The sequence below is a fragment of the Pseudophryne corroboree genome, chromosome 8, assembly GCF_028390025.1.
Source record: "Pseudophryne corroboree isolate aPseCor3 chromosome 8, aPseCor3.hap2, whole genome shotgun sequence".
Taxonomy (NCBI): domain Eukaryota; kingdom Metazoa; phylum Chordata; class Amphibia; order Anura; family Myobatrachidae; genus Pseudophryne; species Pseudophryne corroboree.
The window spans coordinates 91,754,746-92,043,103 of NC_086451.1; the positions used below are offsets into that span (position 1 = coordinate 91,754,746).

General features: G+C 47.0%; 1 protein-coding gene and 1 non-coding gene across 12 annotated transcripts; both read right to left on the reverse strand.

The window, feature by feature from the left end:
* Positions 1 to 5,937: 5,937 nt before the first annotated feature.
* On the reverse strand, positions 5,938 to 235,464 carry PRRC2B (proline rich coiled-coil 2B). 11 transcript variants are annotated; one of them, XM_063936788.1, is made up of 33 exons: positions 235,295 to 235,464; positions 173,132 to 173,301; positions 171,136 to 171,313; positions 145,486 to 145,588; positions 144,986 to 145,058; positions 143,134 to 143,277; positions 100,126 to 100,367; positions 97,960 to 98,090; positions 97,687 to 97,832; positions 91,146 to 91,233; positions 90,339 to 90,534; positions 89,736 to 90,063; positions 67,379 to 67,542; positions 65,647 to 65,854; positions 64,344 to 64,554; positions 62,204 to 64,153; positions 54,346 to 54,527; positions 54,157 to 54,266; positions 26,710 to 26,833; positions 21,685 to 21,761; positions 20,901 to 21,089; positions 20,362 to 20,556; positions 19,930 to 20,016; positions 19,510 to 19,614; positions 19,033 to 19,225; positions 17,828 to 17,931; positions 17,509 to 17,636; positions 16,850 to 17,090; positions 16,617 to 16,778; positions 15,616 to 15,663; positions 14,444 to 14,535; positions 11,534 to 11,609; positions 5,938 to 10,256 (listed from the first exon to the last, which is right to left on the reverse strand). In XM_063936788.1, exons 2-33 carry the CDS (start codon positions 173,244 to 173,246, stop codon positions 10,116 to 10,118), a joined length of 6,531 nt encoding a protein of 2,176 aa, XP_063792858.1. In that variant the 5' UTR covers positions 173,247 to 173,301; positions 235,295 to 235,464; the 3' UTR covers positions 5,938 to 10,115. The 11 variants fall into 11 exon arrangements, with proteins under 11 accessions (XP_063792858.1, XP_063792855.1, XP_063792857.1 ...); XM_063936785.1 differs by having other exon boundaries at positions 89,736 to 90,060; positions 143,110 to 143,277; XM_063936787.1 differs by having other exon boundaries at positions 20,374 to 20,556; positions 143,110 to 143,277.
* On the reverse strand, positions 31,840 to 31,955 carry LOC134953788 (U5 spliceosomal RNA). Its single transcript, XR_010185782.1, has one exon. It is a non-coding gene; the product is annotated as a U5 spliceosomal RNA (small nuclear RNA).
* Positions 235,465 to 288,358: the final 52,894 nt, after the last annotated feature.

Genomic DNA, 288,358 nt, shown 5'->3' on the forward strand with positions numbered 1-288,358 from the left:
CAGACCAGCTACAGCGAGATTCATTTCTACACGAGGACCTTCCTCGGTTGATTTTAACACCGTAGTTTTTGAGAAAGAGCGTTTGAAAGCTTATCTTTTTGCCAAAGAAGATGGCAAATATCTTACAGACATGTAGATGGGAATAAAGCATTAAAATAAGAATTTACTTACCGATAATTCTATTTCTCGGAGTCCGTAGTGGATGCTGGGGTTCCTGAAAGGACCATGGGGAATAGCGGCTCCGCAGGAGACAGGGCACAAAAAGTAAAGCTTTTCCAGATCAGGTGGTGTGCACTGGCTCCTCCCCCTATGACCCTCCTCCAGACTCCAGCTAGGTACTGTGCCCGGACGAGCGTACACAATAAGGGAGGATTTTGAATCCCGGGTAAGACTCATACCAGCCACACCAATCACACCGTACAACTTGTGATCTAAACCCAGTTAACAGTATGATAACAAAAGGAGCCTCTGAAAGACGGCTTCCTACAACAATAACCCGATTTTTGTAACAATAACTATGTACAAGTATTGCAGAATAATCCGCACTTGGGATGGGCGCCCAGCATCCACTACGGACTCCGAGAAATAGAATTATCGGTAAGTAAATTCTTATTTTCTCTATCGTCCTAGTGGATGCTGGGGTTCCTGAAAGGACCATGGGGATTATACCAAAGCTCCCAAACGGGCGGGAGAGTGCGGATGACTCTGCAGCACCGAATGAGAGAACTCCAGGTCCTCTTTTGCCAGGGTATCAAATTTGTAAATTTTTACAAACGTGTTCTCCCCCGACCACGTAGCTGCTCGGCAGAGTTGTAATGCCGAGACCCCTCGGGCAGCCGCCCAAGATGAGCCCACCTTCCTTGTGGAATGGGCATTTACATATTTTTTGCTGTGGCAAGCCTGCCACAGAATGTGCAAGCTGAATTGTACTACAAATCCAACGAGCAATAGTCTGCTTAGAAGCAGGAGCACCCAGCTTGTTGGGTGCATACAGGATAAACAGCAAGTCAGATTTCCTGACTCCAGCCGACCTGGAAACTATATTTTCAGGGCCCTGACAACATCCAGCAACTTGGAGTCCTCCAAGTCCCTAGTAGCCGCAGGCACCACAATAAGCTGGTTCAGGTGAAACGCTGACACCACCTTAGGGAGAAACTGGGGACGAGTCCACAGCTTTGCTCTGTCCGAATGGACAATCAGATATGGCTTTGTGAGATAAAGCCGCCAATTCTGACACTCGCCTGGCCGAGGCCAGGACCAACAGCATGGTCACTTTCCATGTGAGATATATCAAATCCACAGATTTGAGTTGTTTAAAACAATGTGATTTTAGGAATCCCAAACTACGTTGAGATCGCCCAGTGCCACTGGAGACATCAAAAAGGGGTTGTATATGCAGTACTCCCTTAACAACTTCTGGACTTCAGGAACTGAAGCCAATTTCTTTCTGGAAGAAAATCGACCGGTCGAAATTTGAACCTTAATGGACCCCAATTTGAGACCCATATACACTCCTGCTTGCAGGAAATGTAGGAATTAACCTAGTTGAAATTCTTCCGTGGAGCCTTCCTGGCCTCACACCATGGAACATATTTTCACCTAAGCGGTGATAATGTTGTGCGGTCACCTCCTTCCTGGCTCTGACCAGGGTAGGGATGACCTCTTCCGGAATGCCTTTTTCCCTTAGGATCCGGCGTTCACCCGCCCTGGCGTCAACGCAGCTGCGGTAAGTCATGGAACAGACATGATTCTTGCTGAATCAAGATCCTTTCTAGTATCTCTTGAAGTTCCGGGTACCACGTTCTTCTTGGCCCAAACCGGAACCACGAGTATAGTTCTTACTCCTCTCCTTCCTATCATTCTCCATACACTGGGTATGAAAGGCAGAGGAGGGAACACATACACCGACTGGTACACCCACGGTGTTACCAGAGCGTCCCAGCTATTGCCTGAGGGTCTCTAGACCTGGCGCTTCATGTGGGACGCCATCATAACCACCTTTGGTCTTTCCCAACGGTTTACAAACATGTGGAAACTTCCAGATGAAGTTCCCACTTTTCCGGGTGGAATTCATTTATGCTGAGGAAATCTTCCTAGTTGTCCACTCCCGGAATGAACACTGCTGACAGTGTTATCACATGATCTTTCGCCCAGCGAAGAATCCTTGCTGTCATTGCCCTCCTGCTTCTTGTGCCGCCCCGTCTGTTTACGTGGGCGACTGCCATGATGATGTCCTACTGGATCAGCACCGGTTGACTTTGAAGCAGAGGTCTTCCTAGGCTCAGAGCATCGTAAATTGCCCTTAGCTCCAGTATATTCATGTGGAGAGAAATCTCCAGACTTGACCACACTTCCTTGGAAATTTCTTCCTTGTGTGACTGTTCCCCAGCCTCTCAGGCTGGCATCCGTGGTCACCAGAACACAGTCCTGAATGCTGAATGTGCTGCCCTCTAGAAGATGAGCACTCTGCAGCCCCCACAGAAGAGACACCCTTGTCCTTGGAGACAGGGTTATCCGCTGATGCATCTGAAGATGCGATCCGGACCATTCGTCCAGCAAATCCCCCTGAAAAGTTTTTGCGTGAGATCTGCCGAATGGAATCGCTTCGTAAGAAGCCACCATTTTCCCCAGGACTCCTGTGCATTGATGCACTGATACTTGGCCTGGATTTAGGAGGTTTCTGACTAGGTCGGATAACTCCCTGGCTTTCCCCTCCAGGAGAAATACCTCTTTCTGGACTATGCCCAGAATCATTCCTAGGGACAGCAGACGTATCATCGGAAAACAGCTGCGATTTTTGGAATATTTAGAATCCACTCGTGCTGTCGTAGAACTACTTTAGATAGTTCTTTTCCGACCTCCAACTGTTCTCTGGAAACTTGTCCCTTTCAGGATATCGTCCAAGTAAGGGATAATTTAGATGCCTTTCTTCTTTTAAGAATCATCTTTTCGGCCATTACCTTGGTAAAGGCCCCGGGGTGCCGTGGATAATTCAACGGCAGCGTCTGAAACTGATATTGACAGTTCTGTATCACGAACCAGAGGTACCCTTGTTGAGAAGGGCAAATTTGGACATGGAGGTAATCCTTGATGTCCAGGGACACCATATAGTCCCCTTTTTTCCGGTTCTCTATCACTGCTCTGAGTGACTCCATCTTGATTTGAACCTTTTTATGTAAGTGTTCAAAGATTTCAGATTTAGACTATGTCTCACCAAGCCGTCTGGCTTCAGTACCACAATATAGTGTGGAGGACTAATACCCTTTTCCTTGTTGTAGGAGGGGTACTTTGATTATCACCTGCTGGAAATACAGCTTGTGAATTTTTTCCCAATACTGCCTCCTTGTCGGAGGGAGCCGTTGGTAAAGCAGGCTTCAGGAACCTGCGAGGAAAAAATGTCTCGACTCTCCAATCTGTACCCCTGGGATAATACTTGTATGATCTAGGGGTCAACTTGCGAGTGATCCCACTGCGCGCTGAGACTCTTGAGACTACCCCCCCACTGGTGGAGGGCTTCTTTTCCTGGGAAGGGGCTGCCTGCTGCAGTCTACTTCCCTTTCCTCTATGTCTGGGCAGATATGACTGGCTTTTTGCCCGCTTGCCCACATGGGAACGGAAGGATTGAGGCTGAAAAGACAGTGTCTTTTTCTGCTGAGATGTAACTTGGGGTAAAAAGGTTGGATTTCCCAGCTGTGGCCGTGGCCCCCAGGTCCGACGGACCGACCCCAAATAACTCCTTCCCTTTATACGGCAATACTTCCATGTGCCGTATGGGATCTGTATCACCTGACCACTGTCGTGTCCATGACATCTTCTGGGAGATATGGACAACGCACTTATCTTGATGCCAGAGTGCAAATATCCCTCTGTGCATCTCGCATACATATATATAGAATGCATCCTATTAAATGCTCTATATCAATAAAATATTTTTAGTCAGGGAATTCGACCAAGCCAACCCAGCACTGCATCTCCAGGCTGATGGCGATCGCTGGTCGCAGTATAACCACCGTCTGTGTGTATATACTTTTTAGGATATTTTTCCAGCTGCCTATCAGCTGGCTCCTTGAGGGCGGCCGTATTTGGAGACGGTAACGCCACTTGATAAGCGTGTGAGCGCCTTATCCACCCTAATGGGTGTTTCCCAACGCGCCCTAACTTCTGGCGGGAAAAGGTATAACGCCAATATTTGCTATCGGGGTAAACCCACGCATCATCACACACTTCATTTTATTTTATCTGATTCAGGAAAAACTACAGGTAGTTTTTTCACTTCCACATAATACCCTTTTTTGTGGTACTTGTAGTATCAGAAATATGTAACAGCTCCTTCATTGCCCTTAACGTGTGGCCCTAATGAGGAATACGTTTGTTTATTCACCGTCGACACTGGATTCAGTGTCCGTGTCTGTGTCTGTGTCGACCGACTGAGGTAAATGGGCGTTTTTTATAAAAAACCCCTGACGGTGTTTCTGAGACGCCTGGACCGTTACTAATTGTTTGTCGGCCGTCTCATGTCGTCAACCGACCTTGCAGCGTGTTGACATTCTCACGTAATTCCCTAAATAAGCCATCCATTCCGGTGTCGACTCCCTAGAGAGTGACATCACCATTACAGGCAATTTCTCCGCCTCCTCCAGCATCGTCCTCATACATGTCGACACACACGTACCGACACACAGCACACACACCTGGAATGCTCTGACAGAGGACAGGACCCCACTAGCCCTTTGGAGAGACAGAGGGAGAGTTTGCCAGCACACACCAAAAAACGCTATAATTACATAGGGACAACCTTATATAAGTGTTTCTCCCTAATAGCATCTTTATATATATATTTATATCGCCAATTTGTGCCCCCCCTCTCTGTTTAAACCCTTTTTCTGTAGTGCAGTGCAGGGGAGAGCCTGGGAGCCTTCTCTCCAGTCTTTCTGTGAGAGAAAAAATGGCGCTGTGTGCTGAGGAGATAGGCCCCGCCCCTTTTACGGCGGGCTCGTCTCCCGCTCTTTAGTGAAGTTTGGCAGGGGTTAAATATCTCCATATAGCCTCTGGGGGCTATATGTGAGGTATTTTTAGCCAGTATATAGGTTTACATTTGCCTCCCAGGGCGCCCCCCCCCAGCGCCCTGCACCCTCAGTGACAGCGTGTGAAGTGTGCTGAGAGGAAAATGGCGCACAGCTGCAGTGCTGTGCGCTACCTTTAGAAGACTGTCAGAGTCTTCAGCCGCCGATTCTGGACCTCTTCTAACTTCAGCATCTGCAAGGGGGCCGGCGGCGCGGCTCCGGTGACCATCCAGGCTGTACCTGTGATCGTCCCTCTGGAGCTAATGTCCAGTAGCCAAGAAGCCAATCCATCCTGCACGCAGGTGAGTTCACTTCTTCTCCCCTCAGTCCCTCGTTGCAGTGATCCTGTTGCCAGCAGGACTCACTGTAAAATAAAAAACCTAAGCTAAACTTTCTCTAAGCAGCTCTTTAGGAGAGCCACCTAGATTGCACCCTTCTCGGCCGGGCACAAAAATCTAACTGGAGTCTGGAAAAGGGTCATAGGGGGAGGAGCCAGTGCACACCACCTGATCTGGAAAAGCTTTACTTTTTGTGCCGTCTCCTGCGGAGCCGCTATTCCCCATGGTCCTTTCAGGAACCCCAGCATCCACTAGGACGATAGAGAAATATACATTTACCATGGTTTCTATTCCAATATTAAACTAATGAGCATTTATTTGTAGAAGACAGGTTCTCCTTAAAACAAAGGTCCAAGGGTCATGAGCGCCAAAACAGTTATATTTTGATGCCTTGAAACAGTCACAACAGTAGCACACCAGGGCCACTAAAAATTCCTCAAACTGAATGATATCAAGAGACACTGCTGGAAGCACAGAAGATAGAAAGGTTGATTCTGGGACATTTGTCCCGCTGTAAAAATCACACAAACCAAGTATTTGAGAAAAGCATATTTTGCTTTATTTTCTTTTATTTTTTTTAACATTTTTTTTATTATTTAAATGAGAATTCTTCCAGATAAGAGCTAGTACAATCACATAGTTTAAGGAGGGCAAAGAGGAGATAAAATTAAGTGGAACTGGAAAACATGTAGGGTGGTTGGGAAATGGGTGGTGTTAATCTTTGACACCAAGCTGGGTGAAAGCAGTGAGGTGTTTTTTTTTTTTCTTTTTGGGTCACTTAAAAAGATTTATCTTAATAGCTTTTTAAAAAAATATAAAACACTTGGTATCTATTACCTCACCATCTTAAGACTCTAAAGGATTATTCAGTCTGTTGATAGAGTAACTGTTATGCGTGCAGGTTGCAAGGCTGATCCCCACCCCCCTGGCATAGAAGAATCCATTCAATGTTTGCAGTTTTCTATAGAAGTACGATATGTGACTGCAGCACATCATTCATGATTGTAAACTGTACCCAGTCACCTACACAGCGAGCGAAGCCTAGATCCAGCCTATGAAATCACTCAGAACTAGTGACATCAGAGGCGTGTCATGTGCGTGCACAGGGATAAGCACTGGCTTCCTAGTGGAATCTATACCATATTTGTATCGCTGCCTGCACTTGTTGGGTGACATTTTACACGTCAGAAAGCGCTGCTCATATGTTCAGGAGACATTTGCCATTACCCAAGTACTCAAAGTCTAAGTAATTAATCTTGGTTCAGCAGCAAAAGTCCAGTGAGGAGGAGATATATACAAATACATAGCACAGAGTAACTTCAAGCGAGGTAAAGCTGGTTCAAATAGTAATCCGTTTGCTACTACTTTACACACTGTACACTGCATATATACACAACCAGACTAAGATCCCTATATAGCGCTATGGAGTTGGGCCAAGGGGAAATCGGGCAGGAAACTCTGAAATCCCTCTGCCGCACTGAGGAGACAGACGGGGCGCAAGCGGCTTTGGAAGTCAGATGGACGAAGTAAAAAAGCAGCAGCAGTTTACGGAATGGGAGCAGCCAAATATGTATGTTCCGGCATGTAGGGATTCTACATTGCAATAAAAATCTAGCCCACACACACCACTGGATTATAGACGAAGAGGTCTGCTAAGATGTCCAGACATATCTATAAAGGATTCAGAGGCAGGGATCCCTTACTAGCAGAGGGGCCACTGCTAGAATGCCTACATCCCTAGAATACAAACCAGATGATGAGAGGTGTTTTCCCCCCATATTTCACTTTGTAATAGACTTTAAATCTATTTAATAAAATGTGTATGAGATGCATATAGATGGACATTACAAAGCGCGTGAGAGGGTTATGTGCTTTTAACATGGCGGAATGCATACAGATGGGTTTTAAGGCATTTAAACACACATCGCCTTTGTCCACAGCATGGAGAATGTGGACAAATGAAAGTCACAATATATGTCCACCTTCACTTTACTTAAAACAGGTGACCCACATCTCTGCTCTGTTCCCAGTAAGTACCGTACATACACCACACACAGCCTTCTGCAACAGAGACACTGAGGCTAAGGCCAGCTGTACACAGACATCAATGTGATTACAAGGTAAAGAAGATGTAAACAAAATGATAAACATTAGATGGGGCTATAGTCTAACTAGAGCAGAGGGCTGGCCAACTTGTGGCTCTCCAGCTGTTGTGAAACTACAAGTCCCAGCATGCCCGGCCAGTTTTGCTATTAGCGGATGCTAAAACTGTGGCAGGGCAAGCTGGGATAGGAGGTTTCACAACATCTGGAGAGCCACAGGTTGGCTAGGCCTGAACGAGAGAAAGGTGGACATATCCTTTAATGTTTTGGATCTAGGGAGCAGAAGTATAAATAAGATGGTCAATGCTGTAAATGCATCAAGCGTTTTATGTAAGTGCTACATAGTAATAAAGCAATGCATTGAGCGGTATCCTATTAGCCGGCTAAAGGTCTCTCCAGGCCTATCCTATTAGCCCCGATAACCCGGCGCAAGACGCGCCCGATGTTTTACCACAGCTAATAGTATACCGCTTATTGTGTGATATCAGTCCTTAATATGTACAGGGTTTTCTTTTGTGAGGCAGATTTGAAAACGTGTGAGCAGATCAGTAGGGAGCTTACATCTACTTTTCTTTTACACCTAGACTTACTGTACATGATCAGATACATGTAAATACACCACAGCGTTTCAGTACAACAGCAATATGCAAACTACCAGAAACTCTGTGGCTGATGTCAGAGGTGCACAGCAGCCATCTTCAGTGGGTGGAGTAATGCTCAGCCATCATTATCTAGGAATTGGTAGAAATACAGCAGAACTGGCAGCTTTTAACAGGGCCCTGCTGGCAGGGCTTGCTTGGAATCATCTGTTCACTAAAGCTGGAGATACATGTACCCGATAGCTGCTTTTTTCTTTTCTTGGCGGGGGCTGGGGTGGTAAGCAGCCCTGAAGTCCGGAGATACCATAGGTGTGGCATATATAGTCGTACAGGGACCCTCAGGCATATGAAGCAATTGGCATCAAGGTTCCATCAGAACACAGTGTGCTAATATAACAGCGGTTATCCGGGAGGGAAGTCTTGCACATTATTGCTTCCACCACGCACAGGTGCAAGTAAAACTGAATGATGTTTTCCTCCCATGACTGTCAGAAATGTGCGCAGCGGAATCCCTGCACTTAACTGAACCTCCACCTTTACATGGAGGACAGAGACTTGTAGGAGTTTATGAACAGCAGCTACATCACATTATAATTAAAATAAAAACCCGTTCCAGCATACAGTATTACAAAAATAAGGGCTCTGACATACAATCATGCAGTTGGCAACTGGATTAACCAACAGGCCAACCTAGGCCTAGGGTGTGGAACTGCTAAGGGGCCAGGAAAGGAACTTTAAAACTAGACATTGTTTTGTGGCTGCTGCCAATGAATTATTGACTCTAAACCTCTGTTTATACCATGAAATAAAATCCTGATTTCTATTAAACTCTTGCTGAATGTCTCAGACAGCTAAAACTTGCAACAACCACTTAACAGGAGCTAGAGTTCACCTAAAATAACCAGAGCATATGAAGACTGAGTACATGGAGGGCAGAAAATTGCTGATGCACCAAGATGTGGTTTTAAGAATCTACCTGTTTGCTCAGCTGGCATATGATCTACATAACTGCAGACAAGCCAAACATCTCCAAGGACTGTCCTCGCCACGCTGATGCTTCTGACATGTAAAGAGGCTCGGAATTAAAAAAGTTTTTTTAAATCTAGGTAAAGTGATCCAAGCAGAAAAAAAACAATAACAAATAATATTTATAAATTAGTTCCCAACCTGACCCAAGCATGAGGCCACATTGGACAGAACTAGATATCCACAGCAGGAACGGAGGGTGAATATTCAATTGAGTTTGTATGATACATAGTCGATCTATAGCTTATTTTCTATGAAGATGTATTAGAACTAAAACATTTGATGGCAGAGAAAACCTCACTGAGCAGACCTTTGTTAAAGGTTTACAAAGTTCTATTCTAGCAAAAGCTGTCATTCATGCGCTGCAGCCTTCTATACCTACACAAAAGATCTTCCAAGAATCGGTTGGACAGACCTAAAAGTGAATACAAGAGGGTTAAAAAAGAAAGAAAGAAAAAAAAAAAAAAAAAAAAGAATAAAAAAAAAAAGGTATCACGCACAATGCGCTATAGGGCAATAAAATAATCTCTGCAGACTTGTAAACTACAATTGCATTAAATATATATATATATGAAAAATAAAATAAAAAAAAGAGATTAGGGAACAGAGTCATTTAAAACCTTATTTAAAGTAACAACTGATGCAAATCCGCTGCTCTGCGTCAGAGAATGGAAACGGGGACATAAGACAACAACAAATCACAGACTGTATGGCCGCATGATGAGGGATGGTGGGGAAGGGGGACTGGGACAGCAATGGTAAAGGCTCAAGATGCTCCTGTTTAAACAAAGGAGTCCATTCAGCAAGAAATCTAAGGAGGTGGATACAGGTAGTTTTTCAAACTGTTCAGAGGGTTTACTGTCCGCTTGTCCATGTGACTGGAGGTAACGTAGGAGGCTCTCAAATAAGGAAGAATCCAAAGGAGGAGGAAATGTAGGTGGTTGGTAGGCGTGAAGAACTAGTTGGTATTTACAGAGGGGACGCTTCTTAGGCTGCACTTTCCTCAATTTTCGCCGTTGAAGGCTTGATGGCTCCTGTCCGAACTGACTTCATCTGACTTACAGTGGGCTGCTCAGAAACTTGGGGGGATCCCAGGCTGCATTTGTTATCTTCAGTCCTTTGTTTTACCTATTTAAAACAAAAAAAGGGGACAGTATTAGGGGAACCTACAAAATCAATGAGACGTAATAGCATATGGCGACACAGATACAAGAGCTGCAGCAGATATGCTATAACACAAGTAATAACAGCATGGTTGTACCTTTAAAAATACCTTATGAATGACATTGGAACAGGCCCATCAATTATTCATCGAAAGCTAAATAGGATGTGCAGATTTTTTATGAAAACCCCAAACCTTGCTAAAACTGTGGCAGGGCATGCTGAGAGGTGTAGTTTCACATGTTGCCTAGCCCTGATCTATAAGCAGAGTGAAGACTGTGTACACCACTCCTACACAAACAAGACTGAAAATGCTACGTTTTGCAGGCATGTCCTAGAAGTCCTTGTAGTGCCATGGTGGAGGATCCGGGGGGGCTTCCAGGCGAGTTAGCTCATCATTTATAAATGTATAACCAAAAAGTAGGCACTATTATAATGTAGCTTAGGACCACCAGAGCACAGAGGCCTTGGCACGGCTGGTGGCTTACCAAATGTTAGCAAATGTATATAACAGATCTCTCCATTACTATTATCATGTAGATTGAAAATCTCATTTGCTAGTCATTCACAGTGTGCTGGGGGAATGTGTTATTTCTTGTCTAGATTTGCCCCTCCCTTCCATGCAGCTGTGATGGACTGAAAAAATTGAGCAACTGCCATTCTGTGTATCAATGCCCTAGAAATGTAAAGGGCTTGATTGTGCAGCGGCTGTATAAACACTTGAAAAAAAACGCTTAATTGGACAATGACCGCAATTTTTTGGGGCTCATTCACAATACTTCTGGATAATTATGTCAAAAGCTCTAACTGGCTGGCAAAATTGTATAGGCAACATATAACCACAGAGGAGCAATGTTCTGCATACATAAGACCTGTAGCAATGTATTTCATAAGACACTAATATATGCACACACAAAAAAAAAAAAAAAAAAAAACACCACACAAATACAAAAACACACTAATTTTGTGAACAAGGTTCTAAAGATCCTATTAAAATTGTATGCAGGAAATTCATTAAAGAAATGACTCCAGATCATTGCATGCAAAGTAACTAAACTAAGCAGGCAGGATATACGACCACTAGGCCTTGCCTATAAGGCTTTGCTCAGCACCACGCCCAATGTCCACAGCAATAGAGTGTTATATACCTGATGTCTGTCAGGTCTCCTCAGCTGTTGGTCTAGTGATGGACAAAGTCTATATACAGATTACAGAGCAAGGGCCACTAGATCACAGGACTTTACCTGCTGAGGATAGTGTCCCAAGTTGGCAGATGGCCCCGGTCCTGGTGACTTTCCACTGGGACTAGCTGAACCTGGCCTTAAAATGAAAGGCAACGGTTTCAGAACAGATAAAGCACAAAACCACAACTACTGGTGCTTGGATATGGACTATGGGAATAGAGACAGATGAGGGGAGTACTCATGGAGATGGGTGAATTAAAAGGACAAAGTGGAGGCATATCCTGCCTCTATCCACCTGGCTAGACTGCTGGAAGTGTTACAAGATGACCAGCCATAGCATTATCTACAGTGAGGCCATGCCAGTTACCATGTAAAAGGAACATTAGAAACACACACACTCAAGTCTGTAAAGGGAGTCTTGTCTCATACACGTCTATTACGCAGTTTTATAGTAGGGTGTGTGCACCCAAACAAAACTCAAATGGAGTTTGACACCTTACACCTGTGAAGGAATGGTAATTGTTATACACAAGCACTATATATATATATATATATATATATATATATATATATATATATATATATATGCAGATAGCAGAATGTAGACCCTAATATAAAGCCGCTGAATTTATGCCAACGGTAAGCACCATGGCATGTAGTCTGCTAATGCCTGGAACTGTGCAGGAGGGAGGCGGCACCATTCTTCCACATGGAACGTCACTCAACTGATGCTTGGTTGATGGTGGTGGAAAAGGTCTTCTTATGCGCGATACAATATCCCATAAATACTGGATTATGCTCAGATCTGGTGACTGTGAAGCCATGGCATAAGGAGGACATTAATGTCACTATTCACCAAACCATTGGGAGGCCCCACACTGTACAGGAGTATGGTCATCCTGGAAGACACTCCTTTTATGGGCTGACATGATCCCTCATTTCATTAAGCATTGATCAGCACTGACCTTCTGAGAATGATGCCCAATCTGTGTCAGGAAAGGGCCTCATAACATTACGTATCCACCAGAACCTCACACCATCGGAGGCAACAACTGAGAGCAGTAAAGACCTTTAGGTGGCTGCCAAATGTTCCCTCATGTGATTGTGAAGAACACTGTAAAGGATGATTCATGTGGTCGGGTCACTCTCCTCCGCTGCTTAGGAGTCCTACCCATGTGCTCTTTGCACTACTGAACTTGCAACCGTGTCTTAACAGAAGTGGTGAGTGGTTTGTGCAATGCAACCATCCAGATATATTTTGCTTTGTGTAGTCTTAGGACCTTTCTGAGGACAGCTTTGTGATATTCATGCTGGAAACTTCAGGGTGGAATTTGCAGTGAAACTGATCTCCAGATGCTCAGGTCTATTTTGCAGACCACCTCAAATTCGTGCATGGGCTTCACTAACCTGGTCTATAGAGTGTCCTTTTCTTAGGATGTTCCAGCCCTGGCTCATGACTCACTGGCAACCTGAGCGGCCTAAGTCACTGAAGCTCCTGCCATACACACCACAACAATTACTCCCCTTTTCATAGTTATCGCAGCCATGGTAGCTGTAATTATCGCCAACCAGGACAGTCTTCTGCAAGACACGTAACATGCGGAGAGGTTCCTTGTTTGATCTACCAGCATCTGTGTGAAAGCCCTTACTTTCAATATACTTTGTGCCTCTGATTTACCCAGGTGCTTCCATTTTATTTGCCTACTACCTGAAAAAGTGCAAACATTGTGAAGAACTTGAGATGTTGGGTGAGCACATGGAAAGTATAGAATAAAGTGTTTGTGTATTATGCTTGGGGATAGAATGCAGCACAGAGGGTCAGTAGCTTTGCTGAGTGCGCCATAGTTGCCGTGACAATACAAAGAGCCTGCTATTATAGTGTAATAGGGGAAAAGAAAAAGGTGGATGGGAGAGCTTATACAAGGCTTCTCCAACCAAATGGATACACAGTATTAAATAAATAGTGACTGCTGCCCTTTTACACTGCCAGATGGCGACAGAGGCCAGAGCTGGAAGAATGAAGGGTGGTGTTATACGGTGTGTGGAGTGTAGCGACATTAATACATTATGTGTAGAAAACATACCTGGTGTTAATTGAGGGTGGAATTATAAAAAGATAAGGATAGGTGGGAAGAGGTCTGGGGGTAGGGGCTCCTTATAAAGAGGGGGTCCTGTAGTAAAACATTGAATAGTTTGCTTGTGCACTGAAGACGCAATCAGTACTGAGCAACATAAATACATAAGCTTCAGTGATGTCACTCTCTTCCTTGTAAAGGGATTCGCTGCCTTTTTAGTGACTAGTACTTAAGCTCACATATTATGCTACATACAGTGGGTGTAAGTAATAACTCCCATTATGATAAAGGACATCACTGGGCAGTGCAATTGGATCACTTACTATGCCCTAAGTTGCCTTCATTATCTCCAATTAAACTCCTTTCTAGTAAAAAACAGCGCGCTCACTGAATGTGAGCAAGTCCAACTTGGCCATGCCTAATGCAGCCCATACATCTATCGATGCCCATATTCCCTGATGCCGATCCGATTTGCTGATTAGCGGACACCAATGATCAGCAATATATGCCATTACTAAACTGGGGCTGGCTCTCCATGGCAGGTGAATAATAAAACCTACCAGCAAGTAGGAGCAGTACTTGCAGTAACCTGCAGGGGGAGCTCTGTCCCCTATGAGGGCTGTTATGAGCAACACCAATAAAACTGCCTCACTAAGGCTACCTTCAAACTTACAGTATATCATTTATAACAATATTGGTACTTGAGCAAACCCGTCCCTTCTGGTATAAACAAGAAAACATGTAAAATAAAGTTATATGTGAGAAGGCATCGGACCTTCTGTATGGGCAGTGTGTTCGCAATTCCAGAATTGGATGGCAAAACACGTACATAAACCAGAGCATTCCTCCTCAGGGAGTGTAATACATGCAGTAGACTGCAGGGTGCGAGCCTTACCGATAGGAGTGCTGTGTCTGCATGGAGGCGGAGGTCGGCATGCTCTGTTTACCTTCCGTGAAATGAAACCCTTTCATCTCCATCTGAGAAGACTGAGGAAGAAACACAGAACAGTTATAAATGCTGTGATAACGGACAATTCTAATGTAGCCCATACATCAAGAATGAAATCGGCCCAATACTCCTTTTCTGCCGACGCCTGGGTTGGGTGACCGTCAAAATCCCACAAATTTGCTAATCTTGATTTGCTGTTTCAGACCCTTAAGTAATCAAAATTGGCATTTTGGGATTTTCAACATGTTGTATTTTGATGATCCACCGAGACATCGCTGATTATTGGTGTCCGCTAATCAGCAAATGAGATTGGCATCGGGGAACGTGGGCAACGATAGATGTATGGACTGCATTAGGCCACTAAACCCAAGCTATAAGTATGAATAGATGTCACGGTATATCCTGAGTATAGCGTAAAAGTTAAAGTTAAGTATCCATCGATTTCTAGAGTATTCTAGAGAAACTGCTGTTCCCACTTTATGATCTCAGAACGGCCGATACCAAGACTAGAGCCTACAGGTGAATGGACAACTGTATGTGAGTGTAATGCCCGTCACAATGTGGGATCTATTGCATATACATCTGTGAACGTTATAATAAGTATGACATGTGATGTCCCTCCTGGTTCCGTTCTTGTCCAGGCACAATCTGTCATTGTATAAGCTTTGCACTTTTTACCTCTTCCCTGATTCCTGAACAGAAGGTTTAAATCTGTACACATTGGGTGGTATTCAATTCTTTTCACCTCCTTCCACAACCGTTCTGTTTCTGCTGATGGGCGTGGTATAGTCATTTCAGCACGCTACCCCTGCAGTAGCGAGGGCACCCAACCCTTTACACAGCTAAACCGGATTACTATGGGCGCGATATGTGATTTAACAGGGATTACTTTAGAAAGGAGATTGGGCGTGATAAATCATTTGAATACCGCCCAATGTGTTATCTTGTAAGGAGAGGTATAAATAACAATCCGTGTGCTAGAGTCTCTCCCTACTGCTAGTCATCTGACCATGTTTACTTGTCCTTGTGACTACATGGCAATGGGCCTGAGGAGCAGATTGCGGGACTCTGAAAGAAGCGGGAGGTTTAGTGCCAGAGATTGGCGGCAATGCATTTACCTGTGAGCTGGAGTAGGTGGTAAATAAACGGTTGTTGTAGTTCACCCTCTAAAATGAAAAAGTTTTCTTTGCAATCAGTGTACATCTGCACTTACATTTTTGGAAAATCACTTAAAAATTTTTGTGTAGATACCCAATGTATCAGACACGGGCAGGCAAAGATACAAGGCGCTGCTACTAGGATTTCATCTGGGTCTCTAGAAAAGACGCTTGGGGGACATTTATGGAAACCAGTGCTAAAGGAAGACAGGCGGCGTTACCCAAGGCAACGTGATGTTACCTGCATTTTAGAAACTGCCCAAGAGCAATTAGTAAACATGGTTTCCGAGGGCAACGCCGCTTTTCTATATCCCAGTTTTCAGAAGAGTCCCCCCGAAACAGCAGGGAAATGAACCACTGTAACACTAGACCTCTCCTATCAGCAATATTAGGCTGTACACGAGTATAGTTTCATCAGCAAACTAATACACAAAAATGGGATCCAAATAGATCATTACAATCACACAAAATGTTAGAGGATATATATTTGTCAATGAGATTAGTAGCACTGTCATATAAAGTGACTGGTCTGTGATGGTTCTCGGACAATGCAGAAACACAATTACAGTACTTAAAACAGTTCACTGACCCCGTTATACTGCTCCAATCTCTTGGAAAGACTACGACAGTACTTTAGGCAGTCACTTATACAGAATTCTTATATTTGAGGATTCTAAAATATATCAAAGGCTTTAAAATTCTCGTGGCATGATTTAACGTTCAAACATTTATCAATTCTTCAGTATTAACAGTATAGGAATTTTTCAGGAAGATAGCTAGGGTGGACTAGGAAATACAGGGGGTCCGTGAAATTTCACAGGGAAAGCGGACTAGGATGAATTACATCATAGGCATGAATCATTTGGAGTTGAAGCTACAGAAGTGTTCTAACAAGAGTTATGAAGCGTATTTTCTCTTCTGTCAGGCAGAAACACCTTGCAGATGTCAAACCCTTCACTTACTTCTCGACTTGCAGTCAGGACTGAAGGCTGCATCCTCCGCGGAGCTCCGACTGGTAAGTTCTGCCCTTGTGGGAGCTGAATGGACTGTGGCAGAAGCATTGGCTGTTGGCCAGAGTTATAGCGAGGCATCTGAAGTTGAGAGCCAGCCATTGGCATGGTTAACTGTAGATAAAAATCAACACTCATTGTGGATCGAGTAATTAAACATGGTTGTATAACAGAGTGATATTTACCTGTGTGAGCTGGGAGTCCATCATTTGAGAGGCACCCATTCCCGCTGCCTGGTTGAGCTGACTCTCATACACAAGTTGCTGACTTCCACTCATGGGTTGGTATGGGGAGGCTGACTGAGTCTTTACCATCTCCAGTGGCTGCATTCCTGGAAATGGGGAGTACTGAGGCTTGAGGCCTGTACCACTGGTCAGTACCATGGCACTGGGTTGTGACAAGCTGGGGTGCATGTACACCTGGGATCTGAAGGTGAAAGAACAGGCAAGTCAATGACTTTGGAGAGTAACTTCACCAAAGCATCAAACCAAGGGGTTCCACGCCTTCAAATCTTGCTCCAAAGCTGGTGGCTCAGGAGGACATTTATCAAACCTTCTAAAGTTGACAAGTGAAAGTGTTTTGCCAATAGCAACTAATCAGAACCTAGCTGCTATTTATCTAGTACGTTCTAGAAAATAATTGCTACTCTGGTTGATATGGGCTATACCTCTACTTGTCCTCTGAAGTTTTGATAAATCTTAGTCAAATTATTCTGGTCTATGTAGATGACTTCTCTTCAGCCTAATATATAGAATTAACTTTGCATCTAGATTGCGGAACATATAGACAGAACATGCTACACAGCAGTTACCAATCTTGCACTCATACAAACTTTTTGCGTTACCTAAAGGGCTGCATTGAGCTGTACATTTCCTGGGACTGGGAGACCGGCAGTCCTCCACGCATACTCAGCTGAGCTTGAGCCTGTAGGGAGGTGTGGAGAGAAATGGGGATCTGCTGGGCTGCTGCCGCCTGTTAGAAGAGTGGTCACAGAATGGTGAGAATGAATGCACACGCAACAACTTACTCCAATGCACATACAGGTCACTTGCCCGTTAAGTTTCCATACTGAAGGGTCACAGCAGGATCTATTGAAACATTACAGAGACTGAGAAATGCACTGTGCTGCAATATAGGAATAGATATATACATATAGTGCTCACCCATACCTGCTGGTATCCTTGCTGTTGAGGTATTGTCTGCTGAACTAGGCGTGGCTGGCCAGCAAACATATGACTCTCCAAGTACAAAGGGGGTATGTGGTTACCTAAAACAACAAAAAGACAGGCAATATTTATATTAAACATAAACAGCCATCTGACTGATCCCCTCTAGTCATTTCTGATAACTTTTTAAAAAGTTCTCACGTAATGCAACACTGGTTTATCGTGTCACATGATCTAAACCCTGTTATTTATGTGCAGTAGGCACACACACATTTAGCAGACATGACTGAAATGAATGCCGGTGTGGGCAACACCAGCAGTGGATGTCAGAATCCAGAGCTATGAAGATCAGGTACTTTCCATTCCTAACAATGGATGCAAAGCAGCCCACTAAACAGAGACAATTACTAAACTTCCTACTCCAAGCACAATCTATCTCACAAGAGGACAAGGAGTAGTGGTCACCAATATGCCTGCTAACATGTGAGCTCACCACTTAGTATCCACCCCAAAAATGTTGTAGCTGCCGTGACAGATCTGTTAACACCCACAGCTAGAAAACAAGGTTTATTCACAACAGTCAGGCCTCACTTTGTGATGCCTCTAGCAGCAGTCACACAAGACCGCCCAGGGTACCAACAGGGGTCGATTCAATTATTGGTGATGTTGAAACGCCTGCAATGGTATCCTTCATCCCCAACTGAGCGTTTTAATTTGCAGGCCCACAGCGGTGTGTATTGGAATGTGTGGCTACAGTATATACACATAGGGTCACTATAGTCCAACAAAGTGGTACAAAAACTGACTTTTATAGAAAATGTGAACCCTGCAAATGATACGTATAATTTTGGAACTACTATATATAGAATTTGACGGCAGGTAAGAACAACTAGGCCCATCTAGACTAATGAAAGTGCACCTTTTGTAAAACACAGAAAGGAGAACATTGCTATTAGTGGAAAAGTGCTGTAGAATTGAGAAATGGGATTCCCCCGCCCCCCAAATGAACTGTAATACAAAGTCTCTCAGTAGAACAACCTCCCCATTGCATAGAGTACATAGTGAAATGTCAAACCCAGAACATAGGACCAGCAGCAGGGAAGTTGAGCGAATTTAAAAGAACAGGTCCCAGCACATCAGATTTCTAGTTATAACAGGGTATTATCAAACATGATGGTGTACAGATTCAACAGTAACAATACCTGGAAGAGAGGCTGAAGGGGCCACAGAAGCAACGGGCATGGGAGACATAGACACTCCACCAAATGAGCTGTAATTAACACCAGTGGAGGCGCCCACACTGGAGGGTGGCTGTATTCCTGAGCCAGGCCCTGCCGGAGAATTCTGTTCTGGCAAACCAGGCGAGTTCTCCCAAGCCTTGCGGGCTGACTCCATCTACAAGGAAAAAAAAAAAAAAAAAAAAGATACAAAACATTTGCAATTTAAAATGAGAATTATTAACCATGAAAACCCATAAGAAAATACATTTTCTGGGTTTCTATTAGTATGCATGGTTGCTGACAGGCAACATTCTGTCTGTCTTAAAGGCTAAAGTCTTTAATATACACAGAGTTAGGTCATATAAATAGGTAAGAAGATAAAACGTGACAGTGCAATAACACAAATGGAACATACAGGGTGTGATCAAAGGGCAAGGATTGCGAGTGATGGTTACTTACTTTGAGCGTGAGGTCAGCAGTGGGGTAGGACATCGGGTTTAGACCCATGCCTTGCTGCAGGTGGTGGTCTCGTCTCAGCATCGGGATGGACTGAGAAAGTCCTGCCTGAAAGGAGGGGGAACAAAACCACAGTAAGACCAAGATGGATGGAAGTTACCAGGACCCCAGCTACTTTACAAAGGATAAAATGTCCTTAATCTCGTTATTCTCAGGATATAGATTTTTGTTATTCTCTGGTTATAGATTTCTGCTCAATATAATCCTATATATGAAGGAGTAAATAATCTGTCCATTGCTTTATATTCAAATAATTCATATTTGGAGGCAATTAAAAGTCTGTTATCTATTAATGCCGCTGCATGTCAGCTAGAGGAAGTAGAACAATCGCTTAGTAGGCTGTCTGCAAGCACGTTGCTTTACCTTGCTGGCCAGTGCATTCTGGAGTTTTGTAACTGTGTTAGCAGTGGGACCTGAAGCAGCCACCGGGGTTAAGGAGTAATCAGCGTCCTGAAGACAAAAAAAAAAATGAAACAAGAATACACGATAGTCTTAAAAACAAGAACTATAGAGGATTCCAAATGCCCTTGATGTCCCTTCATAATAGTCTATGTTACAGTGGGGGATAGGTTATTAACATATCTCTAAAATACATATGGAATGATTGCAGTGCAGAGTGCTTTTAGTCTGGGACTTTTAATGCAAAACTGATAATACTCTCCACCCAGCAGTGTTTATATCCTCGGTTTGTGTCTATGATAGCAGTGGAAACATTTGGCTATGAAGTGTCACTAGGAATGCAAAATCAAACAAGTTGGAGGAAATAGATTGCAGAACAGAAAAGGCAATCCTCACTTTAGCGCTTACTCCGAATTCAATGGGAGGAACAGGAAGAACTGAATCCACATGAATCTCCACCCCATTTACAGGTGGCACGCTCCCATCTAGGCGCTCTGTCCCTTCTGACCCTTTCCGGTTCTTTAGAGAACGCTCATTGCCAATGGGACCAGGTTTGTGCTCCTTGTTCAGTCCAGAACCAGTCTCTAGTTCCTGGAGTAGAAAGGAAGGGGACATGGACTCAAGTGACCAAGTTAAAGCAACAACTAAACATCTTAAATTTAGGTCACCACTTATTTCTAGAAATCCAAGGTTATCGCGTCAAAGAACTTGTGAGGCCTGCTCATGTTAATCAGGTTATCGATTTTAAAATCTATTTTCTATTACGTTTTGTAAAAGCACGTGACATCATGAAGGCATGAGGCACCACCCGCAAATGAATGCCTGCCATAGTTCATAAAATATGAGTCACATAGAGAAACTGTGCTGCAGGCTTCAGAAGAGGTTAAGTGATGTCTTTCTGGACTGTAAAAGTATTTCAGTAGAGAGAAGCTAACCTTCTTGTCTGGTTGTTTCTGCCCCTGCTCACTAGGGCAGTCCGCTTTCGGCTCCACCATGACTGTGCCGTTCATCTCCTCAGGTTTCATAGTCCCATATGGAGAGCTACGTTGTGAAGAGGTGGCGGACGATTCTCGAGACTCGGCACTCAAGTCAATGCCGCTGTCGCCCTGACTGCCTTTGAAACCCTACCGGGCCAAGAACACAGTACAGTCCACAATTGCGCACAACAAACACTCACACAGTTCAGAAAGTACCGTGCTGGAATCAGGTGCACGGCATGCATGGAGTAAATGCATTTGCAAAACAATTTGACAAAATAAGGACATCAAATATATATTAATTTATATCAAATTGATGAGGTCAATATGTATCAAATTGATGAGGTCAATATGTATCAAATTGATGAGGTCATCCTACTCACAGGCTAAACTCCATTAGCTATCCAACAGTCTGCTTTACTGCCAAGTCCACACAAAGCAACGCGTTATGTGACCTGTGCTGCTGTAACACAGCATTTGTAACATGTTAAACGCTTCACGTTTCTACACAGTAATGTTACGGATGCAGCCAAGTTATCAGTGACACCATCTCCATACTGCACTTTCGTTGATTACATGGCAAAGGCTCCAGCAGGATCTACTAGCATACCAGACACTATAGCAGTTATAGGTATACAGATACACACCATGGACCCCGGAGATCATAGCAGTTACAGGTAGACAGATATTTATCTGTCCACGTCACAATGTATTCTCCTATAACACCAGGAAAAGAACGTACCTCAGTGGAGGTGGACTCCGTACTGAAAGTGCTTCCTGGCTTGCTCCAGGAGTCGCTGCCGGATTGAACAGAGATTCCTGAAAACAGAAGGAGATTTGTATGAGGAACACAAAGTGGTACTGTTGTTCTTACGTTCTTTACGACAAACCTGTTTGGGGACACTGATGTTGGTGTGTAGAGCGGGGTATTAAACATGCTTCCGTCGGAACTACAAATCCCAACATGCCCTGCCAGTTTTACCACGCCATAATAGCAAAACTACAGGAGGGCATTATGGGATGCATAGTTACACAGCCTCTGGAGGGCCGCATGTTGAATACCCCTGGTATAACCAAGCAGTAGTTTGGTACATTAAAAAAACAGAACAGAAAACGAAGCTTTAAGCCTAAAACTCCATCTACTTCTATATCCCCCTCCCTGTAGGTAACGCTTATGTTTTGTATGCAAACCCCAAAGAGAATCAACGAGTCAAATGAAGAGGGAAAGCGTTCTCATAAACATTGAAGTGAACAATTTATAGGAGAAGCAGAGCGTAAAGCAGGTGTACGAAACACACGGATCTCCAGGTGATGTGGAACTACACATCCCAGAATGCCCTGGCTTTGTTTTGCTATTAGGATATGCTAATCTGTGGCAGGGCATGATGGGATATGTAGTGCCACATCAGCTGGAGGGCTGCATGTTGAATACTCCTTGGGGCCACGCTGTGTTCGCTAACCATTTCACAGGAAAAATTAATATAAGTACAAAAATCATTTTTAAACACTTGGCACCATTAGTACATTTGAACAGAGTGCCTATTGCTCCTTTCAAATATGGTGCCACAGCACTGGGGCTAACCCCTTCAGTGCTGTGGCGCCATTAACAAAGTAGGACGTTTCTGCGAGTTGCAAAGAACAAGCGCCAGTGCAGCTGATGAGGCAATAGACAAATGGAAGACCAGCTCCCAAGTAACAAACTGAAGGTCGGCTCAATGCAAAGTCTCAAATGGAGCATACTGGAGAGCCAAGAAGACCACATGAAGATACAACAAACCAAGGATGGACTCTTGCAAAGCAGATCTGGATGTAGAGGAAGATGGCACCTGAGATTTCCCGAAACTCTGATAACAACGGTGTACTTAGACCAACGGTGTAAGATTCCTGCAGAAAGAAAGCCTTCGTAAGTTTGCCCTGTTCCTCCTTGGAATCCAAAAACTTCTAACGGCCTAGAAAAGGAAGGAGGCCCATGTGCCATGCGCAGCATAGGATGCTTGAAAAGAAGTTCCAACTAAGTGGAACCTGTTCAAATCCTGAAGCCTTGTGCCCCCCATCATATAAAGCTAAGGCTGTTTGGAAAGTGCACTGCCAGGAGCAGTTAACCCTGTTCTTCACACCAAGGAACAGGGTGCAGCAGCCGCTTCATTCTCATTGTTTCGCTGAAGCAGTAGCAGCTTCACAAAAGGTGGAGACTGAGAGCCTGTCCATGCTGGCTCTGTCGTGGTGCCTTCAATGGGAATATCAGGCCTCACAGAACAGTCTGCGCTTTCTGCCCGACTCTACCTGTTGCTTTGCATTGAGCACACACAATGGTAGACAGTAACGCGGCACCCTGACGCACTCAGTATGTAGTACAATACAGTAGTTCCTCCGACACTCCGTAAGGTACCCAATATAGAGGCATTCAGACAGCATCTGTATGGTGTACAGTGTAGCAGTATCCAGACACACCCAGTATGGCATACAGTACAGCAGTATACCGACACACCCAGTATGGCGTACAGTATAGCGGTATCCCGACACACCCAGTATGGCGTACAGTATAGCGGTATCCGACACACCCAGTATGGCGTACAGTATAGCAGTATCCCTGACACACCCAGTATGGCGTACAGCAGTGATTTTCAACCTTTTTTGACTCGCGGCACACTTAACAAGACGTTAAAATTGCCAAGGCACGCTTTCTGCCTCCAACGGGAAAAAAATAAGATTTTACTTACCGATAAATCTATTTCTCGTAGTCCGTAGTGGATGCTGGGACTCCGTAAGGACCATGGGGAATAGCGGCTCCGCAGGAGACAGGGCACAAAATAAAAGCTTAAGGATCAGGTGGTGTGCACTGGCTCCTCCCCCTATGACCCTCCTCCAAGCCTCAGTTAGGATACTGTGCCCGGACGAGCGTACATAATAAGGAAGGATATTGAATCCCGGGTAAGACTCATACCAGCCACACCAATCACACCGTACAACTTGTGATCTGAACCCAGTTAACAGTATGATAAACGCAAAGGAGCCTCTGAAAAGATGGCTCACAACAATAATAACCCGAATCTTTGTAACAATAACTATATACAAGTATTGCAGACAATCCGCACTAGGGATGGGCGCCCAGCATCCACTACGGACTACGAGAAATAGATTTATCGGTAAGTAAAATCTTATTTTCTCTGACGTCCTAGTGGATGCTGGGACTCCGTAAGGACCATGGGGATTATACCAAAGCTCCCAAACGGGCGGGAGAGTGCGGATGACTCTGCAGCACCGAATGAGAGAACTCCAGGTCCTCCTCAGCCAGGGTATCAAATTTGTAGAATTTAGCAAACGTGTTTGCCCCTGACCAAGTAGCTGCTCGGCAAAGTTGTAAAGCCGAGACCCCTCGGGCAGCCGCCCAAGATGAGCCCACTTTCCTTGTGGAATGGGCTTTTACTGATTTTGGCTGTGGCAATCCTGCCACAGAATGTGTAAGCTGAATTGTACTACAAATCCAACGAGCAATCGTCTGCTTAGAAGCAGGAGCACCCAGCTTGTTGGGTGCATACAGGATAAACAGCGAGTCAGATTTTCTGACTCCAGCCGTCCTGGAAACATATATTTTCAAGGCCCTGACAACGTCAAGCAACTTAGAGTCCTCTAAGTCCCTGGTAGCCGCAGGTACCACAATAGGTTGGTTCATGTGAAATGCAGAAACCACCTTAGGTAGAAATTGAGGACGAGTCCCCAATTCCGCCCTGTCAGAATGAAAAATTAAACTTTTATTCTAAGCAGCTCAGGAGAGCCACCTAGATTGCACCCTTCTCGGCCGGGCACAAAAATCTAACTGAGGCTTGGAGGAGGGTCATAGGGGGAGGAGCCAGTGCACACCACCTGATCCTTAAGCTTTTATTTTGTGCCCTGTCTCCTGCGGAGCCGCTATTCCCCATGGTCCTTACGGAGTCCCAGCATCCACTAGGACGTCAGAGAAAAACAAAAAACATACACACTGGCCCCCACAGATTTCAAGATCGGTGGCCCCCACAGTTAACAAACACATTGGCCCCCAGTTATTGAACACATTGGCCCCCATTATCAAATACATTGCCCCCCACAGATATAAATCAAACACACTGCCCCCCCTCCCCTGTAATAGTAAACACTGCCCCCCCTCCCCTGTAATAGTACACACTGCCCCCCTCCCCTGTAATAGTACACACTGCCCCCCTCCCCTGTAATAGAACACACTGCCCCCACGGTAATGGTAACCTGCAGTCCTGTTTATTCTTGGTCCGCAGGCAGCACACACCAGCAGGCGGGCGGGAATGAGGTGTGGCGTGTGTGACCTATGTGTCACAGCACGTCACCATAGGTCATAGCCAAGTCGCGGAAGTGCTGAATACGCTGCCTGAGCCCGACGGCAGACGGACCTAGGTATCCCTGGGAGGACGAGGGCGGCAGCGGAGCACTGTTGGCTGTAAGCGGGCGGGCGGCATAGCACTGTGTAAACCATGTCTGGTGGGTGGCAGGCGGCGGGCTGCGGCACACCTGACAACCGCTGGCGGCACACTAGTGTGCCGCGGCACAGCGGTTTTAAAACGCTGGCGTACAGTATAGCGGTATCCCGACACACCCACTATGGTGTACAGTACAGCGGTACCCTGACACACACTCAGTATGTAGTACGGTACAGTGGTACACTGACAAACTTAGTATGGAGTACAGTACAGATGTACCCTGACACACTCAGTATGGTGTACAGTACAGCGGTACCCTGACACACCACTCAGTATGGAGTATGGTACAGTGGTACACGGACAGACTTGGTATGGAGTACAGTACAGATGTACCCTGACACACTCAGTATGGTGTACAGTATAGCTGTACGCTGACATACTCAGCATGGTACACTGACACACTCAACAGTACAGAATGGCAGTGCTCAGAACAGTGGCATCCTTAAACGTTTTCTCGCCATTGCCTGTTAATGTGCAATGGAAAGTAGGGGAAACCTTAAAAGAAAATGCACAACCAACAAGCACAGTGTCAGAAAAAGAAAACCAAAACAGCAATGGTACTTTGCCTTCTAGAAGGACACAGACAGCAACAGAGGAGAGCAGCAATGTCTGAAAGTGTCTTGAGTCAACTCCCAGGTTGGATAGTTCCATTAGGAAGGGACCGTTGTCCGCCATAGTAGCGCCCTCAGCCTACTACACAGCTGTCAGGGTTTCACACAAACGCCAGCACAGCTGGGGGAAAATCCGCAGCCCTACCCATTCTGATGCCACACTTTTTCAAGTACCGTGACCATCCACCAGGGAAAGACACCGGTACAGCCAGCATCTGTCTGGATCCCGAGCGAGCGCACTTCAACCCAGGGAGTCGCTGCATGAAACCCAAGAAAGATGGCATCGCTATGGTAGACAGCAGCAGCACCCTAAACCCTCTAAAAGGCGAGGCACCCACAAGACCCCGGGAGAAGGTCTCAGAGACAGTAGTGTCACCGGGTGGAGCGACCAGCCGGTCAGCCCATCCCCCTGCTGCAGCATGATGGCAAGTCTGTTCCAACTTTCTGCAGCCACCTCACTCCTGCACTTGGGCTTAAAGTTCCAGGTTTTAGTTAAGTGCCAACTCCTTGGTCCCCATCCTTAATCCCATAGTCCAGTGTACCCCAGCCTTGCTGGCAGAGAAATAAACATAAAACTATTAGTAACTAAAGAGTAGTAAATGCTACAATGAAACTACAAATATAAATATATATATATATTTCTAATGCTGCCCCGTTTCTATGTCTAACCTTGGCTGCTGCTCTCCCAGATCTCTTTGCCAGTGACGTCACTCTGGTCCAGGCACATACCATTCTGCTTTTTGGCAAAGCGAGGGGGGATCCTAGACTGTATGCTGTTGCTCTTGGAAGGCACCTGAATAGAAAAAAAACAAAAACATTATGTTACAAACACTTTTAATTTACAAAAGTACCTGGATACATAAATGGTGCTTACATAAATAAAAAGATGTATAGTAATGAAACAAGTTTCATTGGTATTAGGTCTATAGATCTACACTAAATAGGTCTACAGTCAATTGATCGAACACTAATGGTGGGTACACACTGATAGATATATCTGCAGATCAATTGATCTGCAGACATATCTATGGACGGATCGGGCAGTGTGCTTTACATACACACTGCCCAATACGTCGGGGACTGACGTCATGAACTGGCACACACGTTCGCCCAGTTCAGCTGTCAATCACCGCCAGCTGCTGCAGCTCGTGTACGGGCGGTCGGCTGGTCGTCCATACACACACAGCGAAGCGCCAATATATTGGTACACAGTATATCCAATAGAGAGAAAGCCAAAAGAACGGCCGATATATCGGCCAGTGTGTACGAGGGCCTTAACACTTGACAGGGCCAAAAGGTTGACATGTAAAAGGTTGACATAAGTCTACGTTTTTCAACTTTTTAATACTTTACTATACACGTGGACTACGATTAGGAATAGTAACCTGTGCCGGCGAGCGAAGCGGTACACTAATGGGGCATTTTTTGTGACAAAAAGGTGAGTAAACACTATTTCCATGACCTTTTGACCCTGTCGACATTTTCTACTGTCGACCTATTACATGTCTACCTTTTGAGTAGCTATATGAAGAGAAAGATGGTCTCTTGGTTGGCGCACAAAAGAAAGTAAATTTTATTAAAAATTAACTTTTAATGCTATTCGATTAAAATGTGATGTGAAAAATATATAGGACAAAATACACAAATGAAAATGCTGTACAATTAAAAATGGATTCACTGTGTCTCATTTATTAAGAATTCTAAATTCCTTTTGGGTGTGTGTACTCTTTGCGAGACCAAAACCAACTGAGCGGGTGCCAAAGAATTATTGCCCTTATTACATTTACCCCACAGGTCTATTCACCTATATGATGTCGTGTAATTCAAATTATTGAAGGCTATATGACACAAAACTAGATAGCCTGTTTAAGATTGTCTTGTACAACTGGTCCAAATTATCACTTATTTTAGTCCTTTATCCTGTGTCTGTGGCAATTCACACATTAATATGGGACAGGTCAGTTCAGTTGTACTGACGTAGTATAAATTACACAGTAATTTAACACCCAGTGGTCTAGGAGCTTACAAGGCTTTAGTTTTGCCCTGACGAAGCAGATGTGAAATGTGCACGTTGGCGTTTCATAGCGGCGCTAGCATGCCCGCTGCTTTCACTGTGTATAGAAGTTAATATGAAATAAGATGTGTGCAATACTCAATGTGACTAATAATGCACAGACCGCACTACAATTAATTTAGCATGTCACATGGGACGTATTTGTGAGATATGGCTGTGGACAGGATAGTGCACGTGGAATATGACTGCCCCATGTGAATACTTACTGTGATAGGACTTCACAACCGCAATGAGCAAACAATATAATTGCACTGACAAGACTCAATATACATGTATAAATGCGGACCTGGTTTACTATACGACCTAAAGGTTGATGGAACTCCCCTTCTGTTTGTAAACAGATAGGATACGTTGCAATCCATAATTAACTGCTCAAAATATTGCATTAATCATGCCTCAATAGCTGCCTGAGATATCTGTGTGCTAATTTGACAGGGTGAGCTATATACATTAGCTCCTCTGAATAGGGAGGGCTAAGCTGCAAAGAGCTACAATATAGGATATACTGCCCGGGAATCGAACAGCAACATTGCATGATACACTGTATCACATTGCAGCCCATTTCAAATCAGTCACGAGCTGTTCTAAATAAGGGAAGCGATTAACTGCATAAGCCACAGTATGTGGTACACCGAAGGAGAACCAAACAGCAACATTGTACATAATACTGTGTCACAATACAGTCTATTTCTCTGAAGTCCTAAGTGGATGCTGGGACTCCGTAAGGACCATGGGGAATAGCGGCTCCGCAGGAGACTGGGCACAACTAAAGAAAGCTTTAGGACTACCTGGTGTGCACTGGCTCCTCCCACTATGACCCTCCTCCAGACCTCAGTTAGAATCTTGTGCCCGGCTGAGCTGGATGCACACTAGGGGCTCTCCTGAGCTCCTAGAAAGAAAGTATATTTTAGGTTTTTTATTTTACAGTGAGATCTGCTGGCAACAGACTCACTGCAGCGAGGGACTAAGGGGAGAAGAAGCGAACCTACCTGCTTGCAGCTAGCTTGGGCTTCTTAGGCTACTGGACACCATTAGCTCCAGAGGGATTGAACACAGGACCCGACCTCGATCGTTCGGTCCCGGAGCCGCGCCGCCGCCCCCCTTACAGAGCCAGAAGCAAGAAGTGCTCCGGAAAATCGCCGGCAGAAGACCTCGGTCTTCAACAAGGTAGCGCACAGCACTGCAGCTGTGCGCCATTGCTCCTCATGCACACCTCACACTCTGGTCACTGATGGGTGCAGGGCGCTGGGGGGGAAGGGGGGGGGGGGGGGGGGGGAGGGGGCGCCCTGAGCAGCAATATAAACACCTTGGCTGGCAAATCATCACAATATATAGTCCCAGAGGCTATATATGTGATAAATTACCCCTGCCAGAATTCCTGAAAAAAGCAGAAGTCCGCCGAAAAAGGGGCAGGGCTAACTCCCTCAGCACACTGGCGCCATTTTTCCCTCACAGCTCCGCTGGAAGGATCGCTCCCAGGCTCTCCCCTGCAGTATCAAGCTACAAAGGGTAAAAAAGAGAGGTGGGGCACTAAATTTAGGCGCAGTATAACTTATATAACAGCTATAAGGGGAAATAATAGGATTTTGGTACTTACCAGGTAAATCCTTTTCTTTGAATCCATAGGGGGCACTGGAGTACTCTTGGGATATGGACGGGCGGAGCCGAACAAAGGCACTGAATATTCAAATTTAGGACTCTCCCCCCCCTCCATATCCCCAAGTACCTCAGTGTACTTTGCCAGTGTTTTTTTACTGAGCGAACAGGATATAGAGAGGTTGACAATGGAGAATCCCTATAACATAACGGACAACCACAAAGTTGATCCGTAACCTTATTGTCAACTAAACAGTTGACACCTTAACCGATAGAACTTTATAATTTGAGCCAATTGGTGAAAATGTGTTACCCTAAGCTCCTTCGAGCTTAATACCATCCAAGTTAAATTTGTTCACTAAGCTCCCTTGAGCTTACAACAACCCAGGTAAAACTGCTCTGGGTGGGCGTCCAGTGCCCCCTATGGATTCAAAGAAAAGGATTTACCTGGTAAGTACCAAAATCCTATTTTCTTTATCATCCACTAGGGGTCACTGGAGTACTCTTGGGACGTACCAAAGCTTCCCTCGTGGGCGGGAGAGCTGTTTGATACTTGTAACAGTAGGCAGCCAAAGCTAAATGCTGATGGCGCCACCATTCATAACGTGTAAACGTGCACAAACGTGGTGCACTAAAGGCTATGTAGCCGCGTCGTAGACGCTCCACGACCCGCTGGGTGTGACATTCCCACAGAACCTGTGGGATGCTATTACTGACGTAGGCGATTGTAACTTAGCCTTAAGTAAGCCTGACTTGTAGTCATTATTATCCAACTGGATAAAATCTGCTGAGAAACTGGCTAACCCCAGTTTGCAGTATCATATAGAACAAACAACGTATTCATATCACGTACTACATATATAAACGCGTAACGCGTGTACCACATTCAGAATTTTAGAATGTGCTGTCCCCACAGGAACCACTATTGGTATATTGATGTGAAGAATACGAAAGCGGATTTTGTCGGAAGATCTGCTTTGTAATGAGAAAACTCAAATACGGTGGCTTGGAATACAAGGCACCCAAATATGAAAACAAAATCCTTGCCGAAGCACCCTTGGCGAAGCCAAGGCTAGAAGAAAAATGTTTTCCAAAGTGAGAACTTAATACCCATTTGTTGTACGGGTTCAAAAATATGAAACTTAATTCCCATTTGTTGAAAGGATTCCAAAATATGAAAACTAAGAAATCTGAACCCAACCTCAAATCGCCTGGCGCTGTAGGTGGGATAAATAGAGTCTGAACTTTGGTGACACCTTGTAGAAAGATGTTTACAGACGTAAATAGAGGCAAACGCTTTGAAAATAAGTTTACCACACAGATACCTGCACTCTTAGTGCAGATGAACGCAGTTTTCCATCCCATCCCGTTTAACAGAATACGGGTACTTGAAGTATGATGTTGGAAACTTCCGAGGTTTACAACCTATGTAAGCACACGAAATTTTTTAATTATGAGCTGCCTTAAGCGGCTTACTATTTCGTAACATGGTTGGTATAACCGATACTGTAATTCTCTATTTTTTAAGAGAGAGGTCTGAACTCTCACCCCGTCAACCGCAGCTGCGGTACATAGATAATAGGTACATAGGTAACTATGGGTAAAAGAACGTTCCGTGATGTAACAGGTTGGCCGTATTATGAGCGGGGCAAGATCGTGTGCAAGTATTACTTGAAAATTCGAGAAGCAAACTTCTCCGAAACCCATGAGATACCACCAGTATGACTGTGACGAACTGTCTTCTGATCCGTTTTGGCAACGAAGAGAGAAGCGGAAAATGGTGGAGCCAGATACACGATGCTGAATGACCCCATGAATGTGATGTACATATACTGAGCTTTTGTAATTGTGGCGAGATGCCATTATGTATACTTGGGGTAACCGCCTTCTGTGGACTCACATATGAAACACCTCTGGATTTAATGTCCAGTTTTCAAGATCCAAACCCTGACGGGTGAGATCTTTTGTCTAACAAATGTCCACTCACGGATTGATGTCTTGACATTTTCACATAATGGCGTTCTGAGCCATTGAAGATTTGAGTTACCTGCCGCATTGCCATGCGGCTTCTTGGTTTTCACTGGTTGTTGTGTATGCAACTGCCGTTGCTTTGTTTGACTGCTTAAGGGCAGCGTGAGCTAGGCATGAAAAAACAAAATTACATGAAACTCACGGTTGTTCCTGTCTACAGAAATCTTTAGTAAAAAGCGAAAGATTTATTCGTTCTGAAGAGAACCCAGAGTCTATCCCTGGACAGACTGAAAACGAATTATTTATTGCATTGTAAAATGCACAGAGTTCTAGGACATTTATCTATTGCATTGTAAAATGCACAGAGTTCTAGGACATTTATTGACAGCAATCTGTCGTGTTTTAGAACCTTTGCGTTGATTTTAACTACAAATCCTGACTCTCTGTGACTGTCGTCCAGAGTATACGCACCCTTGTCCCTCTGTGAGAAACGCGATTGAAAACACATCTTTATTCTTAATAAGTGAATACACCAATGTACCGCTAATGTGCGTGTACCTTTGTTCTTGCTGGTGTAGTAGGTAAAAGTCTTTGATTTACCGTATTTATAATCTTACCTAGGAATTGACATCGTTTAGACCGACTTAGATGTGATTGTTTTCGAACTTAATCTGCTACCGCAGTATACCTTAGTAGCGCAAGATAGAGGAACTTTGTTGATACATAGTTCTTATGTGAGATGAGCGATTATTCCAACATCACTTTGGTAAATACCGGCAGCGATAAGCAACGGTATAAATGAAATGGTTAATGGTTGTGGCGATTTGCAAACGCTAGAACCTGTGATGAAGAAACCGGACTGGGTAAATACGCATTGTGAAGATCAAATGCAATTATACAATTTTGTGGCTGCAATAAGCAAAAACTAACTGCAGAAAATCCATTTTCATTTTCTAACTGTAGTAAATGACTTGCTGATTGATATTGCAACGGAGCTGTTTGATTTTGCTCAAACAGACGGGAATAAGTCATTTTGACTCTGTTGGCGTACTATTGACTGGTTTATAACCCAGCAAAGACTAAATGACAACCTGCCAAACCGTTCGCCAGAAGCAGTTTTGTACTCTAAGCTGTAAATAGCTGAGACATATATGAGTTGAAGTCATGAAACCTCGCAAATGTAACCTGAAAAGACGCACTTCCACAAATGTAAAAGAGGTCATCAAACCACTGGCTTGCTGACTGTAACGTCCTGTCGTTACAAGACGTGACTGATGTTTATAAAAGAATAAAACGCTGTTACAAGTATATTGTATGCGCTAATGGCAGAATATCGTAAAGGGATAAAATGTCGTTACACATATATCCAATTTAGGAGCAAACAAGCTCTGGGCTTGTCGCGCTTAACTAGCGACAATTTGAAAATAACCGGCGTTAGCAAAAGCTTTACAGATATACTCTGCAGCTTCTTTTAACCGTGATCGGCATGGTTCCATAGATAGATTCTAGTGACCCAAATGTATCTGTGGTTTTTATAATGTTTGACAGAAACGCATATACCAATGGCGGATCGCGTCCTTTTGGAAACTATTATGTATGGTTGTCTGAAACCCCGCACTATCTGAGTGCTGGACTAATGTACCCTGCTCACTTGTAGTTATCGGTGTGAGATTTGACATAGAATCGTGCATTAAATTATAAGACTAGTGAAATAAACACTCTGGTACCCAAAGGAAAATTGTCACTTTGGAAAGATTGTCTTTTGTTAGCGCTGGCGGAGTTATTCTGAGACTCCGATTACCGCTGTTTTAATTTGAATTGCCAATGTTAACATTTTTAGTCTGCACTAGAGCCTTATTCGCTATGTAGACAGACATCATAATAGGCAACAGACAGACACTTGCACGATTATTATATGGCATATATATCTATATATATATGTTATTGCTGAACAGCATATTTATTAGGAAACCAAAGTCTTTATGTGAAAAGCAGTTCACATGGGCATGAAACCCGAACCAAATTCCTACTAACACCCCTGCGCCTTCTGGTGGCTTAAAGATGTAGGGCAGGAATGTTCCAGAATTATCTTGAACTAAAAAAAAAAATTCCCACTAACACCCCTGCGCCTCCTTGTGGAGTAGAGGTGTATGGTCTGGAATTATAACTGGAAAACCAGCAATGATTAAAATGGCCGTCATGCCATGCTTTCCCAGAAAATCATAGTACAGGGTACCTGCTGCAGTTTTAATATAGGCTTAATAGCCTATTATACAGTTATTATGCTTAATAGCCTATTATACATAGGATACAGTAAAATATATGTATTCAAATAATATGAGCACTGCCTGCAGTGTATTTATGCAACTGTAACCAAAAATAACAGAAAACATGGTTAAACGTGTAATAGGTTATGCCACTGATAACCTATTGCCAGCCAAAGCCTCATATATATATTATATATATATACAAAGTGTTTACACCTATAATCACAGTTCATACTGATATTATTGCCAGCAAAAGCTTCATTATATTTATATATATAAAACGTGCTGTTAACGTGCTGCGCTGCTTGTGTATTTTGAACCCATGCAGCCTTTGCTGCTGCTATGGGTATTATTCCCCCCCCCCCCCTGCATCCCTTACCTGCAGCGTACGGAGATCGGGAGCAGGGAGAGCAGGAGAGCCTGATCTAGCGCCGGGGAGCCGTCCGGCAGCTGCTTCCTACAGCAGTACACAGTCTCCCTGTGTCTGCGGTGTGTCTTTGGAAAAGTGGCCTGCGTCCTTTAGTGACGTGCGGCCACTGTCTCGGCGGCGTGTAGCGGTGCCGGGCCATGAAAGCAGTGAGAGCGGCCGGCGTCTGAGTGACGTGCGGCCGCTCTCTTAGTTGAGCTCCCGGAGAATGTCGGCGGCGTGTAACGGTGCCGCAGCAGAGCAGTGAGAGCGGCCGGCGTCTGAGTGACGTGCGGCCGCTCTACTTAGTTCAGCCCAGGAGAATGGCGGTAGCGTCTAGCGGTGCCGTGCCCTCAGAGCAGTGAGAGCGGCCGGCGTCTGAGTGACGTGCGGCCGCTCTCTTAGTACAGCGCACGGAGATTCTCGTACCGGGCCATCAGCGCAGTGAGAGCGGCCAACGTCTGAGTGACGTGCGGCCGCTCTGCAAGACCTTCAGCGGCGTGTAGTTCACGTGCTCAGCGGCTATGTCATTTCTACAGCATAACACACACACAGCAGGGCGGCAGCGTGAGCTGACCGCCCTGACACTCATACCTTGTGCCGCCTTCTCTTCTCTCTGCAAGCTCCGTTTCAGCCTCATCTTGGCTGTGACGGAGCTTCTGTAAGTGTAAGCTCCTTCCAGCTCTTTGTCTTATCCTGGCTGTAACGGATCTTCTTTCTGTAAGCTCCGTTCAGTTTAAAGGAGACAATGGCTGCCTGTGGCTGTGAGGGTGCTCTTTGTGAGGACCGACACGCCATGCGCTTGTCTATAGCGCCTGTGGCTGTGAGGGTGCTCTTTGTGAGGACCGACACGCCATCCGCTGCCTTGCAGCGACACCATCCCGGACCCATGTTTTTCCATAAACTGAGACGGGCAGTGTAAAAATTAAAAATAAAAATAAAAATCTGAAAAGTGGCCATTGCCACAAGCCGATGTTCATCTGTGAGCACCGAAAAAACACTGGCAAAGTACACTGAGGTACTTGGGGATATGGAGGGGGGGGAGAGTCCTAAATTTGAATATTCAGTGCCTTTGTTCGGCTCCGCCCGTCCATATCCCAAGAGTACTCCAGTGACCCCTAGTGGATGATAAAGAAAATTCAGTTAATCCCTGTATTATTATAGCGCTCTGGTGTGTGCTGGCATACTCTCTCTCTGTCTCCCCAAAGGGCTTTGTGGGGTCCTGTCCTCTGTCAGAGCATTCCCTGTGTGTGCGCGGTGTGTCGGTACGGCTGTGTCGACATGTTTGATGAGGAGGCTTATGTGGAGGCGGAGCAGATGCCTATAAATGTGATGTCACCCCCTGCGGGGCCGACACCTGAGTGGATGGTTATGTGGAAGGAATTACGTGACAGTGTCGACTCCTTACATAAAAGGTTTGACGACATACCAAATATGGGACAGCCGGCTTCTCAGCCTGTGCCTGCCCAGGCGTCTCAAAAGCCATCAGGGGCTCTAAAACGCCCGCTACCTCAGATGGCAGACACAGATGTCGACACGGATACTGACTCCAGTGTCGACGATGATGAGACTAATGTAACTTCCAATAGGGCCACACGTTACATGATTGAGGCTATGAAAAATGTGTTGCACATTTCTGATGTTACCCCAGGTACCACAAAAAAGGGTATTATGTTTGGAGAGAAAAAACTACCAGTAGTTTTTCCTCCATCTGAGGAATTAAATGAAGTGTGTGAAGAAGCGTGGGCTTCCCCCGATAAGAAACTGGTAATTTCTAAAAGGTTACTAATGACGTACCCTTTCCCGCCAGAGGATAGGTCACGTTGGAAAACATCCCCTAGGGTGGATAAAGCGCTCACACGCTTGTCAAAGAAGGTGGCACTACCGTCTCCGGATACGGCCGCCCTAAAGGAGCCTGCTGATAGAAAGCAGGAAGCTATCCTGAAGTCTGTATATACACACACAGGTATTATACTGAGACCAGCTATTGCTTCAGCATGGATGTGCAGTGCTGCAGCTGCGTGGTCAGATTCCCTGTCGGAAAATATTGATACCCTAGACAGGGACACTATATTGCTAACCGTAGAGCATATTAAAGACGCAGTCTTATACATGAGAGATGCACAGAGGGATATTTGCCGGCTGGCATCTAAAATAAGTGCAATGTCCATTTCTGCCAGGAGAGGGTTATGGACTCGGCAGTGGACAGGTGATGCAGATTCTAAAAGGCACATGGAAATTTTGCCTTATAAGGGTGAGGAATTGTGCGGGGATGGTCTCTCGGACCTCGTTTCCACAGCAACAGCTGGGAAGTCTGCATTTTTACCCCATGTTCCCTCACAGCCGTATTATCAGGTACAGTCCTTTCGGCCCCATAAGGGCAAGCGGGTTAAAGGCGCGTCCTTTCTGCCCAGAGGCAGAGGGAAAAATCTGCAGCATACAGCCAGTTCCCAGGAGCAAAAGTCTTCCCCAGCTTCCTCCAAGTCCACCGCATGACGCTGGGGCTCCACAGGCGGAGCCAGGTACGGTGGGGGCCCGTCTCAAAAACTTCAGCAATCAGTGGGCTCGCTCACGGGTGGATCCCTGGATCCTTCAAGTAGTATCTCAGGGGTACAAGCTGGAATTCGAGACGTCCCCCCCCCCCGCCGTTTCCTCAAATCTGCCTTGCCAACAACTCCCTCAGGCAGGGAGGCATTGCTAGAGGCAATTCACAAGCTGTATTCCCAGCAGGTGATAGTCAAGGTGCCCCTACTTCAACAAGGACGGGGTTACTATTCCACAATGTTTGTGGTACCGAAACCGGACGGTTCGGTGAGACCCATTTTAAATTTGAAATCCTTGAACACATATAAAAAAATTCAAGTTCAAGATGGAATCGCTCAGGGCGGTTATTGCAAGCCTGGACGAGGGGGATTACATGGTATCACTGGACATCAAGGATGCTTACCTGCATGTCCCTATTTACCATCCTCACCAGGAGTACCTCAGATTTGTGGTACAGGATTGTCATTACCAATTCCAGACGTTGCCGTTTGGTCTATCCACGGCTCCGAGGGTATTTACCAAGGTAATGGCCGAAATGATGATACTCCTTCAAAAAAGGGAGTTTTAATTATCCAGTACTTGGACGATCTCCTGATAAAGGCGAGGTCCAGGGAGCAGTTGTTGGTCGGGGTAGCACTATCTCGGGAGGTGCTACAACAGCACGGCTGGATTCTAAATATTCCAAAGTCACAGCTGGTCCCTACGACACGTCTACTGTTCCTGGGGATGGTTCTGGACACAGAACAGAAAAAAGTGTGTCTCCCGAAGGAGAAGGCCGAGGAGCTGTCATCTCTAGTCAGAGGCCTCCTAAAACCAAAACGGGTGTCGGTGCATCACTGCACGCGAGTCCCGGGAAAAATGGTAGCTTCCTACGAAGCAATTCCATTCGGCAGGTTCCATGCAAGGACTTTTCAGTGGGACCTGTTGGACAAGTGGTCCGGATCGCATCTTCAGATGCATCGGCTGATAACCCTGTCTCCAAGGACCAGGGTGTCTCTGCTGTGGTGGCTGCAGAGTGCTCATCTTCAAGAGGGCCGCAGATTCGGCATACAGGACTGGGTCCTGGTGACCACGAATGCCAGCCTTCGAGGCTGGGGGGCAGTCACACAGGGAAGAAACTTCCAAGGACTATGGTCAAGTCAGGAGACTTCCCTACACATAAATATTCTGGAACTGAGGGCCATTTACAATGCCCTAAGTCAGGCAAGACCCCTGCTTCAAAACCAGCCGGTACTGATCCAGTCAGACAACATCACGGCAGTCGCCCATGTAAACCGACAGGGCGGCACAAGAAGCAGGACGGCGATGGCAGAAGCCACAAGGATTCTCCGATGGTAGGAAAATCACGTGTTAGCACTGGCAGCAGTGTTCATTCCGGGAGTGGACAACTGGGAAGCAGACTTCCTCAGCAGGCACGACCTCCACCCGGGAGAGTGGGGACTTCATCCAGAAGTCTTCCAACTGATTGTAAACCGTTGGGAAAGGCCACAGGTGGACATGATGGCGTCCCGCCTAAACAAAAAGCTAGAAAAATATTGCGCCAGGTCAAGAGACCCTCAGGCGATAGCTGTGGACGCTCTAGTGACACCGTGGGTGTACCGGTCGGTTTATGTGTTCCCTCCTCTTCCTCTCATACCCAAGGTACTGAGGATAATAAGGAGAAGAGGAGTAAGAACTATACTCATAGTTCCAGATTGGCCAAGAAGAGCTTGGTACCCGGAACTTCAAGAAATGATCTCAGAGGACCCATGGCCTCTGCCGCTCAGACAGGACCTGCTGCAGCAGGGGCCCTGTCTGTTCCAAGACTAACCGCGGCTGCGTTTGACGGCATGGCGGTTGAACACCGGATCCTGAAGGAAAAGGGCATTCCGGAGGAAGTCATTCCTACGCTGATTAAAGCTAGGAAAGATGTGACCGCGAACCATTATCACCGCATTTGGCGAAAATATGTTGCGTGGTGTGAGGCCAGGAAGGCCCCAACGGAGGAATTTCAGCTGGATCGATTTCTGCACTTCCTACAGTCAGGAGTGACTATGGGCCTAAAATTGGGTTCCATTAAGGTCCAGATTTCGGCTCTGTCGATTTTCTTCCAGAAAGAACTGGCTTCACTGCCTGAAGTTCAGACATTTGTTAAGGGAGTGCTGCATATTCAGCCCCCTTTTGTGCCTCCAGTGGCACCTTGGGATCTCAACGTGGTGTTGGGTTTCCTAAAGTCACATTGGTTTGAGCCACTAAAAACCGTGGATTTGAAATATCTCACATGGAAGGTGGTCATGCTGTTGGCCTTGGCTTCGGCCAGGCGTGTGTCAGAATTGGCGGCTTTGTCATGTAAAAGCCCTTATCTGATTTTCCATATGGATAGGGCAGAATTGAGGACTCGTCCCCAGTTTCTCCCTAAGGTGGTATCAGCTTTTCATTTGAACCAACCTATTGTGGTGCCTGCGGCTACTAGGGACTTGGAGGATTCCAAGTTACTGGACGTAGTCAGGGCCTTGAAAATATATGTTTCCAGGACGGCTGGAGTCAGGAAAACTGACTCGCTATTTATCCTGTATGCACCTAACAAGATGGGTGCTCCTGCTTCAAAGCAGACTATTGCTCGCTGGATCTGTAGCACAATTCAGCTTACGCATTCTGCGGCTGGACTGCCGCATCCTAAATCTGTAAATGCCCATTCCACGAGGAAGGTGGGCTCTTCCTGGGCGGCTGCCCGAGGGGTCTCGGCTCTACAACTTTGCCGAGCAGCTACTTGGTCGGGGTCAAATACATTTGCTAAATTCTACAAGTTTGACACCCTGGCTGAGGAGGACCTAGAGTTTGCCCATTCGGTGCTGCAGAGTCATCCGCACTCTCCCGCCCGTTTGGGAGCTTTGGTATAATCCCCATGGTCCTTACGGAGTCCCAGCATCCACTTAGGACGTCAGAGAAAATAAGATTTTACTCACCGGTAAATCTATTTCTCGTAGTCCGTAGTGGATGCTGGGCGCCCATCCCAAGTGCGGATTGTCTGCAATACTTGTATATAGTTATTGTTTAACTAAAGGGTTATTGTTGAGCCATCTGTTAAGAGGCTCAGTTATTGTTCATACTGTTAACTGGGTATAGTATCACGAGTTATACGGTGTGATTGGTGTGGCTGGTATGAGTCTTACCCGGGATTCAAAATCCTTCCTTATTGTGTCAGCTCTTCTGGGCACAGTATCCTAACTGAGGTCTGGAGGAGGGTCATAGTGGGAGGAGCCAGTGCACACCAGGTAGTCCTAAAGCTTTCTTTAGTTGTGCCCAGTCTCCTGCGGAGCCGCTATTCCCCATGGTCCTTACGGAGTCCCAGCATCCACTACGGACTACGAGAAATAGATTTACCGGTGAGTAAAATCTTATTTTCCATCAGCTATGATCAGCAGGTCCTAAAGGTTTTCTGCTCTAGCTATATTTTTACTTATAAATCTTAGCGTTATTAAACAATTGTAAATAGCTCTACTGATTTGAGGAATTCACATTTGACACAATATATCCTATAAGGATTAATTATTTTGCATCATTCCAATGCCCACTACTACAGTCAACCAACGATGTCGAGATATTCACTATTGACTGACAGTAACAACTCATTTCAGTGTCACTAAAAAAAAACTGAGCAGCTTTTATTGATCTGGGGAATTCATCATCGATATGATGTCCAATCAGGATTATTTATATTTTACTGTCCTAACGCCCATTATTACAGTCAATTGATTATATTGAGAAATTCACTATCGATCGATAGTAATTTATTATTGAGGAGGATATATTGGCAAAAAACTTGTTTGCACACACAGGTGGTCTTAAAAGCCTGATAAGCTCCTAAACCACTGGGTGTTAGATTACTGTGTAATTCATACTACATCAGTACAACTGACCTGTCCCATATTAATATGTGAATTGTCACAGACACAGGATAAGGGACTAAAATAAGTCATCATTTGGACCAATTGTACAAGACAAGAATCTTACACAGGCTATCTAGTTTTGTGTCATATAGCCTTCAATAATTTGAATTACACGACATCATATAGGTGAATAGACCTGTGGAGTAAATGTCATTAGGGCAAAACGTTTTTTGGCAACCGCTCAGTTGATTTTGGTCCCACAAAGAATACACACACCCATAAGGAATTTAGAATTCTTAATAAAGGAGACACAGTGAATCCATTTTTAATTGTTATAGCATTATAATTTGTTTATTTTGTCCTATATATTATTCACATGACATTTTAAATCGAACATTAAAAATAGGATTTTGGTACTTACCAGGTAAATCCTTTTCTTTGAATCCATAGGGGGCACTGGAGTACTCTTGGGACGTACCAAAGCTTCCCCCTTGGGCGGGAGAGCAGTCTGGCACCTGTAACTCTAGGCGGTCAAAGCTAGATGCTGATGCCGTAACCGTAGTAAACCTGTAAAAGGCATAAACGTGTGCACTGATGGTCATGCACCTATGACCCTATAGCAGCTTGTCTAAGTTGTTTCTTAGAAGGTTCATGACCTGCTGCCTATGACGTTCCCAAGGAACGTGTGGAATAGTCTGACACTGATGTAGGCGTTTGTAACCTGCCCATGACGTTCTCCAGAACGTGTGGAATGGCCTGACACTGATGTCGGCGGTTATAGCCTATGATGAAGCTAATCCTGACGTATGACATAAGGTCTGCTTTGAAACTGGCCAAGCCATCTTAACTACATTATAGAGAACAAACAATGTGTCTGTTCTACTTACAGTTAATGTTTGGGCTACATAAACACGTAATGCGCGTACCACCTCTAAAGTAACTGTAGTTCCTGGACCTACTGATAACCCAGAAACTACGATTGATTAAGTGATGCGTAACATCTTTTGGGGAGAAAAAAGGAATTTGTGCGAAGTTCCACCCTATGAGCACAAGATACGGTGGCTTGCATGACAAGGCACCCAAGTCTAAAGCCACGCCTTGCTGAGGCTACGGCTACGAGAAACTTTTTTCCAAGTGAAAAACTTAAGTCCCATGGCGCTGTAGGTGGAATGGAGGTTGTACTCTGAGGACACCTTGCAGGAAGATGTATACAATCGTCAAAAGAGCCAAATGCCTTTGAAGGCAAACTTGGCAAGGCAAAAACCTGCACTTTAAGTGTAGAAACGTAGTCCTCCACCTAACCCAGTCTGTAAAAATATAAAACGGACTAGATAATGTCGGAAACGTCCGAGCTTCCCACCAACCTATATAGCTAAATCTTGTGATAATGAGCCGCCATAACTGGCTTCCTGGCACGTAACATGGCTAGTAGAACAGATTCTGGAACGCCCTCTCTTTTTAAGGGCAGTAACAACAGCCACCCCATCAAACGCAGCCGTGCTAAATCGGGGTAAAGAAACGGACCCTGTTGTAACAGGTCCGGAGGCGGAAGTGGTCAAGGATCGGCTGTGAGTAGTTTGCGGAAATCCGAGAACCATACTCTCCTAGCTAATTAGGCACCACTAGTATGACTCCCGTTTGGTCCGCTTTAGCAACTGAGAAAACAGCGGAAACAGATTTTATTTTTATTTTATTTTTTCCCCCGGGATGCCATTAGATCTCCCTTATGGGTAATTCCACTCACTTCTGAATTCAATGCCCAGTTTCCTGGAGGAAAAACCTGACAGCTGGGATAATCTGCCTTCCAGTTGTCCACTCCAGAACAAACACTGCCGACAATATCACTTGGTGACGCTCGGCCCAATTGAGAATTCGAGCAACTTCCTGCATGCCATGTGACTTCGAATTCCTCCTTGTTCTGTATGCGACCGCTGTGGTGTTGTCTGAGTGCATCTGGATAGTCTGAGACCGGAGCATGTGCAGCGCGTTGGAAATTGCCCTGAGTTCCAGGTCATTTAATTGACAGCCATCTTCCGTGAACCATGATAATTTATCCAATTCCAGACGCCGAATATTCTCCCCGCAGAGAGAATGTGTACTTTGAGCCACCAGAGTAGTGAAATTCTGGCCCTTGGAGACAACCGCACCATCTGATGAATTTGTAGATGCGTGCCATAACATTCAGATGAAAAGTCATGAGTGAACTCCTTGCGAACTGGAGTACGTCGAAAGACGCCACCACCCTCCTTCCTAGTAGTCGAATGCCCAAATGCACCGAGACAGTCCATGGATTGTATACTAACTGTATGTGATGACGAACACTTCGGTGTTGTGTTCAGGCAGGGAACCCATTTATCCACGGAATCATTCCTAAGCATGAATCCTTTGTGACAGAATGAGGGACGATTTCATGAGGATGACAATCCAACCGTGGTGAACGACGTTATTGTACGTTCGTTATGCACATTGCAGGAATAAGCGTTGAGACCTAGTGTTGATGAGTAGATCTCCAGAGTACAGAACTGTTATCCTTCTTAGGAATTTGAGATGAGCTATCATGAGTACCCGAGGAGCCGGTAAGAAGTCAAACGGTAGTGAATGAAAGGAAAATTGGTTTCTACAGCAAACCATAAGTAGGCCCGATTCGTTGAAATATAAGATCCATCAAAATTCGGTATTACTGCGGATCTCACCTGCCGTCACCGACTGCCATTATTCGACGTTGAATCTATAGCAAGCGACGTACTGTCTGCAGGGTCAGTAACGAACTAACAGCGTGATTAGTCTTGGAACTATCCCAAACCAAAAATAATAACCGCGACTCGGGTGTTACCTGCGGTATCAAACTACTGAGACTACGAGAGCCTATCTGCAGAACCGCCATCTTGTCCTCTGACGGAGGCCGACCCCGCATTGGGTATCGAATCCTGGAGTGCATGCATTGCAGGCAGACCACGGCGCCGAATGAACTGAGGTGTAAAGACAATATCCTGAGTAGTCCTCATTCAGGAATTCGCGTAGACAATGGTAGGAAATCAGATTCTCCCCCCCCCCCCACTTGGTCTGCGATCTATTCTTGTTTGGAATCCGACTCCGCCTGTTAGGAACGTAGCCAAAGTGGACGTTATGCACCACTAGCGAAGCTGAAAACGCAAGAACCAACTGCCAACGTCCACAGAAGCTGTAGGCAGCAAGAAGTGTAGGGTGGTCTTTATTTAGGGCAAACCTGAACTGGAGCGCCCTGCCACTACAGCCTTGTTACCTCAAACCCCTACCAAAGCAGGGCGAAGCAACAGCCCTACTGCTGTGTAGGGTACCCTCCGATAGGTAGTTAAACGCCCAATAATTGCAATTGTCTCTCATTGGAAATTGTTCAGCCTTCACTGAGAACCTGACGTACTGGCCTGGTGCTATGAGGGCTGGCGGCTAATCGACCGCAACAATCTAGCTGAAAGAGTCAATTTTTCCTCTCAGGCAGTACATGCGCCCGCATTCCCCCCAAAGAGGACCGGTAAGGGTCTGTCTGTGCAGTCGTATTTGTCCGACACACTGTGTGACCGACTTTGCAGCGAAGCTGCATGTTTGACTATGCATTAGACTTAGTGATCATGTACCCCGACCAGTAAGTACACCACGGAAGTAACGTGTGTATAAACCTGCATTTACCGTGCATGTGGTTAGTGGTTACCAGCAATAGTGAATCTTCCTGTAGAGTCATGCTGTACAAAAACAAATAAGATTTTACTTACCGGTAAATCTATTTCTCGTAATCCGTAGTGGATGCTGGGGACTCCGTAAGGACCATGGGGATTATACCAAAGCTCCCAAACGGGCGGGAGAGTGCGGATGACTCTGCAACACCGAATGAGCAAACTCAAGGTCCTCCTCAGCCAGGGTATCAAACTTGTAGAACTTTGCAAAAGTGTTTGAACCCGACCAAGTAGCTGCTCGGCAAAGCTGTAATGCCGAGACCCCTCGGGCAGACGCCCAGGAAGAGCCCACCTTCCTTGTGGAATGGGCCTTTACTAATTTTGGATACGGCAATCCAGCCGCAGAATGAGCCTGCTGAATCGTGTTACAGATCCAGCGAGCAATAGTTTGCTTTGAAGCAGGAGCACCCAGCTTGTTGGATGCATACTGGATAAACAGTGACTCAGTTTTCCTGACTCTAGCCGTTCTGGCTACATAAACCTTCAAAGCCCTGACTACATCTAGCAACTCGGAATCCCCCAAGTCACGAGTAGCCACAGGCACCACAATAGGTTGGTTCATATGAAAAGATGACACTACTTTCTGCAGCAATTGCGGACGAGTCCGCAATTCTGCCCTGTCCATATGGAAAACCAGATAGGGGCTTTTATGTGATAAAGCCGCCAATTCTGACACACGCCTAGCTGAAGCCAAGGCTAACAGCATGACCACCTTCCTCGTGAGAAATTTTAACTCCACGGTTTTAAGTGGCTCAAACTAGTGTGTTTTCAGGAAACTCAACACCACGTTAAGATCCCAAGGTGCCACTGGAGGCACAAACGGGGGCTGAATATTCAGCACTCCCTTTACAAAAGTCTGAACTTCAGGAAGAGAAGCCAGTTCTTTTTGAAAGCAAATGGATAGGGCCGAAATCTGGACCTTTATGGACCCCAATTTTAGGCTCAAAGTCACTCCCGACTGTAGGAAGTGAAGGAAACGGCCCAGCTGGAATTCCTCTGTAGGAGCCTTCCTGGCCTCACACCAAGCAACCTATTTTCGCCATATACGGTGATAATGTTTAGCCGTCACGTCCTCCCTAGCCTTGATTAGCGTAGGAATAACCTCTCCGGAATGCCTTTTTCTGCTAGGATCCGGCGTTCAACCGCCATGCCGTCAAACGCAGTCGCGGTAAGTCTTGGAACAGACAGGGCCCCTGTTGCAACAGATCCTGTCTGAGAGGCAGAGGCCATGGGTCCTCTGCGAGCATTTCTTGCAGTTCCGGATACTAAGTCCTTCTTGGCCAATCCGGAACAAAAAGTATTGTTCTCACTCCTCTATTCCTTACTATTCTCAGGACCTTGGGTATGAGAGGACGAGAAGGAAACACAAACCGACTGGGACACCCACGGTGTCACTAGTGCGTCTACAGCTATCGCCTGAGAGTCTCTTGACCTGGCACAATATCTCTGTAGCGTTTTGTTGAGGCGGGATGCCATCATGCCCACCTGTGGCAGTTCCCACTGCCTTGCAATCTGCGTGAAGACTTCTTGATGAAGTCCCCACTCTCCCGGGTGGAGGTCGTGCCTGCTGAGGAAGTCTGCTTCCCAGTTGTCCACTCCCGGAATGAACATTGCTGATAGTGCTCTTACGTGATTCTCCGCCCAGCGAAGAATTCTGGTGGCTTCCGCCATCACCACTCTGCTCCTTGTGCCGTCTTGGCGGTTTACATGAGCCACTGCTGTGATGTTGTCTGACTGAATCAGCACCGTTTTTTCGCGAAGCAAGTTCTCCGCTTGACTTAGGGCGTTGCATATGGCCCTTAATTCCAGGATATTTATGTGAAGGCAAGTCTCCTGACTTGACCTCCGCCCTTGGAAATTGTTTTCCTTGTGTGACTGCCCCCCACCCTCGGAGGCTTGTATCCGTGGTCACCAGGACCCAGTCCTGAATGCCGAATCTGTGACCTTCGAGAAGGTGAGCACTCTGCAGCCACCACAGGAGAGACACCCTGGCCCTGGGGGATAGGGTGATTAACCGATGCATCTGACGATGTGATCCGGACCACTCGGTCAGTAAGTCCCATTGGAAGGTCCTCGCATGGAACCTGCCGAAGGGAATGGCCTCGTATGAAGCCACCATCCTTCCCAGGACTCGAGTGCAGTGATGCACTGACACCTGTTTTGGTTTCAATAGATTCCTGACCAGTGTCACGAGCTCCTGAGCTCTCTCTATCGGGAGATAAACCCTTTTCTGGTCTGTGTCTAGGATCATACCTAGAAGAGGCAGATGAACTGTAGGAACCAACTGCGACTCTGGAATACATAGAATCCAGCCATGTTGCCGTTACACTTTCAGAGAAAGTAATACGCTGTTCAGCAACTGCTCTCTCAATCTCGCTCTTATGAGGAGATCGACCAAGAACGTGATAATAGTGACACCTTGCTTCCGCAGGAGCACCATCATTTCCGCCATCACCTTGGTGAATATTCTCGGGGCCGTGGAGAGACCAACCGGCCACGTCAGAAATTGGTAATGACAATTCCGTACCGCAATTCTGAGGTACGCCTACTGAGGTGGATAAATGGGGACACGAAGGTATGCAACCCTTTTGCCCCGAGACAACATAAAATCTCCCCCTTTTTAGGCTTGCAATGACCGCTCTTAGCGATTTCATCTTGCACTTGAACCTTTCCAGGTATATGTTCAGGGATTTTAAATTCAATATGGGTCTGACCGAACCGTCCGGTTTCGGGACTACAACATGGTCGAATAATAACCCCCTCCTTGTTGAAGGAAGGGAACCTTGACCACCACCTGTTGAAAATACAACTTGTGAATTGCAGTTAACCCTGTTTCCCTCTCGCAGGGGAAAGCCGGCAGGGCCGACAGTGAGGAGGCATCTTCTCCAAGTCCAGCTTGTATCCCGGAGACACAATATCTATTGCCCAGGGATCTAATAGGGAGTGAACCCACTTATGGCTGAACTTACGAAAGTGTGCCCTCACCGGGCCTAGCTCCGCCTGTGGAGCTCCAGCAACATGCGGTGGATTTTTGTAGAGGCCGGGGAGGACTTCTGTTCCAGGGAACTTGCTGTGTTGTGCAGCTTCTGTCCTCTGCCCCCGCCTCTGGCAAGAAAGGACGCACCTCGGACTTTCTTGTTTCTTTGTTCGAAAAGCTGCATTTGATAATGACGTGCTTTCCTAGGCTGTGCAGGAATATAAAGCAAAATATCAGAATTACCAGCTATAGCTGTGGAGACCAGGTCCGAGAACCCTTCTACACACAATCCTCAGCCTTCTATATGTCTCTTATGTCGGCATCCTCTGTCCATTGCATATTCTACAGGACACGTCAAGCAGAAATCAACATAGCTTTGACTCTAGGACCCAGTATACACATGTCTCTTTGGGCATGTTTTATTATATAGATATCTCTTAAGACAGCATCCTTAATATATATATTTTTATATATCTCTACATTATATATATATATATATATATATATATATATATATATACATACATACATATATACACATACACACATACATATATACATACTAGGGTCTCAATTAGTCCACGCCGCCACAACGCTATAAACCCATGCCGACCCAATTGCCGGTCTGAGTAGTGTACCAGAATGTGCACGCTATCTGCAGGATCCCTGAGAATAGCTGTTACGTCAGGGTTACCCTTTTGGGCAAATGTGACACCCTAGGGGAAGATACCCATCATATCCTGGCCCTAGTGGGGAAAGGATACTGCCTGAGAAGTCTTTGTGGGAAGCTGCAGCTTCTTGTCTGGAGATTCCCACTCTTTTTCCTCATGAGAGGAGGGAAATTTACCTCAGCTTTCTTCCCCTTAAACATGTGTACCCTTGTGTCAGGGACAGATGAGTCATCAGTGATATGCAAATCATCTTTTATTACAATAATCATATATTGAATACTTTTCTGCCATTTTGGCTGTAACTTTGCATTATCGTAGTCGACACTGGAGTCACACCCCGTGTCGACATCAGTGTCTATTATTCTGGATAGTGAGCATTGTGAGACTCTGAAGATCTCTGCGACATAGGGACAGACATGGGTAGATTTCCTGTCTGTTCTCTAATCTTTTGTGCAATAATTCACCTTAACACTTAATTACACATATCCAAACAGGTGTCGGCGTTGTCGACGGAGACACGCTCTCACACATATTTGCTCCATCTCCTCCTTAGGGGAGCCTTTTACCTCAGACATGTCGACACACACGTACCGACACACCACACACACAGGGGATGCTCTATTTGAAGACAGTTCCCCCACAAGGCCCTTTGGAGAGACAGAGAGTATGCCAGCACACACCCCAGCGCTATATGTCCCAGGAATCACACAGTAACTTGGTGTTAACCCAGTAGCTGCTGTATATACTGTTCTTGCGCCAAATTTATGTGCCCCCCCTCTCTTTTACCCTCTTCTACCATGTGCAGGGGAGAGCCTGGGGAGCTTCTCTCAGCGGATCTGTGGAGAGAAAATGGCGCTGGTGAGTGCTGAGGAAGAAGCCCCGCCCCCTCAGCAGCGGGCTTCTGTCCCGCGATTTTGTGTAAAATTAATGGCGGGGGCTCATGCATATATACAGTGCCCAACTGTATATATGCCCTATTTTGCCAAGAGTTACTCAATTGCTGCCCAGGGCGCCCCCCCCCCCCCCCTGCGCCCGACAGTGACCGGAGTGTGTGGGTTTATGTGGAAGCAATGGCGCACAGCTGCAGTTCTGTGCGCTACCTCATCTGAAGACAGGAGTCTTCTGCCGCCGATTTTGACGTCTTCTTGCTTCTCTCGCCGGCTTCAGTCTTCTGGCTCTGCGAGGGGGACGGCGGCGCGGCTCCGGGAACGGACGACCAAGGGTGAGTTCCTGTGTTCGATCCCTCTGGAGCTAATGGTGTCCAGTAGCCTAAGAAGCGCAACCTAGCCGCAGTTAGTAGGTTTGCTTCTCTCCCCTCAGTCCCACGTAGCAGAGAGTCTGTTGCCAGCAGAAGCTCTCTGAAAATAAAAAACTTACAAAATACTTTCTTATTAGCAAACTCAGGAGAGCTCACTAAAATGCACCCTGCTCTGTCCGGGCACAGATTCTAACTGAGGTCTGGAGGAGGGGCATAGAGGGAGGAGCCAGTACACACCAGTAGTCCTAATTCTTTCTTAGAGTGCCCTGTCTCCTGCGGAGCCCGTCTATTCCCCATTGTCCTTACGGAGTCCCCAGCATCCACTAGGACGTTAAAGAAAATAAATTAAAATTCCTAACACCCCGCTCCTCCAGAGGCTGAGTGTTGTAGGGCAGCAACCTCCGGGAAAGAACCAGGAAGTAACGTTAAACATGGTGTCCGACCATGTTTTTTTTTGTGGTTTTTTTTTAAAACACCTGTTAAACCAGGATCTGAACCAGTGTCCATGCAATCACAATGATCACTGTGGGGGCGGGAAGCCTAACCACTTGGCTACAGAGCCACCTGCTTGCTTATTGCAAAATAGACTTTTAATGTCAGACAGATATATATATATATATATATATATATATATATATACACACACACATATATATACAAAAATGTATATTCACACATACTCGGACCTTTATATATATATATATATATATATATACATACATATACATACACACATTTACATATTATATACCCATATACATATATCCAGATATATCCTGATTCAGAGGTATAATAATTCTTATAAGTCTGAAACTAAATGTGACCTCTCACAGGCTTAAAAACCTGAGATGTCTGCTGCTTAACCGCAGCTTAGTTATCTAGTGGCCGGCGCCGGGAGCGGGCTCTGGGGAGCTATCATGACTGTAAAACCTATGGTAGGTTTATATTGATAGTGTAAGCCCAAACTGTACCTACTGAGCTAACCAGAATGTATCTTTTTAACAGTTAAACTAGCATGCATTAGTATGCAATCTAGTTGGATCACCAGTTTCCTCCCAGATGGCAGAACAATATGCAACACTGCTTAGATTCCAAGATCACGTGAGATTGGGCGTATCCAGTGTGGTGTGGCTGTAGATTAAAAATACCTACAGCACCTTGTATTCCCAGGTGGTCTTCTATCAAGCACTAACCAGGCCCAACACTGCTTAGCTTCCAAGATCAGTTGAGATTGGGCGTATCCAGTGTGGTGTGGCTAAGTGAATTAAGCAAAGCTGCTGCAGGTGAGACCTGAACTCACAATGCTTGCAGTGCTCCACAGATACTGTTTTATAAGCACCATGTGCTGACCAATTGTATTACACATCTTACTTTATAACAGTGAACAAAGCCAGTATTTGGCTGACCACAGCCATGGTTCAGATTTGCAGTCTTTAGGATAATATCATTATAAACAGTTATGATATAAATAATAGTAAGAGAAGTGAGTGAGCGGCGGCAGTGAGAGCTGCCTAACCGCTCAGTACCTGCATCACCCGTGGAGGCCATGACGGGGCTTCTCTGCTAAGCGCCGACCTGCTTCCATGTGCAGACGGAGGCTGCAGTCTAAAATAAAAATACAAATATATTCTGCAGGTAGTCCGCACGTGGCTGAGAGGGTGCTCTTTTTAGAGAGGACCGACACGCCAGTAGCTGCGTGTAGCAGCTTCCACTATCCCGGACCCACGCCTTTTTGGAAGGTGGGGAAGGGATGTGGATAAGTATAAAAAAAAAAAAAAAACCCGGAAGTTTTTCTGTGGAACTGACATCCACTAGCACCTTTCCGACTGAGGCACAGAAAAATACTGAAGTCTCTATGGGAGTATGGTGGGGGTAACAAGTTACTAATTTAAATATTTAAATGTGCCATTCCCGGCTACGCCCGGACCATATCCCAAGAGTACTCCAGTGACCCCTAGTGGATGAAAAAGAAAGTTACATTTTAATAAAATGTACTGTCTCTCTATTGTGCGCCAACCAAGAGACCATCTTTCTCTTCATATTGCTACCCTCTACCTGTATTGTCTATGGCAGCACCCCCAGTGTAAGATTATAAATCAACTTACAATATATGTGTAAAATGGGGATTTCATGTTGTACATGTAATTAATTGCTTATTCACTTTTGACTGGTGCAGAAGATAACTATTTCTCCCTTCCCTTATTATCAATGTCTACCTTTTGACCCTGTCAACCTAATGCATGTCGACCATTAGTGGTCGATCTATTGACTTTTTAGTGCAACTCTAATGACCCACACCCGTTTCAACATACACCAAAACTGTTCCTTAGCCCTAAGGAGACTGCGGATATCACACTATGAACAAACGTAGGATGCGGTGTCTTGCGTATTTGGTATTCTTTTGGTCACAGCCAATCAGCTAATGACATAATATGGGATATAGTCAAGATCCCAGACAGTTTAGGGTTAGGCTGCAGGGCTGGACGTTACAAACACAGTGATCCATCAGGATTCAACTGTTGGGATCCCGCTGTCTGTATTCTTACTGTCAGGAAGCTGTACCGAACCCCATAATACAACTACTCCTAATGCACTTGGATCCATTGTTTGCCATTACACCATATCACTGAAAGGACCACTGCACAATGAACACGACTAAGGAAGAAGGGCTAGTCAACAAAGTAGAGGATGTGGAGACTAGTAGATTCTACCAGGAACCTTAATAAAAGCTTGTACAGAAGTCACTTTGTACTTGCTTTAAATCTACTCTCTGAACAGATTGAAAAACTCTGGATCAGAGGTGTTAGAGAATCAGACAGGTGACTGGACACTTTATGGAATCTGAAACAAAAAGTTGAACTGCTCCCCCTTCTACATCCCTTAGAATCTGTTATTTTTAGGAGAGCGTAAGAGGGAAATAATTTTGATCAATAGGAGAAAGCCCTGTCTGCACAGAAAGGAGGCAATGTGCTACACAGAAGTTCCAGCTCCGAAGTTCTTTCAGCTTTACAAATGTAAGAAATTTTAATTCCACTGACTCCCAAGTATTCACACTCAAACTCCAAAAAGCCCTTAGTCCGCCCCTCCTCCACACTGAGCCCTCCAGATGGAGAAAGAAATCAACAGGTTTGCCTCTAAAGCACACAGATGCAGACAGACATCGGTAGATGCAGAGACAGAGAGGCATGTGTGAGACAGGTATACCAACAAAGCACATTCCCATTAATGACATCAGACCCCCCCACATGCCACTGATATGCAATCACACATATCCACATGCCATCAGACCCCTGCAGTGACAATGTACGCACTACCTAAAATACGACAGCATCTCGTGAGCCAGTTTGCAGCTGCATGCAAGCCACAATTGGCCCACAGGCCACCAGTTTAATATGCCCGTCCTAGAGTTATGGTAGAGATTTAATGAGCTGTAGGTTCCAAGGGTTGTCAGAATAGGAAATCCTTGCTGTGTGTTGCTTGTGTCCCAAAGAGGTGCAAGCAAATAACAAAAAAATGAGTGCAACCAAATTTTTCTACCGTTATGTGCAGTACTGATCAGTCTGGTCCGATGTAACATCTCACTAAATAGAGTCTACTCCGGTCACCTGCTGTACAACAGCAGAATGCTAATATTACATAAAACAAGTTAATAACCCCAACTCCTTTCAAGCTTCATAGAAAGACTGCACCCCCCCCCCCCCCCCATGTGGGCACTTAGAAACAACTGATTTCTGTGAGATTAGACACTATAGGGGGTATTCAATTGCTTGAAAAGTCAGCTGGGTGTCTGTTTTTTTCCTATCTAATACACAGACACCCAACTGACTTTTCAAACAATTGAATTCCCCCCTATAGTTGTGGGAGGAGGCAGCAAACCTTGTTCAGATGTGCTCACAATCTACTCCTATACTCTCCAGGGAGCACCTTCACACACCAAGCTAAATTCATGCCCCATCACAGTGCGTTATCTATATATGAGTAATTAGTAGAAACACCTGCCTCTCTGTAACCATAAATTACTGTATTGTCAATACACCAGTGCTCCGTCCTCCCCATAACCCCATCCCTTTATTTGAGAAAACGGTGCCCCTAATCTTGCCTGGGTCTCTACCCCAACACTGACCCCAACACATACTTACCTACCTGACCCTCTCCATGAGGGAGAAAATGTTCTGTTCCTGGACTTTCCTGGTAATGTATGATTGCCATCACCTGTGGTGAAACACCTTTCTTATCAATTAACTAGCTCACCACAGGTGATGGCAATCATTACCAGGAAAGTCCAGGAACAGAGCATTTTCTCCCTCATGGAGAGGGACAGGTAGACAAGTATGCCCCAACACCCTCACAATCCTCCCAGCAGTCATCATCATCAATAGCAGCAAAAGACATCTGAAGAAAGAGACTACAGCCGTGTACACACACTGCACGATGTGTGACCCAGCCGATGGCGTGATGCGATGTAAGAATACGATGATGTGTCATTACAGCATGCAACTGCAGCTCACTGCTTCACCCCATGTCATGTGCAGCACATTAGGGGGGAAGATGCGATAAACGACCACCATGCACAACCATACACACTATACAATACGTACCATATATTGTTCCAACCCGCGTAGGGATGATATATCGTACAATATTTGTTATAGCGTGTACCCAGCATAAGACCTTTTTTTAGTTTGCTTTGTTACAAGACAAAATTCTTTTTATTTTGTTGCTTATTATATGCAACAGAGATAGAGATAAGAACATACTACCACCACAACTAACCTGAACCACCTGATCCTTCTTCCTGCGATCCTTGTCCAAAGTCCGCCGGGACTTACTCATGTCAGAATAAGTGTCCCCTCCTAGCTCAACTTCCTCCTCTATAACAGATTCTGAAAGAAACAGGCTTTTATGTGTAATAAAGCAACTCAACGAGAAGGTTCACACACAAAGTGCTCCACAAAATTATACCTCCGTATTTCAGATCAAAAGCTGTGATGGCCTCTGGCTTTTCGCTGGCTTTGAGAACAGCGGGTCTGCACTCCCTTTCCAGCTTCTTCCCCGAAGCATCTCCGCTGTCGCACTGCGCAGGCCTCTCCAATCCGTATCTATGGTGGCTACTCTCTTGAGCATAAGACTCTTCAGAGCAGCGACTGGAAAAGTTATATAAAAGACATAAGCTTGGGAGTTAAAAGATAAAAAAAAAAAAAAAGGCTCAATCTCTTCATTTAGTTTGATGGGTTTTTCTAAGAGCTAAAACTGGAAACTCAGGACTCTTCTTACATGGAATAAATTGAAAACTGCCTTCACAAGAAGTTGTGCCAGGGAATCAAGGCGGACTAGGCCTACTACAAGTAGAGTTGCTTAACAGAACGGCTTCATGTAATTTAAGCTCAAGCTCTCTTATGCACTGGAGTGACAGAAGTACTCTTATTTGCTGTTGATGGTAAACAGCAATAGACAAAATATTTTACTTTCATAGATTGTGCTGGAGATACTGTAAAATATTACCACAGGCTGTTACTTGTGGCCAACATTTCACCTTAAAGACTAATTTAATTAGACAAATTTAATTATCTGCGATTTGACAGCAAAGCATGCTGGATAACATCTTGTGGCTGGTGACATCATGCTATTCAACTAAAAATCAGTGTTAACGCAGGTTTTAACTAGAGAGGTTGTGGCATTTAGCTTGCACCTCCAGGGTAGGTGAAAAGTAGGAAAAAATATCATATTTTAAAGACAAAAATGTCAAAACACCATGCAATACGCTTTGGTCAACTCTGCCAGTGAATAATAATGTATTCAGAGGTTTTTACATAGTAAATATGGTTAATAAAGGTGTAATTTTCTCTAAAAAGCAGACTAATGGGTCAAACGATTAGAGACATGTACAGTAAGTTGAGCTGCTGTATAGACAGGAACACAGGGATGACACTGGGTACAGATGGTGAGCTGGTGTCTGGGCATCAAAACTGTTAAGTTTCTTATCCAAGCAGCCCAAGCTCCCTCTCCTCTATACCCCGCCACCAACCTCCAGGACCAACTAACAAAACACAAGGAGTGGAGTAAAACGGAGGACTGGCATCCACTACTCTGTTCAAGCACACAGTGGAGGTGAAAGGGGAAATCAGACAGTGCAAAACCCTACCAGGTGCGTCAGGATGGGCACCCTGTGTCCCCTATGGATTTGAAGAACATTATTTAACAGGTAAGAACATATATATCAGCCATAGGGGACACAGGGATGACACTGGGACATCCAAAAGCTGTCCCCCTAAGATAGTTGTTCCTGAGCAGAGAACTCTTCGCGAAAGTGTCATATGTAAAGAATTTGATAAAGGCATGGGCAACATGGATCCACATCCAGCTGCCCAAGAAGTTCCAACTGACCCTGTGGAATGAGACCGCACAACGGCAGGGGCAGAAAATCCAGCGGAGAAATGTGGTCAAAAGTGGCCGACAGCCCCGTGTATGAAAGTCATACAGTAACAGGACAAAGAATCATTTTTTAAGAAAATCTCTTGTCCTGTCCACATAAATCCAGAGCCCTCACAACATCCACTGAGCCTTGCTCATGAGGAGAATCTGGTTACTGGAAAGGAGGGACCACGATCTCCTGGTTAATGTAAAACCTGGATACCACCTTAGGAAGGTAGCCCAATCTAGTTCCCATGGACAGCCTGGTCTGAGTGAAAAAATAAGAAAAAAGGGGAGTGACACGACTATGCGCTCAAGTCCGAAATGCTACAGGCCGATGCGTTGGCAAGGAGCAAAACTACCTTTTTTTTATGTAAGTTATTGAATATAAACAGTGTCCAATGGCTCAAAGGGAGCAGAATGGAGAGCATGAAGAACTAAAGAGAAGTTCCAAGGAGCCACCGGAGAAAAACAGACTGCACATGGAGTACACTCTGCAGAAAAGCTCATACAGCTGGCAACAGCGCAAACTGCCACTGGAAGAGAACAGTAAAGGTTTGACATCTGTACTTTTAATGAAGAAAGGCAGAGGTCCAAATCCACACTGCCCTGTAAAAAAAGACAAGACTCGCGACAGGCAAAAGAATTTAGGGTTGAAGCCTTGAGTCGAACACCAGTCAAAGTATAATCTACAAACCCAGTAATAAATCCAGGCAGAGGAAGGCTTTCGGGCATTTAGCATAATACGCGTTAAACCCTTAGTTCTTAGGACGGATGTCTCAAGAGCTATCGGGATGCAAGCACGGGACCAGAGATGGAAGAACCTACATTAGAGGAAGGTGGGCCGTTGATGGAAAAACACAGAAGAGCCGCATGCCAAGCTCTGTGAGGTCAATCCGGAGCAACAAGGATCAAAGTGCTGCCGTCTAACTTCAAGTTTTGGTAGACCCGCGGAATCATGGAGATTGGAGGAAAGATGTATATGAGTGGGAAGGTCCACGAAACAGACACAAAAGCACCCAGGTCATCGTGCGCGTACATTATCTAGTTAGTTTGTGGTTGTGTCGAGGCAGCATAGTGTCTATTTCTGGCAGGCCCCAGCAGCGAACCAGGAGCTGAAAAACTTCTGGGCGTTGGGCCCACTCATCCAAGTGAATGTCTTGGCGGCTTAGAAAGTCCACCTCCCATTTTAGGACACGGGGATGAAGACTGCTCACAGAGCTGAAAGTTGACATACTGCTCACCGAAGAATGTGGCTCACCTCCTTTAAGGACGCCCTGATTGTTTATGCAGGCAAGCAGCGTTGCCTGACTACATCTTCCCCAGCCGATGCTGGAGGAGGGGTTGTGCCAAGAGCTCTTTAAACCGCTCTGTTTCAGAATATTGATTGGGAGATGGCTTTTCTGGGCAGTCCTCTGACCCTGAAAAATCTGATGACAAGTTACTGATCCCCAAAGAATTGGGTTTGTGGTGAGCAGGACCCAGTCCTGGATCCAAAAGGGGCACCCTTGCCCAGGTGGGACTGGTGGAGCCATGAGAGGGAGTGATGGACCTCTCTCTCTCAAGAACGATCGTATGTGACCAGAGAGGACGATGGGATTTTTTCCACAGGGCCAAAATCTCAATACGTAAAGGATGGGAGTGAAACTGTGCATATTCCACCATGTCTAAAGTAGAGACCAGAGAGTCCAGGACCTGCAATGCAAGAGTGGATCGATACTAGACGGTTACCCAAGATTAGAATGTGTGAATCTTGGTCTGTAAGGACCGAAGCTTGGCAAGGGGAAGGAACACCCGCTGGACTTCTGGAATTCAGTAAGGCCCCTAAATGTAACATCTTAAGAGACAGAGTCAAGGTGCATTCCACCAATTGATGATCCAGCCATGAGACTGGAGCAGGTCTACTGAGAGACAGATGTGATCCCCTTAGCACATCTGGTAATTGGGCCAGAAGTAGTAGGTTGTCTAGATAATGCAGCATTGAATGCCACTACTGTAGCCACAATCTCGTCCAATTGAGTACCAAAAAGAATCTCTGCTGAAAAAGTAAGAGCCTCTAGGGACTTTTTAGAGTCTGCGTCAGTACGCCAGGTATGAAGCCAGAGGACTCTAATGGCTGCCACAGCGCAAGCAGACAACTTAAAGGTTAGGATTCCTGTGTCAATAGCCAGCTTGCCCAGATAGGAGCCTGCTTCCCTTATATGCTCCACCACAACTTCTCCATTCTGTCGGTACCAGAACGGAGACTGTATTCCACGGCATCTGCCCAGTGTCCAATTGCTATAGGCACCCTTGTGGACTCAAGGGCTTTGCATGCAATTGCTCCTGCATCAGAGTAAATTGCCTTAAGGTACTGTAGTTCTCTAATGTCATATACGTCTGATCATGAAAGAATGCTGTGTTAGGAATAGTAAGGGTAGGAGATTTGACCAGCCGGAAGATATGAGCATCTACCGGACGGGAAGACCCATTTGGTCCTATGTGCAGCTGGGAGAAGATAAAAAGCAGAAATGTGCTTAGAGACCTGGAAGCACTCTTTAGGGTGAGCCCATGCCTCCACTAGGAAGTTTTCAAGGTGAGCAGAAGAAAAAAAAAAAAAAACTCAGCAGCCACCTTCTTCTAACGTTTAAAAACAGGGGCATCTTAGGGAAAGCTCCGGGATAAAGGAGGTTTGGACATTATTACCCGATTGGCGCTTAGCGCTATCATGCCTGTTAGGCTTGCACTTGAGCAGGCAGTCTGTGTCCAGCAACTGTTGGAGACACAGACACCAGTGCTAAACCCTGCACTGACTGCGATAATGACTGGACTCATGGTGGTTGTGAGGCAGCGGGATGCAAATTTCCCGGAGCTTGGAGAACACTGACGAACTTGCCTTCGCCTGGAGAGAGACTAGAAAGGGGTAACTGCAACATTACCTGTGACAGTGAGGAAGCCCATCCCAGTTCCCAATTCGAAGCTGTGGCCACAGAGACCTCCCGCTGCGTAGCAGTGATACACCGGACACAGTGGTAGATGTATTATGGTTTGTTATGGGGGAGTAATGATGATATCCGTGTACATTATGTGGCACTATCAGCACTGCTATCTTTAAGATGGCACGCCGATGTACCACCTGACCATTCCGACAATTGCAGCTATCGATTCAGATAGCTGCAGTTGTCGTTACCCCGCCACTACAGCAGGGACACCTCTGTCCTTGGCTTTGCCATCTGTCATGTTCAGGCTCCTCACGAGATCTCGCAATAGTTGCGCAATCTCATACACGACCAGTGGAGCTGGTCGGGAGGAAAAACAACGCATCAACACTGAGGTGATACGCTGTGCGCTCTAGCGGGTATCGCCTCTCCAGTAAACAAGATTTTCACATATCTTGTCAGTGATGCTTGTTGCTTCACTTTGATAAAGAGGCGAACCATGAAGTGCTAACCCGCACGTATCATGCGGGTATAGCACTTCGTGCTTCGCCTCTTTATCAAGGTGATGAAAGATCACATCGTAGTCCGGAGCCTGATGAGAAAGTACTTCAGAACAGCTTCCACAGTTACGCCACACAGGAGCACCAGCCTCCCAGAGTGCTTTGCTCTTGGACATTGCAATTCCAAGAATGCGCTTGCACACAAACGTTATCAAAACAATGGTGTGCAATTAAGGGGCAGTGCACTGAACGTTAGAGCGCCACAAATAAATTAACAAGTGATGTCTATGTGAAAGCCAATGAATAAACTGGTGTTTGCAATTGAATGTACAAATAAACAGTAGTCGCTAGCTACACAAAGTGAGGAAAGCAATAAACAGACAGTATGCACCAAAAATGCAAGTGTAGAGAAGAAATACAGTACTCCTGAACACTTACAAATACTGTACATGCACACAAAAACATGCAATGCAATATGCCAATGGGCAAATAGTGCAGAACAATCAGACCCCAACAGGGAAAGAAGGAGCTGTAAGTATAACCTGACTAGTAACAGTGAAGTATACAGGGAGCCCAGTGCTGCTGTCTGCTGAAGCAGGCAATGTGCTAAAATGACGGCCCTGAGTCTCATGCAGGTAGGAAAGCTAAGAGGAGTATATACCCAGGGGTGGGATGCCTGCAGGAGGCAATGCACCAAGGGGTGTGGGAGGGGCTAACAGGCAAAGCCTACCTATCCCATCTGGCATTAACCCCAGAGTAATGGGCGCTACATTGTATAATGCTGTTGCCATAAGACTCTCCTCGGTGGTCTTGTGGAGACACCTTGGCCCCCATTGCCAGCACCTCCGCTGGTGGCGGTGACAGCCACCATGTCTGCAGTTCCCCTACTGTGTGCTGAAGCCCGGCTGAGGTCATTGACCCAGGCGCAAGCGTTAGGGATTGTTGGAGTGGCTGTGAGGTGTGCCGCCAGCGCGGACTCACTGTTTGTTCAAGTAAACGTAACATAAAAGTTAAAATAAAATATGAAGAAGTTGCTAACTAGCAGTCCTGTAAAAATCAGTGTCACTCTCCTTGAGGCACTAAATAAAAAATTGATCTTGGAGGCAGGGGGGTGAGGTATAGAAGAGTGGGAGCCTGGGCTCTGGTGCCCAGTGTCCAGCTTACCATCTATACCCAGCGTCATCCCTGTGTCCCCTATGGCGGATTAAGAAATCGGTTAAAAAAAAATTAGTTTTTGAACTTGTAGATAGAAGTTACAAGCCAGTTTCAACTCTTCCCAAACTTGTACATAAACACTTTCAAATAACTAGAGACATTTTTCTGTACTCCAAAATAGTCTAAACACTTATTTAATGAAACACACTTGCTGGCTAACATTTTCCTCATTAAAAAATAAAACAATTGCCACAATGCCTGTCATTTACATGTAAATTGTGTGAATTTTGGGAGAGCACTTGGTGGAAATTTACCGGTAGAGTCCACGTTAACGTAAATCACAGCATCCCACTACAAAGCTCACGGCTATTTGAATTCAGCATTTAGACAGCTCCATTTTATTATTTAGAAAACACTTGTTATAAAAACAAATGTACACCACTAAATTAATGTTTTAATAAAACAATGTAAAGGATGGCAGATCAACCATCTACTGTAGACCAAAAAGTAAAATCATTTGGAGGGACATAAAACAATCTAGCATTCATTAATACACAGTCAGAATCATAAGTTAAACTGGAGAAGAGTATACAGCTGCATACTAAAGCAGAGGTTCCCAAACTCATCCTCAAGGCACCCCAGCAGTCCAGATTTTAAGGATATCCATGTTTAAAGCACAAGTGACATAATTAGTACCTCAGTTGTGAATAACTATGGATATCCCAAACACCTAGGGCCAAATGTAAAGTGGCAATTATTTACACTGCATTACCAAGTTGATCTTTAAAAAAAAACTGCAAAACCTTACCAAATCTCTCACTTTTTGAAAGTCTCACTCTATTACATTTGGCCCCTAGACTACTAGATATTGAGAAACCCTGCACTAAAGCAATATAGTACGATACGGAAATAAATGCAAAGTGTGATTTATGTCCAAGTTACAGGAAATCATGCAATCATACCAGTTCTCCCAGAACTACAGTAAAACAAAATGACTGAAGCCAAACAAAACATCAGATAGTATCTGGTATTATTAAGCAATTTAGCACAACTTAAGTTTCAATTCAATTAGCGCCGTGGGGATAAAGCTCCCAGGTTAAGTGCCCGCAGCTATTCAATTACTCCAGCGGAAAGACTTTAACGCAGAAACCAGCATCAACTAGGGCCTCGGGGACTAGTCGTGAGATTGCTTTGTGCAGAAACAGCATTGGGCCCGGCACTTAACCAGGGATAGGCAGTTTACAGTGACATTACATCCCGGGCTTTTAGTCGTACTAAGTGGAACATCCTGGGTTAAGTACTGTGTGCAATCATGTCAACTGAATTGCTCTGGACACTGGCCTGGGAGATGCATCCCTGTGATGCTAACTGAACGGCCATACATAGATCCTCGGATAGAACATGGGCCTGCACATCTTATATGTAGGATGGATGAGCTTCATTTGATAGAGAGGTAGACTGCACACCACAAAATATTTGCTATAGATTTGTTCCAGATAACTAACATGGGTGTCTGGCATTCACACAATGCAAAGTGTAACGTGCTGTGCGGGTGTCTGTTAATACTCAGCCAACACTCACTGGCAGTGTTGTCACTAGCCAACACGCTATCTGAATAGAGATCTGGTCATAGTAGTCCTCATCTTGTACATGCGTTTTTTGTACCAAGATGGACAGAGTATTGATCACCAATCACCTCTGTAAGAATGCAAGAACAAGCTAAGCACCACTAGGCAGACGTCAGCAGAGAGATTATATGGATCTTGTCAATATTGTTTTCAAAGTAATTCTTTGATCAATATATTTATTGAAACAAAGCAGCCCCAAAACATTTACCTGCCCTTCAAAGAAGCTGAGCTTTGTTGGTAATCACCACGGGAAGAATTTCCGTTGACCTTTATTGGTTTTTCATCATATGCCGAAGACTCCACCTTACGACGGTCTACTAGCGGCCTCTGGCTAGAGAAACTCCTTTTAGATAACTCTCGCTTTTCAGAAAACCCATTTCCGGAGAGGTTCCCTTCTCCATCCACGTCAACAGGCCTCTTCTCACTAAAGTCACTGCTTTCTGACGCAGTCTCCCACTCCTCATTGACATGGTCAGAGTTATGGTAAGACCGTTCCGGCGACCTCCTGGCAGGTGGCCCAGATATCTCATCTAGAGGTATCTTTGGGCGTGCCTGCCAATGGTCATGATTGTTCACAGTATTACCAACTTCTTCACCACTCCAATGACCGACTGGTTCTCTCTCCTGCCTGAGACGTCGAAACCGTGGGGGTTTATCTTGGCGAGGGGGCCGTCTCCTACCAAAAGATCTTTTTTCTAGGCTCTCTCTATCCGAATATTCGTCTTGGAAAAATTGCCGCCTATCATCTCCTTGGCTTTCATCAAAACCTCTGTTCTGGTATGTGTCAGAATACCTGTAGTCATGTGCAAAGTCTCTGTCTGTGTTATGGCGGGTTCCATATTGATCAACAGGTGCATTATATTCTTGCCATGTAGAGCTTCCCAATTTGGCATTCCAATGTGAAGACTCCTTAGAGGTGAAGGGCCTTCTGCCGTAACTGTTGCTAAGCCTGGGTGGAAGTGATCTTCCAAAAGCCCTTGGGGCTCTGGATTTAGAGTCCATATTATTTGAATCATCAGAGTAATTTCTATTAGACCTCCATGAGTCTTGAAAATCTCCTTTCCTCAAGTCATCCGTTTCTCTTTCCAAGACAGGCTCATTGCCATTCTCTGACCCTCGCTGGCGTCTACGCTTGGGAAGTTCCTCATACTCTGATCCTTCACTGTGCGTTTCACTTGCAACACGCCGTCGGGAGGCTTTATTCCTGAAATCTTCAGGAGGGTTAAATTCCCGAAGCCCCCGACCTCTGCTGATTCTTTGTCCATTGTAAGGGCCAGTAGAACCCCGGCCTCTGAAACCAAAATCTCTGAAACCCCTGCCCCTTCCACGTCCATGGGATCTATTCCCAAAAGCCTGCTCTTCATCTATGAATATCCAATTGCTTTTCTTGGTTTGGGGGATGGTGTTGGATTCGTGGGGAGACTGTTTGCTGTCCCAAGCTCTTTCTGCTTTCTCCTGAGGAATTTTATCAGATTCTTGGATATTAGACTGGGAATGGGTTTTATCATCTATTGTAGAGCTGGAACAAGAGCTTAATCCACTTGATTCCATCGTTACCACAGTATCAAGCTTCGATAGCAGTGTTTCTTTCATAGTTTTAGCAGGATCTTTTGTTTCAGGCTTGCTCTTCTCAAGCTCTTTCTCCTCCACTTTAAGGGCTTTTAGAACGGGCTTCTTTATTGGGCCGGACCGACGACTTCTTCCAAGATGCTCGGTTTGTTGCTGGTTACTGGTGTTAGACTCTCGTAGCCAGCCTGTTTCTCCTGTGGTGTCTTGGCTCCCTTTATCTTCTGCCTTCCACGGTTTGGAACCCACAGGATGATCCTCTTCTGCACTACTAGCTGTATCAGAAGACTTCTGATGATGCGAATAGCCCCAACCATTGAAATGAGATTTATCATTTGCAAACTCTGATGCCCTAGACTGTGCACTGCTTTGCTGTCCTCTGCTGCTGCTAGCATCTGCTGTGCTTTCCAGATGTTGGAATGAGACCTCCTGTCCTCTTCTTGGAGGTGAAATGCAGCTACCAAAGCTACCAGAAGGCTTATTTTCATAACCGCTGGAAGTCAGATAATCTTCTCTCCTCTCTTCTAAAGCTTCATGGTGGGTGTGCACTCCCTCCAGCCTTTCCCTCGAAGAAGAGTAACCGCTTTCATTCCTGATGGGAAACCAGAAAAAAAAAAAAAAGTAAGTTTGGAGGTCAACTCCAACAAGTCAGAGAGGTGGTTAAAGTGCATTGTTAAATCTGCCGGGCTAACAGGCTTTGTGGCAGAAGCCGTCAAAGCTGCTACTGTACAGGGGTGCTATCAACACAAGCAGTAAAGGGTCTAACATGAGCACAGGATTACCTGCTGTATCCTCCTTCCGTTGTGTTTTCCATCTGCTTTTGCTGCGGTAGGGAGTAGACCTTGCTCTGCATGTGCATGTAACCGTCCTGGCTCCAGCCGGAGACTGGTTCTGCAGGCTGGGGCCTCCGCTCGGTTGGCAGTGTAGAGCGGCATTCATCAGTCTGGCAGCCTCCCCCAATGGACTCTTGTTGGATCATGTGCTTTATCACACCTAATAGGTAAGAGGGTTAGAGAAGCAGAACTGATCAATGCTAGCACATCAGATTACCCACAATGCAGTGTACTCACTGCACAGACATCATATGGAACTGGAGGACCGTGGTATGAACCCACATATCCATTAGCTGGAGAAATAAAACCAAACTTATCACAGATGTTCTTCACCACTCATATAAAAGGTCAATGTGGCTGTTAAATATTAACTTCACGAAGGAAGGAATGGGACACCACCTAGGATAAATATAATTTGTCCCGATTTCAGATATAGGGCCACTGATACAAATACTGGGTACAAAGATACTGGGTACAAAGTAAGTATCAGGTTTCAATACTACAAGTGCCCAAGGCCTTCATTAACAAGTGTTTAATATTTACTGTCAATCATGTTTCTGGCACTTTCTGCAGACAGGTTCTGGTTCTAGACCAAGATAGATTTGCCTTAATTACTCATGCATGGTAACTCCTGTCTGGTGGCCTGTAAGCCCCCCTGCACCGTAACTCACATCTGGTGGCCTGTAAGCCCCCCCCCTGCAGTGTCACTCCTGTCTGGTGGCCTGTAAGCCCTCTGCACAGCCACTATCTGGTGGCCTATAAGCCATCCTCAGTGAACTTCCCTATTAATACAAGAAATATGAGCATTCGTCACTATAGAATAGTGGTGCCACCACAGATCTCCAGTAGGGGGGCAGCAGAGAGTTTTTACGGATTAAACATTAAGGCGGCTACCTGACAATTGCTGTACTAAATCATTTACCAATAATACAGAGCTTCATTTATGATAACCCCCATTACCCATTTACCTCTGCTCAATGTAAACATATCCTGTTCATTTTACAAGATTTTTTTCTAGCTCCAAAAAATGTGTTCTGCTTATAAAACTGTTAACTACCACCATTATTCATATCTAGCAAATATATCAAAGTACCATAGCCTGGGGCATCTTTCCAAGTGAATAAAACAGATGCAATGCTATAATTACACTGCCCCACCTGTGTGGTAGCAGTTTATTGATCTGGTGTAGATGACAGATCTGTACCCCTACAATAACAATTGTTATATATGTATATGCAGTCCCGACACACACCTGGGGGATGTATAGAAGAGGGATAGAAATCCACCGTAGCACGACCCTGAGTCATCCTGGGGTCCATGTAAGAGGGCATCATCATCCAGCGAGGATCAAACCCCAACATCTGCGGGTGATGTGAATAGAAAGTACGCTGTGGGTTGTGGGTAGAGGCTACATATGCAGCTTGCTGCTGCTGCCACTGCTGCATCTTGTATAACTGCTCCTAAAGATGGTAAGTTGCAGACAGAATTACAATCCATTCTAAAATGTCTAGACTGAAAAAAGGAATTCTGTAAATGTTACCACAATAACATAAAAGCCCATACATAACATGTACAAGAGACAAATGTTTACAGTGGTTTATCACCTTGCAGCGCAGGTGAAGTACAAGTTATTGTGCGGAAATGTCAGATTATTTTGAGATTTCTACGAGCAATGACTTTCACCTGCTTAAATTAAATTGATCTAACACGGCTTGCTTAATTTAAAAACAACATTTTAGGACACCTGCAAAGTGAAACATTCTGGCGGGTCAGGGGGGGGCATTCAATTGTACTGATGGCAGCACACATTGAAGCACTTTACTGCAGACATGAGACCTCTACTGAATTCTCCCCTTGGAGAGATTTTAATCTGTTACAAAGCATGTTATCTGTGGAACGCCATCTATTTTACAGGGCATCACCATTAGCCCCACTCCTAGTGTTGAAAGATGATCCATGCACCAAGGCATCAATGCGTAGGATTCATGGTAATCCTGCTGCTCACCAACTGTTTGATTGCACCCAGCAGCGGCTACTTATCTGTTTGGCTGAAGTATGGGGTTATCCGCAAACTGTCTGGCTGATGCTTCTGATCTCCCCGCCCCCCCAATGTTTGACAGTTGACGTCACCGGAGTTGGGGCTTAAGTCAAATGGGAGGCGCTTACATCTGGTAAAAAAAAAAAAACTTACCAAACTGACTGGACTCTAGGCACTGTATCGGCATAAGCCTCTAGAGGCCAGATAGGGCTGCCGCAACAGCAGGGGACTGGCTTGCCATGTGAAGCATTCTCTGCTATTGCAGTCTGGACTGGTAGTCTCGGGGGGAGAGAACAGCTCTGCCTAGGATTAGCAGGGAGTGCTTTCCAATGGGTAGTCACTGCCAAGCAGTCCCAACGAGTAGCCGATTTTACAGACCCTTAATTAAAGACTGGCCTAAGGCCTCTACATAGTGTTCAAAAGGACACCTTTAAAATTAGGGGTCTCCAGGTCCAATTAAATATAACCATCAGAACAGACTAACAGTGTTTGCTAATCTGGATCATGAAAGTAATACTGCACACTATTTTTCTCTTACATCCTATGGGCGGTGCTGGCACTGAGGGTATAAAGGGCCCATCTAGGATTGTATCAATTAAATAAATCTTTTCAAAGTTCTGCTACCCCTTCAATATCCACTCCCTGTACGGAAATCCAGAACCACATGACTAAAGGTGCTTTATAGCACAGCTGCTCCTGGCAGTGTTGCTTTCAAACATTACTGCAGAACAAACAAAACCAGGCAACCCGTCATATGTGTAGAGAACATCACCTTCAACAACGGATATTTTCTAATTTAATTGTCTTTGGTTTCAATCAGTAACCCATATAGCAGCATGTACGCAAATGACTTAGCAATAACCTAGATAAGTAACAATAAAGCTACCTCGGCCACTGTGATACGGGAAGAGAAGAGAAACGGGTAAATCACAATGGTTTCTGTTACCTGCTGCTGCCTCTGAAATCTGGGTGGAATGAGTTTCTGGTGCTTGCCGAAATCCTGGGCTGGAGAAGTGGGCTCTGTACATTCTTCCTCACTGCTGACCTCCTCTCTGGTAACTGCAGGAACCTCTTCATCTAAATAATCAGATGGAGATTCCTGAGAGTACTCTAAAGACAGAAGAGGAAATAAAAAGGAGTAGGTTAACTCAAGCTAGAGAGACTAATCAGAATGCAACCCATAACTCCTCCTCGTTGTATATATTTATCTAAACAGCAGACCCTTGTGCAGAGGACCAATTTCTGTCCGCTCAGATGGACTGCACCAGGTTTACCGGCTTGCTACATGGAGAGATACGAACAAACTTACTACAGAACATTGGGCTTTAACAACCAGAGAACATAAAGGTTTGGCAATCTTTTCCATTCGAAGGGGCAATTTAATTGCTCTAGCGCAGCTGCAGTTCCAGTTGCGCTATTCTATTGTTTCTGCTGACTGGTACGAGTGCAGTGGTCATCCTTATTTCTGCTCAAACCCTCCCGAGGGGGCAAGCAGAAATAGTCAAAAACTCCCTGTATCAGGAGCGGCAAGATGTAATGGGACAAAGTGACCGCCGCGCCCGATTTGAGCAACAATTGAACAGCTTTGTTGGGCAGCCATTACTTAGAAACCCCCAAAAACTACTGAATCTCCCCCAAAGTTCAAATCTGATAAGCAAAATGTGCCCCTACAGGAAACCACAACGTCCTCACAAGCCATAAACATTGTACAAGAAACCACTAAGTCACCAAACATTTTTATTCCAAATGGGGCCGATTCAAATGTATTGGGGGGTTTTGCGCGGCCACCACTAGAGGGGGCCAACGGCAGCAATTCTATTGTTCTGCAGTTTGTGCGCCCAGCGGCCGCGGAGAATATAATTGTTATGGTAGACTTATCATTGATAACTATTTCTTCTAAGTCCACAGGATAACATTAGGATATGAGGTAGCGACAGCGGATTGGCACCAAACGATCAAAGCTTTCGGCCTCCCAGAATGCAACAAGCCCGTCCCTATATCCCTGCCTCCTGGCTCAGGCAATTCAGTTGTTTTCCAAAACTCAAGGCAGGAGCATCATAGAGAGCTCTAATCAGGCGAGAAGAACACACATGCACACCCTTCCGTACAAGAATTGAGTGAAAGGATCCTCAAGTCAGGTGCATCAGGGTGGGTTCCCTCTGGGTCCTGTGGACATTGGGATGTCCACAACAACTTCGTGGTGGGGACGCTCCTGACTGGACAGGAGAATCCTTTGCCCGAATTCAGCGTCCTAAGAGGCAAAGGTATCAAAGGCATAATGTCTAATGAATGTGTTAATGGAAGACCATGTGGCTGCCTTACATATCTGTTCTGCTGAAGCACCACGTTGTGCTGCCCATGTCGGACCTACCTCACGAGTAGAGTGAGCAGAGACATTAGCCGGAACAGGGAGATCAGCTTGAGAATATGCTTCTGAAATAGTCTTTCAAAGCCACCCCTTGCCAGTGTCTGCTTGTCAGCAGACCATCCTCTCTTGTGAAATCCGTAGAGAATGAAGAGAGAGTCTGCTTTTCTGATGGCACTATTACGATCCACATAGATCCTTAAAGCACATACCACGTCCAACAATGCATCTCCCGCAGAAAGGTCTGGCCCTTGGAAGGCCGGGACTACAATTTCTTCGTTAAGGTGGAATTTAGACACCACCTTAGGAAGATACCCAGATATGGTTCTGAGAACCGCTCTATCTGGATTAAAAAAAAAAAAAAAAAAATCAGAAAAGGAGGGCGACATAACAATGCCCTAAATCTGAAACAATAGCCAGTAGAAACAGAACTTTAGCTGTCAACCATTTAAGATCCACTAGTTTTAGTGGTTCAAATGGAGCAACTTGAAGGGCCTTTAGAACTAAACTGAAGTTCCAAAGCACTGTAGGAGGAACAACAGGAGATTGAATGTGCTGCATTCCCTGGAAAAAAGTGCGCACATCCTGTAGGTTAGCAATTTTCTTTTGGAACCATACAGTCAATGTTGACACTTGCACTCTCAAGGAAGCCATCCTTAGACCTTTGTCCATTCCTGCCGGAAAAAATGCTAGGACTATGGAAACTGTAAAAGACCTAGGATCAAATTTCCGGTCACTGCACCACTGAATATAGGTTTGCATATTCGGTGATAAATGCGACCTGCGGAAGGTTTCCTTGCTCTGAGCATTGTTTGAATTACCTGTTGTGAGAATCCTCTTGCTTTCAGGATGGAAGTCTCAAGAGCCACGCTGTCAAAGACAGTCGATCCAGGTGCTTGGGATAGCAAGGACAATAGATCTGGACGTTGAGGGAGTAGGAATAGAACATCCATCGACAGCCTCTGCAGATCTGTGTACCAATGTCTTCTGGGCCAAGTATCACGGCGTCCCTTCCTTGTTTTGCCTTTTGCATCACCTTGAGTAACAAGGTGATTGGTGTTAACACATAGGCCAGACGAAAGTCCCATCTCACTAATCGGACATTCACAAATACCCCTTTTCCACTAGCTCCTTAAAACACAGGTAAATGCGCGGGGGCGCGCATTTGCCCGTGTTTTTCCCTAGTGGAAACGGGTCCCCCGGGAATCCTACCCAGGTAGCTAGCCGGGTTGAACATGTGTTCAACCCAACTAGCTGTCTAGTGTGAACGGGAACCGTGTCGAGGCGACACAGCTCCCGTTCACAGTGTATGGGAGGGCGGCGCTGGGAGATCATGTGATCTCCCAGCGCCGCCCCTACCGCGTCACCAACCCTCCAATATGCCGGGTTGGTGAGCGCTGCTGAAAGGGGGCTGTAGCACGGCACCCGTGCTTATAGTGGAAAAGGGGTAAAAGATGGCTTTGGGATCCTTTGTGCTTGATCCATATGCGGGAACTTTGTTGTTCTGACGGGACGCCATGAGATCAATCTCCGGTAACCCCCACTTGTCTACCAGAATTTGGAAGACCTCGGGGTGTAAAACCCATTCGTTTGCATGAATGGCATGTTGACTGAGAAATTCCGCTTCCCAGTTTAGGACTCCCAGAATGAACACTGCAGACAAGGGAATACGGTCGTTAGGTTGACCACACTTAGGTCAACAGTTATTAGGTCGACATGGTCACTAGGTCGACATGGAAAAAGGTCAACATGCATTTTTCTAATTTTTTCCTCTCATTTTTTAAACTTTTTCATACTTTACGATCCACGTGGACTACGATTGGGAATAGCAACCTGTGCCGAGCGCAGCGGGGACACAGTGCACTAATTGGGGTTCCCAGTTACTTTACGAAGAAAACGACACCAAAAAAAAAAAAAAAAAAAACAAGTAAAAAAAACACCTCATGTTGACCTTTTTCCATGTCGACCTAACAACCATGTCGACCTAGTGACCACGTCGACCTAATGCATGTCAACCAATAGGGGTCGATCTGATGACTGTCGACCTAATGACCCATACCCGCAGACAAGGCTGGATGATGAATTTCTGCCCACTTTAACGTGTGACTTACCTCCTTCATTGTGTTTTGGCTGCGAGTTCCTCCCTGATGGTTGAGGTACGCTACTGCACTTGCATTGTCCGAGCGGCTTTAGACTGGTTTCCCCTGAGTGATGTCCTTTGCCTGAATAAGTGCCATATATATGGCTCGAAGTTACAATATATTTATTGGCAGGCAACTTTCTTCCTTGGTCCACTGCCCCTGGAAGCAACTCCTTCCTGACACCGCTCCCCAGCCCTGAAGGCTGGCATCCATTGTCAGAATTTCACAAACGGATATCCAAAAGGGTCTCCCTTTGTCCACATGGGATGTCTGTAGCCACCAGGCTAATGACCTCCTCACTTCCAGAGGAAGGACCATAGTCTGCATTTTTACTGTCTGATGAAAACCATTCCATTTGGAAAGGATCAGACGTTGCAGAGTCCTCAAGTGGAACTGAGCATACTCCACAATGTTAAATTTTGACACCATTAACCCCATCACACGCATTGCTGCGTGAATGGATACCTTTTGACTGTGTGGCAGCTCCTGAATCCTTGACTGAATTTTGGATATTTTGTTCAGAGGTAGAATTACTCTCTGAAGTCACAAATCCAACAGAGCCCCCAAGTGAGTCATCCGTTGTGACGGAACCAGGGAAGACTTTGCCCAATTTATGAGCCAACAAGAGTCTCTGCAAACAAGCTATTGTCTGTCGCAGATGACACGGAAGCAATTCCTGAGATTCTGCCAGGATTAATAAATTGTTGAGGTATGGAAAAATCCTTATTCCCTGCTGACGGAGATAAGATGCCATTACCACCATAATTTTGGTGAACACTCTGGGAGCTGTGGCCAGTCCAAATGGTAGGGCCTGAAACTGAAAGTGTTGCTGGAGCATAGCAAACCTGAGATAGCGCTGATGGGACAGTGCTATAGGAACATGAAGGTAAGCGTCCTGGATATCCAGGGATACCATAAAATCCTCCGGCTCCATGGTCAAAATAAAGGAACGTAAAGTCTTCATATGAAACCGCGGCACCCAAATGTACTTAGTCAGTGCTTTGAGATTGAGTATGGGCCAGAACGACCCATTTGGCTTCTGAACTAGCAACAGGTTAGAATAAAAACCTTGTCCTCGGTGTGTAGGAGGAACTGGAATTATCACTCCTGACTGAAGCAACTTCTGAACTGCCTCTTGCAAAGCCCTGGCCTTCGTTTACACTGAAGACGGGCTGGTACAAAAAAACCTTTGAGGAGGCTGTTTCCTGAAAGCAAACGCATAACCGTGAGATACTGCTTCTTGCACCCAGGCATCTGTGGTAGACTGCTGCCAGATCTGAGCAAACTGAAGAAGTCAGCCTCCCACCCTGGGGGCCCCAGGTGGAGGCCCATCAGGCTGATGGCTTATCTTCTGATTTGGAAGCCCCCACTCTGGTAGGACAATGCTTTTTAGTCTTACCAGACTTGTCAGATTAAGACTGTTTGCCATAACCCTCTCCTTTTGCTTTTCCTTGAGTCCGAAAGGGCCGAAATGCTGGAAATTTAGGCTTGGCTTTGTGTGTGGAAGGAAACTTTAACTTTCCTGGAGTCTGCTTCTGACTCCAAAACACTGTTTCATTCTTTACCAAAAAGAATATCTCCAGTAAAGGCAAAGACTCCAGAACTTTCTTGGATTCTGAGTCAGCTTTCCATGTACGTAGCCAAACCGCTCTACGAGCTGCTACTGCTGAGGCTGATGCCTGAAAGGCAACTATACCCATATCCAAGGCTGCTTCTTCCATAAAAATAGCTGGCTGTTTGATATGTGCAATATGGGATTTTTGTTCTCTAGATGCCATTGAAAGGTCATCCTCTCATGCCTCAGCCCAGTCTGCCACTGCTTTTACCATCCAGGCTGAAGCCATGGCTGGTCTTATGATTGCCCCAGACAAGGAGAAAATGGTTTGAAGAATACCATCTATTTTCCTATCCGTAACATCATTTAATAATGTTGATTTTCGCACCAATCGGATGACATGCTTATCTACTTTGGGAGCCACCTCCCTTTTAATAGTCCCCAGCCGGAAGAGGATAATTGGAATTCCAAACTTCTTACTGGGTGTAACCCAAGCCTCTTGCATAATTTCCGTCAGCTATTCTGACCCAGGAAACTCAGTCCTAACTATTTCGGGACGTATAAACACAGGTGCCTTAGATTTCAATAAAAAAAGGCTCTGCTGCCTCCTCTAAGGATAGAATGGCTTTCAAAGCACTAATTAGCTAGGAATGTCCACTAAGATGGGGCCTTCCTCCTAGTCTCCGTATGCAGACCCGGAGTGCGAGGAGTCCTCATCTGCAACATATGTAGATTGTTAAGATGTTGTTTCATGTCTAAGTGATTTACTTACCACCGGCCTTTCAGCCTGTTTCTGTTGAGAGGCTGCAGATTCCTTTATTGGATGTGATAACTCCAGGTGGAATGTTGCATGTAAGGGTTAATAGGGTAACCTATCCCTGGTACAGGAGCTGGCATTATCCGCTCAGCTATACTGGATAATGTCTGTGCAAAAGTAGGCCATAAGGGTTCAACTTGAACCTGTCCTTGCCTAGGATTAATCAAGAGGCTTTGGTGAAAGCTAAAACAATTTGCACATAATCCATTTTGAATCAGATCCTGAGAGGTAACCCAGCTTTGCAAGGCAAATGTGAAATGAGTGTTGGTGCTGCTGTGGGGAGTGTATCCTCCTCACCCTTGCCTTTCAAAGACATGATAAATAAATCACACACCTTTACAGTGTTAACTACACAAATTGTGACTGTAATCACTTTAAAATTTGTGACATACAATCCAATACCCCCTTGCTTTGCACCAGCACTGAGGATCGGAATACACAGAAAACTGACTGGAAATCGTAAAGTCAGCAATCACACTAGCAGTCACAGGTTACACATTCTTCATGATTTTCTTGGGATATAGTATAAAATAATTAGTATAATAAGCAATATGAGCACATAAATCAACTACAGATACATTTCAAGTATGTAGGAGAAACATATTACTGCATTACCTTATATAGGAGTTTTAAATGTATTCAGTCGCATAGTGAAAGAAAACAGCAGCAATAGTTTACAGACTCCTATGCATCAGGCACTTATCCAACTATTCGTACAAAAGGTAGAGACTTAGTGCTGTATTACCCGGCTCTGGAGAGTGGGATACAGGGAGACTTCTCCCCGCTTCCAGGATTGATCAATACGTTAGTGAACGCTGAGTGGATCCAGACGCTATTAGTGTACATAATAAATCTCCCTGTGAACATACAGTGAACACAGACGCCCTTAGTCATACAGCTGCCTATGCTGCGACTGGGTCCTTTTAGATACACAGCTTCTCAGACGGAAGCGGGGAAACAGTTCATGGCGGGAAACTGGTCATGAACCAGGGGGAGGGGCGACCAGGGGAGCATCTTACTCTCCACTGCTGACATCAACCCTAGGGAACGCGGCATCATACTACCCCAGAAGCCTATGATCCCTAAGGCCTAACGCTGGTGCATCCGAGGTGGCAGCCGCTTCAGCGACTGTTCAGTCGTCTCCATCCCGAAACAGTGGGTTGTGTCTCGTGTTTCCCCTACTAAGCGGAACCAATGCCTTACCTTCTCCCCGAGCTCCAGCCATAGCCTGGTAACGTCTGCTGGACTTGCTAGTACATCCTACACAGACGGCCGCCAAAACAGCACTGTACACGTGGGTAAGCGTTGTCGCGACCCGGCGGCGAGTTTTTGGAACGACTCTTTCTAAGGTACGAATAAGAAGCTTTCTAGAAAGTTCGGTAAAAAAAAAAAAAAATAATAAGACTATAAAAACAAAATAAAACAAGCTTATGGCTGCTAAAAACCAGCAGCCCATTGACCATTGTCCGGCTCCTGCCGCACCAAACAAAAATCTGAATTGCCTGTGCCAGGAGGCGGGAATATAGGGACGGGCCCGTTGCATTCTGGGAGGCCGTAAGCTTTGATCGTTTGGTGCCAATCAGCTGTCGCTACCTCATATCCCAATGTTATCCTGTGGATAACCTGTGGACCCTACAGGAGAAACATTTTTTCTCACAGCCTCCTGAGGTGCGAGAAAAAAAAATGTGTTGAAACTTGGCACTTTGGGCGTCTGAACGGGATTTTGGACGCCCAGAGCAGCGATGCGCATGGGCGCCCAAACACAATGGATTTGAGACAATTGTTTGGGCATCTAAAAATCCCATCTAAACTGTACTTTTTAGACACCCAAAACAACTTAATCAGCCCCAATATATACATCTATACTGCGATTAATCTGACATTAGGAAGGTCTTTCCAGAATATATACACCCATTGCCTGGTAATCTTAAAATGCAAGTTGCATTAGATAAAAGCTACAGAACGCTATTTATTTTACCTGCTGGGGTTTTAGTGCTCAATGTACAAGGGCACGGTACAGGTGATGTGCAATGTGCACAAATCTCCTGTACATACTGTAGCCTAACATTGTGCACTTCCTGCCCAACCCTATTGGGGTGTGTCAAAATGCACACTGTACAGGCAAAGTAGGGGCCATGCAGGGTGCGGATGCCAGCGTTTACACACCATCCCAATGGCACTACCTACATCTTTCCCAAATTGAATTTAATGGAGCTGCCCCCTTAGACTATCTTTAAAGCTCAAGACTATAATAGTTGGGATCAAGGGAATTCAGAGGGCAGATGTATTAAGCCTGGAGAAGTGATATAGCAATGATAAGTGCAAGGTGATAACGCAACAGCCAATCAGCTCCAACATGTAAATTGACAGTTAGGAGCTGATTGGCTGTTGCGTTATCACCTTGCACTTATCACTGATTTATCACTTCTCCAGGCTTAATACATCTGCCCCAGACATTTTTCCCTTGCACAGTATACAAGACCAACATCTGTTCTGTCCGAAGAGGATGACAGAACAGCAGCTTGCAATCTGATTCACAAAAGACATGTTTAAGGCAACATATAGAAACTTGAGCACATCTGGGATTAGTAGCCCTTTGCAATTTATAGGTCAGGATTGAAAACCAATTATCTTTGATGTAGAGGAAGCTTCTGTCTTATATTCTATATAGAGTGTGAAGAGTGATTGTATGAGTGATTGTTACATGGCAGAATAATTTGGATCAGGTTTACACGTTTCGTGGGCTCTTCTGTACAGAGCTGTGTGTACACTTCGGAAGTTCTTAGAATACATAAAGTGACATTGCCAGCTCACAGTACGCCACCTTCACTATGTGCCAGACAACTCTGCCTACAGAGAGCAAGCAACATAATTCTAAGCTATGAATGCAGCATTTAGGTGAAGGGGCGGTAGATGAAAGCTCAGCACTTCCGGTGTTCACAAGTAGAAGTGCTGCATTGCTTGTATAAAGAAACTCTGCTTACTTTACTTGCCTCAAACCAACAGGCCAGTATAATGCCAAATTCTCAGTGCTGTGGCACTAAGCACCTGTATGACACCGGCCAAAGAAGTTCATACCTGGCAGTTAACCTTAGCCTTCATTTTAATAAAAAAATGTGAACAAAACAAAAACATGCAAAGTATATCACACATTTAAAGGTACAAATATAAAACAAACAAACTACCCTTAAGCAAGATGAATGGAAGCGTGTAAAGTAGGAGTTTAGGGGTAAACGTATTAAGCAGTGATGAGAGAAGTGAGCCAGTGGAGAAGGTGCCCATAGCAACCAATCAGCATTGAAGTAACATTTATAATTTGCATACTATAAAATGATACAAAGCAGCTGATTGGTTGTCATGGGCAGCTTCTCCGCTGGCTCACTTCTCTCTCATCACTGCTTCATTTACCCCTTAATGTGATAAATCTAAAATAAAATTGAAAAACAGCACAATACAAGAGCACCAGCTGATACAATCACTATAGAAGGAGAAAATGCTTTACTACATGAATTTATGAAAGACACTTGGCGCAATCTAGACAATTATACTCCATGTAGGTTGTATTTCTACAGCGAAACACGTTCCTGAACTGCTCAGCTGCTATAAGATACTATCTACAAGCCGAGTTACGTTTTAATTAAAAGGAGAATTGAAATTAAAGTGTGCTTACAAGAGTAGGCCCTGACAGACTACATTGACAGTAAAATCATTTCCATACTAACAAGATGCTTATGGCGACTCAGAACTTAAGACAAAGTTCTAACATGGGACTGTATCTCATAGTAATGGCCTTTATCCATTTGGGTTGTAGAATATGATCGATTAAAACTTCTTCTAAAACCACAAAACAAAGATGATGCAGCGCATTTCACCATAATCAATCTAATTTTCTTTTTGACTGAGGTACCAATTTAAAAATAAAAAATCTGTACACAATGTAATTTCTGAATATAGTTGTGGAATTACAAATGCTGGCTGTCGTTTTAGACACTTAACATATGCTCCCAGGGGATGTAGTCAGGATCCTGATGGTCAAAATATTGACGCCGGTTTCCCCGACCGACAGAATGGTGGCGCTGCAGACACAGCTTTTCCCACTCCTGGGTGTCGACACCCATGGAGTGGCAATAGAACCTGTGGTGAGCAAAGTGAGCCACCGAACCTGCAAGGTGCTTCATTCCACTCGCCCCCTGCCGGCATTCTGGCGGTCGGGACTCCGGCGTTGGTATTTTGACCGCCGAGATTTTCGACCGCCGTGATCCCATACCCAGCCCAATCCTAGATCCCTCTACAAAACTACATTTTCTTTGCTAATGAACAGTGTCCAATCAGCTTTTAAGGAACAAGAAAATGATTATACACAAAATGCAGACAAGAAAAATAGGATTTTGGTACATTACCGATAAATCCCTCTGAGTCCATAGGGGACGCTGGAGTTCGGTACCATGGGGTATAGATGGGGTGATCAGGTGAGCCGGCACTTTAAAATTTTCAATGTGTGCGACTGGCTCCTCCCCCGACCAGTTAAGAAACTGTGCCCGAGGAGAGACGGCAACACGACCAACAGAGGAGGAGGTAAGCAAGACAACCATAAGGGAGATCCCCTTAAAACAGCACCGATATACATTGAACGCACGCACGTGTGTGTGTGTGTGTGTGTGTGTATAGACGTGTGAATAGAGATATAGATATATACAAATATATATATACACAGGATTGTCATATATCGAAATCACACAGGTCTTCGCAGTCACACCCAGGATAAAAACTCGACCTGTTACACTGAAAGCAGACACCTTACAGATAGAGCTATGGGGGGTCATTTCGAGTTGTTCACTAGCTGCTTTCGTTCGCTGCGCAGCGATCAGGAAAAATAACGGCACTTCTGCACACGCGTCGTACTATTACAACGAACGATCTAGTTTCACACAAGGTCTAGCAAAGCATTTCAGTCGCACTGCTGGCCGCAGAGTGATTGACAGGAATAGGGCGTTCTGGGTGTCAACTGTCCGTTTTCAGGAAGTGTTCGAAAAAAACGCAGGCGTGCCAGGAAAAACGCAGGCGTGGCTGGGCAAACGCAGGCGTGGCTGGGCAAACGCAGGGCGTGTTTGGGACATCAAAACAGGAACTGAATAGTCTGAAGTGATCGCAAGCGCTGAGTAGGTCTGAAGCTACTCAAACTGCACAAAATTATTTTGTAGCCGCTCTGCAATCCTTTAGTTTGCACTTCTGCCAAGTTAAAATACACTCCCAATGGGAGGCGGCATAGCGTTTGCACGGCTGCTAAAAACTGCTAGCGAGCGAACAACTCGGAATGACCACCTATGTACGCTGGCAGAATAACCATACGAGAGAGGATAAAATGATAGGGCCTAGTTGCAGGTATCCCTTGCATTTGTAAGGACGCCCCGCCACGTGGAACCACAGGGGCCACCAGCTATATAACCACACCTCCGGAAGAGAGCAGCGCAGGGTGGGCGTCCAGAGAAATGGATTTATCGGTAAGTAGCAAAATCCTGTTTTCTCTATCATCCATAGAGCACACTGGAGTGCGGTACCATGGGGACGTCCCAGAGCTTCCCAAACGGACGGGAGCGCGCTGAGATTTCCAGAAAACTGCAAGTCAAGCCGAGACTCAAGGCCACAAGCAAGAGAACTGCGGAACGTGACAAAAAGATGGCAGGCAACCTAATTCAGACCCATTCAGACAAATGGGATACATATAGTGTACTATTAGCCCTGCCAGTGAGCCAGCTCTCATGTGAAAGCGAGCCAGGCAGGTATAGAAAGAAAAAAGTGGAGCCATCACGGTTCTACAAAGACTAAAGCCATAATCATGCCCTGAAGGCATACAGACTGCAGAGGCTAGCCAGAATTAAGGCGGAACGTTCAATGCCAACAACGCCCTGAAGAGACAGCTGAATGTCCGGTAGGATGCATCCTAGAGAAAACAAACAGGGGAGTCTTTACCTTGAGAAGTGCATGAAGAGACCTGCTGTATGCCCCCGGCAACATATGCCTTCCTATAGGTGAGGGGTGCCTAAACTAAAGGCGGCCTGCGTTCACTGATGCGGCAGAGTAACACCAAGGAATGCCATATGCCCGTCCTAGGAAAAAACTCTTATGTCGCAGAAAAATGAGAGAACCAACCTGCTGAGTTTACACTGTATGAGTAAACTGGGAAAGAGCAGAAAGGTCAGAAAACACCCAAGCTAACTGGCAAACTATGGAGCAGACAAGATATCTCTCATTATTGTCCCCTACTAGATGTGTACAATAAATTAGGGGGACCACCCCGTTCCACTAACTGTTAGAAATTTTGTATATAAAACCCCCTCTCAATTAAGGTAGGATTTTTCTGCTGCAAGGACTCTGGTCGATAAGACGTTCTGTGGATAAAAAGCCGAAGGTGGCATAGTACAATATGTCAACGTCTTACTGTTATAAGTATGCTACAGTAGAAGAGTAGAGCCTACATGTGTATTCCTACTCTCAAAAGTATGCAATAGTAGGTGTCATTTGACCAAACTTAAATCACACGCTCTCAAAAAGGGAAGCGAGTTGACCCAACATTGTTCAAGTATTCCCGGATCCAGGACGTCGATGGGCAATACTGAATCCGAATGTAATACCTGCACCGAACCGGAGAGACAAATTTGGTTGCACAACCAGAACCTTGGGAGAACCTACACCTGAGGAAATTTCATCATGAAAGAGAGACCCCGTAGGAAAACTGAGAGAGGCCTACGGGAAAGTCCTAATGAAGGCCAACCAACGCTCCCAGAAGGAGAGAACACTAACTGAGCCGAGGATCCCGCAAGCGAAACCCATACACTTAAAGAGAATATCCAATGGAGTCTAAACATTCAGAAATAAAGTCTCTGTATGTACTGAGATTTTAGGAAAGAGTCTCAAACATAAACTTCTGTGAAAACAGAAGCATTAATCAAATCTCCCTCCAGAATATGCCTAGAGGAATAGGTCATCCAGATAAAGGATGAAGCCTAAGAGTTGGTCACAGATGAGCAATCCTGTGACCACGAATAATACCCCCTAAGCCTCGGGGCGGCAATGGAAAAAAACAAAAAACAAACATTAAAACTGGAAGAAGACAAGAGGGCTACAAATCAGTTACTGAAGAATCTTTTATAAAGGAACAAATTCTAAAGATATTTAGGAATTGAGACCGTGACCTTAAACCAGGTCCCTATACTGCTTGGTGTTCCTGATATGTTTCTCCTGAACTTTAAAAAAAGAAAATCAGTATGTCACCTAAAGGCGTGGAGTCTGAAGTAGTGTTACAAGACTCAGGACCCTTTGCACCAACCAACTGGAATGACGGTGCTGAGAGAAGTCAGGAAGCTGAAAACATAATTATCCCTTGCCCGTAAGCAATGTAGATATAGGACCCATGACTGTGGAGGCCTTAATTCCAAGCGTGAAAAAGAGTGAGGAGACCCTTCTTCCACACTGTGATTTTTGGGGGGTTTTGGTTAAGATGGTAGGTTACGGTATTTTCTGATGGAATCAACAGAGAACCCAAATGTACCCATCACCTGTACCTGTATACCAATTAAAAAAAAAAAAAATTATATAGCTATATAATATATATATATATATATATATATATATATAATATAGCTATACACATACCAACACATCTGCACATACACTTATCCAGATGTTTGGGGGGAAAAAAGGGGTGGTCCAGAAAAACCTCCTCGCTGGACAGGAGACGGAATACTACCATAGCGTAGTCCTCAATCCATAAATATGGGAGAGGACTGGAAAACCAGTAATGGATGGAAGAACTTTGCCAAAGTTTCTGGTAACATTCTACATTCTCTCTAACCTGTAGGAATAGGAGGTACACATACACATTTACATTGACTTATACAGATATGCAATGTATATATTCAAAATAAAGGAAGGCAATAGCAGAAACCTAAATTTCCACAAAGTGTCAATTACTCTTTTCCCGATACGCCTCAAGCTTACCAGAAAACCCAGAAATAAATATATACTACTCTTTACAGCACGGATGGGGAACCTACGGCCCTCCAGCCGCCGCCGAACCACACACGCCGCAACAGTCCCGCAATTTGGCCATGCTAAAACCGCTGCAGGGCACGCCGGAACGTGCAGCCCAATAACAGCAGGAGGACCAAAGGCTCCCCCATCCCTGCTTTACAGCCTCCGAGCTTCCGTTAGTGGGCAGCTCTGTTTTAAGGTGATGCCTGTTCTTAATTGGAAAAACTCCCGCCTTACGCTGTAAACGAAATGTCGATTTCTGGATATCAGTAAACTAGAAACAGCTCTCAGACGTCTATCTGTGCTGTACAGAATCTCAATCTTGTGATAACTGGAACAGAAGGGACGGGATGGAACATACCTTAAAGTATCATGTATACAAATTTCTGTCTAATGAGGTTCTGATGATCCTCAAATACTTCCCTGTTCATTGTACCTAAATACAGCTAGCCTGAGAAAAAACGACTTTGACTGTAGTCAATTTGACACTCTGTGAGATGCCTGTATTGTTGGAATCTGTGGGATATAAAGATAGTTATAGACAGTACAGACCAGAATACACCCTAGTGAATTCTCCCAGGTACTACACACAGCATGCTCTGGTTTCAATAAGAACTATAGATTCTTATAACGCCAAGACTGAGACTACGTCACCTCTTTATAGACGTGTTGGATTCAAATTACATAGTTACACCGGTGGAGGAGTAATACCAGGTCAAGCGTAGAGTGGGCAGAGCAACTTTATTCCATCTCCCTTCTAAAATTCATTTTATATTATATATACTGTATATACCCCAGCTGGAGGCGTATAAAATCTTAAATTGCTAAGAACATGTATTGCCCTGATCCTAGCCAAACGGCCGACACGATAAACACTGGTTGTCACTAAACAACCAGGGCCGTAGAGGACACAAACACCAGGTCCAAATGAGGATCTGTGTAAAATGCATACAGTAGGGGTAGAATATACAAATTCCACACTTAGGTTGTTTCCAAAGCGTCAGCGCTGTGAGGCAGTAATGTCAACCACCACACAATCCGCGCTGCAAGCATCTATATAGATGTATCTATATATGCATACATACATATAACACATTATACATGTATATATAAATCTATCGGGGTACAATTTTGCTTAACGCAGCCCCCTGTAAATGATCTAGGCAGGAACCCAGATCTCTGAAGTAGTCCATCTTCTGGGTATGAAACTTACTAAACATAGCTTTATGCCTAGACATGTCTAGATTAGAAAAAAATAAGATTTTTACTTACCGGTAAATCTGTCTCTCGTAGTCCGTAGTGGATGCTGGGGACTCCGTAAGGACCATGGGGAATAGACGGGCTCCGCAGGAGACATGGGCACTTTAAGAAAGACTTTAGATTCTGGTGTGCTCTGGCTCCTCCCTCTATGTCCCTCCTCCAGACCTCAGTTAGAGAAACTGTGCCCGGAAGAGCTGACAGTACAAGGAAAGGATTTTGGTAATCCAGGGCAAGATTCATACTAGCCACACCAATCACACCGTATAACTTGAGATAAACATACCCAGTCAACAGTATGAACAACAGAGCAACAGGTCAACCCTAATGCAACCATAACATAACCCTTATTTAAGCAATAACTATATACAAGCATTGCAGAAGAAGTCCGCACTTAGGACGGGCGCCCAGCATCCACTACGGACTACGAGAAACAGATTTACCGGTAAGTAAAAACTTATTTTCTCTAACGTCCTAGTGGATGCTGGGTACTCTGTAAGGACCATGGGGATTATACCAAAGCTTCCAAACGGGCGGGAGAGTGCGGATGACTCTGCAGCACCGATTGAGCAAACACAAGGTCCTCCTCGGCCAGAGTATCAAACTTGTAGAACTTTGCAAAAGTGTTTGAACCTGACCAAGTAGCCGCTCGGCAAAGTTGTAATGCCGAGACCCCTTGGGCAGCCGCCCAAGAAGAGCCCACCTTCCTAGTGGAATGGGCATTAACTGATCTTGGCAGCGGCAATCCAGCCGCCGAATGAGCCTGCTGAATCGTGTTACAGATCCAGCGAGCAATAGTCTGCTTTGAAGCAGGAGCACCAAGCTTGTTGGAAGCATACAGGATAAACAAAGACTCTGTTTTCCTGACCCTAGCCGTTCTGGCTACATAAACCTTCAACGCCCTGACTACATCAAGCAACTCGGAATCCTCCAAGTCCGTAGTAGCCACAGGCACCACAATAGGTTGGTTTATATGAAAGGATGAAACCACTTTCGGCAGAAATTGTGGACGGGTCCGCAATTCTGCTCTATCCGCATGGAAAACCAGATAGGGGCTTTTATGTGACAAAGCCGCCAACTCTGACACACGCCTAGCCAAAGCCAAGGCTAATAGCATGACCACCTTCCACGTGAGATATTTCAACTCCACCGTTTTGAGTGGTTCAAATCAGTGGGATTTCAGGAAACTTAACACCACGTTAAGATCCAAAGGTGCCACTGGAGGCACAAAAGGGGGCTGAATATGCAGCACTCCCTTTACAAACGTCTGAACTTCAGGTAGAGAAGTCAACTCCTTTTGAAAGAAAATGGATAGGGCCGAAATCTGGACCTTAATGGACCCCAATTTTAGGCCCAAATTCACTCCTGACTGTAGGAAGTGAAGGAAACGGCCCAGCTGGAATTCCTCCATAGGGGCATTCCTGGCCTCACACCAAGCAACATATTTTCGCCATATACGGTGATAATGTTGAGCTGTCACGTCCTTCCTAGCCTTTTCAGCGTAGGAATGACCTCATCCGGAATGCCTTTCTCTGCTAGGATCCCGCGTTCAACCGCCATGCCGTCAAACGCAGCCACGGTAAGTCTTGGAACAGACAGGGCCCCTGTTGCAACAAGTCCTGTCTTAGAGGAAGAGGCCACGGGTCCTCTGTGAGCATTTCTTGCAGATCTGGATACCAAGTCCTTCGTGGCCAATCTGGAACAATGAGTACCGTTCTCACTCCTCTTTTCCTTATTATTCTCAGCACCTTGGGTATGAGAGGAAGAGGAGGAAATACATAGACCGACTGGAACACCCACGGTGTCACCAGGGCGTCTACAGCTATCGCCTGAGGGTCTCTTGACCTGGCGCAATACCTCTGTAGATTTTATGATGAGGCGGGATGCCATCATGTACACCTCTGGCAGTTCCCACCGACTTGCAGTCTGTGCGAAGACTTCCTGATGAAGTCCCCACTCTCCCGGGTGGAGGTCGTGTCTGCTGAGGAAGTCTGCTTCCCAGTTGTCCACTCCCGGGATGAACACTGCTGACAGTGCGCTTACGTGATTTTTCCGCCCAGCGAAGAATTCTGGTGGCTTCCGCCATCGCTACCCTGCTCCTTGTGCCGCCTTGTCGGTTTACATGAGCCACTGCGGTGATGGTGTCTGACTGAATCAGAACCGGTTGGTCGCGAAGCAGGGTCTCCGCTTGACGTAGGGCGTTGTATACGGCCCTTAGTTCCAGGATGTTGATGTGAAGGCAAGTCTCCTGACTTGACCACAGACCTTGGAAATTTCTTCCCTGTGTGACTGCTCCCCATCCTCGGCGGCTTGCATCCGTGGTCACCAGGACCCAGTCCTGAATGCCGAATCTGCGGCCCTCGAGAAGGTGAGCACTCTGCAGCCACCACAGGAGAGACACCCTGGCCCTGGGGGATAGGGTGATTAACCGATGCATCTGAAGATGTGATCCGGACCACTTGTCCAGTAAGTCCCATTGAAAGGTCCTCGCATGGAACCTGCCGAAGGGAATGGCCTCGTATTATGCCACCATCCTTCCCAGGACTCGAGTGCAGTGATGCACTGACACCTGTTTTGGTTTTAATAGGTTCCTGACCAGTGTCATGAGCTCCTGAGCTCTCTCTATCGGGAGATAAACCCTTTTCTGGTCTGTGTCTAGAATCATGCCTAGGAAAGGCAGACGAGCCGTAGGAACCAACTGCGACTTTGGAATATTTACACTTCCAGAGAAAGTGCTACGCTGATCAGCAACTGCTCTCTTGATCCCGCTTTTATGAGGAGATCGTCCAAGTATGGGATAATTGCGACCCCTTGCTTCCGCAGGAGTACCATCATTTCCGCCATTACCTTGGTAAATATTCTCGGTGCCGTGGAGAGACCAAACGGCAACGTCTGAAATTGGTAATGACAATCCTGTACCACAAATCTGAGGTACGCCTGATGAGCTGGATAAATGGGGACATGAAGGTATGCATCCTTTATGTCCAGAGACATCATAAAATCCCCCCCCTCCAGGCTTGCGACCACCGCTCTCAGCGTCTTGAACTTGAACCATTTCAAGTATATGTTCAGGGATTTTAAATTCAATATGGGTCTGACCGAACCGTCCGGTTTCGGGACTACAACATGGTCGAATAATAACCCCCTCCTTGTTGAAGGAGGGGAACCTTGACCACCACCTGTGGAAGATACAATTTGTGAATTGCAGTTAACACTATTTCCCTCTCGTGGGGGGAAGCCGGCAGGGCCGTCTGTGAGGGGGCAGGGATCCAACAGGGAGTGAACACACTTGCGGCTGAAACTTCGAAGACGTGCCCCCACCGGGCCTAGCTCCGCCTGTGGAGCCCCAGTGACGTGCGGTGGATTTTGTAGAGGCCGGGGAGGACTTCTGTTCCTGGGAACTAGCTGTGTTCTGCAGCTTCTTTCCTCTGCCCCTGCCTCTGGCAAGAAAGGACGCACCTCGGACTTTCTTGTTTCTTTGTGATCGAAAGGACTGCATTTGATAATGTCGTGCTTTCCTAGGCTGTGCTGGAATATAAGGCAAAAGATCAGAATTACCAGCTATAGCTGTGGAGACCAGGTCCGAGATCCCTTCTCCACACAATCCTCAGCCTTGTAAGGTAAACCTTACATATGCCTCTTAAGTCGGCATCACCTGTCCATTGCATGTTCCACAGGACACGTCAAGCAGAAATCGACATAGCGTTGACTCTAGAACCCAGTAGACTAATGTCTCTTTGGGCATGTTTTATTTATATATATCTAAGACAGCATCTTTTATATATATCTATACATATATATATATATATATATATATATATATACACATATACATATATACATACTAGGGTCTCAATCTCTGCTGATAAGGTATCTGTCCACGCTGCTACAGCGCTATAAACCCATGCCGACACAACCGCCGGTCTGAGTAGTGTACCAGAATGTGTGTAAATGGACTTCAAAGTACTTTTACTGCATGCTATCTGCAGGATCCCTGAGGATAGCTGTTAAGTCAGTGCTACCTTTTGGGCAAACGTGACACCCTAGGGCAGAGGTTCCCAAACTGTGTGCCGTGGCTCCCTGGGGTGCCTCGGGACACTTGCAGGGGTGCCCTGGTTTGGTGGTCCAGGACCAATTCAAATTATTCATGGTCAATATAATAGGCAAAACCAGTGCTGGTGGCTGCCAGTCACAAAATATGTGGCCAAATAGAACAAAATAATGTCCCTCACCATACAGCTGACCCTAAGGATGACATATAAATGCGATAAACTTAATGTAATATTTCTTTCTAAATTTCCCAATAAGAAATTTTTGGCCTAGCGGTGCCGTGAAAAAAATTCTGATATTCTAGGGCGCCGTGATTCAAAAAAGTTTGGAAACCACTGCCCTAGGGGAAGATTCCCATCGTATCCTGGCCCTAATAGGGAAAGGATACTCCCTGAGAATTCTTTGTGGGAAACTGCAGTCTCTTGTCTGGAGATTCCCGCTCTTTTTCTTCATGAGAGGAGGGAAATTTACCTCAGCTTTCTTCCCCTTAAACATGTGTACTCTCGTGTCAGGGACAGATGAGTCATCAGTGATATGCAAAACATCTTTTATTACAATAATCATATATTGAATACTTTTCTGTCATTTTGGCTGTAACTTTGCATTATCGTAGTCGACACTGGAGTCAGACTCCGTGTCGATATCAGTGTCTATTATTTTGGATAGTGAGCATTGAGAGACTCTGAAGGTCTCTGTGACATAGGGACAGACATGGGTAGATTCCCTGTCTGTTCTCTAATCTTTTGTGCAATAAATTTTCCTTAGCACTTAATTTCACATATCCCAACAGGTGTCGGCGTTGTCGACGGAGACACCACTCACACACACACATTTGCTCCATCACCTCCTTAGGGGAGCCTTTTACCTCAGACATGTCGACACACACGTACCGACACACCACACTCTCAGGGAATGCTCATCTGAAGACAATTCCCCCACAAGGCCCTTTGGAGAGACAGAGTATGCCAGCACACACCCCAGCGCTATTAACCCAGGAATAACACAGTAACTTAATGTTATCCCAGTAGCTGCTGTTTATATTGATTTTTGCGCCTAATTATGTGCCCTCCCTCTCTTTTTACCCTCTTCAACCGTGTATCTGCAGGGGAGAGCCTGGGGAGTTTCCTCTCAGCGGAGCTGTGGAGAAAAAATGGCGCAGGTGAGTGCTGAGGAAGAAGCCCCGCCCCCTCGACGGCGGGCTTCTGTCCCGCTTAAATATACATTTTCTTGGCGGGTGCTCATACTTATATACAGTGCCCAACTGTATATATGTGTACTTTTGCCAAAAGAGGTCCATATGCTGCCCAGGGCGCCCCCCCCCCCTGCGCCCTTACAGTGACCGGAGTATGTGAGGTGTGTGGGAGCAATGGCGCACAGCTGCAGTGCTGTGCGTTACCTCAGTGAAGAACGGAGTCTTCTGCCGCCGATTTCGAAGTCTTCTTGCTTCTCATACTCACCCGGCTTCTGTCTTCCGGCTCTGCGAGGGGGACGGCGGCGCGGCTCTGGGATCGGACAACGAGGGTGAGATCCTGTGTACGATCCCTCTGGAGCTAATGGTGTCCAGTAGCCTAAGAAGCAGGACCTATCTGCAGAGAGTAGGGCTGCTTCTCTCCCCTCAGTCCCACGATGCAGGGAGTCTGTTGCCAGCAGAGCTCCCTGAAAATAAAAAACCTAACAAAATACTTTCTCACAGCAAGCTCAGGAGAGCTCACTGAGCAGCACCCAGCTCGTCCGGGCAAAGGTTCAAACTGAGGTCTGGAGGAGGGACATAGAGGGAGGAGCCAGAGCACACCAGAATCTAAAGTCTTTCTTAAAGTGCCCATGTCTCCTGCGGAGCCCGTCTATTCCCCATGGTCCTTACGGAGTCCCCAGCATCCACTAGGACGTTAAAGGTCTCCCATCCAATATTGGACCAGACCTACACTCTTCATATTAGCCCAAGTTAGTGTATCACCAGTAACTCTTATGTTCCTACGGAGCTTAACTCCGCACCCACCCGAATGGCGCCTAAATTTGAACATGCTTTCTTGTCTCAAGGAACGCAGCACTGTTTTATAGCAAGGTTGGCTAGTAGCCGTGTGAGCCACCCTGGGCGCTGCAGTCCTGTGCTGGAATTAACCGCTCCATGTACCAGAGGTGGGGCCGCGCGAGTGGGCTTAACAGCCGAGCACCTTCCATAACTTGAGCTCAGACGCTACTTACTAGAGGAGGGGTTCTTGTGCAAACGCGCAAAGATACTTGGTGTCAGTGAAAACGCCCCCGACCGCCGTTGTACAGGAGAGAATGGCACTCATCTGCAGCTGGAAAACAGGATTTCTCGCCGCCTAATGCGCAGCCCCATTGTAAAGCATTGTTTAAGGCGGGATGTGCGGCATCAGCGTACACCCGTCCTGGGCGCGTATATCTAAGCGCTAAGGCACCCCCACTGGCTGACAGCCGCAACGGAGGAGAAAGAGAACGTCCGTGCCTTTTTTACTCTGCTGCTATATAGCCGCCATTTGACCCGGGAACCCCATGCGATACATTACCAATCTTCTGTTTTCAGCCATGCTGCCAGTGGCGGCGGGCTGCTTGGGGCTCCATGTCAGCAGTGAACTGCTGGATGCGAGTCACCCAGGGACTGATGTCCCTGCAGCCGAGTCCCCCTGGCAGCTCCCACAAAGCAGCCTGGCAGGGGCAAACTGCCAGACTGTTGAAGATATTAAATAATAAAAATAATAAAATTATCTCTGAAGCTCCAGAGGAAGTGACCGGCTCTCCCGAAAACATTTCTAAAACTGGTCTGGGGAGGAGTATAGAGGGGGAGGAGCCAGTCGCACACATTGAAAATTTTAAAGTGCTGGCTCACCTGATCACCCCATCTATATCCCATGGTACCGAACTCCAGCGTCCCCTATGGATGATAGAGAAATATAAACAGTCAAAAACTGACAGCATGTTAAAAAGCAACTACACCACAGATTTCTAACGAATACTCACTTGTTAGGTGAAAAAGACTAAAACTAGCAGTCTGAACAACTAACCCCCCCAGTCCAGACCAGCCCAGTAGGGCAGGAGCTGTTGCCTACTGATCTCAAGCAGCCGTACCTCTTCGGAAGTTTGGTGCGGTTTCCTGAGTGCCGCTCCGGTCTGAAACTGGAGACCTGGGGTCCTCGTTCTCCTTATTTTCCAAGCGCTTTGGGGTCTCACTACCAGATTTTGATGCCTGTTTGGTCTTTTGATCCAGCAGTTTGAGTTTTGCAGCACAGGCTGCGAGTCGTTCTTCCCGAGCCCGGCGCTCTTCCTCTTCACGTCGCTTGCGAGCTCGCTCGACTGCTTCGGATATTTCAGATGGTACAAACTTCTGCCGCGGAGGCAGTTTCTCTTCCTTCTCTTCTACAGACTGCTGCCGCAAGACTGCAGTGGGAGCAGGCTTCTGAAAGAAAACAATTGTGGCGTCATTACTTATACAGACACAGTCAAACACTGCTAGGAAACGAAGAAATGTATTTTCATTTTAATACTCAGTAAATGTTAAATAAACCTATGGGTCTATTTCCAGTTCAAACCAGTAATGTGAATATGGAGAACCCTTATCTACACAAAACACCTGATCACAAATATGGTGATACGTCCTGGTGTTGCTAATTAAAACAATCATTGGAGACCAGCTAAGGTTGTAGCAATCAATTAGAAAAGCATGAATCGTACCGAGTGCTCAGCCACGGCAGCCCAGCTGTTTGGTTTACGAGTTGCTTGTTGCACAGGCTCCTGTGCCCTCCTGACAGGGCGAGAATGGGACGCTGGATCGCTCCAAACCTTCCCGTCCTCAGCAGGATGCTTTGCTTCTGCGCTGTCAGTGGAGTTAAAGGAAACCTGACGCTGCCTTCTACACTCCCAGCCGTTCCTGAAAAGAAACCAAAGCATCATCTAGGGCCAGCTACCAGAGCGCCATGTATGCAATCTGGAACAGGCATTCCGCACACCTGTGTCCCAGGCTTGCGCCAGTCTTAACAGTTTTATCCTCAATAACCCCTAGAACAGAGGTTCTGAAACGCGGCCCTCAAGGCACCCCAACAGTCCAGGTTTTAAGTATATCCATTGCTCACCACAGATGGTTAAATCAAATTGACTGAGATACTAATTAAGTCAACTGTGGCAAAGCATGGATAGACTTAAATACTCAAACTCTGCCTTAGAAGATCCACCATAAATGCTTCATTACAAGGACAGGATGACGTGAACCAAGAAGTTCCTTTTTTTCCCTCAATATTCTGTAACTTCTGTTACATTCAAAGGGTCCAAGCCAACTACACACAGATGAGAAACCTACTTTGTAGACAATATGCAGCCCAACAATACACTGAGAACTACTGACATCAATGAGGCTCCTTGCCTCAGTGATGTTCCTAGAGTATTAGTTCAGCTTGCCAACCAGCCGCCTCGTCTGGGAGTAGGAGATGGGTAAAACAGCCCCACTGCCCAATGCCTATACAAACCTTTATAACTTGGTCTTACCATTTGCTTCTCTCTTTTGCAACTTCTTCGTCTTCTTCATCTTCACTGAATTTCAACTTCTCAGAATAATCTACTTCATCATGAATGCCTGTGAGCAGAGGGAGCACGGATCAGGCAAAGAGACAAGCATAAAACAGATTTGGTAAATGAAATACATGAATACAGAAAAGGAAGAGGCCCAGTCTTCTGCACATGATGCTCAAGCTATTCATTTGTGAGCTCACCAGGGGAAAAATAGGATTTTGGTACTTACCAGGTAAATCCTTTTCTTTGAATCCATAGGGGGCACTGGAGTATGGGATATCTTGGGATATGGACGGCTTCCGCAGGAACAGGGCACTGAATATTTAAATTTAGAACACTCCACCCCTCCATATCCCAGAGTACCTCAGTGTATTTTACTGAGTCGAACAGGAGCTATAGAGGTTGACAATGGAGAATTACATATAACATAACGGACAACAATAAAGTTGACACATAACGTTACTGACAACTAAACAGTTGACACCATAACCGATAGAACTTGATAATTTGAACCAGTCGGTGAGAGTGTGTTACCATAAGATCCCCTGAACTTACCACAAACCAGGTAAAACTGCTCTGGGTGGGCGTCCAGTGCCCCTTATGGATTCAAAGAAAAGGATTTACCTGGTAAGTACCAAAATCCTATTTTCTTTTTCATCGACTAGGGGTCACTGGAGTACTCTTGGGACGTACCAAAGCTTCCCCCGTAGGCGGGAGAGCTGTTTGGCACCTGTAACACTAGGCGGCCAAAGCTAGATGCCGCAAACGTATCAAACTTGTAAAAGCGCACAAACGTGTGCACTGAAGACCATGTAGCCGCACGGTAAAGCTGCGTCGTAGAAGCTCCACGACCGGATGTCCATGAAGTTCCCACAGAACGTGTGGAATGAGCTGTTACTGATGTAGGCGGCTGTAACCTGGCATGAAGGTAAGCCTGACATATGGTCAGTTTTATCCATCTGGATAAGGTCTGCTTAGAAGCTGGCCAACCCATCTTGGCAGCATCATAGAGAACAAACAACGTATCCGTCTTACGAACTGTAGACGTTCGGGATACATAAACACGTAATGCGCGTACCACATCCAGAGTTCCAGAATGTGCTGTTAACACAGGAACTACTATTGGTTGATTGTTGTGAAAAGATGACACTACCTTTGGTAAGAAAGTGGGATTCGTCCAAAGTTCCGCTCGGTCATCATGAAACACCAAATACGGTTGCTTGCATGACAAGGCACCCAAATCTGAAACATGCCTTGTCGAAGCTAAGGCTAGGAGGAAAATTGTTTTCCAAGTGAGAAACTTAATATCCACCTGTTGTAAGGGTTCAAAATATGAAGACTGTAAGAAATCTAAAACCAGATTCAAGTCCCATGGCGCTGTAGGTGGAATGAATGGCGGCTGTACTCTGAGGACACCTTGCAGAAAAGTGTGTACCGACGGCAATAGAGCCAATCGTCTTTGAAAGTAAATTGACAACGCAGATACCTGCACCTTTACTGTAGATAAACGCAGTCCTCCACCTAACCCCGTCTGTAGAAATAACAAAAGACGGGATAACTTGAAAGATGTCGGAAACTTCCAAGCTTCACACCAACCTATATAGGCACGCCAAATTCTGTAATAATGAGCTGCCGTAACCGGCTTCCTAGCTCGTAAAATGGTTGGTATAACCGAATCTGGAATGCCCTCTTTTCTTAAGAGGGCGGTCTCAACAGCCACCCCGTCAAACGCAACCGCGCTAAATCGGGGTAAAGGAACGGACCCTGTTGTAACAGGTCCGGACGCAGTGGGAGCGGCCAAGGATAGTCTGTGAGTAGTCCGCGGAGATCCGAGAACCAAGCTCTCCGAGGCCAATGAGGCGCCACTAGTATGACTGTGACGGACTCTCTTTTGATCCGTTTTAGCAACAGAGGGAGCAGCGGAAATGGTGGAAACAGATACACGAGGCTGTACGGCCACGCGATTGTGAGAGCATCCACCGCCACTGCCTTTGGATCTCGCGTTCTGGACACATACTGGGGCGTTTGGTGATTGTGGCGAGATGCCATCAGGTCCACTTGAGGGTAACCCCACCTCTGGACCAACATGTGAAACACTTCTGGATTTAATGCCCATTCTCCTGGATGAAAATCCCGACGGCTGAGATAATCCGCCTCCCAGTTGTCCACTCCCGGAATGAACACTGCCGACAATATCACTTGGTGATGTTCGGCCCAATTGAGGATTCGAGCTACTTCCCGCATTGCCATGCGGCTTCTCGTTCCTCCTTGTTTGTTGATGTACGCGACTACCGTCGCGTTGTCTGACTGCACCTGGACAGTCTGAGACCGAAGCATGTGTACTGCTTGTCATTGTAAATTGCCCGGAGTTCCAGGACATTTATAGACCGCAATCTTTCGTGATCCGCCCAGAGACCCTGGAGCTGACAATTTTGAACTACAGATCCCCAACCTCTGAGACTTGCGTCCGTCGTTAGAATTATCGTATTCCAGGCGCCAAACCGTTTCCCTGCGGTTAGATTGTGTACTTTGAGCCACCAGAGTAGAGATAACCTTGCCTGTGGCGACAACCTCACCCTGTGGTGAATCTGCAGATGCGAGCCCGACCACTGTGCGAGCACATCCAGTTGAAATGGACGTGAGCGAAATCTTTCGAACTGAAGCGCTTCGAAAGCCGCCACCATTGTGCCTAAAAGGCGAATGCACAAATGTACCGAGACTGTGCGTGGCTTGAGCACTAATTGTACCAGATGACAAATAATCTGTACTTTCTGTTCTGGTAGGTAAATTCTTTGATTTACCGTATCGAGAATCATACCTAGGAATTGAAGTCGTTGCGACGGAATTAGATGTGATTTCTTGAAGTTGACAATCCAACCGTGCTGAACTAGTACATTGTACGTTAGCAACGCATATTGGAGGAGCATCTGTTGAGACGGAGCTTTGATGAGCAGATCGTCCAAGTACGGAACTATTATCACTACCAGGGATCTGAGATGAGCTATCATCACAGACATCACTTTGGTGAATACCCGAGGCGCTGACGAGGACAAACGGTAGAGCATGAAACTGGTAATGGTTCTGCGGTATCGCAAAACGCAAGAACCTCTGATGAGGTGGCCAAATCGGAATGCGTAAGTACGCATCCTTGAGATCTAGCGCAATTATGAATTCCTGTGGCTCTAAACCTGCAATTACTGACCGCAGAGATTCCATCTTGAATCTGTAGTAAGTGACATACTGATTGAGACCCTTTAGGTTCAATATTGGCCTGACGGAGCCATCCGGCTCTGGTACCACAAACAGACTGGAATAATAACCCTGACCTTGTTGTTGTGCAGGGACCGGAATCAAAACTGCTGAATCCAGCAGGGACTGAATGCCAATTTGCAGAACCGCCCTCTTGTCGTCCAACAGAGGCAGTCCTGTCTTGAAAAACCGCAGTGGTGGGAGACAGTCGAACTCTATTTTGTAACCTTTTAACACTAAATTGCGGATCCACCCATCTGTGGATGTCTGGAACCATGCCAAATGGAACGTCTGAAGGCATGCTGCCACAATTGGAGATCCGAGATGGGCTGGGAGCCCGTCATGCCACTGGCTTGTCGGTGACCTTAGCTTCCGGACGACTGGTGTTGGTTTGTTGGAAACCACGTCCTTGACCTCGTCTACCAGGCGTGGCTGTTCCTCTGCCACGCCCGCGAAAGGGCTGAGGTCTAAAGGATTTGAACGCAGGTCCAGAGTATCTCCGTCTTGGTAACGTTGGAGTCAATGGTAAGAAAACAGACTTTCCTCCCGTGGCCTAAGAAATCCATTTGTCCAATTCAGGACCAAACAACTTCTCGCCACCGTAAGGTAACGCCTCTATACCTCTTTTGACCTCTGCCTCCGCTTGCCAAGAACGCAACCAGAGTGCTCGTCGTACTGTAACCAGTGACGATGAAATGCGAGAAGTGAGCTGACAGACGTCAGTAGAAGCTGTACATAGATAATCCGCCGCCTCACAGATTTGATCAGCAAGAAGTATAAGGTGATCGTCATGCAGGGCAGACTTGAGGTTTGTTATCCATACTATGAGCGCCTTAGTGACCCAAATGCCAACCAACCCAGGTCTCAGCAGCACTCCTGCTGCTATATACATGGACTTTAGCATAGTTTCTATTTTGCAGTCTGAAGGGTCTTTAAGCGTAGTAGCAGTTGGCACTGGTATAGTTAATTTCTTTGTAAGTTTTGACACAGACGAATCAACCATTGGTGGATTCTCCCATGTACATGTCACCGAGTCTGGAAACTGTAACTAGACTTAAATCTGCGAGGTATAGAAAACAGTTTATCTGGATTCTTTCGTGTTTCTACCAACATCTTATTAAGAGACTCCGAAACAGGAAAACACATTGGAGATCTCTGTCGTTTAGTAAATACGACTTCATCATTTGTCAGAGGCTCCTCAGTTTCTGTAGACTTCAGAGACTGACGCACCGCTCTGATGAGATTATCAATGCCTGGGCTGTTAAAATCCTCACTATCTGACTCCACTTCGCCCTCCTCACCCCTCATCTTGCGCAGTGAGGTCTGGCATAGAATCGTCAGAATGCAACATAGCAGAAACTGGTAAATCATAAGACATATGAAATTTATCCCGTCTATCCAAAATGGATTTGGACTTTTGGCAAGGCTGAGACGCCTCCGGTAGTTCTGGCGGTCTCACCCGAGACTCAGATCTTGCCGCTTCCCGCTCTTGTCGAGCGGCGGTCAATTCTGATTGCAACCCAGCCAGTACATTGGCTAGCATTTCCCATGGAGGGTCCGGGGATGAAACCGGCTTTAAAACCGGAGCAGAAAGTGTATTCGTAACTGAATTCACAAAACATACTGTACATGTGGTAGATCCATCCGGTAACACACTGTTACAGACCTTGCAGTGAAACTGCTTTTTAGTTTTTGCTGGTGCCTTACTCATTATGCAGACAGACAATACAATATACAAAGACAGACCACTTGCACGACTCAGTAAAATAGTACTAAGGTGTGTGTAATATATATATCTCGCCAAGTGCAGTACACGTGGCCAGTCCTATGAAATGTGATCCCAAATTCCCACTAACACCCCTTCACAACAGGAAGAACAGGAAGCATGGTTAAAATGGCCCCCATGCCATGCTTACCTTAAAATCACAGTACAGGTTATAATCTTGTGAAATACATATATAACCTGGGATAGTGTAATAAAAGCCTAATAGCCTATGCTTTCTATATCATCTATGCAGCCTAGCATACTGCTGCTGCTCTCCCCCCATGCAGCTGCGTGCTCCTGCTGCTACTGTGAGCTTCTCCTTCGCGCCCCCCCCTTCCCCCCTCCCTGTATGCTCCGTGTACTGGAACACCAGGAGTATGTAAAAGGGCCGGGGTACGGGAGCCGGGGAACGGGCAGCGGGAGCCGGGTAGCGGGACGGCCAGCGGACGCCGGAGAACAGACAGCGGGAGCCGGGGAGCGCGCCCCCTCTATGCGGCTCTGAGCAGCGGCGGCGGGCGGCTTACTATGCGGCTCTGAGCAGCGGCGGCGGGCGGTTTACATCTCAGAAACAGTGTCCCCACACAGCGGGGCGGCAGCGTGAGCTGACCGCCCCGTCCCCCGACATACCTGGACTCCTGTGGTGAGGCTTCGACGGGGCTTCTCTGTAAGCACCGGCTAGACTTTTCTGCAGGATGTCTGCTCTGGCTGTGAGGGTGCTCTTTTAGAGAGGACCGACACGCCACAGCTGCTTGTAGCAGCTTCCACTATCCCGGACCCTGGCCTTTTGGAAGGGGGAAAGGGATGTGGTAAAGTGAAAAAAGAAAAATCAGAAATAATAAAAATATATTCAAAATAAGTGTGGACTGAGCCACACCAGCCTGTTGCTACGATGAGCACAGAAAAAACACTGAGGTACTCTGGGATATGGAGGGGTGGAGTGTTCTAAATTTAAATATTCAGTGCCCTGTTCCTGCGGAAGCCGTCCATATCCCAAGAATACTCCAGTGACCCCGAGTGGATGAAAAATAAATATGTTTCGCAAAGGCCAGGACAAAGAGGACAGCTATGTTGCCACCCAGTGACTTAACACAATGCTCTACCCAAGCGCTGATGAGTAACAGAAACACTACCCTATTCAGCCACGAACCACTGGCTTACCCAGAGGATTGCCCGCCACGGTCGGAAGATAATCACACGTGTTGATAGTCTTCGTATCATAGGTAGTTAACACAATTATCTTATTTATAAAAACAGCAAAATCCCCAACTATTGTGCTTATAACAGGCCAATGGTCCAAGTCCCATAGTTTAACCACAGTGAATGGACACAGACTGTCTAGGAGTAGTTCTTGAATTACTTTTCCGGCCTACTACAATTGTTGAAGGGAAAACCATAGAGGCAAAGTCTGTTTAATGTGTTCCACCTCTTAGCTGGGTGCATACAAGCTCAAATTCTGCTATTTCCCCCATTTTTAACCTAGACAGGGATGTATTTATAACGTACCTGCCCAGCCGTCTTCGGCATCATTATCCAAATCATCCAACTCTTTAAGATCTTCGGCATTAATGATGGTAGCCCTTGGAGCTTTCTCTGGTTGAGGGCGTTGTGGGCGTACTGGACGGAAGCTGCCGTTAGGTCGGTTCTCTTTCCTGTCCGTCAGCGAGAACAAGAAAATAAATTGCATTAGAACTGTTAAAGGAGACTATAAATAGCAGCAATGAAGCTTAAAACCATCACAAAGCAAAGAACCCTTGAAGACACTCAGGACATACTCACCCTTCATGATGGTTTATCTGGTATTGTCTGAAAGGTACACGGGGTTCAGGGCGGGATTGGGAAGTGGTCAGGACGGGGAAGGAAGCTCGGTCCGATGTCCCAGTGGGTTCCGATGAATGCTGAGAGCACATCTAAGAACAAAACACCGATACAGAGACAATTATAGACAGTAAAACATTCTAAAGCAAAAGCAGGGCAGAGCAAGTTTTATACTAAAGGGAGAAAGCCTTTAAAACTGCACATAACAGACACTGATACATAAGTGGGTATTTTAGATAATCCTCAACCTTTGGTGATGCTGGGCTGAACCATGCTTGGTATACAGAGAGCCAGAGTTCGGTGATCATGAGAATCCCAATTACAACACCATTTTAGTTATCAATTCATGTTCTTTACTTAAGATGTACGTTAACATTCCATGGCAGTGTGCAAATGTCTTTATCCGTTTCAGCAAACACTCCTTTTACCATTCTGGTAAATTCTACTGATAGGAGCAATAACCCTTACGTATGTGCACTGGAGAACACGGTATCAAAACAGAATATCTATTGTTGCATCTAAGGGCAAAGTATAAAAAGAAACTTCCTACACGCCAAGTTCCCCCTTTAAGATACAGCGGAGATGTGTGACCGGTTTATACACAGATCCCCCCCCTCAATATCATTAGCTTATAATCAGGTTTGTAAACCTGCCAGCAGTGCACAAGAGTTTACATGACGCACAATCCTGTCATTTTCTCCCGAATCCCCCGTCAATCACACACAACAGCTTTAAGGCTGACTACTAGCAAAGCATGAATTAGGCATCCACTACCATAGCTTGTTTTCCTCAAAACCCCCTCTCCTAGATGCATCACAATAAGACGTCACAAATCCTTATTAGGAGTACAAGGAAAACCAAAGGATCACAGTAGAAATTCTTAGCCCTTATTCTCTAGGTTGATGCTTGCATATAAATCACTACTTGTGTGACTCACCCATCTGCAGCAATAAAAGGAAGCAGCCTACACCAATAACAGCTAGTTTACGCCACACATGGTACAACAGATAAGACAAAGCAGTGTCTTATATAATTGCCGGATCAAATCACTGGTCTATGTCTGGTGTATAACGGTCTGTGCTGCCTATACACAGTTGAAGATACACACCCACTTACATTACAGACTGTTTCTTACCACCAAAAACAGTGGAAGTATCGTGCTCTATTCCAGGATTAACAAAAAAACAAACCTGTACCACCTGATGATGTAGCTACATGGCTGAAAACCCCAGACGTACACACCTGACTGAAACCAGCAGCAATATAAAAGTCAATAGAGCATGGTACACATTTGAGATATAAAGTAATACACATAGCAGTGTATAATGGAAAGCAGAGTTGTTTGTGTGCTTTTAAATAATGCAGTAGTGACAAGCCAGGTTCAGGATTTACAGGGATGTGGTCAGGAGACCGACGGTCACATGACCTCCCCCCAACATCCCGCCCCCTCACTATCCCGATGGCCGGCATGACGACCAAAAGGGGCTATCCCCACTGAGAGTGGGAATAAAACCCATGGCATCCGCAGCCCGCAAGGGGCTTGCTGCACTTTCCACCGCCCAAACCTCCCCGCCGATCAGCCATACCATACCCCATTTACACAGTGAGGCTGAGTTAAATCACTAGGGGGCAGATGTGTTAAGCCTGGAAAAGTGATAAAGCAGTGATAAGTGCAAAGTGATAATGCACTAGCCAATCAGCTCCTAACTATAAATTTACATATTGGAGCCAATTGGCTGGTGCGTTATCACCTTGCACTTATCACTGCTTTATCACTTCTCCTGGCTTAATACATCTGCCTCTTGGTTTCTTAAATTCCTGGAGAGAACTCTAGTCGCATTAACTCACAAGTAGAACTGAAAAGACCTTTAAAACTGGTCTTGCCTGGCAGTGGGAAGAAGCTCAACTTGCAACATGCCTCTTGCCGGTGGCACAGCTTACAGAGATGCCTATGTACTCAGGGTGGCTAAGGTAGAATAATGTGACAAGTTTGATTATAATAAGTAGTGTTAGGAGCCACACAGCATCTTCCTATTAACCTAATGATCATGAGAAGCTACAGTACTTCATAGGTTGAGTCGTCTTTCAATAACGGTTGAGAACAGACAGAAGGATCTGTATACTTACAAAAGCTGGCAGCATATCATGGTAAGTAGGCGGGTGATATGCGTTCCCCGCGAACTGCGAAGCCCCTTTTCTGTTGGGCTGAGCTGGGCGTAGCGAAAGCTCTTTCGAATCGTTAGCTTGCGCTGTGGAGGGGGCCCCATCTCCAGGGATGGAGGGTTTGCTGCCCGGCTCAGTAGGAGAGACGGTTGGAGATACGCCACCAGAGATGCTTCTCCCACCGCCCTCCCTCCAACTGGTGACATCTGAAAACAGGAGGATAAGAGGAGATGAAGAATTAGCCACCAAAGACCTTCTAATAAGAAACCAAACTGCAGGTTTACATTAATAACCAACCTCAATCAGTATCATACATTATTTACATGCTGAAGTTTCACATCCTTATGGAGTTATTTTAAATGTAAGGTCTGAGAAACAGCCCACACCCAACACCCCTTAGAGCGTTCTGCTACATATAACAGGAAGGCCTAGCACATTATCGTCAACGTGACGACAGGAGACTTGGTATAAATGCAGAGGGTATTATAACAGGTTCTACTTTAAAATGGGGGAACACTTCCAGGAAAGACCTATTTGCCACTACAATGAGCATTAAAATACAATTCACTGCTCAACGTGGCAAAACGTACATAAAAATCGATTTGATAAATATCTTTTTGTCACTGATGCAGATCTTTAATTTCATTTTTACAGAAATACTAAATTTCAGAAATTGAGATTACCACACAAAGGTTTGTGCCTAGAAATGAACACATTAGAAACACTGCACTGTGACTTCTAATGAGCATTACAGCTGCCAGCATCTCCTAAAAATTAGCCCAGATCTGTCACTCTGACATTGGGGATAACGCTGGGCGTGGCTAGGAGCTCTCATTGGGTTAGCAGCAGGTGAATCACACCCAGTCCACAGGTTACATCCAATAGGAGGCTCTGCCCTTTGGCTGCAGTGTGTTCTCAGAGCAGGATTAACAATGGGGCCGATAGAGCTGCAGCTCCAGGTCCACACCCCAAAATAAGCCCACTGCATCTGCAGCAACATACCCTCCAACAATTCACACATAAAAATCACTACAAATTCGAAAAGGGGGCGTGGTCACGGGTATAGTGGCGTGATCACGCTCCTTTTCCTATACTTTCAATGGAAGTTTGGAGAGCCAAAAATCGGTACAGACTATAAAAAGGAGATTTATGGTAAGACTTACAATGGTTAAATCTTTCTGCGAGGTACACTGGATTCCACAGGGAATAACATCGGGGTGTTGAGTTGGATCTTGATCTGAGGCACCAACAGGCTAAAGCTTTGACCGTTCCCAGGATGTACTGCACCGCCTCCTCTATATCCCCGCCTCTAGGCACTGGAGCTCAGTTTTGTTAACCAGTCCAATGCAGTAGCAGGTAAAAGAGACGGCAATAGTTAGCCACATAGAACCACATTCTCACGACAGGAGAAGGTACCAACGGCTAATGCCATACAAACCCAAAGGAGCTTAGTGCGTCAGGGTGGGCGCCCTGTGGAATCCAGTGTACCTCGCAGAAAAGAGATTTAACCACGGTAAGTCTTACCATAATTCTCCTTTTCTGCAGCGAGGTGCACTGGGGTTCCACAGGGAACAACATCGGGGATGTCCTAAAGCAGTTCCTCATGGAAGGGGACGCACTGTAGCGGGTACAAGAACCCGGCGTCCAAAGGAAGCATCCTGGGAGACGGAAGTATCAAAGGCATAGAACCTAATGAACGTGTTCACTGAGGACCACGTCTACAGGTGCACAATTGCTCTAGGGACGCACCACGGCAGGTCACCCAAGAAGGTCCAACAGACTGAGTAGAATGGGCCTTGATAGCAGCAGGAGCTGGAAGTCCAGCCTGCGCATAAGCTTATGCAATCACCATTCTAATCCATCTGGCCAGAGTTTGCTTATTCGCAGGCCAGCCACGCTTGTGAAAACCAAAAAAAGTACAAAGAGAGAATAAGTTATCCTAAAAGAGGCGGTTCTCTTCACATAGATACGGAGAGCCCGTACCACATCCAAAGACCGCTCTTTGGAGGACAACCCAGGAGAGATAAAGGCCGGAACCACAACCTCTTGGTTAAGGTGGAAAGACACCACCTTAGGTAGATAACCAGGGCGAGTTCTAAGAACCGCACGGTCACGTGAAAAATCAGAAAGGGTGACAGATATGATAAGGTATGAAACCCGTCTAGCAGAGGCAATAGCCAGCAAAAATAAGACCTTAAGCGTAAGCCATTTAAGTTCCACAGACTCAAAAGGTTCAAATGGAGACTCTTTTAGGGCATTCAGAACAACGGACAAATCCCAAGGAGCCACAGGAGGGACATAGGGAGGCTGAATCCGTAAAACACCCTCAGTGAAAGTATGAACATCAGGCAAAGACACCATTTTTCTCTGAAACCACACCAACAAGGCTGAAATATGAACCTTGAGGGAGGCCAGACGAAGGCCTAAGTCCAGGCCCTGTTGCAGAAAATACAAAAGTTTGGCAGTACTGAACTTGTATGCATCATAATTCTTAGCCGCACACCAGGTGAAGTAAGAATTCCAGACCCTATAATGATTCCGAGCCGAAGCTGGTTTACAGGCTTTCAACATAGTTTGAATGACTACCTCAGAAAATCCTTTGGCCCTCAGGAGTGAAGCTTCAAGAGCCACGCCGTCAAAGCCAGTCGGGCCAGATCCTTGGAGACACAAGGGCCCTGAACGAGGAGGTCTGGGCGTTGCGGAAGTAGAAGAGGACGCTCTATCGAGAGACCCTGCAGGTCTGAGAACCAATGCCGTCTGGGCCACGCTGGAGTGATTAGAAGTAGTACTCCTCCTTCTTGCTTGAACTTCCCTATTACCCTGGGCAGAAGTGACACCGGAGGGAACACGTACGGCAGCCGAAAGTTCCATGGAATTGCCAGTGCGTCCACGAACGCTGCTTGAGGATCCCTTGTCCTTGCTCCAAAGACCGTAACCTTGTGATTGTGTCGAGACGCCATCAGGTCTACATCTGGTAGGCCCCACTTGTCCACTAGGAGTTGAAAGACTTCTGGATGAAGGCTCCACTCTCCGGCGTGTACGTCCTGACGACTGAGGAAGTCTGCTTCCCAGTTGAGGACCCCCGGAATGAACACTGCCGATATGGCTAGCAGATGGCGTTCCGCCCACTGAACACTGCCCGCAACTCCAGAATATTTATCAGGAGGAGAGATTCCTCCCTGGTCCACCGACCCTGAAGAGAGTGTTGCTCCAACACCGCACCCCAACCCCGCAGACTGGCATCCGTCGTTAGGAGAACCCAGTTGGAGATCCAGAAGGGACGACCCCTGCTCAATTGCTGGTTCTGTAGCCACCAGCACAGTGACAGAAGCACCTCCGGAGTCAAGGATATCATGTGAGATCTGATCCGGTGAGGCAGGCCGTCCCACTTGGAAAGGATTAACCTCTGCAAAGGGTGGGAATTAAATTGAGCGTACTCCACCATGTCGAAAGCCGACACCATGAGGCCTAGTACTTGCATCGCCGAGTGTATCAACACTCTTGGGCGAGAGAGGAAGCATCTTATCCTGTCCTGGAGTTTCAGGACCTTCTCTGGAGACCAGAACAAACGTTGGTTGTGTGTGTCCAGGAATGCCCCCAGGTGCACCATGTTCTGAGCAGGAACCAGCGAGGATTTCTTCCAATTGATGAGCCATCCGTGGGCTTTTAGGAATTGGACCGTCAGTTCTAGATGACGGATGAGAACCTCTGGGGAGTTTGCCAGGATGAGCAAGTCGTCCAAATATGGCAGGATCCTGATGCCTTGATGACGGAGAACGGCCGTCATGACAGCCATGACCTTGGAGAAGATCCGAGGAGCTGTGGTCAGTCCAAAAGGCAAGGCTTGGAATTGATAATGTAGGTTGCCAATAGCAAACCGTAGATAACGCTGATGCGAAATGGCAATAGGTATGTGTAGGTAAGCATCCTGTATGTCCAGGGATACCATCTAGTCCCTGGGCTACAAAGCCAGAATAGAGAGAAACGTTTCCATAGGAAATTTGGATACCTTCACAAATTTGTTCAAAGACTTGAGGTTGAGAATGGGCCGGGAGGATCCATTCGGCTTCGGAACTAGGAACAGCGTTGAATAGTACCCCCTGCCCCTCTGAGACAAAGGCACCAGCACTACCACTCCTGTGTCCAGGAGGGATTGTACCACCAAATGTAGTTTTTGCTTTTAACGGATCCAAAGGGATAATTGTCGAACAAAACTGGTGAGGGGGACGTGTCTTGAAAGAGATGGTGTATCAGTGGGGGACGTGTCTTGAAAGAGATGGCGTATCAGTGAGTGACGACTTCCCTCACCCAGGCATCTCAAGTGGTCTGTAACCATACCTATGCGAACCACTGAAGTCGGCCTCCCACCCTGGAGACCCCCAGAGGAAGGCCCACCCCGTCATGCAGCATGCTTGTCTGGTTTGGAAGCAGGCTGACGGGCAGTCCAAGAACGTTTAGGTTTGGGCTTAGAGGTTTTGGAAGTACGAGCCTGTTTCGGATATGCCTGACCCTTTGCTTTACTTGGAGGTCGAAAGGAACGAAAAGGAGGTACTTTTAGCCTTCGAAGCCAAAGGATTAGTACTTGGCAGACGCTAAGTCAGCAATAATCTTGTTCAAATCTTCCCCAAACAGTATGTCTCCCTTAAAAGGGATCACCTCCAAGGTCTTTTTAGAGTCGAGGTCCACCGACCAGGACCACAACCACAGAATCCGGCAAGCCAGAGTGGACGTTGTAGACGCTTTGGCCGCCAGAACACCGGCATCAGAGGCCGCCTCCTAAATGTAATGAGAGGCTGTGGTAATATATGAAAGACACTATCTGGCATTATCAGAAAAATTCAGACGTAGCTCTACCTCCACAGCTTGGACCCAGTCTTCAATACCTTTTGCAACCCAAGAAGCTGCTATAGTGGGTCTATGTACGGCACCTGCAAGAGTGTAAATAGACTTCAAGCATCCCTCCACACGCTTATGCGTCGGTTCCTTCAGAGAGGTGACGGTAGCGACAGGCAGAGTAGAAGACACCACAAGATGAGATACATCTGAGTCCACCGGTGGTGGCTTTTCCCAATTCTTATTTAACTCTGCAGAGAGGGGATAACAAGCTAGCATCTTTTTAGACAGGGAGAATCTCTTTCCTGGAGACTCCCAGGATTCCTGATGTATGTCAACTAAATGGTCAGAATGTGGCAAAACTAATTTAGTAACCTTCTGACGTTTGAACTTATCAGGTTTCTTAGACGTATCTGCAGGGTCAGTTTCGTCATCAATCTGAAGAATCAGTTTGATAGCCTCCAATAGGTCAGGAACATCAACCTGTGTTGTAGATTCCTCATCAGAAACATCTGCATCAGTGTCTGATGGATCAGTATATACCCCATCTTCATCGGATGAAGTATTCGAAACATGAGTGGATTGTGAGGAAGAAATGGCACGCTTGGATGACCCTTTGGTCCTAGGAGGGCGAGGGTTAGGCTTTTGGGTAACCAAAGACTGATTTAACTGCTGTAACTGAGTCGACAGATCATCCGCCCATGGCGGATTTACAACAGGGACAATATGTGATTGTAATGGCACAGTAGGTCCCACAGGGGGCGTAAGTCTCGTTACTAGTGTAGTCAGTAGATTAAAAAAACAGCCCAAGGTGGGTCTTTGTGTGCCACCGGTGCTGCAGACTGACTGAGGGGTACAGAACCTTCGGTACCTGGACCCTTAGGTGGAATATTTTCCTCAGATAAATCCGCGGCGTCATGACGCAGGATCAGCCACGGATTTACCACCCTGTGTAGCAGACATTATTTGGACATGTAGCCTTAGGGCGTAACAGTACAATATAGCCAGACACAGTACCTGACAAAACCCCCCCCTGTGGAGTGCGATTGCAAATGCAGAACACAGACAGGAGATTTAAGTGGTATATGGTGGCTGAAATACACAGAGAAAAATACAAAATAGTATATCCTGTGGAACACTAATATATATATATATATATATATATATATATATATACATACATACACACACACACACATACACACCGTATATACTCGAGTATAAGTCGACCCGAATATAAGCCGAGGCACCTAGTTTTACCACAAAAACCTGGGAAAACTTATTGACTCGAGTATAAGCCTAGGGTGGAAAATGCAGCTCTAGCCGTACACAGCCCTCAGTGCCAGATATGCCCTCATACTTCCAGTTATGCCCCCACAGTGCCAGATATGCCCTCATGCTGCCAAATATGCCCCACAGTGCCAGATATGCCCTCATGCTGGCAAATATGCCCCACAGTGCCAGATGTGCCAGATATGCCCTCATGCTGCCAGATTTGCCCCTCATGCTGCCACATATGCCCCACAGTGTCAGATGTGCCCTCATGCTGCCAGATATGCCCCTCATGCTGCCACATATGCCCCACAGTGCCAGATGTGCCAGATATGCCCTCATGCTGCCAGATATGCCCCTCATGCTGCCACATATGCCCCCTCCCCCAGTGCCTGTTACTTACCCCTCCGTCGATCCCGCGCTGTCTTCTGAATGAGGGACACAGAGCGCACAGCGCGCGCCTCTCCAGTGCCCCTCCTGCATCTCCGGGTCTATTAAAGGAAGTACCCGTTCGTGACCTCTGATCACGAACCCGCACATCCTTTAATAGACCCGCCGCGGCCGCCGGAGATGCAGGAGGGACACAGGAGAGGCGCGCGCTGTGCGCTCCGTGTCCCTCCTTCACACTGCTCTGCCTATCACACTGCATTGCCACTGACTCGAGTATAAGCCGAGGTGGCTTTTTCAGCACAAAAAAAAGTGCTGAAAAGGTCGGCTTATACTCGAGTATATACGGTATATATATATTAATCGTTAGGTCCACACTCACATTTGGAAACACTTGCTGGGATGCATTCCGATAATGAAAACCTATTAATGGTCGTTAATCCAATCCACAAGTAAAGAATGGGAGAACTCACCAGCCTTCATTAAGCAGGATTTTAATGAAAGCATCATGCCAGCCAAAATCGTATCAGCGTTTCGGTCCACGTCTTAACAAAGGTCCAAAGGACCGAAACGTTGATACGATTTTGGCTGGCATGGTGCTTTAATTAAAATCCTGCTTAATGAAGACTGGCGAGTGCTCCCATTATATACATATATATATATATATATATATATATATATATATATACATATATACATATACATATATACATATATATATATATATATATATATATCCAACTTTATGCTCCGGAACTGGGCACTGCCCCGATGATGGGGCTTGCTTGCTCAGGTGCCCTCCTCCAGGTATAAAAACCATATGGATACCAACGTGGAAAGATGAGGCGGCACTCAGAGTCTTGAACAAACTTAAAACTTGTAATAGTGCATATCAACGTTTCGGGGTCTCCCCCTTCGTCAGGATTAGTGCATTACAAAACATAATGTGCTTAAATAGAACTTACCCCCCATAGGAACATCCCGTGGACGCCGGGATAACGCGGCCAGTGGCACACGCTGGAGGGGATGTTCCTATGGGGGGCAAGTTCTATTTAAGCACATTATGTTTTGTAATGCACTAATCCTGACGAAGGGGGGAGACCACGAAACGTTGATATGCACTATTACAAGTTTTAAGTTTGTTCAAGACTCTGAGTGCCGCCTCATCTTTCCACGTTGGTGTATATATATATCTATCTCTATATATCTATCTCTATATATCTATCTCTATCTCTATCTCTATCTATATATATATATATATATATATATATATATATATATATATATATATATATATACACATATACATAATAAGATTTTAAAGAAACCGGTAAATCTTTTTCTCGTAGTCCGTAGAGGATGCTGGGACTCCGTAAGGACCATGGGGATAGACGGGCTCCGCAGGAGACATGGGTACTTTAAGAAAGACTTTGACTCTGGGTGTGCACTGGCTCCTCCCTCTATGCCCCTCCTCCAGACCTCAGTTAGAGAAACTGTGCCCAGAGGAGACAGACAGTACAAGGAAAGGATTTTTGTAATCCAAGGGCAAGATTCATACCAGCCACACCAATCACACCGTATAACTTGTGATATACTACCCAGTTAACAGTATGAAAAAACAACATAGCATCAGTCCAAGACCGATGAAACTATAACATAACCCTTATGTAAGCAATAACTATATACAAGTCTTGCAGAAGTAGTCCGCACTTGGGACGACAGCCCATCATCCTCTACAGACTACGAGAAAAAGATTTACCAGTAGGTTTAAAATCTTATTTTCTCTAACGTCCTAGAGGATGCTGGGACTCCGTAAGGACCATGGGGATTATACCAAAGCTCCCAAAAGGGCGGGAGAATGCGGATGACTCTGCAGCACCGATTGAGCAAACAGGAGGTCCTCCTCAGCCAGGGTATCAAACTTATAAAACTTTGCAAAGGTGTTTGACCCCGACCAAGTAGCAGCTCGACACAGCTGTAGTGCCGAGACCCCTCGGGCAGCCGCCCAAGACGAGCCCACCTTCCTAGTGGAATGGGCCTTAACCGATTTTGGCAACGGCAATCCTGCCGTAGAATGCGATAAGGAAAAGAAAATGGCTGCGCAATGTGTAAGAGCATGTATATACTAATTAGGAGCTGACATGTGAAAATATAAAAATGTTTTATTATATAGATAGCAATAGTTTAGCACATAAAAACAATATTATGGTGCAATAAAACAAGATACAAAGCAAGGACACCTTGAGCTTATAAATGTGTAAGAAAATAATATCCTCCGGTTTTAATGAGGAAGCAAGTCAAATTGCATGTCCATATGCGAATCCACAATCAGATGAGCAGCTGAATAACAGGTATCTATAAACGAAAGCCGTAATGGGAAGTCTGAGTACGGCAATAAGCAGAACTGCTGTATAAATAAATACCTCTCCGTGGGCTGGTCCCGACCGAGCGTCCCCGGTCGTATGTTCCTGCAGTGCCCAGTGCTGAATAGTGTAGCAGAAGGAGAGGACGTATTTATCCCTGAGTAGATGAAAGCAGTTGATCAGCGGCGTGCTGGCGAAGGTCACCGGCGGCAGTTAGCAAAGCCGTGACCGGAGCAGAGGTTTCTCTGTAGCTCACCCAGATGTTAGAAATCACCGGCAACTGATGGAAAAGCCGGGACAGGAGTCCGAGTGTGACAGGCTCAGCATGCAGATGGAAATTGCCGGCGGTGGAGGAGGAAGCCGGGGCAGAGGCCGAGGTGTCACAGGCTAAGGGCAGCAGCTTGCTACCTGTGTGGTGAATGAAGTCAAGGTGTGCAAGTAGGCGGGGTCTGACTCGTTTCGTCACAGATAATGTGACTTTATCAAAGGTGTATCCCAGCCTATAAGACTATCAGTATTTAAAGCCAAAATTTTATCGGCAACAGGTGTAAACAATTAACAATCAATTAAACAGATTGCAAACTTCAACCTACAGTCAGCTCTTAAAAACTTAATTTAACTTTTTCATGTATCAATTAAGTTTTTAGGAGCTGACTGCTATCTATATAATAAAACATTTTTATATTTTCACATGTCAGCTCCTAATTAATATATACATGCTCTTACACATTGCGCAGCCATTTTCTTTTCCTTATCTCATGTCTTACTATTGAACACGCACACAGTGTTGTGTGGCAGCGCATGCGGCAGAGCATTTATCAATCTATTTAATCATTGAGTATTGTTCTTCCAGGCGCTTTGTGGCAAACTTTTTTGTTCGTGTTTCCTGCCGTAGAATGCGCCTGCTGGATCGTGTTACAGATCCAGCGAGCAATAGTCTGCTTTGAAGCAGGGCCGCCAACTTTGTTGGCTGCATACAGGACAAACAGTGCTTCTGTTTTTCTGATCCTAGCCATTCTGGCCTCGTAAATTTTCAAAGCCCTGACCACATCAAGGGACTCGGAATGCTCCAAGTCACGAGTAGCCACAGGCACGACAATAGGTTGGTTCATATGAAAGGATGAGACCACCTTAGGTAGGAATTGAGGACGGGTCCGCAACTCCGCTCTATCCATATGGAAAACCAGATAGGGGCTTTTATGTGATAAAGCCGCCAATTCCGAAACTCGCCTAGCCGAAGCCAAGGCCAACAACATGACTACCTTCCAAGTGAGATATTTCAACTACACTGTTTTCAGTGGTTCACACCAATGAGACTTAAGGAAACTTAACACCACGTTAAGGTCCCAAGGCGCCACCGGAGGTACAAAAGGAGGCTGAATATGCAGTACTCCCTTCACAAAAGTCTGTACTTCAGGTAAAGAGGCCAATTTCTTTTGAAAGAAAATGGATAAGGACGAAATTTGAACTTTAATGAAGCCTAATTTTAGGCCCAAATTCACTCCAGTTTGTAGGAAGTGCAGAAAACTGCCTAGATGGAATACCTCCGTAGGAGCATTCCTGGCCTCACACCAAGAAACATATTTTCGCCATATTCGGTGATGTTTAGACGTCACTGCCTTCCTAGTCTTTATTAGCGTAGGAATGACCTCATCCGGAATACCCTTTTCCGCTAGGATCCGGCGTTCAACCGCCATGCCATCAAACGCAGCCGCGGTAAGTCTTGGAACAGACAGGGACCTTGTTGTAACAGGTCCTGCCTTAGAGGAAGAGGCCACGGATCTTCTGTGAGCATTTCTTGCAGATCCGGATACCAGGTCCTTCGTGGCCAATCTGTAACAATGAAAATTGTTCTCACTCCTCTTTTTCTTATTATCCTCAACACCTTGGGTATGAGAGGAAGAGGAGGAAACACATATATACCGACTGGAACACCCACGGTGTCACTAGGGCGTCCACAGCAACCGCCTGAGGGTCTCTTGACCTGGCGCAATACCTTTGTAGCTTTTTGTTGAGACGGGATGCCATCATGTCTATTTGGGGTAGTCCCCACCGACTTGCAATCTGCGCGAATACTTCCTGATGAAGTCCCCACTCTCCCGGATGCAGATCGTGTCTGCTGAGGAAGTCTGCTTCCCAGTTGTCCACTCCCGGAATGAACACTGCTGACAGAGCGCTTACATGAATCTCCGCCCAGCGAAGAATTCTGGTGGCTACCGCCATTGCCACTCTGCTCCTTGTGCCGCCTTGGCGGTTTACATGAGCTACTGCGGTGATGTTGTCTGTCTGGATCAGAACTGGTCGATTGCGAAGTAAGATCTCCGCTTGACGTAGGGCGTTGTATATGGCCCTTAGTTCCAGGATGTTGATGTGAACACAAGTCTCTTGACTTGACCAAAGTCCTTGGAAATTTCTTCCCTGTGTGACTGCTCCCCAACCTCGGAGGCTCGCGTCCGTGGTCACCAGGATCCAGTCCTGAATGCCGAACCTGCGGCCCTCTAGAAGGTGAGCACTGTTTAGCCACCACAGGAGAGATACTCTGGCCCTGGGGGACAGGGTGATCCGCTGATGCAGGTGCAGATGCGACCCGGACCATTTGTCCAATAGGTCCCATTGGAAGGTCCTTGCATGGAATCTGTCGTATGTTGCCACCATCTTTCCCAGAACTTGAGTGCAATGATGTACTGACACTAGTTTTGGTTTCAACAGGTTCATGACTAGTCATGAGTTCCTGCGCTTTTTCTGTCGGAAGAAAAACCCTCTTCTGGTCTGTGTCTAGAATCATGCCCAAGAAGGGCAGACGAGTTGTAGGATTCAGCTGCGACTTTGGAATATTGAGAATCCAGCCGTGTCGCTGTAACACTTTCAGTGAAAATGATACGCTGTTCAGCAACTTCTCCCGTGATCTTGCTTTTATGAGGAGATCGTCCAAGTACGTGAGATAATTGCGACACCCTGCTTGCGTAGGAGCACCATCATTTCCGCCATTACCTTGGTGAAAATTCTCGGGGCCGTGGACAGCCCAAACGGCAATGTCTGAAATTGGTAATGACAATCCTGTACCGCAAATCTCAGGTACGCCTGATGAGGAGGATATATGGGAACATGCAGGTATGCATCCTTTATGTCCAGAGATACCAAAAAATCTCCCCCTTCTAGGCTGGCGATGACCGCCCTGAGCGATTCCATCTTGAACTTGAACCGTTTTAAGTAAAGGTTCAGGGATTTTAAATTTAAAATGGGTCTGACCGAACTGTCCAGTTTCGGGACCACAAACAGAGTTGAGTAGTACCCCTGCCCTCTTTGAAGCAGGGTAACCTCTACCACCACTTGTTGAAGACACAATTTGTGAATCGCATGTAACACTATCTCCCTTTCCAGGGGGTGTTTCGGTAGAGCCGATTTGAAAAACCGGCGAGGAGGCACCTCTTCGAATTCCAGCTTGTAACCCTGGGAAACAATTTCTATTGCCCATGGATCCACCTGTGAGAGGACCCAGACGTGGCTGAACAGTCGAAGACGTGCCCTCACAGGAGCGGACTCCCTCAGGGGAGCCCCAGCGTCATGCGGTGGATGTTGCAGAGGCCGGGGAGGACTTCTGTTCCTGGGAACTAGCTGTGTTGTGCAGCTTTTTCCCTCTGCCCTTACCTCTGGCAAGAAAGGACGATCCACGTGCTCTTGCTTTTATTGGAACAAAAGGACTGCATTTGATAATGAGGCGCTTTCATAGATTGTGAGGGAATATATGGCAAAAAATAAGATTTTACTTACCGGTAAATCTATTTCTCGTAGTCCGTAGTGGATGCTGGGGACTCCGTAAGGACCATGGGGAATAGACGGGCTCCGCAGGAGACAGGGCACTCTAAGAAAGAATTTGGATTCTGGTGTGTTCTGGCTCCTCCCTCTATGTCCCTCCTCCAGACCTCAGTTAGAGAAACTGTGCCCGGAAGAGCTGACAGTACAAGGAAAGGATTTTGGAATCCAGGGCAAGACTCATACCAGTCACACCAATCACACCGTATAACTTGTGATAAACTTACCCAGTTAACAGTATGAACAACAACTGAGCATCAGATCAACCCTGATGCACCCATAACATAACCCTTACTTAAGCAATAACTATATGAAAGTATTGCAGAAGAAGTCCGCACTTGGGACGGGCGCCCAGCATCCACTACGGACTACGAGAAAGAGATTTACCGGTAAGTAAAATCTTATTTTCTCCAACGTCCTAGTGGATGCTGGGGACTCCGTAAGGACCATGGGGATTATACCAAAGCTCCCAAACGGGCGGGAGAGTGCGGATGACTCTGCAGCACCGAATGAGCAAACACAAGGTCCTCCTCAGCCAGGGTATCAAACTTGTAGAACTTTGCAAAAGTGTTCGAACCTGACCAAGTAGCTGCTCTGCAAAGCTGTAATGCCGAGACCCCTCGGGCAGCCGCCCAAGAAGAGCCCACCTTCCTTGTGGAGTGGGCTTTTACTGATTTTGGCAGCGGCAATCCAGCCGCAGAATGAGCCTGCTGAATCGTGTTACAGATCCAGCGAGCAATAGTTTGCTTGAAGCAGGAGCACCCAGCTTGTTGGATGCATACAGGATAAACAAAGACTCTGTTTTCTTGACCCTAGCCGTTCTGGCTACATAAACCTTCAAAGCCCTGACCACATCCAGTAACTCGGAATCCTCCAAGTCACGAGTAGCCACAGGCACCACAATAGGTTGGTTCATATGAAAAGATGACACCACTTTTGGCAGAAATTGTGGACGGGTCCGCAATTCTGCCCTGTCCATATGGAAAACCAGATAGGGGCTTTTATGTGACAAAGCCGCTAATTCTGACACACGCCTAGCTGAAGCCAAGGCTAATAGCATGACCACCTTCCACGTGAGAAATTTTAACTCCACGGTCTTAAGTGGCTCAAACCAGTGTGACTTCAGGAAACTCAACACCATGTTAAGATCCCAAGGTGCCACAAAAGGGGGCTGAATATGCAGCACTCCCTTTACAAACGTCTGAACTTCAGGCAGAGAAGCCAGTACTTTTTGAAAGAAAATAGACAGGGCCGAAATCTGGACCTTAATGGAACCCAATTTTAGGCCCAAAGTCACTCCCGCCTGTAGGAAGTGAAGGAAACGGCCCAGCTGGAATTCCTCCATGGGGGCATTCCTGGCCTCACACCAAGCAACATATTTTCGCCATATACGGTGATAATTTTTAGCCGTCACGTCCTTCCTAGCCTTTATCAGCATAGGAATAACCTCATCCGGAATGCCTTTTTCTGCTAGGATCTGGCGTTCAAACGCCATGCCGTCAAACGCAGCCGCGGTAAGAGTTGCAACAGACCGTTGCAACAGACCGTTGCAACAGACCGTTGCAACAGACCGTTGCAACAGACCGTTGCAACAGACCGTTGCAACAGACCGTTGCAACAGACCGTTGCAACAGACCGTTGCAACAGACCGTTGCAACAGACCGTTGCAACAAGTCCTGTCTTAGAGGCAGAGGCCACGGGTCCTCTGTGAGCATTTCTTGCAAATCTGGAAACCAAGTCCTTCTTGGCCAATCCGGAACAATGAGTATTGTTCTCACTCCTTTTTTTCTTATGATTCTCAGCACCTTGGGTATGAGAGGAAGAGGAGGAAATACATGAACCGACTGGAACACCCACGGTGTCACTAGTGCGTCTACAGCTATCGCCTGAGGGTCTCTTGACCTGGCGCAATACCTCTGTAGCTTTTTGTTGAGGCGGGATGCCATCATGTCCACCTGTGGCAGTTCCCACCGACTTGCAATCTGCGTGAATACTTCTTGATGAAGTCCCCACTCTCCCGGGTGGAGGTCGTGCCTGCTGAGGAAGTCTGCTTCCCAGTTGTCCACTCCCGGAATGAACACTGCTGACAGTGCGCTTACGTGATTCTCCGCCCAGCGAAGAATTCTGGTGGCTTCCGCCATCGCCACCCTGCTCCTTGTGCCGCCTTGGCGGTTTACATGAGCCACTGCGGTGATGTTGTCTGACTGAATCAGAACTGATTGGTCGCGAAGCAGGGTCTACGCTTGACGTAGGGCGTTGTATATGGCCCTTAGTTCCAGGATATTGATGTGAAGGCAAGTCTCCTGACTTGACCACAGACCTTGGAAATTTCTTCCCTGTGTGATTGCCCCCCACCCTCGGAGGCTTGCATCCGTGGTCACCAGTACCCAGTCCTGAATGCCGAATCTGCGGCCCTCGAGAAGGTGAGCACTCTGCAGCCACCACAGGAGAGACACCCTGGCCCTGGGGGATAGGGTGATCAGCCGATGCATCTGAAGATGTGATCCGGACCACTTGTCCAACAGATCCCATTGAAAGGTCCTAGCATGGAACCTGCCGAAGGGAATGGCCTCGTATGATGCCACCATCTTTCCCAGGACTCGCGTGCAGTGATGCACCGACACCTGTTTCGGTTTTAATAGGTCTCTGACCAGTGTCATGAGCTCCTGAGCCTTCTCCATCGGGAGATAAACCCTCTTCTGGTCTGTGTCCAGAACCATGCCCAGGAAGGGCAGACGAGTCGTAGGAATCAACTGCGACTTTGGAATATTTAGAATCCAGCCGTGCTGTTGTAACACTAACCGAGAGCGTGCTACGCTGATCAGCAACTGCTCTCTGGACCTTGCCTTTATGAGGAGATCGTCCACGTATGGGAAATTGTGACCCCTTGCTTTCGCAGGAGCACCATAATTTCCGCCATTACCTTGGTAAATATTCTCGGTGCCGTGGAGAGACCAAACGGCAACGTCTGGAATTTATAATGACAATCCTGTACCACAAATCTGAGGTACGCCTGATGAGGTGGATAAATGGGGACATGAAGGTATGCATCCTTTATGTCCAGAGACACCAAAAAATCCCCCCCTTCCAGGCTTGCGATGACCGCTCTGAGCAATTCCATCTTGAACTTGAACCTTTTCAGGTATATGTTCAGGGATTTTAAATTCAATATGGGTCTGACCGAACCGTCCGGTTTCGGTACCACAAACATGGTCGAATAATAACCCTTTCCTTGTTGAAGGAGGGGAACCTTGAGGGGAACCTGCTGAAGATACAATTTGTGAATTGCAGCTAACACTATTTCCCTCTCTAAGGGGGAAGCTGGCAGGGCCGATTTGAGGTATCGGTGAGGGGGCATCTCCTCGAATTCCAGCTTGTATCCCTGAGACACAATCTCTATTGCCCAGGGATCCACCTGGGAGTGAACCCACTTGTGGCTGATATTTCGGAGACGCTCCCCCACCGGGCCTAGCTCCGCCTGTGGAGCCCCAGCGTCATGCGGTGGATTTAGTGGAAGCCGGGGAGGACTTCTGTTCCTGGGAACTAGCTGTGTTGTGCAGCTTCTTTCCTCTGCCCCTGCCTCTGGCAAGAAAGGAAGCACCTCGGACTTTGCCTTTTTGTGAACGAAAGGACTGCATTTGGTAATACGGTGCTTTCTTAAGTTGTGAGGGAACATATGGCAAAAAATTTTACTTTCCAGCAGTAGCTGTGGAGACCAGGTCCGAGAGACCCTCCCCAAACAATTCCTTACCCTTATAAGGTAAAACCTCCATGTGCCTTTTTGAGTCGGCATCGCCTGTCTATTGCCGAGTCCACAGGACCCTTCTGGCAGAAATCAACATTGCATTTATTCTAGAGCCCAGTAGGCTAATGTGTCTTTGAGCATCTCATATATATAGGACAGCGTCTTTAATATGCCCCAGGGTCATTAATATAGTATCCTTGTCCAAGGTATCAAGTTCCTCAGATAAGGTACCCGTCCATGCTGCTACAGCACTACACACCCAGGCCGACGCAATTGCCGGCCTTAGTAAGGTACCTGAATGTGTATAAATGGACTTTCTATCCGCAGCATCTTTTAGGGTGGCCGTATCCTGTGACGGCAGGGCCACCCTCTTGGATAAGCGTGTTAGAGCTTTGTCCACCCTAGGGGAGGATTCCCAGCGTAACCTGTCCGTTGGCGGGAAAGGATACGCCATAAGCATCCATTTGGAAATCTGCAGTTTTTTATCTGGAAATTCCCAAGCCTTTTCACATAACTCATTTAGCTCATGTGAAGGGGGAAAGGTCACCTCCTGCCTTTTTTCCCCATACATATGAACCCTCTTGTCAGGGACTGGGGTTTCCTCTGTGATGTGCAACACCTCCTTCATTGCTATAATCATATAACGGATGGCTTTAGCCAATTTAGGCTGTAACTTTGCATCATCGTAATCGACACTGGAGTCAGAATCCGTGTCGGTATCTGTGTCAACAATTTGGGATAGTGGGCGCTTCTGAGACCCTGACGGTCTCTGCAACATAGGATCAGGCATGGGCTGAGACCCCGACTGTCCTAAGGTTTCAGCTTTATCCAACCTTTTATGCAAGGAATTAACATTATCATTTAAAACCTTCCACATATCCATCCAATCAGGTGTCGGCGCCGTTGGCGGAGACACCACATTCATTTGGTCCCGCTCTGCTTCCACATAGCCTTCCTCGTCAAACATGTCAACACAAGCGTACCGACACCACACACACAGGGGATGCTCTTTTTGAAAACAGTTCCCCCACAAGGCTCTTTGGAGAGACAGAGAGAGTATGCCAGCACACACCCCAGCGCTATATGTCCCAGGAATCACACAGTAACTTAGTGTTAACCCAGTAGCTGCTGTATTATATGTTTTTGCACCTAATTTATGTGCCACCCCCTCTCTTTTTACCCTCTTCTACCGTGAATCTGCAGGGGAGAGCCTGAGGAGCTTCCTTTCAGCGGAGCTGTGGAGAAAAAATGGCGCTGGTGAGCGCTGAGGAAGAAGCCCCGCCCCCTCAGCGGCGGGCTTCTGTCCCGCGTTTCTGTACAATATAATGGCGGGGGCTCATGCATATATACAGTGCCCAACTGTATATATGCCCAACTTTTGCCAAGAGGTCCTAATTGCTGCCCAGGGCGCCGCCCGCGCCCCCCCCCCCCCCCCCCCTGCACCCTACAGTGACCGGAGTATGTAGGTTTAGTGTGGGAGCAATGGCGCACAGCTGCAGTGCTGTGCGCTACCTCATATGAAGACTGGAGTCTTCTGCCGCCGATTTCGAAGTCTTCTTGCTTCTGTCACCGGCTTCTGGCTCTGCGAGGGGGACGGCGGCGCGGCTCCGGGATCGGACGACAAAGGGTGAGATCCTGTGTACGATCCCTCTGGAGCTAATGGTGTCCAGTAGCCTAAGAAGCAGGACCTAGCTGCTTCTCTCCCCTCAGTCCCACGATGCAGAGAGTCTGTTGCCAGCAGATCTCCCTGAAAATAAAAAACCTAACAAAATACTTTCTTATAGCAAGCTCAGGAGAGCTCACTAAACAGCACCCAGCTCGTCCGGGCACAGATTCAAACCGAGGTCTGGAGGAGGGACATAGAGGGAGGAGCCAGAGCACACCAGAATCCAAATTCTTTCTTAAAGTGCCCTGTCTCCTGCGGAGCCTGTCAATTCCCCATGGTCCTTACGGAGTCCCAAGCATCCACTAGGACGTTAGAGAAAATTTTATTTACCTGCCGTAGCCGTGGAGACGAGGTCCGAGAGTCCCTCCCCAAACAATTCCTCACCCTTGTAAGGCAGCAACTCCATATGTCTCTTGGAGTCGGCATCACCAGTCCACTGTCGGGTCCATAAGACACGCCTAGCAGAAATAGACATAGCGTTTATCCTGGAACCCAGTAAACTAATGTCTCTTTGAGCATCCCTCATATACAAGACTGCATCTTTTATATGCCCTAGGGTCAGTAAAATGGTATCCCTATCAAGAGTCTCAATATCCGTTGATAAGGAATCTGTCCATGCTGCTACAGCACTACAAACCCAGGCCGACGCAATAGCCGGTCTGAGTAACGTACAAGAATGTGTGTAAATGGACTTCAAGGTAACCTCCTGCTTGCGGTCAGCAGGATCCTTGAGGGTAGCCGTATCTTGGGATGGAAGCGCTTTCTTTTTTGATAAGCGCGTCAAGGCCTTGTCCCCCCTAGGGGAGGATTCCCACTGTATTCTGTCCTGCGACGGGAAAGGATACGCTGTTAGGATCCTTTTGGGAATTTGCAGTTTTTTGTCTGGAGTTTCCCACGCTTTTTCATATAATTCGTTCAGCTCATGTGAGGAGGGAAAAGAGACCTCAGATTTATTTCCCTTATACATGTGTACCCTCGTGTCAGGGACAGGGGGTTCCTCAGTGATATGCAACACATCTTTTATTGCGATAATCATATATCGAATACATTTAGCCACCCTTGGCTGTAATTTTGCATCATCGTAATCGACACTGGAGTCTGAATCCGTGTCGGTATCTGTGTCAACTATTTGGGATAGTGGGCGCTTCTGAGACCCCGAAGGTCCCGGCGACATAGGGGCAGGCATGGGTTGACTCCCTGACTGTGCCCCAGCTTCGGCTTTGTCTAGCCTTTTGTGCAATAAATTAACATTTGCACTTAAAACATTCCACATATCCATCCAGTCCGGTGTCGGCACCGCCGACGGAGACCTAACATTCATAAACTCCCCCTCCTCCTTAGGTGAGCCCTCAACCTCAGACATGTCGACACACACGTACCGACACACCACACATACACAGGGAAGCTCTTTTCTGAAGACAGGTTCCCCACCAGGCCCTTTGGAGAGACAGAGAGAGAGTATGCCAGCACACACCCCAGCGCTATATGACCCTGGAAAAAACAGTATATTTACCCAGTAGCGCTGTTTTGTGTATATGCGCCAATTATGTGCCCCCCCATCTACTTTAAAACCCTCTGTCACCGTGTGTCAAGCAGGGGAGAGTCCGGGGAGCTTCCACTCAGCGGTGCTGTGGAGAAAAATGGCGCTGGTGAGTGCTGAGGGAGAAGCCCCGCCCCCTCGGCGGCGGCCTTCTGTCCCGCTCAAAATTTTTCAATACATGACGGGGGCTCTTTATATACATGTACAGTGCCCAGCTGTACATGTATATATCTATCTTTGCCATAAGAGGTTTATATTGCTGCCCAGGGCGCCCCCCCCTGCGCCCTGCACCCTTACAGTGTCCGAAGTGTGTGAGGTGAAGGGGAGCAATGGCGCACAGCTGCAGTGCTGTGCGTTACCTCAGTGAAGATCCAAGTGTCTTCTGCCGCCTCAGATGGTCTTTTCTTCACATACTCACCCGGCTTTTTTCTTCCGGCTCTGCGAGGAGGACGGCAGCGCGGCTCTGGGACAAACGGCGAGGGTGAGACCTGCGTACCGATCCCTCTGGAGCGAATGGTGTCCCGTAGCCTAAGAAACAGAGCCCTGAAACTCAGAGAAGTGGGTCTGTTTCTCTCTCCTCAGTCCCTCGATGCAGGGAGTCTGTTGCCAGCAGGCTCCCTGAAAATAAAAAATTTAACAAAAATGCTTTCTTACAGGAAACTCAGGAGAGCTCCTGAAATGCACCCAGTCTCCACTGGGCACAGTATCAAACTGAGGTCTGGAGGAGGGGCATAGAGGAGCGAGCCAGTGCACATCCAGAGTCAAAGTCTTTCTTAAAGTGCCCATGTCTCCTGCAGAGCCAGTCTATCCCCATGGTCCTTACGGAGTCCCAGCATCCTCTAGGACGTTAGAGAAAATAAGAATTTACTTACCGATAATTCTATTTCTCGGAGTCCGTAGTGGATGCTGGGGTTCCTGAAAGGACCATGGGGAATAGCGGCTCCGCAGGAGACAGGGCACAAAAAAGTAAAGCTTTTACCAGATCAGGTGGTGTGCACTGGCTCCTCCCCCTATGACCCTCCTCCAGACTCCAGTTAGGTACTGTGCCCGGACGAGCGTACACAATAAGGGAGGCAATTTGAATCCCGGGTAAGACTCATACCAGCCACACCAATCACACCGTACAACTTGTGATCTAAACCCAGTTAACAGTATGATAACAGAAAGAGCCTCTTAAAGATGGCTCCTTAACAATATAACCCGAATTTGTTAACAATAACTATGTACAGTATTGCAGATAATCCGCACTTGGGATGGGCGCCCAGCATCCACTACGGACTCCGAGAAATAGAATTATCGGTAAGTAAATTCTTATTTTCTCTATCGTCCTAAGTGGATGCTGGGGTTCCTGAAAGGACCATGGGGATTATACCAAAGCTCCCAAATGGGCGGGAGAGTGCGGATGACTCTGCAGCACCGAATGAGAGAATTCCAAGTCCTCTTTTGCCAGGGTATCAAATTTGTAGAATTTTACAAACGTGTTTTCCCCCGACCACGTAGCTGCTCGGCAGAATTGTAATGCCGAGACCCCTCGGGCAGCCGCCCAAGATGAGCCCACCTTCCTTGTGGAATGGGCCTTAACAGATTTAGGCTGTGGCAGGCCTGCCACAGAATGAGCAAGTTGAATTGTGTTACAAATCCAACGAGCAATCGTCTGCTTAGAAGCAGGGGCACCCAACTTGTTGGGTGCATATAGTATCAACAGCGAGTCAGATTTTCTGACTTCAGCCGTCCTTGAAATGTATATTTTTAAGGCTCTGACAACGTCCAACAACTTGGAGTCCTCCAAGTCGCCAGTGGCCGCAGGCACCACAATAGGTTGGTTCAGGTGAAACGCTGATACCACCTTAGGGAGAAAATGCGGACGAGTCCTCAGTTCTGCCCTATCCGAATGGAAGATTAGATAAGGGCTTTTATAAGATAAAGCCGCCAATTCAGATACTCTCCTGGCGGAAGCCAGGGCCAGTAACATAGTCACTTTCCATGTGAGATATTTAAAATCCACCTTTTTCAATGGTTCAAACCAATGGGATTTGAGGAAATCTAAAACTACATTTAGATCCCACGGTGCCACCGGAGGCACCACAGGAGGCTGTATATGCAGTACTCCTTTAACAAAAGTCTGTACCTCAGGAACTGAGGCCAATTCTTTTTGGAAGAATATTGACAGGGCCGAAATTTGAACCTTAATAGATCTCAATTTGAGACCCATAGACAATCCTGATTGTAGGAAATGTAGGAAACGACCCAGTTGAAATTCCTCCGTCGGAACACTCCGATCCTCGCACCACGCGACATATTTTCGCCAAATGCGGTGATAATGTTTCGCGGTGACTTCCTTCCTTGCCTTAATCAAGGTAGGAATGACTTCTTCTGGAATGCCTTTCCCTTTTAGGATCTGGCGTTCAACCGCCATGCCGTCAAACGCAGCCGCGGTAAGTCTTGAAAGAGACAGGGACCCTGTTGTAGCAGGTCCCTTCTCAGAAGTAGAGGGCACGGGTCGTCCGTGACCAACTCTTGAAGTTCCGGGTACCAAGTCCTTCTTGGCCAATCCGGAGCCACTAGTATTGTTCTTACTCCTCCTCACCGTATAATCTTCAATACCTTTGGTATGAGAGGCAGAGGAGGAAACACATATACTGATTTGTACACCCAAGGTGTTACCAGTGCGTCCACAGCTATTGCCTGTGGATCTCTTGACCTGGCGCAATACTTGTCCAGTTTCTTGTTGAGGCGAGACGCCATCATGTCTACCATTGGTCTTTCCCAACAGTTTATTAGCATGTGGAAGACTTCTGGATGAAGACCCCCCTCTCCCGGGTGAATATCGTGTCTGCTGAGGAAGTCTGCTTCCCAGTTGTCCACGCCCGGGAAGAACACTGCTGACAGTGCTATTACGTGATTCTCCGCCCAGCGAAGAATCTTGGCAGCTTCTGCCATTTCACTCCTGCTTCTTGTGCCGCCCTGTCTGTTTACATGGGCGACCGCCGTGATGTTGTCCGACTGAATCAACACCGGTTTTCCTTGCAGGAGTGGTTCCGCCTGGCTTAGAGCATTTTAGATTGCTCTTAGTACCAGAATGTTTATGTGAAGAGACTTTTCCAGGTTCGTCCATACCCCCTGGAAGTTTCTTCCTTGTGTGACTGCTCCCCAACCTCTCAGGCTGGCGTCCGTGGTCACCAGGATCAAATCCTGTATGCCGAATCTGCGGCCCTCCAATAGATGAGCCTTTTGCAACCACCACAGAAGATATACCCTTGTCCTTGGCGACAGGGTTATTCGCAGGTGCATCTGAGGATGCGACCCTGACCATTTGTCCAACAGATCCCTTTGGAAAATTCTTGCATGGAATCTGCCGAATGGAATTGCTTCGTAAAAAGCCACCATTTTTCCCAGGACTCTTGTGCATTGATGTACAGACACCTTTCCTGGTTTTAGGAGGTTCCTGACCGGTCGGATAACTCCTTGGCTTTTTCCTCGGGAAGAAAAACCTTTTTCTGAACCGTGTCCAGAATCATCCCTAGGAACAGCAGACGTATCGTCGGAAAACAGCTGCGATTCTTGGAATATTTAGAATCCAGTCGTGCCGTCGAAGAACTACTTTAGATAGTGCTCTTCCGACCTCCAACTGTTCTCTGGAACTTGCCCTTTTTAGGTCGTGCAAGTAAGGGATAATTTAGATGCCTTTTTTCTTTGAAGAAACATCTTTTCGGCCATTACCTTGGTAAAAAGGCCCGGGGTGCCGTGGATAATTCAAACGGCATCGTCTGAAACTGATATTGACAGTTCTGTACCACGAACCAGAGGTACCCTTGATGAGAAGGACAAAATTTGGACATGGAGGTAATCCTTGATGTCCAGGGACACCATATAGTCCCCTTTTTTCCGGTTCGCTATCACTGCTCTGAGTGACTTTATCTCGATTTGAACCTTTTATGTAAGTGTTCAAAACATTTTAGATTTAGACTATGTGTCACCAAGCCGTCTGGCTTCAGTACCACAATATAGTGTGGAAAAATAATACCCTTTTCCTTGTCGTAGGAGGGGTACTTTGATTATCACCTGCTGGATATACAGCTTGTGAATTGTTTCCAATGCTGCCTCCCTGTCGGAGGGAGCCGTTGGTAAAGCAGACTTCAGGAACCTGCGAGGAGAAGATGTCTCGACTCTCCAATCTTTACCCCTGGGATAATACTCGTACGATCTAGGGGTCAACTTGCGAGTGATCCCACTGCGCCCTGAGACTCTTGAGACTACCCCCCCACCTTGAGTCCGCTTGCACGGCCCCAGCGTCATGCTGAGGACTTGGCAGACGCGGTGGAGGGCTTCTTTTCCTGGGAAAGGGCTGCCTGCTGCAGTCTACTTCCCTTACCTCTATGTCTGGGCAGATATGACTGGCCTTTTGCCTGCATGCCCTCATGGGAAAGGAAAGATTGAGGCTGAAAAGACGGTGTCTTTTTTAGCTGAGATGTAACTTGGGGTAAAAAAGGTTGGATTTCCCAGCTGTTGCTGTGGTCCCCAGGTCCGATGGACCGACCCCCAAATAACTCCTTCCCTTTATACAGCAATACTTCCATCTGCCGTATGGGATCTGTATCACCTGACCACTGTCGTGTCCCTGACATCTTCTGGGAGATATGGACAACGCACTTATCTTGATGCCAGAGAGCAAATATCCCTCTGTGCATCTCACATACATATATATAGAATGCATCCTATTAAATGCTCTACATGAATAAAATATTTTCAGTCAGGGAATCCGACCAAGCCAACCCAGCACTGCATCTCCAGGCTGATGGCGATCGCTGGTCGCAGTATAACCACCGTATGTGTGTATATACTTTTTAGGATATTTTTCCAGCTTCCTATCAGCTGGCTCCTTGAGGGCGGCCGTATCTGGAGACGGTAACGCCACTTGATAAGCGTGTGAGCGCCTTATCACCCTAAGGGGTGTTTCCCAACGTACCCTAATTTCTGGCGGGAAAGGGTATAACGCCAATATTTGCTATCGGGGTAACCCTACGCATCATCACACACTTCATTTTATTTTATCTGATTCAGGAAAAACTACAGGTAGTTTTTTCACTCCCACATAATACCCTTTCTTGTGGTACTTGTAGTATCAGAAACACGTAACACCTCCTTCATTGCCCTTAACGTGTGGCCCTAATGAGAAATACGTTTGTTTATTCACCGTCGACACTGTATTCAGTGTCCGTGTCTGTGTCTGTGTCGACCGACTGAGGTAAATGGGCGTTTTTAAAACCCCTGACGGTGTTTCTGAGACGCCTGGACCGGTCCTAATAGATTGTCGGCCGTCTCATGTCGTCAACCGACCTTGCAGCGTGTTGACATTCTCACGTAATTCTCTAAATAAGCCATCCATTCCGGTGTCGACTCCCTAGAGAGTGACATCACCATTACAGGCAATTTCTCCGCCTCCTCACCAACATCGTCCTCATACATGTCGACACACACGTACCGACACACAGCACACACACCGGGAATGCTCTGACAGAGGACAGGACCCACTAGCCCTTTGGGGAGACAGAGGGAGAGTCTGCCAGCACACACCAAAAACGCTATAATTATATAGGGACAACCTTATATAAGTGTTTCTCCCTTATAGCATCTTTTATATATATACAATATCGCCAAAATCAGTGCCCCCCCTCTCTGTTTTAACCCTGTTTCTGTAGTGCAGTGCAGGGGAGAGCCTGGGAGCCTTCTCTCCAGCTTTTCTGTGAGAGAAAATGGCGCTGTGTGCTGAGGAGATAGGCCCCGCCCCTTTTTCGGCGGGCTCGTCTCCCGCTATTTTTGAAGTTAGGCAGGGGTTAAATATCTCCATATAGCCTCTGTGGGCTATATGTGAGGTATTTTTTGCCTCTAATAAGGTTTTTATTTGCCTCTCAGAGCGCCCCCCCCAGCGCTCTGCACCCTCAGTGACTGTTGTGTGAAGTGTGCTGAGAGGAAAATGGCGCACAGCTGCAGTGCTGTGCGCTACCTTTATGAAGACTCAGGAGTCTTCAGCCGCCGATTTTGGACCTCTTCTCTCTTCAGCGTCTGCAAGGGGGCCGGCGGCGCGGCTCCGGTGACCATCCAGGCTGTACCTGTGATCGTCCCTCTGGAGCTAGTGTCCAGTAGCCAAGCAGCAAATCCACTCTGCACGCAGGTGAGTTCACTACTTCTCCCCTAAGTCCCTCGTTGCAGTGATCCTGTTGCCAGCAGGACTCACTGTAAAGTAAAAAACCTAAGCTAAACTTTCTCTAAGCAGCTCTTTAGGAGAGCCACCTAGATTGCACCCTTCTCGTTCGGGCACAAAATCTAACTGGAGTCTGGAGGAGGGTCATAGGGGGAGGAGCCAGTGCACACCACCTGATCTGGTAAAAGCTTTACTTTTTTGTGCCCTGTCTCCTGCGGAGCCGCTATTCCCCATGGTCCTTTCAGGAACCCCAGCATCCACTTAGGACGATAGAGAAATATCTATATATATCTATATCCCTGATGCCCCCCTCAGGGTACAGAATATAGGGATAGCAATATGTGTGAGATACACACAGTCACATGTACAATGCAGAATTTATTACACACAATAATAAAACTGCAATGGACTAATAATACTACATAAAACTGTATGTATACAGATATAACAATGCACAGTAAACACTGGATGTATATCACAGAATACTTGTACTGAATATTCCTGTAGTTATGCACTTGTTCCTAACTAACACTGTCTAAACGACATGTAGAATACTTAAGTTCCCTGTAAATGCACAGCGCTGATGAGACAGGCGGCTTTACAGGGGAGACAGTGCCCAGCAGTCCCAGAATAAGCGCAGCTCTAGTTATGGCGCCCAAACGCTGACAGGGAGAGAGAGAGAGAGATGCAGCTCCAGGGCAGGAACATCTGCTGTAGATGGCGCCTGGGGGAGGGGCTACAGATCAGCGCATTACCCCCTCTGCTGGACTTCACCGCCAGGTACTATAGAGCCTGTAATAATAAGAATTTACTTACCGATAATTCTATTTCTCGTAGTCCGTAGTGGATGCTGGGGACTCCGTAAGGACCATGGGGAATAGCGGCTCCGCAGGAGACAGGGCACAAAAGTAAAGCTTTAGAACTACCTGGTGTGCACTGGCTCCTCCCCCTATGACCCTCCTCCAAGCCTCAGTTAGGATACTGTGCCCGGACGAGCGTACACAATAAGGAAGGATTTTGAATCCCGGGTAAGACTCATACCAGCCACACCAATCACACCGTACAACTCGTGATCTAAACCCAGTTAACAGCATGATAACAGAGGAGCCTCTGAAAAGATGGCTCACTACAGCAATAACCCGATTTTTTTGGTAACAATAACTATGTACCAGTATTGCAGACAATCCGCACTTGGGATGGGCGCCCAGCATCCACTACGGACTACGAGAAATAGAATTATCGGTAAGTAAATTCTTATTTTCTCTAACGTCCTAAGTGGATGCTGGGGACTCCGTAAGGACCATGGGGATTATACCAAAGCTCCCAAACGGGCGGGAGAGTGCAGATGACTCTGCAGCACCAAATGAGAGAACTCCAGGTCCTCCTCAGCCAGGGTATCAATTTTGTAGAATTTTACAAACGTATTTGCTCCTGACCAAGTAGCTGCTCGGCAAAGTTGTAAAGCCGAGACCCCTCGGGCAGCCGCCCAAGCTGAGCCCATCTTCCTTGTGGAGTGGGCATTTACAGATTTTTGGCTGTGGCAGGCCTGCCACAGAATGTGCAAGCTGAATTGTACTACAAATCCAACGAGCAATAGTCTGCTTAGAAGCAGGAGCACCCAGCTTGTTGGGTGCATACAGGATAAACAGCGAGTCAGATTTTCTGACTCCAGCCGTCGGCACCACAATAGGTTGGTTCAGGTGAAACGCTGAAACCACCTTAGGGAGAAACTGAGGACGAGTCCTCAATTCCGCCCTGTCCGAATGGAAAATCAGATAAGGGCTTTTACAGGATAAAGCCGCCAATTCTGACACGCGCCTGGCCCAGGCCAGGGCCAACAGAATGACCACTTTCCATGTGAGATATTTTAACTCCACAGATTTAAGTGGTTCAAACCAATGTGACTTTTGGAACCCAAAAACTACATTGAGATCTCAAGGTGCCACTGGAGGCACAAAAGGAGGCTGTATATGCAGTACCCCTTTTACAACGTCTGAACTTCAGGGACTGAAGCTAGTTCTTTTTGGAAGAAAATTGACAGGGCCGAAATTTGAACCTTAATGGACCCCAATTTCAGGCCCATAGACACTCCTGTTTGCAGGAAATGTAGGAATCGACCCAGTTGAATTTCCTCCGTCGGGCCTTACTGGCCTCGCACCACGCAACATATTTTCGCCAAATGTGGTGATAATGTTTTGCGGTTTCATCCTTCCTGGCTTTGATCAGGATAGGGATGACTTCATCCGGAATGCCTTTTTTCCTTCAGGATCCGGCGTTCAACCGCCATGCCGTCAAACGCAGCCGCGGTAAATCTTGGAACAGACAGGGTCCTTGCTGGAGCAGGTCCCTTCTTAGAGGTAGAGGCCACGGATCCTCCGTGAGCATCTCTTGAAGTTCCGGTTACCAAGTCCTTCTTGGCCAATCCGGAGCCACGAATATAGTGCTTACTCCTCTCCATCTTATCAATCTCAGTACCTTGGGTATGAGAGGCAGATGAGGGAACACATACACTGACTGGTACACCCACGCTGTTACCAGAGCGTCTACAGCTATTGCCTGAGGGTCCCTTGACCTGGCGCAATACCTGTCGAGTTTTTCCCAACGGTTTATAATCATGTGGAAGACTTCTGGGTGAAGTCCCTACTCTCCCGGGTGGAGGTCGTGTCTGCTGAGGAAGTCTGCTTCCCAGTTGTCCACTCCCGGAATTGCTGACAGTGCTATCACATGATTTTCCGCCCAGCGAAGAATCCTTGCAGCTTCTGCCATTGCCCTCCTGCTTCTTGTGCCACCCTGTCTGTTTACGTGGGTGACTGCCGTGATGTTGTCCGACTGGATCAACACCGGCTGACCTTGAAGCAGAGGTCTTGCTAAGCTTAGAGCATTGTAAATGGCCCTTAGCTTCAGGATATTTATGTGAAGTGATGTCTCCAGGCTTGACCATAAGCCCTGGAAATTCCTTCCCTGTGTGACTGCTCCCCAGCCTCGCAGGCTGGCATCCGTGGTCACCAGGACCCAGTCCTGAATGCCGAATCTGCGGCCCTCTAGAAGATGAGCACTCTGCAACCAACACAGGAGGGACACCCTTGTTCTTGGTGACAGGGTTATCCGCTGATGCATCTGAAGATGCGACCCGGACCATTTGTCCAGCAGGTCCCACTGGAAAGTTCTTGCGTGGAATCTGCCGAATGGGATTGCTTCGTAGGAAGCCACCATTTTACCCAGAACCCTTGTGCATTGATGCACTGAGACTTGGCTCGGTTTTAGGAGGTTCCTGACTAGCTCGGATAACTCCCTGGCTTTCTCCTCCGGGAGAAACACCTTTTTCTGGACTGTGTCCAGGATCATCCCTAGGAACAGAAGACGAGTCGTCGGAACCAGCTGCGATTTTGGAATATTGAGAATCCAATCGTGCTGCCGCAACACTACCTGAGATAGTGCTACACCGACCTCCAACTGTTCCCTGGATCTTATCCCTTACTTGGACGATTCCCTGATAAGGGTAACTAAAATTCCCTTCCTTCGAAGGAATATCATCATTTCGGCCATTACCTTGGTAAAGACCCGGGGTGCCGTGGACCATCCATACGGCAGCGTCTGAACTGATAGTGACAGTTCTGTACCATAAACCTGAGGTACCCTTGGTGAGAAGGGTAAATTTGGACATGAAGGTAAGCATCCTCGATGTCCCGAGACATCATGTAGTCCCCTTCTTCCAGGTTCGCAATCACTGCTCTGAGTGACTCAATCTTGAATTTGAACCTCTGTATGTAAGTGTTCAAAGATTTTAGATTTAGAATCGGTCTCACCGAGCCGTCCGGCTTCGGTACCACAACAGTGTGGAATAATACCCCGTTCCCTGTTGCAGGAGGGGTACCTTGATTATCACCTGCTGGGAATACAGCTGGTGAATGGCTTCCAAAACTGTCTCCCTGTCAGAAGGAGACATCGGTAAAGCCGACTTTAGGAAACGGCGAGGGGGAGACGTCTCGAATTCCAATTTGTACCCCTGAGATATCACCTGAAGGATCCAGGGGTCTACTTGCGAGTGAGCCCACTGCGCGCTGAAATTCATTGAGACGGGGCCCCCACCGTGCCTGATTCTGCTTGTAAAGCCCCAGCGTCATACTGAGGGCTTGGCAGAGGCGGGAAAGGGTTTCTGTTCCTGGGAACTGGCTGATTTCTGCAGCCTTTTTCCTCTCCCTCTGTCACGGGGCAGAAATGAGGAACCTTTTGCCCGCTTGTCCACGAAAAGACTGCGCCTGATAATACGGCGTCTTCTCATGTTCCAAATGCCGTTTGAAATCCGCATCACCTGACCACTGTCGTGTCCATAACCCTCTACTGGTAGAAATTGACAACGCACTTAGACTTGATGCCAGTCGGCAAATATTCCGCTGTGCATCACGCATATATAGAAATGCATCTTTTAAATGCTCTATAGGCAAAAATATACTGTCCCTATCTAGGGTATCAATATTTTCAGTCAGGGAATCCGACCACGCCAACCCAGCACTGCACATCCAGGCTGAGGCGATTGCTGGTCGCAGTATAACACCAGTATGTGTGTAAATACATTTTAGGATACCCTCCTGCTTTCTATCAGCAGGATCCTTAAGGGCGGCCATCTCAGGAGAGGGTAGAGCCCTTACAAGCGTGTGAGCGCTTTATCCACCCTAGGGGGTGTTTCCCAACGCACCCTAACCTCTGGCGGGAAAGGATATAATGCCAATAACATTTTAGAAATTATCAGTTGTTATCGGGGGAAACCCACGCATCATCACACACCTCATTTAATTTCTCAGATTCAGGAAAACTACAGGTAGTTTTTCCTCACCGAACATAATACCCCTTTTTGGTGGTACTCGTATTATCAGAAATGTGTAAAACATTTTTCATTGCCTCCATCATGTAACGTGTGGCCCTACTGGAAGTCACATTTGTCTCTTCACCGTCGACACTGGAGTCAGTATCCGTGTCGGCGTCTATATCTGCCATCTGAGGTAATGGGCGCTTTAGAGCCCCTGACGGCCTATGAGACGTCTGGACAAGCACAAGCTGAGTAGCCGGCTGTCTCATGTCAACTACTGTCTTTTATACAGAGCTGACACTGTCACGTAATTCCTTCCAACAGTTCATCCACTCAGGTGTCGACCCCCTAGGGGGTGACATCACTATTACAGGCAATCTGCTCCGTCTCCACATCATTTTTCTCCTCATACATGTCGACACAAACGTACCGACATACAGCACACACACAGGGAATGCTCTGATAGAGGACAGGACCCCACTAGCCCTTTGGGGAGACAGAGGGAGAGTTTGCCAGCACACACCAGAGCGCTATATATATACAGGGATAACCTTATATAAGTGTTTTTCCCCTTATAGCTGCTGTATCTTTAATACTGCGCGTAATTAGTGCCCCCCCTCTCTTTAACCCTTTCTGTAGTGTAGTGACTGCAGGGGAGAGCCAGGGAGCTTCCCTCCAACGGAGCTGTGAGGGAAAATGGCGCCAGTGTGCTGAGGAGATAGGCTCCGCCCCCTTATCGGCGGCCTTATCTCCCGTTTTTTTATGTATTCTGGCAGGGGTTAAATGCATCCATATAGCCCAGGAGCTATATGTGATGCATTTTTTGCCATCCAAGGTGTTTTTATTGCGTCTCAGGGCGCCCCCCCCCCCCCCCCCAGCGCCCTGCACCCTCAGTGACCGGAGTGTGAAGTGTGCTGAGAGCAATGGCGCACAGCTGCAGTGCTGTGCGCTACCTTGTTGAAGACAGGACGTCTTCTGCCGCCGATTTTCCGGACCTCTTCTGTCTTCTGGCTCTGTAAGGGGGCCGGCGGCGCGGCTCTGGGACCCATCCATGGCTGGGCCTGTGATCGTCCCTCTGGAGCTAATGTCCAGTAGCCTAAGAAGCCCAATCCACTCTGCACGCAGGTGAGTTCGCTTCTTCTCCCCTTAGTCCCTCGGTGCAGTGAGCCTGTTGCCAGCAGGTCTCACTGAAAATAAAAAACCTAAAACTAAACTTTTCACTAAGCAGCTCAGGAGAGCCACCTAGTGTGCACCCTTCTCGTTCGGGCACAAAATCTTAACTGAGGCTTGGAGGAGGGTCATAGGGGGAGGAGCCAGTGCACACCAGGTAGTTCTAAAGCTTTACTTTTGTGCCCAGTCTCCTGCGGAGCCGCTATTCCCCATGGTCCTTACGGAGTCCCCAGCATCCACTTAGGACGTTAGAGAAAAATAAGAATTTACTTACCGATAATTCTATTTCTCGGAGTCCGTAGTGGATGCTGGGGTTCCTGAAAGGACCATGGGGGAATAGCGGCTCCGCAGGAGACAGGGCACAAAAAGTAAAGCTTTAGGATCAGGTGGTGTGCACTGGCTCCTCCCCCTATGACCCTCCTCCAAGCCAGTTAGGTACTGTGCCCGGACGAGCGTACACAATAAGGGAGGAATTATGAATCCCGGGTAAGACTCATACCAGCCACACCAATCACACCGTACAACTTGTGATCTAAACCCAGTTAACAGTATGATAACAGCGGAGCCTCTGAAAAGATGGCTCACAACAATAATAACCCGATTTTTGTAACTATGTACAAGTATTGCAGATAATCCGCACTTGGGATGGGCGCCCAGCATCCACTACGGACTCCGAGAAATAGAATTATCGGTAAGTAAATTCTTATTTTCTCTATCGTCCTAGTGGATGCTGGGGTTCCTGAAAGGACCATGGGGATTATACCAAAGCTCCCAAACGGGCGGGAGAGTGCGGATGACTCTGCAGCACCGAATGAGAGAACTCCAGGTCCTCTTTTGCCAGGATATCAAATTTGTAGAATTTTACAAACGTGTTCTCCCCTGACCACGTAGCTGCTCGGCAGAGTTGTAATGCCGAGACCTCTCGGGCAGCCGCCCAAGATGAGCCCACCTTCCTTGCGGAATGGGCCTTAACCGATTTAGACTGTGGCAGGCCTGCCTCAGAATGTGCAAGTTGAATTGTGTTACAAATCCAACGAGCAATCGCCTGCTTAGAAGCAGGCGCACCCAACTTGTTGGGTGCATACAGTATAAACAGCGAGTCAGATTTTCTGACTCCAGCTGTCCTGGAACATATTTTCAGGGCCCTGACAACTCCTAGCAACTTGGAGTCCTCCAAGTCCCTAGTAGGTGCAAGGCACCACAATAAGCTGGTTCAGGTGAAACACTGACACCACCTTAGGGAGAGAACTGGGGACGAGTCCGCAGCTCTGCCCTGTCCGAATGGACAAACAGATATGGGCTTTTTTGAGAAAAAACCACCAATTTGACACTCGCCTGGTCCAGGCCAGGGCCAAGAGCATGGTCACTTTTTATGTGAGATGCTTCAAATCCACATATTTGACTGGTTTTAAACCAATGTGATTTGAGGAATCCCAGAACTACGTTGAGATCCCACAGTGCCACTGGAGGCACAAAAAAGGGGTTTGTATATGCAATACTCCCTTGACAAACTTCTGGACTTCAGGAACTGAAGCCAATTCTTTCTGGAAGAAAATTTACAGGGCCGAATTTGAACCTTAATGGACCCCAATTTGAGGCCCATAGACACTCCTGTTTGCAGGAAATGCAGGAAACGACCGAGTTGAAATTTCTTTGTGGGGCCTTCCTGGCCTCACACCACGCAACATATTTTCGCCACACGTGGTGATAATGTTGTGCGGTCACCTCCTTTCTGGCTTTGACCAGGGTAGGAATGACCTCTTCCGGAATGCCTTTTTTCCCTTAGGATCCGGCTTTCCATCGCCATGCCGACAAACGCAGCTGCGGTAAGTCTTGGAACAGACATGGTACTTGCTGAAGCAAGTCCCTTCTTAGCGGCAGAGGCCATAAGACCTCTGTAAGCATCTCTTGAAGTTCCGGGTACCAAGTCCTTCTTGGCCAATCCGGAGCCATGAGTATAGTTCTTACTCCTCTACGTCTTATAATTCTCAGCACCTTAGGTATGAGAAGCAGAGGAGGGAACACATACACCGACTGGTACACCCACGGTGTTACCAGAACGTCCACATCTATTGCCTGAGGGTCTCTTGACCTGGCGCAATACCTGTCCCGTTTTTTGTTCAGACGGGACGCCATCATGTCCACCTTTGGTATTTCCCAACGGTTTACAATCATGTGGAAAAAACTTCTCAATGAAGTTTCCACTCTCCCGGGTGGAGGTCGTGCTGAGGAAGTCTGCTTCCCAGTTTCCATTCCCGGGATGAAAAACTGCTGACAGTGTTATCACATGATTTTCCGCCCAGCGAAAAGTCCTTGCAGTTTCTGCCATTGCCCTCCTGCTTCTTGTGTCGCCCTGTCTGTTTACGTGGGCGACTGCCGTGATGTTTTTCCCACTGGATCAATACCGGCTGACCTTGAAGCAGAGGTCTTGCTAAGCTTAGAGCATTATAAATTTACCCTTAGCTCCAGTATATTTATGTGGAGAAAAGTCTCCATACTTGATCACACTCCCTGGAAATTTTTTCCTTGTGTGACTGCTCCCCAGCCTCTCAGGCTGGGCTCCGTGGTTACCAGCATCCAATCCTGAATGCCGAATCTGCTGCCCTCTAGAAGATGAGCACTCTATAACCACCACAGGAGAGACACCCTTGTCCTTGGATATTGGGTTATCCGCTGATGCATCTGAAGATGCGATCCGGACCATTTGTCCAGCAGATCCCACTGAAAAGTTCTTACGTGAAATCTGCCGAATGGAATTGCTTCGTAGGAAGCCACCATTTTTACCAGGACCCTTGTGCAATGATGCACTGTTTTTAGGAGGTTCCTGACTTGCTCGGATAACTCCCTGGCTTTCTCTTCCGGGAGAAACACCTTTTTCTGGACTGTGTCCAGAATCATCCCTAGGCACAGCAGACGTGTCGTCGGGATCAGCTGCGATTTTGGAATATTTAGAATCCACCCGTGCTGATTGTAGCAGTATCCGAGATAGTGCTACTCCGACCTCCAACTGTTCCCTGGACTATGCCCCTATCAGGAGATCGTCCAAGTAAGGGATAATTAAGACGCCTTTTCTTCGAAGAAGAATCATCAATTCGGCCATTACCTTGGTAAAGACCCCAGGGTGCCGTGGACAATCCAAACGGCAGCGTCTGAAACTGATAGTGACAGTTCTGCACCACGAACCTGAGGTACCCTTAGTGAGAAGGGCAAATTTGGGACATAGAGGTAAGCATCCCTGATGTCCCGGGACACTATATAGTCCCCTTATTCCTGGTTCGTTATCACTGCTCTGAGTGACTTCATCTTAATTTGAACCTTTGTAAGTGTTCAAAAACAAATTTTTAGAATAAGTCTCACCTAGCCTTCTGGCTTCAGTACCACAATATAGTGTGGAATAATACCCCTTTTCTGTAGTAGGAGGGGTAATTTAATTATCACCTGCTGGGAATACAGCTTGTGAATTTTTTCCCATACTACCTCCTTGTCGGAGGGAGACTTGGTAAAGCAGACTTCAGGAGCCTGCGAAGGGGAAACGTCTCGACATTCCCATCTGTACCCCCGGGATACTACTTGTAGGATCCAGGGGTCCTGTACGGTCTCAGCGCCATGCTGAGAACTTGTCAGACGCGGTGGAACGCTTCTGTTCCTGGGAATGGGCTGCCTGCTGCAGTCTTCTTCCCTTTCCTCTATCCCTGGGCAGATATGATCTTATAGGGACGAGAGGACTGAGGCTGAAAAGACGGTGTCTTTTTCTGCAGAGATGTGACTTAGGGTAAAAAACGGTGGATTTTCCAGCAGTTGCCGTGACCACCAGGTCCGATGGACCGACCCCAAACAAGTCCTCTTCCTGTATACGGCCATACTGTGCCGTTTGGAATCTGCATCACCTGACCACTGTCGTGTCCATAACATCTTCTGGCAGTTATGGACATCGCGTTTATTCATGATGCCAGAGTGCAAATATCCCTCTGTGCATCTCGCATATATAGAAATGCTCTATAGTCAATAAAATACTGTCCCTGTCAAGGGTATCAATATTTTTAGTCAGGGAATCCGACCAAGCCACCCTAGCTCTGCACATCCAGGCTGAGGCGATCGCTGGCCGCAGTATAACACCAGTATGTGTGTATATACTTTTTATTATATTTTCCAGCCTTGTCAGCTGGTCCTTGAGGACGGCCCTATCTATAGACGGTACCGCCACTTGTTTTGATAAGCGTGTGAGCGCCTTATCCACCTTAAAGGGTGTTTCCCAACGCGCCCTAACTTCTGGCGGGAAAGGGTATACCGCCCATAATTTTCTATCGGGGGGAACCCACGCATCATCACACACTTTATTTAATTTATCTGATTCAGGAAAAACTATGGTAGTTTTTTCACATCCCACATAATACCCTCTTTTGTGGTACTTGTAGTATCAGAAATACGTAACACCTCCTTCATTGCCTTTAACGTGTGGCCCTAATAAGGAATACGTTTGTTTATTCACCGTCGACACTGGATTCAGTGTCCCTGTCTGTGTCAACCGACTAAAGTAAACGGGCGTTTTAAAACCCTTGACGGTGTTTTTGAGACGTCTGGACCGTACTAATTGTTTGTCGGCCGTCTCATGTCGTCAACCGACCTTGCAGCGTGTTGACATTATCACGTAATTTCCTAAATAAGCCATCCATTCCGGTGTCGACTCCCTAGAGAGTGACATCACCATTACAGGCAATTGCTCCGCCTCCTCACCAACATCGTCCTCCTACCTGTCGACACACACGTACCGACACACAGCACACACACAGGGAATGCTCTGATAGAGGACAGGACCCACTAGCCCTTTGGAGAGACAGAGGGAGAGTTTGCCAGCACACACCAAAAACGCTATAATTATATAGGGACAACCTTATATAAGTGTTTTCCCTTATAGCATCTTAATATATATATATAAGCATATCGCCAAATTAGTGCCCCCCCTCTCTGTTTTAACCCTGTTTCTGTAGTGCAGTGCAGGGGAGAGCCTGGGAGCCTTCCCTCCAGCCTTTCTGTGAGGGAAAATGGCGCTGTGTGCTGAGGAGATAGGCCCCACCCCTTTTTCGGCGGCCTCGTCTCCCGCTCTTAACGGATTCTGGCAGGGGTTAAATATCTCCATATAGCCTCCGGAGGCTATATGTGAGGTATTTTTAGCCAAAATAGGTATTCATTTGCCTCCCAGGGCGCCCCCCTCCCAGCGCCCTGCACCCTCAGTGACTGCCGTGTGAAGTGTGCTGAGAGGAAAATGGCGCACAGCTGCAGTGCTGTGCGCTACCTTTAGAAGACTGAGGAGTCTTCTGCCGCCGATTCTGGACCTCTTCTTACTTCAGCATCTGCAAGGGGGCCGGCGGCAAGGCTCCGGTGACCATCCAGGCTGTACCTGTGATCGTCCCTCTGGAGCTGATGTCCAGTAGCCAAGAAGCCAATCCATCCTGCACGCAGGTGAGTTCACTTCTTCTCCCCTAAGTCCCTCGTTGCAGTGATCCTGTTGCCAGCAGGACTCACTGTAAAATAAAAAACCTAAGCTAAACTTTCCTAAGCAGCTCTTTAGGAGAGCCACCTAGATTGCACCCTTCTCGGCCGGGCACAAAAATCTAACTGGCTTGGAGGAGGGTCATAGGGGGAGGAGCCAGTGCACACCACCTGATCCTAAAGCTTTACTTTTTGTGCCCTGTCTCCTGCGGAGCCGCTATTCCCCCATGGTCCTTTCAGGAACCCCAGCATCCACTAGGACGATAGAGAAAACGGATTTTGGTAAATCCGACCTGTGCTCCTTGCCCTGGTGGATACAGTGGGGTCCCTGCACGGGCACAATGTCCACGCCAGTGGCGCGGTCCGTCTCCGGAGACTGCATCCCGGATCGCTATTTCAGCAGGTCTCGCCTGGGGGACCCTCTTACCTCCTCCCCATCATGCGGGCACGCGATCCCAAAGAGCAGCAGCGGTGTGTGTGCCTGAGAAGACCGGAGCACCTCTGCTGTAAGTACCCGGCAACCAGGGCGCGGGAGTATACAGCGTCCCTGGGGGAGCCGCAGCATGATATGTCAGTATGACATATAGGACCAAGTGCCTATGCTGCGGCCCTTGAAGTCTTCTTTCTTCTCAGAAAAGCTCTTTTCAGGACTGCCTAACGTAGCCCTCCCTGTTAGCTGACCGGAACTGCAGGCACCAACTTACAAACTGAGCTCCAGTGCCTGGAGGCGGGGATATAGAGGAGGCGGTGCAATGCATCCTGGGAATAGTCAAAGCTTTAGCCTGTTGGTGCCTCGGATCAAGATCCAACTCTACACCCCGATGTTATTCCCTGTGGAATACCATTGTACCCCGCTGCAGAAAAAGGTACTGTACCTGCCAAAAAAGTACAGGTGGAAGGTATGCCACTGCATCTGCAGCAAGTCTGTGCCCTGTAGATAGGGGGGCAAAAATCCTTTTACTGCAGCGTCCTACGTCCTGCTGCCAGTCCGCCTTGCCTGCCTCCTCTGGCATCAACAATCCCCACTCCGTAGCCACGACGCAGGTGGAACAAAAGCTGCTGCGGCCACCGGCATAGATATGTATGAAAGCAGCGCAGCGGAAGGCTTTCATAGCCCTCCCTACGCCGCATACTCTGTGAGCCCCGGAGCCTCCTCTGCGTGTGATGTGTCAGTAGTGCCCCCCTGCCACAGCCGCGCTTAGATCCCCAGAAGCCCCGACTCCGCAACACAGCACCTGGGCTGCCGGCCTGGAAGCCCCGAGATGGCTAATGTAACGTATAGAGTGGGTGATATTGCTGAGGGTAATGTCTGGACGCTGAATTAATGTAAAAGGTGACAGTGCAGTGGGTGTGCAGTGTCACTGACACTGCATAGCACTCTCACCATTACATTGATTCAGCTAGTCAGTCAGTTCTGCCAGCCAGTCACTATTGTTAGCGCCTGTGTCCCAACGCGCCGCATTACAGGGAAGTAGACGCACTAAATAAACTACAGCTCCCAGCAGCCCTTAGCGCCGAAGCATTCTGGCGCTAAGGCCTGCTGGAAACTGTAGTTTATTGAGTGCATCTTCTTCCCTGTAATGCGGCGCGCTGGGACACCCGCGCTAACAATAGTGACTGGCTGATTGGCTGGTGTGAGAGTCTCCGGGAGAGGCACTGCCAAAGGGAGGACAGCAGCTTAGTGGCTTCCAGGAGGAGAAGCATTATTCGCCCCTCCCCCACTTGCAGTACCTCCGGGCCCCATTCGCGGCACCCCCACACACACCCCTCCACCACCCGCAGTGGCTCCGAACCCCCTCCCGCAGCACCCCCTCTCCCCTCCCCCACCCGTGGTGGCTCCGGACCTCCACCCACGCACCCGCCCCTCCCCCGGCACCACCACAACAGCCCCTCCCCCACCAGCAGCACCCCCCTGCAACAGCCCCTCCCCAAGCAGCGCTACCCCAGGACCACCTCCCTCGCCACTCCCCCAATCACAGCACCTACTAGGTGATTCATCAGGCCCTGCGTGCGCTGTTCACGGAGTTGCAAGGGGCTACGACCCCTTAGCCATCGCACGCCCATTGTCCGTGCAATATTTAACCACTCACACAATTATGATTGGAGGTAATACTCCATATAATACAAATATTGCACAAGGGCGTGCAAGAGTTAAGGGGGCTTAGCCCCTTACGACGGTGTGAAGAGCGCCTGTAGGGTGCGATAAATCACCTAGTAGTTTCATTAAGTTAACATAAGAAAGCAATACAGAAACCAGCATTTGAAGGTGAGCAGCATTGGGAGATTTCATTTATGCCATCTCCTAAGCAGGTGTGGCATGTGCGAACCCACATGGGCACATGCACAAACACCAACAATGAGCACAACAAGATTCCAGGCTTTACAATTTGTTGCTTAGGGTCTTATTCATGGAGCAGAGAAAAGCACTGTTCTGCGGAGAGCAGGTTTCCGTGGAGAAGCTTCTGACTTCTACAGCAGTACCCCCGCACTGTGGCTGAATCGCATCACCATAACTTTCTCCATCATCCACTAGGGGCCACTGGAGTGCAGATTCAATGGGGAATATTCCGGCAGTACGGCAGCGGTAAGTATCAAAAGTGGCCAGACACCGCTGCGTGCGGCGCGTGTCGGGCCGCTACGTCGGCAGAGTATGAGTGGCCGGACACCGCTACGTGCGGCGCGTGCCGGGGCAACTCCATCAGGACAGCGGTGAGTACATTGATGTATGATTTTACATTGCCTTTCAGTGTGCCTACTGTTTGGTTACTCATTTACTTGTGCAGTTCTGGGTAATAGCATTATGTCGTGGTTGGACGGCTCCCCTCTAATCCCCAGTCATAGCCTGTCCGGAGCGTATCAAGGTTAAACAGAGGCGCACTTGCTAGTCCATTGTGGGGGGGGGGGGGGGGGGGGGGGAGCTTCAGCCCGCTCTGTACAGCGGGCTCAGCGCTCTCCGCTCCCCGGCAGCGGCATACATTGCAGGTGGGGGATACAGGGCGCTTCCCGCTTCGTTTCCACTGAAGCGGCGGAATCTTCCCCATTGTATCTGCACTCCAGTGGCCCCTGTGGAATCGGAGAAAGGGATTTATCGGTAAGTACCAAAATCCTGATTTAGTATAGTTAGTGCGAATAATTAAAAGGACTGGAAGCAGAGATTTCCGCTACTCCTGTGTTCAGATTCACCATCTCAGGGTGGCGTAGTCTGAACACTGTGACGAAACCGGCAGGGAAGTTGCTTACTTCCCTGTCTCCTGCATGGCATCTGTTCGGGCTCCGCCCCCTTGATGTCCCGGCAGTCCTCCCTGACCTCAGCAACTGTCGCATGCACAGGAAGGACCTGCCTTAGCCTCCACACTTCTCCCACTGTACCGCATACTTGAACTGCTACGTAAAGCTCTAGGTTACATCGAACCGTTGCGATATATAGTGAAAAGCAACAATTCGGTTTTCTTTTTCTTCATGAATAGACCCCCATGTACCAAGCTTTTTTTTTGGGGGGGGGGGGAATGGGGAGTTTGCGTGATCTTTTTAAAATGGCCTGTTTTTTTTTTTTTTAAGTGACAGTCATTTATATGGTAAAGCCAGGTTTATTTGGACATGTAAATGATTGCCACTTTAAAAATAAACAGGTATACAAACGCTCTCACTTTCTGGTTCTCACACCTTACTACATTCCCCCTTTGGAGAGAGATAAAGTGGATGGAGATAAAGCTCCTGTCGTTTTTCATGGCAGTTGGCTGGTTCTTTATCTCCATCCAGTTTCTCTCTCTCCAAGGCTTAACACATAGACTCCTTAATGTACGAACATGACAGACAGACTGCTCTAGACCACAACGTCTTACAGGCAGCATTATCCTTACACAGTGCTCTAGACCACAACGTCTTACAGGCAGCATTATCCTTACACAGTGCTCTAGACCACAACGTCTTACAGGCAGCATTATCCTTACACAGTGCTCTAGACCACAACGTCTTACAGGCAGCATTATCCTTACACAGTGCTCTAGACCACAACGTCTTACAGGCAGCATTATCCTTACACAGTGCTCTAGACCACAACGTCTTACAGGCAGCATTATCCTTACACAGTGCTCTAGACCACAACGTCTTACAGGCAGCATTATCCTTACACAGTGCTCTAGGCCACATTGTCTAACAGGCAGCATTATCATTACACTGCTCTAGACAACAATGTCTAACAGGCAGCATTATCCTTACACTGCTCTAGGCCACATTGTCTAACAGACAGCATTATCCATACACTGCTCTAGGCCACATTGTCTAACAGGCAGCATTATCATTACACTCCTCTAGACAACAATGTCTAACAGGCAGCATTATCCTTACACTGTGCTCTAGGCCACATTGTCTAACAGGCAGCATTATCATTACACTCCTCTAGACAACAATGTCTAACAGGCAGCATTATCCTTACACAGTGCTCTAGGCCACATTGTCTAACAGGCAGCATTATCATTACACTGCTCTAGACAACAATGTCTAACAGGCAGCATTATCCTTACACTGCTCTAGGCCACATTGTCTAACAGACAGCATTATCCATACATTGTGCTCTAGGCCACATTGTCTAACAGGCAGCATTATCCTTACACTGCTCTAGGCCACATTGTCTAACAGACAGCATTATCCATACATTGTGCTCTAGGCCACATTGTCTAACAGGCAGCATTATCCTTACACTGTGCTCTAGGCCACATTGTCTAACAGACAGCATTATCCATACACTGTGCTCTAGGCCACATTGTCTAACAGGCAGCATTATCCTTACACTGTGCTCTAGGCCACATTGTCTAACAGACAGCATTATCCTTACACTGTGCTTTAGGCCACATTGTCTAACAGACAGCATTATCCATACATTGTGCTCTAGGCCACATTGTCTAACAGGCAGCATTATCCTTACACTGTGCTCTAGGCCACATTGTCTAACAGACAGCATTATCCATACACTGTGCTCTAGGCCACATTGTCTAACAGACAGCATTATCCTTACACTGTGCTTTAGGCCACATTGTCTAACAGGCAGCATTATCCTTACACTGTGCTCTAGGCCACATTGTCTAACAGACAGCATTATCCTTACACTGTGCTTTAGGCCACATTGTCTAACAGGCAGCATTATCCTTACACTGTGCTCTAGGCCACATTGTCTAACAGACAGCATTATCCTTACACTGTGCTCTAGGCCACATTGTCTAACAGACAGCATTATCCTTACACTGTGCTCTAGGCCACATTGTCTAACAGACAGCATTATCCTTACACTGTGCTTTAGGCCACATTGTCTAACAGGCAGCATTATCCTTACACTGTGCTTTAGGCCACATTGTCTAACAGGCAGCATTATCCTTACACTGTGCTCTAGGCCACATTGTCTAACAGGCAGCTCAAATTATTTTGCAAAACACACTGTACTAAGATCAGATTTCAAGAATTTCAGACTGCACTACAGAGTCAGTAGACTGCATTTTATATAGGAGCACATACAGTCTAGTTTATTTTTTACAGAAACTAATTTAAAGAATTTACACATACAGAAGTAGCAGCAACAAAGGATGCTAAATCTACAGTAGATTAACAGGAGCAAAGCAAAATGGAGGTAAGGGGAGGACTGACAATAAAACGTTCAGAGCGGTTACCGGGAAGCAGGGCGAGGGGCTTACTCTGGGGGCGGAGGCTTGGTCCGGGCCCATACGACGGATCTAAGACGCTCTTTTCTTTGCCAGCCTTGTCTTGCTCTCCAGCTGCTTTCAGTGTTGGAAATTCCTCGGGAGAGAAGGACAACAGTCGGTTTGAGCCCCTTGAACCTGCAGAGACGAGAACGAAAACCCTCATGTTAGGATAAGCCGGTCCGGGTAGAAAGTCACTTTCCACATACGCAGAACGGAATAAAATTATTTTTTGGTACTCAAGGTTAAATCAGTTCCTCTTTCTCTATCTCCGGGACGCTGCCAACCAAGACATGTTTGTACCCAAGATTGCGTCCTCTACATTCCATGAGCCCCTCTCAGCTTACTGGGAATGGATGATGGTGCCACTCCATGGCACATCGAGTCAAAACAGACTTCCGACTGGCTGAGAAATGTTGAAGGGATGTAGAGCTTAGCTACAAACAAGCTAGATTGATGTGCGCTCTCTATACTCAATTGTTGGCAGTTTCCCCTAGACAGAAGGACTGAAACTAAGTTGCTTTTTAATTATGCCAGTAGCACATTTTAGGAGGATATGATGTAAGGAAACGGTCCACAATAATTTACACTGCTACAGACATCAGAACTTTCTGTGCTAATGTATCGTGGGTTACCCAGCAGAAACCCCCCACAGATATACTAAGAAAAATGAGAGGGTTTCTCTTGCAGGAGCAACCACACATTGTGCAAACCAAACCTTGCACTAACATTTTCCTTCAAACACAGGGAAAAAGAGGGTGGTCTTCAGTTTGCTGGCTGTCGGGATCCCGGCGCACAGTATACTGGCGCCGGAATCCCGACAGCCGGCATACCGACACTTTTTCTCCCTCTTGGGTGTCCACGACCCCCCTGGAGGGAGAATAAATAGCGTGGTACGCCACTGTGCCCGCAAGGGGCTCATTTGGGCTCACCACGCTGACGGGATTCCGGCGCCGGTATGCTAGTCGCCGGGAGCCCGGCCGCCGGCATACCATACTACACCCAGAAAAAGATACAGGACGGTGTTTTACCTGTTCATGTTAGGTGCTGCAGTTACCACTTCCCTGCATGTAATATTGTCGGGACGTGATCAGAATGATGGTGGCGCTATGCTCCCCTGTAACTATCGGTGCCACTATACCTAGATAGGGTGCCGATCTGGTTTGGCAGGTTATGAACGGTAAGTTGCAACGACCATTCCGACGACTGCAGATAATTTCGATAGCTGCAGCAGTTGTTGCTGGATGAGGGAATACTCAGCCAGGGAGTGTGTAAATCATTTTTTCTTCTTCAATAAAGCTGTGGGGGCCGCTGGGAATTTTTGAGAGGAGCATGCAGAGACTACCTGAAAGCGCCGGCCAACGGATCAAAAAGAGGGAGAATGGGATATGCCAGACAGGCGAGTTAACGCTCTCCCTCTTATGCAATCGCGGTTGTAAAAATCCAGGCAGTAAATGGCCTTACATCACCCCGATAATGGGCAAAGGAGGGCATGCATTTTAAAATCTTTAAGGCCATAATCATACATTTCACCCTGCATTCATTAGGAAAAGGAACAGTGTATGTTAATGTAAAGAATCGTTAATAGATTCCAACTATATGTATGATGATGGGAAAATCCCTATGGTGGTAGACCGAGGTTACGACACTGACTGTATTAACAGGTGATAGTTTTTTTGCAAGACAGCAATAAAAAAATAAAAATAAACATTACCCGTTAAGCCTATATTACTTGCCTAGGTTCCTGACAAAGGGGTTTATAATTGGCACAGTGAAAGGACGATGCAGTTAAATATACAACACTGACATTACTGCTCACAAACAGGATACACAAAGCAGTGCTTACCACCTTCTTGTCCTGCTGGCTTTCCGTTCAGCTGAGCCCATGACTTTGGCCCACCTGGCACTAAATTTATAATCTGCATACAAAAAATAAAGAGTAAATTACACTAGATTCAACCTTCACAGAAGGTAACAAACACATTAGTAAACTGGGGAAAGCCTGTGTTTCAATAACTAACCTACCGCCTGTTCAAGTAAGACTTGAACACCACCACTTGCCATGTACTAGGTCTGCAAATAATGCAGAGGGATCATGGTCATATCTAATAATCCTTTATATAATATAATGTAAAACATATTCTGCACCACTGTACACTCCGAGCTCTATTCAGATACAGCGGATCCTACAACAATGGAGCTTATGATCTAGTTTCACAACCTCACGTAGAATAAAATAAATATGGAAACACGAGAAAAACACAAACTCTACGCAAGTGGCACCACTATCCCACCAACATGCAACTCCCCATCCCCCCCCCCCCCCTCAATCTCTCCCAAACTGACCTCCGGACTGTTCGCTGTGTTCGGTTTCTGTAAATTGGAGACAGACTTCTGCAAACCCTGCGGCGGCAGCAACTCCGGCTGCGGAGGAACTGTTACACTGGAACTGCAGGATGAAAAAAGCAAAGATAAAAACGTAACAATTGTGAGAAACGCCAAAAACAGAAAACAATGGAATCACATAAATAGCTCATGAACTGAATTGCTCTAAGGGCGCTCAGTGATAATAAAAAGATGGAATCACATCTGACTGTTGGAATAAAATATCCCAGTGCTCTTTACAAACAGTTTTCACCTTGCAGCAACACAAACAGGGAACAAACACTCAATATTGAAGCTTTTTTGAGCACATTTAAAAAACACTTGTGACAGTCACAGAAGAAATAGTTTTGAATAGTAATAAAACTTCCCCAGGTTCCCAGCTGGCTGCATGTAGTGCTTATAGAGTCGTACAAGAGTGAGATCCTGCTTAATTGAAATGATCTGGGCAAATTCCATCATATTAATGGAAAATCATAAACTAGTGGTTTAAATAGGAGAAACGCTGCAGAAAACAGTGAATTGATTAGCGGTAATCGTAATACATTTTCCTCTGCCAGAAGTTAAGATGTGCAGCTTTCCTTCCAAGCTGAGATAGAGACTGGCAACAAAAACTGGACAAGGGATAGAGAAGCCATGGCTACTTCTCAAGAATCTCCCAAACTACTGGGAAACATTGATAACTTGATAAAAAAAAAAAGGAAATTTGGTACTACTTATTTCTCCTTTGTGATTTTTAAGCAAGAGGAAATGAAACCGTAAAAGCATAAGAAAGTTGACGCCTACACCGAACAGTGCCTAACAACCTTGGCATTCTGGCATTATGTTTTTTTACAATAATGTCCAGCTGAAGAAGCACATATCTTTCCATCAGGTGACTTCTTCAATCTTGGGTTTTGCCATCATGTGAAAGACTGTTTGGTGGTTCTTGATAACCCGATGTTGTGGTTTAGAGAGTCTTGCTTGTCATCCTATAGTGCTAGTAAGACCAGTTGAAGACTGCGTATGTACTATTTTCCCCTGGAAAGGTCCTTGGAGAGGTTGCCAGGCCGGAAGGCAGACCGGTAAATTGGAAGGGTGTTTCTGATGATCCAGAACTAGAAAAATTTCCTATGCAGAACTTTAACTAGACCATGGAAGAATCTTCAAAAGCTCCAAAAAAATCTCTTTTGGAGACAGCCATGAGGATAGAATTCACTGATTCCATGTGCAATCGACATCAACAAACTTATTGAGTAATCTCCGGTCCTGAGTAGTGTGAAACTTTTTGAAAAGGACAGCCAGTAATAAAACCTGGCCTGAAGGAACTGGGGCAATTGCTCTTGACTTGAATAAGTTTTGTAGAAGATCTTGCAAAGCCTCTGAGTTTGGTGGAACCATGGGACTGTATAAAGACATTTTCCCTTGGATACTAATGGAATTCTAACCTTTTTGCAATTTCTAAAACCCAGTGATCTTTTATGGAATGAGTCTAAATTGTGCAACTCTGCCCACTGTTCGCTTCAGTCATTGTAGGGGTCCCACGATTTTGTCTTTCATCCTTAATCCTGAAGACATCAAAAGTTTGTTGAGAGGTGAAAGAAATATTCTGCCTGTTGTATTGTCAGGTTCCTAACTTCTTGCATCTCTGTATTTTATTTAGATGTAAGAGTGAGATGTTAGATGTATGCATTTATGGTAAACAGCGGGACTTCACATCCAGAAAACTTTTGAACCATCAAGTTCATTTGTTTCAAAATAAAGGGCCCCACCTTTGGTCTCCTCTGACCACTACTTCTGATGCCATAGATCATACCGAAGACTAAAGAGTGTTCAAAGAGGTTCCGTGCAGGGTCTCTAACTTTCTTTGGCCGATATTCAATTGATATATTGCGCCTGATCTCCCATCTAAAGCGACGGGAGATCACAGGGCGATATTTAATTGTCCCCCGTTATCACCCCTATTGCGCCCATAGCAGTCTGGTTTAGCCACGTAAAGTGTCTAAACCCAACTAAGCTAATGGACGCAATGCGAAAAGTCCCGTTTGGGTGCCCAAAAGGGTCACTTTTAGTGCATTTCAGCTCACCACTCCTTGGGGTAGTGAGCTGAAATTATATCGGGCCCGTCGGCAGAAACAATTTAACAGCTGCTGGCTGGGGTGAACGGTGGCGGGAAGAATTGAACATCGCCCTTTGAATAAATGACAATATTTCATAGGGACTGCCTGTTTACCAACTCCCAAGTATCCAGCTGGAGTGTCTAACCCAATAATCTATGGGCTCTGGCTACAGACCACACGGCAATGCCCATCTCCAAAGTAATTCCAGTGGAAATTGGAAGCTTCATAAAACCTCCAATTTTCTGTTGATGTGGAATCTAAGAGGACATCCATTTTCAATAAATCTAGCAGACCTCTGCTTCAGGTAACAGTCTTCATTTCAGTATACCTTCATTTAGTTTAACATGTGTTCCAGTCTTGTAGTCAAATTGATGCTTCTCCACCTACATCCATTCCCCATGAATTACCACCTGATGTGTTAGGAAGACTATGATCTTATGAACAAGCTCCTCAAAAACGGCTTTTGCGCTGATGTAGTTGCCTTATTCATCCCCATCAATTTATATTTAAGCAGGATGCTAACATTATGCTAAATATTAAACTAACTATGTGTTTATTTGCTTTCTTCTGACTTTCTGTAGCGATTTCATCCAAGCTATTTGCTCTTTCAGCTTTCACAGAGGCCGACTGGTCCCTTTAGTCTGCGGACTGTGTTCAAAGTAAAGACTACAGCAAACCTGGCCAACCTGCGGCTCTCCAGCTGTTGTGAAACAACACTTCCCAGCATGCCCTTCTGTAGTTTTAGCATTCTAATAGCAAAACGAAGGCAAGGCATGCTGGAACGTGTAGTTTCACAAGAGCTGGAGCAGGATTGGACTACAGCTTCTTTGTCAGCAGAAAAAGATCACTGGCTGCGCATACTTTACATTGTAGCAATTTATCTTCTTGACAACAAATCCTATAAAAAGTACTAAAGAGAGCACGCAAGTCACCAATCTAATTATTCAGTACAGGATCTGTATGAAAACTCCCCAAAACCTAGGCAGGGGCGTATGCCGGGTGGGTATCTCTCTGGTGGTTGAGATGGGGCTCAGACGCCATCCCCCTTCTGGATGCCTCCTCCATGTGCACTGACCACAGAAAATGTGTGCGCGGAGCAGGGAATGCTTTTCAGCCTGCCCAGGGTTTCTCCAATGATGCAGTAGGCACACACACACACGCAAAGAAGCACATTCTGACCAGATCATTATTACGGTTTTCTCTTTCATTTGCCAATTATTAAGCTTAATACCCCTTTTCCACTAGCTCAAAAAAAAAACAACAGGTTTTTGCACGGGGGCGCGCATTGACCCGGGTTTTTTGGTAGTGGAAACTGCTCCCTCAGAAAAAACCCGGGTCAAGTGACAGGGAATGCTATCCGGGTAGCTACCTGGGTTGGGCCAGGGAATGTAGTGTAAACGGGGTACACGGGTCACCCGACCCGGGACACGTTTACAGCATGCGCAGTATCCCGCAGGCGGTCGTTTTATTTGGGGGGGGGGGGGGGGGGGGGGAAATCAACGCACGCTGTCAGCAGCACTGTACAGGAAAGTGTGTGCCTGTGGCTGGGGGCAGCCTAGCAGCAATTTTTAGCATGAAGGTGGCCACCTTTGAATAGGGTGTGTGGCCTCCTAACGGGACTGAGAACGTGCCCAGTGTCCCCCGATCAGCCGGTTTTCCCGGCATTTGGAGATAACGTCACCTTCAAGCGCCGGCCAGAAGACACTGCCCCCGGGTGTAGTGTAAACGGCGCCGATCCAGGATATTCCTGGGTCGCGCCGCAGTGGAAAAGGGGTCAAGTCTCGGGTCTGACCTGGCTTGGAACCGTGTTCCAAATCCCGGGTCAGATCCGCAACTTTTAGTGGAAAAGGGGTATAAGAAACATTCAATGACATCACTAAGAACATTAGACAGTAGATCATAGCCCCCAACACTGAGTAAAACAGTGTGTGATGGAGAGAAATAGGGCAATCATCCAGATTTCCCACATACACAAATAGCACTTATTTCAGCACTATCTGTATTATAGAGGCATGACTCACTGGAGGGTATAACATTAACAATGCGTTACCCTCAGCAAACCAATCAAAAAACGGAGGATATATGTCCATAGTAAAAACGAATATAGCAGACACTCTGCCAGGTACACAAAGCTCCTGGGCTTCCCTCCTCATTTATGATTGCAGTCACCTGTGTTGAACTTACTAAAGCTGTGCATACACTATATCACAGGTTCTCAAACTCGGTCCTCAGCTCACCTGTAGACCTTTTCCTTTTATGGTATGGCTGGTCGTCTATTTGTATTTTGAATAAAGGGGTTTCTGTTTGCCCTAATTGGCTCCCTTTTTTTAATTATTCTCATATATTTTGTGAGTGATATTCATCCCTTCCGAATTGGTTGAAGAAAAACAAGACAGCACTCACAATAAAGAAACCTTTATGTGTTTTCTACCTCGCTTATACAAGTAAGCATACATGTATGAACTCCTTGTTCCGTTGGCATGACAACACTTGTGGTGATCCCATAAGAAGGTGGACGTTTGAATCTTTTTGGGGAAATTCTACATCACCTAATCTTCCCCCCCCACACAGAGGAAAGAACTTTTTCTCAGACTATATTACACTATGTTGTGTTTTGTTTTCTTTTTCATATGATACCATTGCTCTGGTGAGAAACCATTCAATCGATGGGACATTTGGAGCGCAGAAAGTGAGGTTGTACTTTTTCCATTGTATACTGTTGTATAGGTTGGTGACCTATTTTTGTACCACCCATTGCTGCTCCAATTTGCAGCGCCAAAGGAGGAACGGTTTTTCTATTTTCTTTTAAAATGTGTCAGTGAGTAATTAATACACCTGTGCACCTGCTGGGTTACCTGCAAAACATGCACTATGTGGGGTCCTGAGGATAGAGTTTGAGAACCTATGCACTATACCATCGGGCCAATTTGGCTGGTTGGAATGAAAATCTGGTAATGTGTAGGGGAAGAGGATATTAACTATATGGTGCCCAGACTCCAGCACAGCCACCTATAACCAGTGTTAAAGTCTGTTGCCCCTATGGATAATCAGACAAAATAAGATTTTAAACCTACCGGTAAATCTTTTTCTAGTAGTCCGTAGAGGATGCAGGGGACTCCGTAAGGACCATGGGGAATAGACGGGCTCCACTGGAGACATGGGCACTAAAAAACTTTAGGTATAGGTGTGCACTGGCTCCTCCCTCTATGCCCCTCCTCCAGACCTCAGTTAGAGAAACTGTGCCCAGAGGATAAGTACAGTACGAGGAAAGGATTTTGGGAATCCCAGGGCAAGATTCATACCAGCCACACCATTCACACCGTATAACATGGACTATACGAACCAGTCAACAGTATGAAACAAAATCAGTCTCAGTCCAAAACTGATTCAACTGAAAACATAACCCTTATGTAAGCAACAACTATATACAAGTCTTGCAGAATGTCGTCCGCACCGGGACGGGCGCCCAGCATCATCTACGGACTACGAGAAAAAGATTTACTGATAGGTTTAAAATCTTATTTTCTCTTACGTCCTAGAGGATGTTGGGGACTCCGTAAGGACCATGGGGATTATACCAAAGCTCCAAAACGGGCGCAAGAGTGCGGATGACTCTGCGGCACAAATTGAGCAAACATGAGGTCCTCATCAGCCAGGATATCAAACTTGTAGAATTTTGCCAAAGTGTTTGAACCCGACCAAGTCGCCACTCTGCAAAGTTGTAATGCCGAGACGCCTCGGGCAGCCGCCCAAGAAGAACCCACCTTCCTAGTGGAATGGGCCTTAACCGAATTCGGTAGCGGCAATCCCGCCGTAGAATGAGCCTGCTGAACCGTGTTACAGATCCAGCGATCAATAGTCTGCTTAGATGCAGGAGCACCAACCTTGTTGGCAGTTTTCCTAACTCGAGCCGTTCTGGCCACATAAGATTTTCAATGCCCTGACCACATCAAGGGACTCTGAATCCTCCACGTCCCGTGTAGCCACAGGCACCACAATAGGTTGGTTCATATGAAACGAAGAAACCACCTTAGGCAAAAATTGAGGACGAGTCCGGAACTCAGCTCTATCCACATGGAAAATCAGATAGGGGCTTTTGTGAGACAAAGCCGCCAACTCCGACACTCGCCTTGCCGAAGCCAAGGCCAACAACATGACCACTTTCCAAGTGAGATACTTTAATTCAACTGTTTGAAGCGGTTCAAACCAGTGAGCCTTAAGGAACCGTAACACCACGTTAAGGTCCCAAGGTGCCACTGGAGGCACAAAAGGAGGCTGGATATGCAGCACTCCCTGCACGAAAGTCTGGACTTCTGGAAGAGAAGCCAATTCCCTTTGAAAGAAAATGGATAGAGCCGAAATTTGAACTTTAATGGAGCCTAACTTTAGGCCCAAATTTACTCGAGTTTGCAGAAAGTGGAGAAAACGGCCCAGATGGAATTCTTCCGGAGGAGCAGTCTTGGCTTCGCACCAAGACACATACTTCCTCCAGATCCGGTGATAATGATGTCACCTCTTTCCTTGCCTTTATCAAAGTAGGAATGACCTCCTCCGGAATGCCCTTCTCCGCTAGGATCCTGCGTTCAACCGCCATGCCGTCAAACGCAGTCGCGGTAAGTCCTGGAACAGACAGGGCCCTTGTTGTAACAGGTCTTCCCTGAGAGGAAGAGGCCACGGATCTTCTGAGAGCATTTCCAGAAGATCCGGATACCAGGCCCTTCGAGGCCAATCTGGAACGATGAGAATCGCCTGAACCCCTCTTCGTCTTATGATTCTCAGTATCTTTGAGATGAGAGGAAGAGGAGGGAACACATAGACCGACTGAAAACACCCACAGAGTCACCAGTGCGTCCACTACAAACGCCTGAAAGTCCCTTGACCTGGCGCAATACCTTGGAAGTTTCTTGTTGAGACGTGACGCCATCATGTCTATTTGAGGCAGTCCCCATTGACTTGCAATCTCTGCGAAGACTTCCTGAGGAGGTCCCCACTCTCCTGGATGCAGATAGTGTCTGCTGAGGAAGTCTGCTTCCCAGTTGTCCACTCCCGGAATGAAGACTGCTGTCATAGCGCTTACATGACTCTCCGCCCAACGAAGAATCCGTGCGGCTTCTGCCATAGCCACTCTGCTCCTTGTCTCGCCTTGGCGGTTTACATGAGCCACTGCTGTGATGTTGTCTGACTGAATCAGAACCGGTAGACCTTGAAGTAAGGTCTCCGCCTGATGGAGGCCGTTGTATATGGCCCTTAACTCCAGAACGTTGATGTGTAGGCAAGCCTCCTGGGCTTGACCACAGACCCTGGAAGTTTCTTCCCTGTGTGACTGCTCCCCATCCTCGGAGGCTCGCGTCCGTGGTCACCAGCACCCATTCCTGGATGCCGAACCTGCGACCCTCTAGAAGGTAAGCACTCTGCAGCCACCACAGGAGAGACACCCTGGCCCTGGGGGACAGGCGGATCATCTGATGAATCTGTAGATGTGACCCGGACCATTTGTCCAGAAGGTCCCACTGAAAGGTCCTGGCATGGAACCTGCCGAATGGAATGGCCTCGTAAGACGCCACCATTTTTCCCAGCACTCGAGTGCAGTGATGTACAGATACCCTGTCTGGCTTCAACAGGTCCCTGACCAAGTCCTGAAGTTCCAGAGCCTTTTCCGTCGGGAGAAAGACCCTCTTTTGTTCCGTGTCCAGAATCATGCCTAAGAAAAGCAATCTGGTCGTTGGAACTAACTGACTTCGGTAGATTGAGAATCCAACCGTGTTGTTGTAACACCCTCAGGGAGAGTGATACGCTGTCCAGCAACTGTTCTCTCGATCTCGCTTTTATCAGGAGATCGTCCAAGTATGGGATAATTGTGACACCCTGCTTGCGCAGGAGCACCATCATCTCTGCCATTAATTTGGTAAAAATTCTCGGGGCCGTGGAAAGCCCAAACGGCAACGTCTGAAATTGGTAGTGACAATCCTGCACCACAAATCTCAGGAACGCCTGGTGAGGTTGATAAATGGGGACATGAAGGTATGCATCCTTTATGTCTAGGGACACCATATAATCTCCCTCTTCCAGACTTGCAATGACCACCCTGAGCGATTCCATCTTGAACCTCTTTAAGTATAGGTTTAAGGATTTTAAATTCAGAATGGGTCTGACCGAACCGTCCGGTTTCGGGACCACAAACAGGGTTGAGTAATAGCCCATCCCCTGTTGTTGCAGGGGAACTTTGACCACCACTTGTTGAAGGTACAACTTTTGAATAGCAGCCAAAACCACCTCCCTCTCCGGGGAAGAAGTCGGCAGTGCCGATTTGAAAAACCGGCGAGGAGGCACCTCTTCGAATTCCAGCTTGTACCCCTGGGACACAATGTCTATTGCCCAGGGCTCCACCTGAGAATGAACCCAGACCTGGCTGAAAAGAAGAAGACGTGCCCCCACAGGAGCGGACTCCACCCATGGAGCCCCAGCGTCATGCGGTGGATTTAGTAGAGGCCGGGGAGGACTTTTGTTCCTGGGAACTGGCTGTAATTGGCAGCTTTTCCGCCTTGCCCTTACCTCTGGCAAGAAAGGAAGATCCCCGAGCTCCCTTGGATTTATGTGGCTGAAAGTACTGCATCTGATAATGTGGCGCTTTCTTAGGCTGTGAGGAAACATAAGGTAAAAAATATGATTTACCTGCAGTAGCTGTGGAAACTAGGTCCGCGAGACCTTCCCCAAACAATTCCTCACCCTTGGAAGGCAAAACCTCCATATGACGTTTTGAGTCGGCATCACCCGATCACTGTCGGGTCCACAGCACTCGCCTGGCAGAAATTGCCATGGCGTTTGCTCTGGACCCCAGTATGCCTAAATCCCTTTGAGCCTCTCTCATATAAAGGACCGCATCCTTAATATGGCCCAGGGTCAATAAAATAGTTTCCTTATCCATGGTATCCATATCAGTAGATAAGGTTTCGGTCCACGCTAGTACCGCGCTACAAACCCAGGCCGACGCTATTGCCGGTCTGAGTAAGGTACCGGTATGTGTGTAAATCGACTTCAAGGTTGTTTCCTGCTTGCGGTCAGCAGGATCCTTGAGGGCAGCGGTATCCTGAGAGGGTAGCGCCACCTTTTTTGAAAGGCGTGTCAATGCTTTGTCCACCCTTGGGGAGTATTCCCAGCGTATCCTGTCCTTAATCGTGAAAGGATACGCCATAAGAATCCTCTTGGGAATCTGCATTTTCTTGTCTGGAGTTTCCCAAGCACTCTCAAATAACTCATTTAATTCAAAAGAGGGTGGAAAAGTAACCTCAGGCTTCTTTTCTTTAAACATGTGGATTTTTGGATTAAGCACCGCCGGGTCATCTATAATATGCAGCACATCCTTTATAGCAATAATCATATAATGAATACTCTTTGCCAATTTTGGCTGCAACCTCGCATCATCATAATCGACACTGGATTCAGAATCCGTGTCGGTATCTGTGTCAACTACTTGGGAAAGTGGGCGTTTTTGAGACCCAGAAGGCCCCTGTGACATAGGGAAAGGCAGGGTATGACCCTCTGAACTGTCCCTGGACTCTGCTTTGGCTAAGCGTTTGTGCAATAAATTCACATTTGCATTTAAAATATTCCACATATCCATCCAGCCCTGTGTCGGCGTTGCCGACGGAGATACCACACTCATGCGCTCCACCTCATCCCTAGGAGAGCCTTCCGCTTCAGACATGCCGACACGCACGTACTGACACCACACACTCAGGGAAAACGCTAACTGAAGACAGTTTCCCCACTAGGCCCTTTGGAGAGACAGAGAGAGAGTATGCCAGCACACACCCAGCGCCAATAACCCTGGGAAACAGAATTTTTTTACCCAGATATAGCGCTACACACTGCGCCAAATTATGTGCCCCCCCCCCCTCCCCCTCTTTAAAACCCTCTGTCACCGGAGATCAGCAGGGGAGAGTCCGGGGAGCCAGCTTCTCAGCGTGTGCTTGTGTAGAAAATGGCGCCGGTGAGTGCTGAGGGAGAAGCCCCGCCCCCTCAGTGGCGAGCTTCGGTCCCGCTCTATTTCAACAAACTGGCGGGGATTACTCTAAAAATACATAAATGTGTCTTTACAGCCAGTTCTATAGGTATACATTGCTGCCCAGGGCGCACCCCCCGCGCCCTGCGCCCATAGTGTGCGCTGTGTGTGTTGGGAGCAATAGCGCGCAGCGTTACCTCAGTGAAGCTCTGATGTCTTCTGCCGCCTTCGAAGTCTTCTACCTTCCTATACTCACCCGGCTTCTATCTTCTGGCTCTGCAAGGAGGACGGCGGCGCGGCTCTGGGACGAACCGCTAGGGGAGACCAGCGTTCTGACTCCCTCTGGAGCTTATGGTGTCCAGTAGCCTAAGAAGCAGAGCCTTGAAACTCACAGAAGTAGGTCTGCTTCTCTCTCCTCAGTCCCACAATGCAGAGAGCCTGTTGCCAGCAGGTCTCCCTGAAAATAAAAAAACCTGACAAAATTCTTTTTTACAGGAAGCTCAGGAGAGCTCCCTGTAGTGCACCCAGTCTCCTCTGGGCACAGTATTAAACTGAGGTCTGGAGAAGGGGCATAGCGGGAGGAGCCAGTGCACACCCATACCTAAAGTTCTTTTTAGTGCCCATGTCTCCAGTGGAGCCCGTCTATTCCCCATGGTCCTTACGGAGTCCCCAGCATCCTCTAGGACGTAAGAGAAAAGGACAATTTCGCAGTGTAAACAGAGTGTTCATGTTCCCCTGTATCATTCACCAATGCAATCCACTAACAACCTCAGCCAACATAATACACATACATACATACATACATATATACATGAAGACATATTTATTATGACCTAGATATAGATACAGTCCAAATAAAGATAAGCAGAGTATTGCAATCCTGGCAATACTCTGTATTCTTACATCCAGATCTGCTCCTGCAGGTAGTGGACCTGTGATCCACGGACTCACAGCCCATTCACATTCTCCAACACTGAAATGGTGCGATGCTGGGACTTATGAGGTGGTGAGACAACACTACAGAACATACCTATGCTCAGAGACAGGAAGAGGCGGAGGCGCCCTGCAATATATACCATGGGGGGCACTCTTGTCTACCTGTCTCTACATAGAGTAACAGGAAAGCTATCGCATTGTAATGGCTGACATCATAGAGTTTTGAAGGAGAAAAACTGCTCGTGTGGACACAAGCATATGTTTCTCCCGGATGGCTGAGAAGATAAACTACAGAATGTGTAAACTTTCACTTTCTCCTTAATACACACGGAGTCACAAATATCTCCACCCATTAAATACATTTTTGCAGGGATTTTGACTCTTAGTTGCTGTAAAAACTAAGCATTAGTACACCAGTCCACTTTGGGCCAGAGTAGGAACAAAGCTTACTCTAAATTAACATTACATTTATGGAGCACAAACAGGAGGACAATTAAATTCACTTTGCAGACCATGTTCTTTAAAATCTTTATTCTTTATTGTGAATAAAGCCCTCCCACATATTACATTGCACTTCACAGTAGATATTGAGTCAGTCGCTTCCTACTAGAGCTTGGCGGATAATGAAATTCCTAATATTGATGCGATGTGTCGTTCCAAAACAGCCCATTGCGTCCTGCCATCACCACAAATTTTCCCCCACACCTCTACGGGTGCTTACAATGTCAGCACTACTTTAATCGGCTGATATGTGCACAGTCGGAAACGCGCCAGTCAAATTTATCTGCCAAACACACAACCCATAAATATCACCAAGCAGACATATCTAGTCTTTTGAAGAGATAAAGTGAAGGTGTTGCCATAACAACCAATTCTTTAGACGGGTTTAGCTGCTTTGTTTTTGGCAGCGGCAATACTAATTGGCGCCCAAATGGAGAAACAATTGAATTGCTCCGCCAGGCATCTATTCGTATAGCTACCCAAGCAGGGAGCACACAAACAACGGAATCGCAGATAGGGCTATCCCATGGCCCCAGTGCTGTGAGGCAGTAGTGTAACCCTTCGTACAACTACAATGGCCAGCAATCCATGCCTTGCACAACCAAGATATAACGAAGAACTAAAGCACAGTTTAATGAACTGTCACTATGTAGCTGTTCACACATCTAGCACAATAAGAACAGATATCAAACATAACCGTAAGTGGCATACCACCCATTAAATGCACAGTTCAAAGGTTTTATTATTGAAGCATCAATTTGAGAAGCTAAAAAGAACCTCTTCCCTTCAGACAGACTGGCTGCACATGGCAATAGAAGCGTTACCCAGGAAAATTAATTTAAGTGTAGTAGGCATCTGTGTTACATCAGTGAGATTCTATGGAGGAGTAAAAGTAAACTATGCAGTAGCTAAGAAAACCAAAGCTCTGGGGGGCGTGGCCTGGCTGGCATCGAGGGAGGTCAGGATTGTGAAGAGCTCCAGCCAGCAGCTTTTTAAAAGAGACCCCCTGGCCCAAATCTGAGGGCTTCTGTATAATTACACAGCCCCTAAGCCCTGCTGAACCACCCTGCATCCAGAGGTCGAAGCTGCGGAATCGGGGGGGCCCTGCGCTGCCCCCTGCGGATTGCGGCCTACCTCTGTCCCTGAAGCCGGGGCCTCGATTTTGGGGTGAGGACGGGGGACCGCCGGGCCCGGAGCGGCGGTTACACGGACTTTCCCCTCCACCTAAGCAGCTCTCCGGAGGCCGGACACCCTGCCCAGCAAACCCCTAAAGCCCCAGAGAGGACCGGAGACCGGGCGGCCTGCGGGAAACAGTGGCCGGGACACACAGAACGGACGGCCGGCGGCCATCTTGTGGTTGGCGCCGCCTAAAACCCCATCACCTGCGCTGCCTCGCCGATCCCCCGGCCACCACGGACGCCTGACACCCGCCCCCCGCCTCACATACCCCCGTTTGACAGCTCCCCCACCCCGCTGACGGTGGATGGCGACCAGGAGAGCTCCGGAGGGACCTGGTCTCATCGACTGGCGACGGCCATCTTGAGGTTGGCGAGGCACCCATAGCTGGAGATAGGCTGTAATAGGAGCTCCCTCTGGTGGTTGCTTCTGGTTTTACAGCTGCTACACATCTATCCCTATAATCCTGCCTGCCCACAGGTCTCCTCTCTGACAACCGGAGGGGAATCATCATCATCATTGTATATCATCTTGAAATGACCAATGTGGAGGGGCGTGGCTTGGCAGCAGACCTGCCTTGGGATCAAATTTTATATTAATCACACTGCTCCCTGGCGACCTGGGGTATATTCTCCTGTATAACAGAGACCTGCAACAGCTGGTGAGGTTTGTGGAACCGACAGGTGTAACCTGCAGATATAAGAAGTGAGGCCTGGGGGGCGTGGCCTGGCACAGGAGAAGAGCAGTCGCAGCCTGGAGGAGCTCCTGCTTTAAAACATCAAAAATCCCCTCCAGGACCGTTAAGACCCGCTCCTATTCATTACCCCCACTAACTAACCCTCCCCTCAACACCCCGCTCTCATCAGACCCGGACCGCGGAATCGGGGAGCAACGTGGGCTCCCGCAGATTGCGGCCCAGTCACAGAGCAAAAGCCGGGGCCTCAATTTCGGCGGCTCTCGCGCCGGAAGCCTGAGGACTCAGCCGACACCTGCCTCCCTGTCAGATCTCCCTCAACACCCCGCTCTCACCAGACCCGGACTGCGGAATCGGGGCGGCGGCTGCTGATAGCGAAAATCAAGCCTATTGCAACTCTTATCCATACTTCTGACAACCTCCTCAACATCGGTCAGGAGATACCCATTCCCCCCTCACCTTGATCTCTGCTTTAGTGAGCTAGATGCCATATTTGATGAGCACCTGCAACGCACTAAATGAAGACCAGCAATAAATAACCACCTAGCACATGAGACCCACTACATCATTTACTACCTAAGCACCTAGTGTTTCTAGCCTTAACCTCCCCCTCTGGGCGACCCTGCATGGAAAAATTCTTGATACCTCTATCCGTAATGCCCGCAGGGACTGATCAACAAACCCGAGAGGACACCCCGGAAATAGACTCATCGGACTCTGATCACTCTACTACACGCTCACTTTCCAGAAGCTCCCGCAAATCTAAACCGCCTGCCAAACAACCCAAGATGAAGCACAAAGACCTACTGGCGGTACTAGGCCCTCTTCTCGATGAAAAACTAGCGGGCATAAAGGAAGCTATCGAATCATCATCAACTCTATTAACCCAACACTCCACTCGCCTGGATGAGGCAGAGCAAAGGATCTCGGCCCTAGAGGATGACCTGACTGAAGCTCAAAGACCCTTACAGGCGAAACAACTCGAAGTCGCGGATCTCTCGGATAAGCTCGATGACCTGGAAAATCGTAGCAGAAGAAATAACCTACGAGTCATCGGTATCCCCGAATCCGTAAAAGGCCACGAGCTCTTAGATCTCCTCTCGCTAGCCATCCCAGAACAACTGTCCATGAACCTCAAGGGATCCCCCCTGATCATTGAAAGAGCACACAGATTAGGCCCGGAACGGAAAAACACATCAGGCCGCCCACGTCCGGTCATCATGAGGATCTTAAATTACGCAGATAAAACGAGACTCCTAGACCAATACCGAAAAACAGCCAATCTGACGATCAACGGAGAACGCCTTCTCATCTTTCAGGACTTCTCAGCTGTAGTGGCGGCGAAACGCAAAGAGTTTGCCCCCATATGCAGACACCTCTTTGAGGCAAAGATCAAATTCGCACTACTATACCCAGCGCGCCTCAGAGTTTTTGAAGACGGACGTCCGAAGTTCTTTGAAGATCCAGACGAAGCTAGGCTACACTTCGCCCTTCCTTCCACTTGATCACCATGTGACTCTTTTTGATTATGGCTAAACACTATCCGAACCTTCTTTTCGGGTCTCAAGTGCAGAATATAAGGAGTGCGAATATCCCGCACTCATGTATATTTTCTGTTGTTTAGGTTTCCATAGTTGGAAACTACTTATGTTATTATTTTTATGTTTTGTCAGTTGTGCCTGCCTGAGTCGGAGCCCCCTCCCCCCACTGGGAAACTCCCCCCCCGTTCGCTGGGTCGGGGTGGAACCCCATCTTATCCTTCCAACCTTTCTAATGATATTTTTCCCGATGGGAGTGGGATAATATGCCCTCCGACTCCCACTCACAAACTCCCATAGACGTAGATCCAGTGGCCACACTACTCCACATAGTATCTTGGAACGTAGAGGGCCTTAATCACCCGGTCAAACGGAAAAAAGTGCTGGCTCATTTGAAACGTTTGTCTCCCCAGATTGTATTTTTACAAGAGACACACTGGTTGGATGATCCTAGACACACCCTCCGTGCCCCGTGGATAGGGAGTTGCATATCTTCTCCCTATCACGCGAAATCTAGGGGTGTGGCGATTTTAATCCATGCCAACCTACAACACTCAATCCTCAGAAAACAGCTTGACCCAGAGGGCAGATTTTTATTATTAGATATAAACATACAAAACACAACATACACTCTCCTTAACGTATATGCACCAAATACCTCACCAGATTCTTTTTTTGCAGATCTGCTATCGACCCTTATAACCTGGGGAGGCCAAAACTTGATAGTTGGCGGAGATTTTAACACGGTCGTCGACCCATCCATGGACAGATCCAGGGTAAGTGCTACTACCTCTACTCCCCACACCCACTTGCTCTCCTCCTTCTGTACCCAACTAAACCTCCTAGACCCGTGGAGAATACTCCACCCCACCCAAAAAGACTATTCCTTTTATTCCCACCCCCATTCATCCCACTCCAGAATCGACTACATCTTTACCGGCACCAATCTCCTACCCAAAATCACCTATACATCTATCGAGAATATTATCATCTCGGACCACGCCCCTATATCTCTCCGTCTCCAACTGGGATTACCACAACGCACCGCCTTGAGATGGCGATTTCCAGCCTACCTCCGCCAGTCTACTGATTTTATGCTTCACCTCAAACAGTCCTGGCATAACTACACCTCAGACAATAACGATCAACAATTAGATTCACCAATCTTTTGGGGTGCGGCAAAGGCCGTCCTTAGGGGACACATCATGTCCTATACACACGCCAAACGGAAAAATTTTTCCTCCCAACTACACGCCCTGAGCTCCACTCTCACCTCAACATACCGCAGCTACACACAACACCCCCGCCCACAAAGAGGCGTACCTCTCAGCCAAGCTTGTATATGATACATTTCTCACGGAACGGGCTCAGCTCTCCTATGACTATCAGCGGAATAGACTCCACAGATGGGGTAACAAATCAGGCAAATTATTAGCAAATTTAATCAAAGGACCCAAATCCCGTAACTGGGTCAACGCGATCATGCATGCGGACAAACTGACCACTCCTGACCTCATTTGTTCAGAATTTAGAAATTTCTACCAATCTTTATATACCAAAGGCCCTGATGATCCTACTGCCAACCAATCATTTTTGAAGGAAGCAGACCTCCCCATTTTGACCCAAGAGGAGAGGGACTCCCTAGATAAACCGATAACAGTGGAGGAGGTGGTGGAGGTCATTAAGACCCTACCAAACAACAAAAGCCCCGGCCCAGATGGATACGGAGCGGAATTTTACAAAATATTAAGAGACGAACTCGCCCCTACCCTCACATCACTCTATAACCATATTCTCACCTCTAAACAGATCCCCATTAGATTTAACGAAGCCACAATTATTGTCATACCAAAACCAGGCAAAGACCCCTCCCTGCCTGGGTCCTACAGACCGATCTCACTCCTTAATCAAGACTTTAAAGTCCTCACCAAACTGATGGCCAATCGACTACAGCTATGCCTCTCCCGTATTATATCGCCAGCGCAGATGGGATTTCTTAAACATAGACAATCAGTGCGAGGCATCAGAGTGGCGCTGGCAGCCATTACTCACTCCCACACCAATAATATCACAGACAACATCCTAATCAACCTGGACGCTGAAAAAGCTTTCGACAAGATCGCCTGGCCTCACTTAACAAGAGTTCTACTCTACCAGCGATTTGGCGAGACGTTTCGGGGACTGGTTGACTCTCTCTACATTAATCCATCTGCGCAGGTGATAGTTAACAATACCCCCTCCCCACCCTTTCTCCTAGAGAGAGGAACTAGACAGGGTTGCCCCCTTTCCCCCCTCCTCTTCAACATCGCCCTAGAACCCCTCATACGATATATCACCAACTTACCCACCTTTCGTGGTATAAAAATTGGCAACAGGGAAATTAAACTTATGGCGTTTGCAGACGACATCCTTATACTTACCTCCAACCCACGACAGTCGATAACAGCACTACAAGAAGCTATTGACCGCTTTTCCTCTTTTGCAGGCTTCACCGTCAATTTCGACAAGTCGGAAGCATTGGCCATATTTCCCCAGATTACTAAAGACTGGGATACCCCCTTCCCATTCCGATGGGCTAGCACCCACATCACATATCTAGGCATCATACTACCCGCTGACCCCACCCATCTATACACCGACAACATCCACCCAATTCTCATTAAGATCCAGACAGAACTTACGCTATGGCAAACACTACCCTTGAATCTCTTGGGGCGCTGTAATCTAGTCAAGATGGTTAGTTTCCCCAGACTGCTCTACGTTCTGCAGATGTTGCCCATCATACTCTCAAAAGCTGATGTATCTCATCTCAATTCCTCGATCTCGAAATTTATCTGGGCCAATAAACGACCCAGGATAAGTCTTTTTAAGTTAACCCAAACAATACAAAATGGAGGGGTGAATCTGCCAAGCGTGGAGCAGTACAACCATGCTTGTCTCCTCCGATTCGCAGTGGACTGGATCCACGGAACATCTACCTTTACCGACTCACTAGTCGACTCCCAATTCTGTGCCCCCCTATCCCTCAGCTACATCCTCCATGCAAACAAATCGGAAATATCTAACCTCCATTTGGATAACCCTCTATTAACCTCTACTATTGTAGCGTGGAGACTCTCCCGCAGATCTCTTAAGCTACACCACACCTACTCACTCTTTCTCCCTTTGGTCGGAAAATAAGATTTTACTTACCGATAAATCTATTTCTCGGAGTCCGTAGTGGATGCTGGGGTTCCTGAAAGGACCATGGGGAATAGCGGCTCCGCAGGAGACAGGGCACAAAAAGTAAAGCTTTTCCGATCAGGTGGTGTGCACTGGCTCCTCCCCCTATGACCCTCCTCCAGACTCCAGTTAGGTACTGTGCCCGGACGAGCGTACACAATAAGGGAGGATTTTGAATCCCGGGTAAGACTCATACCAGCCACACCAATCACACCGTACAACTTGTGATCTAAACCCAGTTAACAGTATGATAACAGCGGAGCCTCTGAAAGATGGCTTCCTTCAACAATAACCCGAATTAGTTAACAATAACTATGTACAACTTATGCAGATAATCCGCACTTGGGATGGGCGCCCAGCATCCACTACGGACTCCGAGAAATAGATTTATCGGTAAGTAAAATCTTATTTTCTCTATCGTCCTAGTGGATGCTGGGGTTCCTGAAAGGACCATGGGGATTATACCAAAGCTCCCAAACGGGCGGGAGAGTGCGGATGACTCTGCAGCACCGAATGAGAGAACTCCAGGTCCTCCTTAGCCAGAGTATCAAATTTGTAAAATTTTACAAACGTGTTCTCCCCTGACCACGTAGCTGCTCGGCAAAGTTGTAATGCCGAGACCCCTCGGGCAGCCGCCCAAGATGAGCCCACCTTCCTTGTGGAGTGGGCCTTTACAGATTTAGGCTGTGGCAAGCCTGCCACAGAATGTGCAAGTTGGATAGTGCTACAGATCCAACGAGCAATCGTCTGCTTAGACGCAGGAGCACCCATCTTGTTGGGTGCATACAATATAAACAACGAGTCAGATTTTCTGACTCCAGCTGTCCTTGCAATATATATTTTTAATGCTCTGACAACGTCCAGTAACTTGGAGTCCTCCAAGTCACTTGTAGCCGCAGGCACTACAATAGGCTGGTTCAGATGAAATGCTGACACCACCTTAGGGAGAAAATGCGGACGAGTCCGCAGTTCTGCCCTGTCCGAATGGAAAATCAGATATGGGCTTTTGTAAGATAAAGCTGCCAATTCTGACACTCTCCTGGCAGAAGCCAGGGCTAGAAGCATGGTCACTTTCCATGTGAGATATTTCAAATCCACCTTTTTTAGTGGTTCAAACCAATGAGATTTTAGGAAGTCCAAAACCACATTTAGATCCCACGGTGCCACTGGAGGCACCACAGGAGGCTGTATATGCAGCACTCCCTTAACAAAGGTCTGGACTTCAGGGACTGAAGCCAATTCTTTTTGAAAGAAAATCGACAGGGCCGAAATTTGAACCTTAATAGATCCCAATTTGAGACCCATTGACAATCCTGATTGCAGGAAATGTAGGAATCGACCCAGTTGAAATTCCTCCGTCGGAGCACTCCGATCTTCGCACCACGCAACATATTTTCGCCAAATTCGGTGATAATGTTGCACGGTTACTTCCTTCCTTGCTTTAATCAAAGTAGGAATGACTTCTTCCGGCATGCCTCTTTCCTTTAGGATCCGGCGTTCAACCGCCATGCCGTCAAACGCAGCCGCGGTAAGTCTTGAAACAGACAGGGACCCTGCTGAAGCAAGTCCCTCCTTAGAGGTAGAGGCCACGGATCTTCCGTGATCATCTCTTGAAGTTCCGGGTACCAAGTCCTCCTTGGCCAATCCGGAACCACTAGTATCGTTCTTACGCCTCTTTGCCGTATAATTCTCAATACTTTTGGTATGAGAGGCAGAGGAGGAAACACATACACCGACTGGTACACCCAAGGCGTTACCAGCGCGTCCACAGCTATTGCCTGCGGATCTCTTGACCTGGCGCAATACCTGTCCAGTTTTTTGTTGAGGCGAGACGCCATCATGTCCACCATTGGTCTTTCCCAACGGGTTACCAGCATGTGGAAGACTTCTGGATGAAGTCCCCACTCTCCCGGGTGAAGATCGTGTCTGCTGAGGAAGTCTGCTTCCCAGTTGTCCACTCCCGGGATGAACACTGCTGACAGTGCTATCACATGATTCTCTGCCCAGCGAAGAATCCTTGCAGCTTCTGCCATTGCCCTCCTGCTTCTTGTGCCGCCCTGTCTGTTCACATGGGCGACTGCCGTGATGTTGTCCGACTGGATCAATACCGGTTTTCCCTGAAGCAGAGGTTCTGCCTGGTTTAGAGCATTGTATATTGCTCTTAGTTCCAGAATGTTTATGTGAAGAGACGTTTCCAGGCTCGTCCATACTCCCTGGAAGTTTCTTCCTTGTGTGACTGCTCCCCAGCCTCTCAGGCTGGCGTCCGTGGTCACCAGGATCCAATCCTGTATGCCGAATCTGCGGCCCTCCAATAGATGAGCACTCTGCAACCACCACAGAAGAGACACCCTTGTCCTTGGAGACAGGGTTATCCGTAGGTGCATCTGAAGATGCGACCCTGACCATTTGTCCAACAGATCCCTTTGGAAAATTCTTGCGTGGAATCTGCCGAATGGAATCGCTTCGTAAGAAGCCACCATTTTTCCCAGGACTCTTGTGCATTGATGTACAGACACCTTTCCTGGTTTTAGGAGGTTCCTGACAAGCTCGGATAACTCCTTGGCTTTTCCCTCCGGGAGAAAAACCTTTTTCTGAACCGTGTCCAGAATCATCCCTAGGAACAGCAGACGAGTTGTCGGCATTAACTGGGATTTTGGAATATTCAGAATCCACCCGTGCTGTTTTAGCACTTCTTGAGACAGTGCTAATCCCATCTCTAGCTGTTCTCTGGACCTCGCCCTTATTAGGAGATCGTCCAAGTATGGGATAATTAATACGCCTTTTCTTCGAAGAAGAATCATCATCTCGGCCATTACCTTTGTAAAGATCCGAGGTGCCGTGGACAATCCGAACGGCAGCGTCTGAAACTGATAGTGACAGTTTTGTACAACGAACCTGAGGTACCCCTGGTGTGAGGGGTAAATTGGAACGTGGAGATACGCATCCTTGATGTCCAAGGATACCATAAAGTCCCCCTCTTCCAGGTTCGCTATCACTGCTCTGAGTGACTCCATTTTGAACTTGAACTTCTTTATGTACAGGTTCAAGGACTTCAGATTTAGAATAGGCCTTACCGAGCCATCCGGCTTCGGTACCACAAAAAGAGTGGAATAATACCCCTTCCCTTGTTGCAGAAGAGGTACCTTGACTATCACCTGCTGAGAGTACAGCTTGTGAATGGCTTCCAACACCGTCTCCCTTTCGGAGGGGGACGTTGGTAAAGCAGACCTCAGGAAACGGCGAGGTGGATCTGTCTCTAATTCCAACCTGTATCCCTGAGATATTATCTGCAGGATCCAGGGATCTACTTGCGAGTGAGCCCACTGCGCGCTGTAATTTTTGAGACGACCGCCCACCGTCCCCGAGTCCGCTTGAGAAGCCCCAGCGTCATGCTGAGGCTTTTGTAGAAGCCGGGGAGGGCTTCTGATCCTGGGAAGGAGCTGCGTGTTGCTGTCTCTTCCCTCGACCTTTGCCTCGTGGCAAATATGAATAGCCCTTTGCTCTCTTATTTTTAAAGGAACGAAAGGGCTGCGGTTGAAAAGTCGGTGCCTTTTTCTGTTGGGGAGTGACTTGAGGTAGAAAGGTGGATTTCCCGGCTGTAGCCGTGGCCACCAAATCTGATAGACCGACTCCAAATAACTCCTCCCCCTTATACGGCAAAACTTCCATATGCCGTTTTGAATCCGCATCGCCTGTCCACTGTCGCGTCCATAAAGCTCTTCTGGCCGAAATGGACATAGCACTTACCCGTGATGCCAGTGTGCATATATCCCTCTGTGCATCACGCATATAAAGAAATGCATCCTTTATTTGTTCTAACGACAGTAAAATATTGTCCCTGTCCAGGGTATCAATATTTTCAATCAGGGATTCTGACCAAACTACCCCCGCACTGCCCATCCAGGCAGTTGCTACAGCTGGTCGTAGTATAACACCTGCATGTGTGTATATACTTTTTTGGATATTTTCCATCCTCCTATCTGATGGATCTTTAAGTGCGGCCGTCTCAGGAGAGGGTAACGCCACTTGTTTAGATAAGCGTGTTAGCGCCTTGTCCACCCTAGGAGGTGTTTCCCAGCGCTCCCTAACCTCTGGCGGGAAAGGGTATAATGCCAATAATTTCTTTGAAATTATCAGCTTTTTATCAGGGGCAACCCACGCTTCATTACACACGTCATTTAGTTCTTCTGATTCAGGAAAAACTATAGGTAGTTTTTTCATACCCCACATAATACCCTGTTTAGTGGTACCTGTAGTATCAGCTAAATGTAACGCCTCCTTCATTGCCAAAATCATATAACGTGTGGCCCTACTGGAAAATACGGTTGATTCGTCACCGTCACCACTGGAGTCATCGCCTGTGTCTGGGTCTGTGTCGACCGACTGAGGCAAAGGGCGTTTCACAGCCCCTGACGGTGTTTGAGTCGCCTGGACAGGCACTAATTGATTGTCCGGCCGTCTCATGTCGTCAAACGACTGCTTTAGCGTGTTGACACTATCCCGTAGTTCCATAAATAAAGGCATCCATTCTGGTGTCGACCCCCTAGGAGGTGACATCCCCATATTTGGCAATTGCTCCGCCTCCACACCAATATCGTCCTCATACATGTCGACACACACGTACCGACACACAGCAGACACACAGGGAATGCTCCTAATGAAGACAGGACCCACTAGCCCTTTGGGGAGACAGAGGGAGAGTTTGCCAGCACACACCAAAAGCGCTATATATATATATCAGGGATAGCCTTATAATAAGTGCTCCCCTATAGCTGCTTTGTTATATAAAAATATCGCCATAAATTTGCCCCCCCTCTCTGTTTTACCCTGTTTCTGTAGTGCAGTGCAGGGGAGAGACCTGGGAGCCGTCCTGACCAGCGGAGCTGTGAGAGGAAATGGCGCCGTGTGCTGAGGAGATAGGCCCCGCCCCTTTTCCGGCGGGCTCGTCTCCCGCTATTTTGAGAAATCAGGCAGGGGTTAAATATCTCCATATAGCCTCTAGGGCTATATGTGAGGTATTTTTAGCCTTTATAGGTACTCATTTTGCCTCCCAGGGCGCCCCCCTCCCAGCGCCCTGCACCCTCAGTGACTGCCGTGTGAAGTGTGCTGAGAGGAAAATGGCGCACAGCTGCAGTGCTGTGCGCTACCTTTAGAAGACTGCAGGAGTCTTCAGCCGCCGATTCTGGACCTCTTCTGTCTTCAGCATCTGCAAGGGGGCCGGCGGCGCGGCTCCGGTGACCATCCAGGCTGTACCTGTGATCGTCCCTCTGGAGCTTGATGTCCAGTAGCCAAGAAGCCAATCCATCCTGCACGCAGGTGAGTTGACTCCTTCTCCCCTCAGTCCCTCGCTGCAGTGATCCTGTTGCCAGCAGGAATCACTGTAACATAAAAAACCTAGCTAAACTTTCTCTAAGCAGCTCTTTAGGAGAGCCACCTAGATTGCACCCTTCTCGGCCGGGCACAAAAATCTAACTGGAGTCTGGAGGAGGGTCATAGGGGGAGGAGCCAGTGCACACCACCTGATCGGAAAAGCTTTACTTTTTGTGCCCTGTCTCCTGCGGAGCCGCTATTCCCCATGGTCCTTTCAGGAACCCCAGCATCCACTAGGACGATAGAGAAATACACAATTCCAAAATGGTCAGGCCCACATCCCCTTTACCAATTGGCACGCCTCAGGTATCACATGTATAGGAAACCTCCTCGACTCCAACAAAAGAATACTCACCTTCACGGAGGTGTCAACCAAATATGGAATTAGCCTCCGCCATCGCTTTTATTTCTACCAAATATCACACTACATACGATCGACCCTCTCACATCTTACTGCCCCAGACCTGGTTAACTCTCTGGACGCACTTTTGCGCTCAGGGACCTGCTCTATCTCAGCAATATATACCCGCATACGCACGGAACACATACCTACTACAGACCTCACACAAATACAAACATGGTCCACCCAAATCCCGTCAATGTCCCCGGAGAACATAGTGGATAGCTTTGCGAGCTCCCTCAAACTTATCCCTGCCAGCCTCTATCAAGAAATGGCATACAAAATACTACACAGAGCCTACATATCACCAAGGAGGAGCCATTTGATGGGCTTGCCCGACTCGGCTAAATGCTTAAAATGCTCTTCATTAATAGCAGATCTTATGCACTGCTTCTGGCACTGCAGCCACATCCAAAAATTTTGGACAGAACTACACACCTACGGAACTGCCGAGTTGGGCTTGCGCTTCCGATGTACTGCCTCTTGGGCGCTATTCGGGTATGTCCGTGACCAAAACGATATTCCCTCTCGAGACACGAAACTAATTATGATCCTCTCAGCGGTGGGCATATTACAACAATGGATATCCAATACCCCTCCCACACTACCTCTAGCTACCGCTAGACTACTATTCCTATTCACAATGGACTGGCTGGAGACTTCCCTTAACAAAGAAATATTAACCCCCACCCTGTTTCACTGCTGGAGACGATTTATCAACACACTACCCACTTCGACAAAAACAGCCATCAAACAAAGCTTTCACTGCACCACCTGGTACGGACACCAAGTTCTAGCAGATGACCCCCCCCATCGCTCTTCCATAACTACACCCTAGCCCCCTCTCCGCTTCCCTACCTTTTACTCTTCTCTTGTTTTCTTGCTTTCTATTCCCTCTCATCGTCTCAACTCTGATTGCCCGCACCTGACCCTTAAGTTCTTACATCTACCTCCTCCTACTCCCTAACACTGGATATCTATCGTCTATCTCTTCTTATCACACTGTTGATGTCTCCGTGGATGGGTCGGCGGCCCCCGGGTCCTGGCAGGTACGATTAATAATGTTAATAATGTTGTTAATACTGTTAGTGTTTTTATTGTTTTAGGATTTAGTGATCCCCAAAGGGGGAGACGCATTAATATGCTTTACTGCTAGGCAAAGAATCTACTAATTAGCAGGAACACATTAACTGTTCCATCATATTTTAGGTTTACTAACTTTGCTATTTGATTACACAATACTATGATATAACATATATCTAAACGTATCGATGTAAAAAGTGAAAATATGAGGTTCTCTGTTCTAGGCTTCGGATTCTATTTTTTCTTTCTTTTCACACACAACGGTTCCGGGTGGCTAATGTGGCCCCAGGTACAGTTGAATTATATGTCATCATCTGTTATGATTCAACATGCCTTTTTGACCTCAATAAAAAATATTTTGGGAAAAAAAAAAAAAAACCCAAAGCTCTTACCTATAAAAAAAACCCTGCAAAATCATGGCTTGACAAATCAATTAGTTATTCATTCAATCACTAAAATGAAGCCACAAAATGGGCTGTGTACCCAGACAGGAAATGGATATTAATCAACAACCAATGTTCACATTCACTGCCTGACATCAAACAAAATAATATGCTTAGCCACCAGGTGGCAGATGTGCATTCTGGGCTCACCTCTTTTGGTCTGGTTGCTCTTGTTTGTTTGCCCATCCTGTTCCGTCTTTGGGCACTATAATTATATTGGGGTCGTTTCCTTTGTTTTCAGATTTCAAGCTTGGCAGGTTCGCAGGGGGTGGCATACGCCGGGCAGCGGCAACTTTCCCAAGACTCTGTAAGCCATGTCTAGGTATAACTGTGAAAGATAGAAGTGTTTAGGTAATGTAATGCATAGAATATAAACTATTGCCTTTAGAATATACCGTGAATTAGAACAGGATTTGTATACTTTTCTCCAAATACATTCTGGGATACTGGACCCAGGGAATATAATCTCTTTAAGGTCTTTGGCACCTTAATTATATCACTGTTACTTTCCAAAACCAAGCCCCATGTAGGACAGGATAAGATAAATGACTGAGAGATTGCTGTAAATGGTTGGCGCCTTCAGTGTCCGTCTGTCGTGATACAGAAAGGTGTGCATGGAAAAGATTAACATTTCTTGGGAGCGTGATTGCTGGAGGACATAAATAGTAGGTGCACCTCAGTTAACATTTTTAGTAACGCTGCACTACCGCCTTGAAAAATTTTCTTAGGGTGCCTCCCCTCCTTCCAGTCTGAGCTCCATGGGCTGCTAATTGCAGCCATTTCTTAGCTCAGCGTACTGTTACCATGTAATGAGGTCAAAAAGTAATTTTGAAAAGTAAGGAAAATGACAAAAAAAAAAAAAAAAAAGAAACAAAAAGCAGCCACACTTATCTGGAAAACCCTGCCCCAAGCATTCCTGATAATAGGTCTGTGACCGGACACGCCTACGTCCAGCGATCACAGATTGGGTTTGGGTCCACGGGAGCTGGCCAATAGGGGATTCCCTCTTATAGTCAGTAACCGCCTGTTACCGACTCCACCCACTGCACAGTGGGCGGGTATGTCGCTGCCACCGCCAGGTTCCTACTTTGTGGCACCTGTAACCACATTTCTGCTCAGGCTCCTACCACCAGCACCTGAATAGTGCTAGCTGCAATCTATGCCTAGACACATCTCCTGGCTGGCGTCGGCTAGCCCCCCCACTGGTCAATGACCAGGCCCCAGCATCGTTAACTGGCAGTAGGTGGAGCTTGGAGACGCTTGACTAACTCCAGGACAAGCGGAGAAAGGGACTGCGTTTGTCGCATTCCTATTGGTCAATAGACAAAGGCAGTTGTCTTGAGACAAGGTAGTGGGGAAGGGGGGGGGGGGGGGGGGGACACATTCAAATCTTATCGCGGGTACCTGCCGGCTGAGATGCGCCTAGAGCGCCACTTGAGCACCCAAATGGAGATTTTTAAGCTTGCGCCCATTAGTTTAGTAGGGTTTAGGTGCTTTGCGTGGCTAAACCATACTCTAAAGGGCATGATCAGCGCGATAAGTGGGGTCAATTGAATATCGCCTTGCGACCTCCCGTCATTTTAGACGGGAGATTGGGCGCGATTAAACAACCAAATTCCCCTCAAGATGTTTATGCGCTCAGCATAAGTTTTTAAAAAGACCCTCCCTGGGAGGGTGCCCGGCTGCTGCAGCAGCTTGTTGAACACACGGAGGTTAACCTTTCTCACTGCCACGGCCACCGGAGAGGATCCAGGCCATGGAAGATCAAACACCATTTGAAATACATTTTTAACCATTAGGCGCCTAGCGCTGTATACACAGATTTAACAAGGTGCTTAGCGCCCATAACATTTGAAAATTGATGTCTAGCGCCCTTTTTAACTATGGATGGCACAGCACGGAGGGTTAACCTCTTCAGTACCACGGCCGCCATTAACCACAGGGGTTGGGGGGTACCCAGGCCACAAGGTCCCATTCCTGTAAGCAGATCTAGTATACTCGAGAAAGACTTACAGAAGGAACAAAAAACACTGCACAGAAAATAAACCCAATACAATACTACAACAAAAAGGCAACATCAGTCTCAGAACAAACACAGCAACTTATTTGTACAAATGCGAGTGTGCCAAAAAATAACACACATTACCTGTGGTTCTGACGGCTTCTATTGACTTCCCTTTATACTTGTCAAACAGGTTGAGAGACGAGTACTTGCTTTTCCCATCCTTTCCCTTGGATATCTGCCCCAAACGATCGGACATTGCGATGAAATGTCATCTAGTAGGGAAATTTTTCTCTGCGCCTCTCCCGATCTGCCTGCGGAATGACGAAAGACACGACCACATTAATAAAGCTAGAGGATATTTTACATGGATACCACCTTCTCCAGATTACAAAGGGTGCTTATTCCACTACGAGCCCCCAAAACGCCAGTCTTCCCTAGCCCTAAAAATATGCTGGCTCTTCACTATGTCTCGATGGTACCTAAATTCCAGCCAAGAATCCACCTCTACAGAAAGCGGAGCAGGCATGTCTCCACTGCAAGTCCTTACAGTGAGGATCATAACACACACAAGCATTCCGAGAATGGCAAACAGTTGCTCTTCGTAGAGCAGCAGCTGCAAGTTGGGGGAATTTCAGGCAGGGACATCCAGTCTATGGGACCAAGCACAGCAGCTAGGAGTGGGTGTTCCATAAATCAGTATGCAAAATAAGTCATGTCTGCTATCGTCTCTACCATTGTAACTCCACGCTTTGCAATCACCTGTCAGTTTACAAAGTGCTTATTAAAGGACAGACAGCATCCATGTGTTCTTTCAGTTACAACACAATCTGCAATGATCTCACTTTCTTCCAGTCTGCATGGGTGGGCGGGGGGGATTGTAGATTTAAATTTAACGTTACAATGGGGGCAATTCAATTGATCAAGAGATTCTTTAGCTCAGTGGACGAGTGCCCGCTGCTGTGCAATTGGCCACGCTCTAAACCCACAACTAGCAGATTTCTCGTTCCACCTTCCTGAGGTGCGAGCAGAAATTTGACTTAGCTAGTGCCTGTGTTCCGCCATGCACTAACAGCATCGCACCCGGCACTTTAAATCGGAAAAAGGCGATTTTTGTCTTACCTGTTAAATCCTTTTTTCTGAAGCCATGGTTGACACTGGGGACAGTGGGTATAGCCAGGTGTTCAGTCAGGGCACCAAGGAGTTAAACTTGTGGAGTGCAGCCCCGGAAGCCCCTCCTCCCCTATACCCAGCCTGCCTAAGGCCAGTCAGTTATTTAAGATACAAGCCAGGAACAGGAAAGGAAGGCAGAAATAAGAGAACCTGCACCCATACAACCCCAATATATGTAGGTGAACATGTCCAGAAACAATGTCGCGAGGAGCGGAAGGGTGGGCGCCCAGTGTCAACCATGGCCTTGTCAAGCACCTGAACACCTACGGTGAAGGCCCCACTCCCCCGGGTTCAGGTTGTATCTGCTGAGGAAGTCTGCTTCCCAGTTATCTACTCCCTGAATGAAGACCGCCGACAACGCCGCAGTGTGCTTTTCTGCACAGAGGAGAATTCTTGACACCTCTGACATTGCTGCTCTGCTTTCCGTTCCGCCCTGTCAGTTTATGTACGTCACGGTCATCACACATTGTTCAACTGGACCTGAAAGGCCCGATCTTGAAGAAGATATGAGGCCTGCAGAAGGGCGTTGTATATAGTCCTGAGTTCCAGAATGTTAATTGGAAGGACAACTTCCTGACTTGATCATCTTCCTTGAAACTGCACCCCCTGGGTGACTGCTCCCCAACCTCTGAGGCTTGCGTCCGTGGTTAGCAGAATCCAATTTTGAATCCCGAACCGTCGGCCTTCGATCAGGTGAGTAGTCTGTTGCCAACACATAAGGGAGAACCTGGCCTTTGGCGACAGACAGATCCTCTGGTGCATGTGAAGATGTGATCTGGACCATTTGTCCAACAGATCGAGCTGGAAGGGTCTTGCATGAAACCTTCCGTACTGAAGAGCCTCGTAAGAGGCCACCATGTTTCCCAGAAGAGGAATGCATAGGTTCATCGATACCCAGGTTGGCTCCAGGACATCACAAACCATCGACTGGATTACCAATGCCTCTTCCAATGGAAAAAACTTTCTGCGACTGTGTCCAGTATCATTCCCAGAAAAGGGAGCCTCCGAGTTGTCTCCAAGTGAGATTTCGGAAGATTCAGAATCCAGCCATGATCCAGGAGCAGTTGGGTTGTGAGGCCAATGCTGTTAACCTCTCCCTGGATGGAGCCTTTATCAGAAGATCGCCCAGGTAGGGAATTATGGGGGTCATTCAGAGTTGATCACTAGTGAAAAATGTTTGCAGCGATTAAGTGAAAAAGCAGCACTTCTGTGCCTGTGTATGCGGCGCAGTGCACACGCGCGACGTACTTTCACAACGGCCGATGTATTTTTACACAAGGTCTAGCGACGCTTTTCAGCCGTAATGCCAGCCGCAGAGTGATTGACATGAAGTGGGCGTTTCTGGGTGTCAACTGACCGTTTTCACAGAGTTTGAAAAAAACGCAGGTGTGCCAGGAAAAACACAGGTGTGGCTGGCCGAACGCAGGGCATGTTTGTGACGTCAAATCCAGAACTGAACAGTCTGAAGGTGATCGCAAGCTACGAGTAGGTCTGGAGCTACTCTGAAACTGCACAATTTTTTTTTGTAGGCACTCTGCGATCCTTTCATTCGCACTTCTGCTAAGCTAAAATACACTCCCAGAGGGCGGCGGCTTAGCGTTTGCACAGCTGCTAAAAACTGTTAGCGAACTATCAACGTGGAATGACCCCCTATGTTCACTCCCTGCTTGCAAAGGAGCAACATCATCTCTGCCATCACCTTGTGAACAACCTCGGTGCCATGGAGAGACCAAAAGGTAGGCCATGGAACTGGTAGTGACAGTCCTGCAGTGCAAACCGTAGATAAATCTGGTGAGGTGGCCAGATCGGAATGTGAAGGTACGTATCTTTCCCTCTCCTCCCGACCTGAGATCACTGCTCTCAGAGACTCCATTTTGAACTTGAACACTGGTAAGTACGGGTCAATGATATTAGATTCAGAATCGGCCTTATTGAACCGTCCAGTTTCGGTACCACAAACAAGTTGGAATAATACCCATTGTTTTGGAGATGAGGTGGAACTGGAACAATGACCTGTGTTTGTACCAGTTTTTGAATGGCATCCTGTAAGGTTATACTTGCCTCCTGTGAAACTGGTAATCCTGATTTGAAGAATCTGTGAGGTGGGAGTTCCTGAAACTCCAGTCTGTAGCCCTGGGAAATAAGATCTATGACCCAGGGATCCTGGCATGATGTTGTCCAGATGTGACTGAAGTTTTTTAGTCGGGCTCCCACCTGCCAGTCTTCCAGCATCGCAGTCCACCGTCATGCTGAAGGCTTCGCAGAAGCAGAGTTGGCGCTCTGTTCCTGAGAGCCGGTAGTTGTTGGTTTGCGTGGTTTACCTCTAGCACCTCTGTTGGCTGTAGAAGAGCCTCTGGTTTTGCCTAGTTGGGGGAGCTGCAGAAGGAAGATATGTGCACTTACTCGCAAGTAGTTTTGGAGATCCATTTGTCTAGTTCGTCTCCAAATAAGGCCTCTCCTGTGAAGGGTAGGCCTTTCACGCCTTTCCTGGAATCCGCATCCGCAGTCCACTGGCGTAACCATAAGCCCCTGTGTGCTTACACTGCCATAGCAGTGGTGCGTGCATTTAGCAAACCCACTTCTTTTATGGCCTCCACCATAAAGTTTGCAGAGTCCTGTATATGTTGCAGGAGTAAAACAATCTCCCCCCTAGATAATGAATCCAACCCCTCAATTAGGTTACCTGACCATCTAGCAATGGTTTTAGTAATCCACGCACATGCTATAGTGGGTCTCTGGGCCACCCCAGCAGCGGTGTACAAGCATTTGAGTGTAGTTTCAATCTTGCGATCAGCCGTATCTTTCAGGGAGGCTGCACCAGGGACAGAAAACACTATTTTCCGTGACAGCATGGGTACTGATGCGTCCACTATCGGTGGATTTTCACCATTTTTTCCTATCCCCCGGAGGAAAAGATGAGATTAACTTTTTAGGGATCTGAAATTTCTTATCAGGATTAACCCACGGTTCTTCAAACAGGGTATTCAATTCCTCTGACAAAAGGAGGATTTCTTTTTTACATTAAAATAATATTCCTCACACTCCTCTGCCACTTTATCAGGAATTTTCAGAACGTCTCTGATAGCTTCTATAAGAGCCTCTATTCCCTGTGACAGAGCAGTGTCCCCCCCCCCCCCCCCTTCTGAATCAACCTCCCCCTCCTCCATGTCTGACCCCTCAGCGTCAGACTGCAGGATATGGGCCAGAGATCGCGTTTGTGGACAAATGGCAAGGGACTGAGACGCTTGTTTGGGGACTGAGTCTCTATTCATAATCTCATCCACAGACTGTCTAAGTATTGCGTCTCTTTCTCATGGCATGACAGTTTATTAGATATATTGGAAATCATTCCTTTAATGGAATCCAGCCACGCTAGTTCAGCCCCGCTAGCCTGAGAAGGTGCACTACACAGAGTACATAGTACTGAGCTCCCTGGGGAAGAGGAACACTCTGCCGCACATGAGACACACTCTTTGCCTGACATATTGTAAATGTGACAGAACACACAGGTAAGGTTAATAGAACAATTAACCCACAAAGAGCCCTTCCAGGGAGAGACAGATATTTTGGAGCCAGCACACAGCACCCTAATAGCTAATGCCAAGCTTAGCCATACCCAGATTGGGGACTCGGTACACTAATAATCGCTCGCCCCCTGCTATGACCCCCTGGTACAGCTGAGGTAATCTGGAGTCACACAGAAGGAGCTGCGCATCCCTGTCAGTCAGTGTCTGTGTCCACTGCAGAGGGAAATGGCGCAGGTGAGCGTTCATAGTGAAGCCCCGCCACTTCAATGGCGCATGGTCTTCCAGTTTTTTATACTGGCTGAGGTAATTTTGTGCTTAAAATGGAGCTAGATCCGTTTTAAGGCTTTGTTTGCCAGTGTGGGTACTATGTACAGTGTACTGAGATGCAGTTGTGTACGGAGTCTGGAGACGCAATCCGCCCTGGTGAGAAGCAGATTAATAGCACGTGGCAAATGCACAGGAAATGCGGGTTTGATAATCATTTGTTACATACAATTGCCTATTGCTGGGAAAGCTGCGATTTCCTTGTACACTGCATGTCGCATTGCCTTTCATGCACTGCAAGTGCTGTGTGTACAGAGTGCACAGTCACACTGCATTCTTCAAAGCACTACAGAGAATGGACTGACTAGAGAGCTGTCATTATGAAGCACCAATATTGTACCCAAGGGCAACTCTGATAATATGGTCCAGGTTATACAGCTCAATGAGATCCCATCAGAAATGAGGGGGGATGGGGGTTGGGAGGGGTGGTCTTCAGTATGCCGACTGACGGGATCCCGGCGCACAGTATACCGGCGCCGGGATCCCGACAGCCGGCATACCAACACTTATTCTCCCTCGTGGGGGTCCACGACCTCCCTGGAGGGAGAATAAAATAGCGTGGCGAGCGCAGCGAGCCCGCAAGGGGCACATTTGCGCTCGCCACACTGTCTGTAAGCCGGCGGTCGGGCTCCCGGCGCCGGTATGCTGGTCGCCAGGAGCCCGACCGCCGGCATACCATAGTGAACCCGGTTGGGAGTGCTGGTCTACAAAGAAATGGAGTACAGCTGTGTAAGGACATTGATTCAAAGACAAATTCAATAATTATCTTTATCGTCTTTTATTTATGTGGTGCCACCGAGTGATTGTTGCACTGTATTAAGAAATATACAATCAAATAAATGAAAATAAAAGCATCAGACATTAAAATGGAAAAGGGGGGGGGGATGGTTGGGCAGTGAGAGAATTAGACAATATGCTAAACATTACATGCCACGCTTAGGGGGAGAATTCAATTGTTAATAAGTTCCCAATGGGAGCTATTCAGTTGTTTTGCTGATGGGTGCAAGAGCCCATTATTTCTGCTCGTACCCTCCTGGGGTGGCAAGCAGAGATCCACCCAAAGTCAGCCCTTTCGGACCAGCACATTGCACAGGTTTAGCCACTTTACACAGCTAAATCCGATTCATTTCATCAGGACAAGTAATGGGTGCAGGCAGCATTCGTGCCTATTGGCAAAACAGTTTAATATCGCCCGTCGGGCGTCTAAATCCAATTGAATTTTTTAATTTCCCCCTTAATAGTTCATTCTGTAATTTATTACACGGTCTTGGTCTAAACCAGTTCTCACCTACTGAACGCACACCGTAAATGGAAAGACCTTGTGGCAGCTCTGATATAGGCGGAATTTACAATGGTGTGGTTAAACTCCAGGGTCGAGTTTGAGTGTGTTTGCCTGTACTTTGTATACAGTAATTGAGGGATACTGTAAAATCAACAGAATATCACTATGGGGGTATTTAAAAAAAAAAATGTATTCATCATCATTTATTACAGCCCTTGAATAATTACACAGTACTTTAATAAGTGTAAATAAGAGCCTGGACGCTGACACATGAAAGCTTAACCTCAACCCAGCTAAAAATGTAAAGCGTCCCTCAATTACAGGGCAGCTGTACTGACCAAATAAGCAGTTATACCCCAGTGACCAGGCTACCGAGTAATGAGATAGGCCAGCCACATCAAGAAAATAAAGGGCTTTCTCCAGGGAATTAGACTGTAACTAGGTAACCAGATTTAATAATGTTTTGGCTGCAGAGAATAAAGCCATCAGCCAGGAACTCTCCCCTCACCCCTTTTTCCAGCAATTTGTATTTTCTTTTTCACCAAATTTCCAATGCATTCAGCATTTGCAATTAAACTACTTCACACAGGATACCAAAACTAGATTCTTCACCAAAGTGAGGAGGAAGATGTATCAGGCCTTGGAGAGCAAAAGTACCAACGCCTCAGCTTCTGTCATTTTACAGGCTGTGCTAGAAAAATGACAGAAGATGATTGGTTGGTACTTTATCTCAATCCACTTTCACTCTTTCAAAGGCTTGATACATTCAAGACTGGAGAGTCCACCAAATGGGCTGAATTCAAATGTTATCGCGGATCCCAGTACCCGTCCGCAGCTAATCAAATGTTTCTGCCGAAGGGCACGAGACCTTAATTTCAGCTCACTACCCTCAGTGCTGGTGAGCTGAAATGCGCAAAAAGTGACCACTTTGGGCGGGACTTTTCGCCCTGCACCCATTCGTTTAGTCAGGTTTTGATGCTTTACGCGGCTAAACCTAATATGGACGCTATCAGCGAGATAACGGGGGACAACTGAATATCGCCCCACGATCTCCCTTAACTTTAGACTTGAGATCTGGCGCGATTAAGTCATTGAATTCCCCCCAATGAGTGAAAGATTTAGTTCTATGATAAATCACTTTAAAAACACTAAAAACCCATTGGTTTAGATCTTCTTGCTGCCGTAACCCATTTCAGCAACATACTATAATTTGTGTCAAAATATTTACATTGCTTAAACATGTTAATTTTGTATATGTTTTGAATCTGTGTAAAAGCATGTGCTGGTTTGTTTATTATTGACGATGTATTATTATTATTGTTGTCGATGTATGTATATTGACAACCTTTCTCCAATAAAAATCATTCGAAAGATCTTATTTATTTATTACCAGTTATTTATATAGCGCACACATATTCCGCAGCTGAGAATCTCTCATCAGTCACTACCCCAGTGAAGCTTACAATCTATATTCCCTTATCACATGTACACACAAACATTCATGCTAGGGTTAATTTTGTTGGGAGCCAATTAACCTGACAGTATATTTTTGGGATTGTGGGAGGAAACCGAAGTACCCGGAGGAAACCCACCCAAGTACAGGGAGAATATACAAACTCCACACAGTTAGGGCCATGGTGGGACTAGAACTCATGACCTCAGTGCAGTAATGCTAACCATTACACCATCTGTACTTGCTGCCAAGATAGTAACATACTTAAAAAACAAGATTTGTTTTATAACTTATTTTAAGGCACAACTGTGCCAGAGTGGAGGCCTGCAAATACCAAGTGTAATAGTGTAATATGTTATGTCATAATCTTCCTGCTGCAACAAGTCTATAGAAATCAATGTGGTGTGCGTCTGGGGGGGGTGTTCAACACACAAAGTAATAATCTCCAACTAACCATTTAGCCTACGCATGCAGTACCTTAAAAAGGTGCATTATCAAAACAGAAACTTCAACATGGGACAATACCGGCGTCCAAATCTGCTAAATGAACACACCTGTATTGGTTTCAGTAATCCTGAAAAACAATATCCAGTTCGAGGTACTGAGAATATCTGCAGATTCAGCGCACAGTAAATCCCTTCATTAAAAATACGAGAGTAACAGAATAATCCCCGGTAAGAGACTAGCTACAATAAAAAGGACAAGCTGTCACATATACACCAGGCATACAAATGCTGTAACAGCCTATACACACACGGCGCCCTGCGTCATCAATTAGACTTCCTGGGAGCACATTCTCAACGACATGATAAACGTGATTTTACTCAAAGTACAAACCGGTAACCAGGCAACGAGCCCCCACCTGCTTCACACACTGAAGGCACTGAGTGGGGATGGGGTCTCCTGCTGCAGCTACAATGCCAGAGAAAAAGACCATTCCTACATAACTATCTGTGAGGACAAAGTCACAAAGCTGCCGTAAATACACTCTACAAATAAAGCAAGACCGCAGTAACACCCCAAAGACCTTGCCCCTGTTTAATCTATCAGAAGTTATGGATGTAACTGCACAACAAATTATTAATGCTTTCAAATTACGCAACTCAAATAAATGTTTATAACCTGCCTTCCTGTCTGTGGAGGGAGGACTGGTATTTGGATAACATATATATATATATATATATATATATATATATATATATATAGATAGATAGATAGATAGATATAGATATATATATAGAGAGAGAGAGAGAGAGAGAGAGAGAGAGAGAGAGAGAGGGAGAGAGAGAGAGAGAGAGAGAGAGAGAGAGAGAGAGTGTGTGTGTGTGTGTCTTGGAATATAGGCACTCACATTCAAAAATAGCAGCAAAAGAAATGCTCTTTTCTTACTTACAGACCATAATTAAAGTGCAAGTTTCGGTCCTCAAAGGACCTTCTTCAGGACCCACAACATTGTATAATTACACCAAGATAGCCAGAGAGCAGTGCCTATATTCCAAGACTGTGTATATGTTGATCAATTGATCATTATGGAGCACCACGCTGATGATTTTTTACTTTATACATGTGCGGGCACAGATTTTATTTATATTTATTTATATATATATATATATATATATATATATATACACACACACACACAATATAGATAGATATCATATAGACTTGCTATGCACCTACATATACACCTGTGTGTGTGTATATATATATATATATATATATATATATATATATATATATATATATATATATACACACACACACACACACAGGTGTATATGTAGGTGCATAGCAAGTCTCAGGAAATTCAATGGTTACTGTGCCGCTACTATAAGATACATCAGTGCAAGTGACTACAGACACCAACTCCCATCCCCCATCACAGGCACAGTAACAGCTGAGTGCATTGGAGTAGAAGGCTATCTTCACATGAAATTATAACAAATACGTAGCATAAAAGACATCGGGGGGAGATGACGACATTGCGTTCAAATACGGAGTGATACGCAACAGACGAGTGTCTGCAAAACCATTTCTATTGCAAATTGCGATAGCTGTCTAATAGAGGCATCCTCCAAGGTCAGCCAGCATGGGAGAAAAAGTAATTATAAAACCTCTTGCCCCAGAAGCGGAAAATAACCAGCTTCAGATCACCCCCACCCCAGCCCAGGAAGGTTAATTACCTTTAATAAGATGAAGACCAGAAAACCTGCATGATGCCATCTGCACAACATGCGGCAAGATGGGTGCGAGAGCATTGATCAAGGACAGTTTATATTTCAGTACGTGATAACAGGCAGGGAAAATATAATATAGAAGGAAAAACAGGCGCCTGTGTATCCCCAGGGAACCGGTGTTATCTGTGGAAGCTGTTGGAAATACAGGGGGGAGACAAGAAAATGCAATCTACCGTGCGAGGTGCATCTATCAATTTTAGTGATTTTTTTTTTTTTACATTTCACTTCAAGTTTGCTATGAAAAGCTCTTCAAGATCACATTTCTGCATAGAGATTCACTCTGCAGCAGCTTGCTACGAGCAACATCAGCCATCCTGTGCTACACTAATATAGTAATCTCCTACAAGAGGTTTATTGACATTTTGTGCTGATCCAGATGACAATACACTACTAATGAAGTATGCACCAACTCGGTAAGGTCTGAATGCAGAGGGTTTCATCTTCCAATAGACTGCCAGTACTTGTGCGTCACAAATCCGTTACATGGCCAAATTTGCTTAAGTACCATATATGTTCCGATTTACATAATCGGATTCCAATTCTGTCCTATAAGTGCACCAGGTTCCCACAACATATGACTGACCACATGTGATCACATATGACCATGTTCACATGTTGCCACTCTGATTGTAAATTCTGCGCCTGTTATAATGTTACCCGCAGCTTTCGGACACATGGTTCAATTCAATGAAGTTCTATGGGAATGTATAAAGCAGTGCTTAGTACATAGGGCCTAATTCAGATCTGATCGCAGATGTAAATTTGTTAGCTAATGTGCAAAACCATGTGCACTGCGGGGCGGGAGGGGGGGGGGGGGGGCACATATAACATGTGCAGAGAGAGTTAGATTTGGGTGGGTTATTTTGTTTCTGTGCAGGGTAAATATTGGCTGCTTTATGTTTACACTGCAATTTAGATTTCAGTTTGAACACACCCCACCGAAATCTAACTCTCTCTGCACATGTTCTATCTGCCACCCTGCAGTGCACATGGTTTTGCCCATTAGCTAACAAATTTGCTGCTGCGATCCGGTCTGAATTAGGCCCATAGTACACTGTGCTGCAGGGAAGGGTAAGGATGCGCTAGTGTGCGGATATTTATAGTGCATGTTCGCTTGTACTCATTTATTTTTAAATGAACATCTATTTGTAAGAGCTACCCTAACTACTGTGTCTAAGTTATGGTGCATGTGTGAGATGTGGGATGCGATCAATAAGTGCGACACTAGACGAGAAAGTAAAAGATCTCTCTCAGAAGGGCGAATCTGAGCGAGATCTTTTACAATGCCGTCCAGTGTGAACACTCAATGTCATTAACAATGCGCGCTCCCGAGCATCGTTAACGACCCCCTCCCTCGTCTGAACATGTACAGATGAGGGAGGTCCTCCTTAACGACAGCAATGCTGCAGATGCAGCATTGGTGGGTCGAGTCCCCCCCCCCCCCCCAGTCACTCCCTTCCCCGCTGGCATCGGCAAGGGTGTATGTACTTTCCAATGCTGGCACCCCAACGCGTTGTGTCTGTACTGGGCTATTGAGCTACTGTATCCATATAAAGTGTCCAGGCTCTAGCTCTGAATGACATGTAGAACTATAATCCGTTATCTCTTAAACAAAATACAGGTTGAGTATCCCATATCCAAATATTCCGAAATACGGAATATTCCGAAATACGGACTTTTTTGAGTGAGAGTGAGATAGTGAAACCTTTGTTTTTTGATGGCTCAATGTACACAAACTTTGTTTAATACACAGAATTATTAAAAATATTGTATTAAATGACATTCAGGCTGTGTGTATAAGGTGTATATGAAACATAAATGAATTGTGTGAATGTAGACACACTTTGTTTAATGCACAAAGTTATAAAAAATATTGGTTGAAATGACCTTCAGGCTGTGTGTATAAGGTGTATATGTAACATAAATGCATTCTGTGCTTAGATTTAGGTCCCATCACCATGATATCCGATTATGGTATGCAGTTATTCCAAAATACGGAAAAATCCCATATCCAAAATACCTCTGGTCCCAAGCATTTTGGATAAGGGAGACTCAACCTGTGAAAGGAAATATTTGGTGCAAGTCCCTGTTTGATGTCCGGCTGTGTAATATATTAGTGTTTACATTAGTGATGAGCGGGTTCGGTTTCTCGGAAACCGAACCCCCCCGAACTTCACCCTTTTTACACGGGTCCAAGGCAGGTTCGAACCTTCCCGCCTTGCTCGGCTAACCAGAGCGCGCCCGAACGTAATCGTCCCGCTGTCGGATTCTCGCGAGATTCGGATTCTATATAAGCAGCCGCGCGTCGCCGCCATTTTCACTCGTGCATTGCAAATGTTAGGGAGAGGACGTGGCTGGCGTCCTCTCCGTTATTGTAGAATTTGATTGTGCATTATTGCTTAATTCATTGTGGGGAGGACTGGGGAGCAGCTGTATAATATAGGAGGAGTACAGTGCAGAGTTTTGCTGATCAGTGACCACCAGTTATCCGTTGTCTGCCTGAAAAAAACGCTCCATATCTGTGCTCAGTGTGCTGCATATATATCTGTGCTCACACTGCTAAATTGTGGGGACTGGGGAGCAGCTGTATTATATAGCAGGAGTACAGTGCAGAGTTTTGCTGACAGTGACCACCAGTATACGTTGTCTGCCTGAAAAACACTCCATATCTGTGCTCAGTGTGCTGCTTTATTGTGGGGACTGGGGACCACCAGTATAATTAATATTATATAGGAGGAGTACAGTGCAGAGTTTTGCTGACAGTGACCACCATTATACGTTGTCTGCCTGAAAAACACTCCATATCTGTGCTCAGTGTGCTGCTTTATTGTGGGGACTGGGGACCACCAGTATAATTAATATTATATAGGAGGAGTACAGTGCAGAGTTTTGCTGACAGTGACCACCATTATACGTTGTCTGCCTGAAAAACACTCCATATCTGTGCTCAGTGTGCTGCTTTATTGTGGGGACTGGGGAGTCGGGACCACCAGTATAATATTATATAGGAGGAGTACAGTGCAGAGTTTTGCTGACACAGTGACCACCAGTATACTATATATAGCATTACGGTACGGAAGGCCACTGCTGTGCCTACCTCTGTGTCGTCATTAAGTATACTATCCATCTACATTCTATACCTGTGGTGCATTTTAGTTTTGCAGTTTGCTGACACAGTGACCACCAGTATACTATATATAGCAGTACGGTACGGAAGGCCACTGCTGTACCTACCTCTGTGTCGTCATTAAGTATACTATCCATCTACATTCTATACCTGTGGTGCATTTTAGTTTTGCAGTTTGCTGACAGTGACCACCAGTATATATACAGCGGCCTTGGTGCGCCTCTTTTTTCTTTGCATCATGTGCTGTTTGGGGACTATTTTTTTGAAGTGCAATCCTGTCTGACACTGCAGTGCCACTCCTAGATGGGCCAGGTGTTTGTGTCGGCCACTTGTGTCACTTAGCTTAGCCACCCAGCGACCTTGGTGCGCCTCTCTTTTTCTTTGCATCATGTGCTGTTTGGGGACTATTTTTTTGAAGTGCCATCCTGTCTGACACTGCAGTGCCACTCCTAGATGGGCCAGGTGTTTGTGTCGGCCACTTGTGTCGCTTAGCTTAGCCACCCAGCGACCTTGGTGCGCCTCTTTTTTTCTTTGCATCATGTGCTGTTTGGGGGACTATTTTTTTGAAGTGCCATCCTGTCTGACACTGCAGTGCCACTCCTAGATGGGCCAGGTGTTTGTGTCGGCCACTTGTGTCACTTAGCTTAGCCACCCAGCGACCTTGGTGCGCCTCTCTTTTTCTTTGCATCATGTGCTGTTTGGGGACTATTTTTTTGAAGTGCCATCCTGTCTGACACTGCAGTGCCACTCCTAGATGGGCCAGGTGTTTGTGTCGGCCACTTGTGTCGCTTAGCTTAGTCACACAGCGACCTCGGTGCAAATTTTAGGACTAAAAATAATATTGTGAGGTGTTCAGAATAGAATGGAAATGAGTGGAAATTATGGTTATTGAGGTTAATAATACTATGGGATCAAAATGACCCCCAAATTCTATGATTTAAGCTGTTTTTTAGGGTTTTTTGAAAAAAACACCCGAATCCAAAACACACCCGAATCGGACAAAAAATTTCGGTGAGGTTTTGCCAAAACGCGTCCGAATCCAAAACACGGCAGCGGAACCGAATCCAAAACCAAAACACAAAACCCGAAAAATGTCCGATGCACATCACTAGTTTACATGGGAATAAGTGCCGTGTCCCCACCGACATTGTATGCACTTGCTGATGCCGGGTCACCACATTGACATTCGACATTGAGTGTACATACTGGACGACATTGCAAAAGATCTCGCTCAGATTGGCCATTGTGAGAGAGATCTTTTACTTTCTCATCTAGTGTGTATGGGCCTTTAATTATTTTTTATCAAAGCTAAATTTACATAATGGGGGAGATTTCAATACAACAAGATAGATGTGTTATGCTCTTTGCTAAAGGCAAATTGCCTTTATCCACATCATAGCTTTTGCAATGCACATCATAGGAGTGCAATGTACATAACCGACTCAATATATTTGCAGCCAGGCACCTACTGTACCAGCAATTGGATCTGACCTTGGACCTGTATATAATTCCCCTGTTCCACCATTACTAGATATATAGGGCCTGATTCAGAGTTGGGTGCAAACCAAATGGTTTGTGTGGAACATGGATGGTGAGAAATCTGCGTATGCACAGATCGCAGCACGTCAGCCGGTTTAGGGGCGGAGAAGGGCAGCATTGGGAGGAAACAGGAGCCTGTCGCCCACATTTTGTAGGCATGGTGAAGCCTGTGGCTGGTCCTTGGTTGCACAGTTGATCTGGTGCCACATCTGTGGATGCAGCAGCAGATCAGAGAAGCCTGCTGGCAGGGTAGCTGGGTGGCACAGGCCCAGTACTATTAATAATTTGTATATCCCAGGTTAAGTGCCGGGCGCGATGCAGTCAACTCAATAGCTACGTGCACTTAACGAGACAGAAACATCCCCGCATTGAGAACTGAATTCCCCCATAGAACACTTCCTTGCAGAAATCGATGTTATGGTGAAAATCAGAGAAAGCAGTAAGAAGTAACACATAGGGGGGTATGCAATTAGTGCCAATTTTTTCGACAAGCGAATAAAACGGCACTTTTCGCTGTTTTTAGGGTGAATTTGGATTTCAATTCCAGTGTCACTTTTTCGACTTGTTGGCGAAAAACACGTGGATCGGTGAAATCACCGCCAATCCACGTGTTTTGTTGAATGGACATGGGGTTTTCGCTGGTTTTTGAGTCCGTTTCTGCCCATGCTGATTCGACCCAAAATTAAAAATATTTTTTTTTTTTAAACTGACTAGCGTGGGTTGCATTAGTTCAGTTTTTTTCTAGCTAGCTGAAAAAAATGGCACTAATTGCATATTCCCCTCAAACTGCATCGCTTTACAGAGAATATTCAGCCATTCACATCATCCCTGCCCCAGTGAAGCTTATATTCCCTACCACACGCTTACACAATGAGGATTAATCTTTGTTGGGAGCCATCTGACCTACCAGTAAATTTTGGGATTGTGGGAGGAAACCAGAGTACCAGGAAGAAACCCAGCAAGCATGGGGAGAATATACAAACTCTACAGAGTTATATACTGGCATACATCACCTGTACAAACAGTAGCATAACAGTGTGCATTTTCCTGCACAATCCCTGCGGTGGATCAAGGTAAAATGCATGCTGTACAGACAAAGGGGCGATGTATGGTGTACTTTTCAGCGGTTTCACGTTTTTCCACCAGCACATTGCGTGCAAATTAATTGCCCCTGTTCGGTAGAATTCAATTACCATTTGCTTGAGATTTACATTTAGACTTAACTTAGGGGGGTAATTCAGATCTGACCGATGGGCAGCGTTTTTTTGCTGCCCTGCGATCAGATAGTCGCCGCCTACAGGGGGAGAGTGAATATGCGGTGTAAGTGTGCGTTCGGATGTGTAGCAGAGCTGCACAGAGTGATTTTGTGCAGTCTCTCCTTAGCCCAGGACTTACTCAGCCGCTGCGATTCCTTCTTGCTGATCGGGGCCGCAGCTGACGTCAGACACCCTCCCTTCAAACGCTGTGACACGCCTGCGATTGTCCAGACACTCCTCTAAAGCAGTCAGTTGCCATCCACAAACAGTCTCTTTGCGATCGCCCGTGCAATCGCTTTTTTTGCACCATCCCGTCGCTATGCACCGATGCAGTCGTCAGACGCGCCAGCGCATTGCGGTGCATGTGCAGTTCAGACCTGATCGCCCGCTGAACGAAAGCGCACAGCAGCGATCAGGTCTGAATTACCCCCTTAGTCTTATCTGTCCATTTCAGAGGATGACTCTGCAAAAACTGAAGTGACCCATACTGCCTAGGGAGAGGGGGCTAGGGGCTGATGCGCTAATACATTTAGTTAAGCGACATTTCTGTAGCCCAAATTGAACCTGTTATCTTTGATAATAATACAGATAACACCTGTGACCCCCAGCACATAAAACCATCAGAACACCTATATAACCATTGCTAACCTGGAGGGACTGATGCATTCTCAAAGGGATTTTGTTTATTTCTTTAAAAATTGCAGTCTAAGCACTTAGGGGGCAATTAAATGGCATGAAATTAATGGTGAAACGCTCATCTCGTAAAAGCCAGCCTGCGTCCTCGCTTACCTAACCATGGAGAAATCATTAACAATCCCACATGCACAAATCAAAAATAAGCCCATTCCCCAGGAAGCACAATTGTAATCTACTGTTAATATCTCTGTAACGAGACCAAATTATTCTGCTATTTGCTAGCATCATTATATGCTTGGGAAGAACACCAGCTTTTCCAATTCTGTTCATGCCAACAATCCAGGTCTGACTGGACCCTACAATGTCCAATGTGTTTACAAACGCAAGTGGCTTCCATTCAACCCCCCATCCCCTTGCATTTTCCTCCTATTCTGAGCCAATGGCACTCTTTGCCAGCAGAAACTAATTTCAGTAATACCCCTTTCAGACTGACAGAGCCGGGTCACACCCGGCAATGTGTTCCTTGACGCATACTGGGCCACAACCCGGGAATGTCCCCTTTCACACTGCACTTAGACCTGGGATCAACCCGGGACAGCCCCGTTTACACTGATCCCGGGAAATCCCTGCAAATGCATATCATTAGAAATGGACATTTTTCTGGCTCACATAGATGGGGTCACAATAGGCAAGCAATGTGTGTGTGTGGGGGGGGGCCTGCTTTTTCGGAGTCTTAATTTTATTAACAACTTGCCGTTAACAAATTCCTCTGGCTTCAAGCAGCTTTGCAATGTTATCTGTCTCTTTATTTCTGAGCAGCTCTCTGATCTCCTGCTCTGGATGATGACATCTTTTCTGAGCCCAAGAAAGCTCCAATGAGAGGCCTTTTAACAGTCCCGTGTACTGAATACTGGGTAGGGCCCATTCACATTACACTGCATCCTGGATTCAACCCAGGGATGAAATGCCGGGACGCTCGACCCGGGATATTCTTTCAGGACCCTTTCACACTGAGCAAATTCCGGGGTTGATACGCGCTCATGTGCAATAACCCAGGAAATATTTGTCAGTCTGAAAGGGGTATAAGTGACTGTCCCGGACTAGGCCACAGACAGCGTGGGGACAGTTTGCAGAGATACCTGTAGGAGGTCTTCTACTAGGATACAGCATCCTACCTAGAATTTCCTGTGGCCTTTACAAGTGCCTGATATTAACTTATCCAGTGTCCCGCTTTTGATACAGAAGGTATTATAGCTGATACATGATAGAAGATACTTCATCATCTCCCTACACAAAACAAAAACAATACACTTATGGGCCCAATTTGCTGTTCTGGAATGGCACGTCACATCCATCACCTACATCTGAATTCTCCTCCATAGCTGTATACAGCAAAAGAAGCCCAAGTGACATGGCCCAGCGTACACATTGGGTTGGTGAATATGGATAAGATCTAATTGGTAAAACAGGGCACAATGTGTGGGGCTAAAAGAAAATTCGGCCTAATTAAAAAGATATTGAGATCAATTCGCTTTTGGCCAAATTGGCTGCGATGCCTGATCAGCGATGTGGGTATGCCACTACTGGCACACTTCTGGGGAATCTCCGCTCCAGCAGAAATGTGCTTACTTTCCTGTTACGGTTATCGCTGTTCAAGAATTCACCAAGTGGTATTAGAAACACTGCATTGTTCCAACAAGAAAAACATTTCAGCTACAAAAAAAAAATTCAACACGACCTCCTACAGCAGGGGTGGGGAACCTCCAGCCCGCGGGCCGTACAAGGCCTGCAAAGCCATTTGTTCTGGCCCACCCGCTTGTGTCAGTGAGACACGCCACCACCGCTCAGTCCGGCGGCAGCGTGTCTCAGCTGTCAGGGCAGGGAGGAGAGCGCAGCTACATGTCCAGCAGCAGCGGCAGGCAAGATCTCAAACCAGCCGCCGGTTCATGAGCCAGAGCTCGCGGACGGGCAGCCAATCAGGAGCCGCCGCTGCCGGTTCGCAAGCTCTGATTGGCTCACAAACCGGCGGCTGGTTTGAGGTCCTACACGCCGCCGTCTGACATGTAGCTGCGCTCTCCTCCCTGCCCTGACCCCGACACCCGAGAGACTCCGCCGGATGGAGCAGCAGCGGTGAGCAGCACAGTGGGGTGGGGGGGGGCACTGTGGGGGCAATGTGTGGCTCTGGCACTGTGGGGGAAATGTGTGGCTCTGGCACTGTGGGGGCAATGGTGGATCTGGCACTGTGGGGGCAATGGTGGATCTGGCACTGTGGGGGCAATGGTGGATCTGGCACTGTGGGGGCAATGGTGGATCTGGCACTGTGGGGGCAATGGTGGATCTGGCACTGTGGGGGCAATGGTGGATCTGGCACTGTGGGGGCAATGGTGGATCTGGCACTGTGGGGGCAATGGTGGATCTGGCACTGTGGGGGCAATGGTGGATCTGGCACTGTGGGGGCAATGGTGGATCTGGCACTGTGGGGGCAATGGTGGATCTGGCACTGTGGGGGCAATGGTGGATCTGGCACTGTGGGGGCAATGGTGGATCTGGCACTGTGGGGGCAATGGTGGATCTGGCACTGTGGGGGCAATGGTGGATCTGGCACTGTGGGGGCAATGGTGGATCTGGCACTGTGGGGGCAATGGTGGATCTGGCACTGTGGGGGCAATGGTGGATCTGGCACTGTGGGGGCAATGGTGGATCTGGCACTGTGGGGGCAATGTGTGGATCTGGCACTGCACTATTGGGGGCCTATGTGCATCACATCCCATTTTAATTGTCCACACCCATTTTTTGGCACGCGCCACTCAGTATTATTATTATCCTTTATTTATATGGCGCCACAAGGGTTCCGCAGCGCCCAATTACAGAGAACATGAATAATCAAACATGAAAACAGCAACTTACAGTTGATGACAGTATAGGACAAGTACAGGGTAAATAAACATAGTTACATCAGCAGATGACACTGGAATAAGTATCAGGTGGCAGAAGACTGATGGAATTGGTGCAGTTGAAGACTATTAAAGTAAGAAAGGATAAGCACATGAGGGAAAAGAGCCCTGCTCGTGAGAGCTTACATTCAGTACCTCTAAGGTGCAGACCTACTGGGGGTTAATTTTTAGGTTGAGAATTTTTGTATGGCCCCCGAAGGATTTTATAAATATCCATATGACCCTTGGTAGAAAAAAAGGTTCCCCACCCCTGCCCTACAGAATCAAGCAGGGAGCGGAAAATATAGCTGTATACAAGCAAGCTACTGAAAACCTAGTCAGCAGCAGAGAGCATGGGTTATTGCCCACTGTACTCCTGGCACTGGAGTGGTATGGCTGACCGGCGGGGTCAACATACCGACGCCAGGATCCCGGCAGCATACAGACAGCGGGATCCCGGTGGGGAGGGGCGAGTGAAGCCAGCCCCTTGCAGGCTCGCCACGCAGCGGGCTCGGTGACCTGCGGTCGCCACGGGTTCTATTCCCACTCTATGGGTGTCGTGGACAACAGGGAGTTGGTCGGCATGCCGAATGTCTGGATAGTGAGGGGGCGGCATTTTGGTGGAGGTCAAGTGACAGTTGGTCTCCCGACGCCGGTCACATGAATACCACAGTGGAGTACAACTACATGTAATAAAAATCACAGGGAGAATTATGAGTGGCGTCATAGAACTTTCAGACACGGAATCATTAAGAATAGCCCCAGTTTTCAATAAAATACTGATGACCGAACAGACCAGGGAAACGGCTTGTTGCATTCTTGTACCCAAAACACATTAATATTCTAACAAACCTGACCTGTAGGGATTAGACGATGCACAGACTTTGGCCCATGCAAAGGTAAGTAACAGTCAGTCTTCCTACCCAGGACTTTTCTAGTTCAATGTGCTTTCAGATTCAGTCATGAAACTTATACCCCTTCACACCGCACAAAATAACACGTTATCGACCAAGCATATTGCCGTGTCAGCGTGCGGTGTGAAAGGGGCATAGCCGAAATCCAGGGTCACCTGACCCGGCAATTCAATCCGGGAATAAAGCAGTGTTATACCCGGATTGAATACCTGGTCAATGGCAGCGTAAACGGGCTCCCGGGTCGAAATGACCCGGGACCCGTTCACCACAACAGGGAGATGCGGCGCGGAGATGATCTCATCTTCCAGTGCCACCTGCACCCTCGCTGCCGGCTCCGCCCCCCACCGCCATGGCAATCCGCCCGGCATATTGCCAGGTCAGTGAAGCCAGCGTCAGCGTCCAATGCCAGATCCCACCCGGGAAGAACCAGTTTCCAATTCCCGGGTGGGATCCGGCAATGGCAGTGTGAAAGGGGTATTAGTCAAAAGCCTGGCACTCACATTTTGTGTGTTTTGCTTTAGAGGCTCCAAATTTATTTTTTTCCCCTAAACATCCCACCCCCTTTACTGATCTGACTTGCATAATATGCTGCAACCTACAGAACTCTAGTTTTCCTTCTCATTCGGGGGGGTGGAGGAGATTCAATTCACCTGGTAAATGTGTCCTCATACATCTTGCTTCAAATATGCCACACAGCAGGAGATGCCTAACATGAGTGAGCCAACAGGTCCCATACAACGCTGCACGAGTCAGTCGTCTTTTGGCGAAAATGCATCTGTGTCACATTGCTATGTGAATAAGACGCACAAGCATACTCTGCTGATTGTAATATACAGCATGCTTATACTCTGTGCACGTCAGTACCTGCATACGAAATGGTACCTACTATTTTGTATGCAGATACAGCCACGGTCACACACAGAATACAGGAATGCCGTATATGATTTTAATCAGCATAAGCTGCCTGTGCGTTTTCTTCGCATCAATTGCGAATAAGACATTTTAATGGAAGAATTGCACAAAAAGAAAATCGTCACTACCGAGTCACTCCACGTGCCAGGAGGCTAGATGTGTGTGAACACATCTGTACTTGCCATAGGCTTTAGCGCCCAGGATAAGAGCCCAGAGCCATTTCATTACTGCCCGCAGTAAGTTAACTGCAAAGCATCAGGCACTTAACCTGGAAATTATGTCCTAACTATGCAAGATATACCAATAGATGGGATGTAGTTATGTGACCAGCGGTCAGGAGACCAATGGCCACAATACAGACAAGTACATCCCGCCCGACCAAAATCCCGCCGACCAACAGGTACTAGTCCCACTTGTGGGTGTCCAAGACACTAAGAGAGGGAATAGAACCCGCGACGAGCACAGCTATCACTAGGCACACAAAACAGAACAATTCAATTGTTGCTCCATTTCGATGCCCAGTTGCCAAAGGTGTGACATTTCTTCTCACAGCTTCATAAGGTGCGAGAAGAAATGTGTGCTAAGTTGGCACTTTCAGCCATCCAAACTTTGGATGCCCAAAGCAGGACTTTAGATGGGTTTGCCCATTTTACATGGCTAAACCCTGTCTGTTTGGGTGTGACATGAGCGACTGTACTTTTCCCCTCAATATTTTACGATCGCTAGGTACGAAGATTTAGTATTTTGGCGCCATTAAGTAGCAAAGTCTGTGTCTTGATAAATGAGGCCAATTGGTGTAATTTCAGGATCTAACCTATAGGTGCATTGCATTTGTATCAATATAAACTGCTGTACTGGTAGTGCACACTTACATCCTTCCTGTAATGCAGTTTTCAGGCATCAACCACAGAAAACTGCGTTCACATAGGTTAGGTTTCATGGAGACCAAGGGACCGCCAAAACCTCAAAATTTCACTTTTACACATGAATGGAGGTAAAATAGACTTTGCTACACCAGACAGTGTACCACTGGAGACGTGGTACACCATGAAGATGATGCCAGGCACCCAGCTACTAGATAACCACAAGAGTGCCGGGCAACACTAGAACCAAACCTTTTCCTGAACCAGAAGAGAACGGAGTATCAGGTAAGATAAATGGCGGAGGGACACACACACAGTCACACACATAGACTTAGCTGCCAGCACAGCGCGCTCTCATGATTCCTACAATGACCAGTTGATTTGTGTGTCGCCATCTCTCCGCAAGCCAACCGTACCAAATCACTGGCAGTTTCACCGAAATTACGGCTTTATTACTGGTGGCCGAGTAGCCGTACACGCTCTCCCCAACAGTAGCTCCAGTTATTCTACTACCTCATGTTTCCCTACACCTTAGTGTAAGCCAGAGGTTCTCAAACACAGTTCTCAAGGCACCCCAACGGTCCAGGTTTTAAAGTTTATCCATGCTTGGCCACAGGTGACTTAATTAGCACCTCAGTCAATTTGATTTAACCATGTGTGCTGAGCCATGGATATACCTAACACCTGGACCGTTGGGTTGCCCTGAGGACCACATTTGAGAACGTCTGGGGTAAGCCATTTTGTGCATGGCCATCTTTTCCTCCAGATTCATGTAACTCATGTTTTTATATGTATCACGATGCCCTTACTGTACGGACTGTATTGTAACTGAGACTTTGTATAGGATAATATGGTAATGAGTGCCATCTCCTAATAGTCGCCTAAACAGGTTTTCTTTTTTTTCTTTATTATCATTGGCTCTACCCATCTGTGAATTACACAAATCCATACTCTCACGGAGTCTGCCATTATAAAGGCACCTTCCTCCAAGCTTGGCAAGAGTGACAATGTAAATACTCCAGATATTTAACGCATATAGCTCAGTTTAGCAATACACAGAGATTGAATTATATTACTGTCAAATAGTGGCTTTGCTTGCACTTTTAGATGTCTGTTTTATTTCTGAATGCTAAATTCAATTATATTTAAATGTATGCAACATTCACAACCCCCAGTGTTGCAGAGTGGAATGCATAAATAATCTGTCTTCCTAGATGCCAAAGCTAGTCAACCTAAAGCCGCCCTAGAAAGCTTAACGTCGGGGGTATGAATTCATCCTGTAATGATCAATCTTACAGGCTGCTAGGAGTGTTCTGCAGTCGCACAGCCTGATCTCTTAAGAATATTGGGGTTCTCTAAAATGAAATGCAAATTATTCTTATATAGAAGTCTGCAACTACCACCTAGGAAACTTTCTTCCTAACGCTGCCAAATTCCTCCCATCCCGCCCTGCCTCCACCCTGGGCACTGCTGCATGCACCCATTTTTTTGTAGGGGAGCGGTCGTGTCTTTAATACAGAATCAGACCTAAAGAGATGAGTAGGGGTACCAATTGCAAGTTGTTGGTTTTCGAGTGGGACCAAGTCCGTCTTAACAGCAGTGTAGGCCTCTGAGCATAGCAATGCACTGAGGCCCCCTACCCATCCTCCAGCGGTAGGGGTGCTATCAGCTGCAGCTTTGATGTCCTGCGGGCAGTAGGGGTTGTTCTATCTTCCCGTCAGCATGTAGAACCTGGAGCAGTAATTTCTGCTAATTACTCCTTTACTGCACAGATGGTGGAAGATGGGGTGGGAAGGAGAACACTAAACTGTAGAAGGGGGGATTGGGCTGAATGAAGGGGCCCCGGTACATGACTTCAGGGGTGATAGGGGCTGTTTAATACGTAGGGGACAGGTGGACAGAGGAGTGGGCTTAATATTCATCATTTTCCGGTGGGAGGGCAGCTTGCTTGACTGCAGATATCTCCGGTTCCTGGAAATAGATTTCTTATTTTTCAGTGGGAAAAAACTCCCACCTTTCAGGAAGTACTGGGGACTTTGGGATCAGAGATCAGGAGCCAGAGCAATCCACCGACGAAAATATAAAACTGCATACCAGGTGTGTGGAGCTGGAGCAGAGACCACCTGCTGGAAGGCTGATATCTCTGGTTCTGGGCCTAGTAGAGACAAGCTGCCAGTGTCCACTGAAAGGGGTGAGGCCCAGCTTTTGAAGTTTACCTTCAGAAAAGTCAAACAGAACCCGAGATATCTGTCTGGGAAGAGCAATTACAAGGGCCATACTGACGGGGAGGTGTGTGCTGAACGTTCTATCACAGACCGCTCAGCACACATCTCTCCCCCCGCTCAGCACAGCGCGATGTGTGCTGAGCGAGGGGGGACAGATAGGGGGGCGGGGTGGAGGTGAAATGAGCGACCTGCTAGATTGTGCCTGCATGCAGGCCAATCTAGCACCGGCAATAGCAACGCGCAGGACCGCGCATCGCTGTCACCGGCACCCCTACACACGGAGCGATGTTCTAAGCAATCTAGTCAGATCGCTTAGAAATTAAGTGATCATCGCTCCGTGTGTACCCCCCTTAATAGGCTCAGATGGGGACCACTGCTCTGAAGTCAGATAGCTTCGGTTCCCCAAGGGCGATTTTAAAAAAGCTGGTACCCCTGGAAAAAGGGAACCCTCAGCTATAAGTTCAGGGAACTTATACTTCTGGGGCCCTTGGGCAACTGCCCATTGATCCCATAAGAAAAGTCGGTCATGACTAGGACCTGCTGTAGAAAGAAACCACTGCAAGTAGCAGCACACAACACCCTGGCTGGGACGAATGGACGGAGGTGCTAATGACAGTGAAAAACAAGGCAGTTTCATGGAGCCAGGGTATAACTGAAACTACTGAACTGAATACGTATTGCTCCATAAAGTATGGAATGACTATGGTCTGTGACAGTCATTCTCCCCAATGGCTTATAATCAGAAGCATTTTTTCTGGGGACAGTCATTTCAGATCCCAGCCACATCCCAATTAAGAGAAAATCTGCACGTGTGAAAACACAGATTAAACAAGTATTCTTATCTCCTAGGTGTGATACTAGTCATGTTTGCAGATGCCTGCACATGGCGTTTATCCCAATCCACTCCCAGGTTCTACAACATGCAATATCCTAATCACTAACCATTAGTTAACAAAGAGAAAAAGCTTGGGGGAGGGGGATTGTAAACATACCAGGTAAACCCTCCACTTGCCAATAAATGTTTTGGCCGTCTAAACGGGACTTTTTAGACGTCCAAACAATTGTCACAATGGGATCAATTCAGTGCAGAATGAATAGTGCCGGGAATCAGCTCCCTATGCTAGTCAATTCTGCACGCTGTCATGTCAGTGAAGGCCGTTTCTCATGGACTAAACATTGTTTAGGCACGAGAACGGGCATTCTCAGTCTTAAATGCCTGCCGCAATTCTGTTTTGTCCGCGCTGTGGCAAAAAACAACATCGCAAACCTAAGTTTTGTCGGATTTCTGCTCGCATCCCTGAAGGGGTGCTAGAAGAAACACTCTAGTCGGGGATGACCGTGCGCTCAATTGAATAGAGCCGGGAGCTCCCTACCAGCGCTATTCAATCCGTGTTGAATTGAATAAAGCCCAATTTAATGGTGTTTGGGAGCCAATGCACATCGCACCCAAACAGACCAAAAACGGCTTAACCATCTAAACTCTCTACTTTGAGGAGTTTGGACGCCCAAAGTGCCTCAGGAGGCTGCGAGAAAAGTGTCAGCCCTGCGGTTACTGGGTGCCTAAACGGAGCAACAATTGAACTGCTCCATTTTGCGCTGCCTGGTGGTAGCCCTGGGATAAAATAATTGAATCGGCCCCACACTGTGTTAAGTGATCACCTGTTCCACACTATGGGGTCGATTCAATTCACTGACAGTTGAATAGCGCCGGGAGTTGGCTCTCGGTACTATTCAATACAGCGACAAGTGACCCTCAATTGTCGGGAATTCTTCTCTCACCCCCGGGGTATGAGAGAAGAAACCAGACAAAAGTGCTGCCGCGAGGCTGATTCGGTCGCGAATCAGCATCTCGCCGGGGAGTTAAGTCGGAGAATGCCCGTTCTCCCGACAATTCAACCTGTTAAGTCTGCGAGAACGGGTTATCGCCGACTTAACTGGAGCTGAATTGAATAGCGCCGGGAGCTAATTCCCGGCGCTATTCAACTGTCAGTGAATTGAATCGACAGATGTGTCCTCTTACATCTTTGCTCTGTGCGCTACAAGTTGCGTTACATAACACGTGAGTGCCGTGTGACTCTGTAGTGTTGAGTGCCTTTTTTGCGTATTTTTCCCACGAAAATATACGTCTTAGACGTAAAGTAATGTAACAGGACACATAAGCAGTTTCTGCTGATAAAAATGATATGCAGCATGCCTATATTGTGTGTGTGACTGACTATCTGCATACAACATTTTATGCTGCAGTCTTTTCCTGGAAAAAACTGTAATGTCGCAATTCGGATGCAATAGAGCCGCAACAACACACGGGGGGGGGAGCAAAAAAAAAAAGACGCTCTGCGGTCCTACCACAGTATGGCGTGACTTCAAGGGCTGTTTAGCGTGACTGCAGCAAGGATATAAAAGGACACATCTGTATGCAGTCACCATGTTGACATTCAAAATATCATAATGACAGTCATATGGATGACGACACCAGAATTTCAACTGTTGGGATTTCAACAATGATGTAAAGTCGACATGTTCAATGTCAACATCTTAAATGCAGACATTAGCTGAAAGGAGGTAGGTGATCACAGCACCATCAGAACCTACTATTTTGTCAGCATGCTAAACATGTCAACATTAGGCCCATGTAAACATTTTTATGCCGACAAAACACACACGGAATCTGACAAACTAGCAACTTTGCACCTGAACGACCATGTTTGAAGCTTAGACTAGATATCAATTGCCAGACACACAGTAAAGCAATCTCCATTATCTCCCCATCAACGACGTCCATGCTCCCTGCACAAGATTAATACACAATGGAGACAAAAGTGATTGGACACTGACAGCAAATAGATCAAGGAGATTTTATTGACATCAGCACTATGTAGGTCCACCATGTGCAGTAATTACTGCAGACACCCTTCTTAGAAAACTGTCCACAAGTTTCTGGACAGTAGCAGGTAGTATGTTTTGCCATTCAGCATTAAATAAGATTTTAAACCTACCCATAAATCTTTTTCTCCTAGTCCGTAGAGGATGCTGGGGACTCCGTAAGGACCATGGGGTATAGACGGGCTCCGCAGGAGACATGGGCACTATAAAGAACTTTAGAATGGGTGTGCACTGGCTCCTCCCTCTATGCCCCTCCTCCAGACCTCAGTTAGAGAAACTGTGCCCAGAGGAGATGGACAATACGAGGAAAGGATTTTGTTAATCTAAGGGCAAGATTCATACCAGCCCACACCATTCACACCGTATAACCTGGACTATACGCAACCAGTTAACAGCATGAACAAAAACAGTATCAGCTAAAGACTTATCTCAACTGTAACATAACCCTTATGTAAGCAACAACTATATACAAGCCTTGCAGAAATATGTCCGCACTGGGACGGGCGCGCAGCATCCTCTACGGACTAGGAGAAAAAGATATTTCCGGTAGGTTTCAAATCTTATTTTCTCTTACGTCCTAGAGGATGCTGGGGACTCCGTAAGGACCATGGGGTTTATACCAAAGCTCCAGACCAGGCGGGAAAGTGCGGACGACTCTGCAGCACCGACTGAGCAAACGCAAGGTCCTCATCAGCCAGGGTATCAAACTGATAGAACTTTGCAAAAGTGTTTGAACCTGACCAGGTAGCTGCTCGGCAAAGCTGTAAAGCCGAGACGCCTCGGGCAGCCGCCCAAGAAGAGGCCACCTTCCTAGTGGAATGGGCCTTTACCGAATTTGGTAACGGCAATCCTGCCGTAGAATGAGCCTGCTGTATCGTGTTACAGATCCAGCGAGCAATAGTCTGCTTCGAAGCAGGAGCGCCAACTTTGTTGGCTGCATACAGGACAAACAGTGCTTCTGTTTTCCTAACCCGAGCCGTCCTGGCTACATAGATTTTTAAGGCCCTGACTACATCCAGGGACTTGGAATCCTCCAAGTTACCCCTAGCCACAGGCACCACAATAGGTTGGTTCATATGAAATGAAGAAACCACCTTAGGCAAAAATTGAGGACGAGTCCTCAACTCTGCTCTATCCACATTGAAAGTCAAATAGGGGCTCTTGTGAGACAAGGCCGCCAATTCGGACACCCGCCTTGCAGATGCCAAGGCCAACAACATGACCACCTTCCAAGTGAGAAATTTCAATTCAACAGTTTGAAGAGGTTTAAACCAGTGAGACTTCAGGAACCGTAACACCACGTTAAGGTCCCAAGGTGCCACTGGGGGCACAAAAGGAGGCTGGATGTGCAGCACTCCCTTTACAAAAGTCTGGACTTCTGGGAGAGAAGCCATTTCCTTCTGAAAGAAAATAGACAGGGCCAAAATCTGTACCTTAATGGAGCCTAATTTTAGGCCCATATCCACTCCTGTCTGTAGAAAGTGGAGAAAACGGCCCAGATGGAAATCTTCCGTAGGAGCATTCCTGGCTTCACACCAAGAAACATACTTCCTCCAGATACGGTGATAATGTTTTGCCGTCACCTCCTTCCTAGCCTTTATCAGAGTAGGGATGACTGCCTCCGGAATACCTTTCCCAGCTAGGATTCGGTGTTCAACCGCCATGCAGTCAAACGTAACCGCGGTAAGTCTTGGAACACGCAGGGCCCCTGTTGTAACAGGTCCTCCCTGAGAGGAAAAGGCCATGGATCTTCTGTGAGCATCTCCTGAAGATCTGAATACCAGGCCCTTCGAGGCCAATCTGGAACAATGAGTATGGTTTTCACTCTTTTTTTGTCTTATGAATCTCAATATTTTTGAGATGAGAGGAAGAGGGGGGAACACAGAGCGACTGAAACACCCAAGGTGTCACCAGGGCGTCCACCGCTACTGCCTGAGGGTCTCTTGACCTGGCACAATACCTCCGAAGCTTCTTGTTGAGGCGTGACGCCATCATGTCTATGTGAGGAATTCCCCAAAGACTTGTTATCTCTGTAAAAACTTCTTGATGGAGTCCGCACTCTCCTGGATGGAGATCGTGTCTGCTGAGGAAGTCTGCTTCCCAGTTGTCCACTCCCGGAATGAAGACCGCTGACAAAGCGCTTACGTGATTTTCCGCCCAGCGAAGAATCCTGGTGGCTTCCGCCATTGCCACTCTGCTCCTTGTCCCGCCTTTGCGGGTTACATGAGCCACGGCTGTGATGTTGTCCGATTGAATCAGAACCGGTAGGTCGCGAAGAAGATTCTCCGCTTGTCGTAGGCCGTTGTATATGGCCCTCAATTCCAGTACGTTGATGTGTAGACAAGCCTCCTGGCTTGACCATAGCCCTTGATAATTTCTTCCTTGTGTGACTGCTTCCCATCCTCGGAGGCTCGCGTCCGTGGTCACCAGAACCTAGTCTTGAATGCCGAACCTGCAACCCTCTAGAAGGTGAGCACTTTGCAGCCACCACAGGAGAGACACCCTGGCCCTGGGGGACAGGCTTATCTTTTGATGTATTAGTAGATGGGACCCGGACCACTTGTCCAGGAGGTCCCACTGAAACGTCCTTGCATGAAACCTGCCGAAGGGGATGGCCTCGTAGGCTGCCACCATTTTCCCCTGAACTCGAGTGCATTCATGAACAGACACTCTTTTTGGTTTTAGCAAGTCTCTGACCATGTTCTGGAGGTCCTGGGTTTTTTCCATCGGGAGAAAAACCCTCTTCTGTTCCGTGTCCAGAATCATGCCTAGGAATGATAGTCGAGTCGTTGGAATCAATTGTGACTTTGGCAGATTGAGAATCCAACCGTGTTGTTGTAGCACTCTCAGGGAGAGCGACACGCTCTTCTGCAATTGATCTCTCGATCTTGCTTTTATTAGGAGATCGTCCAAGTATGGGATAATTGTGACTCCCTGCCTGTGCAGGAGCACCATCATCTCCGCCATCACCTTCGTGAAAATCCTCGGGGCCGTGGAAAGCCCAAACGGCAACGTCTGAAACTGGTAATGACAGTCCTGTACAGCGAATCTCAGGTACGCCTGATGATATATGGGGACATGAAGGTATGCATCCTTTATGTCGAGTGACACCATAAAATCCCCCCCTTCCAGACTGGAGATCACAGCCCGAAGCGATTCCATCTTGAATTTGAACTTTTTCAAGTACAGGTTTAGGGATTTTCAGATTTAAAATGGGTCTAACCGAGCCATCCGGCTTCGGAACCACGAACAGGGTCGAATAGTACCCTTTTCCCTGTTGGACTAGGGGAACCTTGACAATCACTTGCTGTTGACACAGCTTTTGAATTGCAGCTAACACTACTTTCCTCTCTGGGGAAGAAGCTGGCAAGGCCGACTTGAAAAATCGGCGAGGGGGCACCTCTTCGAATTCCAGTTTGTATCCTTGAGATACAATATCCATCGCCCAAGGATCCACGTCTGACAGAACCCAGACCTGGCTGAAGAGTCGAAGACGTGCCTCCACTGGTGCGGACTCCCTCAGTGGAGCCCCAGCATCATGCGGTGGATTTAGTAGAAGCCGGGGAGGACTTCTGCTCCTGGGAACTAGCCGAAGCAGGTGTTCTCTACCCTTACCTCTGGCGAGGAAGGATGAGCCCCGACCTCTTCTGGACTTATGCGACTGAAAGGACTGCATCTGATATTGTGTAGTTTTCTTTTGCTGTGGGGGAACAAAAGGCAAAAAAGTAGATTTACCCGCGGTAGCTGTGGCAACCTGGTCCGCGAGACCTTCCCCAAATAAAACTTCACCTTTGTATGGTAAAACCTCCATATGCTTCTTTGAATCGGCATCACCCGTCCATTGGCGGGTCCACAGGGCTCGCCTAGCAGAAATCGCCATGGCGTTGGCTCTCGAACCTAGCAGCCCAACGTCTCTTTGAGCGTCTCTCATATAGAAGACTGCGTCTTTAATGTGACCTAAGGTCAATAAAATGGTATCCCTGTCTAGGGTATCAAGGTCAGCTGACAAGGTATCTGTCCAAGCTGCAACTGCGCTACATACCCATGCCGATGCTATTGCCGGTCTGAGTAAAGCACCCGTATGCGTGTAAATAGATTTTAAGGTATTTTCCCGTCTGCGATCAGCAGGATCCTTGAGGGCTGCCGTGTCTGGAGACGGTAGTGCCACCTTCTTGGACAGGCGCGTTAAAGCCTTGTCCACCCTGGGTGAGGATTCCCAGCGTACCCTGTCCTGTGCAGGGAAAGGATACGCCATAAGAATCCTCTTGGGAATCTGCAGTTTTTTGTCTGGAGTTTCCCAAGCTTTTTCAAATAACTCATTCAGCTCATGAGACGGGGAAAAGGTTACCTCAGGTTTCTTTTCCTTATACATGCGCACCCTCGTGTCAGGGACAGAGGGGTCCTCTGTGATATGCAAAACATCTTTTATTGCAATAATCATATAATGAATATTTTTGGCCACCCTTGGGTGTAACCTCGCATCATCGTAGTCGACACTGGAGTCAGAATCCGTGTCGGTATCAGTGTCTGCTATTTGGGATAGGGGACGCTTTTGAGACCCTGAAGGGCCCTGTGACAGTCCAATCCGTGGATTGACTACCTGCCTTTTCCCTGGACTCTGCTTTGTCCATTCTCTTATGTAATAAGTTCACATTTGCATTTAAAACATTCCACATGTCCACCCAATCGAGTCGGAGACACCACAATCATCTGCTCCACCTCCTCCTTAGATGAGCCTTCCGCTTCAGACATGCCGACACACGCGTACCGACACCCCCACACACACAGGGATATATCTATAAGGAGACAGTTCCCCACCAAGGCCCTTAGGAGAGACAAAGAGAGAGTATGCCAGCACACACCCAGCGCCAACTGACACTGGAAACAGAATTCCCAGATAATAGCGCTTTTCTATATAATAAATCGTGTAATACACTCACTGCGCCTTACAAGTGCCCCCCCCTCTTTCCAGCCCTGTGTCACCGTGTTCAGCAGAGGAGAGTCCGGGGAGCCAGCTTCTCTGCAGTGCTCTATGGAGAAAATGGCGCTGGTTAGTGCTGAGGGACCAAACTCCGCCCCCTCCAGCGGCGGACTTCGGTCCCGCTCAATTTTATAAAACTAGCAGGGGATTTATACACTTACTGCCTCCGCAGCCTATATCCATATTGCCAGACTTAAAGGTTTAGATTGCTGCTCAGGGCGCCCCCCCTGCGCCCTGCACCCATCAGTGCCTGGTAGTGTGTGTAATGTATGGGAGCAATGGCGCGCAGCGTTACCGCTGCGCGCTTACCTCAGGGAAGATCTGAAGTCTTCTGCCTCCTTAGAAGTCTTCTTTTCTTCTTATACTCACCCGGCTTCAATCTTCCGGCTCTGTGAGGAGGACGGCGGCGCAGCTCTGGGACGAATGACGGGGGGAGACCTGCGTTCCGACTGGAGCTAATGGTGTCCAGTAGCCTAAGAAGCAGAGCCTATCACTTAAGTAGGTCTGCTTCTCTCTCCTCAGTCCCACGATGCAGGGAGCCTGTTGCCAGCAGTGCTCCCTGAAAATAAAAAACCTAATAAAATTGTTTTTCCAGAGAAACTCAGGAGAGCTCCCCTGTAGTGCACCCAATCTCCTCTGGGCACAGGATCTAACTGAGGTCTGGAGGAGGGGCATAGAGGGAGGAGCCAGTGCACACCCATTCTAAAGTTCTTTATAGTGCCCATGTCTCCTGCAGAGTCCGTCTATACCCCATGGTCCTTACGGAGTCCCCAGCATCCTCTAGGACGTAAGAGAAATTACAGTGACCAACTGTGACACTGAAGAAAGCAGAGTCAGCCTACAACGCACCCACCGCTCCAATTCGTTCCAGAGGTTCTCAATGGGGGTAAGCTCTGTACTCTGCCATCCGGGCTACAGAATTTTCTGTATACCAGTCCAGCGTCGTCCTGGAAACATGACATTGCGCAGGTTACGATGATCCCCTTTTCAAACTCCGTTCCTTTACGGCAAGCCACTTAGTTAGCAAATGATCTAATCAGTGCCCCTCTACCAATTTTATACCTTCACGAACACGTCCTCTGCAAAAAAAAACCATTTCGCTTGCATGCAGGGGGATCCAATCCCTTGTCTTCAGGTGGCACAGACGTTATAATGGTTAGCATTACTGCCTCATAGCACTGAGGTCTCGGGTTCAATTCACACCACAGCCCTGTGTTGAGTTTGTATCTTCTCCCTGTTCTTGCGTGGGTTTCATCCAACAATACAAGATATACTTGTAGAATAATTGACTCTTAAAAAAAAAAAAAAAAACCCTTAATCCTAGCGCAGTGGTTCCCAAACTTTTTTGAATCACTACACTCTATAGAGTATCAGAATTTTTTTCATGGCACCCTAAGGCCAAAAGTTTGTCAGAGACATTTAGAAAATAAGAATTTACTTACCGATAATTCTATTTCTCGGAGTCCGTAGTGGATGCTGGGGTTCCTGAAAGGACCATGGGGAATAGCGGCTCCGCAGGAGACAGGGCACAAAAAGTAAAGCTTTAGGATCAGGTGGTGTGCACTGGCTCCTCCCCCTATGACCCTCCTCCAAGCCAGTTAGGTACTGTGCCCGGACGAGCGTACACAATAAGGGAGGAATTTTGAATCCCGGGTAAGACTCATACCAGCCACACCAATCACACCGTACAACTTGTGATCTAAACCCAGTTAACAGTATGATAACAGCGGAGCCTCTGAAAAGATGGCTCACAACAATAATAACCCGATTTTTGTAACTATGTACAAGTATTGCAGATAATCCGCACTTGGGATGGGCGCCCAGCATCCACTACGGACTCCGAGAAATAGAATTATCGGTAAGTAAATTCTTATTTTCTCTATCGTCCTAGTGGATGCTGGGGTTCCTGAAAGGACCATGGGGATTATACCAAAGCTCCCAAACGGGCGGGAGAGTGCGGATGACTCTGCAGCACCGAATGAGAGAACTCCAGGTCCTCTTTTGCCAGGATATCAAATTTGTAGAATTTTACAAACGTGTTCTCCCCTGACCACGTAGCTGCTCGGCAGAGTTGTAATGCCGAGACCTCTCGGGCAGCCGCCCAAGATGAGCCCACCTTCCTTGTGGAATGGGCCTTAACCGATTTAGACTGTGGCAGGCCTGCCTCAGAATGTGCAAGTTGAATTGTGTTACAAATCCAACGAGCAATCGACTGCTTAGAAGCAGGCGCACCCAACTTGTTGGGTGCATACAGTATAAACAGCGAGTCAGATTTTCTGACTCCAGCTGTCCTGGAATATATTTTCAGGGCCCTGACAACTTCTAGCAACTTGGAGTCCTCCAAGTCCCTAGTAGGTGCAAGGCACCACAATAAGCTGGTTCAGGTGAAACACTGACACCACCTTAGGGAGAGAACTGGGGACGAGTCCGCAGCTCTGCCCTGTCCGAATGGACAAACAGATATGGGCTTTTTTGAGAAAAAACCACCAATTTGACACTCGCCTGGTCCAGGCCAGGGCCAAGAGCATGGTCACTTTTTATGTGAGATGCTGCAAATCCACATATTTGACTGGTTTTAAACCAATGTGATTTGAGAAATCCCAGAACTACGTTGAGATCCCACAGTGCCACTGGAGGCACAAAAAAGGGGTTTGTATATGCAATACTCCCTTGACAAACTTCTGGACTTCAGGAACTGAAGCCAATTCTTTCTGGAAGAAAATTTACAAGGCCGAATTTGAACCTTAATGGACCCCAATTTGAGGCCCATAGACACTCCTGTTTGCAGGAAATGCAGGAAACGACCGAGTTGAAATTTCTTTGTGGGGCCTTCCTGGCCTCACACCACGCAACAAATTTTCGCCACACGTGGTGATAATGTTGTGCGGTCACCTCCTTTCTGGCTTTGACCAGGGTAGGAATGACCTCTTCCGGAATGCCTTTTTTCCCTTAGGATCCGGCTTTCCATCGCCATGCCGACAAACGCAGCAGCGGTAAGTCTTGGAACAGACATGGTACTTGCTGAAGCAAGTCCCTTCTTAGCGGCAGAGGCCATAAGACCTCTGTAAGCATCTCTTGAAGTTCCGGGTACCAAGTCCTTCTTGGCCAATCCGGAGCCATGAGTATAGTTCTTACTCCTCTACGTCTTATAATTCTCAGCACCTTAGGTATGAGAAGCAGAGGAGGGAACACATACACCGACTGGTACACCCACGGTGTTACCAGAACGTCCACATCTATTGCCTGAGGGTCCCTTGACCTGGCGCAATACCTGTCCCGTTTTTTGTTCAGACGGGACGCCATCATGTCCACCTTTGGTATTTCCCAACGGTTTACAATCATGTGGAAAAAACTTCTCAATGAAGTTTCCACTCTCCCGGGTGGAGGTCGTGCTGAGGAAGTCTGCTTCCCAGTTTCCATTCCCGGGATGAAAAACTGCTGACAGTGTTATCACATGATTTTCCGCCCAGCGAAAAGTCCTTGCAGTTTCTGCCATTGCCCTCCTGCTTCTTGTGTCGCCCTGTCTGTTTACGTGGGCGACTGCCGTGATGTTTTTCCCACTGGATCAATACCGGCTGACCTTGAAGCAGAGGTCTTGCTAAGCTTAGAGCATTATAAATTTACCCTTAGCTCCAGTATATTTATGTGGAGAAAAGTCTCCATACTTGATCACACTCCCTGGAAATTTTTTCCTTGTGTGACTGCTCCCCAGCCTCTCAGGCTGGGCTCCGTGGTTACCAGCATCCAATCCTGAATGCCGAATCTGCGGCCCTCTAGAAGATGAGCACTCTATAACCACCACAGGAGAGACACCCTTGTCCTTGGATATTGGGTTATCCGCTGATGCATCTGAAGATGCGATCCGGACCATTTGTCCAGCAGATCCCACTGAAAAGTTCTTACGTGAAATCTGCCGAATGGAATTGCTTCGTAGGAAGCCACAATTTTTACCAGGACCCTTGTGCAATGATGCACTGTTTTTAGGAGGTTCCTGACTTGCTCGGATAACTCCCTGGCTCTCTCTTCCGGGAGAAACACCTTTTTCTGGACTGTGTCCAGAATCATCCCTAGGCACAGCAGACGTGTCGTCGGGATCAGCTGCGATTTTGGAATATTTAGAATCCACCCGTGCTGATTGTAGCAGTATCCGAGATAGTGCTACTCCGACCTCCAACTGTTCCCTGGACTATGCCCCTATCAGGAGATCGTCCAAGTAAGGGATAATTAAGACGCCTTTTCTTCGAAGAAGAAGAATCATCAATTCGGCCATTACCTTGGTAAAGACCCCGGGGTGCCGTGGACAATCCAAATGGCAGCGTCTGAAACTGATAGTGACAGTTCTGCACCACGAACCTGAGGTACCCTTAGTGAGAAGGGCAAATTTGGGACATAGAGGTAAGCATCCCTGATGTCCCGGGACACTATATAGTCCCCTTCTTCCTGGTTCGTTATCACTGCTCTGAGTGACTTCATCTTAATTTGAACCTTTGTAAGTGTTCAAAAAAAAATTTTTTTTTTAGAATAAGTCTCACCTAGCCTTCTGGCTTCAGTACCACAATATAGTGTGGAATAATACCCCTTTTCTGTAGTAGGAGGGGTAATTTAATTGTCACCTGCTGGGAACACAGCTTGTGAATTTTTTTCCATACTACCTCCTTGTCGGAGGGAGACTTGGTAAAGCAGACTTCAGGAGCCTGCGAAGGGGAAACGTCTCGACATTCCCATCTGTACCCCCGGGATACTACTTGTAGGATCCAGGGGTCCTGTACGGTCTCAGCGCCATGCTGAGAACTTGTCAGACGCGGTGGAACGCTTCTGTTCCTGGGAATAGGCTGCCTGTCGCAGTCTTCTTCCCTTTCCTCTATCCCTGGGCAGATATGATCTTATAGGGACGAGAGGACTGAGGCTGAAAAGACGGTGTCTTTTTCTGCAGAGATGTGACTTAGGGTAAAAAACGGTGGATTTTCCAGCAGTTGCCGTGACCACCAGGTCCGATGGACCGACCCCAAACAAGTCCTCTTCCTTTATACGGCCATACTGTGCCGTTTGGAATCTGCATCACCTGACCACTGTCGTGTCCATAACATCTTCTGGCAGTTATGGACATCGCGTTTATTCATGATGCCAGAGTGCAAATATCCCTCTGTGCATCTCGCATATATAGAAATGCTCTATAGTCAATAAAATACTGTCCCTGTCAAGGGTATCAATATTTTTAGTCAGGGAATCCGACCAAGCCACCCTAGCTCTGCACATCCAGGCTGAGGCGATCGCTGGCCGCAGTATAACACCAGTATGTGTGTATATACTTTTTATTATATTTTCCAGCCTTGTCAGCTGGTCCTTGAGGACGGCCCTATCTATAGACGGTACCGCCACTTGTTTTGATAAGCGTGTGAGCGCCTTATCCACCTTAAGGGGTGTTTCCCAACGCGCCCTAACTTCTGGCGGGAAAGGGTATACCGCCCATAATTTTCTATCGGGGGGAACCCACGCATCATCACACACTTTATTTAATTTATCTGATTCAGGAAAAACTATGGTAGTTTTTTCACATCCCACATAATACCCTCTTTTGTGGTACTTGTAGTATCAGAAATACGTAACACCTCCCTCATTGCCTTTAACGTGTGGCCCTAATAAGGAATACGTTTGTTTATTCACCGTCGACACTGGATTCAGTGTCCCTGTCTGTGTCTGTGTCGACCGACTAAAGTAAACGGGCGTTTTAAAACCCTTGACGGTGTTTTTGAGACGTCTGGACCGTACTAATTGTTTGTCGGCCGTCTCATGTCGTCAACCGACCTTGCAGCGTGTTGACATTATCACGTAATTTCCTAAATAAGCCATCCATTCCGGTGTCGACTCCCTAGAGAGTGACATCACCATTACAGGCAATTGCTCCGCCTCCTCACCAACATCGTCCTCCTACCTGTCGACACACACGTACCGACACACAGCACACACACAGGGAATGCTCTGATAGAGGACAGGACCCACTAGCCCTTTGGAGAGACAGAGGGAGAGTTTGCCAGCACACACCAAAAACGCTATAATTATATAGGGACAACCTTATATAAGTGTTTTCCCTTATAGCATCTTAATATATATATAAGCATATCGCCAAATTAGTGCCCCCCCTCTCTGTTTTAACCCTGTTTCTGTAGTGCAGTGCAGGGGAGAGCCTGGGAGCCTTCCCTCCAGCCTTTCTGTGAGGGAAAATGGCGCTGTGTGCTGAGGAGATAGGCCCCGCCCCTTTTTCGGCGGCCTCGTCTCCCGCTCTTAACGGATTCTGGCAGGGGTTAAATATCTCCATATAGCCTCCGGAGGCTATATGTGAGGTATTTTTAGCCAAAATAGGTATTCATTTGCCTCCCAGGGCGCCCCCCTCCCAGCGCCCTGCACCCTCAGTGACTGCCGTGTGAAGTGTGCTGAGAGGAAAATGGCGCACAGCTGCAGTGCTGTGCGCTACCTTTAGAAGACTGAGGAGTCTTCTGCCGCCGATTCTGGACCTCTTCTTACTTCAGCATCTGCAAGGGGGCCGGCGGCAAGGCTCCGGTGACCATCCAGGCTGTACCTGTGATCGTCCCTCTGGAGCTGATGTCCAGTAGCCAAGAAGCCAATCCATCCTGCACGCAGGTGAGTTCACTTCTTCTCCCCTAAGTCCCTCGTTGCAGTGATCCTGTTGCCAGCAGGACTCACTGTAAAATAAAAAACCTAAGCTAAACTTTCCTAAGCAGCTCTTTAGGAGAGCCACCTAGATTGCACCCTTCTCGGCCGGGCACAAAATCTAACTGGCTTGGAGGAGGGTCATAGGGGGAGGAGCCAGTGCACACCACCTGATCCTAAAGCTTTACTTTTTGTGCCCTGTCTCCTGCGGAGCCGCTATTCCCCATGGTCCTTTCAGGAACCCCAGCATCCACTAGGACGATAGAGAAATAAATATTAAATGCAGTAAATTATGTTTACATGTCATCCTTAGGTTCAGTTACGTGGTGAGGGACAGGATTCGCTGTTTGTCCCTATATTTTATTATTGGAAGCCACAAGCACTGATTTTGCCTATTACATTGACCATAAATAATTTGAATTGGTCCTGGACGACCAATCCAAGGCACCCCTGCAAGTGTCCCGAGCCTAGGGAACCACGGCACACAGTTTTAGAACCACTGCCCTAGTGTGATCGTGTGTGCATGTACATGTGGTAGGGTGTAAGGGGGATGAATCAATTCGAAGACCGTTGAATGGCGCCGGGAATTAGCTGCCGGGGCAATTCAATACAGCTCCCTGTGACACCCAACAACAGGATTTCTTCTTGCACCTCCGGAGGGGTGCGAGCAGAAATCCAACAAAAGTGCCGGCATGATGCCAATTTCTGCTCTTAGTGCAGCGGAAACTCTTAAGTCAGAGAATGACGATTCTTCCGACAAAACACCCTGTTTAGTCCAGGAGAACAAGCATTCTCCGACTTACCACTGCGCTGTTTTGAATAGCTCCGGGAGCTAATTCCCGGCGCTATTCAACTGTCTTTGAATTGAATCGTGCCCATATATTGTAAGCTCCACTTGGGCAGGGACTGATGTGAATGGGTAAATATTCTCTGTAAAATGCTGCGGAATGTGTGAGCTATATAAATAACTGGTAATAAATAGTGTAGTTTGGGTTCAGTGAGAACTCTGCAGCAGTGCCCCTGGTGGTTAATTATGTGACAGCACAGAAGGTGCAATACATTTATATAAATGGATAGGGCCAGGATGGATCACAGGAAATTTCCCCGGTGGGCTCCACTGTAGAGGGCCCCACACGAGGTCCTCTAGTTAACTTGGTGGTGCAGGATCATGGATGGACTTGGGTGCTTGGTTTGTTTATGTGGAAATTACACCAAGACTAGCCCCCCTGACAAGCAAAGTGTGTTGTCTTGACTCCCGACACACTCCAGTCCCTTTATATAGTGACTCTGTTCTTCACATGTCCTCGTTAATGGTTAGTCCAGTCTCTGTGTGTTGGATGGCCAAACCCCTCTGCTGGCTGGCCATGCCCCTAAAACTTCGGCTCCTTACCATTGCATTCCTTGGTGGGCTATTCATGTGGCGTCTAATAAGCAGTGGCTGCGGGAATGGCAGGAGCACATTCAGATGGCTGGGAAGGTAAATGAACTGCAAGGCATCGGCAGCGCCAGGTTGGATATTGGAGACAGACAGCACGGTGTGTGACATGGCAACTTAAGGGCCCCATACACTAGAACGATATGTATGAGGCTGAAGTCGGAGGCGATTTCCCTTGAACTCTTCCGGGAGTGGTTCCATACGATTCCAAAACGATTTGGTACATTTTGCATGCGATATATCGTATGCGATCCCAGCCATGCCTGCGGGAACAGATATATCACGAGTGCAGTACTAGCGCCCTAGGGGATCCGATCCTCACGGGAACGCGCATCGGATCGGATACACAGCCAAAATGCCCGATTTCACTCAATATATCGGCCAGAATTGGGCTGAAATCGGGCATTATCGTTCTAGTGTATGGGGCCCTTAAAAGAACGCTCGGGACTATAAAAAACAATCCTGTTCCTAATCCCTACCTACTTGGGGGTCAATTCAAATGTGGCCAATGCCAGAGACGACCACAAACTAGTGCCCACTTATGCAGAACTCAGGTCTTCTTGAGATTGCATATTTCAATATGCACCCCTATGGGGCTGAAATCAAAAGTACACGATTCCAGGGCGGAATGCACATGATTTTGTGTAGTGTCGCTGTGGTTCTAACTGAACTGACCCTATTCAGCAACTTCCAGGGATGATCTGAAATATATTATGCACATTGGGGTGGGAATGCTTCACACTAGCAAGCATGCTGGCAACTACCTAAGTGCCCGCTATGGGCATAGCCAGACGAATAGAACATCATGTGGAATTGAAGATCCACCCTTCCTTTTGCAGATTAGCGCTATACATCAAACACAACTGAAGAACGCGTTACTTTACGTAACAAAACAAAAACATTCGTGTTTCAGTAGAAGTCATAACAAATCCGCGCATGTAAACCCTGCAAAGCAAGGAGCCGTCCTGTGGGATATCATTTGTATGTATATGCAAACTTTTACTACTCTGTCCCGGAACATGCAAACAAAGTGCAGCTTATCAGCGGAACTTCTGCAATCTGCTCATAACAAGGAGACAGGAAAAAATCCCTTTCATCCTTTTATTGCTGGAGTCTATACCCCTTTCTCACACAAACCCCGGGACTGACACTGAACACAGGCTGCACTCTCAGAACACATTTCATTCTCTGGAAAATTACAGATCTTTACCTTTCACACTGTCAGTGTCTGCCCTGCAGAACCTTGCTATAGTGCATTCGGAAAGTATTCACAGCGCTTCACTTTTTCCACATTTTGTTATGGTACAGCTTTATTCCATAGTGGAATAAATTAATTTTACATCAAAATTCTACACAACACCCCACAACTTCAACGCAAAAAAAATAAGAATTTACTTACCGATAATTCTATTTCTCGTAGTCCGTAGTGGATGCTGGGGACTCCGTCAGGACCATGGGGATTAGCGGCTCCGCAGGAGACAGGGCACAAAAGTAAAAGCTTTAGGATCAGGTGGTGTGCACTGGCTCCTCCCCCTATGACCCTCCTCCAAGCCTCAGTTAGGATACTGTGCCCGGACGAGCGTACACAATAAGGAAGGATTTTGAATCCCGGGTAAGACTCATACCAGCCACACCAATCACACTGTACAACCTGTGATCTGAACCCAGTTAACAGCATGATAACAGCGGAGCCTCTGAAAAGATGGCTCACAACAATAATAACCCGATTTTTGTAACAATAACTATGTACAAGTATTGCAGACAATCCGCACTTGGGATGGGCGCCCAGCATCCACTACGGACTACGAGAAATAGAATTATCGGTAAGTAAATTCTTATTTTCTCTGACGTCCTAAGTGGATGCTGGGGACTCCGTCAGGACCATGGGGATTATACCAAAGCTCCCAAACGGGCGGGAGAGTGCGGATGACTCTGCAGCACCGAATGAGAGAACTCCAGGTCCTCCTCAGTCAGGGTGTGCCCCTGACCAAGTATCAGCTCGGCAAAGTTGTAAAGCCGAGACCCCTCGGGCAGCCGCCCAAGATGAGCCCACCTTCCTTGTGGAATGGGCATTTACATATTTTGGCTGTGGCAGGCCTGCCACAGAATGTGCAAGCTGAATTGTACTACACATCCAACTAGCAATCGTCTGCTTAGAAGCAAGAGCACCCAGTTTGTTGGGTGCATACAGGATAACAGCAAGTCAGTTTTCCTGACTCCAGCCGTCCTGGAAACTATATTTTCAGGGCCCTGACAACATCTAGCAACTTGGAGTCCTCCAAGTCCCTAGTAGCCGCAGGTACCACAATAAGCTGGTTCGGATGAAACACTGACACCACCTTAGGGAGAAACTGGGGATGAGTCCGCAGCTCTGCCCTGTCCGAATGGACAATCAGATATGGGCTTTTTTGAGACAAACGCCGCCAATTCTGACACTCGCCTGGCCGAGGCCAGGGCCAACAGCATGGTCACTTTCCCTGTGAGATATTTCAAATCCACAGATTTGAGCAGTTTAAACCAATGTGATTTTAGGAATCCCAGAACTACGTTGAGATCCCACAGTGCCACTGGAGGCACAAAAGGGGGTTGTATATGCAGTACTCCCTTGACAAACTTCTGGACTTCAGGAACTGAAGCCAATTCTTTCTGGAAGAAAATCGACAGGGCCGAAATTTGAACCTTAATGGACCCCAATTTGAGGCCCATAGACACTCCTGTTTGCAGGAAATGCAGGAAACGACCGAGTTGAAATTTCTTCATGGGGCCTTCCTGGCCTCACACCACGCAACATATTTTCGCCACATGTGGTGATAATGTTGTGCGGTCACCTCCTTCCTGGCTTTGACCAGGGTAGGAATGACCTCTTCCGGAATGCCTCTTTCCCTTAGGATCCGGCGTTCAACCGCCATGCCGTCAAACGCAGCCGCGGTAAGTCTTGGAACAGACATGGTACTTGCTGAAGCAAGTCCCTTCTTAGCGGCAGAGGCCATGAGTCCTCTGTGAGCATCTCTTGAAGTTCCGGGTACCAAGTCCTTCTTGGCCAATCCGGAGCCACGAGTATAGTTCTTACTCCTCTACGTCTTATAATTCTCAATACCTTGGGTATGAGAAGCAGAGGAGGGAAGACATACACCGACTGGTACACCCACGGTGTTACCAGAACGTCCACAGCTATTGCCTGAGGGTCTTTTGACCTGGCGCAATACTTGTCCAGTTTTTTGTTCAGGCGGGACGCCATCATTGGTCTTTTCCAACAGTTCACAATCATGTGGAAGACTTCCCGATGAAGTCCCCACTCTCCCGGGTGGAGGTTGTGCCTGCTGAGGAAGTCTGCTTCCCAGTTGTCCACTCCCGGAATGAACACTGCTGACAGTGCTATCACATGATTTTCCGCCCAGCGAAAAATCCTTGCAGTTTCTGCCATTGCCCTCCTGCTTCTTGTGCCGCCCTGTCTGTTTACGTGGGCGACTGCCGTGATGTTGTCCCACTGGATCAATACCGGCTGACCTTGAAGCAGAGGTCTTGCTAAGCTTAGAGCATTGTAAATTGCCCTTAGCTCCAGTATATTTATGTGGAGAAAAATCTCCAGACTTGATCACACTCCCTGGAAATTTTTTCCCTGTGTGACTGCTCCCCAGCCTCTCAGGCTGGCCTCCGTGGTCACCAGCATCCAATCCTGAATGCCGAATCTGCGGCCCTCTAGAAGATGAGCACTCTGTAACCACCACAGGAGAGACACCCTTGTCCTTGGAGATAGGGTTATCCGCTGATGCATCTGAAAATGCGATCCGGACCATTTGTCCAGCAGATCCCACTGAAAAGTTCTTGCGTGGAATCTGCCGAATGGAATCGCTTCGTAATAAGCCACCATTTTTCCCAGGACTCTTGTGCAATGATGCACTGACACTTTTCCTGGTTTTAGGAGGTTCCTGACTAGCTCGGATAACTCCCTGGCTTTCTCCTCCGGGAGAAACACCTTTTTCTGGACTGTGTCCAGAACCATCCCTAGGAACAGCAGACGTGTCGTCGGAAACGGCTGCGATTTTGGATATTTAGAATCCACCCGTGCTGTCGTAGAACTACTTGAGATAGTGCTACTCCGACTTCCAACTGTTCTCTGGACCTTGCCCTTATCAGGAGATCGTCCAAGTAAGGGATAATTAAGACGCCTTTTCTTTGAAGAAGAATCATCATTTCGGCCATTACTTTGGTAAAGACCCGGGGTGCCGTGGACAATCCAAACGGCAGCGTCTGAAACTGATAGTGACAGTTCCGTACCACGAACCTGAGGTACCCTTGGTGAGAAGGGCAATTTGGGACATGGAGGTAAGCATCCTTGATGTCCAGGGACACCATATAGTCCCCTTCTTCCTGGTTCGCTATCACTGCTCTGAGTGACTCCATCTTGATTTGAACCTTTGTATGTAAGTGTTCAAAGATTTCCCATTTAGAATAGGTCTCACCGAGCCGTCTGGCTTCAGTACCACAATATAGTGTGGAATAATACCCCTTTCCTTGTTGTAGGAGGGGTACTTTGATTATCACCTGCTGGGAATACAGCTTGTGAATTGTTTCCAATACTGCCTCCCTGTCGGAGGAAGACATTGGTAAAGCAGACATCAGGAGCCTGCGAGGGGGAGACGTCTCGAATCTCCAGTCTGTACCCCTGGGATACTACTTGTAGTATCCAGGGGTCCACTTGCGAGTGAGCCCACTACGCGCTGAAACTCTTGAGACGACCCCCCACCGCACCTGAGTCCGCTTGTACGGCCCCAGCGTCATGCTGAGGACTTGGCAGAAGCTGTGGAGGGCTTCTGTTCCTGGGAATGGGCTGCCTGCTGCAGTCTTCTTCCCTTTCCTCTATCCCTGGGCAGATATGACTGGCCTTTTGCCCGCTTGCCCTTATGGGGATGAAAGGACTGAGGCTGAAAAGACGGTGTCTTTTTCTGCTGAGATGTGATTTGGGGTAAAAAAGGTGGATTTTCCAGCTGTTTCCGAGGCCACCAGGTCCGATGGACCGACCCCAAATAACTCCTCCCCTTTATACGGCAATACTTCCATGTGCCGTTTGGAATCTGCATCACCTGACCACTGTCGTGTCCATAAACATCTTCTGGCAGATATGGACATCGCACTTACTCTTGATGCCAGAGTGCAAATATCCCTCTGTGCATCTCGCATATATAGAAATGCATCCTTTAAATGCTCTATAGTCAATAAAATACTGTCCCTGTCAAGGGTATCAATATTTTCAGTCAGGGAATCCGACCAAGCCACCCCAGCGCTGCACATCCAGGCTGAGGCGATCGCTGGTCGCAGTATAACACCAGTATGTGTGTATATACCTTTTTAGGATATTTTCCAGCCTCTCAGCTGGCTCCTTGAGGGCGGCCCTATCTGAAGACGGTACCGCCACTTGTTTTGATAAGCGTGTGAGCGCCTTATCCACCCTAAAGGGTGTTTCCCAACGCGCCCTAACTTCTGGCGGGAAAGGGTATACCGCCAATAATTTTCTATCGGGGGAAACCCACGCATCATCACACACTTCATTTAATTTATCTGATTCAGGAAAAACTACAGGTAGTTTTTTCACACCCCACATAATACCCTTCTTGTGGTACTTGTAGTATCAGAAATATGTAACACCTCCTTCATTGCCCTTAACATGTAACGTGTGGCCCTAAAGGAACATACGTTTGTTTCTTCACCGTCGACACTGGAATGCCTTTTTCTGCTAGGATCCGGCGTTCAACCGCCATGCCGTCAAACGCAGCCGCGGTAAGTCTTGGAACAGACAGGGCCCCTGTTGCAACAAGTCCTGTCTTAGAGGCAGAGGCCATGGGTCCTCTGTGAGCATTTCTTGCAGCTCTGGAAACCAAGTCCTTCTTGGCCAATCCGGAACAATGAGTATTATTCTCACTCCTCTTCTTCTTATGATTCTCAGCACCTTGGGTATGAGGGGAAGAGGAGGAAATACATAGACCGACTGGAACACCCACGGTGTCACTAGTGCGTCTACAGCTATCGCCTGAGGGTCTCTTGACCTGGCGCAATACCTCTTTAGCCTTTTTTTTTTTTTTTGAGGCGGGATGCCATCATGTCTACTTGTGGCAGTTCCCACCGACTTGCAATCTGCGTGAAGACTTATTGATGAAGTCCCCACTCTCCCGGGTGGAGGTCGTGCCTGCTGAGAAAGTCTGCTTCCCAGTTGTCCACTCCCGGAATGAACACTGCTGACAGTGCTCTTACGTGATTCTCCGCCCAGCGAAGAATTCTGGTGGCTTCCGCCATCGCCACCCTGCTCCTTGTGCCGCCTTGGCGGTTTACATGAGCCACTGCGGTGATGTTGTCTGACTGAATCAGCACCGATCGGTCGCGAAGCAGGGTCTCCGCTTGACGTAGGGCGTTGTATATGGCCCTTAGTTCCAGGATATTGATGTGAAGGCAAGTCTCCTGACTTGACCACAGACCTTGGAAATTTCTTCCGTGTGACTGCTCCCCACCCTCGGAGGCTTGCGTCCGTGGTCACCAGGACCCAGTCCTGAATGCCGAATCTGCGGCCCTCGAGAAGGTGAGCACACTGCAGCCACCACAGGAGAGACACCCTGGCCCTGGGGGATAGGGTGATCAGCCGCTGCATTTGTAGATGTGAACCGGACCACTTGTCCAACAGATCCCATTGAAAGGTCCTCGCATGGAACCTGCCGAAGGGAATGGCCTCGTATGATGCCACCATCTTTCCCAGGACTCGCGTGCAGTGATGCACCGACACCTGTTTTGGTTTTAATAGGTCTCTGACCAGTGTCATGAGATCCTGAGCCTTCTCCATCGGGAGATAAACCCTCTTCTGGCCTGTGTCCAGAATCATGCCCAGGAAGGGCAGACGAGTCGTAGGAATCAACTGCGACTTTGGAATATTTAGAATCCAGCCGTGCTGTTGTAACGCTTCCCGAGAGCATGCTACGCTGATCAGCAACTGCTCTCTGGACCTCACCTTTATGAGGAGATCGTCCAAGTATGGGATAATTGTGACTCCTTGCCGTCGCAGGAGCACCATCATTTCCGCCATTACCTTGGTAAATATTCTCGGTGCCGTGGAGAGACCAAACGGCAACGTCTGGAATTGGTAATGACAATCCTGTACCACAAATCTGAGGTACTCCTGATGAGGTGGATAAATGGGGACATGAAGGTAAGCATCCTTTATGTCCAGAGACACCATAAAATCACCCCCTTCCAGGCTTGCGATGACCGCTCTGAGCGATTCCATCTTGAACTTGAACCTTTTCAGGTATATGTTCAGGGATTTTAAATTCAATATGGGTCTGACCGAACCGTCCGGTTTCGGTACCACAAACATGGTCGAATAGTAACCCCTTCCTTGTTGAAGGAGGGGAACCTTGACCACCACCTGCTGAAGATACAATTTGTGAATTGCAGCTAACACTATTTCCCTCTCTAAGGGGGAAGCTGGCAGGGCCGATTTGAGGTAACGGTGAGGGGGCATCTCTTCGAATTCCAGCTTGTATCCCTGAGACACAATCTCTATAGCCCAGGGATCTACCTGGGAGTGAACCCACTTGTGGCTGAAATTTCGGAGACGCGCCCCCACCGGGCCTAGCTCCGCCTGTGGAGCCCCAGCGTCATGCAGTGGATTTAGTGGAAGCCGGGGAGGACTTCTGTTCCTGGGAACTAGCTGTATTGTGCAGCTTCTTTCCTCTACCCCTGCCTCTGGCAAGAAAGGATGCACCTCGGACTTTCTTGCCTTTTTGTGATCGAAAGGACTGCATCTGGTAATACGGTGCTTTCTTAGGTTGTGAGGGAACATATGGCAAAAAATTTGACTTTCCAGCCGTAGCTGTGAAGACCAGGTCCGAGAGACCCTCCCCAAACAACTCCTCACCCTTGTAAGGTAAAACCTCCATGTGCCTTTTTGAGTCGGCATCGCCTGTCCATTGCCGAGTCCACAGGACCCTTCAGGCAGAAAATAAGATTTTACTCACCGGTAAATCTATTTCTCGTAGTCCGTAGTGGATGCTGGGACTCCGTAAGGACCATGGGGAATAGCGGCTCCGCAGGAGACTGGGCACAACTAAAGAAAGCTTTAGGACTACCTGGTGTGCACTGGCTCCTCCCTCTATGACCCTCCTCCAGACCTCAGGATACTGTGCCCGGAAGAGCTGACACAATAAGGAAGGATTTTGAATCCCAGGTAAGACTCATACCAGCCACACCAATCACCCAGCTTGTTGGGTGCATACAGGATAAATAGCGAGTCAGTTTTCCTGACACTAGCTGTCCTGGAAACATAAATTTTCAGGGCCCTGACTACGTCCAACAACTTGGAATCCTCCAAGTCCTTAGTAGCCGCAGGCACTACAATAGGTTGGTTCAAATGAAAAGCTGATACCACCTTAGGGAGAAACTGGGGACGAGTCCTCAATTCTGCCCTATCCATATGGAAAATCAGATAAGGGCTTTTATATGACAAAGCCGCCAATTCTGACACACGCCTGGCCGAAGCCAAGGCCAACAGCATGACCACTTTCCACGTGAGATAATTCAAATCCACGGTTTTTAGTGGCTCAAACCAAAGAGACTTCAGGAAATCCAACACCACGTTGAGATCCCACGGTGCCACTAGAGGCACAAACGGGGCTGAATATGCAGCACTCCCTTAACAAAAGTCTGAAGCCAGTTCTTTTTGGAAGAAAATGTACAGAGACGAAATCTGGACTTTAATGGAACCCAATTTTAGGCCCGTAGTCACTCCTGACTGTAGGAAGTGCAGAAATTGACCCAGTTGAAATTCCTCCGTTGGGGCCTTCCTGGCCTCACACCAAGCCACATTTTTGCCATATGCGGTGATAATATTTTGCGATCACATCTTTTCTAGCCTTAATCAGCGTAGGAATGACTTCCTCCGGAATGCCTTTTTCCTTTAGGATCCGGTGTTCAACCGCCATGCCGTCAAACACAGCCGAGGTAAGTCTTGGAACAGGCAGGGCCCCTGCTGCAGCAGGTCCTGTCTGAGCGGCAGAGGCCATGGGTCCTCTGAGATCATTTCTTGAAGTTCTGGGTACCAAGCTCTTCTTGGCCAATCCGGAACCACGAGTATAGTTCTTACTCCTCTCCTTCTTAGTATTCTCAGTACCTTGGGTATGAGAGGCAAAGGAAGGAACACATACACCGACTGGTACACCCACGGTGTTACCAGAGCGTCCACAGCTATCGCCTGAGGGTCCCTTGACCTGGCGCAATATCTTTTTAGCTTTTTGTTGAGGCGGGACGCCATCATGTCCACCTGTGGCCTTTCCCAATGGTGTACAATCAATTTGAAGACTTCTGGATGAAGTCCCCACTCTCCCGGGTGGAGGTCGTGCCTGCTGAGAAAGTCTGCTTCCCAGTTGTCCACTCCGGGAATGAACACTGCTGACAGTGCTAACACATGATTTTCCGCCCATCGGAAAATCCTTGTGGCTTCTGTCAACGCCATCCTGCTTCTTGTGCCGCCCTGCTGGTTTACATGGGCGACCGCCGTGATGTTGTCTGACTGGATCAGCACCGGCTGGTGTTGAAGCAGGGGTCTAGCCTGACTTAGGGCATTGTGAATGGCCCTTAGTCCCAGAATATTTATGTGTAGGGAAGTCTCCTGACTTGACCATAGTCCTTGGAAGTTTCTTCCCTGTGTGACTACCCCCCAGCCTCGAAGGCTGGCATCCGTGGTCACCAGGACCCAGTCCTGTATGCTGAATCTGCGGCCCTCTAGAAGATGAGCACTCTGCAGCCACCACAACAGCGACACCCTGGCCCTTGGAGACAGGGTTATCAGCCGATGCATCTGAAGATGCGACCCGGACCACTTGTCCAACAGATCCCACTGGAAGATCCTTGCATGGAACCTGCCGAATGGAATTTCTTCGTAAGAAGCTACCATCTTTCCCAGGACTCGCGTGCATTGACCGACACCTGTATTTGTATTAGGAGGTCTCTGACTAGAGATGACAACTCCTTGGCCTTCTCCTCCGGGAGAAACCCTTTTTCCTGTTCTGTGTCCAGAACCATACCCAGGAACAGTAGACGCGTCGTAGGAACCAGCTGCGACTTTGGACTATTCAGAATCCAGCCGTGCTGTTGTAGCACTTCCCGAGATAGGGCTACTCCGACGAACAACTGCTCCCTGGACCTCGCCTTTATAAGGAGATCGTCCAAGTACGGGATAATTATAACTCCCTTTTTTCGAAGGAGTATCATCATTTCGGCCATTACCTTGGTAAATACCCTCGGTGCCGGGGACAGACCAACGGCAACGTCTGGAATTGGTAATGACAGTCCTGTACCACAATTTTGAGGTACTCCTGGTGATGAGGGTAAATGGGGACATGCAGGTAAGCATCCTTGATGTCCAGTGATACCATGTAATCCCCTTCGTCCAGGCTTGCAATAACCGCCCTGAGCGATTCCATTTTGAACTTGAACCTTCGTATATAAGTGTTCAAGGATTTCAATTTTAGAATGGGTCTCACCGAACCGTCTGGTTTCGGTACCACAAACATTGTGGAATAGTAACCCCGTCCTTGTTGAAGGAGGGGTACCTTGATTATCACCTGCTGGAAGTACAGCTTGTGAATTGCCGTCAGTACTACCTCTCCTCGAGGGCAGCAGGCAAGGCTAATTTGAGGTAACGGCGAGGGGGAGTCGCCTTGAACTCCAGCTTGTATCCCTGTGATACTACTTGCAGAACCCAGGGATCCACCTGTGAGCGAGCCCACTGGTCGCTGAAGTTCCCGAGACGCGCCCCCACCGCACCTGGTTCCACATGTGGAGCCCCAGCGTCATGCGGTGGACTCAGAGGAAGCGGGGGAAGATTTTTGATCCTGGGAACTGGCTGTCTTGTGCAGCTTTTTCCCTCATCCCTTGTCTCTGTGCAGAAAGGAAGCGCCTTTGACCCGCTTGCTTTTCTAAAGCCGAAAGGACTGTACCTTATAATACGGTGCTTTCTTAGGCTATGAGGAAACTTGGGGTAAATATTTTCCTTCCCAGCCGTTGCTGTGGATACGAGGTCCCAGAGACCATTCCCAAACAATTCCTCACCCTTATAAGGCAGAATCTTCATGTGCCTTCTAAAGTCAGCATCGCCTGTCCACTGCCGGGTCCCTAATACCCTCCTGGCAGAATGGACATTGCATTAATTCTGGATGCCAGCCGGCAAATATCCCTCTGTGCATCCCTCATATATAAGACGACGTCTTTAATATGCTCTATGGTTAGCAAATAGTATCCCTGTCCTGACAGGGTAATAGACCACGCTGCAGCAGCACTATCCATGCTGAAGGCAATTGCAGGTCTCAGTATAGTACCTGAGTGTGTATATACAGACTTCAGGATAGCCTCCTGCTTTTTATCAGCAGGCTCCTTCAAAGTGGCCGTATCCTAAGACGGCAGTGCCACCTTTTTGACAAACGTGTGGGCGCCTTATCCACCCTAGGGGATATCTCCCAACGTGACCTATCCTCTGGCGGGAAAGAGTACGCCATCAGTAACTTTTTAGAACTTACCAGTTTCTTATCGGGGGAACCCACGCTTCTTCACACACTTCATTCACTCATCTGATGGGGGAACAAAACACTGTCTGCTTCTTCTCCCCAAACATAAAACCCCTTTTTTTTGTGGTACCTGGGTTAATGTCAGAAATGTGTAACACATTTTTCATTGCCGAGATCATGCAACGGATGTTCCTAGTGGATTGTGTATATGTCTCAACCTCGTCGACACTGGAGTCAGACTCCGTGTCGACATCTGTGTCTGCCATCTGAGGTAGCGGGCGTTTTTGAGCCCCTGATGGCCTTTGAGACGCCTGGGCAGGCGCGGGCTGAGAAGCCGGCTGTCCCACAGCTGTTACGTCATCCAGCCTTTTATGTAAGGAGTGGACACTGTCGGTTAATACCTTCCACCTATCCATCCACTCTGGTGTCGGCCCCACAGGGGGCGACATCACATTTATCGGCATCTGCTCCGCCACCACATAAGCCTCCTCATCAACCATGTCGACACAGCCGTACCGACACACCGCACACACACAGGGAATGCTCTGACTGAGGACAGGACCCCACAAAGTCCTTTGGGGAGACAGAGAGAGAGTATCCAGCACACACCAGAGCGCTATATAATGCAGGGATTCACACTACCCACAGTGATTTTTCCCTTATAGCTGCTATAATACACAGATTTGCGCCTAAATTTAGTGCCCCCCCTCTCTTTTTAACCCTTTGAGCCTGAAAACTACAGGGGAGAGCCTGGGGAGCTGTCTTCCAGCTGCACGGTGAAGAGAAAATGGTGCCAGTGTGCTGAGGGAGATAGCCCCGCCCCTTTTTCGGCGGACTTTCTCACGCTTTTTTATGGATCCTGGCAGGGGTATTTTACACATGTATAGCCTCTAGGACTATATATTGTGTTATTTTGCCAGACAAGGTGTTAATATTGCTGCTCAGGGCGCCGCCCCCCAGCGCCCTGCACCCATCAGTGACCGGAGTGTGAGGTGTGCATGAGGAGCAATGGCGCACAGCTGCAGTGCTGTGCGCTACCTTGTTGAAGACCGAAGTCTTCTGCCGCCGATTTTCAGGACCATCTTCTTGCTTCTGGCTCTGTAAGGGGGACGGCGGCGCGGCTCCGGGACCGGACGATCGAGGTCGGGCCCTGTGTTCGATCCCTCTGAAGCTAATGGTGTCCAGTAGCCTAAGAAGCCCAAGCTAGCTGCAAGCAGGTAGGTTCGCTTCTTCTCCCCTTAGTCCCTCGTAGCAGTGAGTCTGTTGCCAGCAGATCTCACTGAAAATAAAAAACCTAAAATAAACTTTCTTGTTCTAGGAGCTCAGGAGAGCCCCTAGTGTGCATCCAGCTCAGCCGGGCACAAGATTCTAACTGAGGTCTGGAGGAGGGTCATAGAGGGAGGAGCCAGTGCACACCAGGTAGTCCTAAAGCTTTCTTTAGTTGTGCCCAGTCTCCTGCAGAACCGCTATTCCCCATGGTCCCTACGGAGTCCCAGCATCCACTTAGGACGTCAGAGAAATAGACATTGCATTTATTCTAGAGCCTAGTAGGCTAATGTCTCTTTGAGCATCTCTCATATACAGGACAGCGTCTTTTATATGCCCCAGGGTCAGCAATATAGTATCCTTGTCCAAGGTATCAAGTTTCTCAGAAAAGGTATCTGTCCATGCTGCTACAGCACTACACATCCAGGCCGACGCAATCGCCGGCCTTAGTAAGGTACCTGAATGTGTATAAATGGACTTCAGGGTACCCTCCTGCTTTCTATCCGCAGCATCTTTTAGGGTGGCCGTATCCTGTGACGGCAGGGCTACCCTCTTGGATAAGCGTGTTAAAGCTTTGTCTACCCTAGGGGAGGATTCCCAGCATAACCTGTCCGTTGGCGGGAAAGGATACGCCATAAGCATCCGTTTGGAAATCTGCAGTTTTTTATCTGGAGATTCCCAAGCCTTTTCACATAACTCATTTAGCTCATGTGAAGGGGGAAAGGTCACCTCTTGCCTTTTTCCCCCATACATATAAACCCTCTTGTCAGGGACTGGGGTTTCCTCTGTGATGTGCAACACATCCTTCATTGCTATAATCATAACGGATGGCTTTAGCCAATTTAGGCTGTAACTTTGCATCATCGCAATCGACACTGGAGTCAGAATCTGTCAACAATTTGGGATAGTGGGTGCTTCTGAGACCCTGACGGCCTCTGCGACATAGGATCAGGCATGGGCTGAGACCCCGGCTGTCCTAAGGCTTCAGCTTTATCCAACCTTTTATGCAAGGAAGTAACATTATCATTTAAAACCTTCCACATATCCATCCAATCGGGTGTCGGCGGCGACCCCACATTCATTTGTTCCCGCTCTGCTTCCACACAGCCTTCCTCGTCAAACATGCCGACACAAGCGTACCGACACACCACACACACAGGGGATGCTCTTTTTGAAGACTGTCTCTCCAAAAGGCCTTGTGGGGGAACAGAGAGAGTATGCCAGCACACACCCCAGCGCTATATGTCCCAGGAATCACACAGTAACTTACTGTTAACCCAGTAGCTGCTGTATATAATGTTTTTGCGCCTAATTTATGTGCCCCCCCCCTCTCTTTTTACCCTCTTCTACCGTGTTTCTGCAGGGGAGAGCCTGGGGAGCTTCCTCTCAGCGGAGCTGTGGAGAGAAAATGGCGCTGGTGAGTGCTGAGGAAGAAGCCCCGCCCCCTCAGCGGCGGGCTTCTGTCCCGCGTTTCTGTGTAAAAATATGGCGGGGGCCCATGCATATATACAGAGCCCAACTGTATATATTCCCACTTTTGCCAAGAGGTCTCTAATTGCTGCCCAGGGCGCCCCCCCTGCGCACTGCACCCTACAGTGACCGGAGTATGTGGGTGTAGTGTGGGAGCAATGGCGCACAGCTGCAGTGCTGTGCGCTACCTCAGTATGAAGACTGGAGTCTTCTGCCGCCGATTTCGAAGTCTTCTTGCTTCTTTCACCGGCTTCTGTCTTCCGGCTCTGCGAGGGGGACGGCGGCGCGGCTCCGGGATCGGACGACAAAGGGTGAGATCCTGTGTACGATCCCTCTGGAGCTAATGGTGTCCAGTAGCCTAAGAAGCAGGACCTATCTTCAGTGAGTAGGGCTGCTTCTCTCCCCTCAGTCCCACGTAGCAGAGAGTCTGTGGCCAGCAGATCTCTCTGAAAATAAAAAAACCTAACAAAATACTTTCTTTTATAGCAAGCTCAGGAGAGCTCACTAAGTAGCACCCAGCTCGTCCGGGCACAGATTCAAACTGAGGTCTGGAGGAGGGACATAGAGGGAGGAGCCAGAGCACACCAGTATCCAAATTCTTTCTTAAAGTGCCCTGTCTCCTGCAGAGCCAGTCTATTCACCATGGTCCTTACGGAATCCCCAGCATCCACTAGGACGTTAGAGAAATTAATTTATTCCATTTTGGAATAAGGCTATAACATAAAATATGGAAAAAGTGAAGCGTTGTGAATACTTTTCGAATACACTGTATGTTAATGAAACATCATCCGACACAACCAAAGAGGTGCCTTGATCCTAATCCGGGAAGAGTAACCTCCTTTGATACTGTAGTAACACCAGTCGGTAGTAGGAAAATCCCAGGCGATAACAGATGCAGACCCATTTACACCAGCCCAGGCTTTATCCAGGTCCTTGTCTTGGTGAGAAAGGGATATAAGAAACTGCAGCTTAAGATACCGTAAACAGAAAATATCTATATTCATATAGGATGTATACATAGTTTGTAGAATCTATCACGGGTATTTATATGTATACAGACATGTTCCAATCAGGGACAGATCATCATCCACCCACTAATGACATGCTTACTGCAGCAACAATCCCAGTCTGTTATGACGAAGAATTACATCCCTATTAACCCCTTCTGCAGCTGTCAAACATTTAACCAAGAGCAACTACAAAAAACATTGAAGGTGATTCAATTAGCAGCTGAACTTACTGCAGGGTTTTAGCTTCTGGGTTAAGTGCCTGGAGCTATTCAATTACTGCCTGTGCTAAGCCCACCACTAGCCTACAGAGGGTGAACTTAAAGCAGAGCTCTGCTCTCACCCTCCTGCAGTGCGTATAGATATCCGCAGCAACCAGTGCTTCCGGGGCTAGCCTCAATATTACCACGGGTGGTAACTGCATAGCTCTGAAAACTTAACCTGGAATCTAAGTCTTACCATGCTTTAGACGTGGACTCAAAGGGGTCGATTCTATTCGGCAACTAATGAATAGCGCCGGGAATTAGCTCCCGACGCTATTCAATTCAGCAACTAATTACCTGCAATTGTCGGGAATTCTTCTCTCATCCCCGGGGGATGAGAAGAGAAACCCGACAAAAGTGCTGCCTCGCGCCGGGGAGTTAAGTCGGAGAATGCCCGTTCTCCCGACAATTCAACCTGTTTTGTCGGCGAGAACGGGCCATCGCCGACGTAACTAGTTGCTGAATTGAATAGCGTCGGGAGCTAATTCCCGGCGCTATTCATTAGTTGCCGAATAGAATCGACCCCAAAATGTGAAAGAATTGAATAGCACTAAAACCCTGCAGTAAATCCCACGGCTAACTGAATTGCCACCACTGTTTGCATAGACAGACACACACAATGCCCACTAAACATTACAGTTAAACTGCGATTCCATTTTTCTGCCAATCGAGCGCCCTGCAGACGCTGGGGACACACTTTTTCTCGCAGCCTATTAAGATGTGAGAAAAAAAAAAAAAAAAAAAGGTACAAACTCTGGAGTCTGGATGCCCAAAGCAGGTGTTTAGACGCGTTTATCCATTGTTGGTGGCTAAACCCGGTCTGTTTGGGTGCGACAAGGTTGGTAGAGATTGCAATTAGGAGAGAATGTCAGACAATAGAAAAGAAACAGTTTTTAGGGAGGTTTTTTTTTTTTTTTTTTTTAAAGCAGCACTGGTGGGATTATTTGATCACTGAGCGGACACTAATAAGCAATATCCGACATCTCTGTTCCGCTCTACTGGATGCCACAGATTGTAACACCAGACAGAAGTTACTTACTGGTGACTATCCCAACCTTCAATGTGGATAAACGATGTTGAGAAACGCATCAATTGGTATGCACTTGTAATTTGAGCCAGTCCAATCTCCAGACGTCTCGCGTAATAGAGTTAAATCACATTGAAAGTGCTTACATGCTCAATAGAATACCAGACATCCCTTGTATCAAAATGTATCCTCTAACGCGTTTCATCTCGAAACACAAGATTTCATCTGAAGGGCATTTTAACATTACGGCCATTGATAATTAAATCAAGCCAAAAAGCTCAGTGACAATCAGTTGTCATCATCTGGGGGCGATAACCGTTTTCTCGTGCCCACAGCTCCTGCCTAAAGTGTTGGATGATATTCAATTGTTTATACCAATGAGCAATCCATAACTTGTTGCGCCAAAATGCACCGGTTTTAGATGTGTAAAGTGGCCAAGCCTGTGCAAACTACTGGGCACTCTACATTTGGATGCCTCCAAAAAAACGACTTTGGGCAGATTTCTGCGTGCTACATCAGGAATATGCAAGCAGAAATAATGCACACCTGTGGCACAAACAACTCAATAGCGAGACGGTACCTCCAGCCATGATTAAAATATTTCATTCTCCCCTCTGTGGGTAACTGAGTGATCATACACATTCACTAACTGCAGTAGTGCTTATATGCATTATACAAGCGCTAGAATTAGGGGTTTCACACTCATACTTGATTAAAATCATCCACAGATGTACTGCTGAGATTTTCCATCGGAACTGTATTACAGCACCGTAATTTGTTAGTAACCTTAACATTACGCCAGTTGTTACAGGATAATTGCACCTGGAACTGATTGGTTAAGCTGAGGCAGGCAAATTACAGCAGTCATACCGTCTCCACTAAGGACCATTAGAACAACACAAACCTGGACAAAATAAATTCTAGCAAAAAACACACCTGAGACGTCACAACCTTATAGCATGCCCTCTGTCCTTCCTCCTGACCTCTTCCACGTAAGCTCTCACGGGCAGCACCCTCTTGAGTCTCGTCCTCACTATCCCCACTCACAGTCAATGGCACCAAATATTTTTGTCTTCCCCTCCCCCAAGGTGTGGTGGCTCATTGACCATTATGTATGATACTAATTATCTGTCAATCACCAAGAGCCCCCACCCAACCCCCTCTACTGTCTGTTTGAAGATTTTGTCATATTTGTGTGTTTTTCTTTAATTTCCCTGTACAGCAATACACTGGCTCTCAGCATAATTGCGTGTATAGGGACATATACCATTATCAGTGCAAGAACCAGTCATTTGTATCTGTTGAACCATAGCACAGACTGCAGACATTCAGATATGATCAGTTAACTAATAGGAGTGCTATGTAGCTATTGTTTGCAGCACAGTAGAAAGTAAGAGTCCAGGAAAGGGTGGGGGAACACTACAGCTGCAAGCTAACTAACAATTATCGATTCTGTGGACAATTCGGCACACAAACATTGTAGAACCACCATTTGAGTCTGACTGCATGCATCAGTCTGTGGATAGAATCGCTGGGCCCACCACTATGGGGTCGATTCAATTCACCGACAGTTGAATAGCACCGGGAATTAGCTCCCGTCGCTATTCAATTCAGCTCAAGTTACGTCGGCAAAGGCCCGTTCTCCCGGACTTAACAGGTTGATTTGTCGGGAGAATGGCCATTCTCCGACTTAACTCCCCGCCGTGATGCTGATTCCCGACAGAATTAGCCTCGCGCCGGCCGCACTTTTGTCTGATTTCTTCTCTCATCCCCCGGGGGTGAGAGAAAAATTACCAAAAATTGAGTGTCACTTGGCACTGTATTGAATAGCGCTGGGAGCTAACTCTCGGCGCTATTCAACTGTCGGTGAATTAAATCTACCCCTATATTTATTGTGCCGGATCTCTGGGGGAAAATCAATTTGTAGAGATGGATGCACGTTGCTGGCAACCTGCAATCACAGATATCTTGGAGGTGCGCAGTGTTGGGCCCCTCAATTCTGAGCGAGGTGTGGTGTCTGACATCCCTCAGAAATGAATTGCCCTCAGACCATCTAGAGCAGAGTGATGAGAGCAGTAGCACACATAGGGCTCTGCTTCCAGCTGATTTCTGTTGTTGGAAACCTCAGAATTCAAGGGACAGCAAAGGTTTGGGAAGACAGTTCTACCTTTATTGGAAGTCACCATTTAGAAGCTGCTTCTTCAGTTTATAGCAATATTTTACACTGACCCAGACTGCCAGGGCACATTCCTGCCTCCGCAACCCTGTCATGCTAGTGGTTTTAACCACAGGCAGAGAAAAGAGCCCAGGTTCAGGCAACACAGCCTCCGCCCCATGCCCAGGCAAACACAGCCTCCGCCCCATGCCCAGGCAACACAGCCTCCGCCCCATGCCCAGGTTCAGGCAACACAGCCTCCGCCCCATGCCCAGGTTCAGGCAACACAGCCTCCGCCCCATGCCCAGGTTCAGGCAACACAGCCTCCGCCCCATGCCCAGGTTCAGGCAACACAGCCTCCGCCCCATGCCCAGGTTCAGGCAACACAGCCTCCGCCCCATGCCCAGGTTCAGGCAACACAGCCTCCGCCCCATGCCCAGGTTCAGGCAACACAGCCTCCGCCCCATGCCCAGGTTCAGGCAACACAGCCTCCGCCCCATGCCCAGGTTCAGGCAACACAGCCTCCGCCCCATGCCCAGGTTCAGGCAACACAGCCTCCGCCCCATGCCCAGGTTCAGGCAACACAGCCTCCGCCCCATGCCCAGGTTCAGGCAACACAGCCTCCGCCCCATGCCCAGGTTCAGGCAACACAGCCTCCGCCCCATGCCCAGGTTCAGGCAACACAGCCTCCGCCCCATGCCCAGGTTCAGGCAACACAGCCTCCGCCTCATGCCCAGGTTCAGGCAACACAGCCTCCTCCCCATGCCCAGGTTCAGGCAACACAGTACCCGAACCCCCCGTGCCCAGGTTCAGGAGGTGCATTCTGCTCCCCCCCCCCCCCTCTCTATGCCCAGGTTCAGGCAGTACAGCCTCTGCCCCATGCCCAGGCAGCACAGCCTCCTCCCCCCCCCCCTCCCTCTATGCCCAGGTTCAGGCACGACAGCCTCCGCCCCATGCCCAGGCAACACAGCCTCCTAGCCACCACCCCCTCCTGTGCCCAGGTTCAGGAAGTGCAGTCTCCTCCTCCCCCCCCCCCTCTCTATGCCCAGTTTCAGGCAGCACAGCCTCCACCCCATGCCCAGGTTCAGGCACCACAGCCTCCTCCTCCTCCCCCCCCCCCCCCCTCTATGCCCAGGTTCAGGCAGTGCAGCTACCTCCCCCCCACCACCACTCTATGCTGCCCAGGTTCAGGCAGTACAGACTCCCCCCGTACCCCTATGCCCAGGTAGTACAGCCTCCCCCTCCCCCCCACACTCTCTATGCCCAGGTTCAAGCAGTACAGCATCTCCCTCCTCCGTCCCCCCCCCCCCTTCCCACCAGCTGACAATTCATATTACTGCTCCCAGTCATCACAACAAGATACACACAGGACCTCCAGCGTTCCCACGATGCACTGATATGATCAACTGCGTACCGACAAATAACAACGATCCCACTGACAAAAATATTGCCTGTCCGGGGAGCAACTTATGGTGAAACGGTCTCCTTCCAAAAACATTGCAATTAAAATACAACCCCCCCCTTCCCAAATAATATGCACAAATGGTAAACTGCACATAAACAGCAACGCAGTCTGTGGTTGTGGCAACTAATAGGGCGCTTATACAGCCTGAGCAATGTAAGCATTTCATTCCCCAAACCGGTGACATGATGTGAGAGTTACTATGTGATCATACAGCGGTTGCAGACTTCCTGTCAAACAAAAACAAACTCACTGATATGGGGGGGGGGGCAATTACACTGCACTTGAGATACATTTATGCAAAGGAAGAAAAAAGCTGAGGAAATAATTGAATAGTGACTATAAAGCCAAACGTACATTTTCCGTAAAGAGCTTTTGCTACAGTGCACCCCCACATACAAGACATGTATCACATCAGAGATAGCCCACTCACCTCCAAAACAAGCAAAGTATATGACTTTACCTGTCTTGTCCTCTCGCTTATCTAGCTACTTGCAACCTATGTGACCTGATAGCAGGACCGACATGGGGGGGTGAGATGGATCTGTAACATTACATCATAGACTTGGAACACTTACAGCAAAACGCAGCTTACCAAGTCCTCCTCACATCTGCCACAGCAGGGGACCTAGTACGCAGGAGGGAAACACCGGCCCACAGTTACTATACCCAGGAGAGAAACACCGGCCCACAGTTACTATACCCAGGAGAGAAACACCGGCCCACAGTTACTATACCCAGGAGAGAAACACCGGCCCACAGTTACTATACCCAGGAGAGAAACACCGGCCCACAGTTACTATACCCAGGAGAGAAACACCGGCCCACAGTTACTATACCCAGCTACCCAAGAACACAACCCTGCTTTCCGCAAATGCAGAATCACCAGAAGCCACTCAGAGAGGGTTGAAGATACATACACATCCATTCATACATGGCCAGTTACGTGGTCAGCAAGTGCAGCACATATAGCGGATACACAATACACTCTAACCCTAGCAGGAGTGACTACAAACATTACTCAGCAGTGACATTATGTACAAACACGCACATAGTAAGAGGGCTAGGATCCTGCCCAGCAAAACATTATATGCATATATAAACATACATGTCACAGGCCTAGCAGTAAGCCATTTATATATTATATACTCACATCCAAATGCAAGACAACAGGAAGCCAGCAAATGTTACTATGTCTATATATGTATCTGTATATTGACCGGACCAGATATGTAATCTCAAATACATTCACAGCCATGCACAGGCCCCCGGCTCTTGGGGCTCAGCAAGTCTCTCCCCTGCAGCCCTGTTATACAGATAGGGGGTGCAAAGGCTGTGCAGGGTGCATAGACTGCGGGCAACTGGGGTACAGGGGGTGGGGAACATCAGGGGTGCACAGGCTCTGGGGTGCTATGCCTAGGCTGTGTGCAATGACTGGGGTACATGGGCGCTGTGCCCAGGAGTGCAGGGGTCTGTACCAGGGGTGCACAAGCTGGGGGCAATAACTGGGATGCAGAGGACAAGCAATGGAAGCCGCAGAGCGGACTCCCCTCCCTGCACACCCGGCTACCTCTGACCAGCCCACAGCAACCTGCCTCCATCACCAGGCCGCCTTCCCGGTCCTTCTGTTGGGAAGGCTAGGGGAGGAGGAAGATGGCTGCTGGGCCTGAGCGAACAAAGCTGCGGCCTGGGCCCATCCTAGCCCCAGCTCCCCTCACCTCCTCTCCACCACAGATACTGACCTGTTGTGAGTGGGGTGTCCTCGGTGGTGAATGCGGTATAATGCCGGGGCAGGGTTGGGCGGTAGATGCGCAGGATGGCGGCGGATTCTCGGCGACTTCGCTCCGGCGCTTCGCCCGTCTCCTCCGTCTCTCTCGCCTCTCTCTGGCCCCTCCCCCTGCCCAGCTGTCAATCACCCTGCTAAACACTACGGAGCACTGCAAAGCGAACAGCGCTCTCTACTGGTACCCACTGGAACTACAACAATAACAACCTTCGTCTGCGTACAAGTCCATGGAGTTACTATGGCAACGTATTCAAAATGATGTTTTGTGTGTAAAGTAGACTGTCATTGAATTGAAATAAATGTAAAAATAAATGTCAGGATTTTAAACTATAATACTAGGGGGGGGGGGGGGGGGGGGGGCAGGTTATGTTTACTTACACTGATTGTTGAATGCCCTGCACCCACTAGTTTATAGATTTTGTTCTGTAATTATGCCTAGTCATCATCATTGATTGAGGGGATCTATTTATAAAAGGCCCGTCATGTAGCACCCACATTGCTTGCCACATTGGGGGCATGGCTGCAAGTCACACGCCTGTTGCGCTGTACAGTTAGGACATGCTTAGTGCTGGCCAGCCCCCACTTTCTCTTTTCTGCTTAAATGCTGCACACAAGCGCACTGTAAATGCATGACCTGCCAGGAAGCGATGTCTTTTGACATGCATGGGTAGCGTCTAGTTTACTTCGTGGAGAGGACCTTTCCCATAACCCCCTGGGTCCATATCACAATCTATTTGGAATAGTAAAGTGTGGCGATCGGAGCGGAGCGAGACACTAAGCCCGAAGTGCGGCGAGCAAAGCAAACCCGCGAGGTTCAATGCTGCATAGAAAAAAAAAATTACCCCAAACGAACAGAGAATGAAGAAAACATTTAAGTGCTGTAAGGGCGGAAGTTCTCTCCTGCCCTCTCGTTTTGTCACTTCCAGGTCCTGAGCACGAAGGTAACATAGACACAACCGACATGCATGCTGGGAGCTGGGAAACCATCAGGAGGACGGCATGACGTGGCACGGTGTAAATACCCCAATAGAGGGAACAACACAGTGGGGCTCAACCACGGTAGCTGCTGTAAAAAAAATATGGATCTGTCAGAATATGCATGCAGTGTCAGACAGGGCATTTAGGGCCCACCGGGGGAATGCAGTGGTAGGGGCCCATGTTTAGGGGTGTGGCCAGTCCATGGAGGGGGTGTGGCCTGCCACCTCAGTGGTTTGACTAACCATTAGAGAGTGCAACGTCTGGGCCTCTTCATAAATATATACAGTAAATTCATCTGTTGCATGCATGATAATGTACCAGATTAATAACAGCAATGCACTGTAGAAAATACACCATAGTCCAGTATAAGGTAACGTGTATAATGTATAATTCAAGTGCACAGTGTGGAACCTGATCCTTAGAGCAGGAGGTGGGCCTTCAGGCAGTGGGGCCCACCGGTGGTTTCCCCTGTACCCCTGTGTGCCAGTCCAAGCCTGTATGCATAGACCCCATGCACCTCAGCAATGCACTGTTAAGGCCTCGACATCCATTGAGAACAGTTGAACAAGTTATTCCTGAGGCAAAACTCTTAGCAACCTGGATGCAAAATGCGGATTTTGACAGTTGCCTCTAAACAAAGAGTCATCCAGGCGTCCTTTATTCATGTCACCTGCCGGACGATACGCTTATTGCCTTACCAGCAGCAAAGTTTTTCAGATGCATGGAACAGCTCATAGTTGCCTACCCTCCCTCATTCTGCAGGAGACTCCCTGAAATAGTAGCAATCTCCCTCACTCCCTGAACAGACCAGCAATCTCCCTGATTGCACCTTATCCCCATTATGCAGCTGTTACATTCTTAGGGTAAGAAAAGAAATCAGAGATACATACATTCAAATGGGATCATCAGTGCCATTTCCCTGTATTGGCTATAAGGCACAATGATCCCTATGGCTACATGCATATCAAATAAGGTTTCTCGTGGTCACTTACAGTATATGGAATCTCTTCTAAAACACAATACACAAACAAATCCTGAAAAATATCGGTGTCTTTTCTTTAACAAGTAGATATTACAAACTTTGGGGCTTATTTACATTGGGAAGTTAGTCATTTTCATAACACGCCTCTCAGATGTTGCAGTGCTCGTCCGCACTTATAGGTGTTACGTTCACAATCTCCCTGAAATGCTTTTTCAAAAGTAGGCAAGTGTGGAACAGCTGTTTGCAGGATACCCGTGTGAGATCAATGTCGATGACATCGTCATCTGGGGTCACAACATGCAAGAAGACGATGAGCATCTCCGTCAGCTGCTGGAAAGGATCTGTGCCATTAATAGAAATCTCAGACAAATGTAGGTTCCGGGTGTCGAAAGTTCCATACGTGAGTCACCTCCTCATTGATCATGGGGTCAAGCCAGACCCTGTAAAAACAGTGTCCATTCAGCAAATCTGTCCCCTGATGACAAACTCTGTCTTCAACGCCTCCTGGGAATGACAATCTACCTGTCGAAATTTCTTCCCTACTACAACCGTGCCACTAAAACAGCTTTTACATCAAGATCAGAGGCGGAACTTGTGGCTGTACAGCTGGTGAATTGCATCGGAGCCCGCCACAGTAAAGGAGCCCACAGCATTACAATGAGTCACTTGATGCCGCCACCCACCCATCCCCCAGTAAGGTGGAGTAGCTGACTGAAGCCGAGCTGGCAGCTGGACCTCTCCCACATAAAAAAAAGATTATACCACTGTGTATACAGGCAGAGCCGGCCCTAACCAATATGATGCCCTAGGCAAGATTTTGGCTGGTGCCCCCTAGCACCACCGCTAGTTCTGCAGGAGATGCCTGGCATGAGTCAGCTGGCAGCTCTGCTAACGTTGGGCGCCTTTTGTTTATGAAAATACATCTTATTTGCATTAATATGTGGCTAGGATGCACAAGCAGCTTCTTCTGATTAAAATGATATGCAGCATGCTTATATATTCTGTGTGCGACTGCGGCTGTATCTGCATACGAAATGCTACATTACAGTGATTTCCAGGAATACACTGCAACGTAGCATTTCGTATTCAGATACAGCCGCAGTCACACACAGAATATAGGCATGCCGCATAACATTTTAATCATCAGAAGCTGCTGGTGCCTCTAAGCATACCAAATGCCCTAAGAATGTGCCTAGTTTGCCTATGCCTAAGGCCGGCTCTGTATACAGGCGCTACAAACATATACAAATAGAAATTTTCTATTACCCTTCATGGGTTTGAAACCTCTCACAGTTTGTACCAATAATTTTCATAGGTTCCTTAAAATAGAAAAAACAAACACAGTAGTGCAGATGGTAGTAACACATTAATTATTAAATAGGAGAAGGATGGCTTGGACTCCTACCAGAAAAGGTGGTCTACGTAATGTAGACAAACAAACAGCTACGTGGAGCGGACAATGCCGGTCATGCAGTTTCCCTGCATCCCCCGTAATCCTCCATATTCAGAAAAAAATAGGAAAAAAATCCACATAGTGTAACACTGTTTTTATTTACATTAAAAAGAATAAAAATAATAGAAATCACACAATGGGTAAAGAATTAGATTCTCACCAAGAATATCAGTCTATAGGCAAGGAAGGTAGACATATATCGCAAATGTAAATATCCACAGGCGTCCCTGGATAGATGTTCAACACACCGGGTGTAAGTCCAGATAAATCCCACGTGCTCCTCACCAACGCGTTTCGATACCACACAGGATATCTTTTTTTGAGAGATGTCTGCCTGAACTAAAATATTACATTAAATGCAGTGCAACTGGTTGATCTGATTTGCATGTCATTAATGCTATTTTAATGTTAGATTTATGAGTGCCCATCCTCTCTTTAAATTTGCAAGTAGTTTTACCAAAGGCCACATGGGCAAACAATCTGGTAGATCACAAATTGTGATTCACAGGTAAGATGATGTTTAATCAAGATTTTTTTTTTCCAGAACGGGGATGAAAAAATTAATCTCCGGCAATAAGGTGTTTACAAGTGACACAAGCACATTTAAAACAGGCCAATTTTTTATTTGCCAAGAAGTGTTGTGGTGTAACTTTCCTTTTTTGAGAGATGTCTGCCTGAACTAAAGTAACACGTAAATTGCTAGCTCTAGAATACGACGGCATGAGGGAGGTTCCACCAAGTCCCAATTACTTATCTGTCTGTACCAAATTCCATAACTCTTTGGGCACTTTATTAATCTCTGGTGATAATGTATTGATCTGATTAACCAATGCAAATCTCTATTTATTAGGTCTGACTTTCTTATGGTTACGGTCAAAAGCCAAAACCTTCTTTTTTATATCAACCAGTGATTGTTGGCTGTATCCTCTGTCAACAAATTTCTCAATCACATCTTCAATCTGAGAGGAGGCTCTAACGATGTCACTATTAATTCTCCTAAGCCTTATCATTTGTGAATAGGGTACTTCACCTTTGGAACTACGCGAGTGTAAGAAAGTATTGCGATCTGTTTCTTTAGTAAAACAGTGGTGTTAATTATATTATCCTGAATGAGTATTTTTACATCCAAAAAAATCTATCTCATTCTAAAGCATCTTAAATGTAAACTTAATAGGGCAATCTGTAGAATTATGGGTATTCAAAATAAACTCTAGTTCCTCTCGAGGTTCCTGGGCTCATTTTGTCCGGGTGGTAACCCCTAAAGGGACCCGAAAAGGAGCCCAAAGAAACATCCTGACCGCAGAGGAGGACAAAAAAACAGATAAGGAACATGGAAAAAAGCTTCCCGCAAATCTAAAGAAGAAATAATTTTTAATTTATCTTCTCATACTTTATCCGATAGTGATAAAAGTTTACCATCGAAAGGATTGTCGTTTGTGCCTTCTAACTCTTTTAACCACCTTAGATGGCAAGTAGAGAAACATCAGTTGCATCGTAAATTGAAACTACATGAATACTTTTCCAACAATCCGTCTAAAAGTGAAATTCCAGTACAACAAATGCCAGAGAGCTTGGTCAAATTAAAGAAAAAAATCCTCATTTGAACCATTATCCAACAACCCGACAATTAAAACTTTTATGCGCCGATTAGACCAGGAGGTCACTGAACTGGTTAAAAAAGCTCCTACGCATCACCCTAACTTGTCAGCAAAAGAAAGAATGGCATTGAAGTCCTTGCACCAAAATGAACAACTAGTGATCCGTCCGGCAGATAAGGATGGGTCAATTGTTCTGCAGGACTTTGTGGACTATAAAGCGGAGATTATCCGGCAATTGAATGTTCCAGCGGTGTGTTGTAAGCTGTGGCGGGACCCCACAGAGGTCTTCCTAAGAGAACTCAGGGATTTATTAATTATGGCTTTGGATGCAAACTTAATTGATGATGAGGCATTTAGGATTTTATTACCAGAGTACCCCATCACACCCCTGTTATATACACTTCCTAAAGTACATAAGGGGACTAACCCCCCCCCCCCCTCCTGTATATACCTATTGTTTGGCCAGGGTGTTGTTATTTGAGCCATCAGTCATTTATTTAGATTCGTTGTTACATCCATTGATCCACCATGAACACCCACATTTCTTATTAGACACTACTTCATTGCTAAAATTAATTGAGTGATATTGGTACTCTCCCTGATGGTGTGTGGCTTGTCACAGCAGATGTGATGAGCCTCTACACGGTCATTCCTCATGAGGCAGGTTTGATGGCAGTTAGAAGATTGTTGATGGAGAACGGTACATTTGCTGAGGCACATATTGATATATGGATCAAATTATTAGAATGTATTCTCACAAAATTGTTTTTCCTTTTTTATTCAAAATATTACATGCAAATCAAGGGGTGTGCCATGGGATCTTCTGTGGCACCTACATATGCCAACAGTTATATGTTAGGCATAGAGAATGATCTATTTTTTGTCAATCTGGACATTAGATCAAAAATTATATTTTTTTACCAGGTTTATTGATGACCTCCTGCTGGTTTGGAACTTGAGTTTATTTTGAATACCCATAATTCTACTGATTGCCCTGTTAAATTTACATGTAAAATGAATGAGAATGAGATAGATTTTTTGGATGTAAAAATTTGCATTCAGGATATTATAATGAACACCGCTGATTTTACTAAAGAAACAGATCCCAAAACTTTCATACACTCTAAAAGTTGCCACCCGCGTAGTTCCAAAGGTGAAGTACCCTATTCACAAATTATAAGGCTTAGAAGAATTAATAGTGACATCGCTAGAGACTCCTCTCAGATTGAGAAATTTGTTGTCAGAGGATACAGCCGACAATCTTTGGTTGATATGAAAAAGAAGGTTTCGTCTAAAACGTTATATAAGGCTTATGTCTCCCAGAGCCAGAGAAGTCACTTTGTAACAGACGAATCGGGTAGATGTCCAAAGTGCGGATACTCGCCTGCAACTTTTCTCCATAACCTTTGGACCTGCGGACATATCAAAAAGTTTTGGTTTAAAATAAAAAACTATATTAACAACGCATTCTCACTGCGAATATTCTTAAATCCTGCAGCTCTATTGTTTGCCAATTTTGGGGTATGGAACTTTTAATTACCTGAGAAACGTTTAATTTCCATTTTAATATTCTGGTTACAACAGCAAAGAAAGCAATACTTAATTCATGGATTAGAAAACACTCCCCAACTATATCCGGGGTAGAATCTCTTATGGACAGATATATGTTTTTTGATAGATACGAAAATATTCCAAAGTTCCAACGTAAAACACAGAATTTTTATAAAAAATGGAGTTATATAAAGACTATGCATATAGAACAGCAAACGCATATCTGGGTAATTTTTTAAACTACTGTTGGAAGTGAGAAATGTGAGGTTTCTATATAGACTTGATGTTCATTTTGATGTTAATTGTTGATAGACGTCTGAAGTCCAATATATCCCTATCTTTACAGGCTTTATACAGCGACGCACTTAATATGCATATTTAAATTATAATTGGGTGGCCCTTCCCCTCTCCCCCACCCCCTCTTGTTTTCCCTCCCTTCTCTTTTCTAACCCCCCCCCCTATACTTATACCATCTCCTAGTTATTTTCTATTTTGTTTAATCAGTATTTTCTTCTTTTTATATCTACATTAGCATGTTTGAATGAGATTACTTGACATTTCAGTGGAAACCTACTGTTCAGAAAAAAAAAAAAAAAACATTTCATGACACAGTAAAATTATCACTGCAAAGATTTATGTTGGTTTCCTGCTATGGGGTATTGGGGTGAGAACGTTATAGAATATTAATTTATTTCTAGCGTTCTATAATTTAGTGTTTTTACTCATCCCGCAACCTCCTACTGATAATGGACGTATATTATATTCCATCTATATTTCAATGCATGCTTTGTTTATACTGTCTAATACAGGCATGTCCAAACTGCGGCCCTCCAGCTGTTGAAAAACTACACATCCCAGCATGCCCTGACACAGCTTTAGCATTCTCTGACAGCAAAACTGTGTCAGGGCATGCTTGGATATGTAGTTTCACAACAGCTGGAGGGCCGCAGTTTGGACATGCCTGGTCTAATATATATATTTGTGACTGTTTCTAGATGTACTTCAAATTTTGTACTTTTTTGAAAAATCCAATAAAGACATTTGGGGGAAAAAAGAAAAAAAAAAAGAAGGTTTTGGCTTTTGACAGTAATAGCATTATGCATAAGAGAGTTAAGACCTAATAACAAATATAGATTTGCATGGGTTATTCAGTTCAATACATTATCACCAGAGATTAATAAAGTGTCCAAAGAGTTATGGAATTTGGTAAAGACCAGAGGCAGAACTCTGGGAGGCAACGGAGTAAGCTGCCGCCGGGCTCCTGCTTTGAAGGGTGGCACCTCTCCTCCTGTACTGTGTGTTCAGCGACATTAATCAATTAAGTAAATTGACAGCAGCCGGTAACTCTTCCGTAGCCGACTTCCCCACTAGCCACTACACCTTACAAATCACACCCTCTTCATTATAGATACATTGGCAGCAGATACCTTACTGATGAAGATATTTGCTCCTATAAAGGAAGCATGAGAATTCTAACTGGGATGCAGTCAAGATGCCGCCGTCCGGAATCCCGGCGGTCGAAATACCGACGCCGGAATCCCGACCGCCACAATCCCGACATAGTCTCCCTCCGTGGGTGTCCACGACACCCATAGAGGGAGAATATAATAGTGTGCCGAGCGCTCGCCACCCCTGTCGGGATTGTGTGGTCGGGATTCCGGCGTCGGTATTTTGACCGCCGGGATTCCGGCCGGCGGCATTTAGTACTGATCCCTTCTAACTATATGAAGTTATTTCTCTGACTATTACAAGTATCTTCATGTAGTTAGAATTCTCATACTTCCTATGCAACAGCAGATATCTCCATTAGTAAGGAGCATGCTTCCAGTGTAATAGGTTGTGGGTTCTAATCCTGTATATATATATATACACATAGCGGGGGGAATACCAATATTTTTCTTGCCTCCGGGCAACTGGGACAAACTTACGCCACTGGTAAAGACAGATAAGTAATTGGGACTTGGGGGAACCTCCCTCATGCTGTCTTATTCTAGAGCTAGCAATTTACATGATACTTTAGTTCAGGCAGGCATCTCTCAAAAAAGGAAAGTTACACCACAACACTTCTTGGCAAATAAAAAATTGGGCTGTTTTAAATGTGCTTGTGTCACTTGTAAACACCTTATTGCCGGAGATTCATTTTTTGATCCCCGTTCTGGGAAAAAAAATCTTCATCATCATCATCTTACCTGTGAATCACAATTTGTGATCTACCAGATTGTTTGCCCATGTGGCCTTTGGTAAGACTACTTGCAAATTTAAAAAGAGTATGGGCACTCATAAATCTAACATTAAAATAGCATTAATGACATGCAAATCAGATCAACCGTTTGCACTGCATTTTTTAGAAGCAGGTCACAATATAACGACCTTCAAATATAGGGTGATCGATCATATATCCCCATTACCTCGGGGCGGTGACTAGAGAGCTGCCCTTTTAAAGAGGGAGGCAACTTGGATTCATCGGCTTGAGGTGATGGCCCCACGAGGTCTTAATGAGATAATGCCCTTTGCCTGCTTATCTTAAAGTGTCTATCTACCTCTGTACTGCTAACTTTATCTCTTGTTTTAACCATTAGTTGATGGTCCTTATTATTTCTTGTTAATACTTATCTTTGTACTGTTACCTCTGTCTCCTGCATTAACCATTACGGTGATGGCCCCAAGAATTTCTCATGAGAGAATGTGATAGTGTTCCCTGTCCAGGGACGGATTTTCTGGTAGGCCGACGTGTCTGTGGGGCCTGTTTTGTGTATTGCCATGTGGCCCCACCCCGCACATGACAGGCAGCCCACCACACTCAGTACACTGCATTGTCCCCATTCATTCTGTTATTCCATCTCTGCAGTACAGAACCTCTGCAATCCAGTGATACTGTCATGCTTCCCATGTCAGGTTTCTTCTACATCATTTTACAGGGCCTCTTTTAGTTCCCAATCCACCCCTGATCTCAGACATAACTGCTGCAAAACATGCAAGGAAGGCCACACTTGTGTACCATCAGGCCCTATGAGGAGGGATCCCGCCCCCTCAACAGACCCCAGCCCCTAATCAGACTGCACCCCCATTAGGGCTGCTTCCAAAATTTCCCCGGGCTGGTATTCCATCCCAATCTGCCCCTGTCCCTGTCGATTTAAGATTTATCTGTATACTGCTACCTTTATTTTTCTAAATAACTATTCCATCCAAAGTATGACTATATATGTGTAGGATTGTTGCGCTCTGTGTTTTCAAATATTTTTTTACAGCATGTATATTTTTTTTCATGTTACGATATATATATACAGGTTGAGTATCCCTTATCCAAAATGCTTGGGACCAGAGGTATTTTGGATATTGGATTTTTCCGTATTTTGGAATAATTGCATACCATAATGAGATATCATGGTGATGGGACCTAAATCTAAGCACAGAATACATTTATGTTACATATACACCTTATACACACAGCCTGAAGGTAGTTTTAGCAAATATTTTTTTATAACTGTGCATTAAACAAAGTGTGTCTACATTCACACAAATCATTTATGTTTCATATACACCTTATACACACTGCCTGAAGGTCATTTAATACAATATTTTTAATAACTTTGTGTATTAAACAAAGTTTGTGTACATTGAGCCATCAGAAAACAAAGGTTTCAATATCTCACTCTCACTCAGAAAAGTCCGTATTTCGGAATATTCCGTATTTCGGAATATTTGGATATGGGATACTCAACCTGTATATATATATATATATATGCATCATGACAGTAACTGTATTAATTATAGAATGTATATTGTGATACCCAGTTGATATGTGGTTTGTTATTTCGATCATGTATGTGCTCCAGCTTTGATTATTAGATCATCAGTGCACTTTTGTATAAATACTGCGTGCTGTGGAACATGGATTGTTATTATTAATTGCTATATGATACGATCTTCCAGTGTCCGCTTATGTGTGGGGTGTTTCCATGGTGATAGTTTTGGACGTGCGATGCGCTGATGAGCGCTGACGGCATCAGGCTGCGCCTGACCAATCCGGTATTCCGGCGGGAAGATACGGCTCACATTTGCTGTATGGGTTGTTTCTGTATTTTTTATTGTCCTGACGCAAATCAATAAGATTGAAACATTGACACTAAGCCAGTGTATATCTCTTCAATGGGTGTAGTATGTGATGCCGGCGGTAGCGCTCCCGGCGGGCAGCATACCGGCGCCGGCATACCGACAGCTGGGAGAGCACAAATGAGCCCCTTGCGGGCTCGCTGAGCTCGCCACACTGCGCTCGCCACGCTGCGGGCACGGTGGCGTGCTACGCGTGCCACGCTATCTATTCTCCTTTGGTATGCCGGCGGCTGGGATTCCGGCGCGGGTGTGGTGGTCGTCGGGAGCCCGGCCGCAGGCAACCTGAAGACCACCCCTCTTCAATAATTGCCCTGAGTGCCGCACCCTCTGCTGTTATATCTATTACATTTATGGAGGCACTGGGTAAAGTTTTTCTATTAATCAGGAGTGTCAGACCATCTGTTACCTATGTATATAGGGAGGCAGGGGCAAACAGACAATTTTTCCAGGGATGTTTCCAAATTATGTATGTATGTATATATATATATATATATATATATATATAAAATATATATATATATATATATATATATATATATATACTGTGTATATGTACAAAAGACCAGCACTCCCTTGCTAATTATATAACTGCATCCTGGTGCCATTTAATCCCATAAGAGATAAGTAACGTACAATTCGCAGCAGCGGCACTCAAGTACGTCTTTTCAAAGAGTTAAAACTCCATCACTCTGGATTTTTTTCAACGTTTCAGGATCGTTTATTGAGACCCTTTTGTCAAGATACAGAGTAAAAAAATACACAAACTTGTCTTAAAAACCCTCCCCACCCAAACGTGAACATCCCATATCATGTCTGCAGACAGGTGTGGAGAATTGATAACACATGTGAAAACACTCCTATACCACCAGCTGTTAAAGTGAGCCAGAACGGGGTGGAACCACATTTCGTCAGTTCCATTTGGAGACGGAACGCAGTTTCGCCTCCTCCGGCTCACCTAACCTGCTGTGTGCCCGGCGCCGCAGGGAGGTGCCGGGAGCCCTCTGAGATTGTGTTACCAGCGGGCGCCCGGCTCCCGGCTCTGGCAGCATGCACCATGGGAGATACATCATGGCATCTCTCCCATAGTGCCGAGCAGGGCCGGCGCCACCACTAGGCAGCTGCCTATGGGCGGCTGCTACTGGAGGGCGGAGCCGCACGCTGCCGATGAATGCTTCCTTTATTATTTCATTAGTTCAGCTGCTCCTTAAGAGACGAGGAGCAGGGATGTCATGGCCGCTTAACTGTAACCAGCTAGTACAGTAAGTGTGACCCATCGGTTTTATGCACATAAAGTAAGTAGCATGCTGGTGATAAGCAGGTTCTCTGTACAGCTGAACTACAACACTGCCTGATCCTCTCTCTGCAATCCCCCCCCCCCCCTCTCTCCACTATAACATCAGGCAAATTCCCTCCCCGCACCACGACAACAGCACCCACCTATTCAGCCCTCAGTGATCTCATCCCATGTTACCTGCCCCCCACAATTGCATCCCACACATTACAACCCACCTCACCCACAATTACACCCCCCAAACTGACTGCAGTCGCATACCCCATATATTCTCCCCTCCCCCCTCTCTTTTCCACCCTTCATGATCGCAACATGCATACACTGCAATCACTGTGAGGCACCTGCACAAGGGGTCGCCACTGCTGCACACACCCTGGGTAGAGCACCTGCCGCCAGTGGCGTAATGAGGATGGGTCAGTCTGGGCAAGCGACCTCAGTGGCAGTGCAAGGGAGGGCACCTGTTCGGAGACGTGGTGAGGCTACTTCAGGATGGAGATCATGACAGACTGACTGTGCTGTACCGTATATATTTTATCAGGCGCCTCTGCTGCCCTTCGAGTAGGCTGCTTCACATGATCTCTCCCTGTTTGCAGATCGCATGCTGGGAGTGAGGAACAGTCTGCAAAGTACTTGCCACTTTATAAGTGTATTCAACCACTTTTAAAGACATTTGTATATTGACAAGTAGTTGCAGACTGCCCCTCACTAGTCCCAGCATGAGTGAGACCTCACAGACAGGGAGAAAGGGGTCCAACAGTGTACACCAATGGGGGACCTATATTTTGTAATGATTGCTCTGTGCTGCACCCTTTGTTTTGTAATTAATGGTGGCAGGTCCCCCACTCGCTCAAAAATTGAGACCCATGGCAGCAGCCCTATGCAGCAAATAATACATTTGTCCATCCTTCCTATTTCCTCCCCTCCCCATTTTTCTCTCCATATTGCGTTCTGTACACCCCTCCCCTTTGTCAGCACCTGGCAACAAGGTACCAAGGGACCCTGAGTCTTGGATAGTTCCAAAATGCTTAGGGGTCGCTAGGTGCCAGTGTCAACATGTATTACCAGCACCAGGTGTGTAAAAAATGTTTATTTAAATGTTTTTCGCTGTACCACAGCCCCACACCATCTCTGGTGGCTACAGTGATGTATGTGTTAACACCTTGCAAGCTGCACCAGGGGGAGGTTTGTAGGGGGCCGCTGCAGCCGGGACTTAGCCCCTGGACTGCAGTGCTATGTGCGAGAGCAGAGTTGCCTGCAAGGGGACCAGGACCACCGCCTCCCAACGCAGCGATTCGACAGCACTGCAGGTAGACGTGCAGCTCTGGCGCTTCTCTGTCCCTGCCTCTTTGGATCCCGATGCGGCCGCTTAGAAGTAGCTGAGCAACCACCGCTGCACTGCCAGATGATTGCCAGCACATCAGCTATATGTGGTCTGGGGAAGGCGTGCATGGGTGGGAGTGTGGGGCAGAGGCGTAACTAGGGTTTTCGGAGCCCAGGGCAAGATGAAGAGTGGCGCCCCCCAAAAAAACACCAAAAGAAGTATGTGCTTGTGACAAAGGCGCGCACAGCAAAAAAATGGATGTGGCCACGCCCCAGAAGGGGTGTGGCCACGCACCAGAAGGAGTGTGGCCACTGAAAATGCCCCACAGTGCCAGTTACATGCCCCACAGTGCCAGTTACATTGCCCCACAGTGCCAGTTACATTGCCCCACAGTGCCAGATACATGCCCCACAGTGCCAGTTACAATGTCCCACAGTGCCAGATACATGCCCCACAGTGCTGGTTACATGCCCCACTGTGCCAGTTACATGCCCCACAGTGCCAGATACATTGCCCCACAGTGCTAGATACATGCCCCACAGTGCCAGTTACATGCCCCACTGTGCCAGTTACATGCCCCACAGTGCCAGATACATGCCCCACAGTGCCAGTTACATTGCCCCACAGTGCCAGATACATGCCCCACAGTGCCAGTTACAATGCCCCACAGTGCCAGATACATTGCCCCACAGTGCCAGATACATGCCCCACAGTGCCAGTTACATGCCCCACAGTGCCAGTTACACACCCCACAGTGCCAGATACATGCCCCACAGTGCCAGTTACATTGCCCCACAGTGCCAGATACATGCCCCACAGTGCCAGTTACAATGCCCCACAGTGCCAGATACATGCCCCACAGTGCCAGTTACATGCCCCACTGTGCCAGTTACATGCCCCACAATGCCAGATACATGCCCACACAGTGCCAGTTACATTGCCCCACAGTGCCAGTTACATTGCCCCACAGTGCCAGATACATGCCCCACAGTGCCAGTTACAATGCCCCACAGTGCCAGATACATGACCCACAGTGCCAGATACATGCCCCACAGTGCTAGATACATTGCCCCACAGTGCCAGATACATGCCCCACAGTGCCAGATACATGCCCCACAGTGCCAGATACATGCCCCACAGTGCCAGTTACATTGCCCCACAGTGCCAGATACATGCCCCACAGTGCCAGTTACAATGCCCCACAGTGCCAGATACATTGCCCCACAGTGCCAGATACATGCCCCACAGTGCCAGTTACATGCCCCACAGTGCCAGTTACACACCCCACAGTGCCAGATACATGCCCCACAGTGCCAGTTACATTGCCCCACAGTGCCAGATACATGCCCCACAGTGCCAGTTACAATGCCCCACAGTGCCAGATACATGCCCCACAGTGCCAGTTACATGCCCCACTGTGCCAGTTACATGCCCCACAATGCCAGATACATGCCCACACAGTGCCAGTTACATTGCCCCACAGTGCCAGATACATGCCCCACAGTGCCAGTTACAATGCCCCACAGTGCCAGATACATGCCCCACAGTGCCAGATACATTGCCCCACAGTGCCAGATACATGCCCCACAGTGCCAGATACATGCCCCACAGTGCCAGATACATGCCCCACAGTTCCAGTTACATGCCCCTCCCCCGCTCACTCACCGCTTCTTCCCGTTCCCTCTGTGCTATGTGAGGGGAGGAGAGCACAGCGCCTCTCCTGCCCCTCAACGCTCCAGGGCCCTCATTCCGAGTTGTTCGCTCGGTAAAAATCTTCGCATCGCAGCGATTTTCCGCTTAATGCGCATGCGCAATGTCCGCACTGCGACTGCGCCAAGTAAATTTGCTATGCACTTAGTAATTTTACTCACGGCTTTTTCATCGTTCTGGCGATCGTAATGTGATTGACAGGAAATGGGTGTTACTGGGCGGAAACAGGCCGTTTTATGGGCGTGTGGGAAAAAACGCTACCGTTTCCGGAAAAAACGCAGGAATGGCCGGAGAAACGGGGGAGTGTCTGGGCGAACGCTGGGTGTGTTTGTGACGTCAAACCAGGGACGACAAGCACTGAACTGATCGCAGATGCCGAGTAAGTCTGAAGCTACTCAGAAACTGCTACGAGGTGTGTAATCGCAATATTGCGATTACTTCGTTCGCAATTTTAAGATGCTAAGATTCACTCCCAGTAGGCGGCGGCTTAGCGTGAGCAACTCTGCTAAAATCGCCTTGCGAGCGAACAACTCGGAATGAGGGCCCAGGTCTCCGGCGGCGGCTATGAGACCGGACACACGCAGCGCTGCTGGTGCTGGCAGCGGCGGTGAGGGGAGGTAGAGACGCTGCGTTCTCCTCCCCTCACATTGCGGCGTGACGGGGGCGAGTAGGGCATGATGCCCTGGCCTGCCAATGCGCCCAGGGCACGTGCCCCACTCGCCCTACCCTCGTTACACCTCTGGTGCTGGGTTGAAATAGGGGACCCCGGAGACATCAGTATACTTGGCCCCATGATTTCTGTCACTGGCCCTGCCTTTTATCTAAATGGCAGAGGTCCATCACCTAGTGGAATGCTGCTGCACTATGGCTCCTCCTATAAGTGACAGCCCAGGCAGATCAGTGAGTAACCAGCAGAGCTCACCTGACTGAAGAAAGCAGTGAGGATAGGATTTGCCAGCAAGTATTAAGGTAATGTACCCTCTACCCCGAGAATGTTGGATACTTTAAGGGGGAATCCAATTAAAGGTGAAGGGTGCAAGTTGCTGTTGCAATGGCATTAAAATGCCGGCAGCGGCACTGCATCTCACACCTCTCATGGCCTATTCTCATCCCGCATTAGTACATTTATGCAGGGGCAGTATTGTGTAGCTTTGCCTAGGGTACCTAGCAACCTTGCACCGGCCCTGGTGCCGTGGAGCAGACGCCAGGAGGACTGCAGCAGTCGGACATGAAAGCGGGGCTTGGTGAGTAATGTGTTTGGATTTTTTTATATGTTAATATGTAGACGGTGCTTCTACTGGTGGCAAACTACACTACATGGGGGCTAACTACTGAGGGCAAACTACACCATATGGAGGCTAACTACTGGGGGCAAAGTACACTACATGGGGGCTAACTACTTTGGGCAAAGTACACTACATGGGGGCTAACTACTGGGGGCAAACTGCATACGGGCTAACTACTGGGGCAAACTACATAGGGGCTAACTACTGGGGACAAACTGCATGTGGGCTAAACTGCATGTGGGCTAAACTACAGGGAGGGTAAACTACTGGGGGCATTACTACAGCGGCTAAACTACTGGGGGCATTACCATTGGGGGGCTAAACTACAGGGGGTGGGGCTAAACTACTGGGGGCATAACTACAGGGGCTAAACTACTGGGGACATTATCACTGGGGGGCTAAACTACAGGGGGTGGGGCTAAACTACTGGTGGCATAACTACAGGGGCTATAACTACTGGGGCATTACCACTGGGGGATAAACTACAGGGGGCCCATTACCACTGGGGTCATAACTACTGGGGGCGTTATCACTGGGGCTAAACTACAGGGGACTAAATGACTGGGGGCATTACTACATGTGGCATTACTACTGGGGGCAATACTACACAGGGGCATTACCACTAAGGGCATTGCTACTGGGGGCACTACTAATGAAGGTATTGTATGGGGGGCACTTCATAAGGGACATCACTCCTAGGGACATAAGGGGCACTACTACTGGGGGCATTGCATAAAGGGCACCACTACTATGGGCTCTACATAAGGGGCACTACCACTACAGTGGACATTGCATAAGGGGCACTACTACTGTGGGCATTGTATAAAGGGCGCTACTGCTGTGGGCATTATGTGTATTGGGGTGCTACTACTGTGGGTATTAGGGGTGCTACTACTGTCGGCATTATGGGGGTCATTCCGAGTTGTTCGCTCATTGACGATTTTTGCAATGGAGCGATTAAGGCAAAAATGCGCATGCGCATTGTACGCAGTGCGCATGCGCTAAGTAGTTTAGCACAAAACTTAGTAGATTTACTCACGTCCGAACGAAGAATTTTCATCGTTGAAATTATCGGAGTGTGATCGACAGGAAGTGGGTGTTTCTGGGCGGAAACTGACCGTTTTCTGGGAGTGTGCGGAAAAACGCAGGCGTGCCAGGATAAAACGCGGGAGTGTCTGGAGAAACAGGGGAGTGGCTGGCCGAACGCAGGGCGTGTTTGTGACGTCAAACCAGGAACAAAACGGGCTGAGCTGATCGCAGTATAGGAGTAAGTCTCGAGCTACTCAGAAACTGCTAAGAATTATTTATTCGCAATTCTGCTACTCTTTCGTTTGCAATTCTGCTATGCTAAGATACAGTCCCAGAGGGCGGCGGCCTAGCGTGTGCAATGCTGCTAAAAGCAGCTAGCGAGCGAACAACTCGGAATGAGGGCCTATGTGTATTAGGGGTGCTACTACGATGGGCTTTGTGTATAAGGGGCACTAATGTGTGTTATAATAACATGAATAAGGGACACTACTATGTGGTGTAATGTGAATAAGATTGTGCTACTGTGTGGCATAATTTTAATTCGGGGTACTATTGCATGACCACGCCCCTTTCTTTTTGAGACCAAGCCCCCTTTTTGGGGTGTGCCGTAGTCGCGCGCAATCCCTTTATTACATGGGCGCTGAGGGGAGGGGGAGGGAGTTCCACCACCTCTCCAGTACCACTTTAACCACTGTACACCACATAATGAACAAATACAGAGCCCCAAAAGGAATAAACTACAATAAACACATGGTTTCAGAAAATACTATTTGATTATTAATTGCACGGCAACTGTTTGGGTGGGGAGGGATTTAAAGACAACTTTGTGTCATTTTGTAACTTTGTATCTTGATGAAAGCATCTCAATAAACGATCTTGAAACGTTGAAGAAATTCAGAGTGATGGAGTTTTAATTATTTGAAAAGATGTCCTTGAGTGCCTCTGCTGCGAATTGTATGTTACTTACCTCTTATGCAAGTAGATAGCATCAGGATGCAGTTATATAATTAGCAAGGGAGTGCCGGTCTTTTGGACATATATATATATATATATATATAGAGAGAGAGAGAGAGAGAGAGAGAGACGCCTCTTTCAAACAGCAGCGGCACTCTGGGATTCGTAATTAAAGAAAACGTGTATTTCACATCAAAATCATGGCCGACGTTTCGGGGCTCGCACACCCCTTTGTCAAGGTGAGTAACAAACAAACAACACACAAGTGATTACCTTTATGTTGTGAAGAAGCCCGCCAGTGCATCCCGCTTGGATCAGCGCTACGGACTTCCGTTCCGTTGCTGGTCCTTCTCCTATGACGTCACCCACCCTGCGCCGCCCGGTCGCCTTGGCAACCGCGACGCTGGCTGGCTCCGTCAACAAAACAGTGCCAATTCCATTCCCCACATATTCAAGAAACACTCACATTGTTAAAATACATAGGTGTCTCTATAACAACAGGGACCCTCCACCTTATGGAAAGACAAGTACTAAATAAAAATTAAACATGAGTGGATAACTGCGGCGCCTAAAGTAGAGGCAGGACCCGGACATTGCTGCCCTCCAAATTAAATGACATATATTAACAAAGAAATATCCACATCCCTGCACACAAATGACATGAACTACAATAAAATATATACTAATAATGAACACTACACATATAATATATCCCTAATCAATATGTAATAAAACATCCTAAAACTGTGTCTAAGGAATATTTAAAATAAAGTGATAAGATGAATACTATATATTCAAAGGGTATTATATTTCATTAAGGAATATTATTAAATGTGAAAAAAGTATAATTAATGAAAAAAATGTGTAAAAAATAAACGTGTAAAAAATATGCTTACTAAATTAAACCTATACTATGTACAATGTATAAAAAAGATTAAAAAAACTCCCCAAAAGCACCGATGTTGGCAACAGGTGCCGGATGTGTAAGTTCACGATTCTATCTCCCTCCTGGGACTACATTGCTTAAAAATCAGGGGAAGAAGTGGAATATGATTCAATCTGTATCCAATAAATCCAATGTGTGGTACCTAATACTGTACATCTATATTTATTCTCTTTCAAAAGGACCCCTTCCGTTAATAAACAGGGGGAACCACTCTTATTGACATATACAAATATCCCAGGCCCTGCGTCCACTTCAACCGCCACAGCCATTGCCACCATCACAGGTCCACTAGGAACAACTGTTGCATGACACTATCCACTAAAAGCTCCACACTATAAATATTAGCAGTCCTAATTCCTATTCATTTGCAGTCTGGTGCGTATCTACAGAAAAACATTCCATGAGAATTTCTCATTCAATCCCAAGGGGTTGGTGGTATTGAGCTCATAGATCCACCTCGTTTCCAACTGTAGGAGTTTACGATCTCTATCTCCTCCTCTAATGGTCTTAGGCACATGATCTATGATTTGGTGTTTGAGGTCATTCAACGTATGTCCTGCCAGGGCAAAGTGCCTGGCTACCGGTTGTTCCGACTGCTTCCCCAACAAGGCCTGTTTAATTGCAGACCTATGTAGGGCCATTCTCTTCCTCATCGTTCGGATGGATTTGCCCACATAATGGAGCCCACATGGACATGAAATGAGATATACAATATGCGTCAAAGTGCATGTCAGTACATGACGTATCTGGTAAACTTTATCTTTATGTGGGTTTCTAAAAGATGAACCAATAATCAAATTGGTGCATGTAGTGCACTTAAGACACCTGTAGCAACCCAGCTGTTTTCTCAAAAAAGTAGATGGCATTCTATCCATCATTGGGGTACATTTACTAACATTCGTAATTTCCGAAAATAGGTCAAAGTTCAATCACGAATGACATCGACAGTGTAAAACTGCAACTTTTTGAATTTATTACGATGGATTTACTAAGCTGTCGTATTCGTGTTTTTCTTTTCTTCCGATGTCGATGTCATTCGGTTTTTTTTACCTAATTTTACGGCAGTGATTAGCAAAACACTGCCGTTTTTTTTTACAATCAATCTCGGCCGGATCTGTGTGATCCGTGCTGGGGTTCTTTTTATTTTTTATTTTTAATTAAACAATGTAAAATCCCCAAAAAAAATGCGTGGGGTCCCCCCTCCTAAGCATAACCAGCCTCGGGCTCTTTGAGCCGATCCTGGTTGCAGAAATATGGGGAAAAAAATGACAGGGGTTCCCCCATATTTAAGCAACCAGCATCGGGCTCTGCGCCTGGTCCTGGTCCCAAAAATACGGGGGACAAAAAGAGTAGGGGTCCCCCGTATTTTTAAAACCAGCACCGGGCTCCACTAGCTGGACAGATAATGCCACAGCCGGGGGTCACTTTTATACAGCGCCCTGCGGCCGTGGCATCAAAAATCCAACTAGTCACCCCTGGCCGGGGTACCCTGGGGGAGTGGGAACCCCTTCAATCAAGGGGTCCCCCCCCCCAGCCACCCAAGGGCCAGGGGTGAAGCCCGAGGCTGTCCCCCCCCATCCAATGGGCTGCGGATGGGAGGGCTGATAGCCTTTGTTGTAAAATAAAAGATATTGTTTTTAGTAGCAGTACTACAAGTCCCAGCAAGCCTCCCCCGCATGCTGGTACTTGGAGAACCACAAGTACCAGCATGCGGCGGAAAAACGGGCCCGCTGGTACCTGTAGTACTACCACTAAAAAAATACCCCAAAAAACACAAGACACACACACCGTGAAAGTATAATTTTATTACATACATACACACATACATACATACTTACCTTATGTTCCCACGCAGGTCGGTCCTCTTCTCCAGTAGAATCCAAGGGGTACCTGTTGAATAAATTCTACTCACGAGATCCAGGGGTCCAGGCTCCTCGGCAAATCCAGGGATAATCCACGTACTTGAATAAAACAAAAAAACGGTTGCCCGACCACGAACTGAAAGGTGACCCATGTTTGCACATGGGTCACCTTCCCACGAATGCCAGAAACCCACTTTGCCTTCTGGCTAAGTGGGTTTCTTCAGCCAATCAGGGAGTGCCACGTTGTAGCACTCTCCTGATCAGCTGTGTGCTGCTGTCCTCACTGACAGGCGGCACACGGCAGTGTTACAATGTAGCGCCTATGCGCTACATTGTAACCAATGATGGGAACTTTCTGCCCTGCGGTTGACCTAAAGTGACGTCACCGCTGAGCAGAAAGTTCCCATCATTGGTTACAATGTAGCGCATAGGCGCTACATTGTAACACTGCCGCGTGCTGCCTGTCAGTGAGGACAGGAGCACACAGCTGATCAGGAGAGTGCTACAACGTGGCACTCCCTGATTGGCTGAAGAAACCCACTTAGCCAGAAGGCAAAGTGGGTTTCTGGCATTCGTGGGAAGGTGACCCATGTGCAAACATGGGTCACCTTTCAGTTCGTGGTCGGGCAACCGTTTTTTTGTTTTATTCAAGTACGTGGATTATCCCTGGATTTGCCGAGGAGCCTGGACCCCTGGATCTCGTGAGTAGAATTTATTCAACAGGTACCCCTTGGATTCTACTGGAGAAGAGGACCGACCTGCGTGGGAACATAAGGTAAGTATGTATGTATGTGTGTATGTATGTAATAAAATTATACTTTCACGGTGTGTGTGTCTTGTGTTTTTTTGGGTATTTTTTTAGTGGTAGTACTACAGGTACCAGCGGGCCCGTTTTTCCGCCGCATGCTGGTACTTGTGGTTCTCCAAGTACCAGCATGCGGGGGAGGCTTGCTGGGACTTGTAGTACTGCTACTAAAAACAATATCTTTTATTTTACAACAAAGGCTATCAGCCCTCCCATCCGCAGCCCATTGGATGGGGGGGGGACAGCCTCGGGCTTCACCCCTGGCCCTTGGGTGGCTGGGGGGGGGGGACCCCTTGATTGAAGGGGTTCCCACTCCCCCAGGGTACCCCGGCCAGGGGTGACTAGTTGGATTTTTGATGCCACGGCCGCAGGGCGCTGTATAAAAGTGACCCCCGGCTGTGGCATTATCTGTCCAGCTAGTGGAGCCCGGTGCTGGTTTTAAAAATACGGGGGACCCCTACTCTTTTTGTCCCCCGTATTTTTGGGACCAGGACCAGGCGCAGAGCCCGATGCTGGTTGCTTAAATATGGGGGAACCCCTGTCATTTTTTTCACCATATTTCTGCAACCAGGATCGGCTCAAAGAGCCCGAGGCTGGTTATGCTTAGGAGGGGGGACCCCACGCAATTTTTTTTAAAAAAATAAGCACTTTCCCACCCCTTCCCACTGATATACATGCACGGATCTCATGGATCCGTGCATGCCTATCCAATCACGAATTAAAAAAAAAGTTCTGTTTTTTTTTAGCACTTTTTTACGAGTTGAAATTTTTCACGGCAGTGTTTGTTCTTTTTTGGCTTTGCACTTCTTAGTAAATGACCGAGATTCATACTTAAACAGACGCGTTTTGACCGATGGTGTATTCATTCGTAATTTTTTACCTGAACTTGCAAAAAATTACGAATGCCCTCATCACTGCCGTGATTAGTGTTTAGTAAATGACCGAGATTAACCGAGATGACACTTTGAAGAAAAAACGGCATCTCGGTCAAAATCGGGAGCTTAGTAAATATACCCCCTTGTCTGAAACCCTATAATATCAGAATGAACTATAATATCTTTAATGTTCTGACCTCTGGAGAAGCACATCATAGGACGTTTGTCCCTAAACCCCCAGCAGGGAATTATCTGTTGACACAATGGCCCACAGTGCCCTTTAAGCCCTTTGAATGACTGGGCTAGCGATGTGAAATCTGTTAACAAATGGAATAATTCGTTTATCTTCCTTAATAGACGGTTTCAACAGAGTCTCTCTTGGGATCATCATGATTTCTGCCTTTTGTAGTTTTAATTTCCGCTGATCGTATCCTCTAACAGTAAATTTAGCAATCATTTTATCCAGCTCCTGATCCAGAGTGGAACGGTCGCTTATGATTCTGGATGCTCTGATCATCTGCGATCGTGGAAGTCCTTCTTTCAGGGGTTTAGGGTGATGGCTATTGGCTCGAAGGAGCACATTTTTATCCGCAGGTTTGGAATACAGACTCGTGTTAAGTTTACTATCCACCAATGTGACCTGAACGTCTAGATAATTCAAAGATGTTTCACTAATTTGATAGGTATATTTAATGGGCGAGGATCTAGCATTCGTTTTCTGCATCAACTGTACAAATGCCTCCTTCCCCCCTGTCCATAACAGGAATAAATCGTCGATGTACCTGGTGAATAATGGCCCTCATTCCGAGTTGATCGGTCGCAAGGCGAATTTAGCAGAGTTACACACGCTAAGCCGCCGCCTACTGGGAGTGAATCTTAGCTTCTTAAAATTGCGACCGATGTATTCGCAATATTGCGATTACTAACTACTTAGCAGTTTCAGAGTAGCTCCAGACTTACTCTGCCTGTGCGATCAGTTCAGTGCTTGTCGTTCCTGGTTGACGTCACAAACACACCCAGCGTTCGCCCAACCACTCCCACCGTTTCCCCGGCCACTCCTGCGTTTTTTCCGGAAACGGTAGCGTTTTCAGCCACACGCCCCTGAAACGCCGTGTTTCCGCCCAGTAACACCCATTTCCTGTCAATCACATTACGATCGCCGGAGCGAAGAAAAAGCCGTGAGTAAAATTACTTTCTTCATAGTAAAGTTACTTGGCGCAGTCGCAGTGCGAACATTGCGCATGCGTACTAAGCGGATTTTCACTGCGATGCGATGAAAAATACCGAGCGAACAACTCGGAATGAGGGCCCATATGATATGTTGTGCAACAAATGCATCACTGAAGAACACTGACTCCTCTTCCTGAAACAAACGATGGGGAGACATTGCTCCCCATCGCACATCCTGTCCTCTGAAGAAAGAAGCTGCCATTGAATAGGAAGACATTTTTCTTCAGTGTCATAGAAAGTAAATTCATAAACACATCTATATCCACCGTGTCCATCTTCTCTTTTATCAGGAAACTTCTCATTGCTTGTAAACCGGCCTCATGCGGAATACTCGTGTAAAGGCTATTGACATCTATTACACAAATTAATGTGTTAGCAGGTAAGTCAACTAGTGGGATGAGACGTTCAAAAAAACTGGTAGTGTCTTTAATAAAATGTTCATGTTTCACTATTAAGGGTTGAAGAATTTAATCCAAAAAGATAGAAACCGGCTGAAAGATGGATTCCCTAGCTGCAATGATGGGCCTCCCAGGTGGCGTGGTCGGGTACTTATGAATTTTGGGGACGGTGAAAAAGATAGGGACCAGTGGGTGTTCCTGATTCAAAGCCTCACAAAGTTTGTTGGTCAAATTTCCTTCTGCACGTGCTTGGTCCAAGCAAGAATATATATATACTGGTGATGTGCACCGGACATTTTTCGGGTTTCGTGTTTTGGTTTTGGATTCGGTTCCGCGGCCGTGTTTTGGATTCGGACGCGTTTTGTCAAAACCTCACCGAAATTTTTTTGTCGGATTCGGGTGTGTTTTGGATTCGGGTGTTTTTTTCAAAAAACCCTAAAAAACAGCTTAAATCATAGAATTTGGGGGTCATTTTGATCCCATAGTATTACTAACCTCAATTACCATAATTTCCACTCATTTCCAGTCTATTCTGAACACCTCACACCTCACAATATTATTTTTAGTCCTACAATTTGCACAGAGGTCGCTGGACGGCTAAGCTAAGCGACACAAGTGGCCGACACAAACACCTGGCCCATCTAGGAGTGGCGCTGCAGTGTCAATCAAGACAGGATGGCACTTCCAAAAAATTGTCCCCAAACAGCACATGATGCAAAGAAAAAAAGAGGAGCACCAAGGTGGCTGTTTGACTACGCTAAGCGACACAAGTGGCCGACACAAACACCTGGCCCATCTAGGAGTGGCACTGCAGTGTCAATCAAGACAGGATGGCACTTCCAAAAAATTGTCCCCAAACAGCACATGATGCAAAGAAAAAAAGAGGCGCACCAAGGTGGCTGTGTGACTAAGCTAAGCGACACAAGTGGCCGACACAAACACCTGGCCCATCTAGGAGTGGCACTGCAGTGTCAGGCAGGATGGCACTTCCAAAAAATTGTCCCCAAACAGCACATGATGCAAAGAAAAAAAGAGGCGCACCAAGGTCGCTGTGTGACTAAGCTAAGCGACACAAGTGGCCGACACAAACACCTGGCCCATCTAGGAGTGGCACTGCAGTGTCAATCAAGACAGGATGGCACTTACAAAAAATTGTCCCCAAACAGCACATGATGCAAAGAAAAAAGAGGCGCACCAAGGTGGCTGTGTGACTAAGCTAAGCGACACAAGTGGCCGACGCAAACACCTTGCCCATCTAGGAGTGGCACTGCAGTGTCAGGCAGGATGGCACTTCAAAAAAATTGTCCCCAAACAGCACATGATGCAAAGAAAAAAAGAGGCGCACCAAGGTGGCTGTGTGACTAAGCTAAGCGACACAAGTGGCCGACACAAACACCTGGCCCATCTAGGAGTGGCACTGCAGTGTCAGGCAGGAAGGCACTTCAAAAAAATTGTACCCAAACAGCACATGATGCAAAGAAAAAAAGAGGCGCACCAAGGTGGCTGTGTGACTAAGCTAAGCGACACAAGTGGCCGACACAAACACCTGGCCCATCTAGGAGTGGCACTGCAGTGTCAATCAAGACAGGATGGCACTTCCAAAAAATTGTCCCCAAACAGCACATGATGCAAAGAAAAATGAAAGAAAAAGAGGTGCAAGATGGAATTGTCCTTGGGCCCTCCCACCCACCCTTATGTTGTATAAACAGGACATGCACACTTTAACGAACCCATCATTTCAGCGACAGGGTCTGCCACACGACTGTGACTGAAATGACTGGTTGGTTTGGGCCCCCATCAAAAAAGAAGCAATCAATCTCTCCTTGCACAAACTGGCTCTACAGAGGCAAGATGTCCACCTCATCATCATCCTCCGATTCCTCACCCCTTTCACTGTGTACATCCCCCTCCTCACAGATTATTAATTCGTCCCCACTGGAATCCACCATCTCAGGTCCCCGTGTACTTTCTGGAGGCAATTGCTGCTGGTGAATGTCTCCACGGAGGAATTGATTATAATTCATTTTGATGAACATCATCTTCTCCACATTTTCTGGAAGTAACCTCGTACGCCGATTGCTGACAAGGTGAGCGGCTGCACTAAACACTCTTTCGGAGTACACACTGGAGGGAGGGCAACTTAGGTAGAATAAAGCCAGTTTGTGCAAGGGCCTCCAAATTGCCTCTTTTTCCTGCCAGTATACGTACGGACTGTCTGACGTGCCTACTTGGATGCGGTCACTCATATAATCCTCCACCATTCTTTCCATGGTGAGAGAATCATATGCAGTGACAGTAGACGACATGTCAGTAATCATTGGCAGGTCCTTCAGTCTGGACCAGATGTCAGCACTCGCTCCAGACTGCCCTGCATCACCGCCACCGGGTGGGCTAGGAATTCTTAGCCTTTTCCTCGCACCCCCAGTTGCGGGAGAAAGTGAAGGAGGAGATGTTGACGGGTCACGTTCCGCTTGACTTGACAATTTTCTCACCAGCAGGTCTTTGAACCTCTGCAGACTTGTGTCTGCCGGAAAGACAGATACAACGTAGGTTTTAAATCTAGGATCGAGCACGGTGGCCAAAATGTAGTGCTCTGATTTCAACAGATTGACCACCCGTGAATCCTGGTTAAGCGAATTAAGGGCTCCATCCACAAGTCCCACATGCCTAGCGGAATCGCTCTGTTTTAGCTCCTCCTTCAATGTCTCCAGCTTCTTCTGCAAAAGCCTGATGAGGGGAATGACCTGACTCAGGCTGGCAGTGTCTGAACTGACTTCACGTGTGGCAAGTTCAAAGGGTTGCAGAACCTTGCACAACGTTGAAATCATTCTCCACTGCGCTTGAGTCAGGTGCATTCCCCCTCCTTTGCCTATATCGTGGGCAGATGTATAGGCTTGAATGGCCTTTTGCTGCTCCTCCATCCTCTGAAGCATATAGAGGGTTGAATTCCACCTCGTTACCACTTACCACCTCTTGCTTCAGATGATGGCAGGGCAGGTTCAGGAATGTTTGGTGGTGCTCCAGTCTTCTGTACGCGGTGCCTGAATGCCGAAAGTGGCCCGCAATTCTTCGGGCCACCGACAGCATCTCTTGCACGCCCCTGTCGTTTTTTAAATAATTCTGCACCACCAAATTCAATGTATGTGCAAAACATGGGACGTGCTGGAATTTGCCCAGATGTAATGCACGCACAATATTGCTGGCGTTGTCCGATGTCACAAATCCCCAGGAGAGTCCAATTGGGGTAAGCCATTCTGCGATGATCTTCCTCAATTCCCGTAAGAGGTTGTCAGTTGTGTGCCTCTTATGGAAAGCGGTGATACAAAGCGTAGCCTGCCTAGGAACGACTTGGTGTTTGCGAGATGCTGCTACTGGTGTCGCCGCTGCTGTTCTTGCTGCGGGAGGCAATACATCTACCCAGTGGGCTGTCACAGTCATATAGTCCTGAGTCTGCCCTGCTCCACTTGTCCACATGTCCGTGGTTAAGTGGACATTGGGTACAACTGCACTTTTTAGGACACTGGTGAGTCTTTTTCTGAGGTCTGTGTACATTTTCGGTATCGCCTGCCTAGAGAAATGGAACCTAGATGGTATTTGGTACCGGGGACACAGTACCTCAATCAAGTCTATAGTTGCCTCTGAATTAACGATGGATACCGGAACCACGTTTCTCACCGCCCAGGCTGCCAAGGCCTGAGTTATCTGCTTTGCAGCAGGATGACTGCTGTGATATTTCATCTTCCTCGCAAAGGACTGTTGGACAGTCAATTGCTTACTGGAAGTAGTACAAGTGGTCTTCCGACTTCCCCTCTTGGATGACGATCGACTCCCAGCAGCAACAACAGCAGCGCCAGCAGCAGTAGGCGTTACACTCAAGGATGCATCGGAGGAATCCCAGGCAGGAGAGGACTCGTCAGACTTGACAGTAACATGGCCTGCAGGACTATTGGCTTTCCTGGGTAAGGAGGAAATTGACACTGAGGGAGTTGGTGGTGTGGTTTGCAGGAGCTTGGTTACAAGAGGAAGGGATTTAGTGGTCAGTGGACTGCTTCCGCTGTCACCCAAAGTTTTTGAACTTGTCACTGACTTATGATGAATGCACTGCAGGTGACGTATAAGGGAGGATGTTTCGAGGTGGTTAACGTCCTTACCCCTACTTATTACAGCTTGACAAAGGCAACACACGGCTTGACACCTGTTGTCCACATTTGTGTTGAAATAATTCCACACCGAAGAGCTGATTTTTTTTTGTATTTTGACCAGGCATGTCAATGGCCATATTCCTCCCACGGACAACAGGTGTCTCCCCGGGTGCCTGACTTATACAAACCACCTCACCATCAGAATCCTCCTTGTCAATTTCCTCCCCAGCGCCAGCAACACCCATATCCTCATCCTGGTGTACTTCAACAGTGACATCTTCAATTTGACTATCAGGAACTGGACTGCGGGTGCTCCTTCCAGCACTTGCAGAGGGCGTGCAAATGGTGGAAGGCGCAAGCTCTTCCCGTCCAGTGTTGGGAAGGTTAGGCATCGCAACCGACACAATTGGACTCTCCTTGGGGATTTGTGATTTAGAAGAACGCACAGTTCTTTGCTGTGCTTTTGCCAGCTTAAGTCTTTTCTTTTTTCTAGCGAGAGGATGAGTGCTTCCATCCTCATGTGAAGCTGAACCACTAGCCATGAACATAGGCCAGGGCCTCAGCCGTTCCTTGCCACTCCGTGTCGTAAATGGCATATTGGCAAGTTTACGCTTCTCCTCAGACGCTTTTAATTTTGATTTTTGGGTCATTTTACTGAACTTTTGTGTTTTGGATTTTACATGCTCTGTACTATGACATTGGGCATCGGCCTTGGCAGACGACGTTGATGGCATTTCATCGTCTCGGCCATGACTAGTGGCAGCAGCTTCAGCACGAGGTGGAAGTGGATCTTGATCTTTCCCTATTTTAACCTCCACATTTTTTTCTCCATTTTTAATGTGTGGAATTATATGCCAGTATCAATAGCAATGGCCTACTACTATATTTACTGCGCACAACTGAAATGCACCACAGGTATGGATGGATAGTATACTTGACGACACAGAGGTAGGTACAGCAGTGGCCTACCGTACTGCTATATATAGTATACTGGTGGTCACTGTGTCAGCAAACTGCAAAACTAAAATGCACCACAGGTATAGAATGTAGATGGATAGTATACTTAATGGTTGACGACACAGAGGTAGGTACAGCAGTGGCCTACCGTACTGCTATATATAGTATACTGGTGGTCACTGTGTCAGCAAACTGCAAAGCTAAAATGCACCACAGGTATAGAATGTAGATGGATAGTATACTTAATGGATGACGACACAGAGGTAGGTACAGCAGTGGCCTACCGTACTGCTATATATAGGATACTGGTGGTCACTGTGTCAGCAAACTACAAAACTATAATGCACCACAGGAATAGAATGTAGATGGATAGTATACTTAATGGATGACGACACAGAGGTAGGTACAGCAGTGGCCTACCGTACTGCTATATATAGTATACTAGTGGTCACTGTGTCAGCAAACTGCAAAACTAAAATGCACCACAGGTATAGAATGTAGATGGATAGTATACTTAATGGATGATGACACAGAGGTAGGTACAGCAGTGGCCTACCGTACTGCTATATAGAGTATACTGGTGGACACTGTGTCAGCAAACTGCAAAACTAAAATGCACCACAGGTATAGAATGTAGATGGATAGTATAATTAATGGATGACGACACAGAGGTAGGTACAGCAGTGGCCTACCGTACTGCTATATATAGTATACTGGTGGACACTGTGTCAGCAAACTGCAAAACTAAAATGCACCACAGGTATAGAATGTAGATGGATAGTATACTTAATGGATGACGACACAGAGGTAGGTACAGCAGTGGCCTACCGTACTGCTATATATAGTATACTGGTGGTCACTGTGTCAGCAAACTGCAAAACTAAAGTGCACCACAGGTATAGAATGTAGATGGATAGTATACTTAATGGATGACGACACAGAGGTAGGTACAGCAGTGGCCTACCGTACTGCTATATATAGTATACTGGTGGTCACTGTGTCAGAAAACTGCAAAACTAAAATGCACCACAGGTATAGAATGTAGATGGATAGTATACTTAATGGATGACGACACAGAGGTAGGTACAGCAGTGGCCTACCGTACTGCTATATATAGTATACTGGTGGTCACTGTGTCAGCAAACTGCAAAACTAAAATGCACCACAGGTATAGAATGTAGATGGATAGTATACTTAATGGATGACGACACAGAGGTAGGTACAGCAGTGGCCTACCGTACTGCTATATATAGTATACTGGTGGTCACTGTGTCAGCAAACTGCAAAACTAAAATGCACCACAGGTATAGAATGTAGATGGATAGTATACTTAATGGATGACGACACAGAGGTAGGTACAGCAGTGGCCTACTGTACTGCTATATATAGTATACTGGTGGACACTGTGTCAGCAAACTGCAAAACTAAAATGCACCACAGGTATAGAATGTAGATGGATAGTATACTTAATGGATGACGACACAGAGGTAGGTACAGCAGTGGCCTACCGTACTGCTATATATAGTATACTGGTGGTCACTGTGTCAGCAAACTGCAAAACTAAAATGCATCACAGGTATAGAATGTAGATGGATAGTATACTTAATGGATGACGACACAGAGGTAGGTACAGCAGTGCACTCTGCACTGTACTCCTCCTATATAATATTAATTATACTGGTGGTCCCCAGTCCCCACAATAAAGCAGCACACTGAGCACAGATATGGAGTGTTTTTCAGGCAGACAACGTATACTGGTGGTCACTGTCAGCAAAACTCTGCACTGTACTCCTGCTATATAATACAGCTGCTCCCCAGTCCCCACAATTAAGCAGTGTGAGCACTCAGCACAGATATATTATGCAGCACACTGAGCACAGATATGGTATGGAGCGTTTTTTTCAGGCAGAGAACGGATAAAAACTGGTGGTCACTTATCAGCAAAACTCTGCACTGTACTCCTCCTAACAGCTGCTCCCCAGTCCTCCCCACAATTAAGCAATAAACCAATCAACTTCAACAATAAACGGAGAGGACGCCAGCCACGTCCTCTCCCTATCATCTCCAATGCACGAGTGAAAATGGCGGCGACGCGCGGCTGCTTATATAGAATCCGAATCTCGCGAAAATCCGACAGCGGGATGATGACGTTCGGGCGCGCTCGGGTTAGCCGAGCAAGGCTGGAAGGTTCGAACCTGCCTCGGACCCGTGTAAAAAGGGTGAAGTTCGGGGGGGTTCGGTTTCCGAGAAACCAAACCCGCTCATCTCTAATATATACAGTGCTTAAAGTGGCCCTAGAGAGGAGGTGCAACTCACCCCCCTCCCCCCCGGCGCCCATGCAATAAAGGTATTGCGCGCGCCATAGGCATGGTCTCAAAAAGAATGGGGCGAGATCACACAATAGTAATAATGCCCACAGTAGTAGCACCCCTAATACACATAATGTCGACAGTAGTAGCACCCCGTAATACACAATGCCCACAGCAGTAGCGCCCCTTTTACAATCCCACAGTAGTAGTGCTCCTTATGCAATGTCCACTGTAATGGTAGTGCCCACAGTGGTAGTGCCCCTTACATAGAGCCCGTAGTAGTGGTGCCCCTTATGCAATACCCCAGTAGTAGTGCCCCTTATGTCCCCAGGAGTGATGCCTCTTATGAAGTGCCCCATTTACAATGCCCTCATTAGTAGTGCCCCCATTAGTAATGCCCCTGTGTAGTATTGCCCCCAGTAGTAATGTTGCCTGTAGTAATGCCCCCAGTCATTTAACCCATGTAGTTTGCCCCAAGGATTAATGCCCCCAGTAGTTTAGCCCCTGTAGTTATGCTCCCAGTAATAATGCCCCCTGTAGTTTGCCCCCTTGTAGTTTAGCCCCCCTGTAGTTTAGCCCCAAGTAGTAATTCCCCCAGTAGTAATGCCCCCCTGTAGTTATGCCCCCAGTAGTAATGCACCCCTGTAGTTATGCCCCCAGTAGTTAGCCCCTGTAGTTTAGCCCCATGTAGTTTGCCCCCAGTAGTTTGCCCCAAGTAGTAATGCCCCCTTGTAGTAAAGCCCCCAGTGGTTAGCCCCCTGTAGCTTGCTCCCAGTAGTTTGCCCCCAGTAGATTGCCACCAGTAGTTAGCCCCCCTGTAGCTTGCCCCCAGTAGATGGCCCCAGTGGTTATCCCCCTATAGCTTGCCACCTGTGGTTATCCCCCTGTAGCTTGCCCCCTGTAGATTGCCCCCAGTGGTTAGCCCCCTGTAGCCATGCTGCTAATACAGTCACACGTTTTTGTTTTTTTTTTAAAGCCACCATACTTACCAAGCCCCGCTCCCGCGTCCGACCGCTGTGATCCTCCTGGCGTCCGGCTCACCAACACTATGTGAGAGACGTCATGACGTCTCTCTCATAGCGCGCACTGACAGAGCCGGGAGCTGGAAGCCGGAGATCAGTAGTGAGCTCCTGCCCCCGGCTTCCGCTGTGCAGGGAGAGCCGGGCGCCGCTGGTAACACAATCTCAGTGGGCGCCCAGCATCTCCCTGTGCGGCACCGGCACACATCGGGTGAGGTGAGCCGGAGGAGGCAGACCTGCGTTCCTTCTCCAAGTGGAACTGACAGAACGCAGTTCCGCCCCATTCCGGCTCACTTTAACCCCTGTATATATATATATATATATATATATATATATATAGACGAACGATATGGGTGGCACTCAGAATGAAATAACAGACGACATCCAAACTGGTTCCAGTCGACGTTTCGGGGACTGCTCCCCTTTATCAAGACACAACCAGTACCAATGAAACCAACATGTATAAATACAAAACAGTAACTCACCAAACACCAATCACGACATTGCCCGCGCCCCCCTGACGCCCGGTAATGACATCACCCACACGATCCCGTGTGAGGAATCACCATCAGCTGTGTATGGCGCGCGGTCCTGCGGTGCAGTGTACACCGGGTGCCTAGCAACGATCCCAAGGAGGCCTGGCTGACGCTCACTTCCGCTCCTACGGCCCGGCGTCATGACATCAGACGCTCCGTAGCCGAGGGCGGGGAGAGGCCCCGATTCACCCACTGGAATAAGTTGCTAGGCAACCGCACAACACAGAGCAAATGGCGTAATCTAGTGTAAACACAAGTGAAAAAACAAAACATAAACACAATACAACAATACAAGTGATAAACTGAGTACATGGATATGTCTGTGAACCTAAAGTCCACATACTAAGAAAAATAACAAAAATAACACATCCGTAGCACAAAGCTCCAAGCCCGTCCCATTCTATAATTGCAAATAGACCTAAACACAAGTGAATCAGGCTAGCAATGTCTAGATATTTAAATCAGAAAAGGACAATATCCTGACTAGAACACATAGTACATGCATTACCCAGGCCAGATCGAAAAATCTACTCAATCCGACCAAGTAGTGCAGATACTAGTAATGTAACAATACCAAAATAAACTGCATGATGATTTAAACCAAAACAGAGAATTTTTTTTTATAAAAAGCAATTGAAACTTAAGGCTTCATTCAAGCCATATGGTTGAACTGTTTGAAGTTTGTGGATCCACCATGCCTCTTTCTGGAGGAGAGTCCTTCCTCTATCACCTCCCCTCCTATTAGGGGGAACATGGTCAATCATACGGTAACGTATGGTGGCCAATGAATGACCGAAGTTTTTAAAGTGTCTGGCTACTGGTAAATCGCTCCCCTTATCTTCTAAGGCTGCACGAATACTAGATCTGTGCAAAGCAATTCGTTCCTTAAACTGTCGTATACTCTTGCCTACGTATAATTGGCCGCAAGGACACTTGATGTAATATACAATAAACTTGCTGGTGCATGTCAATGCATGCCTAATTTTGAAGGACTTTCCAGATCTGGGATGTTGGAATTCATCTCCTATCTCCAGGCAACTGCAGGTGGTGCACCCTGTGCACCTGTAGTTGCCGGGTTTCCGTGTAAGGAAATGGGCTGGTCTATCTGGGCCCATCTCTGAAATGTCATTGTGGACTACAATGTCCTTGATGTTCCGGCCCCTCCTGTATGAGGGCATCAACGAACTGTCCTTCAATACTCGCAAGTCTTTGTCCCTGGTGATAACCGGCCAGATGTTTTTAGCCTTGGTAACAAGATGTTTACTTGCCGTGGTGAAGTCCTGCGTCCAAATCATCCTATCTTTGATAGACTTCTCTCCCTTCTTCGTTAGTGCTGTCTGTCGTGGAGTAGACAGTGCTTTGGATCTAGCTTTCTGTAAAGATTCCGCTGAATATCCAGCCATGGGATCTTGCGTGGCACCCAGTTTCGCTAACGTGTTCATGAGTGAGGTAGAACAAAGTTTATTTTTTGACACCAGGGATGCAGCAAGTAACATCAAACTGTTTCGTCGTTATATCGACTATATTTTGATGATCTGGGCCGGCGCTGAGCAGGAATTTAAATCCATGATGGACGAGGTCAACTCAAAGGATTCGGCCATTAAGTTTACCTACGAATATAGTTTTGAAAGCATCCATTATTTAGATGTGGCCATCTCCTTGGACATGGCTCACAATATCAATACTAGCATCTACTACAAACCGACTGATCGGAACACGGTTCTAAGAGCGAATAGCCATCATCCTGAATCACTAAAGTGTAGTCTACCATACTCGCAGTTCCTCAGGATTATACGGATTTGTAACAATGAAGTGGATGCCAAACTACAGATCCAGAACATGTCTCGGAAATTTGAAGCGCGTGGATATTCAGCGGAATCTTTACAGAAAGCTAGATCCAAAGCACTGTCTACTCCACGACAGACAGCACTAACGAAGAAGGGAGAGAAGTCTATCAAAGATAAGATGATTTGGACGCAGGACTTCACCACGGCAAGTAAACATCTTGTTACCAAGGCTAAAAACATCTGGCCGGTTATCACCAGGGACAAAGACTTGCGAGTATTGAAGGACAGTTCGTTGATGGCCTCATACAGGAGGGGCCGGAACATCAAGGACATTGACATTTCACAATGACATTTCAGAGATGGGCCCAGATAGACCAGCCCATTTCCTTACACGGAAACCTGGCAACTACAGGTGCACAGGGTGCACCACCTGCAGTTGCCTGGAGATAGGAGACGAATTCCAACATCCCAGATCTGGAAAGTCCTTCAAAATTAGGCATGCATTGACATGCACCAGCAAGTTTATTGTATATTACATCAAGTGTCCTTGCGGCCAGTTATACGTAGGCAAGAGTATACGACAGTTTAAGGAACGAATTGCTTTGCACAGATCTAGTATTCGTGCAGCCTTACAAGATAAGGGGAGCGATTTACCAGTAGCCAGACACTTTAAAAACTTTGGTCATTCATTGGCCACCATACGTTACCGTATGATTGACCATGTTCCACCTAATAGGAGGGGAGGTGATAGAGGAAGGACTCTCCTCCAGAAAGAGGCATGGTGGATCCACAAACGTCAAACAGTTCAACCATATGGCTTGAATGAAGCCTTAAGTTTCAACTGCTTTTTATAAAAAAAATTCTCTGTTTTGGTTTAAATCATCATTCAGTTTATTTTGGTATTGTTACACTACTACTATCTGCACTACTTGGTCGGATTGAGTAGATTTTTCGATCTGGCCTGGGTAACGCATGTACTATGTGTTCTAGTCAGGATATTGTCCTTTTCTGATTTAAATATCTAGACATTGCTAGCCTGATTCACTTGTGTTTTTAGGTCTATTTGCAATTATAGAATGGGACGGGCTTGGAGCTTTGTGCTACGGATGTCTTATTTTTGTTATTTTTCTTAGTATGTGGACTTTAGGTTCACAGACATATCCATGTACTCAGTTTATCACTTGTATTGTGTTTATGTTTTGTTTTTTCACTTGTGTTTACACTAGATTACGCCATTTGCTCGGTGTTGTGCGGTTGCCTAGCAACTTATTCCAGTGGGTGAATCGGGGCCTCTCCCCGCCCTCGGCTACGGAGCGTCTGATGTCATGACGCCGGGCTGTAGGAGCGGAAGTGAGCGTCAGCCAGGACTCCTTGGGATCGTTGCTAGGCACCCGGTATACAATGCACCGCAGGACCGCGCGCCTTTCACAGCTGACGGTGATTCCTCAGACGGGATCGTGTGGGTGATGTCATTACCGGGCATCGGGGGGGCGTGGGCAATGTCGTGATTGGTGTTTGGTGAGTTACTGTTTTGTATTTATACATGTTGGTTTCATTGGTACTGGTTGTGTCTTGATAAAGGGGAGCAGTCCCCGACATGTCGACTGGAACCAGTTTGGATGTCGTCTGTTATTTCATTCTGAGTGCCACCCATATCGTTCGTCTACATGCTCCATGGAGAGGTTGTGCACCGGACCAGTATACATTTCATAAGCGTGAGTGACGGACATCTGTTTGTTCTTCTATATATATATATATATATATATATATATATATGCAACAATAGAAGAATTGGCGCCAAGGAGTCACATCAACTCCCACTATTCCAACCCTAAATTGGTTGTCGCTTTTAAACATAAAATAATAACATGTTCCATCATAAAACATTTATTAAAAACATATTCAAATCAATACAGAGGAGATGTATTATTATTCCACACTTTAGGATGTATGACTCTTAGCGCTGAATACAAAATGTTGAAGGTTCACAACAATCTCCTCCTTCTCCTTACAGTTGGTTCGGAGATAGCTTCACAACACAGACAATCCAACGCGTTTCGTCTTATACAAAAGACTTCATCAGGGCTTTCTCTCAAGTGACTGAGAAGTATAGTTGTTTATACAAAAAGTATAATGCGACAAAACTTGTTCATACACGCATGATGGAAACTCCTATATAACACGAGGCTTTCTGATGAACAATCAGTGTAGCCTTATGGTGAGGTAACTTGTACAAAAATTCGGAAACCCAGGTACTGAAGGGTCACTTTAGAAAGGAGACCTTCTATGTGTCTGCTATGGACGCTCAGTACCAGTAGTGAGCTCCTGCCGCCGGCTTCCGCTGTGCAGGGAGAGCCGGGCGCCGCTGGTAACACAATGTCAGTGGGCGCCCAGCATCTCCCTGTGCGGCGCCGACACACATCGGGTGAGGTGAGCCGGAGGAGGCGGACCTGCGTTCCTTCTCCAAGTGGAACTGACAGAACGCAGTTCCGCCCCATTCCGGCTCACTTTAACCCCTATATATATATATATATATATATATAAAATTTGGAAACATCCCTGGAAAAATTGTGTTTACCCCTGCCTCCCCCAGAACAGTAGGACAGTTCCAGGAAAATGGTTCATTTGGAAGGTATGGTTATAGCTCCATCTCAATCTGTTATGTTCATCCTGCCGTCGCAGTAAAATATACATAAGTTGTAATAATGCTTCCTAGAGTTGCATTACTAATATAAGGCCTTATTCAGATTTGGGGGTAAGAGCAGAAAAAGGAGGGATTTGCTTCTGGAACAAGCCATATAATATTTAAGCATGCAGGAAAAATACTGTCTGCTTTTGCAGTTAGCACAGAACAAAGACTGGGCAGCTCTGTTTTTACTCTGAGATATAGAATTAAGCTAAAACTAGAGATGAGCGCCGGAAATTTTTCGGGTTTTGTGTTTTGGTTTTGGGTTCGGTTCCGCGGCCGTGTTTTGGGTTCGACCGCGTTTTGGCAAAACCTCACCGAATTTTTTTTGTCGGATTCGGGTGTGTTTTGGATTCGGGTGTTTTTTTCAAAAAACCCTAAAAAACAGCTTAAATCATAGAATTTGGGGGTCATTTTGATCCCAAAGTATTATTAACCTCAAAAACCATAATTTACACTCATTTTCAGTCTATTCTGAATACCTCACACCTCACAATATTATTTTTAGTCCTAAAATTTGCACCGAGGTCGCTGTGTGAGTAAGATAAGCGACCCTAGTGGCCGACACAAACACCGGGCCCATCTAGGAGTGGCACTGCAGTGTCACGCAGGATGGCCCTTCCAAAAAACCCTCCCCAAACAGCACTTGACGCAAAGAAAAAAAGAGGCGCAATGAGGTAGCTGACTGTGTGAGTAAGATAAGCGACCCTAGAGGCCGACACAAACACCGGGCCCATCTAGGAGTGGCACTGCAGTGTCACGCAGGATGGCCCTTCCAAAAAACCCTCCCCAAACAGCACATGACGCAAAGAAAAAAAGAGGCGCAATGAGGTAGCTGACTGTGTGAGTAAGATAAGCGACCCTAGTGGCCGACACAAACACCGGGCCCATCTAGGAGTGGCACTGCAGTGTCACGCAGGATGGCCCTTCCAAAAAACCCTCCCCAAACAGCACATGACGCAAAGAAAAAAAGAGGCGCAATGAGGTAGCTGACTGTGTGAGTAAGATAAGCGACCCTAGTGGCCGACACAAACACCGGGCCCATCTAGGAGTGGCACTGCAGTGTCACGCAGGATGGCCCTTCCAAAAAACCCTCCCCAAACAGCACATGACGCAAAGAAAAAAAGAGGCGCAATGAGGTAGCTGACTGTGTGAGTAAGATAAGCGACCCTAGTGGCCGACACAAACACCGGGCCCATCGAGGAGTGGCACTGAAGTGTCACGCAAGATGGCCCTTCCAAAAAACCCTCCCCAAACAGCAAATGACGCAAAGAAAAAAAGAGGCGCAATGAGGTAGCTGACTGTGTGAGTAAGATAAGCGACCCTAGTGGCCGACACAAACACCGGGCCCATCTAGGAGTGGCACTGCAGTGTCACGCAGGATGGCCCTTCCAAAAAACCCTCCCCAAACAGCACATGACGCAAAGAAAAAAAGAGGCGCAATGAGGTAGCTGACTGTGTGAGTAAGATAAGCGACCCTAGTGGCCGACACAAACACCGGGCCCATCTAGGAGTGGCACTGCAGTGTCACGCAGGATGGCCCTTCCAAAGAACCCTCCCCAAACAGCACATGACGCAAAGAAAAAAAGAGGCGCAATGAGGTAGCTGACTGTGTGAGTAAGATAAGCGACCCTAGTGGCCGACACAAACACCGGGCCCATCTAGGAGTGGCACTGCAGTGTCACGCAGGATGGCCCTTCCAAAAAACCCTCCCCAAACAGCACATGACGCAAAGAAAAAAAGAGGCGCAATGAGGTAGCTGACTGTGTGAGTAAGATAAGCGACCCTAGTGGCCGACACAAACACCGGGCCCATCTAGGAGTGGCACTGCAGTGTCACGCAGGATGGCCCTTCCAAAAAACCCTCCCCAAACAGCACATGACGCAAAGAAAAATTAAAGAAAAAAGAGGTGCAAGATGGAATTGTCCTTGGGCCCTCCCACCCACCCTTATGTTGTATAAACAGGACATGCACACTTTAACCAACCCATCATTTCAGTGACAGGGTCTGCCACACGACTGTGACTGAAATGACGGGTTGGTTTGGACCCCCACCAAAAAAGAAGCAATTAATCTCTCCTTGCACAAACTGGCTCTACAGAGGCAAGATGTCCACCTCATCATCATCCTCCGATATATCACCGTGTACATCCCCCTCCTCACAGATTACCAATTCGTCCCCACTGGAATCCTCCATCTCAGCTCCCTGTGTACTTTGTGGAGGCAATTGCTGCTGGTCAATGTCTCCACGGAGGAATTGATTATAATTCATTTTAATGAACATCATCTTCTCCACATTTTCTGGATGTAACCTCGTACGCCGATTGCTGACAAGGTGAGCGGCGGCACTAAACACTCTTTCGGAGTACACACTTGTGGGAGGGCAACTTAGGTAGAATAAAGCCAGTTTGTGCAAGGGCCTCCAAATTGCCTCTTTTTCCTGCCAGTATAAGTACGGACTGTGTGACGTGCCTACTTGGATGCGGTCACTCATATAATCCTCCACCATTCTTTCAATGGTGAGAGAATCATATGCAGTGACAGTAGACGACATGTCCGTAATCGTTGTCAGGTCCTTCAGTCCGGACCAGATGTCAGCATCAGCAGTCGCTCCAGACTGCCCTGCATCACCGTCAGCGGGTGGGCTCGGAATTCTGAGCCTTTTCCTCGCACCCCCAGTTGCGGGAGAATGTGAAGGAGGAGATGTTGACAGGTCGCGTTCCGCTTGACTTGACAATTTTCTCACCAGCAGGTCTTTCAACCCCAGCAGACTTGTGTCTGCCGGAAAGAGAGATCCAAGGTAGGCTTTAAATCTAGGATCGAGCACGGTGGCCAAAATGTAGTGCTCTGATTTCAACAGATTGACCACCCGTGAATCCTTGTTAAGCGAATTAAGGGCTCCATCCATAAGTCCCACATGCCTAGCGGAATCGCTCCGTGTTAGCTCCTCCTTCAATGTCTCCAGCTTCTTCTGCAAAAGCCTGATGAGGGGAATGACCTGACTCAGGCTGGCAGTGTCTGAACTGACTTCACGTGTGGCAAGTTCAAAGGGCATCAGAACCTTGCACAACGTTGAAATCATTCTCCACTGAGCTTGAGACAGGTGCATTCCACCTCCTATATCGTGCTCAATTGTATAGGCTTGAATGGCCTTTTGCTGCTCCTCCAACCTCTGAAGCATATAGAGGGTTGAATTCCACCTCGTTACCACTTCTTGCTTCAGATGATGGCAGGGCAGGTTCAGTAGTTTTTGGTGGTGCTCCAGTCTTCTGTACGCCGAAAGTGTCCCGCAATTCTTCTGGCCACCGACAGCATCTCTTGCACGCCCCTGTCGTTTTTTAAAAAATTCTGCACCACCAAATTCAAGGTATGTGCAAAACATGGGACGTGCTGGAATTTGCCCATATTTAATGCACACACAATATTGCTGGCGTTGTCCGATGCCACAAATCCACAGGAGAGTCCAATTGGGGTAAGCCATTCCGCGATGATCTTCCTCAGTTGCCGTAAGAGGTTTTCAGCTGTGTGCGTATTCTGGAAAGCGGTGATACAAAGCGTAGCCTGCCTAGGAAAGAGTTGGCGTTTGCGAGATGCTGCTACTGGTGCCGCCGCTGCTGTTCTTGCGGCGGGAGTCCATACATCTACCCAGTGGGCTGTCACAGTCATATAGTCCTGACCCTGCCCTGCTCCACTTGTCCACATGTCCGTGGTTAAGTGGACATTGGGTACAACTGCATTTTTTAGGACACTGGTGAGTCTTTTTCTGACGTCCGTGTACATTCTCGGTATCGCCTGCCTAGAGAAGTGGAACCTAGATGGTATTTGGTAACGGGGGCACACTGCCTCAATAAATTGTCTAGTTCCCTGTGAACTAACGGCGGATACCGGACGCACGTCTAACGCCAACATAGTTGTCAAGGCCTCAGTTATCCGCTTTGCAGCAGGATGACTGCTGTGATATTTCATCTTCCTCGCAAAGGACTGTTGGACAGTCAATTGCTTACTGGAAGTAGTACAAGTGGGCTTACGACTTCCCCTCTGGGATGACCATCGACTCCCAGCAGCAACAACAGCAGCGCCAGCAGCAGTAGGCGTTACACGCAAGGATGCATCGGAGGAATCCCAGGCAGGAGAGGCCTCGTCAGAATTGCCAATGACATGGCCTGCAGGACTATTGGCATTCCTGGGGAAGGAGGAAATTGACACTGAGGGAGTTGGTGGGGTGGTTTGCGTGAGCTTGGTTACAAGAGGAAGGGATTTACTGGTCAGTGGACTGCTTCCGCTGTCGCCCAAAGTTTTTGAACTTGTCACTGACTTATTATGAATGCGCTGCAGGTGACGTATAAGGGAGGATGTTCCGAGGTGGTTAACGTCCTTACCCCTACTTATTACAGCTTGACAAAGGCAACACACGGCTTGACACCTGTTGTCCGCTTTTCTGTTGAAATACCTCCACACTGAAGAGCTGATTTTTTTGGTATTTTCACCAGGCATGTCAACGGCCATATTCCTCCCACGGACAACAGGTGTCTCCCCGGGTGCCTGACTTAAACAAACCACCTCACCATCAGAATCCTCCTGGTCAATTTCCTCCCCAGCGCCAGCAACACCCATATCCTCCTCATCCTGGTGTACTTCAACATCTTCATCTTCAATCTGACTATCAGGAACTGGACTGCGGGTGCTCCTTCCAGCACTTGCAGGGGGCGTGCAAATGGTGGAAGGCGCATGCTCTTCACGTCCAGTGTTGGGAAGGTCAGGCATCGCAACCGACACAATTGGACTCTCCTTGTGGATTTGGGATTTCGAAGAACGCACAGTTCTTTGCGGTGCTTTTGCCAGCTTGAGTCTTTTCAGTTTTCTAGCGAGAGGCTGAGTGCTTCCATCCTCATGTGAAGCTGAACCACTAGCCATGAACATAGGCCAGGGCCTCAGCCGTTCCTTGCCACTCCGTGTGGTAAATGGCATATTGGCAAGTTTACGCTTCTCCTCCGACAATTTTATTTTAGGTTTTGGAGTCCTTTTTTTACTGATATTTGGTGTTTTGGATTTGACATGCTCTGTACTATGACATTGGGCATCGGCCTTGGCAGACGACGTTGCTGGCATTTCATCGTCTCGGCCATGACTAGTGGCAGCAGCTTCAGCACGAGGTGGAAGTGGATCTTGATCTTTCCCTAATTTTGGAACCTCAACATTTTTGTTCTCCATATTTTAATAGGCACAACTAAAAGGCACCTCAGGTAAACAATGGAGATGGATGGATACTAGTATACAATTATGGATGGACTGCCGAGTGCCGACACAGAGGTAGCTACAGCCGTGGACTATTGTACTGTACTGTGTCTGCTGCTAATATAGACTGGATGATAATGAGATGTAGTATGTATAAAGAAGAAAGAAAAAAAAACCACGGGTAGGTGGTATACAATTATGGATGGACTGCCGAGTGCCGACACAGAGGTAGCTACAGCCGTGGACTACCGTACTGTACTGTGTCTGCTGCTAATATAGACTGGATGATAATGAGATGTAGTATGTATAAAGAAGAAAGAAAAAAAAAACCACGGGTAGGTGGTATACAATTATGGATGGACTGCCGAGTGCCGACACAGAGGTAGCTACAGCCGTGGACTACCGTACTGTACTGTGTCTGCTGCTAATATAGACTGGATGATAATGAGATGTAGTATGTATAAAGAAGAAAGAAAAAAAAACCACGGGTAGGTGGTATACAATTATGGACGGACTGCCGAGTGCCGACACAGAGGTAGCTACAGCCGTGGACTACCGTACTGTACTGTGTCTGCTGCTAATATAGACTGGATGATAATGAGATGTAGTATGTATAAAGAAGAAAGAAAAAAAAAACCACGGGTAGGTGGTATACAATTATGGATGGACTGCCGAGTGCCGACACAGAGGTAGCTACAGCCGTGGACTACCGTACTGTGTCTGCTGCTAATATAGACTGGTTGATAATGAGATGTAGTATGTATAAAGAAGAAAGAAAAAAAAAACCACGGGTAGGTGGTATACAATTATGGACGGACTGCCGAGTGCCGACACAGAGGTAGCTACAGCCGTGGACTACCGTACTGTACTGTGTCTGCTGCTAATATAAACTGGATGATAATGAGATGTAGTATGTATAAAGAAGAAAGAAAAAAAAAACCACGGGTAGGTGGTATACAATTATGGACAGACTGCCGAGTGCCGACACAGAGGTAGCTACAGCCGTGGACTACTGTACTGTGTCTGCTGCTAATATAGACTGGTTGATAATGAGATGTAGTATGTATAAAGAAGAAAGAAAAAAAACCACGGGTAGGTGGTATACAATTATGGACGGACTGCCGAGTGCCGACACAGAGGTAGCTACAGCCGTGGACTATTGTACTGTACTGTGTCTGCTGCTAATATAGACTGGATGATAATGAGATGTAGTATGTATAAAGAAGAAAGAAAAAAAAAACCACGGGTAGGTGGTATACAATTATGGATGGACTGCCGAGTGCCGACACAGAGGTAGCTACAGCCGTGGACTACCGTACTGTACTGTGTCTGCTGCTAATATAGACTGGATGATAATGAGATGTAGTATGTATAAAGAAGAAAGAAAAAAAAAACCACGGGTAGGTGGTATACAATTATGGATGGACTGCCGAGTGCCGACACAGAGGTAGCTACAGCCGTGGACTACCGTACTGTGTCTGCTGCTAATATAGACTGGTTGATAATGAGATGTAGTATGTATAAAGAAGAAAGAAAAAAAAAACCACGGGTAGGTGGTATACAATTATGGACGGACTGCCGAGTGCCGACACAGAGGTAGCTACAGCCGTGGACTACCGTACTGTACTGTGTCTGCTGCTAATATAGACTGGATGATAATGAGATGTAGTATGTATAAAGAAGAAAGAGAAAAAAAACCACGGGTAGGTGGTATACAATTATGGACGGACTGCCGAGTGCCGACACAGAGGTAGCTACAGCCGTGGACTACCGTACTGTGTCTGCTGCTAATATAGACTGGATGATAATGAGATGTAGTATGTATAAAGAAGAAAGAAAAAAAAAACCACGGGTAGGTGGTATACAATTATGGACGGACTGCCGAGTGCCGACACAGAGGTAGCTACAGCCGTGGACTACCGTACTGTACTGTGTCTGCTGCTAATATAGACTGGATGATAATGAGATGTAGTATGTATAAAGAAGAAAGAAAAAAAAAACCACGGGTAGGTGGTATACAATTATGGATGGACTGCCGAGTGCCGACACAGAGGTAGCTACAGCCGTGAACTACCGTACTGTGTCTGCTGCGACTGGATGATAAATAATGATATAAAAAATATATATATATCACTACTGCAGCCGGACAGGTATATATTATATAATGACGGACCTGCTGGACACTGTCTGTCAGCAGAATGAGTTTTTTATTTTATAGAATAAAAAAACACCACACAAGTCACACGACGTGTGTTTAACTTTTACAGGCAGACATTCACAATACAATATAGTATACTATATACTGGTGGTCAGGTCACTGGTCAGTCACACTGGCAGTGGCACTCCTGCAGAAAAAAAGTGTGCACTGTTTAATTTTTTAATATGTACTCCTGGCTCCTGCTATAACCTAACTGCTCCCCAGTCTCCCCCACAATTAAGCTGTGTGAGCACAGTCAGATATTATACATAGATGATGCAGCAGCACACTGGGCTGAGCACAGATATGGTATGTGACTGAGTCACTGTGTATCGTTTTTTCAGGCAGAGAACGGATTATATTAAATAATATAAAACTGCACTGGTGGTCACTGGTCAGTCACTAGTATAACTAACTAATACTATCAGCAAAATTCTGCACTCTCTGTCTGAGTACTCCTCCTAAGCTCCAGTAAATGAAGTGTCACTGTCTCACTCTGTCACTAGTATAACTAACTAATACTATCAGCAAAATTCTGCACTCTCTGTCTGAGTACTCCTCCTAAGCTCCAGTAAATGAAGTGTCACTGTCTCACTCTCACTCTCCTATCTATTTCTTCTCTAAACGGAGAGGACGCCAGCCACGTCCTCTCACTATCAATCTCAATGCACGTGTAAAATGGCGGCGACGCGCGGCTCCTTATATAGAATCCGAGTCTCGCGATAGAATCCGAGCCTCGCGAGAATCCGACAGCGTCATGATGACGTTCGGGCGCGCTCGGGTTAACCGAGCAAGGCGGGAAGATCCGAGTCGCTCGGATCCGTGTAAAAAAAGCTGAAGTTCGGGCGGGTTCGGATTCCGAGGAACCGAACCCGCTCATCTCTAGCTAAAACACGCCCCTTCCCAAGTATAAATCGCTCTGCACATTTTATATTTGCCTCACCTGCAGTGCGCAATGGTTTTACAAACGTGCAAATTGCTCTTAACGCTGAATGAGACTGAAAAGTACCATTCCAAATCTCCCCACCAGAGGGACCTACAGGTATGTACTTTTTCCCTATGGTAGTTATGTTGTCATGATGCTGGTTCAACCATTAAATGAAGATGAGTCAGGTTGGCGTGACAGGCAGCATAATATACATTTTATTTAAGATTAGAGTATCTGACCGAGACAGCCCTGTGGTGGCACTATCTTCTAAAGTGGAAAATAAATGAATAAAGATAGCAATTTAAAAATATGTGAGAGCCAGTGGGATTATGCTAACAGGCACTACATTTCTAAGTGTAAGACAACCTCCAGAAGGGTGGCTGAGAGCGCTGCGTCTGCCCTTCAGAAAAGCAATATAAATAGCTGTGCTTCTAGCCGAGTCCTCCGCAGTAACTTCCAGCTGCTGGAAATGAATATGATGAGAAGTGCCGATTTAATAAGTAAGCTCCATGGTCAGATAAATGACAGTGCTAGTGTATAATGAATGTTATTTTTCTGTAACAATTCAGGGGAACAAATGCAGTGTAGGCACATTTGTACTATTTGTCCATTTTATTTGCCCTTGGTGTAAAGGGTCTGTACCAACTACAAGACTAGCTAATGGGCTAGATAATGAGATCAGCGCCACCTAATTGCCAAATTATCATGAACAATAGTAGTACAGTTGCTTGCAGTGATAGAGATAGATAGATAGATAGATAGATAGATAGATAGATAGATAGATAGACATTTGTATTCAACCTGTTGTCATGCAGCCGCCGCGGCCGCCGTACTTACCTCTCTGGGGGCGCTGGATCTCCGGGCGGCTGTCCTCGCTGGCGGTCTCCGGCTCCCGGCGCTCCGTCCAGCGCTCATAGTGTGGACGTCGCGGGTGCGGGTGACGTCATCAAGCGCTGCCCAATCAGACGCTGGCGGGAAGTTCAAATTCAGACTCAGGGCAGAGCTCCGGCGCCTTAGTATCATCTATTCTGCTACAGAAGTTATGATCTCCAGAGCTCCCGTATTCCTGTGGTTTCCAGCCTTCCCAGACAGACTTCAGCGCCTCCAAACACCTCAGTGCCTCCAAGCACTTCAGCGCCTCCAAGCACCTCAGTGCCTCCAAGCGCCTCAGCGCCTCCAAGCACTTCAGCGCCTCCACGCACCTCAGCGCCTCCAAGCACCTCAGTGCCTCCAAGCACTTCAGCGCCTCCAAGCACCTCAGTGCCTCCAAGCGCCTCCAAGCACTTCAGCGCCTCCACGCACCTCAGCGCCTCCAAGTACCTCGGTGCCTCCAAGCACTTCAGCGCCTCCAAGCACCTCAGTGCCTCCAAGCGCCTCAGCGCCTCCAAGCACCTCAGCGCCTCCAAGCACCTCAGTGCCTCTCAGCGCCTCCAAGCACCTCAGCGCCTCCAAGCACCTCAGCGCCTCCAAGCACCTCAGCGCCTCCAAGCACCTCAGCGCCTCCAAGCACTTCAGCGCCTCCAAGCACCTCAGTGCCTCCAAGCGCCTCAGCACCTCCAAGCACCTCAGTGCCTCCAAGCGCCTCAGTGCCTCCAAGCACTTCAGCGCCTCCAAGCACCTCAGTGCCTCCAAGCACTTCAGCGCCTCCAAGCACCTCAGTGCCTCCAAGCACTCAGTGCACTTTAGCGCAGTTTGTGCCTCCAGCATCCGGTACTCTTCACTGATTCATCAGCGCCTTTTCAAGTTCTGTCTTTCAGGAGACCTCCAGCGTCCACACGTGTCTCCTGTCTGCCGACCTAATCCTGCATGAGGAAAACTTACATTCGACCATCTCTGCTGCGGCCCAGTTCCGGTTCCTCTTCCCGGTCACCGGAAGAAACCCCGAGTCCACAACACTCCCAAACCAGGTCAGTGATAGTATACTCAGGCCACATGGACCCGGGGGATCGGAACACGGACTCAAGTGCCATCCAGAATTTAGCTTCCCGCGTGCAAAGTCAGGAAGCAGCACAGGGCCAAGTGATGCAGTACCTCCAGGAGTTGTCCGGTCGTTTGGATCAGATTCAAGCATCCTTAGCTTCTGTAATTCCGGCCCCAGTTCCCGTAGCCGCACCAGTTGCCGCTCCCAGCAATGTTCAACCATCAGCTGGTATCAGTCCGCGTCTTTAACTCCCTACTCCTTCCCGTTATAATGGGAATCCAAAAAATTGTCGAGGTTTCTTAAACCAATATGAAGTTCATTTTGAGCTACTCGCACATAATTTTGCCACAGACCGGTCCAAAGTGGCATATATTATTTCTTTGCTTGAGGGATCTGCATTGGATTGGGTGTCTCCACTATGGGAACGATCTGATTCATTGGTTTCCAATTACACTGAATTCATCACGTCTTTCCGAAGAATTTTCGACTAGCCCGGCAGGATGACTACGGCCTCTTCTGACTTGCTACGCATCCGTCAGGGCTCCCAATCCGTGGGCCAGTACGTGGTTCATTTTCAGACCATTGCTTCTGAACTTCACTGGAATAATGACGCCCTGAGAGCTGCTTTCTGGAACGGTCTCTCTGATCGCCTGAAGGACGAGGTGGTCACTAGGGAACTCCCGGATTTGTTAGAGGAACTGACTTCTCTCTGCGTCAAGGTGGATCTCCAGATGCAGGAACGTGGAGGTGAACGTAGTCGATCGGAGCGTTCCAGATTCCAGCTTCCTCCCTCTAGGCAAGCAGTGGTACCAAGTCCGGATGAACCCATGCAGATTAACCGGTCCCGATTGTCTCCGGAAGAAAGACAGCGTCGTCGTGAGGGCAAGCTCTGTCTGTACTGCGGGGCCGCAGATCACTTTATCAAATTCTGCAAATCCCGTCCGGGAAACGGGCAGGCCTAGCTTGCTCCGGAGGAGTCAAGTTGGGGGTCACGACTAAATCTTCTCCGACTTTGGATTGTTTGCTTCCTGTGTCTTTAATCACCAAGTCAGTCTCCAAGTCTTGTGAGGCCCTTTTGGATTCCGGAGCTGCGGGGAACTTCGTTTCTTCTTCCTGTGTCCAAAGCATGGATTTAAAGGTACGGCCTATCGAGCGGCCTATTTCGTTGACGGCTATCAATGGTACTAGAATATCCAAGGGTCTCATAACGTGGCGCACGGAGCCAGTTAAGCTGCAGGTCGGAGCTCTACATCAAGAATGTCTGGAATTCTTGGCGATTCCGGAAATGCATCATGATCTGGTCCTCGGAATGCCTTGGCTCAAAATTCATAATCCCCACATTGATTGGAAGTCTTCTCAAATTCTGTCTTGGAGTTCTTTTTGTCACGCTAACTGTCTCACTCCCGTCTGTCCGCTCCGTGTCTCTTCTAAGTCGGATGAAGAGCATATTCCGGAGGCGTATCAAGGGTTCAAGGATGTGTTTTCGGAACAGGCGGCTGTCCAGTTACCACCCCATAGGCCTTGGGACTGCCCCATTGACCTTATCCCAGGGAAGATGCCGCCCCGTGGCCGCACTTATCCTCTGTCACTTCCTGAGACTCAAGCTATGTCGGACTATATTAAGTCCAATCTGCTCAAGGGATTCATTCGCCCCTCTATCTCCCCGGCTGGAGCGGGCTTCTTTTTCGTGAAGAAGAAGGACGGGGGGTTGAGACCATGTATCGACTACCGCGGCTTAAACGATATCACCATCAAGAATAAATACCCCTTGCCACTAATCACAGAGTTATTTGATAGGGTTCGTGGCGCCCGTGTTTTCTCCAAGCTCGATTTGAGGGGGGCCTATAATCTTATACGCATCCGAGAAGGGGATGAATGGAAGACCGCCTTCAATACCAGGGATGGGCATTATGAATATCTGGTGATGCCATTTGGCCTTAGTAATGCCCCTGCCGTCTTCCAGGGGTTCGTCAACAAAATCCTCCGAGACATGTTATATCGAAGTGTTCTGGTATATTTAGACGACATACTGATTTTTTCCAAAGATCTTGCTGAACACAGGACACAGGTCAAAGAGGTGCTCCACCGTTTACGAAAGAATCATCTCTATGCTAAGATCTCCAAATGTACCTTCGAAGTAACATCAATTCCGTTCCTCGGTTATATCATCTCGGGGACGGAGCTTCGCATGGACCCGGAGAAACTCTTTGCCATTCGTGACTGGACTCAGCCTCTCTCTTTGAAAGCAATACAAAGATTCCTGGGCTTTGCGAATTATTACAGGAAATTCATTAGGGGTTTCTCTACTATAGTTGCACCCATTACCGCCTTGACCAGAAAGGGCTCCAACCCGGGTTTGTGGTCTCCTGAAGCCATGGAAGCTTTCACCTACTTGAAATCAGCTTTTATGTCAGCCCCGGTACTTCAACAACCAAATTTCGAAGAACCTTTTTTCCTGGAAGTTGATGCATCCTCGGTCGGAGTCGGAGCCGTTCTCTCCCAGTACTCCTCGGCAGAGGCGTAACTAGGGTTTTTGGAGCCCAGGGCAAGATCAATAATGGCGCCCCCCCCCCCCTCCCAAAAAAAAAAAAAAATACAAAAGGAAAATATGTGCGCACGCCACTGGCACACTCTGAAAAAAATGGCCATGAGGGGGGCGTGAACATTGAAACTAGGATGTGCCAACATGACACGCCAGCTGTTTCATGTCATACTGGGAACATTCTTTATAATTCCACATGAACCTTACCATCATCATCTCCTACACAAATAAGTGTCACTGTGTATAAAGATGTCTGGATGTGTATGTATAGATGTAGGTGTAGTGGTTGAAGTGGAAGTTTTGAAGTAAGGGTATGGAAAAGTGAAGGGTGTAATTATGCGCGCGCGCTCCGGAAAAGGGGGTGTGGCCACTCAAAAGGGGGGGTGTCCTTCAGTGTAGTAGGACCCCTTATACTATCTACTACTGGTTATACTAGTACTAGACCTTATACTATTCTTATACTATTTAATACTAGACCTTTCACATTATAGCACACAGGATGACCCGGAATTCACATTAAAGCACACTGAATGAGCCGAAATTAACATGATAGCACACAGGATGAGCCGAAATTCACATGATAGCACACAGGATGACCCGAAAATTAACATTAAAGCACACTGAATGAGCCGAAATTCATATTATAGCACACAGGATGAGCCAAAATTCATATTATAGCACACAGGATGAGCCGAAATTCACATTATAGCACACTGAATGACCCAAAATTCACATTAAAGCACGCAGGATGACCCGAAATTCACATTATAGCACACAGGATGACCCGAAATTCACATTATAGCACACAGGATGACCCGAAATTCACATTAAAGCACACTGAATGAGCCGAAATTCACATGATAGCACACAGGATGAGTCGAAATTCACATTATAGCTGTTAGGGTATGTTAACCTATTCAGGTCTGATTATGAACTCTCTTCAGTCATCAGTCAGAATGCTGTTCCCCTTAGCAACCGGTTGGAGATCAGTGAATGAATAGGTGACACCGGATCATTGTGTAACCTAAGCAGTTCATAGTTGATCTGTCTTAGGGGCCATCATAGCTTTATTTTATAGCAAAAGAACAAAGGATTCATGTGTGCCAATACATTTAGCCAATCAAAATACACCATGTATGTCTTGAAAATTGAAACACGTCATTTGTCAAAATATATTATAAATTGCAATTAAAATATATTTGTTGCTTTGCGATTATCAGCTTTCCCGGAACATCCTTTCTGGAGGTCAGGACAGGTCAAAATCCTCCCCAATGTTCAGAACTTTTGGCGATATGCTTGACTGGCCTTGGTACACATCTGGCGTTATAACAATGAGTAATTCATGCTTTGAAATACAATGTTGCTTATAATATATCTGTGAAGCTTCTAAGGAAACACGAACCTAAAGAAGTGAGGAGCAGTAAATATCTTAGTTAATGTGAAAAAGCTTGAATCAATATATTCGCTAAGCTAAGTAAGCCTTTACACCATCATTTCCCCTCTTTTTGATTCTACTTTTTCTCCCTATGTTAGAAAAGAATCTCATGGGCATTCCTGATCGCGTCCATTTTTTTCACATGTTTCCGGAATTTGCAGGAAAGATAACAATTCCAAGCATCCAGCCCTATTAATATTATGACCATTGCTAGTAGTGGGTGTAGGACAGTTTTCATTCCCCCTCCAACTCGCCTGGGGCTGGTAAGGCACATGGAAGGCCTGCTGTACCCCCAAATCTTTCATTATATGCTGCATGACTTCTCCTGTGAAATGTGTACCTCTATCCGATTCTATAACCTCAGGTATCCCAAATCTACATACTACTTCTGCTATCAGTTTCTTTGCAGTGGTTTTTGCTGTGGCTTTGCTTACTGGCCAGGCTTCGGCCCAGTGACTAAACATGTCCGTTGCTACTAGTACATATTCATATGGACTGCTTCGTCGCCACTGTATATAGTCAATTTGTAGTCTTTCAAATGGGTAAGAGGCTTTGGGTATAGTTCCTAGAGGTGTCTGGGTTCTTTTTCCTGGATTGCTGATTCCACAGATCCAGCATCCTGCTACAAAGTTTGTTGCAGCTTTATTGAAGCCTGGAGCTATCCAATGCTCTTGTACTCTATTCACCGTGGCTTCCTTTGAATGGTGTACTTGTCCATGAGCTACTTGTAACATAGGTGGAAATAGAGCTGCTGGTAGACAGTACTTCAATTCTCTTGACTTCCAAAGTCCATGTTCATCTTCTTCTGCCCCCAATCGTCTCCATTTCTCCTTTTCTCCTTGTGATGCTTGTTGTTGAATTTTGATCAGCTCCTGTTCACTAGGCATTTGCTTCACGTCTTGAGCTACTAAGACTTGCTCAAGTTCTTTTGATTGTAAGGCAATT

Coding starts and splice junctions, on each gene's coding strand:
- PRRC2B (XM_063936784.1), bottom strand. CDS start 173,246: ATGTCCGATCGTTTGGGGCAGATATCCAAGGGAAAGGATGGGAAAAGC. Junction 54,267..54,345: donor TTTTGATCTGAAATACGGAG/GTATAATTTTGT, acceptor TGTTTCTTTCAG/AATCTGTTATAGAGGAGGAA. Junction 11,610..14,443: donor CAGACACAGCACTCCTATCG/GTAAGGCTCGCA, acceptor TTTCATTTTAAG/GCCAGGTTCAGCTAGTCCCA.